This window comes from Talpa occidentalis, unplaced genomic scaffold (genome assembly GCF_014898055.3).
Source record: "Talpa occidentalis isolate TD23 unplaced genomic scaffold, MPIMG_talOcc4v2.1 talOcc4.6, whole genome shotgun sequence".
Classification (NCBI taxonomy): Eukaryota; Metazoa; Chordata; class Mammalia; order Eulipotyphla; family Talpidae; genus Talpa; species Talpa occidentalis.
The window spans coordinates 66,096,734-66,340,762 of record NW_023604972.1 but is presented as its reverse complement, the minus strand read 5'-3'; the positions used below and the strand labels follow the sequence as shown (position 1 = coordinate 66,340,762).

General features: G+C 37.8%; 1 protein-coding gene across 11 annotated transcripts; it reads left to right on the top strand.

Annotated features, from left to right (window-relative positions):
* Window positions 1-59,990: 59,990 nt before the first annotated feature.
* On the top strand, window positions 59,991-242,071 carry APC (APC regulator of WNT signaling pathway). Of its 11 annotated transcripts, XM_054688098.1 has the most exons (18): window positions 59,991-60,313; window positions 87,681-87,769; window positions 118,781-118,933; window positions 135,831-135,912; window positions 137,281-137,482; window positions 146,021-146,129; window positions 149,011-149,124; window positions 169,016-169,099; window positions 180,765-180,866; window positions 212,134-212,232; window positions 214,491-214,869; window positions 216,400-216,495; window positions 217,782-217,835; window positions 221,287-221,426; window positions 221,968-222,045; window positions 222,333-222,449; window positions 229,739-229,953; window positions 231,720-242,071. In XM_054688098.1, exons 3-18 carry the CDS (start codon window positions 118,799-118,801, stop codon window positions 238,279-238,281), a joined length of 8,568 nt encoding a protein of 2,855 aa, XP_054544073.1. In that variant the 5' UTR covers window positions 59,991-60,313; window positions 87,681-87,769; window positions 118,781-118,798; the 3' UTR covers window positions 238,282-242,071. The 11 variants fall into 11 exon arrangements, with proteins under 11 accessions (XP_054544073.1, XP_054544074.1, XP_054544075.1 ...); XM_054688099.1 differs by lacking the exon at window positions 87,681-87,769 and having other exon boundaries at window positions 59,991-60,141; XM_054688100.1 differs by lacking the exon at window positions 87,681-87,769 and having other exon boundaries at window positions 214,794-214,869.
* The last annotated feature ends 1,958 nt before the right edge of the window (window positions 242,072-244,029 follow it).

Genomic DNA, 244,029 nt, shown 5'->3' with positions numbered 1-244,029 from the left:
AATCAAATATTTTGGAATAAATCTAACAAAAGGGTAAGGACCTATACAAAGAAAACTATAAAACACTGTTAAAGAAATAGAAGAAGACACAAGAAATGGAAAGACATCCCCTGCTCATGGATTGGAAGAATAAACATTTATAAAATGGCCATCCTACCAAAAGCAATATACAGATTCAATGCTATTCCAATCAAAATCTTCAATGGCATTCTTCAAAGAAATAGAACAATTATTGATGAAATTCATATGGAATCACCAAAAACCCCGAATAGCCAAAGCTCTACTGAAAAAAAAGAAGGAATGGAGGCATCACACTCCCAGACTTCAACTATACTACAAAGCCATAATCATCAAAACTGCATGGTATTGGAACAAGAACAGACATACAGACCAATGGAATCGAATAGAAAATCCAGAAATAAACCACAGATTTATGGTCAACTAATCTTTGACAAAGGAGCAAAGACTATGCATTGGAGCAAAGAAGTTTGTTCAATAAATGGTGCTGGGAAAACTGGGTCGCTACATGCAAAAGAATGAAGCTTGACCACTACCTCACACCATACACAAAAATCAACTCAAAATGGATTAAAGAACTAGACATAAGACTGAAACCATAAATACATAGAAGGAAATATAGGCGAAACACTACGGGATTTGCACATCAAAGACATCTTTACAGACACATCACCCAAAGCAGTGATAGTGAAGAGAAAGATCAACAGCTGGGACTACATCAAATTAAAGAGCTTCTGCACAGCAAAAGAGACAATAACAAAACAAAGAGAAACCCCACCAACTGGGAGAACATTTTTGCACCCACACTAATGATAAAGGACTGATCACAAAAATCTGCAAAGAGCTGATGAGACTCAGCAACAACAAAGAATATAATCCAGTCAAAAAATGGGCAGAAGAGCTAAAAAGAAACTTCTCTGAAGAGGAAATGCAAATGGCCAACAGACATGAAAAAAATGTTCAACATCACTTGTAATCAGGGAAATGCAAATCAAAACTACCATGAGATACCATCTCACACCAGTGAGAATGGCACATATTAAAAAAACTAGCAACAACAAATGTTGGCGAGGATGTGGAGAAAAAGGAACTCTTGTGCACTGTTGGTGGGAGTGCAAACTGGTCCAACCACTATGGAGAGCTGTGTGGAGATTTCTGGACCTACTAAACATAGAGCTTCCATATGATCCAGCAATTCCACTCCTAGGTATTTACCCAAAGGACACAGAAACATCAATTCCAAAGAGCACCTGCACTCCTATGTTTATAGCAGCACTGTTTACAATAGCTAAGCTTTGGAAACAACCCAAATGCCCAAAAATAGATGACTGGATCAAGAAGATGTGGTACATATATACCATGGAATATTACTCAGCATTCAAAAAAGATAAACACATGCAATTTGCAGCAACATGGATGGCACTGGAAGGGATCATGCTCAGCGAAATAAGCCAAAAAGAAAAGAAAAATACCGGATGGTCTCACTCATAGCAGGAATCTAGAAAACTTAAATAAGGGACCAGGAAAATGAATATAAGAAAGTGAAAATCAAAATCAACAAAAAACTATGAACCAGAGACACTTTTTGGGGGTGGGGGGCGGGAGGGGAAGGATTGGGGTCAGAATGGGGCGTTTGCAATTGTATGGGGGAATATAAAAATAAAATTTAATATTTAAAAAAAAATAATAAAAAAAAAATAAAATAAAATAAGTCCTGGGAATGTAACGTAATTACACCTTAGTGATGAGTGTTAAACCTGTATTGCATATTTGAAAATTGCTGAGAGAGTAAACTTAAAAATTCTCATCAGGAAAAAAAAAAAAAAAAAAAAAAAAAAAAAGATATAAACTTGCTCTCACTTTGTAAAAGTTATTCAAGTTATTTTGAGTCAACGTGATTTTACAGAATGAAAGTAGACAAGAATTTTCATTTTATATTCATTTTAAAATGAAATAACTACTTGCATATTCTGAACAAAGAAAAAATTTTTCAAGCATAGCAAAGTAATAATGTATATTGATGTATTTTGAACTTTATATGCCTTGACTTAAATTCCTCATAATTCAGAAAGATTAGTTCAATTCCTATTACTCAGCTAATACTAAATGGGAAACAATATAAATGTATGACATGCTGAGGAATATATTATAATTTATATATTTAAGTATGTTTAAATATTATTTATCCATAAATGTATTAATGAATTTCCAAAATTTTCCCCAAACTTTTATCTCTTTGAATAAAAGATAATTAAAACTGAAAAAAAAAAAAAAAATTCTCTAGCCTGATTTCCATAGTAAGGCTATTAAAATAAGAATTTAGATTCTTACAAAAATCACTGAAAAGGAAGAGCAGATTCTTGAACAGGTCCTTATCCCCTTTCACCCATCCCCTCCCACTCACCATCCTTTCTCCCCCCAACAAACAGATAACCACCTAATGCCCAAGGGAATTTTCAACTCTTCAACACACAGGAAACTGTGGAAGGTGGATTTTGGGATAAGAAATCTGCTGGCTCCACTGTTGTTTCCAGGTTATTTTCAGTCCAGATATCAGAAGCCAGCCTCAGAGAACTGATGTGAGGCTAGGGTGGAGCTGCCTGAGTTACAGTCCAGGAATCAGATCTCACAACCATAATGGATGCCCTCCCCAACTCTTCTCATCCTACATGACTTATTTCCAAATAAAAATCTTAAAAAGTATATCTGATAGATATACCAATTCATATCTGGAGTCCTATTTTCAAGGGTGTGTTTAAATATAGCTTTGCTCCTCATCTCTACTATACAAAAGGTTGCACATGTGTTGATCAAGTCCCTCTGTTTTATTACAATGTTACTTGTGAATTTTTGAATTACAAAATTTATTGACTATTTTTAAAATATTTTAAAAGTGAAAGGTTTAGTGAATTGTTTTTAAAGATTTATTGATTTATTTATACAAGAACCAGGGAACAGGCCAGATTCGCGGGAGGGTGAGAGTATTCACCAAAGACAGAGCGGTGACCAGAACAGGCAGACTGACAAAATACACTGCTGAGGGGAGCAGCAGGGGTGACAGGAGAGGTCAGCAGTGCCATGTGGGACCCTTGCCGGCTAGGATCTAACCGGCACTGCAGAGGCTGCAGACAGCTTCACAGCGCTGAGCTCAACCACCTGTGCCACCAGTGATTTTTTTTTAATATTTGTTTGTTTGTTTATTTGTTTGTTTGTTTATACAAGCACTGGGTACAGTCAGAAGCGTGGGAGAGTGAAAGAATTCACCAGAGCCAGAGCGGAGAGTAGAACAGGCAGATTGACGAAGTACACTGCTGAGGGGAGCAGTGGGTGTGGCAGGAGAGGTCTGAGCACCATGTGGGACCCTCGCCTGGCTTCCGGGGATCAAATTGGCGCTGCAGAGGCTGCAGGCAGCTTCACAACCCAGCACTCAACTGCTGTGCCACTGGGGAAGCCCCCTAGTGAATTAATTTTTATGGAAAAAAAATATAACTGTTTTAAGGAAATATATTTTCTATTTTCCCACCACCATTCTCTGTGTCCCCTTGTCCCTTCCCCCCTCAAACTCAGAGCCCTCAGGATGTTTATTGATGTCCACTAGTGTGTTGTTTTTATTAGTGTTTTACATTGTTAAATTGTCTGCTATCTGAATGTCTAATATATGTTTTATCATTCTGAAATATTTTGCTGTATATAACTCTCTCAAATTCCCTACATTTTGTGAAAATGATTACATTCCATTCTTTCTTACTCTAATATAATACTCCATGGTGTGCATGTATGTAATCTTCTTGATCCATTAGTTTACTGAAGGAGATTTAGGTTGTTTTCATGATAACTGTAATAAATAATGCTACTGTGAATATTGTTGAACGTGTGTTTTTATGATGATAGTTTCATATTCTATAGCCCAGGGATGGGATTGCCAGTTGTATGATATTACCATTTTCAATCTTTTAAGATGAATCCAGATTGCTTTTTATCATGGTTTTACCACCAACAGTGTAATAGAGTTCTTTTTCCTACACATCCTCTCCAGCACTTTGCTTTTGGGGGTCTTTTTAATATGTGTCATTCCCAAAGGTGTGAAATGCTTTCTCATTGTAGTTTTTTTTTTTTTTTTTAAATATATTTTCTTTTGTTTTTTTTTTTTAAAGATTTATTTATTTATTTATTTATACAAGCACTGGGTACAGTCAGAAGCACGGGAGGGTGAGAGAATTCACCAGAGCCAGAGCGGGGAGCAGAGCAGGCAGAAGGACCGAAGTACACTGCTGAGGGGAGCAGCGGGCGGCAGGAGAGGTCTGCGCGCCATGTGGGACCCTCCTCCGGTGGCCTGGGAGCAGCCGGGTCTCATTGTAGTTTTAATCTGCATCTCTCTTATTGAAGTAAGATGAACATTTTTTCATATATATTTTAGCTTTTGGATATCCTTTTTGGTGAACTGTCAGTTCATATCTGCTGCCCATTTCTTTACTGGATTATGTGGAGTTTTTAGTGTTGAATTGTATGAGATATTTTTATCTTGGATATTAATCCCTTAGAAATTATATATTGTGTAAATATTTTCTCTTATTCAGTAGAATGTCTATTTGGTTGTCTTATATTTTCTTTCCCTGCATAGAATATTTTTAACTTGAGATAATTACAAATTTTTATATTTTAAGTCCTTTAAATCTTTTAAAATCCTTTGCCATAGGGATTAAGTCACCAAAAATATCTTTACTGTTGATATCATGGAACATGTTGCCAATGCTTTCTTCTATGTATTTTATTGTTATATCTAAATCTTTAATCCATTTGAAATTTATTTTTTGTGTATGGTGTTAGTGAGTAATACAACCTCGTTCTCGTACATGTGGATTTCTAATGTTCCCTAAACCATTTATTAAAGAGATGAACTTTTCTCCAATCTGAAGTCACGAATATTTTATCATAGAATAGATGCTGGTATATGCATGGCATTATATCTGGACTTTCAATTCTGTTCCTTTGGTCCATGTGTCTATTTTTGTGAAAATATGGTTTTTAATACTGCTGCTTTATAGTAAAGCTAGAAATCAAGTATACTTCTATTTATCTCCTTTTTTCTTAGGGTTGCTTCTACAATTAGAGGCCTCTCTTGTGGTTCCACATAAATTTTAGCATCTTTGTCAGTCTTTTTGAAAAACATTGTTGGGATTTTGATGGAGACTATATTGAATTTGTATTTTGTTTTAGATAGCATAGTCACTTTTATTTTATTGATTCTCACTACCATAAGCAGGAATATATGTATCCTTCTATCTCCTTATATTAAGTCCTTTAATAACATCTTATTAATTTCATTCTATAGTTCTTTTTTTAAGATTTATTTATTTATGCATACAAGAACTGGGGTACAGGCCAGAAGTGCAGGGGGTGACAGGACTCACCAGAGACAGAGTGGGGAACAGAACAGGCAGACTGACTGAAATACAGTGCTGAGGAGAGAAGCGGGCAAGTCAGGAAAGGTCTGCTGCGCCATGTGGGTAGCTCTATGGCTGGCCCGGGGGTCGAACTCATGCTGCAGAGGCTGCAAACAGCTTCTTATTCATAAGTTGCATCTTAAGCCCTCGCACTACCAGGGAGACCCTGTATAGTTCTTATAATTCCTTTGTTGGTTTCATTGAGGTACTTGATTCTTTTTGAAACAATGGAACTATTTTCTTAATTTCTTATTGTTGTTTGTATATTAAAAGACTGGATTTTTGTGTGTTGAATTTGTTACTGCCAATTTGCTGTTTTCATTCTTGTTTCTAATAACTTTTTGATGGAGTCTTTAGGAGCTTCTATGTGTAATATCATATCATCTGCAAATAGTTTCACTTCTTCTTTTCTGACTTGGATTCCCTTACTTTCTGTACTGTCTGATAACTCTCACCAAAACCTGTAGTACTAAGTTTAACAAAAGCAGTGATAATGGGTATCCTTGTCCTGTGCTGGATTTTATGGGGAAAACTTTCAGGTTCTCATCAACGAATATTATAGTGACTGTTGCTTTGAGACATATTTATTTTATTGAGAGTTTCCTTCAGTTCCCATCTTCCTTAGATTTTTAATCATAAATGGGTTCTGAATCTTGTCAAATACTTCCTCTGCATCTGTTGAATATATTATTTTTTCTCTACTTTTGTGGATATGGTGTATTACATTGATTTAATTAAATTAACCTGTCTTTACATCCCTTGGATTAATTCCACTTGATCATGGTATATAATCTTTGTGATATACTGTTGAATTTGATTTGCTAGTATTTAGCTGAAAATTTTTGCATCAATGTTCAAGGATATTGGTTTAAAATTTTCTTGTGTTGTTTTTAGTATTAAGGTAATGTTGGCAACAAAATGTATTGTGGAGCATTCCTTCTTATATTTTATAAAACAATTTAAACAACTTAGGCATTAGCTCTTTGAATATTTGATAGAATTCATTTGTAAATTCATCTGGTCCTAACATTTTTGTGTTTCAGAAGGTTTTATATTACTGTTTCAATTTTCATGTTTGTGATCAATTTGTTCAGTTCATCTGTTTCTTCCTCTGTTAGTCTTCATAAATTATATTGATTTAGAAATATATCCACTTCTTCAAGGCTATTAAATTTATTGGGTGTAGTTATTTATAGTAATTGCTTATGATCTTTTGTATTTCTGTGCTACCTATAATGATTTTTCCTTTCATCGTGATTCTGTTTATTAATGTTTTCTCTCTTCTTTTTAATTTTTTACCTTAGCTATAGTTTTATCAATTTTGTTTATCTTCTTTTTTCCCATTTTTTATTTTTTTATTATTTTTTATTATTTTTAAATTTTTTACATCATTGTTCTTTTTATTTCATATATTTTTTACATAATTTTTCATTTTTGCACAATATATGCATTTTCATCTTGGTTATCGTCCCCATGCAACTCCCACCCCCCTTATTTTGACTGTAATCCCGCCTATCTTCTTAATGAACCAGCTCTTAGTTGCATTGACTTTTTTTTTTTTTTGGTACAGTCTTTTTGATCACTATTTCCTTTATTTCTACTCTTATTTCCTTCCTTCTACTAATTTTTGGTTTTATTTGTTTCTCTTTCTCAAACTGCTTTAGATGTGATTTGTCATTGATTTGTGATTTATATGGACTGTATTGCAATTATCTTTTCACTTAATGGCTGTTTTCACCAGAGCCCATATATCCTGGTAATTTGCATAATCATTTTCATTCTTCTCCGGATATTTTTAAATTTCGGATTTGAATTGCTCTTTTATCAAATTGATATTAAGCAGCATATTGCTTATTATCCATTTTTCATAGCTTTCCTGATTTTTTCTTATAATGGTTAGAAAAAGTACTAGGTAAAATTTTGATCTTTGTGGCTTTGTTAATAATTGGTTTGTGCCCCAAAATATGGTCTAGTCTAGAAAATGTTCTAGTCCAGAAATATTTTCCATGTGCACGTGAAAAAAAAATGTAAGTGCAACAGTTTGTTTTCTTTTAGTGCAACAGTTTGGGTGAAGTATTCTGTAGACGTTGTTATACCTGTTGGCCTAGCATTTAAAGCAATTGTTTCCTTATTAATACTTTATCTAGTTTGTTCTTTGTTTTAAATGAAGTTTTATGGGGTCCTAGTATTGTTGTGTTGTTATCAATATATCTCTTTGGTTCTGCTATTGTCTTGTATATCTTGGGGCACCATGTATATGTATTTCTTCTTATTGTGTTATACCCTTAATTATAATATAGTGTCCTTCATTATCTCATTAAGTTTCTTAATTGAAAGTTTATTTCATCATATGTAAGTGTAGCTGTTCCTGATTTTTTTTTTTTTTTTTTTGGTTGCCATTAGCCTCTTACCTTCTTCTTATTTTTGTTGGTGAGTTTCTTATAAACAACAGGAGGTTGGACTTTGTTTTGAAATCTATTCAACCACTCTACATCTTTTGACTGATGAGTTCAGACTATTTATGTTTAAGGTGATTATCAAGATAGAAGTGCTTATTGCCAATTTGATATGATTTTGTCTTTTGTTCAATTTGTCTTGTCTTTTTGTAAAGGGCAGGACAGAACACAGTGCAGGTTTTCTGATCCCATGCAGACCGGGTAAAGGAGGAGTCAGAGTCCTCACTGGTTTTTTTGCAGGTCTTTTATTGGGGTTCACCAGGCATATGGCAGGCAGGGGTGCTGGCCAGCAAGTCTTCACTCTATCTGGGCTCCCTGGCGTTCATTCTGCTGCTTCTCGGCTTCTCTCTGGGCTTCTGCTTTGGCTTCTTCGACTTCTGCTGCTGCCCTTAAAAGCCCAGTCTCAGCCCAGGTGAATCCCATCTACCTCTGCCCACACCCTATTCCAGGTGGCCGCCAGCAGGCATGCATTCAGGACCTCAAGGATCCATCATCTATCCTGATGGCGGGAGGGCAGAAAAGCCTGATATTTTTCCTTACCCTACAGTCCACCCCCTCAGGGTTTTCTGCCATACAGTCTATACATATATAACAATTTTCTAAGGAAACAAACAATGCAGCCATGGCCCACAAAATCAAATGCATCACAATATAACAAAATACAACAGAACACAAATAAGTCCAGGCAGTGCCCCAACCTAGTGCAAAAGACAATTATTGGTACCAGCAGATGAGCCACCAAATCTGCCGAAGGCACTGCTCATATGAGGGAGGGCAATCACTCACGGCATCTACTATATCACACCAGGAGCCGTCTGGCTTCCTGGCCTTCTATGGCTGTAGTCTCGGCTACAAGCCACACACCACATCCACCCCCAGGATGAACTAGCTCTGGGATTGGCGATTCTATTCTGTTGGGGGTAATCGCCAACCCTCAGGGTTTCTGTCTGCAGTCTCTCCAACACTTGGCCTTCATAGCCACCAATGCGACTCGCAGACCCCTGCACTCAGGCCAACCCACTGCACAAGCACATGGGTCGGGGATCCAAACTCTACATGCGGCTTGGGCTCCACCCCAAGCCAAGTTCCCCACCCGTCCCCCAAGGACGGGTTCCTCAGCTCCTCACCCTCACTCAAGAATGAGCAGGGATCACCCATAGGTGATTTTACGAGACTCACAGTTCAGCATACTTAGGCTTGCTTAACAGCCACTCAGGGCTTCTCAACTTAGCATCAGCACCAGCTTTTGCCTTCTCAGTTGGCTTTTCTCCTTTGCCTGGCTGCTGGGCATGCACAGGCTGCTTTTGGCCACCAAGGCCTACTGGCCACCCCCAGACTCCCATCTCCTGGGGTTTACAAACAAAACTGTTCCACCCCCAGGGTCCCAAAACATATCAACCTGCAAGGTCCTCCGCCTTCTGGCAGGATTGTCAGTCCAAGTTCAATTGTCAGTCCATCAGTCCAAGTCTCTTGGTCTCTCCCTGAATCAGCACTGGCGAGCTTCAAATCATGGTCCTCTTTTTGCCAATGATTCTGCTGCCTCAGGGTCATTGGCTGGTCCTTTCGGGTGTCGTTGGTTGGTCCTCTAGGGCGTCTCCTCCTCCAGCTGAGGTCTCGTCCCGCAGCTCCCGGATGGTGTCCACCTTCTGTGCCACCATGGCGCCTCCAGCGTTGTCACAGGCAAACACTGTTACTCCTTAGTCCCTCCAGGTCTTTGGAGGGCTCCAATACCTGTCTGCATGGATCATCTTGCCAACTTATGCCAATTGTAAAGGGCAGGACAGGACACAGTGCAGGTTTTCTGATCCCATGCAGACCGGGTAAAGGAGGAGTCAGAGTCCTCAGTGGTTTTTTTTGCAGGTCTTTTATTGGGGTTCACCAGGCATATGGCAGGCAGGGGTGCTGGCTGGGGGGCTGGGAGCCCCCAGCAAGTCTTCACTCTATCTGGGCTCCCTGGCGTTCATTCTGCTGCTTCTCGGCTTCTCTTTGGGCTTCTGCTTTGGCTTCTTCGACTTCTGCTGCTGCTGCTGCTGGCGTCCCTGTGACGCTGCCCTTAAAAGCCCAGTCTCAGCCCAGGTGAATCCCATCTACCTCTGCCCACACCCTATTCCAGGTGCCCGCCATCAGGCATGCATTCAGGACCTCAGGGATCCATCATCTATCCTGATGGCGGGAGGGCAGAAAAGCCTGATATTTTTCCTTACCCTACACTTTTTTATTTTTTGAGGGCATCCCTTTATTTGTCTTGTCTTTTTTATATTTTGAGGGCATCCAGTTCCATTGCTTTAAGCATTACTTCTATATTATCTTATGTTTGAAAGTTCTAATGATGTTTGTAAGTGATAGACATTATTGTGATCCATTGAAGGTCTGATTTCTGATTGGTTCTACTAGACCACATTGTTACTTTCATCTTATTCCTTCATGTTAAGTAATTTAGGTGTCTGTTGCCTCTATATTCATTGTCCTCTTGCTTTATGATGACCCCTTTAGGATCTCTTTCATCAGCTTGGTGTTGATAAATTCCTTTAGTTTTTGCTTTTTTCAGCTGTCATTTTTTGTACCTGCTGGAGTAGTTGGGTGACTGGAACTGGCAACAGGTAAAAGATATTAAAGAGGATTAAGGCAATAGGCAACAAAGGATTACTTCCAGTAGACTCAGGAATTTGAACTTCCTGTTATGAAGTGTTTCTTTGTGGGAGGTGCCAGGTGTTCTGAATATCTCAGCAGGGCTTCAGTAGCAGCCTAAGGGAAGCTCAGGTAGTCTGACCTGATTCAGGTTACAACTGATCTGTGTCATGAGCCTCAAATTCAAATAAGTAGTCTTCCCTATGTGCTCCCACAGCTACCTTTCCAGAAATGTACCCTCTGTCCTTGGTGCCTATTCATAAACCACTTATCCAGTGCAGTTCTGGATCTTAGGAACCCCAGTGTTGGCATGTGTTCAAATCAATAGCTGTAGGGGACTTTGCATGCAGTTTCTCCTTCCTCTTGTGGATTGTACTGCCCTCTTATCCCTCTAAACAGACTTCACTTACAGTTTTTCCTACCCCTTTCCATTGTGCTGGTGTTACTATTATCTTTGGGAATCACAGGATTTTCTCCTCAGGGTTCTTTTGATTTTGTTTTACATGAATTTTGTTGTTCATGTTTGGAGGAGAACCCAGTGTCTTCACTCTGCTGCCATCTTACCAGATTTCTCTCTGGTTATTTTAATAATTAAATGTAAAATTTAAAAGCTTATAGATTCTGGCTTATAACAAGTTTATTCAGAATCACAAAGTAAAAACAGACCAAATGTCCCTGTATCTCTCTGCTTGACGTTCTATAATAAAATAGCACAGACTGTGTAGGCTCAACAATAGTTTGATTTCTCGCAGTTTTGAAGGCTCAAAGTCTAAATCAGATGTCAACCAATGCCATTTCTGATGAGGACTCTATTCTTGGCATGTAGACAGTAACCTTCTCAGTGTGTGCTCAGATGGTTTGTCCTCAGTGCATGTGCTCAGAGAGCAAGCTCTTGTGTCTGATCCTTCTTTCACAAGGGCACCAGCTCTATTCAATTTGAACCCCACCCTATGACCTCATTTATTCTTAATTACTTCCAAAAGACCCTGTCTACAAATATAGTTACACTGAGATTTAGGGGGTTTCAATATTTGAATTTTCTCCATACCAATCCCTTAACTGGGGGATAAGTAAAACCTGATCCATTCATATGGCAAGGAATAAACAGGACAAACTACTGAAACAGAAAACAACGTAGATAAAACCCAAATAAATTCTATTAAGTGATTTTTAAGGATAAATTTAAGAGGCCCATGTAAGATATTCTAAAAGAGGTAGACCCATAAGGACAGAAAACACTTCAATGATTGCTAAGAAATGGAAAAGGGTTTGACATGAAGATATATGAAGGAATTTTTTGGTGTGATGGAATTGTTCTGTATCTTAATTGTACCAATGGTTACATTATTGTGTGGATTTATCAGTATTTGTAGAACTGAAACTAAAAGGGGCAAAAAATCCTGTATCTAACTTATATTTAATATTTGAGTTTGAAAGCCCTGTTTTGTGTCCTAGACTCTATCAGTTAGTCATTATATTGTAAGGTAACAGTATCCAATAATATACCAAGAACATCTTTATTCTCCAACATTATATTGATTAGCAACTTGTTTATTTAAATATGTAATTTTGACATTACAACCTCATATCTCCACAACCTCTCACTCAAATCTCCAGTGCCAAAACCCTGTTACCTTCCCTTTCCTATCTCCTCCTCCCCATCCTCCTGGTAACCAATATGTATTATTATAGTTCTGCCACTTTGTTTTCTTTGGTTGTTTATATTCCACAAATGAAATCGTCTAGTAACTTTCTTTCACTTTCTGACTTGTTTCACTTAGCATGATCACCTCAAGACCCATTCATTTTATCCCAAAACACACAATCTCATTCTTTTTAGTTGCTGGGTAATATTCCATTGAGTATGTATTTTACAATTTTTTTTATCCAATTGACATTTATGTTATGAGTTGGATATTGTAAATAATGCTGCTTTGAACATTGGAGTGCATAAATATTTTGGTATTAGTGTTTTTATATTCTTTGGGTAAATATCTAAAAGTATTACTGGTATATTTTCAGTTTTTTGCTGTTTGTTTTGGGTCTTTTTTTTTTTTTCTTCAGAAATCTCCATACCATTTCCCATGAAGCTCCACTGAATTCCATTCCCACCAACAGTAGATAAGTGTTTCTTTTTCTCTTCATTCTTGCCAACATTTGCTGTTTTCAGCCTTTTTTATATAGGCCATTCTCACAGGACTGAGATGATACCATATTGTGGTTTTGATTGTATTCCCATTATAATAAGTGATGTTGATGCCATTTTTGATTGAATTTGTTGAAGAGACTTTCCTTTCTCCATTGTTTGATCACAATTCCTTTGTCAAAGATTAACTCTCCATATTTGTGTAGAATTATTTCTGGGCTTTCCATTCAATTCTGTTGGCCTGTGTTTCTATTTTTGTTCTAATAACCTAATTTTAATTGTTCTAATAATTTTAATTGTTCTAATAACCTAATTTTGGTTCAAAGTCATGAAATGTGATACCTAAATTTTTTTTCTTTTCTATGGAGATTGCTTTGGCTATTCAGGGTTGTCTATGCTTCTATACAAATTTTATCACTTTGTTTTATTTCCTTGAAGAATATTGTTATGAAGAATGGTATTACACTGAATCTGTAAATTGCCCTAGGTAATATGGCCATTCTGACAGTGTATATTCTTTGAATCCATGAACGTGGGATATCTTTCCACTTCTTTGTGACTTATTTTACTTCTTTTAACAAGTCTTATAGTTTTCATGTATAGATCCTTCAACTCCTTTGTTAAGTTTACTCCCAGGTATTTCATCCCTTTTGGTGCTATTATAAATGAAATTATTTTCTTAATTTCTTTTTTCTAATTCATTGCTTGCATATAGACATACAATTTTTGTGTGTTGATTTCGTATCCTGCTACTTTACTATAGTCGTTCATTATTTCAAGTTATTTTTGGTAGTCTTTTGAATTTTCTCTAAACATTATCATGTCATTCTGCAAATAGTGAGAGCTTTACTTCTTCTTTTTCAAATTAGATACCTTTTATTTATTTTGTTGTCTAATTTTTTTGGTTAGTACTTTCATAATATGTTGAACAGTAGTGATAGCAGTGAATATCCCTGTCTTGTTTGTGATCTAGGGGAAATGTTTTCAGATCTTCACCATTATGATGTTGGCTGTGAGATTGTCCTATTGGCCTTAATGTGTTGTGATATGTTCCTTTTACTCTTATTTCATTGAGTATTTTTAATCAGAAATGGGTGCTGAATCTTTTTTTTTTAGAGAATATGTATTCACATATATTCATCTATTACTCTAATTTCATGAAGTGACTTTCTTTTTTCTTTTTTCTTTTTTTTAAGATTTATTTATTTATTTATACAGAAAAGGTATGTGATATAATTTCAATTTTAATGTACTTTGGGACATGTTTATGTTCCTGGATATGATCTATACTTGAGAATTATGATGTACACTTTAGAAAAATATGTATACATTTCTTTTTAGATGGATGGCTCCATAGATGTCTATGAAGTCCATCTGACCCATACCTCTATTTAAGGTGTTTCTTTCATGCTCTCTGTTGTTCCATGTGTTTTTATCTGCTTTTTTCAGTTTAATGACTTTCCCTACTGGTTCTCTCAGTTTCTTTATTTCTTCTTCTAAGTGTCTATTCTAGATTTTTGTCTTGTGGTTACCATGAGGGTTATATCAAACTTTCTATATGTAAAATAGTACTTTATTTGCTAGTATTGACTCATAACCATTTGACTATACAAATTCTATCCTTTCCTTCTTCCCCTTTAATGTTTTGCTATTATGTTATTCTTGTTCATATATCTGATTCCTATTTATCAGCTTTTCCTAAGAGCAAAATTTGATTTTTCTGTAGTTTTATTTAGGGGAGAGTTTTTTCAGAAAATCTTTATTTTTCCACATTGTAGGTATGTTATAGAGCAAAATAAGTGGCATCCCTTTGAAGCAGGGCTCTTGTATGGGTACTATGTAGCCATGCAAGGACAGTGCCAAATAGAGGGCAGGTCTATGAGGTCTTCAACTACATACACAATTGCAAGACCACTCAGGTTCAGGAAACAATAATAAAGGTGTTTATTTAACAAAGAGGGGAAACAAGGAGTTCTCAAGGCCACAGGTGGCTGGTTATCTCACTCTAGATAGTGTCCACAGTGTTTAGAAGTCCCAGACAGAAGGCTGCTCATCCAAGATGGTGCTGTCCCAACTATGAGGGCCTTAAGTGCATGTAGCCAGAGGAACCCACAGGTGGCGCCACAGAGATGATGCCACAGCAGCCCTCAGCAACAGTACCAGATGCTGGAACAGACAACAACAGAAATGGCAGCATTGGGAAAGGATGACAGAAGATCTGATAAACAGCTCTTTGTGAGATGTTGGCCCACACCAACAACAATAGGTCCAGGGCCTCTGATACTCGCTCTCCAGCCTGCAACAAAAACTATCAATAGATCAGAAGCCGATTCAGCTGCCCAGTTACCTGCAAGATTTTCAGCTTCTCTCTCCTCAGAGGTCGACCACCAAGGATTCTTCTTTCTTCTCGAGGCCGGGTACCTATTACAAGAAATCTAGACTGGGGATTGGTGTCTGGGGGTGGAAGTGGTGGGGGGTGAGGAATCCTGGAATCCTTCCTACACTTCTTTATATTACTTTTTTCAGAGTCCCCTTCCCCCATTGACACCTCCTCACTTAAGGATTCAACCTGACTTGCAGCTAAGGGCAAGAACATCCATATGCAAAAGTCTTTGGAAGGAGGTGCTCCTGCTCCTTAAGCAATGTCTGTAAAACACCAGTCTTGCTCTGAAGTTCACACTTCAAGTCTCGGGGAACATTTCCTCACTCTGTTTTTTTCCCAGGCCTTTTTAGCTTCACACTGTTACAATTCCTACCTGTACCTACATTACAGATCTTATTTTTTTGTCTTTGAATTTAACAAAGCCTTCTGAAAAAAGATAATTATTTATCTAAAGCAGGGAATCTCAACGAAACTTTAGGGAAAGACTTTTGCCTTTGGTTCAAAATGTCCTTTGTGAGAAATCGTCACTCACAGAGACCCCAAGCCACAAACAAGTAAGACTACTAACAAGAATCTATGTGAAGAGCCCTGAACTTTTCTCCTCAGTTTCAACTTTTTGTAGCATGGAGAAAGGCATCAAAAAGATTGATTATAATAAAGAAAAAATCAAAATCAACAAGCAACTATAAACCAGAGACACTCTACGGGGTGGGAGAGGGGAGGGGAGGCATGATTAGGGGCAAAATAAGGGGTGGGAATTGTATGGGGACTATAACCAAAATGAAAATGCATACATTGTGCAAAAATGAAAAATTACATAAGAATTATATAAAATAAAATATATTAAAAAAATAAAAAATAAAAAGAAACACATAAAATAAAATTTTAAAAAAAGGTACCCAGAGAACATGAACCTACCCTACTGTAACCTGTAGCAGTACCTGCTCAGAGGACAGTTCGGTGTCTATTTTTCAGTTGATGTCCTCTTCCACAGCCCCTCCCTTCTGTATATTTTCCTATTCTTTCCAGTACTCACACAGCTACCAAATATCATTTTTACCGTCAAAAGAAAAATAAACTGGCAAGCAAGCCCCTTAGTTATAACAACCTCAGATAAAAATTTGAACTCCATCAGGAAGGAAATACCAGATGAACAACACAATCTCTAATGGAACTTCTCTTTGAAAAAACAAGTAGCTTAATGGGTTATGACACAGAGAATGTAACAATGGTACAGAATAAGTTTCTGACATATTTACATTTATTTGACATGAAGTAATATTTGTCTAAATATTTTTAGGGAATCATCAGACTAGAATTCATTAGACAGGAAAGGTCAATCCATCCAGGAGGAAAACAAAAACTACTTTTCTCCAAGATAAAATCTCCCACCCTGCTACTCACCACTTAAGAGTCCTCTCATCAGTTTCCTGACAGTCAGCTTTGCATACTGCAGAAAGATGGGTGGAAATCTGTCATCCAAGCATTTTCTAAGCAGAAATTAGTTTGAAAAGTAGATGGGCGTGGGAGTGGGGAGGTGCAAATAGGCACAGTTCCTGGAGGAGCTGTGGACTCCCATTCTATGCCTCATGATTGAACCTCAGGCTGTACTGTGTTCTGAGGGCTGTTTGTGTATAGAAGCTAGTCTGTGCTAGAAGAAAGCACAGCCACTGCGCTGTCAAGATAGCTCTGCTATCTTGGCTGGGATTCAAACTGGTGCCTGTGCTCCAATTCTGCAGCTGCAGAAAGCAGCACTGTGCTGCCTTTGTCAGGCCTGGGCTACCCAATGAAACCCACAGAAACATCTGCTGCTCCCCATCCCTCCCAGTCAGTTATTCTTCCCTATTTTTAGGATTCCATAGCAACTGAGAAGCCTGTTATTTCATACCTAATATTTTGCATTCATGATTCCCTGTTACATTTATTACTTCTCTCTCCTTTCTAATATATGTCATTCTCGAAAGTTCTCTGCACAAGCGTGTGTTGTATTGCTCCTGCGAGCTCTCCAGGGACAAGAAAGGTACATTCATCAGGATCTGCTGGACTCAAGGCATTCTTTGACATCCACCCTCAAGTTTGTTTTTTTTTTTAATTTATACAAGAACCAGGGTACAGGTCAGATGCGTGGGAGGGTGAGAGGATTCACCAGAGATAGAGTGGGGAACAGAACAGGCAGACTGACGAAATACACTGCTGAGGAGAGCAGTGGGTGCGACAGGAGAGGTCTGAGGAGCCATGTGGGACCCTGCTGGCCAGCTGGCTGGGATCAAGCTGGTGCTGCAGAGGCTACAGACAGCTTCACAGAGCTGTGCATAACTGCCTGCGCCAGCAGGGGAGGCCCTCTCAAGTTTTTGAACCCTATTCTTATCTCACTATCATAACCAGAGAGGAGGAATAGCTACTCAATATTCTCTTTATAGTACGTTTATGCTTTACTTTGTTAGAACAAGAAATGCATGACAGCTAAAAGACAAAACAGTGATCTGACAAGGAAAAAGTCTGAGGGCCTACTCACTCTGAATCCTGTATGGGAGGAGGTAGAGGGAGAATTCATTATTTAAGTCCTGCTTAAAGAATCCCACCATTTGTCTTGTAAATCATTAAAGTATTTGTGCTACTGTAACAGGGTGGTCCCCAGGAAAGGGGGAGGTTCCCTGCCCCTCCCAAGGGAGGGTGGAGCTGAGCAGGGAGAGGAGAAGCGGCAGAAGAGACTGAGGAAGGAAGGAAGCAGGATGGAGCCAGGAGACCTGGAGGAGGCCATGGAGCCTAGAGACACGTGAAGAAACTGTGCTTGTCTTTTGGTCGTGGACTGGGTGACACAGATGTGGGTGAGACCCGTGGGGAGGTGACAATGACAGCTTTTATCTTGATGTTGATTTTGCTCCTTTCCTTCCGGGCTTGTCTGGTTGTTTGTGACCCTTTTCTGTGGGCCCCCGCTGGAAGATGCTTTAGACTTGTGGCAGGCTTTGGGGCCTTGCTCTGGGCCGATCCCATATGGATGAACTGTTACCCACGAGGGGACGGGTAACTTTGGGTTCTTGATTTAGAAACTAGACTCTTTGCCTTACCTGTATTGTTTCCTAGTTTCATTAAAGTTCCTTCCCATTAAAGTCTCATATTTTTTGTGTTGATGCGGCGGATGGCAGAACCCATTTAGAACAGGCAGATTTGCGGGGTTTTGGGCTGCCCCTCTCCCTGCCCTACAACACTACTATCGTAAGATGTTACACCATAACTGAGCAGGGGTAAAGCTCTGCTTTCTTCAATGCACACTCATTTTTAATCATTTAGTCTTGGCAGGTTTACTTATCACCCATCACTCCTTTCTAACAGCTTGTTCCTATTCTTAGCTTAGTGGGAATGTTTTACTATTTGATATATTTTAGGAAAGCAGCTAGAGTCATATAAATGTACAAATGAAGAAGATCATTTTATATAATTTAATGTAAGATAATTCTAACCTTTTTAAAGAAACTAATGTATCTTTCACAATAAAATTTAATTTTAAATGTGTCATATTTATTATGAACATTTATTTCTGATGAAAAAGAGATTCTATTTTTCTTTTACCATGAGAACTTGACAATAACCATGAAAAGTTGTTAAGAGATTTTGTCACTCTACAGTGAAATTTCAACAAATATACATGTACTTTCAAGTTAAACAATGTGGGTTCCTGACTAACTGATGTGGAATCTTTGCTTCTGCTTTCCTATAGCAACTGGTTCCACTAAGGAAATTTTCCCCAGTGGAACCTGAAGCAGCACATTCTTTGGGCAGGTCCTTCATTTTCTTTGCCACCTAGGTGAAGTTTTGTCTGCCCAGTGAAAAAACTGATTATCACTTTGAAACTTAATGGAATGACAAGGCGGAAATCTGGGTAATTTGCATTAGCATGATTTCTGTTGGCCCATGAGTTGCAAACTCTTTTGACATAGATTAGAATATACCTTGTTTTGATATTAACTTTAGCCAAATAAACCAAGATAAAATAAAAGAAAGATACTATGGGACCTAGGTAGGCCAGAACGTCATTTTATACGGAGTAGTACATGCCTCATAACAAGCCAGTGGAAGAAGTTACTATATGACTATTACTCCTGAGATATGTGAAGCATTATACTTCACTCTAAAATTTTGCTTTTAGAATCTGTATTTTAGACATTACCATCTGCTTTGGGTAAATGTATTCTAACAGCTTCATCAAAAGAATTATTTTAATTCTCAGCTATCCCTACCAAGTGATGTAAATAATTTTTATTGTTATCTAAGAAAGTCAAAAAGACCACTTTTGCATCAGTTAGCTGCTACATTTGAACAAAAATACAATTTGGACAAAATTATTTATGCCTCAGTTTTCAAAACCACTTTGATCAAGTTTCTGTCCTTGCATCAAATGCTGCTCTGTGTGACCCCACACAAGAAGTTCTCTGGAGAACTTACAGACCCAGACATCTTTGGTCCTTTAAGTCCAAAGGAAAAACTTTTAGTGAAGAAGCTAAAGGCAGAATTGAGAGACTAAAGCACACCTGAGCTGTCCTAGCTATTGCCTTTACTTCGTCAAATTTTCAGTTCAGCTAATGCGCTAATTAGCTTGAAATTTTGCTTTAGAATGTTCAGAGAACAAAGATGAAAAATTGATGTAAGAATTATATAAAATATTTGGGCATTTGGGTTGCTTCCATAGCTTAGCTATTGTAAATTGTGCTGCTATAAACATAGGCATGCAGGTGCCCTTTGGAATTACTGTTTCTGTGTCATTTGGGTAAATACCTAGGAGTGGAATTGCTGGATCATATGGAAGCTCTATGTTTAGTAGGTCCAGAAATCTCCACACAGCTCTCCATAGTGGTTGGACCAGTTTGCACTCCCATCAACAGTGCAGGAGAGTTCCTTTTCCTCCACAACCTCGCCAGCATTTGTTGTTGCTAGTGTTTTTAATACATGCCATTCTCACTGGTGTGAGATGGTATCTCATTGTAGTTTTGATTTGCATTTCCCTGATGACAAGTGATGTTGAACATTTTTTCATATGCCTGTTGGCCATTTGCATTTCTTCTTCAGAGAAGTTTCTTTTTAGCTCTTCTGCCCATTTTTTGACTGGATTATTTTCTTTGTTTTTCTTGAGTCTCATCAGCTCTTTGTAAATTTTTGTGATCAGTCCTTTATCATTAGTGTTGTGTGCAAAAATGTTCTCCCAGTGGGTGGGGTTTCTCTTTGTTTTCGTTATTGTCTCTTTTGCTGTGCAGAAGTTCTTTAATTTCATGTAGTCCCAGCTGTTTATCTTTGCCTTCACTATCACTGCTTTGGGTGATGTGTCTGTAAAGATGTCTTTGAGGTGCATGTCATGTAGATAGATGACTGAATCACGACGATGAGGTACATATACACAATGGAATATTACTCAGCATTCAAAAAAGATAAACACATGCAGTTTGCAGCAACATGGATGGAGCTAGAAGGGATCATGCTCAGCGAAATAAGCAGAAAGAAAAAGAAAAATACCGGATGGTCTCACTCATAGCAGGAATTTAGAAAACCTAAATAAGAGACCAGGAAAAAGACTAATCAATACAAAGTAAAAAATCAAAATCAACAAGCAACTATAAACCAGAGACACACTATGGCGGTGGGGGAGAGGGGCAGGGAAAGGAAGGACTAGAGTCAAAATAAGGGGGTGGGGGGTGCAATTGTATGGGGAATATAACCAAAATGAAAATGCATACATTGTGCAAAGATGAAAAAAGATGTAAGAATTATATAAATAAAATATTTAAATAAAAAAAAAGTAAAAAAAATAAAAAAAGAATTATATAAAATAAAATATTAAAAAAAAAGAATATTCAGAGAAGGAGAAGCTCCATGCTCTTGAGAGCCGCTTTTCCTAAATTCTCAGCATTCAGGACACTGTAATGTAGGCATCATCCCATCATTCCTGTTCCTTTCTGCTTCCTGCCAACTCCTGCAGGCAGACATCACATGTCTCCAGCCCCAGTCTCAAAAAATTTAAATTCTGCTACCCAAAGGACCAATTTGTTCCCTTTTCAAGATAAAGCTAGCATCTTCTTTGTTTAAAGGTTGAAAAACCAGTTTGTAATAGGAACTTGTGGATAATATACCCAGAAACAGTAGATTTTTAGTACCACCTTCATTCTGTTAGGTAGGTGCTAATTTGTGATATAAGATTTCACACATTTCTTAGAAGTGAATAACAAATTTAGGAAATATACAAGTTACTTGGAAACTAATACTCTACATTCTCTTCACTATCAGTTTTAATAACTGCTTTTAATATACCTTGCTTTGAAGGGAGCTTTGTTTTTCTCAGCTCCTTCTCCCATATCCTACATTATATAAAGTAGGAGACATAATCTGGTGTTTATGATATTTGCTATGGAGTCAATTTAATGCTATACTCTTAATGGTTTACTGAGATAGTATGGACCAGGAAAGGGGTTTGAAATGTAAGTATTATTATAGTAAGAATTAGAAAAAAATAAAATGTTTAATAAATAGAATCAGTTTTAGAGTGAATATATGTATTCACTCACATATTGCTTAATTGCAGGTGCATTTTAAAGGATGAGGGTCAAAGTAAATTCTGTTTGAAAAGACCTATTACTTGGGAAATGAAAGTGAATACAAATGAAGAGATGAGGCTATTGTACTTTAAAGCGATCACCATTGCATGGCCCCACCATAAAGTATTTGTGGGGGGGGAGGGTGTGTGCGAAATGAGGGACTGGTTTGGGAAGAAAGACAGAAAGGAAGGCTTTTCTACCTTAAATAATAGCTTTCTTAAAGCCTTTATTTCCTCTAATGAAGTGAAAGGAAATAATGTCTGCCTTTCTCAACACTTCTCTCCTTTCCCATTCTCACAATTACCAGAACCCACTTCTGTCCTGGCAGACAGCAGTGACCTTCCCCGTTACCTCCAGTCACTAGCGTGCTTTGGCCCACTGCTATTTTCCATGGGTCAAATGAGAAAGGATCAGAAGAGACCTCTCACCGGCAATAACTTAAGCTTTGCCTAATGAGGAAACTAGATAGAGAAGGAAAGTCTCAGATCATGAGCTTTGTAGGGTAAATGTTTATATCACCTTTTCCCCATTATTTTCATTATCTCATTCTTGCTTTGAGACCACCAATTTACTCACTGCCTCATTCCTACCTCTGATTTTGCTTCTTTGTTGCCCTTCATCACTTTGACCTCTCAGACAGCAAAAGAGAGGAAAAAGCTGTTCAGTATTTGAGAGATTTTGGTCTGGATCATTTAGCAATACTTTTTATGGGGATGCATTTGCAAGTGTAATTTCTTATTTCATTTCCCTCAGTGAGCTTCTTGAAGTAAGAGTCTATCTTTCAACATACTATTCACAGGCTGGCACTCAGCATACCGTAAGTGCTTAATATATCTTATTTTTAGTGATATAGTTAATGGGGTATAAAATAGCCCCTAAAGAAGCTTTGTCATCACTGACTTTGTCAGTTGGAGAAGCAGAACTGTTCATGGGCCTTTGAGCGAGATGCTCAGTTAGGTGAAATGTGTTCAGGACCTTCAAGTGTGGGTGCCAGCACCCCCAGACACTGCCCATACTGTTTTCCTGAGCACACATCTGAGTCATTGATGTCCATGTAAATGATTTAAGGTTCCAAAGGAAGACATGATAGAGTAATGGATTTAAAATTTAATATCTAAACATCAAGTGGGAAGGAATGTATTTTAGTTTATTTATCTACAATGGATTCAATTTATTATAACTCTAAAATTTCCATTTTCAGTAATGACGGGGAACTCAGACTTGTCATTCTTACAGTAACTGTCATGGCAATTACAAAGATAGTCTCTTGACATAAATATTGGGTCAAAAGAAAGATTTAAACTCAGTTCATTTCATGCTCACATTCAAGATCAGAGCTAGTCTCCACCACCAAGGATTTTCCTCTTTTCTTTCCCCATGGACAGTATCTGGAGTGTAGAGGAAGAATGGCAAGATAGGGTCTGGCTGTGCCCCAATCTGTCCTTGCCGTTGACAAAGGTTTTGCAGCTGAATAATTTATAGTCTACCTTAATATGATAAAAACCTATCATCCCTACCCCCATTCAACACTGCTGGCTCCAGTGATGCTTGGAGACTCAACCACACTTTACTCCTTTGAGCTGCTCTCTCTAGAGCTGTGGTTTAGGAAAACATGGCTCCAAGGCAAAAGGGTCCCTGTCACACCCACCGCTGGGGTCCACTGTGAAGCTCCATGGTCAGGACAGTCTATGCTTATCTTGCCAATCTGCCTTTTGTCCTTTGGATTCCAGAGAATGTCAAAGGTCCCTCTGCTCCAAGGTTTCCAAGCTTATCTAAGAGTCTTTACCTCCTCCAGAGATGAGGTGTCTGAAGCTGTAGTAGGGGTGAGGAAAGAGGATGTGAATGGGGAGCAGCATGAATAACCTCAGCTAATTCTCTCTTTTCAAGTTCCATTCCCCAGCTCTTGTCTTTTTTCCTTGACTTGAAGATATGTTATCTTAGCACATTCCACTCTTTCAAAGTCAAGTAGCTTTGTAATTACTCCTTCAAATACAGACAGAACATAGATTTTAGAGTGACATCCAAACAAAAAAGAAAACACTAAGTGCAACCAGGTACTATATGTATTTTTGTATCGCTCTTATACCAAAGACATTAAGAACTTTTTTAGGAAATGTAGTTTCTTTTTCAATGAAGACATATTTTAAATAAGGTTTTAGATATTTTACATTTCTTTTTAATATCACATGCCAAAATAAGTATTTGCCAGTAACTCAAGAAATATTAACAATTATTTAGAAAATTATATTACTGAGGATTATGTATAATAAATACATTTGTAGTAGTTACATTTGCATTTTATCAATAACTGGTACATTTTCTTAGAATATTATATCAACTTCATGTTATATCCAAAGATATATTAAATATTGCCTCTGAGATAACTCTATATAGTGAATAGTCTGTGTTCATTTATTTTAGAAGAATTGGAGTGGAGGGCCTCCCTTGTGGTACAGCGGGTTGTGCGCAGCGCTGTGAAGCTGTCTGCAGCCTTGATTCCCAGCTGGCCAGGGAGATTCCCACATGACCCACATACCTCTTCTGTCTCACCTGCTGCTCCCCTCAGCAGTGTATTTCAGTAGATCTGCCTGTTCTGTTCCTGATCTGCCTCTGTCTCTGGCAAATCCTCTCACCCCCCGTGCCTCTGGCCTGTACCCCAGCTCTTGTATAAATAAATCTTAAAAAAAAAAAAAAGAACTGGAGTGGAGACCAGAGGTGAGAGGTGAAAGAACTCACCAGGGATCAAAAAACCCCTGGCTTGAGGGGGCGGAGCAACATGGTGGCGAGGAGACGCTGCGAGTAAGATCTCCCATTAAAAAAAGTTAATAGGGAGGAAAAGCGGCAGGTCCCAGTGAGAACCGGGACACGGAAGATAAACGGGTGACGCCAGCGAACTGCCCGAAGAAGAAAGTTGCCATAAAAGAGGACCAGAAGGGAGGGAAGCGCAGAACCCTGCTCCCCTCCCCCGCCCACAGAGGCGGCACTCTCCGACCCGCAGAGAGGAGGAAAACAACAAACTAAAACGACCGACAAGAACAAACGATGCAGCAAGCGGGACTGTGAGTGGAAAGGAACTATTGCAGCCACCACACCCCGTGAACGGGAGCTGTGGAGAACCCTGCAGGATCCGCCACGGACGTGAGCTCCAGGCGCCATTAATGAGAGACCCCGCCCAGGAGGAGACCAGCACCAGCACACAGCCCCGGGCTGCCCAGTAAGCCTGCACGGAAAAGCGGCGCGCTGGAAAACCAGGCGCGGAGCGCGGTCAGGATTGCGCGGAAAAGCAGCGCGCTGGAAAACCAAGTGCGGATCGGAATCGGGATCGCGCGCAGAAAAGCAGTGCAGTTGAAAAGCAAACGCGGATCCAGATCACAGCTGCCCAGGTCCCTGCGCCTGCGACCTAGACTTGCGGGGAGACGCGCGGAGGCCCTCACTGAGTGAGCAGGAACCAGGCGCCCAGGCACGGGAGCGGGATTCAAAAGGCGCCATTCCCGCACCACTGAACTGGGCTACAGCCTGAGTCCTGGAACTGAGGGCTTTGGAACTGACACCCGGGACACGAAATTAGGGGCCCCAGGACACGAAATTAGGGGCGTGGGTTCCCCACGACGGTGGGGCACAAGGCAGACACAGCACCCCAAAGCCGTTGAGGTTTACCCTACCATTCCCGCTCTGTTCCCTGTCCCACGGGGTGGAAAATCAGCTCCCCAAGGGATCCAGGAGAGATCTCTGGCGCCACCTAGCGACTTGAAGCCAGCAGAGGCGCCTAGAGGAGCCAGTGGCCAGCTGGGGAGTTAGCCCACGCCGGGCCCCTTCCGACCAGTAGTCTGAGCCCACAGGGGGAGCAAGCACCCACAGCCGGGGCAGACCAGGCGCGCAGAAGAGTGTGCCTGAGACTGGACGCTCAGGGAGTGTGTCCCACATCACCATCTTAGAACAGGGACATTTCTTCAGTAAAGACTACCTGCAGAAGGCTTCCTCGGGAGCCAGAGGTGAGCGGGGGAAGTTCGCCCACGCCAGACCCCATCTGGCCTGCAGTCCAAGCCCAGAGGGGGAGCAGGAACCCACCGCTGGGGCAGACCAGGCACACAGGGGAGTGTTTTCCCACAACGGCATTTTAGAACAGAGACCTTTCTCCAGTAAAGACTGCTTGAAACTGACAGATGACTCCTGGAGGAACCAGAGGAGAGCAGAGAAGCTCACCCAAGATGCCGACAAGTTCCAACTACACAGTGTCCCAACGCATACGGCAAATTAGAAAACAGACAGTAGGGAGGAGAAGAACCACACGCAACCTAGCAACTCCCCAGGGAAAAAGCACACCACAAAAAGAAAAGCAGCCCCCAGATTGTAACGACAGTAACTTGGAAGAACTTCTGAGCCTTCCAGAAAGAGAATTTAAAATTGCCGTGATTAAAAAACTGACAGAAGTCATAAAGGAAAACAATGATAAGGGAAAAATAATCAACGATCAGAAGAATGCAATTGAGTCCCTAAAGAGGGAAGTAAAAGAAATGCAGGAGATCAAAGAATTAATGGAAGAACTAAAGAATTCTGGGAAAAGCAATGAAAGCAGAATAGATGAAATGGAAGAACGAATAAGTAATCTTGAAGACACAGAAATAAAAAGAACCAAAACAGAAAAGGAAAGAGAAGTACAAAGGAAAAAGAACGAAAAAAGACTTCGGGAACTATCTGACTCCATGAGGAAAGGAAATATAAGAGTTATAGGAATACCAGAAGGAGAGGAGAGAGATGTAGGAACAGAAAAAATATTCAAAGAGATAATTGAAGAGAACTTCCCAAATGTGAAGAAGGAGCTGAAAATTGATATACAAGAAGCAAGAAGAACACCAAACTTCCACGACAAAAGGAAAAATACAGCAAGACACATAATAGTAAAGCTCCCAAGAATCCAGGACAAGGAAAAAATAATGAAGCTGGCAAGAGGGAAGAAACAGATAACATTCAAAGGAAAGCCAATCAGGCTGAGATCAGACTTCTCCGAAGAAACACTACGGGCAAGGAGAGAGTGGAGGGACATAGTCAACAGACTCCAAGAAAACAGATGCCAACCAAGAATTCTCTATCCTGCAAAGCTCTCCTTCCTCTTTGAAGAAAGAATATGGACCTTCCCAGACAAACAGAAACTCCGGAATTTCATTACAACTAAACCCTCACTCCAAAAAATACTACAAGGAGTCCTAAAGTCAGAACCTCAGAGGGACGAATAACAATGAAAGAAGGCCAAAAAAAAAAAAGTTATTAAAAGAATAAATAAATAAAATCAAAGGAAAGACAAACACAATGGCAAATACAGATGCTAACATATCAATATTAACTCTAAATGTAAATGGACTAAACTCTTCAATAAAAAGACACAGAGTTGCAGCCTGGATAAAGAAACAAAACCCAACCTTTTGCTGTCTCCAGGAAACACATTTAGCTACAAAAGATAAAAATAGGCTCAAAGTTAAAGGATGGAAAACAATCCTACAAGCAAATGGACGAAAAAAGAAAGCAGGAACAGCTATACTTATATCAGATAAAACAGATTTCAAACTCAAAAAGATAAAAAGAGACCCCAATGGTCACTACATTATGATCAAGGGGACAATACTTCAAGAAGAAATAACACTCATTAACATATACTCACCAAACGAAGGAGCACCAAAATATATTAGACAACTGTTGTCCTCTCTGAAAACAGACATCAGAGAAAACACATACGTAGTGGGAGACTTCAACACACCACTATCAACAATGGATAGATCAACAAGACAAAAAATAAGTAAAGAAACCAAAGCTCTAAATAAGGACCTAGAGCAATTGGGCTTAACAGACATCTATAGAACACTAAACCCAAAAAAAACGGAGTACACATTTTTCTCAAGCGCACACGGATCATTCTCCAGGATCGATCACATACTGGGGCACAAGACAAACATCAACAGATACACCAAGATTGAAATCATATCAACCATCTTTTCTGACCATGAAGGCATCAAACTAGAAATAAACCATAAAAAGAAGGCAAGGAACTTTCCTACCTCATGGAGATTAAAAACCACACTACTGGAAGACCACTGGACTAATGAGGAGATCAAAGAAGAAATTAAAAAATTCTTTGAATTGAACGACAAGGAGGACACCAATATCCTAAATGTATGGGATGCAGCAAAAGCAGTAATAAGAGGAAAATATATAGCAATAGAAGTTCACATCAAGAAACAAGAAAGAACTCAAAGAAACAACCTAATCTCGAAGCTCAAAGATCTAGAAAAAGAACTACAAAAAAACCCCAAAACCAGTAGAAGAAAAGAAATAATAAAAACAAAAAGAAATAAATGAAATTGAAACTAAAAAAACAATCCAAAAGATCAATGAAACCAAGAGCTGGTTCTTTGAAAAAATAAATAAAATAGACAAACCCCTAGCCAGGCTCACAAAGGAAAAAAGGGAGAAAGCACAAATAAACAGGATCATCAATGAAAGAGGAGAAATCACAACGGACACAGCAGAAATCAAAAGAATAATCAGTAACTACTATGAACAGTTATATGGAAACAAGTTTAACAATCTAGAGGAGATGGACAAATTCCTACAACTCTACAATCACCCAAAGCTAGATAAAGAAGAAATAGAACACCTAAACAGACCAATTACAATTAGCGAAATTGAAATGGTAATCAAAAACCTCCCCAAAAACAAAAGCCCAGGACCTGATGGATTTACAAATGAATTCTACCAAACGTTCAGAAACTAATTAGTGCCTATCCTTCACAAACTCTTCCAAAAAATTGAGAAGGAAGGGATAATACCAAACACGTTCTATGAAGCCAACATTACACTAATACCAAAACCGAACAAGGACAACACAAAAAAGGAAAACTACAGGCCAATCTCCCTAATGAACACTGATGCAAAAATCCTCAATAAAATTTTAGCTATCAGAATCCAACAATGTATCCAAAAGATAATTCACCACGACCAAGTAGGATTCATTCCAGGGGCACAAGGATGGTTTAACATCCGAAAATCAATCAACGTTATCCAACACATCAACAAAAAGAAATATAAAAACCATATGATAATATCAATAGATGCTGAGAAAGCTTTCGACAAAGTGCAACACCCATTCATGATAAAAGCCCTTGAAATTCTTGGGATACAAGGAACATACCTCAACATCATAAAGGCCATCTATGACAAGCCAACAGCCAGTATCATTCTCAATGGTGAAAAGCTGAAAGCAATTCCATTAAGATCTGGAACAAGACAAGGATGTCCACTCTCACCACTGCTTTTCAATATAATACTGGAAGTCCTAGCCAGAGCAATAAGACAAGAGAAAGACATTCAAGGAATCCAAATAGGAAAAGAAGAAGTCAAACTATCACTATTTGCAGATGATATGATAATATACATAGAGAACCCCAAAAAGTCCACAGAAAAACTAATTCAACTCATCAATCAGTTCAGTAAAGTGGCAGGATACAAAATCAACACGCAAAAGTCAGTAGCCTTCCTATACACAAACAATAAATCTGAAGAAGAAGAAATCAAAAAAACCATCCCTTTTTTTATTGAAACAAAAAAAATCAAATATTTGGGAATAAATCTAACAAAAGAGGTAAAGGACCTATACAAAGAAAACTATAAAACACTGTTAAAAGAAATAGAAGAAGACACAAAGAAATGGAAAGACATCCCCTGCTCATGGATTGGAAGAATAAACATTATTAAAATGGCCATCCTCCCAAAAGCAATATACAGATTCAATGCTATTCCAATCAAAATTTCAATGTCATTCTTCAAAGAAATAGAACAATTATTGATGAAATTCATATGGCATCACAAAAAACCCCGAATAGCCAAAGCTCTCCTGAAAAAAAAAGAAGGGAATGGAGGCATCACACTCCCAGACTTCAAACTCTACTACAAAGCCATAATCATCAAAACTGCATGGTATTGGAACAAGAACAGACATACAGACCAATGGAATCGAAAAGAAAATCCAGAAATAAACCCACAGATTTATGGTCAACTAATCTTTGACAAAGGAGCAAAGACTATGCATTGGAGCAAAGAAAGTTTGTTCAATAAATGGTGCTGGGAAAACTGGGTCGCTACATGCAAAAGAATGAAGCTTGACCACTACCTCACACCATACACAAAAATCAACTCAAAATGGATTAAAGAACTAGACATAAGACCTGAAACCATAAAATATATAGAAGGAAATATAGGCGAAACACTACGTGATTTGCACATCAAAGACATCTTTACAGACACATCACCCAAAGCAGTGATAGTGAAGGCAAAGATAAACAGCTGGGACTACATCAAATTAAAGAGCTTCTGCACAGCAAAAGAGACAATAACAAAAACAAAGAGAAACCCCACCAACTGGGAGAACATTTTTGCACACAACACTAATGATAAAGGACTGATCACAAAAATCTGCAAAGAGCTGATGAGACTCAACAACAACAAAGAAAATAATCCAGTCAAAAAATGGGCAGAAGAGGTAAAAAGAAACTTCTCTGAAGAGGAAATGCAAATGGCCAACAGGCATATGAAAAAATGTTCAACATCACTTGTCATCAGGGAAATGCAAATCAAAACTACCATGAGATACCATCTTACACCAGTGAGAATGGCACATATTAAAAAAACTAGCAACAACAAATGTTGGCGAGGGCGTGGAGAAAAAGGAAATCTTCTGCACTGTTGGTGGGAGTGCAAACTGGTCCAACCACTGTGGAGAGCTGTGTGGAGATTTCTGGACCTACTAAACATAGAGCTTCCATATGATCCAGCAATTCCACTCCTAGGTATTTACCCAAAGGACACAGAAACATCAATTCCAAAGAACACCTGCACCCCTATGTTTATAGCAGCACTGTTTACAATAGCTAAGCTTTGGAAACAACCCAAATGCCCAAAAATAGATGACTGGATCAAGAAGATGTGGTACATATACCATGGAATATTACTCAGCATTCAAAAAATATAAACACATGCAATTTGCAGCAACATGGATGGCACTGGAAGGGATCATGCTCAGCGAAATAAGCCAAAAAGAAAAAGAAAAATACCGGATGGTCTCACTCATAGCAGGAATCTAGAAAACTTAAATAAGGGACCAGGAAAACGAATAACTATAAGAAAGTGAAAATCAAAATCAACAAAAAACTATGAACCAGAGACACTTTTTGGGGGGCGGGGGTGGGAGGGAGGGATTGGGGTCAGAATGGGGGGGGCTGCAATTGTATGGGGAATATAAAAATAAAATTTATTATTAAAAAAAAAAAAAAGAACTCACCAGGGAAAGAGTGGGGTACAGGATAGGCAGAATCACTGAAATACACTGCTAAGGGAGCAGGAGGCAAGGCAGGCGAGATCTGCTATGCCATGTGGGTTAGCTCCCTAGCCAGGGATTGAACTCGGGCCACTGTAGTGGGTCTATGTGGTGGTACTACTGAGACTTAATCCCTAAGCTACCAGAGAGGCCCTATCTCAATTTTCTTATTAAGAGAAATAGATGTTGGGCCTCCCCCAGTGGCGCAGTGGTTGAACGCTGGGCTGTGAAGCTGCCTGCAGCCTCTGCAGCACTGGTTCGATCCCCAGCCGCCGGCGAGGGTCCCACATGGCGCAACAGACCTCTCCTGTTGCTCCTGCTGCTCCCCTCAGCAGTGTATTTTGTCACTCTGACTGTTCTGTTCCGTGCTCTGGTTCTGGTGAATTCACTCACCCTCCCGTGCTTCTGATTGTACCCAGTGCTTGTATAAATAAATAAATAAATCTTTAAAAAAAAAGAGAGAGAAATACTGTATTTCTGGTGAAATTATACTTTTTTATAATTGAAGGAACATTGATTTTCAAGAATGTATATGATTCAGATAGATAGGATGTATAGGATCATACCCCTTCAGATATATGTTACCACATCACAACAACCAACGCACCCATGGGCCTCTATCATAGTCCATTGGGAACCCTCCATACTTTGCTCTCTACACTCCCATTTGCCTCTAGTAGCCTCAATTCTACAACAGATTTCTAGGGCTTTTTACTGCCTTGGTTTTGTCTGATCCTTTGTTTTATTTCTCTATATTCCTCATAAAAGTGAAACCATTGGCACTTGTGTTTTTCCTTATGACTTATTTCACTTAGTATTATCCCCTCTATTTCCAGCCATGTTGTCACAAATAGCAAGAACTCATGTTTTTATGACTGAATACTATTCCATTGTGTATATTTTCAACATGGTCTTAATCTGCTCATCTCTTCTTGGGCATTTAGGTTGATTCCATTACTTGTTGCTGTAAATAGTGCTGCAATGAACATAGGAGTGAATATATGCCTTCAAATTAGTCTTTATATTTTCTTCAGATAGATTCCTAGAGACGACCTGTTTTTAGATCTATTTTTATTATTTTGAGATGCCTCCATACTGCTTTTCAAAGTCTACAATTTGACTGAATCAGGCTACATTCCTACTGACGGTTCTTTTTTTTCCATGTTCTCATCAACACTTGCTGTTTCGTCATTCCCACAAGTGGGAGATGGTATCTCATTGTGGTTTTGATTTGCATTTCCGTGATGCTAAGGCATAATGAGCATTTTCCCCAGTGCTTGTTGTCTTTGGGGAAGTATCTATTTTGTTCTTTGCCCATTTTTGCTTGGGTTACTCGTTTCCTTTTTGTTGAATTGTATGAGTTCTTTGTAGATCTGAGATATCAGTCCCTTGTCAAAAGAAGTGTGCAAATATTTTCTCCCACTCAGTAGGGTATCTTTTTTTCAGTGATAGTTTCTCTGTGCAGAAATTTTTTAGATTCATCTAGCACCATTTGTTTATCTTCTCTTTTGCTGTTGAACACAAATCCACCAAGATATCACTAACACCAATGTTGTGGATTGTTTTACCTGTTTTTTTCTATGCATTTTATGGTTTCAGGTATTACATCAATGTCTTTAATAAATTTTGAGTTAATTGTTTGTATATAGGGCCTCCCCGGTGGCGCAATGGTTGAGTGCTGGGTTGCGAAGCTGCCCGCAGCCTCAGCAGCGCTGGTTCCATCCCCGGCTGCTCCCCGGCCACTGGAGGAGGGTCCCACATGGCGCGCAGACCTCTCCTGCCGCCCGCTGCTCCCCTCAGCAGTGTACTTTGGTCCTTCTGCCTGCTCTGTTCCCCGCTCTGGCTCTGGTGAATTCTCTCACCCTCCTGCACTTCTGACTGTACCCAGTGCTTGTATAAATAATAAATAAATAAATCCTTAAAAGAAAAAAAAGTGTATAGTCTTGACAACTTTGTAGTATATTAACTATGTGGTAGATTAACTACAAGCAAGGGTTTATGGGCTCTCAATTCTACTCCATTGATCTGTCTATTTTTATTCTAGTACCATGCTCTTTTGATTACTACAGCTTTAAAGTCTGGAAGTGTTATACCAACACTCTCCCTCTTTGCTGTCAGGACTACTTTGGGTATTCAGGAGTTTTTGTCATTCTATATGAATTTCAGAAATGGTTGTTCTATTTCTTTAAAGAACACTGTTGAAACTTTGATAAAGATTTCATTGAAATATGTATATTACTTTGGGTATAAAGGTCATTTCCACAATGTTTATTATTCCAATACATGGGCAGGGAATTGCTTTCTTTTTCTTTGTGTTTTCTTCTATTTCTTTTAACAATGTCTTTTATTCCTTGTCAATTTACCCCTAGGTAACTCTTTTGATGCATTTATAAATGGGATTATTTTCTTGAGTCCTTTCTCTTCTAATTCATTGTTTGTATATAGGAAGACAACTGATTTTTATAAATTGATTTATAACTTGTCACTTGGCTGTATTGATTTATTGTTTTACATAGTTTTTTAGAGTTTTTAGTGCTTTTGTGTATATGATTATGTCATCTGTGAATTATGATAGTTTTACTTCTTTCTCAATTTGGATTCCTTTTATATTTTATTCTTGCCTAATTGATATAGCAAGGACTTCTAATACTACATTACATGGTAATGGCAAAAGCAAACATCCTTGTCTTGTACTATATCTTAGCAGAAAACTTTCATATTTTTACCATTGAGAATGATGTCAGCTGTGGGTTTGTCATTTATTATGGGTTTGGACTTTATTGTGATGAGGTATGTTTCATCTATCCCCACTTTTTGAAGTTTTTTAATCATAAATAAATGTTGGATCTTATCAGATGCTTTGCCTGCGTCTATTAATGTGATCATATGGTTTTCACATTCTTTTCTGTTGATGTGATAGATTACATTGGTCAATTTTCAGATGTTGAAACATTCTTGCATCCTTGGAACACATCCCACTTGGTCATGATGCCATGATGTATTTATTGTCAAATTAGATTTTCAAAGATTTTGTTGAGGAATTTTGCATCTATGTTTATCACAAAAGCTGGCCTATAGCTTTCTTTTCTTGGTGATATTTTTGTCTGCTTTGGTTTTTGTGATAGTTTTATCTGCTTTGGCTATCAGAATAATGTTGGCCTCATCAAATGTGTTCCCTCTTTCTCAATTTTTTGAGAAGAGATTGAAAGGATAGGTATTATTCATCTTTGAAGGTGTGGTTGAATTTGTTAGTGAAATCATCTGGTCCTGAGCTTTTTTTTGGAGGTGGGAAAGGAGTGACTACTTATTACTGTTTCAATTTCTTGTTTGTAATTGGTCAGATTTTAAGTTTCTTCCTGATTCAGTTCCAGAAAATTGTATATTTCTGAAAATTTGTCCGTTTCTCTTAGATTATTCAACTTATTGGCATACAGAATTTCATAGTAATTTTATCCCCTGTGTTTCTGAGGTATATGTTATTCCTTCTCTTTTGTTTCTGATTGTATTTATTAGTACTTTCTCCCTTTTTTATTTTTGAGCATAGAAGGAGGTTCATTGATTTTATTTTTTCAAAGAACAATTTTGGTTTTATTCATCGTTTAGATTGTCTTTTTGATTTCTATTTTGTTAATTTATGATCTAATTTTTATTATTTCCTTTCACCTACTGGCTTTTAGTTTTGTTTGTTCTTTTTGTAGTTCCTTAAGGTGAGAGGTAATATTATTTATTTGACCTCTTTCTTGATTCTTGATGTGCTCCTGCACTGCGATATACTTCCCTCTTAATGCTGCTTTTGCTGTTCCCATAGAACCTGGGAAGTTGTTTCTTTTTTTCATTTATCTCAGGTATTTAATTTCTTTTTTATTTTTTTCATTTATACAATATCCTTTCAGTATCGACATATTAGTGATTTATCCTGGTTTCTTTTATGGTTGATTTCTAGTTTCCTATCATGGTAATCAGATAAGATACTTGATATGATTTCAATCTTCATAAATTTATTTACACTTGTTTTGTAGTCTATCCTGAAGAATATTCCATGTGTCTTTGAGAAGAATGCTTACTGAGCTTTTGGGGGGTGCAATGACATGTAACTATTAAACCCACATAGTCTAGTAAACCCACATAGTCTATTTTCACCTTTAAGTATATCGTTTTCTTGTTTATTTTCTGTCTGGTTGATATGTTCATGGATTAAAATGTGATATTGATCTCCTCTACCACAATTGTGTTGCTGTTGTTGTCTGCTTTTAGATTTGATAATAGTCACCTAATATATTTTGATACTCCCTTGTTTGGTGTATATAAATCTTGATGGATTCCTAGTTAGTCATTATATAATATCCTTCTCTGTCTCTCATGACCTGTTTTAGTTGGAAGTCTACATTATCTGATATAAATATGGCTGTCCGTGCCTTTTTTGAGATCACATTTGCTTGTAGAATTGTTTTCCACCTTTTACTTTAAGTCTATCTATTTTTATCTTGGGAGCCAAGGTGAGCATCCTGGAGAGAATGGAGCAGTTTTGTTTTATGTTCCAACAAGTGACTCTGAGCCTTTTCCTCAGTCAATTCAATCCACATTTATAATTTAGGGTGATTATTGTTATAAAAGGCTCTGCTACTGTTATTTTTATCTTCTGTTTTCTAGTTCTATCTATTTCCTTGTTCAGTTTTTTATGGTTGTTCCTCTCTTCAGTTTAGATAAGAGAGCTCCTTTCAAAATTTTTGTAGGTGAGATCTAGTGTTTTCAAACCCCTTCAGCTTTTTTAAAATCTGGAAATGTCTTTATTTTCCCCTCATATCTGAAGGACAATCTTGCAAGATACAGTATTCTTAACTGGCAGTTTTTATCTTTAAGTTCTTCCTTTAATGTCAGGTTTCCTCAGAAAAGTCAGGTGCAAGCCTTATCAGGGTAACTTTATAGCTCATCTCCTTTTTTCTCCCTCACTATCTTCAATATTCTTTGTCTTGAAATCTTGGAAGTTTCATGATGCTATAGGTCTCATTATATTTTGATAACCAGGTGTTCTTTTAGCTTCACAGAGTTGTATATTTAGTTTCTCCCCAAATTTATGGATGTTTTCATTATTATTTCTTTGAATAAGTTGTATGCTCCTTCTCTTTCTCTTGTTCTTCTGGAACACCCATTATTCTTATGCTGCCTTTCCTAATGGAATCAGATAATTCTTGAAGTGTTTTTTCTTTTTTTTTTTCACATTTCTTTCTTCTTCCACTTAGATTCTTTGCACATTACCATCTCCGAAGTTACTGATTTGTCTTCCATTTGGTCCTTTCTGCTTCCACACATTTCTCCAAATTTTTTAATCTCCTCTTAATATTTTTACATCCTTCATCTCCATTATTTTATTTAAAACTTTAATTTCTATCTTCTGTTCATTAGTTTATTTATCAGACATTCATTTTGGATTTTTTTTTTTAGTTTTCTTGTTTATCTTTAATCATTTTTTGGTTTCCTTCATTTCTTCGAATTCTTTATCTTGGTAGTTTTGAACTCTGCATCTGAATAAAAGAAGAGCTCTCCCCTGTTTTTGTGGCTGAATTCTGGAAAGTTGCTCTATCCTTGTGGTCATATTTCCTTGAGGACTCAAGGTGCTATGTGTTACATTTTTATCTGCACATTTTTCTATTTCAGAGTTGGCTTTTCTAAAAGTGTCCTTGGGAATAACTTAGAGGTTTACAGAACTTTCTTTTAAAGATTTATTTTTATTTATTTATGCATACAAGAACTGGGTATAGTCTAGAGGTATGGAGGATGAGAGGATTTACCAGAGACAGAGTGGGGAGCAAAACAGGAAGATCTACTGAAATACACTGCAGAAGGGAGCAGTGGGCAATACAGGAGAGGTCTGCTGTACCATGTAGGTTAGCTCCTTGGCCAGGGATCTAACTCATACAGCAAGCTAGCTGGTGATAACTTGATAGTGCTGGGTCTTTTACCCCTGCGCCACCAGGGAGGACCCAGATTGTAGAAATTCTTTTTTTCCAGCAGATGGCACAATAGTTTTGTGGGCCTGTCTTTTTCTTTTTCTTTTTTTTTTAGTTTTTCCTGCCTTTATATGATTTTAAATGCTTGAATTTTCCTGGTCTCTATATGTCATGCATCAAGGAGACCTATTTACAACTGCCGAATAGGGGAGTGGTAGAGTTGCCTAGAGGGATCCAGTCATTGGTGTGAGTTAGGGTGGGGTTGGACTGTTTTTTGTTTGTGGCGCCACTAATAGACCTCCTCTCTTAACATTCCAGACACAAGTTTGTGCAGTATGCCCACTGTCAGCATACTTCACAAGGTCAAAACCATTCCCAAGGTGTGAGGGAAGGAGAAAACAATCCAGTATACTGTCCTTGTTCTTTTCACTGGGGACTCAGTCTGCTGGGCACACCCTAGTTCCTCTGCACTTATATCCTTCACTTGAGAGCGTACTTTCACACCACTCAGATCTCCCCTCCCCCAGGGCCTTGAGCCAAATGAGAGTGCCATATCAAAGTTAACACAAGATCACATCTCAGACCAGGCACTTCTCTCCACCCACCTTTCGTTGAAGGGGGTTGAATCTCTTCGATATATTTTATGGTATGACCCATCCTGGTCTGCAATGTGCAAGAGGTCATCTAGTTTTACTTCAAATGCCCCCCTGGATAACTTACAAAATATCCTCCCAGGATCAAAAGAAGTAATCATAACTCAGACACCATATTGGTCTGGTTCAGTTATTATATTTAAAAAGCGTATTCTTATTCTTAATAAGGATAGCTAAAATTTAAGTTCTAATTTTATTCTTACTGAAATATGATATTTTCTTGTTTGATTTTACAAACTACTTTGAAGTTTTAAATTCTATTCTCAAAAACATCTGATGGCTCAAACTTTTTCTTCTTGCTGACCTCAGTTTCTTTTCTATAAGCAAAAGGGCAGCATTTCAATACCTCTACTCCATCAATTCCCGAGCAGTATGTGTTCCTGAAGTAGAAAGTGATTATTTCAGAATGAGGCCAGGGTGTGTAGGGTGAAGACCATCAGAGGATATTGGGGAGTGGGAGATACATTTTCCTCAACAATGATTGACTTAACTAATCTGGAGGAAAATAGGCCTCAGTCTGGAAATGCCTAGAGTGCCATCAGGATTTGGTTTCCTAGGAGTGGTATCCTGGAACATCTGGAATTAACCACCTTGTAGTTTTGTGGGGGGACCTCATGAAATACCTTTGTTTTCCTTAGCTGTAGATACAGAACACCTCCTCTATTACCTACTCCTTTCCCCAGTACTGGAGGATGCTATACCTCCTCACCTCTGGTTTGTGTAGTATCCCAACATTTCACTGTCATGTTTGAGGTATTTGGTACCACTGGACAGGCCTGAGAGAAATTATTAGTGCCTGATAGGAATGGGCTGCTTCACTTGCCTTCATTGACCCTCATCTGAGTTCTTCAAGGGTGAGATCTTCAACAATCACCTGGCTGACTGAGTTAATTATATACAAAAAAGAACTAGAGGGAAGCCCCATCAGAACAATTGGTCTACATATGGTAACAGAGTTCACACTAGAATCCAATCTCTATCAAGTACCTGAACAACATTTAGTAACTCATCTTCTTATTTAAGAGTCTGGGAGACTTTCTTTGTGGTTCCCAACATCACACCACCACAATTCTCCATTGGCCTGAGCAGGGCTGTCTTCCAATGTGCAGCCCACAGTACTTGGAGTACTGAAAACATGTCGATCTCCAGAGAGATTGACTTTGGATGAGAATGACTGTGACAGTTGTCAATTTATCTGTTTTCAGTTCTGATTTTGCCTCCATTGTCTGCTCTGTATAATAGAATTAGTCTCTAAATATTTCATTTCTGCCAGCAAGCACGATGTCAGTATATGGTCAATTGATTTTCAACAAATGTGCAAAGTCAAGTCAATGAAGAAAGAATAGTCTTCAATAAATGATGTTAGACAAGTGGATATCCATTTTTTTAAATAAAACTCTGTCTTTACATTGTACCATATGCAAAAAAAATACATCATCGATAATACCTTTATTGAAAGTCTAGAAGAAATCACAGGAGAAAAATTCTGTGACCTTGAATTAGGCAAGATTTCTTAGATATAGGTCCAACAACATGATTCATTTAAAAAAAAAAACTGATAATTTGGGCTTCATCAAATTTTAAACCTTCTCTCCAAAATCACTGCTAAAATTAAAATACAAACTACAGATTGGGAGAAAATATTGGTAACTGCATATACATTAAAAGTATATCCAGACTACACAAGAAGCAATTTAAATTTAATAATACAAAAATTAGTGTCACTACACACATTGGAATGACTAAAATCCAGAGCACTGCCAACACTAAATGTTGTGGAGGACGGAACAACAGGAGTTCTCATTCATTGCTGGTGGGAATGCAAAATGATACAGCTACTTTGGAAGACTGTTTAGTTGTTTCTTTTTTTAAAAAATTATTTAAAAACTGAGGTGTAAGCCAGAGGTGTGGGGGGGGGGATGAGCGGATTCATCAGAGATGTTGGGGAAGCAGAACAGACAGATCTACTGAAATATACTGCTGAGGGGAGCAGTTGGCGAGACAGGAGAGGTTTGCTGTGCAATGTGGGTTAGCTCCCTGACCAGCTGGGGGGTAGGAGGTGGGGATCAAACTCATGATAGTGCTGTCTTTAACCCTTGTGCTACCAGGGAGGCCCCTGTTTGGTAGTTTCTGATAAAGCTACACCTGCTCTTATCAACAGAATCAAGCAATCACTCCTGGACATTTACTAAAATGAGCTGTAAACATAAGTCCACAAAACCTATATATGGATCTTTATCATAGTTTTATTCATAATTGCCAGAATTTGGAAGCAACGAAGATATCCTTCAATAAGTTAATGGATAAATAAACTGTGGTAAATCCAGATAATTAAATATTATTCAGGAGTAAAAATAAAAGAACTACCATAAAACAACATGGAGGAAACTTACATTCATATTAAGTGAAAGAAGTTAATCCAAAAAGACTACATACTCTAAGATTCCAACTATAGGACGTTATGGAAAAGGCAAGCTATGAAGACAATAAAACGGTCAGTGGTTTTCAGGGATGGGAGCAGGGGAAGGAATGAATACAGGGGCACAGACTTTTAGGTTTGAGAAAATTTTAGGTTACTATTTTGATCCTGGATATATGTCAAAATAATTTTATAATCATGGATAAATGTCATTATATATTTGTCTAAACCCACAGACTATACAACTCCAAGAATAAACCCTAAAGTAAATCATGTACTTTGTGTTGTTATAATGTGTCAGTGTTGGTTTATGCTTGGTAATAAATGTACCACTCTTGGAAATTGTTGATAACAGGGGAAGTTATGCATATGTGGGGCATAGAATACATGGGAAATCTCTGTATCTTCCTCTCAATTTTGTTGTCAACCTAAATCTGCTGTTAAAAAATTGTCTTAATAAACAAATAAAGTGGACTTATTCATAATCATTCCAATCTGAAAATGCAAGTGCTGCTTTTACTGTGTCCCATAAGTTCTGGGAGGTTGTATCTTCATTGTCATTTGTCTCAAGAAATTTTTTTTTCTCCTCTATTTTCTTGTTAACACAGTAGACTTTCAATAGTGTGTTGTTCAGTCTCCACATATTGGAGGCTTTCTGTGCTTTCTTTTTGTAAATGATTTCTAGTTTGAAACTATTATGATTAGAGAAGATGCTTGACATGATTTTTATTTTTATGAATTTTGACACTTGCTTGGTGACTTAACATGTGTTCAAAACTGGGAATGTCCCAGTGGCAGTTGAGAAGAATATGTATTCAGATTTGGTGGAGAGGGAGGAAGAGGTACAGTGCCCTGTACCTGTCATTTATGTCTATGTTGTCTAATTCTTTGTTTAAGGCTATTATGTCCCTATTTATTTTCCATCTAGTTGACCAGTCTGTTGGTGAAAGAGTGAGGTGTTGAGGCCTTCCTGGTGGTGCAAGGGGTTAAGCATAGTACTACGAAGCTATCTGCAGCCTCTGCAGCATGAGTTGATTTCCCAGCTAGCTAGGGAGCTACCAATATGGCACAGCAGAACTCTCCTGTCTCATCCTCTGCTCTCCTTCAGTCATTCTGCCTGTTCTGTTCCCTACTCTGTCTCTGGTGAATCCTTGCACCCCCCTGCACCTCTGGCCTACACCACAGTTCTTGTATGCATAAATAAATAGAATCTTTTAAAAAAAAGAGTGAGGTGTTGATGTCCTCTACCACAAATTTTTCCAATTTCTCTTTTTAAAGTTGATAGTAATTACTGAATACATTTTGGTGCTCTTTCATTGGTAAACACATTGATAGTGTTATGTCTTCCTGATGTATCATTCCCCCAATCATTATATACTGTCCATTCCTGTCTCTTAGTACCATTTTAATTGGAAATCTGCTCTGTCTATTCTGTATGACTGTCCCTTTCTTCTTTTGGTTCCCATTTGCTTATAGGATTATTTTCCAACCCTTTATCTTTGTCTATCTTTATCTTTGGAGCTCAGGTATAGCTCCTGGAGCAAGTAGAAAGTTGGATTCTGTTTCCTAATCCAACAGATATTTCGTGTCTTTTTATTGGGGTGTTCAAACCATTTAAATTTGTGAGATTATTAATATGTAAAAGTCTGTTGCTCCCATTTTGTCCTTAATATTTGTGCTTCTACCTAATTTCTTTTTCAGATTCTCTTCAGCTTAGATTTGAGAGTTCCTTCCAATAGTTCTTGAATAGTGGCCTAGTGTTGCAAACTCCTTCAGTTTCTGTTTGTCGGGCCACTCCTGGTGGCGCAGGCAGTTGAGCGCGGCACTGTGGAGCTGTCCACAACCTCTACAGCGCCAGTTCGATCCTGCCAACCGGTGAGGGTCCCACACGGCACGGCAGACCTCTCTTGTCTTGCCCGCTGCTCCCCTCAGCAGTGTATTTCATCAGTCTGCCTGTTCTGTTCCCCACTCTGTCTCTGGTGAATCCTTTCACCCTCCCGCGCATCTGGCTTGTACCCTGGTTCTTGTACAAATAAATAAATAAATCTAAAAAAAAAAAAAGGTTTCTCTTTGTCTGTGAAGGCCTTTATTATTTCTCATATCTGAAGTAGAGTCTTGCACTACAGAGTATTGTTGACGGCAGTTTTTATCTTAAAGCATTTGGATCACATCATTCCATCCTCTTGTTAATACTGTTCTCTGAGAATTCCAATGTTAGCCTGATTGGGGTTTCTTTCAGGGTTGTCCACTTCTCCTTTTGCCAGCTTTCATACTCATTTTGGTCTTGAATTCTTATAAGTTTCACCACTGTATGACTTGGTATAGTTCTCATTTTGTTTAGGTAATCTGGTGTTCTTTTAGCTTCCTGGATTTGTATATTTAGTCCCTTCTGCAGGTTTGGCAAGTTTTTCTACATTATTTCTTTAAATAAGTTATCTTTTCATTTTACTCTCTCATCCCCCTTTGCAATACCCATTATTCTTTGTTGCATTTCTTCACGGAGTCAGATAATTCTCAAAGTTCTTCTTCATTTTTTTTTTTTTACATCTTTTGCCTTTTATTTTATTTTTCCCCTTTCCTTTCTTTAATTTTATCATTCACGTCTCAGGTTCAGGGACTCATTCTTCCATTTGGTCTATTATACATCTACAGTTTTTGCCTGAATTTTTCATCTCAGCTATTGCTCTTTTTATATACTAACCAGCATTTCTTTAATTAAAACTTCAATTTAGGCAATCTGTCTTTGATTTTATATCTAATTACATTCATTTATTTTTCCTCAATTTTCTTCCATAGTTATGAATTTATTTTTCATGGCAATTTTGAATTATTTTTCTGATAGGCTGAACACATCATCAATGTTTTTGTGATTGGGTTCTGGAGAGGTAGTCTCCTTCTGTGGTGTGGTATTCCCCTGTGGACTTGTGTTGCTGTTTGTTATGATTACCTGTTTCCCTCTTCCCTTCATTACTATTATTATTATTATTATTATTATTATTATATTTTGCTTTCCATGTCACGCTGCTGTGGTGTAGCTTCTGCAGAACATGTTCTCTCCCACCACACTGAGCTGGTGGTGGTCTAATGGGGCCCACTTGCCCTCTGGTCAATCACTTTTATTTTTAAAGTTAAATCTGGAAAGATACTTGTCAAAATGCAAACAATTATCTTGGGTGATGATTTTTTTTCTTCTTGTGAATTTCTGTAATTGCCAGATTTTTTATAATAATTATGTTACTCTTTGGTAATATCAAAGAATTAAGATTAATCATTTGTAACTTGATATTTACAGCTGTTTTAGTGCTGTCCTTTAAAAGACTAGAAGAATAAGCAGTGTTTTCAGGGAAAGAATGTCCCAGGAAACAGACACTATCCTCAGTTTCATTTTAAAGCCAAATGCACAGGGATTGGGTATGGATAATTATCATTTTCTACACAGATGGAGCGTTTTCTTTTTTTCTGTCATTAAACAGAAAAATACCGTGTCTCTGGTTGCTTACTTTATTACATTCAGTTACTTTAGTTGGAAAGCTTTATGGAGCAAAAATGAAGCTTACAAGAAAAGTTTGTTCTGTTGTGAATGAAAATTTGAAGCACATATAAGAGATGGAAGGAAAATAATGAAAATGTGTAGCTGGTTATGTGATAAAAGATTTTCAATCCTGTACTGTGACCAATTCCAGACATTATATATGGAATTAGTACTTTCTTGTGTCTGCCTTCCTGTACTAATCTATTGCTGTATAACAAATAAATCCAAAACTTAACAGTTTAAAATAAGAAATATGTATAATTTCACAGTTTCCGCGTGTTAGGAGTTGGAATGTGGTTTAACTGGCTGCTTCTGATTCAAGGTCTTCCATGAAGCTGTTGACTCAGGCTATGGTATCTTCTGAATCCTTGACTTGGCAGAGGGTCCATTTCTTGGCTTATTGCAGAGTTGCTGTCGGGATTGTGTCCCTTATGAATTGTGTCCCTTATGAATTAAGGTACTAGAAACCTTAGTACCTCACTGGCTTTTCATCAGATGCTTCCTGAGTTCCACACATTGGTCTCTTCATAGAGCAGTTTACAGCATGACAGCTGGTTTCCTCAAAATTAACAAACAAGAGAAACATCTAAGACACGAATTTTCTGTGTCTTAGAATTTTCATTCTTCAGATATCCAGTGCCACAAAAATTGTTTCATATACTTTGTCCAGTGTAAGGGTTATTTAAAATATAAAGAATATTGATATTTGTTATTCCATCTTGTCCAGAAGTAGAAAAGTGTGAAAGTTCTTTATTAATAATCCTATCATACTTCTCTGCTAGAAACAAATTCAATTTACTTAATTATATTTTGTTCATTACCTTAAGGCAAGAATGTTAAAAATTATTCTTTATTAAAGAAAAATTATTAGCACAAAAAAGGTAAAATATATTATAAATCAATGTCTCCATGAGCTGGACTGGGCAGTATTTTAGTACATTGATTAGCGTTGAATTATTCTATGTTATTCAGGGAAAAGAATGAATGAATGTAAGAATGGAATGTTTTTCCTTGATAAAATGGTAGAAAACTATTATGATAAAGGAGATGAGAAAGGAGAACCAATATGACTTATGGTGCTTTTTTCAGGTAAATGAATGTTATGGATAGGTCATGTGAAATTTCAGGGTCTGAAAAGCATTTCCTTAAAACCATACCACACATATCACCATTTTCCAGGTGTTTCATCACAATAAGCTGAAGTTTACTGTGTTCCATTCTTGTCTCTGTATTTGTGACTTGCTGATCTAGATCTAGTTCTAGATTTCTCCATGAACCAGGAGCCATCTCTACTTTGGTCTTCTGCTGCAGTTTTCCTCTATGTTCTGGACTGAAGTGTTTCCTTGACCTTAGTTCTTCCATCACTTCCTGGCATCCAGAAATTTGTCAAAATCTCTCTTCAGCTGATGAAACACTTGTCTATTCTCAATATTCATGGATATATTCCCTTTTATAAATACTTACTGGCTAAAAAACAGATTCAGGTTTATCTTGAATTGGTATTGGTTTTAGATTTTGTCAAAAACTCTTTCTGCATTAATTGATATGATCATGATTTGTCTTCTTTATTTATATGTACATTACAATATAGATTGTATTGTTTGATTTTTGAATCTTGTACCAGCTATGAATACCTGAAAGAAATCTTATCTGATGATGTATATAATAATAATTGTATTTGATTTACTAATATTTTGTAGGTGATTTTTATCTGGGTTTATGAGAGAGATTCAGCTACAGTTTTATGGTATTGTATAATTTTTATCAGAGTAATACTGAGTTTATAAAGAATACTTAGAAAAGTGTATTTTCTAATACGTAGAAAATACTTTTCTAATCTCTGAAAGAGATTTCTAAAACTGGGTGCTAAATCTTCTCAAAATATTAGTTAAAACACTCCAATGAGGCTATCTGGAGATTTCTTTTTCTAGAGAATTTTAATGACAAGTTTGATTGCTTTCATGGTTAGAATAATATTCTACTTTATGTGTTTGAACTTCTGTAGTTTGTAGTTTTAGAAGAATAAGTCCATTTCTTCTCAGTTGTTTAATTTGCAAGTGTAAAGTTATGTGGTGATTCCTTGTATTCTTCTAAAGACTTCAGGAACTGTAATGATTTACTGTTTTACCACTGATGTTTGTGATTGTGTCTTCTCTATTTTGTCAGTCTTGATAAAGATCTATCAGCCAGCTTTTTGCTTCATTGATCTCTTTTATTGTTTTTCTTCCAAACTATATTGATTTCTGCTATTTACTTCTCTCTATCCTCTTATTTTGGGTTAATTTTTATATTTTTTATCTACTTTCTCAAAATAGAAACTGAGAATATTGATTTGAAAACTTTTCTAATGTAATCTATCCATTTTTTCTGATGTAACCACATAATGCATAAATTTTCCTCACTGCATTACTTTATTTGCAACCTACAATTTTTTGTTTTGCGTTTTCATTCATTTCCATATATTTAATTTTTTTCCTTTGACACTTTATTGTGTCACTTTGATGTAACTTCATTGTGTACACTTCCTCTTTGATCAGGTATTATTTAAGAGCATATTGCTTAATTTCCAAATATTTAGAAAATTTCCTGTTGCCTTTCTTTCATTGATTTCTAATTACAATAAAGGCCAGAGATGGATGATACCTGGATGATTTTAATTCTTTCAAATTTGTTTTGTATCAAACATTCCTCTGCTATGAGTGTTTTAAAAAAAACGTTTTTTCTGCTATTGTTGGGTAGAGTGTCTATAAATATTAATTAGATCCTTTTGATTGTATTGTATTGTTCTATGTATCTGCTCATTTTCTGTCTATCAGTTCTATCAGTTTCTGGGAGAAGGATGTTGAAATTCCCACTAATATCAGAGATTAATGTTTTATGAGAGATCCAATTTAGAGTTCCCATTTGAGAGACAAAGACATAAATTTGAATATAAACGTGGCTGAGAAATGAATATTTATTTGGAATTATAAAATAAATCACAACAAATTACAAATTTTAGAATTTGAACACAAAACACACAAATACCACAAAATCAAACAAATACAGAATATGTCTATTATTTTACTTTCTGATATGATTTTCTCCTACATTTTTTCCAGTTGCTTTTTAGTTGGCCTTTCATATAACAGTGATTTGGTTTTATTGTATTTGTATGGATTGACTATAAAGAGAATTAAGTCTTTCTTCAAGCATGGTTCATCAGAAAAATTTTATAGCTGATAGATTTTCCTCAACTTGACAGTAGTTACTAGTAATAACTTGTAATTTTTTAAGAATGTGGTCTCATTTGAGGAACCTTCTATTAAGTTTCATTTATACATGAGTTATAAGTTTGGGAGAGTTTTCTACAGACTCCCCTAGTTCTGTACATACCACTGGTGCAAGTGCCATAGGATATGTGCATATTACAACACAATATTTGTCCCTGAATTTTTTGTAGCAATGAGTCAAACAATGGGCTGAGATAGAAGTATCTGTGACTTATATAAATTCTCACTAAATTCAAACAAGTTTTGTCTCAATTTTGTTACTCAAATCTGAGTGAATCTGAGTATTTGTTTAAATATCTGGATAAATGGTGAGGATCCCTTATATGGATCACAAAATGACTATAACTACTCTAATACCAATTGAAACAAGGAGAATTGTGACAGAGGGGAAGTCAGAGTAGAAAAAGATAATGCCTTTAACCAATTGTGATTGAACCATATTACTTCTGTAGGTTTTGCAAAAATGTGTGAATATTATGAATGTGTGAACATTATGAACACGTGAATGTTATTGCTCAAGTACCTTCCAGGACCTTGTAAAGGAAGTACCTGTGAGGATTGACCTTCATTGGTTTCATAGAAAACTGAGCCCTGCTGTTAATATTTTAATGACATAGAGAGATGGGAATTGAATACTTATATACATTCTATCACCTTGAAGCAGAAGTCTCTTCGGTGTCTTTTTCTAAAACAAAACTGTTTATTATGAAATTTCCAAGTATAAGTCACAATAATAGTATAATGAATACTCATAAACACATCATTCAACTCCTAAAATTCTCCAAATTTGTTATTCTTGTTTATTTGGGTACCTTCAGTTCAAGACACTGTGGAGGCTAACTTGCAAAGATGAATGAGACATTGTCTCTAACAAAATGTATGTATATAAGGAAGAAGATAAGGCAAGAGCCAACAATGTTATTACTATCCAAAGGATACCTCTGAACCATCAAAGGAGAGATCACTAGGCAGGACTAACCAGTAGAAGCTTCAAAGAATAAATGGGCTACTTAGGAAACAAGCACATATTTTAAGTTATCCAAGCTGAGGTACAATTGAAATATTCAAAATACATAATTCTAGTTTTTAAGTCTACAATGTTCCTCTTGATTTTTGAGAAACAGTTTAGCCTCCATGTTATCTAATTATCCAATAAGATACTCAGATTTAAGTAACAGTTACTGAGTGCTCCCAATGTCCTACACATTTTCACATACACATATCCTCACAGTAAGCCTGCTCTCAGGTATTATCATCTTTATTCCTGAAGATAAAAAGAAAGATCCAGAGAAGCAACTTGCCTGCTACAAGGTTAGAGGAACATGATATAACTTAGGGTAAAGGAACCTGGGGTGATGTAAGCTCTTTTTCACCTTCCGAAGGCCTTTCCTAGACTTAGCAGACTCAGCAAAATCAGCAGATAGCCCGTAATCTTGATAGTATCCTGTGTGCATGGAAAATGTATCAGATGTGTAGCTGTGAGCATACAATTGGCTCTGGGTGGGCTTTGTTCTTGTACAGTATAAAAGGAGTAAAACTTCTTGTCCAGGGTGTGTGTGTGTGTGTGTGTGTGTGTGTGTGTGTGTCTTGCTGCCACCACCACCACTTGTGTAACTAGTCTCCTGTTGTAGCAATACTGACTTCTTCTTGGACCTACCCAAGACTCCCTGACTGTTCTCCCATTTGCTGACATCCAAAACCTGGCCAGACACAACACCTGTCGACACAGTTAGGGAGCCTAACTAAAATCCAGGCCTTCTAATTACAATTCCTGTGTGCTACATCTGAAATTCCTAAACATTTCAAAGTAATTCTCCAGAAATTTTCAGTGGCATTCAATTATTACACAACAAAATTTAAAATAAAATTCCATAGTCTACCAATTCCCTTTCTCTACAATACAGTCTTGGTTTACCTTCAACTTATCTTCCATTTGAAAGACTGTATCTGAACCCTCCTTCTGTGTTTAGGAAAATGCCTATCTTCACTACATGAATGAAAAGTCCTTATCTCATTTCTCTGTCTCCTTATCAGTTAGGATAGCCATTGGACACATGCAACTGTTGGGCATTTGAAATGCAGCTAGTGTCACATGGTGAAATAATATTTCTGATATATTTAGTTAAATAAAGTATATTGTTCAAATTAATTTCACTTTTTTCTTTAATTTTCTTTCTTTTTTTAAAAGATTTATTTATTTTTATTTATTTATACAAGTACTGGGTACAGTCAGAAGCGCGTGAGGGTGAGAGAATTCACCAGAGCCAGAGAGGGGAGCAGAGCAGGCAGAAGGACCGAAGTACACTCCTGAGGGGAGCAGCGGGCATGGCAGGAGAGGTCTGTCATGCCATGTGGGATTCTCACCAGTGGCCAGGGATCGAACTGGTGCTGCGGAGGCCGTGGGCAGCTTCGCAGCCCAGCGCTCAACCGCTGCGCCACCAGGGCGGGGGCTCTTCTTTAATTTTCTTAATGTGGCTATTAGAAAAATCAGGATCATATATGTGGCTTGTATTATATTTCTACTTAATAACACTGAACTAGAACATTAATGTATGACTGAGATGTGTCCCTCATTTGGCCCCAGGCTTAGAACTAAAAGCCAATGCGGTGATGTCACAGAAATCTCTGTTTTTTTTTTTTTTTTAAATAGTGATAGTGATGGTGACTGTATCTAATTTCCAGGGTAGATTGGCATTGCCCAGCATCTAGATCTAAGTGGCATTGGTAGTCACAGTTTGGGTATCTGTACCCAGCAGAGGTTGCAGTGTCTCTTCTTGGGACTAGTTCTGGGAATCACATTGAAAGTTGCTCCTACAGATTCTGCAGGTATTCAGTATTCTCTAACACATTTCTTTTCTGCTAAGGCCCTTCATGGAGTCTACCCATTATACCTCAGTCTACCACGGTTCTTTGCACTTTCAACACCAATAGTTAATCAGATCAAAACTAAAGTCTTTGCTTGCCTTACTATTTTGATTAAAGGAAAGTGTCTTTTTTTTTAAATAATAAATTTTATTTTTATATTCCCCCATACAATTGCAAACGCCCCATTCTGACCCCAATCCTTCTCCTCCCACCCCCCACACCCCAAAAAGTGTCTCTAGTTCATAGTTTTTTGTTGATTTTGATTTTCACTTTCTTATATTCATTTTCCTGGTCCCTTATTTAAGTTTTCTAGATTCCTGCTATGAGTGAGACCATCCGGTATTTTTCTTTTTCTTTCTGGCTTATTTCTCTGAGCATGATCCCTTCCAGCGCCATCCATGTTGCTGCAAATTGCATGTGTTTATCTTTTTTGAATGCTGAGTAATATTCCATGGTATATATGTACCACATCTTCTTGATCCAGTCATCAATTTTTGGGCATTTGGGTTGTTTCCAAAGCTTAGCTATTGTAAACAGTGCTGCTATAAACATAGGGGTGCAGGTGCTCTTTGGAATGGATGTTTCTGTGTCCTTTGGGTAAATACCAAGGAGTGGAATTGCTGGATCATATGGAAGCTCTATGTTTAGTAGGTCCAGAAATCTCCACACAGCTCTCCACAGTGGTTGGACCAGTTTGCACTCCCACCAACAGTGCAGGAGAGTTCCTTTTTCCCCACACCCTCGCCAACATTTGTTGTTGCTAGTTTTTTTAATATGTGCCATTCTCACTGGTGTAAGATGGTATCTCATGGTAGTTTTGATTTGCATTTCCCTGATGACAAGTGATGTTGAACATTTTTTCATATGCCTGTTGGCCATTTTCATTTCCTCTTCCGAGAAGTTTCTTTTTACCTCTTCTGCCCATTTTTTGACTGGATTATTTTCTTTGTTGTTGTTGAGTCTCATCAGCTCTTTGCAGATTTTTGTGATCAGTCCTTTATCATTAGTGTTGGGTGCAAAAATGTTCTCCCAGTTGGTGGGGTTTCTCTTTGTTTTTGTTATTGTCTCTTTTGCTGTGCAGAGGCTCTTTAATTTGATGTAGTCCCAGCTGTTGATCTTTGCCTTCTCTATCACTGCTTTGGGTGATGTGTCTGTAAAGATGTCTTTGATGTGCAAATCCCGTAGTGTTTGCCTATATTTCTTTCTATGTATTTTATGGTTTCAGGTCTTATGTCTAGTTCTTTAATCCATTTTGAGTTGATTTTTGTGTATGGTGTGAGGTAGTGGTCAAGCTTCATTCTTTTGCATGTAGCGACCCAGTTTTCCCAGCACCATTTATTGAACAAACTTTCTTTGCTCCAATGCATAGTCTTTGCTCCTTTGTCAAAGATTAGTTGACCATAAATCTGTGGGTTTATTTCTGGATTTTCTATTCGATTCCATTGGTCTGTATGTCTGTTCTTGTTCCAATACCATGCAGTTTTGATGATTATGGCTTTGTAGTATAGTTTGAAGTCTGGGAGTGTGATGCCTCCATTTCCTTCTTTTTTTTTCAGTAGAGCTTTGGCAATTCGGGGTTTTTGGTGATTCCATATGAATTTCATCAATAATTGTTCTATTTCTTTGAAGAATGACATTGAAATTTTGATTGGAATAGCATTGAATCTGTATATTGCTTTTGGTAGGATGGCCATTTTAATAATGTTTATTCTTCCAATCCATGAGCAGGGGATGTCTTTCCATTTCTTTGTGTCTTCTTCTATTTTTTTAACAGTGTTTTATAGTTTTCTTTGTATAGGTCCTTTACCTCTTTTGTTTGATTTATTCCCAAATATTTGATTTTTTTTGTTTCGATAATAAAAGGGATGGTTTTTTTGATTTCTTCTTCTTCAGATTTGTTGTTTGTGTATAGGAAGGCTACTGACTTTTGCGTGTTGATTTTGTATCCTGCCACTTTACTGAACTGACTGATGAGTTGAATTAGTTTTTCTGTGGAGATTTTGGCGTTCTCTATGTATATTATCATATCATCTGCAAATAGTGATAGTTTGACTTCTTCTTTTCCTATTTGGATTCCTTGGATGTCTTTCTCTTGTCTTATTGCTCTGGCTAGGACTTCCAGTATTATATTGAAAAGCAGTGGTGAGAGTGGACATCCTTGTCTTGTTCCAGATCTTAATGGAATTGCTTCAGCTTTTCACCATTGAGAATGATACTGGCTGTTGGCTTGTCATAGATGGCCTTTATGATGTTGAGGTATGTTCCTTGTATCCCAAGAATTTCAAGGGCTTTTATCATGAATGGGTGTTGCACTTTGTCGAAAGCTTTCTCAGCATCTATTGATATTATCATATGGTTTTTATATTTCTTTTTGTTGATGTGTTGGATAACGTTGATTGATTTTCGGATGTTAAACCATCCTTGTGTCCCTGGAATGAATCCAACTTGGTCGTGGTGAATTATCTTATGGATACATTGTTGGATTCTGATAGCTAAAATTTTATTGAGGATTTTTGCATCAGTGTTCATTAGGGAGATTGGCCTGTAGTTTTCCTTTTTTGTGTTGTCCTTGTTCGGTTTTGGTATTAGTATAATATTGGCTTCATAGAACGTGTTTGGTATTGTCCCTTCCTTCTCAATTTTTTGGAAGAGTTTGTGAAGGATATGCACTAATTCGTCTCTGAATGTTTGGTAGAATTCATTTGTAAATCCATCAGGTCCTGGGCTTTTGTTTTTGGGGAGGTTTTTGATTACCATTTCCATTTCGCTGCTTGTAATTGGTCTGTTTAGGTGTTCTATTTCTTCTTTATCTAGCTTGGGTGATTGTAGAGTTGTAGGAATTTGTCCATCTCCTCTAGATTGTTGAACTTGTTTCCATATAACTGTTCATAGCAGTTACTGATTATTCTTTTGATTTCTGCTGTGTCCGTTGTGATTTCTCCTCTTTCATTTATGATCCTGTGTATTTGTGCTTTCTCCCTTTTTTCCTTTGTGAGCCTGGCTAGGGGTTTGTCTATTTTATGGATTTTTTCAAAGAACCAGCTCTTGGTTTCATTGATCTTTTGGATTGTTTTTTTAGTTTCAATTTCATTTATTTCTGCTTTGGTTTTTATTATTTCTTTTCTTCTACTGGTTTTGGGGTTTTTTTGGTTGTTCTTTTTCTAGATCTTTGAGCTTCGAGATTAGATTGTTTCTTTGAGTTCTTTCTTGTTTTTTGATGTGAGCTCCTATTGCTATATATTTTCCTCTTATTACTGCTTTTGCTGCATCCCATACATTTAGGATATTGGTGTCCTCCTTGTCATTCAATTCAAAGAATTTTTTAATTTCTTCTTTGATCTCCTCATTAGTCCAGTGGTCTTCCAGTAGTGTGGTTTTTAATCTCCATGAGGTAGGAAAGTTCCTTGCCTTCTTTTTATGGTTTATTTCTAGTTTGATGCCTTCGTGGTCAGAAAAGATGGTTGGTATGATTTCGATCTTGGTGTATCTGTTGATGTTTGTCTTGTGCCCCAGTATGTTATCGATCCTGGAGAATGATCCATGTGCGCTTGAGAAAAATGTGTACTCCGTTTTCTTTGGGTTTAGTGTTCTATAGATGTCTGTTAAGCCCAAATGCTCTAGGTCCTTATTTAGAGCTTTAGTTTCTTTACTTATTTTTTGTCTTGTTGATCTATCCATTGTTGATAGTGGTGTGTTGAAGTCTCCCACTACGTATGTGTTTTCTCTGATGTCTGTTTTCAGAGAGGACAACAATTGTCTGATATATTTTGGTGCTCTTTCGTTTGGTGAGTATATGTTAATGAGTGTTATTTCTTCTTGAAGTATTGTCCCCTTGATCATAATGTAGTGACCATTGGGGTCTCTTTTTATCTTTTTGAGTTTGAAGTCTGTTTTATCTGATATAAGTATAGCTGTTCCTGCTTTCTTTTTTGGCCCATTTGCTTGTAGGATTGTTTTCCATCCTTTGACTTTGAGCCTATTTTTATCTTTTGTAGCTAAATGTGTTTCCTGGAGACAGCAAAAGGTTGGGTTTTGTTTCTTAATCCAGGCTGCAACTCTGTGTCTTTTTATTGAAGAGTTTAGTCCATTCACATTTAGAGTTAATATTGATATGTTAGCATCTGTATTTGCCATTATGTTTGTCTTTCCTTTGATTTTATTTATTTATTCTTTTAATAACTTTTTTTTTCTGGTCTTCTTTCGTTGTTATTCGTCCCACTGAGGTTCTGGCTTTAGGATTCCTTTTAGTATTTTTTGGAGTGGGGGTTTAGTCGCAATGAAATTCCGGAGTTTCTCTTTGTCTGGGAAGGTCCATATTCTTTCTTCATGGAGGAAAGAGAGCTTTGCGGGATAGAGTATTCTTGGTTGGCATCTGTTTTCTTGGAGTCTGTTGACTATGTCCCTCCACTCTCTCCTTGCCCGTAGTGTTTCTTCAGAGAAGTCTGATGTCAGCCTGATTGGTTTTCCTTTGAATGTTATCTGTTTCTTCCCTCTTGTCAGCTTCATTATTTTTTCCTTGTCCTGGATTCTTAGGAGCTTTACTATTATGTGTCTTGCTGTGTTTTTCCTTTCGTCGTGGAAGTTTGGTGTTCTTCTTGCTTCTTGTATATCAATTTTCAGCTCGTTCTTCGCATTTGGGAAGTTCTCTTCAATTATCTCCTGGAATATTTTCTCTGTTCCTACATCTCTCTCCTCTCCTTCTGGAATTCCTATAACTCTTATATTTCCTTTCCTCATGGAGTCAGATAATTCCCGAAGTCTTTCTTCATTCTTTTTCCTTCGTACTTCTCTTTCCTTTTCTGTTTTGGTTCTTTTTATTTCTGTGTCTTCAAGAGTACTTATTCATTCTTCCATTTCATCTGTTCTGCTTTCATTGCTTTTCCCAGAGTTCTTTAGTTCCTCCATTAATTCTTTGATCTCCTGCATTTCTTTTACTTCCCTCTTTAGGGACTCAATTTCATTCTTCTGACCATTGTTTTCCCTCTTTAGGGACTCAATTTCCTTCTTCTGATCTATCACTTTTTTAATCATGGCAATTTTAAATTCTCTTTCTGAAAGGCTCAGAAGTTCTTCCAAGCTGCTGTTGTTGCAATCTGGGGAGTGGTTTTCTTTTTGTGGTGTGCTTCTTTCCTGAGGAGTTGTTAGGTTGCGTGTGGTTCTTCTACTCCCTACTGTCTGTTTTCTAATTTGTCGTATGCATTGGGACACTATGTTGCTCGGACTGGGTGGCATCTTGGGTGAACTTCTCCGCTCCCCTCTGGCTCCTCCAGGAGCCATCTCTGGCTTCTGGGGCAGCTTTCTGCTGGTTTCAGGCAGTTTTTACTGAAGAAATGTCCCTGTTCTAAAATGGCGAAGTGGGATGCAGTCCCTGCGCCTCCGGTTTCAGGCACACTCTTCTGTGCACCCGGTCTGCCCCGGACGTGGGTGCCTGCTCCCTCTGTGGGCTCAGACTGCTGGTCGGAAGGGGCCTGGCATGGGCTAACTTCCCGGCTGGCCACTGGGTCCTCCAGAAGCCTTCTGCCCTTTTCAAGCAGTCTTAAGAAATTTCCTGTTCTATGGGGTGTTAGTGACTTTTTTTTTTCTGGTCGCTAGGTGGTGCCAGAGATCTCTCCTATTGTCCTTGGGGGGCTGTTTTTGGCCTCCCCCCACCCCGTGGGACAGGGAACAGAGTGCGAATGGTAGGGTAAACCTCAACAGCTTTGGGGTGCTGTGTCTGCCTTGTGCCCCGCCATCGTGGAGAACCCACGCCCCAAATTTCGTGCCCCGGGTCTCAGTTCCAAAGCCCTCAGGTCCAGGACGCGGGCTGTAGCCCAGTTCAGTGGCGCTGGAATGGCGCCTTTTGCACCCCGCTCCCATGCCTGGGCGCCTGGTTCCTGCTCACTCAGGGAGGGTCTTGCACCCCCGTGAGGTCCTCCGCGCGTCTCCCCGCAAGCCTAGGTCGCAGGCGCGGGGACCTGGGCAGCGGTGATCCCGGTCTGCATTTGCTTTTCAAGCGCTCGCCAAGAGCGCTGTTTTTCCGCGCAAGCTTACCGGCAGCCCGGGCTGTGTGCGCATCTCCCGGGGTCTTTGTTCTTCTCTAATGGTGCCCGGAGCCTTCGCTCACCGCTGCGGCGAATCCTGCAGGGTTCTCCACAGCTCCCGTTCACGGGGTGTGGTGGCTGCAATAGTTCCTTTCCACTCACAGTCCTGCTTGCTGCGTCGTTTGTTCTTGTTGGTGGTTTTGGTTTGTTGTTTTCCTCCTCTCTGCGGGTCAGAGAGTGCAGACTCTGTGGGCAGGGGAGGGGAGCAGGGTTCTGAGCTTCCCTCCCTTCTGGTCCTCTTTTATGGCAACTTTCTTCTTCGGGCAGTTTGCTGGAGTCACCCGTTTATCTTCCGTGTCCCAGTTCTCACTGGGACCTGCCGCTTTTCCTCCCTATTAACTTTTTTTAATGGGAGATCTTACTCGCAGCGTCTCCTCGCCCTAAAACTGCATTCTTAACCTTTCCTGATCCAGAAAGCCCTTGCATCCGCCTTGTTTTTCCCTGTGGTAACGTAAGAATTGTCAGTTGGTGTCCTTTCAGTGGATAATGGCGACTTCAGTTGGAAGCTGCAAGGCTCATCGATGGTAACAGTGGCCTAGGTGGCCCTCCGCTGACCGCGTGCATCTTCACAAGAGCTGCCAGTCTACAAACACAGGAGGCATCGCAAGGATTAAGGCCGGTGGTGGGTGTGTGAGATGTCTGCAATGGAGAGGAGAGGTCCCAGGGACGAGAAGGCGGCCCCAGCGCCAGGGGACACGGCCTTCCCGGGTTTGGGGCACCAAGATGAAAGGTTCGGCGTGGTAAAGAGAAGGAGAGCCAGGCTACATTTCTCAAAGGGAGGGAAAGTTTATTGCGCCCCGGGCGGACCTCACAGACCCAAGGGGGGGATCAGTGGAGTCGCGCCAAGTGTCTTTTTTTTTTTTTTTTGATATTTTTGCGACACAGACTGTTATATTCCCTATGGTAGGAACTCTGTCTTTTACAAAAAATATCCATAAAACCATCTTAGTTTCCTCTGGAGGAATGTTTGTTAGTTATCACCGCAGACTTCTGAGGCAGGTAGAACAGCTGTCATTATCTCTCATACAGACAAGAAACTTGCTCACAGGGGTGTCTGAGGTCTTGCTGTTGGTTTGCTAATTGGGATCATCCCTCTTCACTGCCAGCTCCTATCTCTTTCCTTTATTTCAGGCTCTGCCATATACATAGCTGGTATATTAGTTTCCAGGACTGCTGTAGCAAACTATTACAAATTGGGGAGCTTTAAATAACAGAAATTTGTTATTTCATACCTCTGGAGGCTATAAAGCCAAAATCAAGGAACTAGCAGGGCCATGATGCTTTTGAAATCTGTAGGGAAGTCTTTTCTTGCCTCTTCCTAACTTGTTGTGGTTTGTGAGCAATCTTTGGTGTTCCTATCTGTGGCTGCATAACTCTAATCTCTACCTTTTTCATCACATGACTTTCTCCCTGCATGTTTCTTTCTTTGTATGTTCATCGTCTTATAAGGACACGTTACCGAATTAGGGTAGGTCATCTTCAATGACCCTAATTCCAAATAAATTCATATTCTTTAGTTCTGGAGGTTAGCATTTCATTATATCTTTTCTTAGAGGTGTTGGGGGTGGTGGTGGCAGGTGCACACATAAGAGACAATACCAGGGAAACCAAAGACAATCATTGTCTTGTTTCCAGGATTTATACCAAGGTGAAATAGAAGGTATGTGTATGTGCTGAGGATCTTTCCAGGTATATATTCCCACCTACTACTTGGCTTACACATGGCTAATTGGGTTTGATTGAAAAGTATATGTTTTCTTGAGTTATAGTGTAATACTTACTTCGTGTAAGCATTTCTAGTGGTTCTCCCTAGCTGTACTGAGGTAGTTTGGGGCAGTAATGATGATGTGTAATTCCAATGAATAAATGGGATAAGTGGTTATTGTGGTGAGCCTGTAACTCTCTGCCAGAGAACCATATTTGATATCTAAAGTATAACTTGGGACCTAAGTGAGAGAGCTAGCCAAACAGTAATAAGCCTAAAAAAGAGCATGCAGCTAGCATTTAGGATATGAACATATTTTTTTTTTGTATCTCTTCTTTTCCTTTGATGAAATATGCTGGACTTTTTAATAAAAGAAATACAATTTTTAAAAAAAAAAAAACGTGTAGAGGAAAGTGAGCTGTGCTTCAATCCAAATGAAACGAATGACAGAGCAGCTTCCAGTCAGGCTCTTTGTTATCATGTTATACAAGAATAACAATGTGGCAGTAGTTGAAATACCTAATGAAAGCCTGCAAATGACACAGAACCAAATCACCAAATAAGCCCATCTCCCAATCAAATTTCTCTAGGTTGGAAGACAAAAGGTTTAGGGTCAGCATTGTCTCTTCATGTGGCACCTTACACAACTGACTTAACCTCTCTGGACTTTCCAATATATAAAAATGAGGATAATTACTTAGCAGTGCTGTGATGAGGATTAAATATCTAGTATAGTACACAACACAAATAATAGATACTCCATCAGATTAAAGCCTTCATTCTCCCAGTCTCTCAAACATATGCAACATAATTTCTGCTCTCTGTTCCAACATCACCTCTATCTCATTCTCTGTTCTCCACTTCTCTCCAAGGTTCCTGTTTAAAATCCCACTGAGGGCCTCCCCGGTAGTGCAAGGGGTTAAGATGCAACCTATGAAGCTATCCGCAACCACTGCAGCATGAGTTCAATCCCTGGCCAGGGAGCTACCCACATGGCACAGCAGACCTCTCCTGACTCGCCCACTGCTCCCCTCAGCAGTGCATTTCAGTCGATCCTCCTGTTCTGTTCCCCACTCTGTCTCTGGTGAATCCTCTCACCTCCCACACCTCTGGCCTGTACCCCAGTTCTTGTATGCATGAATAAATCAATCTTTAAAAAAAAAATCTCATTGTGGAAATATATAAATTGAAAATGATTTGCATTTAATTTTAAAAGCCAGCAAGTGAAAACCAATACCACTGACTACATGGGTGAATGTTTCCACATTCATTGAGTGACCATGGTGCTAGGCACAGTGCTAGCTAGGCATGGGGCCTTCATCAGTAGACAAAACATCTTCCTTTCCTCATGGAGTTTAGTTTAGTAGGGAGAGACAGTGAAGAAGTAAATACATAATTTAAAAGCTTGTTGAGTGCCATGGAAGAAATACAAATGGTGCAAAGAGTTAGTAAGCCAGACATGTAAATAACAAGGGAAAGGGTCTTTGAGTTAGTGGAATCAGCAAATCTAGAGCAGTGGGGAACAGTTCAGACCTGTAAGTATTTTTAAGAGTAGTAGTTGGGGCAGTGTCCAGAAGTTAAGGTGTCACTTGAAATAAAATCTAACCCTTACCGTGAACTCAATGCCCTACCTAGTATGGTCCTTGCCTTTCCTAACCTCATCCGCATTCCCTGTCCATTCCAGGTAACCTATTTATCCCTCTCCAATGCTAGACTCATTCCCATCTTAGGCCCCTGCTTTTGCTATTACCTGTGTCTGGAAGGCTCTGTCCCTAGGTCTTCTCGCAGCTATTGGCCAGTCAGTCCTCAAGTAAAACGTTATCTCTGGAGAGAAATCTCTAATCACTGCCTCTTACTTATTGTCAAACATTATTTTGATTTATTTTAGTCTTTTACTGTCTACTGTTTTCCATTAGAATGTAAAGTCCATGAGTTTATACTCTTTACAGCTAGAAACCTAGAACCTGAAACAGTACACAGTACATAATAGAACCACAAATATTATTGGCAGAATTAATGTTGAATGAAGCGAGAGCGGTAATATAAAGTTAAAAAAGAAAAAAAAAAGGGGGGGAAAAAAACCCTGATCAAACCAGGAGACAAACAGGGAGAATTTCTTTTTAAATAAAAAGGGGGGGATGAGAAGGTGGCTGGGTGGTGAGCAGGTAACTTTTTCATTTCCATCTTCCCTAGATTTAGGCTGAAGTAAAGTTTTAGTAATCTTTCTGTCAACAGTGCCTAACCCAGCACCTGCACCTAGCACGGCAGACAGAGGTGTGCAGATCAACTGACTCTAGAGTGCGCTGAAGGGTCTATTAAATCGGCTGCAGCACAGGGCAGGAAAGACTCCACGGATCCGTGATTTTGTTTCCCGAGAAGCAACGGTGCTGGCCACGGACCGCAGCAGTCAATGCGCCTGCGCAACACCGTACGCTCGTCGCGGGATCCGGGGACAGCGGCGGTCCCCGAGAGCGCCTGCGTACTGCGTTCTTCCTGCCTCCAACAAGATGGCGGCGGCCAAGTAGCGAGGGGGCGGAGTGTGGCCGCCGGAAGCCCGCCCGGGGCCGTGGGGATCTGCGGACGAAGGCCCGGAGCAGCGGGCCGAGGCTGGGGCGATGCTGTTCCCAGGAGGCGCTGTCGACTATTGGTGAGGAAGGTGGAGGACGGAGTTGCCAGCCTGGATCCGTGTCCGGTCACCGCTTTGCCGACCTCTATAGCACCCCTCTACTCTGGTCCCGCGGTGGCGGGGGCAGTGTCCGCCGGAGAGGAAGCGCCCGGGCTGAGCCCGTGTTTCTGGCCGCGGGGCGAGCGTCTGGCAGGTGAGTGAGGCTGCAAGCCCCGGCGTCTCCTTGGCCGGCAGAGCTTCCTCAGCTTCGCCCCGCCGCCGCCCGGGACCCTGGTGGGCTGGACCGAACCGTGAGGCTTCCTTGTCTCCGCGCCCCACCGCTCCCTACCGCTGGTTCCAGGCCTCCAGTTGGTTCCCGGCTGTGCAAGCCCGAGTGGTGGGGTTCACGACGTCTGCTACCCTCCGTACCTTTTCTGCCTTCTGATGGAGCTGCGCCCTAGGAGCGGTTTCCCTTTCGCGTGAGGTGGGTGGGTCGCCGCCGCTCTTAGTATTTTAGTCGCCTCCCCATCTTCGTTTCGTACCTTCGTGCTTTCTTTATAAGTTTTTGACTGTTTGGGGAGATTACCGGAGAGCCTGCAATGTAGAATTACAAAGAAAAGGCTTGAAAGTCAGTTTTGTTCACTTACGGAGAGAATCAGTCCCGCGGGAAATTGGGGTGGTTTGGGGGAATTTAACTCTTTGGCCCATGTAACTCCAGCAAAATAGAGGATGGTGTCTGTGATAGCCAGTGATGGCCCACCTAAATTAATCTCTTTTTTACTATCGTAAATCTGTGGTCTTTGAAATTTTGATGCGGAGGCGTGTTTTTTAGATGAAAGATTCCAGTGAAAAAATCATTAGTGCTCATTTTAAAAAACGACCTTAGAAATGTAAGATATCATGTAATGGCACAAGAAAGGATACGTGATTTATTCGTCTATTTAGTGTTAAATTGCCAGTGAAGCTTTAGAATCCCCTTTTATACACGCCTTTGTTTTATTTATTAAGGACTAAGGTGGAGTGAAGGTTTTTAAACTAAAACGTCTCAAATTTCTTGTCCTTACTATTTTCTATAAAATTTAGGCTGTGCCAGTCAGGTATCCCTCCTTTATTACTGGCATGGGGAAGTCAGAATTAATGGTATCAGAAACGGTCCTAAATAACCCCTTACTAGAGTTTTGTGAGTGCAAATTTCAGAATCGAGGTGGTAGTGGAGGAAGTTGCCTTGGCTGATTCTCTTGTCTTGTTCTATAGTTGGATAATGTGTCAAGACCTCCTAAATTGTAAAAGTGGCATTATAATGTAAATGGTAACTTGTCCTTTATGGGTGGGCCTTTTTTATTATCATTGTATGGAGTCAAATCATTTATTGAAGCTGGGTGCTGTCTACATGCCTTCCGAAGTCACCAAAGCACAAACCGTCCTAGCCCTTTTGGAATTGTAACTAAAACTTGTTAACATGTATGATATAATTGGTCTGTTAGTTTACTTTTCATCCTGCCTCGTGACACATAATGTTTTCCCTTTGCTATAGACTTTTGTTTTTTTATTTATTTTTATTTAGGAGAGAGTATTATTCAGTGTGAAAGAAGAGGAGATATTTTTGTTTGCCCTCTGTATGGTTAGTTCATTCATTCGTTACTAGTCTTCATGTTTCTGCAACCAAGGACTGCATGTTTTTAGAGCAAGTTGTCTCTCACTTCTTTAGACTGAAGGAATAGTAGGAGGTAAGGGCAATGAAGCACTGCTTCTGGCAAAATAATTTGAAGCATGGTGTCAGAAGACTTCTTTAATCACAAACTCATAAAATCTTTCTCTTCTACTCGAATGGAACTGGTTTTCTCTCTCACCCTCTTTTTATGAACACCTCTTATCTCTATTCATCCAAACCCTCAACCTACTGCAGATTATATTTGCCTCCCTATGTAACCACTACCCGTGATTATCAATTTTTAAGTTCACATTCATGCCCTAAAATGCTTCACTTTTTGTAGCTCTACCTTTCTATTCCAATCCTGAATAAACCTCATCACTGTCAGTTTGAACCCTGAAATTCTGAAGTTATGTAAGGATATTAGTTTCATACCAGATGATAATTCTGTGTTCTCTTTAGTGTTGATTGTCTCCATTTTGTGTCATTTCCTAAAGGATTTTATAGCAGAGCTTAAGAAGTTGATAGAAAAATCTCAATCAGAGATAGCCATCCTCTCTCTACTTCCCTCTTTTCCAACTCAGTATCATTTTCTTATTTACTCATACTTCAGAAGAAAACATTTTCTTCCTTTTTTTCAAGAGCAGCCCTTCCGTTTGTCCATGATTATTCCTCTCCATCTTTCTTCCACTAAAACTCTTCATCACTCCACCTTCAGTCTCCCCTCTCTAGACTTCATATATGCATCTGTCTTTTATCTGTCTTTTTATCTGTCTTTTCCAGGGGTGTGTGCTGTGCAATTCAAGTAAATAAATCTGTATCTTGAGCCTGCCATGCCACTTATTTTTTTATTCTTTTCTTTAAAGAATCATTATTTTACCCAAGAGCCTGCTATAGAAGGAAGACCATCGACTTTTGAGCCAGATAAATCTAAGTTTGAAGTTTATCTTATTTTATTTTTTTAAAGATTGATTGATTTATTTATACAAGAACCGGGGTACAGGACAGATGCGCGGAAGGGTGAGAGGATTCACCAGAGACAGAGTGGGGAACAGAATAGGCAGACTGAGTGAAATACACTGCTGAGGGGAGCAGCGGGCACAACAGGAGAAGTCTGTCGCGCCGAGTGGGACCCTCGCTGGCTCTCCGGGATCAAACCAGCGCTGCAGAGGCTGCACAGCTTCACAGCGCTGCACTCAACCACCTGCGCCACCAGGGGAGGCCCATAAGTTTAAAGTTTATTATTAAAACCACTTAGTGGCTATGAGACTGTGGGCAAGTTACAACTCAGACTCTGTTCTGTAGCAATAGAAAGTTATTTTACCTCAGAGTCTTAATATTTCACTTAATGTTAAAGTTTCTCCAAGGGTCTGGGTCATTGAGGAGTTCTCACAAAAGCTATTTTTTTCTTTGCACTCCTTGTTTACCATTTCAGCACTGTATTTTAGAATTCACCTGTGACTTTCTAATCAATAAATCTAATCATCTTTCTACAGTCACCATTGTTTTCCTTAAACCATTCGTGAAATATACTTTATACTGTAGTAATAGAATTATCTGAATTCTTGGCTCTTCTGCATCATACTTCCAGATGCTCCTGCTTCTCTGAAAACATTACATTGCCTGCACTGTCTTCATTTTGTCCTTTAATCGCCATTCCCTACTTCATTGAGGATGCAAACTAGATTTAAAACAAAAAATATATTGGTTTATGGAATTGGCAAGTGCATAGATAAAATTGACTACTAGTAATTTGTTCAGAGGCTCATGTCATCAGGACTGATGTTCTATTTTTTTGTTACTCTCCCAACCTTGTCCTCCTGTTTGGGCTTCCTTCCCAGACTGCCCTCCTAGTAAAGGGGTTGTTATCAGCACTGAGCCTTCTTTTACTCTCAAAGGGAGAGAGGAGGCTTCCCATCTCCTAGACTTTTCCCAAAAAGCCTGCCCTCTACTCAGATTGAACAAATGGAGATCATGCTTCTAAGTCTGTCACAATATCCTTGTCAAGAGAGATAGAATTATTCCTGTTGACCTAACCAGTGGATGAATCACATCTGAAATGAGGAAGAGGTATAATAGATGCTGGGGAGGTTACCACTGTCCTTAAGTTTCTCTAAACTTTTTACTTTGTTCTCTTGGTCATCATATCCTTCTTTTAATGATATAATTATCTTTTCTGTGTAAATGTTTTTTAGTTTTGTAATTCTGCTTCCTACTAGCACTGCTTACTGTATATCTCAATCTTAAATATACCTGCTATAAGCTTTAACGCACACAAACTGAATACATTTGATTTATTTTATTTTTTTAAAATTATGTGTATTGAGGAAATGTTGATTTATGAAACTGTATATGTTTTCAGGGCATAAGTTCACAACTTTCAAATGTATGTTACCACATCACATCCACCACCAAAGCATCAGTAATCTTCTACCATTCACCATGTGTGTTTACATGTGCATAAACACACTTTCTCCTAATTTCTCTTTTCTAACCACCTTTCTCTAAGCTACCTAGTTTTGAAACTTTGCAGTTATCTTGGTTCTTTTACCAATTTCAGTCACTTGTTAGTTCTTGAGTACGTCTTATACCAGACTAAAATGTCACATAAAAGGAGCCCATAGTTGGATTCCATAGTTAATTGAGCCGAACATTGATGTTACCAGGAATCCAGGTGCTTTCTGTCTTTATTGTCAGTGTGTGGACCTTTGGGCTCAGGCTTTTTATTTTGTGGTATTAGCCATCACATTTTCATATAGCCAACAAAGATGATGAAATTTGCCCAACTGTCTCTTCATTAAGCAAGCAAATTTTTCATAGAAGCACTAACTCAGATGTTTATTCTTGTGTGCACATGCCCTAGTTGCAAGAGCACTGGAAAAACCAGTACATTGTCTGATATTTCAGCCTATGCAGAAGTTAGGTGAATGGTGGAAAAGAAGGTCACTAACAGTTTCAGTGACATATCTCCACAGTGTTGTATGGAGAAGTTAGTTTAAATAGAATTTTCAGATAATATTAGTATACTGCTTACCCCAAAAGTTGATATAAGCTATGCATAGGGTTTTGGCAAAATATTTAGATAGTCATAGGTGACTGATTAAAATGGATTATCCCGTAAAATTAGAGTATTTGAGTGTCCAGTTCCTTTAACATTGATTTAAGCATACCTGGTGAAGTGACTGAGAAGAGGGTACATGTAACAACTGTTATGAAATAGATTGTTTTTCCTCTTGGGGCTGGGAGGCATTTGGAAATATATGGTTTTTGGTTGTCATAGTGATTGTGTGGCTCTACTGACAGTGCTTAGAGCTCAGGTCCACTAAGTGTCTTGTGATGTTTGCCCACAAGCAAACAAAGCACAGTTTCTTCAAAAATGCCAGTAATGCCCCTCCACACTGATGTAACCCTTGCTTTTTGAAAGGGTTTTGTGAGATTCATCTGTGTTCTTACATTGCAAAGCAACAGAAAAGTAAATTGAAGCTGACTTACACAATAAAGGGAATGATTAGATCTTAGAGTTAAACTTCAGCTAAGGTTTCATACAGCGGCTCACATGAAGTCATCAAGGACTTGGTTCAGTTTCTCTGTGATCATTTTGCTCTGTCATTTCCCTTGTTTTGGTTTCATTTCAGACTACTTTATCTCATGGTAGCAAATCAGCGTAATACTTTGACTTAATAACCTCATTGCATATATAAGTAAAATGAAGACTATCTTTTCCATTTAATTTTACAAGTATCTGTTGCATATTGTCACTGCTGTAATCTTCCCTAAACAACCATCCCCTAAAGAGTTGATTAGTTCTATCCTGGTACAATTTTATAGTCTTTGTACGTGTTACATGCCACACTCTTCGGGTGTTAACTTTTATTACATTGCAATATAATTTAATTAAAATTTTTTGTAACATTATGTAAGTTTCAGGTGTGCATCACTAAAAAATCAACATGTAGATATACTCATCAACGATTAAAAGTCCAATTTGTTCTTTGCCATACAATTGACCCCTTTTACATGATTGACCCATTCTTTCCCTTCTGGTAATCACTAATTGATCTTACTGTCAGAAAGTTTGGTTTTATTTAGTTCATTTATTGGGTTTCTCTGTAAACCACATATAAGTGAAATCAGATGGTGTTCCCTTTCTGTCTTACTTCACTTAACACAGCAGCTTTTATGTCTTCTATGTTGTGATTGGCAGGATTTCATGTTCTTTTTCATAGATGAGTAGTATTCCATAATGTGTATATATTTTTATATTCCATGTATTTTTTTTTTTTTAAATCTTTTTATTTTTTTTTAATAGAGGCATGTTTTATTTATTTATTTTGTTTGTTTGTTTGTTTTGTTTATACATGCACTGGGTACAGTCAGAAGCGCGGGAGGGTGAAAGAATTCACCAGAGCCAGAGCGGGGAGCAGAGCAGGCAGAAGGACCGAAGTACACTGCTGAGGGGAGCAGCGGGCGGCAGGAGAGGTCTGCGCGCCATGTGGGATCCTCCGCCGGTGGCCGGGAAGCAGCCGGGGATCGAACCGGCGCCACAGAGGCCGCGGGCAGCTTCGCAACCCAGCGCTCAACTGCTGCGCCACCGGGGAGGCCCTAACCCATGTATTTCTTTGTCTTAATTATCTTTGTATTTTTTTTTTAAGATTTTTAAAATTTATTTATTTATACAAGCACTGGGTACAGTCAGAAGCGCAGGAGGGTGAGAGAATTCACCAGAGGCAGAGTGGAAAGCAGAGCAGAGCAGGCAGACTGATGAAGTACACTGCTGAGGGGAGCAGCGGGCGGCAGGAGAGGTCTGGTGCCATGTGGGACCCTCACCTGGTGGCCAGGGATCGAACCGGTTTTGCAGAAGCTGCGGGCAGCTTTGCAACCCAGCACTCAACCGCTCCACCACTGGGGAGGCCCTATTTTTTGTATTCTTAATGTCCAAAATACTTTTCTGCCTTAGTGGTACACAACTGTATATGGAAAAAATTAATGAATGCCACAAGGAAGAAGGGTGTGGGGGAAAAAAGAGAAATATAAGGGTCATTTCTTCTGAATTATATACATTGTATCCCTTCTTCCACTAAAGCATGTACATGATCTTTTTGTGATTAATAGAATATGAATTTATTTGGAAGTTATGAATTTTTGTAGTGTTTTGTCATCATTTTTTCATGCAACAAATATTTTTGAGGATCTGTGTGCACATAATATGTTGAGAATGAGTTTAAATATGAGGGACAACATCAGAAAACTCACTGGAGGATACACACACGGGCACGTGCACACATACATCAGGCAGTTAATAGACTTTGGAGTAAAATAAAATGGATTCAAGAGATAAATTGTAATAAGATGCTACTTTAGATAGGTTGGTAAGGAAAAGGCTTTTGATAAGTCCTATGAATTGAGAGGCCTGAATGTAGTGATGGGAGAAGCTGTGTAACTGTCTGGGAGAGGGAATGTTAGGATCAAGGGAGCAGTAACTTCTCAGGTGTGTTTGGCATGCTGAAAGAACAGGGAGTGCCAATAGATGGGGAAGGAGGAATGGAGGGTATTGGACAAGTGGGCTGAGGCTAGAACAAATAGGGCTTATTGAATGTTAAAGACTAGATTTTCTTTGATTGAGATGGAAACTTTTGAAAGGTTCTAAACATAAAATAGCCAAATTTGGGTTTTTTTCCCCCGAGAGGATTGTTCTGTCAATGTGTAGAAAGTTGATAGTATAGGGCAAGAATGGAAGTAGGAGAAACCTGTTAGGAGAATCTTAGTTTTCTAGGTTGGAAATGTGGTGCTTGAACATGATGGTGGTGGAGAAACAAAGAAGTGGTCAGATTTGTGATATATTTAGAAAGTAGATTTTTTAGAATTTATTGGTGGATTAGATGTGGAATGTGAGGGAAGAGAAGTAAAGGATGACTCCCAAGTCTTTTGACATGAGCAACCTGGTGTTACTGTCTCGTGTCAGTATTTTCTTTAGGTTCATGTTTGTATTCACCATGGTCTTTCATTTGCTATGATCTTTTACTTAGAGTTATTTCCATTGATCTTGAAGAATCTAAAGTACACCCTATAGAAATTCCTTTAGTCTGCCTGAAAATGTCTTATTTTAATTTCCCCTTCATATTTATGCTAGGCACAGCATTCTAAGTTACCAATTAGTTTATTTTAGCACATTCTATTGCTGTTAAAATTTTGTATCTCTCTCTCCTTTAAAACTAATCTGTCATTTTCTTTTGGCAGCTTTTAAGGTTTTTACATTTATCTTTGATTTTCTCTTGTTTCATTATGTTGTAATTAGGTATTGGATTCTTTGTTATTCTTGAATATATGGGTTTTGTCTGTTTTCATCTGTATTATTTATAAATATTTTTGAAAATATTTCCTTGGGTCATATTCTTTCCCCTGCCCTTTTGATACTCCAGTTTAATGTATTAGACCTTGTTCTGTCTTACTCTCTTTTCTGTTCCTTATTTTTGGCCTCTTGTCTTAGTAGATCTTTTAGTCTGACCTGTCTTGAAAGTTCAGATTTTTTCACCAATATCTAATCTTTTGTTACCTATGAGTTCTTAATTTATGTTATTTTATTCTTCAGTATTAGAATGTTTACTTATTATTTTTTAAGTCTACCACATCACTTTTTATGGTTTTCAGTTCCAAGCAAAAAGTTATATTTTGTATAACTTTTAAAGTTAACTTCAAGGAGGATAATTGGTCTAAATGCCAAGTCTGTTTCTACATGCAGAAGTACAAAAATGGTTTGATTTTTTTCCAGGAAAACTTCTACATTCCTTATTCCTTTGATGTACAGATGAGATACCTAGTAAAGGTAAACATTAAGCCTGTGTCTGTCTTTTAATACTTGAGCATGTGTTATGTCGGTTACCCCCCCACCCCCCAAGGGCAAGGGGCAGAAGATATTTTGACCAGAGAAGTCAGAAATACTTTGGTATGGATAGTACATTGGGATTGGGATAGGGATAGGAATTGTCTTTCATGTAAGCAGAAAGACTACTATAATGTGAATGTTTTTGAGGTGGATATGTGGACAGAGAGAGAGAGGATGCACTGAACTGAGGAGGGACTGCAAACAAATTTGTCCTTTGGTATTTTTGTTGGCAGTGAGGCTCATTTCAAATAATCCATGGTGTGTGGATAATTTTTAAAATTTTATTTTGAATGTATTTTGGGTTTAATCTCAGGAACAGAATATGAATTTGAATCCTTTACCCTATTTAAAATTGTATATGAATGATTAGCACTTGATTTCTGAAATTAACAGATTAAATAGGAGGTCAGATGCATAGGCTAGAAATCCTACTGTGCAAACTATAGTAGTCTTTATACAAATAGACATTCTCTATAGTTGGAGGGGCATTGAAAGTTTACTGTAATGTACCAATATGTCCAGTTTTATGACATGTGACTTATTATTAATTACATCTCTTAGAATGAAATGCCATCCATTACTTTGATTACATTAACAAATCAACAAAATACAAAACAGTTCTTTTATAAGGAAACCTAGAATTCTTACATTTATTTACTTGATTCTTTTTTTCTCTCCTCTAAAAGAAATAAAGTTGAAAATTCTTGTTATAATTCCTTCACTTTTCTACTGTATTATATTTATTGGTTTTTATTGAGGTAATATTGGTCTACAATGCTGTATGTAATTTATAGGTTTATACCCCTTCACATGTATGTCACCACACCAGACCTACCATTTAGGCATCCATAATCCACCTCAGTACATTGGACCCTCTCCTTCATTTGTTCCCCACCTCCAACCTTCCCTTTTGGTAGTTCAGTTCTACAGTCAGATATCAAGGACATTTTTGGTTTATTTTTTCTGTTCTTTTGTTTTCTTTCTGTTTCTAATATGAATGAAATCATTGGTGTTTGTCTTCCTCTGTCTTATTTCACTTAGCATAATCCCTTTCAGTTTCATACATGTTGTGAAAATGACAAGATTTCATCTTTTTTTTAAATATATGAATTGATTTCATTGATTATATATACCACATCTTAATTATTCACTCATCTGTTTTGGGGTACTCTGGTTGTTTTCATAACGTGGCTATTGTAAATAGTGCTGCAGTGAACACAGGTATGTTCCTCAAATAAGTGTTTTTGGGTCCTTTGATTAGATACCTAGGAGTGGAATTTGTGGCTCATATGCTGGGTCTATTTTTAAAGTTTTGCTAAACCTCTATACTAGTTTCTATAGGGAGTAGAGCAGCCTACTGGTCTACTATGAGGGTTCCTTTTTTTTTAACGTCTTTTCTACACCTGTTGTTTCTTGTCTTGTTGATGTGGGCTATTCTCACAGGTGTAAGATGGTCTCTCATTGTGGTTTTGATTGACATTTACATGATGATAAGTGATGATGAGCATTTTTCCATGTGCCTCTTGGCTCTCAGTCTTTTTTGGAAAAGTGTCTATTTAACTCTTCTGCCCTTTTTTTGATTGAATTTCTTTATTTTGTTGTTTTGGTTGAGTTGTAAGAGTTCTTTGTAGATCCTTTATATCAGCCCCTTGTCAAATGTTTAATATGCATATATTTTCTCCCAATCAATAGGGTGCTCTTTCAGTTTTAGTATTAAGTTTCTTTTGATAAGCAGAAGTTTTTTAGTTTGATGTAGTTTCATTTGTCTATTTTTGCTTTTGTTCCCCCTTGCTTTTGGAGACAGATCCCAAATGGTGAAAAACTGAAAGCTTTTAATCTAAGATTAGGCAGTAGACAAAAATGCCCACTTTCACCACTATTATTCAGCATAGTTTTGAAAGTTATAGCTAGATCATTTAAGGAAGAAGATGATATAAAAGGAATCCAAATTGGAAAAAAGTAAAACTGTCACTCCTTGCAAATGACATAATATTCATAGAAAATACCAAAGTCTCCACCAAAATATAATTAGAAACAATAAAGTAGTACAGTGAAGTAGCAGATTACAAAATCAATATATATAAGTCAGTTGTGTTCCTTTACACAATGAGCTAGAAAAGAAGGAAATCAAGAAAATGTTCCCATTTACAGTGGCACCAAAAAGAATTAAATATCAGGGAATAATACTAACAAAGAAGGTGAAAGATCCATACTATGAATACCTATTAAAAGAAATAGAAGATGCAAAAAATGGAAAAATATTCCTTGCTTGTGGATTGGGAGAATTAATGTCTTAATGGCTGTCTTACCCAATGTGATAAACAGGCCAATAAGGTATTGGAGTGAAAAGATCAATAAATAAAATTGAGAGTCCAGAAATAAATCCTCACTTATGTGGACACTTAATTTATAAAAAGAGAGCCAAGAGTATACATTGGAGAAAGGAAAGTTTATTCTAAAAATGGTGCTGGGACAATCAAAGATAAACTCATGCCATTTGCAGCAACGTGGATGGAACTAGAAGGAATTATGCTCAGTGAAATAAGCCAGAAGGAAAAAGAAAAATATCGGATGGTTTCATTTATAGCAGGAATATAGGGGAACCAAATAAGACATCTGGGTAAAAAAATAATAACAGTACAAAACACAACAAAGCAAAAATGGACAATTAAAAATCAGAGACGTACTGCAGGGGAGGAGGAAAGAGAGGGATCAGAGGGAGGGAGGGAGGAGCACAGGAGACTAAGGTGATGGTGCACAGGTGTATTGGTGAAGAATACTCTCCAGGGATTACACCTGAGGGGGTGGGTGGGGAAACAAATATTGGTTTGTTTTTTTTTTTAAATAATAAATTTTATTTTTATATTCCCCATACAATTGCAGCCCCTTTATTTTGACCCCAATCCCTCCTTTCGCCGCCCCCAACCCCCCATAGAGTGTCTCTGGTTCATAGTTGTTTGTTGATTTGGAAATTTTCTTTCTCATACTTATTCTTTTTCATGGTCTCTTATTTAAGTTGTCTAGACTTCTGCTATGAGTGAGACCATCTGGTATTTTTCTTTTTCTTTCTGGCTTATTTTGCTGAGCATGATCCCTTCCAGCTCCATCAATGTTGCCACAAATTGCATGTGTTTATCTTTTTTGAATGCTGAGTAATATTCCATGGTATATATGTACCACATCTTCTTGATCCAGTCATCTATTTTTGGGCATTTGAGTTGTTTCCAAAACTTAGCTATTGTAAATAGTGCTGCTGTAAACATAGGCGTGCAGGTGCTCTTTGGAATGGATGTTTCTGTGTCCTTTGGGTAAATACTTAGGAGTGGAATTGCTGGATCATATGGAAGCTCTATGTTTAGTAGGTCAGAAATCTCCACACAGCTCTCCATAGTGGTTGGACCAGTTTGCACTCCCACCAACAGTGCGGGAGAGTTCCTTTTTCTCCGCAACCTCCCCAACATTTGTTGTTGCTGGTGTTTTTAATATGTGCCATTCTCACTGGTGTAAGATGGTATTTCATTGTAGTTTTGATTTGCATTTCCCTGATGACAAGTGATGTTGAACATTTTTTCATATGCCTGTTGGCCATTTGGATTTCCTCTTCAGAGAAGTTTCTTTTTAGCTCTTCTGCCCATTTTTTGACTGGATTATTTTTTTTGTTGTTGTTGAGTCTTATCAGCTCCTTGCAGATTTTTGTGATCAGTCCTTTATCATTAGTGTCATGTGCAAAAAAGTTCTTCCAGTCCGTGGGATTTCTCTTTGTTTTGGTTATTGTCTTTTTTGCTGCACAGAAGCTCTTTAATTTGATGTAGTCCAGCTGCTTATCTTTGCCTTCACTATCACTGCTTTGGGTGATGTGTCTGTAAAGATGTCTTTGATGTGCATATCATGTAGTGTTTCGCCTATATTTCCTTCTATGTATTTTATGGTTTCAGGTCTTATGTTTAGTTCTTTAATCCATTTTGAGTTGGTTTTTGTGCATGGTGTGAGGTTGTAGTCAAGCTTCATTCTTTTGCATGTAGCGACCCAGTTTTCCCAGCACCATTTATTGAACAAACTTTCTTTGCTCCAATGCATATTCTTTGCTCCTTTGTCAAAGATTAGTTGACAAAGATCTATGGGTTTATTTCTGGATTTTCTATTGGATTCCATTGGTCTGTGTGTCTGTTCTTGTTCCAAAACCATGCAGTTTTTGATGATTATGGCTTTGTAGTATAGTTTGAAGTCTGGGAGTGTGGTGCCTCCATTCCCTTCTTTTTTTTGTCAGGAGAGCTTTGGCTATTCAGGGTTTTTGGTGATTCCATATGAATTTCATCAATAATTGTTCTATTTCTTTAAAGAATGACATTGAAATTTTTATTGGAATAGCATTAAATCTGTTTATTGCATTTGGTAGGATGGACATTTTGATGATGTTAATTCTTCCAATCCATGAGCAGGGGATGTCTTTCCATTTCTTTGTGTCGTCTTCTATTTCTTTTAATAGTGTTTTATAATTTTTTTTGTATAGGTCCTTTACCTTTTTTGTTAGATTTATTCCCAAGTATTTGATTTTTTTTTGTTTTGATAATAAAAGGGATGGTTTTCTTGATTTCTTCTTCAGATATATTGTTTGTATATAGGAAGGCTGCTGACTTTTGTATGTTGATTTTGTATCCTGCCACTTTACTGAACTGATTGATTAGTTGAATTAGTTTTTCTGTGGAGTTTTTGGGGTTCTCTATGTATGTTATCATCTGCAAATAGTGATAGTTTGACTTCTTCTTTTCCTATTTGGATTTCTTGTATGTCTTTCTCTTGTCTTATTGCTCTGACTAGGGCTTCCGGTATTATATTGAAAAGCAGTGGTGAGAGTGGACATCCTTGTCTTGTCCCAGATCTTAAAGGGAATGCTTTCAGCTTTTCACCACTGAGAATGATACTGGCTGTTGGCTTGTCATATATGGCCTTAATGATGTTGAGGTATGTTCCTTGTATCCCAAGAATTTCAAGGGCTTTTATCATGAATGGGTGTTGCACTTTGTCGAAAGCTTTCTCGGCATCTGTTGATATTATCATAGTTTTTATATTTCTTTTTGTTGATGTTTTGGATAACGTTGATTGATTTTCGGATGTTGAACCATCCTTGTGTTCCTGGAATGAATCCTACTTGGTCGTGGTGAATTATCTTATGGATACACTGTTGGATTCTGATAGCTAAAATTTTATTGAGGATTTTTGCATCAGAGTTCATTTGCGAGATTGGCCTGTAGTTTTCCTTTTTTGTACTGTCCTTGTTCGGTTTTGGTATTAGTGTGATGTTGGCTTCATAGAACATGTTTGGTATTATCCCTTCCTTCTCAATTTTTTGGAAGAGTTTGTGAAGGATAGGCACTAATTAGTTTCTGAACGTTTGGTAGAATTCATTTGTAAATCCATCAGGTCCTGGGCTTTTGTTTTTGGGAAGGTTTTTGATTACCATTTCAATTTCGCTGTTTGTTATTGGTCTGTTTAGGTGTTCTATTTCTTCTTTATCTAGCTTTGGGTGATCGTAGAGTTGAAGGAATTTCTCCATCTTCTCTAAATTTTTGAACTTGTTTCCATATTACTGTTCATAGTAATTTCTGATTATTCTTTTGATTTCTGCCATGTCAGTTGTGATTTCTCCTCTTTCATTTGTGATCCTGATTATTTGTGCTTTCTTCCTTTTTTCCTTTGTGAGCCTAGCTAGGGGTTTGTCTATTTTATTGATTTTTTCGAAGAACCAACCCTTGGTTTCATTGATCTTTTGGATTTTTTTTTAGTTTCAATTTCATTTATTTCTGCTTTGGTTTTTATTATTTCTTTTCTTCTACTGGTTTTGGGTTTTTTGTTATTGTTCTTTTTCTAGTTCTTTGAGCTTCGCGATTAGGTTGTTTCTTTGAGTTCTTTCTTGTTTCTTGATGTGAGCTTCTTGCTATATATTTTCCTCTTATTACTGCTTTTGCTGCATCCCATACATTTAGGAAATTGGTGTCCTCCTTGTCATTCAATTCAAAGAATTTTTTAATTTCTTCTTTGATCTCCTCATTAGTCCAGTGGTCTTCCAGTAGTGTGGGTTTCAATCTCCATGAGGTAGGAGAGTTCCTTGCCTTCTTTTTATGGTTTATTTGTAGTTTGATGCTTTCATGGTCAGAAAAGATGCTTGGTATGATTTCAATCTTGGTGTATCTGTTGATATTTGTCTTGTGTCCCAGTATTTGATTGATCCTGGAGAATGATCCATGTGCACTTGAGAAAAATGTGTACTCAGATTTTTTTGGGTTTAATGTTCTATAGATATCTGTTGAGCCCAAGCGGTCTAGATCCTTATTTAGAGTTTTAGTGCCTTTACTTTTTTTTTTTGTCTCGTTGATTTATCCATTGTTGATAGTGGTGTGTTGAAGTCTCCCACTACGTATTTTTTCTCTGATGTCTGTTTTCAAAGATGACAATAATTGTCTGCTATATTTTGGTGCTCCTTCGTTTGGTGAGTATATGTTAATGAGTGTATTTCTTCTTGAATTATTGTCCCCTTGATCGTAATGTTGTGACCGTTGGGGTCTCTTTTTACCTTTTTGAGTTTGAAATCTGTTTTATCTGATATAAGTATAGCTGTTCCTGCTTTTTTTTTTTTGGTCCATTTGCTTGTAGGGTTGTTTTCCATCCTTTAACTTTGAGTTTATTTTTAATTTTTGTAGCTAAAAGTGTTTCCTGGGGACAGCAAAAGATTGGGTTTTGTTTCTTAATCCAGGCTGCAACTCTGTGTCTTTTTATTGAAGAGTTAGTCCATTTACATTTAGAGTTAATATTGATATGTTAGCATCTGTATTTGCCATTGTGTTTGTTTTTCCTTTGATTTTATTTATTTATTCTTTCAATAACTTTTTTTTTATTTTTTGGCCTTCTTTTGTTGTTATTCGTCCCTCTGAGGTTCTGGCTTTAGAACTCCTTGTAGTATTTTATGGAGTGGGGGTTTAGTCATAATGAAATTCCAGAGTTTTTGTTTGTCTGGGAAGGTCCTTATTCTTTCTTCATAGAGGAAGGAGAGCTTTGCAGGATAAAGTATTCTTGGTTGGCATCTGTTTTCTTGGATTCTGTTGACTATGTCCCTCCACTCTCTCCTTGTCCATAGTGTTTCTTTGGAGAAGTCTGATGTCAGTCTGATTGGTTTTCCTTTGTATGTTATCTGTTTCTTCTCTCTTGTCAGCTTCATTATTTTTTCCTTGTCTTGGATTCTTGGGAGCTTTACTATTATGTGTCTTGCTGTATTTTTCCTTTCATCATGAAGTTTGGTGTTCTTCTTGCTTCTTGTATATCAATTTTCAGCTCCTTCTTAATGTTTGGGAAATTCTCTTCAATTATCTCCTTGAATATTTTCTCTGTTCCTAGGTCTCTCTATTCTCCTTCTGGGATTGCTATAACTTATATTTCCTTTCCTCATGGAGTCAGATAGTTCCAGAAGTCTTTCTTCAGTCTTTTTCATTTGTACTTCTCTTTCCTTTTCTGTTTTGTTTCTTTTTATTTCTGTGTCTTCGAGAGTGTTTATTCCTTCTTCCATTTTCTCTATTTTGTTATCACTGCTTTTCCCAGCATTCTTTAGCTCTTCTGTTAACCCTTTCATTTCCTGCATTTCCTTCATTTCCATTTTTAGGGACTCAATTTCATTCTTCTTAGTGTTGTTTTCCTTAATGACTTCCATCAGTTTTTTCGTAATGGTAATTTTAAATTCTTTTTCTGGAAGGCTCAGAGGTTCTTCCAAGTCACCGTAGTTGCAAGCTGGCCAGTGGGTTTTTTTTTTTTTTTTTTTTTTTTTGTGGTGTGTCTTTTTTCTGAGGCATTGCTACTTTGCTTGTAGTTTTTCTTTTCCCTGCTGCCTGTCTTCTAATTTGCATTATGCGTTGGGACACTGTGCCACTGGTACTGGCTGGCATCTTTTTGGTGTGTTCTTTTGGGAGTTTCAGAAGCTGGCAATGCAAAAGAGTCAAAAACTGTTATGCCAGAAGCTAGTGAAACAGTGGTACTTTGAGTATGTTAATGGTCACTGTCACAGAATCTCTTCTCCTTCTGTGTTTAGTTACAAAGGTGCGTCTTGAAGTCCCACAGACTTCCCTGGAGGTGGGGCAGCTGCATTTCACTCTGGGTTCCAAATCTCTAGATCCTCCTCTGGGCTCCCACGTCCTGCCAGTTGGGACCGGGCTTGTAGCGGCCTTCAGCTCACCTCTGACTGCGCAGTGAACCTTCTCCCTCTGGCTCCATGGGGAGCCTTCTGCCGGTTTCAAGCAGTCTTTGTTGAAGAGGGGTCCCTATTCTAAAATGGCAATTTGGAGACAGACGCACTCTCCCGCGCGCCTGTTCGGCCCTGGCCGTGGGTACCTGCTCCCCCTCTGGGTTTGTACTGCTGGCCAGAAGGGGCCTGGTGTGGGCTAACTTCCCAGCTCACCTCTGGCTCCTCCGGGAGCCTTCTGCCGGTTTCAAGCAGTATTTATTGAAGAACGTTCCCTATTCTAAAATGGCAATTCGGAGACAGGCACACTCTTCCGCATGTCCGGTCTGCCCCGGCCATGGATGCCTGTTCCCTCTCAGGGCTCGGGCTGCTGGTCAGAAGGGGCCTGGCTTGGGCGAACTTCCCAGCTCACCTCTGACTCCTGTGGGAGCCTTCTGAGGGTTTCAAGCAGTCTTTACTGAAGAAAGGTCCCTATTCTATGGGGTGTTGATCATTTTTTTCCTGGTCGCTAGGTGGCGCCAGAGATCTCTCCTAGTGTCCTTGGGGAGCTGTTTTTTTACCCCGTGGGACAGGGGAACAGAGTGGGAGTGGTGGGGAAAGCCTCAACGGCTTTGGGGTGGTGTGTCTGCCTTGTGCCCCACCGTCGTGGGGAATCCACGCCCCGAATTTCGTGCCCTAGGTCTCAGTTCCAAAGCCCTTAGGTCCTGGACGCCGGCTTCAGCCCAGTTCAGTGTCCGCAGAAATGGCGCCTTTTGCACCCTACTCCTGTGTCCGGGTGCCTGGTTTCTGATTAGTCTGTGAGGGACATTCGCCTCAGTGAGGGCCCCCTTGCTTCTTCCCCCAGCCTAGGTCGCAGGTGCGGGGACCTGGGCAGCTGCGATCCATGTATCCTTTTTAGGCGCGCTGCTTTTCCCCGCTTTTCCGCACAAGCTTACTGGTTGGCCTGGGGCTGTTTGTAGGTCTCTGGGAGTCTTTGTTTTTCTCTAATGGCGCCTGGATCCGTTCACTCACCTCTGCAGGGAATCCTGCAGGGTTCTCTACAGCTCCAGTTCACGGGGTGTGGTGGCTGAAATAGTTCCTTTCCATCAGAGTCCCGTTTGATGCATAGTTTGTTCTTGTTGGTTGTTTCAGTTTTTTTGTTTTTTCCTCCTTTCTGTTGGTCGGAGAGTGCCGAGTTTGTGGGTTGAGGAGGGTAGCAGGGTTCTGCGCTTTCCTCCCTTCTAGTCCTCTTTTTTGCAACTTTCTTCTTCGGGTAGTTTGCTGGAGTCACCCATTTATCTTCCGTGTCCCAGTTCTTCCAGACCTGCTGCTTTTCCTCCCTATTAACTTTGTCCTTGCCGCCATGTTGAACCGCCCTCTTATATGTGCTTTTTAAAAATTATATTCCTAAAATATTTCAGCATTACTGAGTTGCAAATTAAAATATTTTATGTGACTTTTTATTGGTTCTTAGTAAAGTTGCAGAAGGCTATCTGTAAACCTAGTAGTGAAGCCTTCTGGCTTTATTACTTATATTATCTGTGCTCATCATTTAATTGAGGTATTTCACACAGTTTTCTTTATATCTGGCATACATGTTCTCATTGTATTTGTCTGCTTTTTAATTGAAATTAAAATCCAGCTACTTGTGTAGAAAGACATCTCTGTTGAATACATCGTTCATTTAATTATCTAAATCAGAAGTAGCTGACTTTGGTTCAGTGGAGAATGAAACCTGGGCTCAAGTTTTTGGGTCTGCCTTTATACCTAGGTCAGGACAAATCACTTAACAGACTTGTGATTTAGTTTTTACACCTACAGTGAGAACATAGCCTGTTTCAACTTTATATGTTTTCTTTCAAATATTCCTCTGAAGTGATATAGGAAGCAAACGTCCAAGGTAATGTTACAGGCAGGGAGAGGTGCACCCCAGATCCCCCCAAAACCTGCCTGCTCTAAATGGTTTCTGAAAATCTGTTTCAGGGCAGGGAGAGGGGGAGCCCAAACCCCACAAACCTGCCTATTCTATATAGGGTTTTGCCATTTGCCGCATTAACACAAAACATGAGACTTTAATGGGAAGGAACTTTAATGCAATTAGGAAATAATACAGGAAAGGCAAAGAATCTAGTTTCTAAATCAAGCACCCAAAGTTACCTGTCCCCTCGTGGGTAAAACTCCATCCAAATGGGATTGGCCCAGAGCAAGGCCCCAAAGCCTGCCACAAGTCTAAAGCATCTTCCAGTGTGGACCCACAGGAAAGGGTCAGAAACAACCAGATAAGCCTGGAAGGAAAAGAGCAAAATCAAGATAAAAGCTGCCATTGTCACCTCCCCATGGGTCTCAACCACATCTGTGTCACCCAGTTCATGACCAAAAGACAAGCGCAGTTTCTTCACGTGTCTCTATGCTCCATGCGCCTCCTCCAGGTCTCCTTCTGGCTCCATCCTGCTTCCTTCCTCAGTCTCCACTGCAGCTTCTTCTCTCTCTGCTCAGCAACACCCTCCATTTGGGTGGGGCAGGGAACCTGGAACCTCCCCCTTTCCTGGGGACCACCCTATTACAATAACTTTACTAAGGCTGATTTATATAGAATTTTTTAACTTCATATTCTGCTTTTGTGTTATCAGAAGCTAGATAATTTCATGTCTCGGATGTTTCCAGAGTTACAACTTACAATTTGTTTCTTGGCCTAAATGTTGGCACTGATACTGAAATAACGTCGTACGTACTAGACTAAGAAAATAATTGAGCATGGTTTAGAATTACTACTGAAGTTGTTTTTGATCTCTCCCACAGTAAACATTAAAAAATGCAGCTTTAGGGCCTCCCCTGGTGGCACAGGTGGTTGAGCACAGCGTTGTGAAGCTGTCCGCAGCCTCTGCAGCACTGGTTCAATCCCTGCTGGCCAGCCGGCGAGGGTCCCACATGGCGAAGCAGACCTCTCCTCTCTCGCCCGCTGCTCCCCTTAGCAGTGTATTTTGTCAGTCTGCCTGTTCTGTTCCATGCTCTGTCTCTGGTGAATTCTCTCACCCTCCTGCGCATCTGGCCTGTACCCCGGTTCTTGTATAAATAAATAAAGAAATCTTTAAAAAAATAAAAATAAAAAAAATAAAAAAATGCAGCTTTATCATGAGAGCAGAATTTGAAATATTTTATATTTGAGCAGGGATTATGTACATGTAGAACAGATTTCAAAAAGTATGCGTGTGTATATGAAATGAAAATAAATTTACCACTGTCCTTCAGCCAACTGTATCTTTTCTGCATAGGTATATATGCTATTATGGTATAGTCTAACTTGTGTTTTTCTTAAAAGTTAGTAATCTGTTGGTTTGAAGTTTAACAAAAGTAGTGTCGTGATTAAAGATAACTTGGACAAATCTAGCTATGGTAGCTCATTTACTAGCCACACAAACTGTGCTTGTGAGGTATTTTCATTGTGGATTACAGTAAGGTGAGAAAAATCGGTATTTTGCTTATTTTCTGTCTACATCAGCAACATTTGTTGACTTGACTGAGGCAATAGAAATTATTTGACAGTTTTATTCTGGTTTGGGTCTCATGTTGACCTTTCCACAGTTACTTGACTATCCTTAAACATAGTGATGACTCCAGACAGTGATCCAGGAGACAAACAAGGGAGCTACAGTGACCTACCCTCAGAAGTCTTACTTCTGTATATTTTATTGGTCACACAGGGTGGCTCTCTTGAACCTGGGAGAAGCACTGAACAAAGGCAGTGTAAGTTCCAGAACTTCGAGATCATTGGGGTGCCCTCCCTCCATGATACCCTTCCATTTAAACAAGGATTGGATGAGTATTCTAGTATTTGGTGTTTATGGTAATCTAAAGGTGAATATGGAAAGAAAAAAACAAAAACAACCAAACCCTAAGGTTTTCAGGATGCAACAGACACTGTTATTTTTACATTGCTCAGGAAAATGCTAGTTTGATTGCCAAGCTTTTTCCACTGGTTTGTTTTTCCTACATGAATTGGGAATGTATTAAGATACTAATATTAACTTCTCTTAAAAATTGTAGAATACATGCTCTACTTTTAACACCTTGGTGAAATTTTTGCCATGTTGTCTATAGGTGTCATATTTTAATCTAATCATTGGGTCCAGGTATCATCTGATCTGTCTGAGTGAATATAGGGCATTTTCATTCACAAAATTCTGACTACAATTTGCAAAAGTTTAGGATGCTAACATATTTATGCTGCTAGGAGAGTAGGGAAGAGTAAAATTGTGTCTATCAGGTAAAACTGGGAAAAATTATCCATGTGTTATGTTTGATGATAATCTTTAAATGAGTAAGAATTTGAAAGTTGTAAGTCTGACTGGGAGGGAGCAGGGAGACTTGTGAATCTAGTGTCTGTTTAGTTGAAATGTCTAATTCATCCACATGAAATATCAGAGATAGCTGGGTAGAGGAGAGGGTTAGTGTGGGAATACAAATTTGAGACTTAGAGTCATATATGTAATGTTTAAAGTCATGGCTAGGTAAGAAAACAGCAAAGGACTGCAGTCCTAGAAAAAGCCCTGAGGCATTCTTATCTTTTAGTAAATACTTAGGAGGCAGAACTTTTAAATTAGGAAGGAAAGCCAGAAGAGTGTCTTGGAAGCCAAGAGCAGACATCAGTTTTGGGTAGAAGAGAATGATCAACTTATTCTAATATAGCTAAGAGGTTGTTGTTCTAAGGTGTGGGTAGTGGAATATAGCCATGTGATGGTAATTGCTGACCTTGACATTTGAGCTTCAGGAAATTGTTTAAAATTAGGTGGGTTAAAGAGTGAGAAAACAGGAAATGAAGGCCACAAGATCAAGACATTTTGCTCTGATTTGATCAAAGAAATGGGTTCTTATCTAGTGTATGTGGGGTCGTGGTAAGATCAAGAGGAGAGGGATTTGTAAAGATGAGTGATACTAGAGTATGTTTGTGTGTTGGTGAGAATGAGTCAGTAGAAATGGAGAAAATGATTATATAGATTAGTGAGAGCAACTAATCAAAGGCGATTTCTTGAAGAAAGAAAAAAAGGAGTGGTTGGAATCCATTGCCCTGTGAGGATATTCATCTCTGATAAGAGCAGGTAAACATTTTAATAGACGGGAAATAGGTTTGGTAGGAAATATGAGGACTTTTTAATGGAATGATGTCTGTTTTTACCTTAGAGTGACATAGATAGAAAAAAATAGGTGTGTTGTAGACTTGAGGGAAAGTATGAAGACGTTAACTCAGAGGGTGGGAAAGTGAACTTTATAGGAAGGAAACACAGTAGTCTTGCTAGGTGGTGTTGAATAAACTTTCATGTTTATAGTTAATTGAAGTGAAACCATCCACCTTTATTGTCAGATTTTTCTTATTTTTCTGCATAATAAGCTTTTCTGATGCAGCCACTGAACTTCAATAGCTCAGTTCAACCAGAGTTGGTGTTTTAGCGCATATAGTTGAAGAAGAAAGGAGTGAAAGATGTAAGTGATTGAAAGAGAGAGGTTATTATTGGGTCCAAGGGAGAAACAAAAGGTAACATTAACGAATAGTGAAAAATGAGGAGAACAACACTGGATTAAAGAACATGATGAGCTAGGAGTGATGCATAAAAATAGTATTGTGAGCTAGAGAGATAGGAATTATGCTTCAGAGACTAGAACTTTGGTGATTGAAATTTTTTATTAAGATTTTGGAGTTGGGTCCTCCCTGGTGGCGCAGGGGTTAACAGTCTCAGCACTATCAAGCTATGCCAGCCACTGCAGCAGGAGTTAGATTGACCCCTGGCCAGGGAGCTAACCCACATGGTGCAACAGACCTCTGATGTCTTGCTCCTGCTCCTCCCAGCAGTGTATTTCAGTATGTCCACCTGTTCTGCTCCCTGCTGTACTTCTGGTGAATCCTGTCACCCCCTGCACCTCTGACCTACACCCCAGCTCTTGTACGTATAAGTAAATACAATAGATTTTTAATAATAATAATAATAAAGATTTTGGAGTTGGTTGAATTATTGATGACAGGGCCCTGAATGTGATCATAAAGGAGTAGAGATTTAGAGGTGAACCAGCTAGGAAATTGAGAAACCAGCCTATTAGATGAATTATCCAAATAGACTTTGAACTTACTGAAAGAGATGACTGGGGTAAGAATGAAGAAGAGTATAGCAAATCACATGTAAAAGAATGAAACTGGACCACTATCTTATGACTATATGCACAGGTTAAATCAAAATGGATTAAAGACTTGAGCATAAGACCTAAAGCCATAAATTCTTAGAAGAAAATACTGGTGGTAAGCGCCTTGACATTGATATTAGCAGTATTTTTCTGGATTTGCCCTGAAAGGCAAGGACAACAAAAGCAAAAATAAACAAATGGAATTACATCAGACTAAAAGCATCCACACAGTGAAGAACACCATTAACAAAAAGCAAAAGCAGCTTACTGAAAGGGAGAAGATATTTGCAAATCATATATCATACCTTTATTGATACTTGGTATTTAATATCCAAAGTATAAAAAATATTTTTAAAAACCCCACACAACTTAATAGCATGATGCCTTTCCTGGTACTTGGTATTTAATATTCAAATTATACAAACATATATAAAAAAAAAACCACACACAACTTTACAGCCAAAAAAAAGAGGAAAAAAGAAAAAAACAAATTTAAAAAAGAGCAGAGACTGAATAGAGATTTTTCCAAATAAAACATACCGATGGCCACAAACATGAAAAAATGATCTTGGTATCATCAGGGCATATCAAAGTGACAATGAAATATCACTTCATATCTGTCAGAATGTCTATGATCAAAAAGATAACAAATGATATGCATTGGTGAGAATGTGGAGAATAGAAAGCTGCATTAATGGGGAGAATGTATATTGGTACATACACTATGGAAACATGAATAGACATTGAGGGTATTATACTAAATGAAATAAGTTAAACATACACATGTCACTTATGTATGGAGTCTAAAATACAAAGTAAACTAAAATCATGGGAGCAAGGGGATAGTGAAATGGATGACGGGAAGCATGAAGTACAAACTCCAGTTACAAAATAAGTCAAGGAGATGTAATGTGTAGCATGAGGACTATAATTAATAATATGACATTGCATATTTGAGAGTTGCTAGGAAAAGATGGTAAATAGTCTTAGTGTTATAATCTTTTCACAATGTAAACAAAATTGAATTATTATTTGTATACCTAACGCTAAAATGGAATATATCACTTATGTTTCAATTAAAAATAAATGGAGAAGAGTGCTGGTGGCACCAGTAGTTGCCTAGTTGAAAAGTCTATTGAAAAAGCTTGAGTGTTTAAAAAAAAAAAAAATTGGAAAAATGTTTTGGAAATGGTTATTGAGTGGAAGGAGTGCATTCTTAACCTTCTCCTTCAGCATTCCAATCTCCTGGTCTAAAGTACAGGAGATGTGAGAAGCGAAAAATCTCTCCTTGGAAAGTTGCAAAGAAAGTGGTGTCATTAGATTTCAGCTAAGATAAATAGGTGAAGAGAATGTTAATTGAAGAGCTTGAAGTTAGATTAGTTGACATATTAGTCCTGTTGTATTTTTAGTACAACAATATATCGTATACTGTGATTATTTTACTTACATAAATTTCAATGCTGTTATATTAAATATGTTAAACAGTACATCACATTTCCTTTTGCAGGAAGGGGAACTCTCAGAGGAATATCCAGTACAAAAATCCAAACATTTGATATGGTCCTAGTATTGACAGTAATGATTAGTCCCCAGCCCTGCCCACTGGTCCTTTAATCCATAAGTAATGTTAAGTCCTATAACTACCATGTATAGTATTGAGTAACACTGGTCCTAGAGGGAAATGCATTCAATTTTTCCATCAGCAATATTTCATCTCTTCTATTTGCAAATCATATATCATACCTTGATAGTTGGTATTTAATATCCAAAGTATAAAAAATATTACCCTGGATTAAAACATTTCCTTCATACTACCCCTTCCCCCAATTCTTTTTTCAGGTAATAAATATTCTTGCATCTAGGCACCTGGTAGGGCTCCAGTTTCATGGGAGTAAAGGGAGTAATTGTTAGAGATGAGAATAAAATTGGATGAAAAGATGTTTAGGAAGTTGGGATAAGAGGCTGCCTGGGAAACATTTAGTATTTTAATTTTGCTCCCTATCCCTAATCCTGTAGAAAACACAAACTGTTTTTAGAGCCTTGTGGTGTATTATTATTAGTTAAGATGAAGAAATAAATAAGAAATGAGCAGTCTGTCCTGTACTGCTGCTTTTCTCATTGGTGCTTTTCAAGGAATACTCTCTTCATTCACTGAACAAAAACTTAAGCTCTACTAGCTATCTGGAACACTGTTTGTGTAGTTAGTGGGGGAATAGCTCTGAGTTGATAGTAAATTTAAGTACTTTTGGAATAGAGACATTTTCACAGAATTGGATTTTGACATGAGAAGTAATTCATTCATATTATAATTCATTTATAATTTATAACTGGTGGACTATGTAGATTATTAGTTGAGAATACAATGATGACAGGAGTCTTGTCTTCAGAAGCTTAGTAAGAAAGGTAAGTAAATAAGCAATTCCAAGTTTGTGTAAGTGAGATAGTTGGTAAGCTTTAGCTGGAAACATAGGGGGAGAGAGGATCTAACTGTCAAAAAGAGAGGAATCTTTAGGGAATTGCCATCTAAAATGAGTCAGCATTAGTTAGATGAAAAAGTGGGGACTAGAGTCTTGTAGGAGACAAACTAGTGAGTTCAATGAGTTGGTGGTGAGTACACAGGACTCCAGGTGGTTGGATTATAGGTGGTATAGTTGCGTAGTCATGGGTGAAGGTAGAGAGGTATGAAGGAAATTTCAGTTTTAAAAACCAGTAATCTGTATTGAAAGAGGGGGTTTCAATTTGTCTTGGTTTTCTCTCTCCCCTTTTAGAACATAATACTGAGTTTTCACTTCGAAATCTTTTACTTGGTGACTCCTTCTAATTCTTAAAATGAATATGTATTTAGGTGCTATTTGGATAATCCAAGTCACCTAATGTTTTCTGATTTGGTTGATGCTAGTAGGGTTGTTTTTTTTTCCTATTTAATAAATTTAAGTTATAGTCTGTTTTTGCTTTATATTTAAAATTCAGCAGTAAAAAAAGACAAAGGGGGGGGGCCCTCCCTAGTAGTGCAGGGGGTAAGAAGCAGTACTATGAGGCTATCTGCAGCCACTACAAGCATGAGTTTGATCCCCGGCCAGGGAGCTAGCTAACCCACATGGCTCAGCAGACCTCTCCTGTCTCACCTGCTGCTTCCCTCAGCAGTGTATTTCAGTCAGGCTGCCTGTTCTGTTCCCCACCTGTCTCTGGTGAATCCTCTCAATGCCCACATCTCTGGTCTGTACCCCAGTTCTTGTATGCATAAATAAATAAATCTTTAAAAAAAGACATAGGGAAGATAATCAAAATGGAAGAAAATGGGATAAAATTAGGCAATACCATGTGCATCATCCAAATTAGGAATTTGGGGATATTGGCATTTGGTTTAAAGGTGTAACAAAGTGTAAATGCCATTATTAGATTGTATATTCTTTAATGTATTCCAAATTTTGTTTTTATTTGGAGGTTTTCTTTACTAATTCTCATGTATTTCAATGCTAAATTTGTGTGTTGTGAATTGATAAGTGCTTTGTTAAATAATTTATGATGTTTTTATGATATTTTAAAGATTAAAGTGATGGTAACTTTTAATCATGTTTTCCTGGGAGAAAAACTTTAAAAAATAAACTCATCTCTGTATGCCTCTTCCCTGAATTCACCATGATACTATAAACATTTGGTACTGTTTTGGTGACCATAAGTCACAAGTGTTACCTGTATGGGGCTTCCCCGGTGGCGCAGTGGGTTGAGCGCAATGCTGTGAAGCTGTCGGCAGCCTCTGCAGTGCCAGTTTGATCCCGTCCAGCTGGCGAGGGTCCCACATGGCAAAGCAGACCTCTTCTGCCCTGCCCACTGTGCCCCTCAGCAGTGCATTTCGTCAGTCTGCCTGTTCTGTTCCCCGCTCTGTCTCTGGTGAATCCTCTCACCCTCCTGTACATCTGGCCTGTACCCCGGTTCTTGTATAAAATAAATAAATAAATCTTTTTTTAAAAAAAAAAGTGTTACCTGTATTAATAGAGTTTATAAGCTTGTAAAATTATACCTTTGGGACCAGTCTTTTAGCTGTTTTAGGTTTTCAGTAAATACCAAAGTATAAAACATTAAATAAGACATACTTTTAAAAAAACAGGCTAGCATAAAAATCTTCTTTTCAACATTTAGTTCTTAAAAGATAAAAAAAAAATCTTATTTATTTTTTTGAAAGTAGGATAACATTGGATGTCCTAAAACTGAAATTTTATAAGATTAGGGCATGTTAGGAATTTAGGAAAACTTTTTCCCTATTTATATGCAAATATTTAAGTATTGATTAGGTAAAATGTTTGCAAAAGGTAGTTTTGGATTTATGTTTTATTAATACTATAGCTGCGTTGTCAAAATTGCCAATATAACATCAAATAAAATAAAACCTTAGTGTTTTTACCTGTCATATTTTCTAGTTGAACAGCTTTTGACCATCAATTTGAACTTTAACTAGTGGTAGTAGGCATGATTTCTGATTATTTCTTTTCTTGAATAGGAAATGCAAACTAGTCCTATTGATTTTCGTGGATCTTGCTCTAACTGCATATTTCCTTATTTGAAGCACCTGTGTTTTTCATTATCTACACGATGACGCCTAAATTTTTTAACCTAACAGACAAGGTTGAATTCTTTCACCTGAAAAATTCCCTTTTTTTTTTTTTTTTTTTTAGATTTCTTTATTTATGCATACAAGAACTGGAGTACAGGCCAGAGGTCTGGGGTGAGGGAGTCACCAGAGACAGACTGAGGAACAGAACAGGTAGATCTACTGAAATACCTGCTGAGGGGAGCAGCTGGTGGGCCAGGAGAGGTCTACTGCTTCATGTGGGTATCCTGGAACTTTTCTGCAGTGGCTGCGGACAGCCCCACAGGTTGCGTCTTAACCCCTTGTGCTTTAAATGTTTCATGGCTAGTTCTGATGCTCCTTTTATTTTGAATCTTTCATCATTACCTAGCAGGAAATGATCTCATCTTCCATCTTTTGATACATATGTTGCTGTGTATTAAAAGTTATGTTGTAAATATATTAGGTCCCCAGCTACATTATAAATTCATGTCTTTATATCATCTTCATTTTTCATTAATATGTACACAATTCTTACTGCACATTAGGTTAGGTTCTAATTGTAGAGGAAACAGCATTGCACAAGAATCTAGGTTCCTTTTCTCATGGAATTTAAGTTTCATTTTGGGAAACTGATAAGGAGGACATAAAATTAAATAGACAGTTTTTGAGATCTTAAATGATTTGATGATTAAAAACATGATGTGATAGTTTCAGGATTATAACAGTGCTGATAAGGTGATCATGAAAGATCTTTTTGAAGATATGATATTCCAAGATCTGAGTGATACCAAAGAGCAATCATTTGAGTTCTGGAGACTGAAGAAAAGGCAAGTGCAAAGGCACAAGAAGCTGGAAGGCTGGAGCAGAATAGGATGTAGATAATGCAGTGACTTGTAAACCAAGGGAAGGAATTTGAAGTTCATTCTAAATTCACAGGGAAACCAATGGTGATTTAGCTTTTTCATGGCTCTTGTGATTACATGGGGCCCACCCAGGAAAATCTCCCTATTTTAAAGTCAGCTAATAACCTTTAATTGTATCTGCCACATCCTTTTTTTTTTTTTAAATTGTGTTTCATGTCTTTTTTTTTTTTTCCTTAAGATTTTATTTATACAAGAACCAGGTTACAGGCCAGACGTGCGGGAGGGTGAGAGGATTCGCCAGAGACAGACAGAGTGGGGAGCAGAACAGGCAGACTGACAAAATACACTGCTGAGGGGATTAGCGGGCGAGACAGAAGAGGTCTGCTCGCCATGTGGGTTGTTCCGAGGCTGGCGGGGATCGAACTGGCACTGTAGAGGCTGCGAACAATTTCACAGCAGTGCGCTCAACTGCCTGGACCACCGGTGAGGCCCTCTGCCACATCCTTTTTATCACATAGTGTAGCATATTCACTAGAGTAATACCAGGGCATGTTTAACCTAATATATTTAACATATTGAACTTCATATAAGGACAGTTAAGCAGAATTAATTCCACATAACCATTTTTGAGTCATTCTGTTTTTCTACTATGCCCACTATCTGGCATTACCTTGTATTTGTCACATCTCTATAAAACAACCCCAGACTGTTTCTCTTTGTTATTTAAATTAACATAAAATTGTCTTCTGTATTTAAAGAAATTGTATCCTGAATATCGCATAGAGAAATCAGAAATAACTCAGTTATAAAAAATTTGGGGGTAAAGAAAGTGGATTGTGGATTCCAAATAGACATTTTCAAAACTGAGTTTTCTTGTCTTTATTTACTCTGATTATAAAAAAATGTGTTCATTTAATAAATGCTTATTGAGCATCTATTACTGTAGGGCCAGGTTCTCTTATGGTCATCAGGATGATAATAATTGAACAAGTTAACTTTTAATGAGGCATGAGAACCTGAAGAAGTATAAGCAAGTCTGGGAGATAACACTAGTAGATCTAACCATGTGTAGGGAATGCCCATGAGTCCTGGAGGTGGAGCAGTTTGATTAAAACTGGTTTAGGAGTTAAGACTGCCACTTCATTGTGTTTGGGCTTGGATGACTTTTTTAATTCCTATAATTCTCAGTTCTCAATGCATGAACAGTGATTTATTTCTTTGTTTTCAATCTCTACAGAATTTTTATTATGATTAGATGAGGTTATTTATTTGTTCCACATAATGTCTGCCACTAGTTTAGAAGCAAATTTATGAAACTCAAGAAGTTTAACTCACCTAATTGGATGGCCCCTTTCTAGGCCCTTGCAGCAGCCCTAGAAATTGTGAGTTAATTTGTGCTTTCCTTAATAAAGCACCCACCCAACTTATCAATATGTATACGCTCCTGACCCCACAAAATGTGAATCTGCCTTTGACAATATGTTAGGTAAGAAATAAATGTTAATATCTCTCCCTCAAATGCTGTGACTTCATATGTGTCCAACTAAAAAGTATTTAACTTTTTTTTTTTAAAAGATTTATTTATTTATACAAGGACTGGGTACAGTCAGAAGTGCGGGAGGGTGAGAGAATTCAGCAGAGCCAGAGCAGGGAACAGAACAGGCAGACTGACAAAATACACTGCTGAGGGGAGCAGCGGGCGCGGCAGGAGAGGTCTGTGCACCATGTGGGACCCTCTCCAGCAGCGGCCGGGGATCAAACCGATGCTGCACAGGCTGCGGGCAGCTTCGCAGCCCAGCGCTCAACTGCTGCGCCACCAGGGGAGGCCCCAAGTATTTAACTCGGGAAAAAAAAAAAGAAACGTGTTAGGTTATGGAAATTTTATAAAATTCAGAAAAATTAAAATTTATGCAATCCGTTGTCCAAGGAGGACGGTTGGTATTTTGGTTCCCTCTTCCTGATCTTCTCTGTGCAAATATATAATACATTAAAGAAAGAAAAAGCTAATTGGTATCATATTAAGCATACAGTGTTCTACATTTTCACTTAATATTACATAATGTGTATAAAATTATATATCTTATGTGATAATTTTGTTTCTATGGATTTCACTTTTTGTTTAGAGTTCACCTATAAGTGCTACCATGCAGTATTTGGCTTTTTCTGTCTAGCATTTTTCACTGAGCACATTATCCACAAGGTCTATCATGTTTCAAATGGCAGGATTTCCGTCTTTCTCATGACTAAATAACATTATATTGTATATATACTACATAATTTTTATTCACTCAGCCACTCCCCACTTAGGTTATTTCCACATCTTGGCTATTAAGAATGATGCTACAGTAAAATGGAAGTGTAGGTATCACTTTCATATCCTGTTTACATTTCCTTTAGATAGTATCTAGTTGTGGGATTGCTGGATCATATGACAGTTGTGTATTTAATTTCTAAAGGAACTTCAGAATATTTTCCATAGTGGCTGCACCAATCTACTTTCCCACCAGCAGTGCACAAAGGTTCCTTTTTCACCACATCATTGTCATTTTGATTTTGATTTCCCTGAAGTTTAGTGATGTTGAGCCTCTTTTTTGTGTGCATATGGCCTCCCCACCAGAGTGAAGTGGGAGCTTTGACAGCAGAAGCTAGAGTAGTACTTGTTACTTCTTAGTCTTGGCAGCATTAAACAAATACCTGGGCTTCAGCCTCAGAGATTCCAATTTATGGTGTCAGTCTCCTCAAATGATTCTATTATGCAGCCACCAGACCTCAGAAACTTAGTCTCAAGACTATATTAAATTTTACTCACCTCTAAGGTCTGGGGTTTTATTTAAAACATCCATTTTCTGTGTAGAGAGTTGTATTTTGCAGTAATAGTCATTTAGCACCTGCTCTACAATTATCTAAGTGTGTCTGCATTGCTGCCCTTTGGAGATTAATTTTAAATCATTCCTTAAACTAGTATTTAATGAACACCTGGTTGTACAAAATATTGTGATTATATACTATGTGACATGCAAGATAAAATCAGATGTGGCTGTTGCCTGAAGCTTCTTCCAGTCAGGAATGGGAAAGGAGATATACACACAAAGGGTAAAAATTCTGTACTTAAAAGATAGATGCAGTGGAGGTTGATAGATTATTACATGGAAATGTATGTTTACATTGAACTTTATTTTGAACCAATAGTTTTTAATAATCTTACTTTTTAAAAGTATTTCACAATTTGTTTGTTCCCAATTACACATTTGATCCTTTCAACAGCCCTGTAAAATGAGCCAAACAGATATTCTCATTTTACATTTAAACAGTCAAGTCTTAGAATTGTTAGTCTTAGAATTGTTAAGTGATTGATCTATAAAGCTACAAAATGAGATATTCAGAACTTTAACCTGCAGTCTCCAATCTTCATATGCTGTAGCCTCCTACTGTATCATTGAAAAGGTAAAGGGCTGTCTATTTAAGAAAAGTTTTAGAAATGGTTAATTGTTTAGTTTGATTAGAGTGTTATTAGTATACAAGTGCTGAAGTAACTGGAAATAAAGCTGTAATAGGCAGAATAATGGCTTCCCAAAGGTGTCCACTTCCTAATCACCAGAACATGTGAATATGTTAGTTTAGCATATGACTGAAGGGTACCTGAGGGCCCCAAACTAAGGGCTGTACTTTCTGAAAGGGATCCAGTCATCTGCTCACACAACAGCAATAAAATTACTAATACCTTTCATGGGCAAATACCTAGTAAAACTGGCTTAGCCTAAAATGGGTCTGCTGAGGTCTGAAAGCTTCTCACAAGTCTAAGGTACGTTGGCAGGGACCCAAGAAAGGAGTTAGGACCACAACATGGGTCCCAGAGATTTGGGGCAGAATGAGCTATCACATCATTTGTCTCTGCAAAGAACTAGGAGCAGCCTCCTCATGTCTCTCACCAATATATCTCTTCTAAGTGTCTCTACATGTCTCTCCTTGTATCTCTTTCAACTTCTGGGTGGAAGTCAAAACTAGAAGGGCCAAGCCCACAGGTGTTCACTTATATGGCAAGCATAGTGCTTTATTCCACCCCTAGTTCCCTGCACCCCCCCACCCCTCACCCCCCCCTTCAGAAAGTCAGATTGATGGCATGCTGGGAGTTGTAGTCCTTGGTGCCTGAGATATTTTCAACATGGGTTCTAGTCCATGAAAACATTAGGGAGTAGAGTTCATTTAGGATGTCATTCATAGGCTTAGCATTTGCACCTTAAGCCAACAATAGATTACTTAACAAATGGAAATTAAGATTGCTAATGAGGTAACCTGAAAAATAGGAAGATTATTCTGGATTTATTGAGGTGCATCAGTGTCTTTAGAGTGAGTCCTCAAAATTGGAGGAAGGAAGCAGAACAGATAAAATCAAATAGATAATGATAAACACGGTCAGAGTGCTGCAAGTTGAGGACTCAACCTGTTGTTAGTTTTGAAGATGGAGTAAGTAGGCCTTAAAACAAGGAATTATAATTGGTCTCTAGAAGCTAGAAAGGACGAGAAAACATTCTTTCTTAGAGCTTCCAGGAAGGGGCTATAGCCTTTGATTTTAACTCATTGAGACTCATTTTGGACTTTGAAACTACAAAACCACAAGATAATTTTGTTGTTTTAAGCCATGACATTTGTAATAATTTGTTATGGAAGCCATGGGAAACAATACATTTAGGAAACTTTAGTGTAGGAAGATAAGTTAACTTGACATTCAGGGTACAACACAAACTCCAAACTATCTCAGTTCCACTGTCAGCCTTGTAAAGCCATGTAATATTCTTGAGCAAGAATCAAAAAATACCTTGATATTTGCTCATTAGAGAGGAGGAAGGGTAGAGGGGAAAAAAGCTAATATTCTGTTTTTAATACTAGGAACATGTAAGAAACTTCCTCCCTGAACAAACAGATAAAATCCAGCTTATTGGAAGATGGAAGACTCTTAGCTCTCACTTAGTTTATATATCACAAAAAATTCTGTTGTCATTGCAACATTTTAACTACTTCCTATGACCCATGAAAACAAAAGATAGAATTGGTCTTTATAAGTAGTTTGACCTTGAAAATATGACCCATTTGATTCTCGTCCTGTGTCTTTTCATCATATCATAACCCAGTATAAGTAAAGATTGGAAAGTTTTAATGAATCTTAGCTGTACTTAATGACTCAGCACCTGGAGAAGTTAGATTTACACTCAAATGATTTTTCAATACATAGTTATTACTTTTGAAGGGAAAAAACTTGTTCTCTTCAGAGGCATAAATCTTTCTTTACCTAATGTCTTCAATAAAGAGAAAAAGTGTTGACACAGCACAAGAATCAATTAAGAGAACTGAAAGAAGTGCTAATCATAACTCATTTTATATTACTTAATATTGCTGCCCATATTCTTCATCTGTTTTTAAAATAAGTTTTAAGGGCCTCCCCGGTGGCGCAGTGGTTGAGCGCTGGCTTGCGAAGCTGCCCACAGCCTCTGTAGCGCCGGTTTGATCCCCGGCTGCTCCCCGGCCTCCAGAGGAGGGTCCCACATAGCTGCGCAGACCTCTCCTGCCGCCCGCTGCTCCCCTCAGCAGTGTACTTCAGTACTTCTGCCTGCTCTGCTCCCGCTCTGGCTCTGGTGAATTCTCTCCCCCTCCCGTGCTTCTGACTGTACCCAGTGCTTGTATAAATAAATAAATAAATAAAAATAAGTCTTAAAAAAAATTAAAAAATAAATAAAATAAAATAAGTTTTAAATTATGTCAGATATATCTTTGTTAAAATAGTATGCAAATTTTCAGACATTAAAAATTCTGTTAATCCTATTTAGTCATTAATTATTTAACCTGCAAAAGGTTCAAAAGGTTATTTTTAAAACATGAATTATATGTTCATATAACATTTACTCAAAACAGTCAAACTTGTCATAATAAACATCAGTATTTGAAATCGGGCATGTTTGTCAGTGTAGTTTTACAATGGCCTTCACATACAACTCTTTAATTTTTAATCAGAAAATATTTTATTGCATGTTATGTATATTGTAAATTATATTTTAAAATAGGGATGACCAGAACTTTAGTCTTCAATATATAAAAATCTAGTAGTACAAATTAATGCTCAGTGACCTGATGTCTACAAATTTGACTCAATGCATTTTGATTATGTTTTTAATAATATTGTTTAAAATAATGAAATATATTTTTAAAAATAAAATTGAAACCAAAATTTTGTGGACATTCTGAGGAAACCAGTTTAAAAATCTTAACTGAACAATGGTGTGTTGGTGGTGGGTAAACTATGGTGATCACACCTAAGGGGAGAAAGACTGTATTATGAAAAAGTGAACAAGAATATAAAATATGATACATTTTCAATAAAAAGTAAATAAATGAATATTAAATCAAAACCCTCCAAAAAATAAAAAGCTTAGAGTTTAGTTGGCAATACTGTAAATTGTCATTTTTAGATGGCTTGCTTTTATTTTATTTATTATTTTTTAAAGATTTATTTATGTATATAAGAAGTGGGGTACAGGCCAGAGGTGTTGGGAATGAGAGGATTCACCAGAGACAGAGTGGGAAAAAACAGGCAGATCGACTGAAATGCACTGCTGAGGGGAGCAGTGAGTGAGACAGAGTGGTCTGTTGCCCCATGTGGTTAGCTCCGTGGCTGGGAATTAAACTCTTGCTGCAGTAACTGCGGATAGCTTCCTAGTACTGTGACTTAACCCCTTGCACTACCAGGGAGGCCCAGATTGGCTTGCTTTTAGATTTGAATCATAGTGATAAATGAACATGTAATTGTCATAGTATTCTTTAAATACATGTCATTTGAATCACTAACTTCTGTAATACATATAGTAAAAATTTAAGCAAATATTTTGCCTACAGAGTGGTCTACTAAATAATAGCTTGTATTGTAGTCTCGGTTAAAAGTAAATAGACTTAGTTGTTTCTTGGGGTAGTATGAAGTTATTTTTAGGAAATTCTAAATGTACTTTTTACAGTGTATTCATTTGTACATTGTATGAATGTATTAGGAGCTTCTGAAATATGTTCTTTGTTTTGAAGGACACTTATCCAGAAATTAGTCTGAAGTTTGTCACATTGACTATTTAAATAATTAAGTTCTATTTAGTGAGTCATGCACTTTCAGTAAGAGTACCTTGAAAGCCTTTTGTAAAACTAGGTCATCCTGACAAAAGGGATATTTAAGACAGAATCAAATTAATTCACGTTTCCTTTTTTCAAATGTGAAGAGAAATTGTTTCTAAATATCTTTAAACTTTGGACCTCCCCTGGTGGCGCAGACGGTTGAGCTCAGCGCTGTGAAGCTGTCCACAATCCTGGCCGGCTGGCAACAATCCCACATGGCGCGGCAGACTCCTGTCTCGCCTGCTGCTCCCCTCAGCAGTGTATTTCACTCAGTCTGCCTGTTCTATTCCCCATTCTGTCTCTGGTGAATCCTCTCACCTTCCTGTGCGTCTGACCTGTATCCTGGTTCTTGTATGTATGAATAAATAAAAAATCCTAAAATATATATAAACTTTGAACATGTAATTTTTTTAATTACTAGTAATATGTGGATTTATTTGTTCTGTAAATATTTAGGGAGTATTTGCAATTTACCAGTCACTGTAATATAGAGGCAGACAGAAAAATATCCAGAAGCACAAAGGAAAAGCAGAAATCACTCTATAATTTTACCTTTCAAGGGTAATCGCTATTACATTTATTGGTGTATATCTATGACCATTTTGCTATATGTCCATTGCTTTTCTAATATATAACTTTAATAATATGGAATTGCTCCCATTTTACTGTTTAATTGCTTGCTTTTCATGCTTGTATGTGAAAGATTAAGGAAAGGTACTCTTTATTTAAATTACTCTTTATTTAAAATACTCTTTATTTAAAATTTTTTAAGTAACCTTTTAGATTAGAAATAGATCAAGCCTCAGATTAGTAGTAAACTAACAGCACTTCCTGAATCAGGGACTTTCCTAAATTGTTGCTTCTTATATATTAGCTCCTCCAGTCTATTTCCCATTTTATAGAGACAATTGAAGCAGAGTCTTTAACTAAAATCACATAACTAGTAAGCAGCAGTAGATTCAACCCAGACCTCATGACTCCATGATTCATATCTGAACCACTCTGCATCATAGCTTTTCTGGTAACTGTTTTTTTTTTTTAATTGAAACACATTTCATGTGATTTCAAAAAAAAATTTTAATGTGAAATTATTGGTTGTAATACATATAATAGAATTCGGTTTCTCTGCTGCAAAAACGTAAATCTTAGCGATTGAGGTGTGATTTATTATTGATCCGTATTATTCGTTTGTAATACATACAATAGAATTTTGTTTATGCTGCAAACATGTAAATTTTAGCGATTGCGATGTAATTTATTACCCATCCAACTCTAGCATCTCATGTTAATCATTCTGGTTTATGCTCCCTCACCCCACCCTATTTAGCATGTCAGCTTCCCAGTGGTTGCCTGAGTATAAGGGCAGTGCAGGGTGCTGGTGCTGGTGCTGGTGCTGGTGCTGGTGCTGGTGCTGGATGGGGGTGATGGCTAGGGCTCCTGCGTTGTGGCGGGGCGGGGCCCTGCGTCTGCTGAGTGCTGAATGCAGGTCGGGAAGAAGGGCTGTGTAATCCGCTGGATGCGGACCAGGACACTCCCCATTCCCATCGGCTGCCAGCCCATTCATTGGCTGTGCGCAAGCACATGTGACCGACATGTGGCTGTATTGGCGCAGCCAGCCTGGGTGTCACTGGAGATGGAATGGAGGTGCTGCTGGACTCAGAAATGGGGTAGGTGTTGGAGCCACGATGGCTCGTCTTGCTGCGGGTGAGGGGGTAGGGGATTCATTTCCCCTTGCACTGTCTGAAATTCATGACCTTTCCTTGGGCACAGGGTCGTCTGCCACATAACAAGTGAGGAGGCAGGGGCGTCTCCCTCCCACTCCCCTGCTGCAGCACGGGAAATGGATTTCCTGTGCTGCTGATCCAGGGGTTTTGACAGGAGAGGAAGAAGGGGGGAGGGGTAGGAGTGTTGAGAGGAGTCTGGTGAAAAAGAGCTGTTTTTGAAGCTAGGAGGAGGTTTTGTTTTTATAATGCCTGTTGACAAGTAGAGTAGAATAACAGTATCTAAGGAAACGGGTAGAGGACAACAAAGAATGGAGCATATTCATGACGAGGAGCAAAAGCTCTAGCCCTTTGAAAGGCTTCTTTTCCTCACCAGCCACAAAGATACATGTAGTGGTAGCCAAGAGAGGATACAAAGCTGATGATGACTGATGTGAACCCAGTGGAAAGGACTATTGGAAGAAGAGGAAGAGGAGGCAGGTACTGCAGAGATTGAGTGATGATTTTGGTTGATGGATGAAATTTTGGTCACCAAAAGTATCTGCTTTTGACACATGTTTAAGAGAACTCCCCGTGAATAGGATGGCTAGGAGATGCTAGTGTCTTTGTTAGTTACAAGACGCAGTGGTGGTGGCTTTTGCAGATGACTGCAGTAGTGCGTTTCTCCCTCTATTAGACTGAAAAGCACTGCAGGGCATTAAACCTTGCAGTGAAGCTGGTGGTAGAAGTCCATTTACAAGAAACCATAATTTATAATTGTAACCCAAGCAGAGAAAAAATATTTTGTTTTTTAAAGTAGGAAAAATATCAAGCTTTGAATGCTTTGACAGTGGACTGTATCAGATTCTTGATTCTGCATCACAAAAAAGATGCTCAGATTCTTTGCTTCTAAATCCTGTTGGAAATCTTAATAAATTATGTATGAAGCAGCAGTTCTTTTCTTTTGTTAGTGTAGCTTTGTGGCATTAATTAGGTTATTCAAGAGTAAATTACTTTTAGTATAAATTACTTTGTGAGAATTATAGTAATAAATTTTCATAGGCTTAGTATTTAAGAGCTGTATTAATTAATTTTATGTTATTCCTTGCTTAATTTTAGATGTCACTGAATAAAGTCTATAGGTGACTATTTTAAATTAAAGCACCATGTCGCTTCTTTTAGAGATATTTTTGTTTAGTGAATTCTCTATTTTTGGTATAAAGTGTTTTCATTATATTTATCTCCTTAAATAGCTAAGAACATGTTTTTGGATTGAATACAGTTTTAAGTGTTTTATCTTTCTGTATTTTTATGATAGCCAGCCTGCAATGCCTCCCTACTCCCTGCAGGATGGCAGTGACTTTGTGAAGTCCTCCAGGATCAACGACAGTGTCTCTTAAATAGTGCTAATGTATAGAAAGTTTTATAGAATCTATAATTTTGTTTCAGTAATTTATTTCAAGGTAATGAAAAATTAAACCTGAATAAATAAGACTGTGTAAAGTTTTCATTGATGAAGTCAAGCAATTTTATTCTTTATTTAAAATTTCTGCTTTAGAAATCATTTAGACTATGGATATCAGAATTAATAGCCTTTAAGATCAGTTTTAAAATCTGATGGAAGCTACAGCTAGAATTGAAGATATCACATTAAGATTTCAAATGAAATTTAATAGTTAATACCATTCAGTTCTTTCAACCCCAATTAATATACTCCTTGAGGACTTATAATTCTTGCTTTTATATGTATTGCCTTTTCAGCCGTTCAGTGTAGCATTTTTTGTTTGATTGTATTAAATATTAGAGTTTTCCTAGTTAGGTGTCTTGTGACTTTATCCAAGGTCATGTATAAAGGTGTAATGAATTTAAGTCATCTGTTTTATTCTAGCTCCATAAAACTGTTTTACAGTGTTTCTTTATTACATAATATGCAGAATAATATGTAACAGAAATTACTTGAAAAGCTGTATAAATCATCAACGAACCGTTCATCAAATGTAATCTTACTTGGTTATGGCTTTTTAACTATGATGGAAGAACACTTTGTAAAATACTGCTGATAAGCAAATGGGGAGAGAGCAGTTTTCATGACATTCACATGTTTTTAAAGATCATTGTGTTAATCATATGAACAATCCTAAATAGAACATAGATATTTTTCATAATTAAGAAACCAACAACTAAAATAAGAAAAGTTGGTTTCTTTCCCTTTATTACAGGTATGAAATATGTAATATGAAACTATATTGACTTTAGTGGTCTGTAAATTGCTTGTTAGTAATTGATGATGCCATAATTAAACTATTAAAGAATTCAAAAGTTAAATATTTGTAAGTATGCCTGTGAACTCAATCATTTATTGATGTTTTTGTGAATTAATTGCTTTGTGGATTTTTAATATTCTCTTTTTACTTCACAAATTATCATAATTTAACCAGTCTTTTTATGTTAATTGTTCTCTTTAATTTTGGCCTCTCCCACCCTTTCTAAAAACTCAGTCTGAGTGAAACTTTACTGAATTCACAGGATGAGAGAGGGTATTAAATTGATTTAGAGAAAATGAAAGATGTTTAAGGAAACATATTCACTACTATTTGGGTACCTACTTAAAGCCAGACCTATGAAAATTGCTAGGGAGTCAAGTAAGACATGGAAACTTATCTCTAAGAAACTTACAATAGAACGGTGTTAAATGTTATTGCCAGTTAAACGCAGATTGCATTGGCTACTCTTAGGATCTTTCAAGGTTTACATCTGAAATATCTTCTATTTTACAGGAATAAAGTTGTTTGCTCTTTGAAATACTGTGCTTTATTGTAAAATCTCTTTGGAATCACAGGTAACTCTAAAAAGTAAATTACCCAGGAAGTATTAAGTGTCCTAAATGTAAAATGAGATTAGATGATTTCTAGATTTTCTGTTTCTATAGTCAGTAGTCTGGTTCTTGATTTCTCTAGGGCCAACTGTTAGATGAAAAGGTATACCAACTGTCGTTTAGATATAGGTGGCACTTCACATGTAATGTAATAGATCAGTTCTTGAAATTGTTTCCGTAAATCAAATTATTACATCATCACACGATGATCATATTACATTTTCTTGGAACCCTGCTCTCTGGTCTAGCAGACAAGAGAACAAAGTCATCTGCATTGACAAAGCCAACACCCCCTGTATTATACAGGAATCAGCTGCTTGAAGTCAGCCGGCCTTTCAACCAATACTAATGACCAAGAAGCCAAATAAAGAAGATTTAACAACCCAACCTTTGCATCTCTGCAATGCATTCTTTAGAAAGGAAGGATGCTTTTCTCAGTGTATAGATAGCATCAGCATATCTTTAGGCCCAGACAGTTTAGAATCAGAAGCACCAGATACCCCCAACTCCCCACTCTGTCAAAAATAATTAAATTTTTTTTATCAGTCACTCACTGTTCCTACCTTTGTAAACTGAATTCAAACTTGTGTTTCTTGGGAGAATTCTGACAGTTGGGAGAATTTTGACAGAGTAATAACTGTCAAACTGCTTCCAGGGTTCAAATCCTCACTTTATCTAATAAAGTCTTTGTCTAACTATCAATGAGATTTTTTTTCCAGTAAACAAGCTCATGTAAATGCACCACTTTATTCGCATGCCTATTTCTACTCCCCTTATGAGCATTTACTCAAATGTGTTGTAAAATATGCATTAATTTTTGTGAAATATTTTGTTTCCCCCCACCGTTAATGAGGCATTTTTACTGTGATAAAAATATAACAAAATGGACTATATAACCATTTGAAAGTATACAGTATTAAATACATTCATAGTGTTGTGAATGTGTAACCATCCATTTCTAGAACTTTCTCATATGCCCAACTAAAACTCTTTACCTATTAGACTCTTAATTCCCAATTTTCCCTTTCTCCCAGTCCCTGGCAACTACCATTCTCTTTTCTGTCTCAAAGAATTTTACTCACAAGGAATTTCATATAAGAGAACTATACAATATTTGTCCTTTTGTGGCTGGCTTATTTTACTTAGCATGTCTTCAAGGTTCATTCATGTTGTAGCATGTGTTAGAATTTCCTGCCTTTCATAAGGCTGAATAATATTCCATTGTTTGTATATGCCACATTTTGTTTATCTATTTAATCTATTGATGGGCACTTGAATTGGTTTTACTTTTTGGCTGTTATGAATAATATATGGCAAACATGGGTATAAAAATATATGTTTGAGTTTGTGCTGTCATTTTCTCTGGGTATATATTCAAATTTGTTTCTAATTTACATTTTTTTATATTTTTAACTGAATACTTTTTTTTCTATGAACGAAATTTTTTTTTATATTTTATTTTATATATTTTTTACATCATTGCTCATTTTTGCACCATATATGCTTTTCCATCTTGGTTATAGTCCCCATACAATTCCTACCCCCCTTATTTTGACCATAATCCCTCCTAACCCCTCCCACTCCCCCACCCCCCACCCCCGTAGTGTGTCTCTGGCTTATAGTTGCTTGTTGATTTGAGTTTTACTTTATTATAATTAGTCTTTCTCCTGGTCCCTTATTTAGGTTTTCTAAATTCCTGCTATGAGTGAGACCATCGGTATTTTTCTTTTTCTTTCTGGCTTATTTCGCTGAGCAAGATCCCTTCCAGCTCCATCCATGTTGCTGCAAATTGCATGAGTTTATCTTTTTTGATTGCTGAGTAGTATTCCATTGTGTATATGTACCATATCTTCTTGATCCAGTCATCTATTTTTGGGCATTTGGGTTTTTTCCATAGCTTACCTATTGTAAATAGTGCTGCTATAAACATAGGGGTGCAGGTGCTTTTCTGAATTAATGATTCTGTGTCCTTTGGGTAAATACCTAGCAGTGGAATTGCTGGGTCCTATAGAAGCTCCATCTTTAGCAGGTTGAGGAATCTCCACACAGCTTTCTGTAGTGGTTGCACCAGTTTGCTCTCCCACCAGCAGTGCAGGAGAGTTCCTTTTTCTCCACATCCTCGCCAACAATTGTTGTTGCTAGATTTTTTAATATGTGCCATTCTCACCAGTGTAAGATGGTGTCTCATTGCAGTTTTGATTTACATTTCCCTGATTACAAGTGATGTTGAACATATTTTCATGTGCCTGTTGGCCATTTGCATTTCCTCTTCAGAGAAGTTCCTTTTTAGCTCTTCTGCCCATTTTTTGACTGGATTTTTACTTTGTTTTTGTTGAGACTCTTCAGCGCTTTGTAGATTTTTGTGATCAGTCATTTATCATTAGTGTTGTGTGCGAAAATTCTCTCCCAGTTGGTGGGATGTCTATTTGTTTTGGGTTCTGTCTCTTTTGCTGCACAGAAGCTCTTTAATTTGATGCAGTCCCAGCTGTTTATCTTTGCCTTCACTATCACTGCTTTGGGTGATGTGTCTGTAAAGATGTCTCTGATGTGCATGTCATGTAGTGTTTCCCCTATATTTCCTTCTATGTATTTTATGGTTTCAGGTCTTAAGTCTAGTTCTTTAATCCATTTTGAGTTGGTTTTTGTGCATGGTGTAAAGTAGTAGGCAAGCTTCATTTTTTTCCATGTAGAGACCCAGTTTTCCAAGCACCATTTATTGAAGAAACTTTCCTTGTTCCATTGCATATTCTTTGCTCCTTTGTCAAAGATTAGTTGACTGTAAATCTGTGGGTTTATTTCTCGGTTTTCTATTTGGTTCCATTGGTCCATGTGTCTGTTCTTGTTCCAATACCATGCAGTTTTGATGATTATGGCTTTGTAGTATAGTTTGAAGTCTGGGCGTGTGATGCCTCCATTCCCTTCTTTTTTTTTTTTCAGAGAGCTTTGGCTATTCAGGGGTTTTGGTGGCTCCATATGATTTTCATCAATATTTGTTCTATTTCTTTGAAGAATGCCATTGAAATTTTTATTGGAATAGCGTTGACTCTGTAAATTGCTTCTGGTAGGATGGCCATTTTGATAATGTTAATTCTTCCAATCCATGAGCAGGGTATGTCTTTCCATTTCTTTGTGTCTTCCTCTATTTCTTTTAACAATGTTTTATAGTTTTCTTTGTGTAGGTCCTTTACCTCTTTTGTTAGGTTTATTCCCAAGTATTTGATTTTGTTTCTATTTCAATAATAAAAGGGATGGATATTTTTATTTCTTCTTCTTCAGATTTATTGTTTGTATATAGGAAGGCTACTGATTTTTGTGTGTTGATTTTGTATCCTGCTAGTTTACTAAACTGATTGATTAGTTTCATTAGTTTTTCTGGGGGAGTGTTTGGGGTTCTCTATGTATATCATCATATCATCTGTGAATAGTGATAGGTTTACTTTTTCCTTCCATATTTGGATTCCTTGTATGTCTTTCTCTTTTCTTATTGTTTTGGCTAGGACTTCCAGTAATATATTGAAAAGCAGTGGTGAGAGTGGACATCCTTGTGTAGTTCCGTATCTTAATGGAAATGCTTTCAACTTTTCACCATTGAGAATGATATTCACTATGGGCTTGTCATATATGGCCTTTATGATGTTGAGGTATGTTCCTTGTAGTCCGAGAATTTCAAGGGCCTTTATCATAAATGGGTGCTGCACTTTTTCAAAAGCTTTCTCAGCATCTGTTGATATTATTATGTGTTTTTTGTATTTCTCTTTGTTGATGTGTTGGATTACATTGATTTCGGATGTTGAACCATCCTGTTTCCCTGAAATATTTTCTCTGTTCCTAGGTCTCTCTCCTCTCCTTCTGGGATTCCTATCACTCTTATATTTCCTTTCCTCATGGAGTCAGATAGTTCCCGAAGTCTCTCTTCAGTCTTTTTCCTTCATACTTCTTTTTCCTTTTCTGTTTTGGTTCTTTTTGTTTCTGTCTTCGGGAGTGCTTTTTCGTTCTTCCATTTCATCTATTCTGCTTTCACTGCTTTTCCCAGAGTTCTTTAGCTTCTCCATTAATCCTTTCATCTCTTGCATTTCTTTCAGTTCCCTCTTTAGGGACTCAATTCATTCCTCTGAACGTTGATTATTTTTCCCATATCATTTTTGACTTTTTTCCGTTTTTTAATCATGGCTATTTTAAAATCTTTTTCTGCCAGGCTCAGAAGTTTTTCCAAGCACTGTCGTTGCATCATGGCGAGTGATTTTCTTTTTCTGGTGTGTCTTTTCCCTGAGGACTTGATTGGTTGCTTGTAGTTTTCCTTCTCCTTGCTGCTTGTTTTCTAATTTGTCCTGTGCATTGGTACACTGTGTCGCTGGTACTGGCCGGCATCTGTTTGGTGTGCTTTTTCTGGGATGTCAGAAACTGGTGGTCCAATCGAGTCAAATACTTTTATGCCAGAAGTCCAGTAGGGCACTGGTACTATGAGTATTTAATGCTCACTGTCACAGAATATCTCCTCCTTCTGTATTTGTTTAATTCCAGTGGTGTGTCTTGAGGTCCCACAGACTGCCCTGGAGGTGGTTGTGGCAGGATCACTCGCTGGGCTGCAAATCTTTGGATCCCCTTCCGGGCTCCAACTCCCTGCCAAGTGGGGCCTGGCGTGTGGGGGCTTTTCAGCTCACCTCGGGCTGTGGGGGCAGCCCTTTCCCAGTTCCAAGCGGTCTCGGTTGAGCAGAGATCCCTATTCTAAAACGGTGAATCAGAAGGGCACTTTCCTGAACCCAGGATCTGCCCCAGTGATGGCCGGATCCCCCTCTGGGCTCTGACAACTGGTGGCCAGATGGGGCCTGGCGTGTGGGAGCTTTTCAGCTCACCTCTGGCTGTGGGTGCAGCCCTTTCCCAGTTCCAAGCAGTCTCCATTGATGCAAAGATCCCTATTCTAAAATGTTGAGTCGAAAGGGCACTTCCCTGCGCCTGTGGTCTGCCCCAGCGTTGGCCAGATCCTGCTCTGGTTGGGGGCTTTTCAGCTCATCTCTGGGTGTAGGGGCAGCCCTTTCCCAGTTCCAAGCAGTCTCGGTTGATGCAAAGATCTCTGTTCTAAAATGGCGAGTCGGAAGGGCACTTACTATGCCCATGGTCTGCCCCAGTGGTGGCCAGATCCCCCTCAGGGCTCCGACTGATGGCCAGAGAGGGTCTGGCGTGGGGGGGCTTTTCACCTTACTTCTGGTTATGGGGGCAGCTCTTTCCCAGTTGCCAGCAGTCTTGGTTGATGGCAAAGATCCCTATTCTAAAATGGTGAGTCAGAAGAACTTAATACAGTTTTTAAAAATATCTTTTACTTTGTGTCTGTCCAGTTTCTGGTGCTAACTTAGCTGTATAGTATTCTGTAGTACTTGGTGCTATTCCTCCAGTGAAAGCCCTAAGTTCCCTCTAAATCTGTTTTACCACAAACACTGGTAGGATATACTTTCTTTTACATGATTCCTTGTGGGCTTTTTTAGTGACATATGATTTCATAATGAATTATCCCAAATTTTAGTGGTTTAACAAAAAATAAACTATTTTAGACTTTCTGTGAGGCAAAAATTCAGGACTGTCTTATGAATCATTCAAATAGTCTATTTGGCGGAAGGCCTCAGTACCTTGCATTGGGCCTCTCCATGGGGCTGCTTGAGTGTCTTTATGACTTGACAACTGACTTCCTCTACTCATCTCTGAGAGAAAGAGCTAGAGGAACCCATTTGACAATTTCACAAGTTATCTCCCATTATTTCTACCATATTCTCTTTATTAGAAATGAGTCACTAAGTCTAACCCACACAAGAGGAAATACATTAACCCTTTAAAGGAGAAGAGTAAGAAAAAATTCAATATCTATTTTCAAATTACTAAATGGACCCATTATATTTTATTGGAATTTATCCCTAAGGTAAGGATTGCTGGATCATAGGGTATTTTTTCTTATCCTGTTGTTACAAAATACCACAGACTTAGTAGTTTAAAACAACATATTTATTATCTTACAACCCCTTTGGAGGTTAGATATCTCAAATGATTTTCACTGGACCACAGTCAAGATAGCAGTGTTACATTTCTTTCAGAGGCCATGGTGAAAATCCATTTCCTTGCCTTTTTACAGCTTCCAGAGGCCATCTGCATTCTCCCTTCCTTAGCTCATGGCTCTTTAGTGCCAGCAGCGTACTAGATCTCTTTCTGAATCTGTCCCTCTACTTCTATTATTACATATCTTTCTCTGACTCTGACCTCATAGAAAGGTTAGATCTAATGATTGCATTAGATCCAAAAATCCAGGAAAATGTCGCTGTATCAAAATCCTTAACTTAGTCACATCTCCAAAGTCCCTTTAAACATGTAAAGTCACACATCACAGGTTCTGGGAATTAGACATATCTTTGTGGGGCCATTATTCAGTGTACTACAAACACAGTTTTAGGCATATGCATACTTTTTTAAAGCTTTTTAAAAGCTGTTCTTTTAAGTTATACTTTTGTGAATGAATGTTAATATATTTTGGGTAAATTCAGGCTTTCATTTAATAGAATTATTTGAAGAATAATAATACTGTACTGGTCACAGTCACTGAGGTAGTAAGAATACTAAAATATATTTTTCACTAACTTTCGTTAGATTCTTGTTTTTATTATCACATAATTTGTATTATGTGTATTAGCTACTTCTGACAGTCTGTAATGGAACTGAGAAATGTTAAATCACCATGACCTTGTACTTTTAGACTTGTTATCAGACCATTTCTATGGGACCTTTATCCAAACCTCAGCTCCCCTACTCTGTGAAGTCACCTAGACACAGTGTAATTACAGTTCACACTTAAACTCTTTCTCTTTTCCTTGTTTCCTTCACACTGTATTTCAGCTAAATTATCATGTCATCTAAGACTTCCTCCAAATAAAATAATATTTCCAACCTCTGAGCTTTGATCATGCTATTGTTCCTTCTTCTGGAATAGTGTCTTCAATTTCTTCTCTTCTGTAGGTCATGCATGTGTGACTATATTCACTCTTATAGGTTATATATACGTGTGTGGTGTGCCTTTTTATAGGCTATACATGCCTGAATGTTGTGGATTCACATTGGGTGTCAGAGATGGCCTAGGACAGAAGATACCTGATACAGCTCATGTGCTGTCAGTTTGCATATGCAGTGAGCTGATTGATGGATGCAGAAACAATTAAAGTGAGCTGAGAAAATGTGAGGTGGTACACAAACATCAGATATATTTGTATACTGATCCTTTTTACCCTTTCTATGGAAATATTACCCCTTTGCTAAACAATGAGATACTTGAGAACAAGGACATGTCCATTTCTTTACATGGTCTTATAAAGGCTACCCAACATTGACTAGAGCCCACACTTACCAAGTATGACCTCATCTTGATTACATCTGCAAAGACCTTGTTTCCAAATTGCAAGGTCACATTCACAGGTATCAGAGTTTAAGTACTTAGGATTCAACTTTTTTTTTTTTTTTTGAGAAAACAATTCATTCTGCAAATGTTCCTTAAAATGGTTGCACAATATCTTGTAAATATTAAGTTCTCAGGTGTTTGTTAATTTGAATTGTAGAGTAATGGAGAGAAATCCATCTTCCTCCTCTTTTTAACGGAGAAGTCATCTCAGGTATTCCCTGAATTTGTACACTTTTACTTTCCTTTCCCCATTATTTCTGTTTATTCTTGGCATATATTTGTTTTTGTAACTGTCAGTTAAGCATGTTGAGAATCACAAAGATACAAACTTTGTCTTAAAGGTGGGGAAACAGAATTCACCAATGTAAGATGGAATCATTAGAGAATAGTTAAACCAGGTTATATAGTTTTTACTTTTCAGTCAACAAGAAAACTCATTGTTGTCTTGGGAAGTCAGAAAAGTTTTAAGACCTTAAAGGATGGTGATATGTTATAGCAAAGCAGAGAAAAATGGATGATACAGTCATAAAGGAGGTGAATTATGAGGCAAAGTACAACAGTGTTTGTTTAAAATAATGAGAAGGGAGTTACTTAAGGAGAAGGATTATACTGGAACCTTATATATAGAATATTAGTTTGATAATAGACTATTGTCAGCTGAAGCAGGTGATGAAAACCACATTAAGGTCTTTGAGAGCATGAGCTATAGAAACAAATATGAGTTTGAACCCTGAGTTAGTCACTTTATTTATGTTCTTAATTCTTAAGTTATTTGCCATTGAAGTCTCATTTTCCTTAACTCTAAAATGGGAAGTGATACCTACCTCATAGGTTTTTGTGAAGATTAAATGAGATATATATTAGGCATTTATTATAGTACTTGCTATATTGTAAATATGCAACGAATAATAGGCTTTATACCACTACATGCATCAAATACAAAAATAAGTGCACATATAGAAAATTTAATATGCTATAGTCACTAAACAGGTATGGAACTTGGAGAACATTGTGCACTTCCTTTTTAAAAAATTTCAGTATAATTTTTTGAAAATCATGTTGTTGACCTTAGAACAAACCTTTAAACATCCTAAAAGTAGCAATTTATAGGCAAGTCTCCATTCAATCTTACCTACAGTAAATCAGTGCCAATAAAAAGATGTCTCAGAAGTCATTCCCCTAACAGTTGAGAATGCTCTCCAGATCAAAGAAATCAAGATTAAGATTGTGATTAGCAAGAAATAAGAGAAGAACACTTCATTCTAAGACCTATGGAGCATGGCTAAGGCTGTACTGAAAAAATTAATATCCTTAAATATTATTAAATTAATATTAAAGAATAGACTAGTAAATGAGTAAAAATATGAATTAACTAATATTTGATTTGAGTAACAGTGGTGAGTAAAATAAGCCAATGAAAAGTAAGAGTATATAATTAGTAAAGATAAATGCAGATAAATGAAATAGAAAACAAAGAAATAGAAAATAAAAATAATACCACAGTTGATGTGCTAATAGTGATCTATAAAATTAGATGAACCCCCACAAAGTCTGACTATGAAAAGGAAAGACAAAACAGAGCATAATGGGAAAGGAGATGAATTTTAAAATGAGAAAATTTCTACATATCTGTGGTAATAGACTAGAGGAAATGGGTAATTTTTTTTTAAAGATTTGTTTATTTATACAAGCACTGAGTACAGTCAGAAGCGCTAGAGGGTGAGAGAATTTATCAGAGCAGGGAACAGAACAGGCAGACGAATGAAATACACTGCTGAGGGGAGCAGTGGGTGCAGCAGGAGAGGTCTGTGCGCCAGTGGGACCCCTAGCCTGCGGCCGGGGATCGAACCGGCTCTGCAGAGGCTGCGGGCAGCTTCACAGCCCAGCGCTCAACCACTGAGCCACCGGGGAGGCCCAAGGAAAAGGGTAATTTATTGGTGAACTACTAATGAATTAAATCTATACAAGATGTAGAACACATGAAAAGACAAGAATTTACAAGAGAAAAGGTCAAAATTTTTTCATATATACCAACTGGAATTGGAAAAAGAAAGTTCAGCTTGAGAAGTGTGCAAACAAAATTTCTGAGTACTCACCAGTGAGGGAATCCCACAGGAAAACAACTGCCCAGAATTCCTGACACAAGCTCTCTACTAACCAGGAAATCCCTTGCTGCAGTTACATTGAAGTTGAGATAGCCTAGATTACCAAGATGGCTGTTAAGTATGGTTTCCAGTGTCTTAAGTGTGGTCCTTGTCTCACTTATGATTCAAATCCTATCTGTTTAACTTAAGTCTTCCAGGTTGCAACAGTCCCATGTTGAGTTGATTCTGTCACAAAGATTCATCCATTCCTACTCAGTGCTTCAGCTACTCTTAGCATTGGCTAAAACAGCAGTGAGAGATTTTCACTCCTCCAAGACTTAGGGACAAGGACCCTAACCAGCCGGAAGTAACTATAGAAGAAGACACCTTCAGCCTCAAATCCCTGTAAGATTAAGGACTTAAAATCTCTCAGGGGGTAATGAGATAGCTGAGGTAAAAGAAATTACAACTTGGTATAATGAATTGCCCCAAGTTCTTTTTGAGCAGAACCTGGACTGGTGAGCTGTGCCCAAACAATCTGACCTACTACACTGACAATGAGGCACTATGCTAGAAAAAAAAGTGTTAGATCCTCACTGATGATTATCTCACAATTTTCTGGAGGGAGAAGGCTTAGAGCCCAAATGTGCAGTTGGAATGTAATGCTTCAGTACATGCTTGGGTGTAGCCCAACCCAGAACAAGCTGTAACACTAGTGTCTTCCTCCCTGCCTCGTACACTTAACCCTTTAAATATCTCCTAACTTCCTTGGAAGAGCCAGGTTAAATTCTCTTTTGTAGAATTTGTTCCTTCGTGCTTGAGTCTCTAATAAAGCCTTGTCTGGTTCAACTGTTACTAGATTCTGTGGCACCCAGAGGCCATGGGGCAAGGTGGCTCTATTGGCATGTGCCCACCATCTGTGGATGTCCCTCCACCCCCAGTTCCATTGAGACCTGCTCTGGTCATTGCTTCCTGAAGTCAACAGACCCATGAGCCTGCCCTGACCCAAGTGCAGGCCAGGCTGGGCTTTTTCCCCTTTTATGTCAGGATGTAGGATTCTAAAAGGGACCAACAAGGTTCAAGTTCACTTAATTATTTGGATTGAAAAAAATGGAAAATGAGATGATTGGTGTGAAATGGTCCAATCAGACTCCGGCACAGGGGTTGAAGTTTCAATGCTATCAAGCATCAGTAACCACTGCAGCACGAGTTTGATCTCCAGCCAGGGAGCTAACCCACATGGCACAGTGGACCTCTCCTGTCTTGTCCACTGCTCCCTCAGCAGTGTATTTCAGTAGATCCGCCTATTCTGCTCCCCACTTTGTCTCTGGTGAATCCTCTCTCTCTCTCTCTCTCTCTCTCTCTCTCTCTCTCTCTCTCTCTCTCTCTCTCTCTCTCTCTCTTTCTCTCTCTCTCTCACACACACACACACACACACACCCTCTTCACCTCTGGCCTACACCCAGTTCTTGTATGCATAAATAAATAAAATTACATCTTTTTTAAAAAAATTAAAATAATCCAATCGGACTTTGTAGATGGAGCCCCCTGAAGGGGCTATAGGGCAGAATAAGAGCCAGATTGAGTCATTCTGCTCCAGGGCCTCTGAAGAAAGGAGGATTCAGCAGATGGCCTCTGAAAAGAGTGCAGCACCTTTATGGGATTTAGTGGACCTGCATGTACTTTCAGACTTCTAGACTTCCATGCCTCTGTTGACCTTCACAGAAGTATTATAACTTTTAGAGATATTTTGATTTTCATATCTATTCAGAACTTTTTAAAAGTGTATAAAAATACATGTTTAACAGTAACAATTTTATTCCAAAATATTTTACTGAGATTTAAATAACTTGCATAGCAGCAAAATGTGTTTTGTGTGAGATACAAATAGAAAAAACAGTATCTTAATAGATAACTTGCTAGAGAGTATCAAATTCACCCTTTAGCTCTTACAAAATGCCATAAATTCTTTAAGACCAAAAATTGCAATCAGTTATATGTATAATGTTTCTGATTTTGTTGTTATTAACTGCAGATATCCCAAATATTTGCCTATGTAATTCCTTATAGGAACACTGCCTTCTTTGGTTCCACCTAATATACTATCAGCATCTGTCTAAAAAAAATTATCAAAGGAACATTTTCTTTTCCCCCATATCTAATCCTTCCTGAATTTGGAATCTTAAAGTATAGTCATGTGTTGCTTAATGACATTTTGTTCAATGATGGATCCAATATACAATGGTGGTCCTCATAAGCTACACCATGTAATTACACTCCATGATGTTTACACAGTGGCAAAGTCACCTAATGAAATATTTCTCGGTGATGTATGATTGTATTCTTATTATGACGATGTTCTTAATTGCATAACTTCAATAAGAATTTGTCCTTTTTGTAATAGGATACCATTGGTTCTTTTACCAAAGATTTGACTGGAATGTCTGAACTCAGAGGGGAATACAGTTGAAATCTGATGACAAACGCTTTAAAAGAATCTACATGGTTAATCGCTATTGTTGCTGTATTTATCCAAATAACAAACCATGTTTATTGAAAGTAGACTGATTTTGTCAACAAATTATTTTTGTTTTGATTATCTATAATAGAAATGGAGATAACTGGAGAGAGAAAAATTGTTTTACCTTTGTAGATAGTAGATTCTAATGTTTATTGTATTTGAAGTTTCACTTTCTACCATAAATTGGATTGGCTACTGAATTCTTATAGCTTCTTTTAGAGCAGTTGGAATTACTAGTTATGCCTAGCTTGTTGTATGATACATCAGGAACTCAGCATTGGACCACATCCCTAAATCTATATTGCAGGAATAAAGTGTGAAGCTGACTGCAAGCATAGTCAAAGCTTTTGATTACCTGGTAGTGTCAAATCCAGCGTTGCTCTCAGATTTGAAAGAATAATTTTCCATTTTTTTGAGGAGTCATTTATTATAAATTTTCTTGGATAGGCACTGCGTGAAATTAAAAATGAATGATCAGGGCCTCCCTGGTGGCCCAGGCGGTTTGGCACAGCACTGTGAAGCTGTCCGCAGCCTCTGCAGCATGGGTTCGATTCTGGCCAGCCAGTGAGAATCCCACATGGTGTGGCAGACCTCTCCTGCCTCGCCTGCTGCTCTCCTCAGCAGTGTCTTCGATCCATCTGCCTGTTCTACTCCCTGCTCTGTCTCTGGTGAATCCTCTCACCCTCACGTGCATCAGTCCTGTACCCTGGTTCTTGTATGCATGAAAAAATAAATCTTAAAATAAAAATACAAATACATGATCAGAAATTTATCTTATTAATACCTAAAACCTTAGGCATTCTTGTTGAATCTGTTGCTAAAGTAGTAGCTACTCAGGAAAATCTTTGGAAGTTTCTGTTACATGAGTTATACTAGACAAGAATTGCTCTTGATTGTATTCTAGTTTAACATGTTGGGGGTTTGTTCTGTTGTAAATATCTCTTGTATGTGTGTAACACCTCCAGCAAAGTGGAAATAGAACTAGACAAAATTCAGGCAAAAGCCAATGGCTAAATGTTATATCCATCTAACAATTTACTATGGTTTGACCTCGAGCTGGTTGTCCTCAGGCGTTGACTGCTGAATCAAATCTATTCTCCAATTTGGTCTTAGCATTTTATTTGTTATTATAGGAGTTTTTGTTGTTGTAAAACTTCTGTTTCTTGAATAGATCAATAAGAAAACTGCTGTGATAATGATCACTCTACACTTTGAAGTGATCTCTAAGGCTTATGAGCCTTTGCATGAGAAACTTCAAGGAACCACAGAAGATACTGGCCCTTAAAAGAAACTTGATGGTGAAGCCTTTCTGTGCTCTGATTCTCTTGTTACCCAAATGTGACCTAAGGGCTCCTAAGGAGACTACTTTCCTTCTAATGTGGGACATGACATGCAACCTAACACAATCCAGTGAAGAAATTCAATCCAGTGATTGATCAGCAATCCTTTACAGTGTTGACAAGTGATGCATTCAAAGATCTCAGTAGAAAGGGGGAAATGTGAAAAGTTAACATAAGTATAGTAACTTCAAATAGGCTCAGAATGGCTGCTGCAGAAACGCTGCTTTGTTCTCTTACTTAAACTGGGTCGGAACTTTGGACTAGGCCAAGAAGCCAACAAGAATGAGAATGTTGTCTTTGAAAGGACTGATAAAAGTAAGCTTTTACCTACCTTATGATCCCACCACCTGACCATTTTACTTTGTGACTCCTTTACCAGGCTATGTTCTCATCCATCACCTCATCCTGTTTTTTTCTCTCTATAAAAAATGTACTGATGTTTGTCCTTTCTTGGCATTTCTACCCAAATATATGCTCCCCAAATTGTAATTCTTTGACCCCAGTGAACATATTTTACCTTTTTTAATTAGCTTTCTGTATTTTTAGGTAAACAGCTCATATAAGCAAAAGATCTCTGTTTTATACTATGTTAAGTTATAACAATATTGATTACTTTGGTTGTTCCAGGTATTTAATTTTGTCATTTGCCATTAGTATATTCCTTTCTACCTTCATTTTAAGTTTAATTGTGTAATTATTGTTATAAGTAATAGAGTGGTAAAAGTGGGTTTTCCCTACTTAGCTTCATGGCTCTATCTAGTATTTCTTCATTAATACTGTGCTCGCTTTGGCTAATGTAATTTGTATTTTAAAAGTGTCTTCATATTCATTTTCATGGGTTTGAATTTATAAAAATCTTTTCATCACCATGATTGTATGTATTGTATGATTGTATTTTTTCTGTGTAGATTTATTGATATTGAATAGTGGTATTTATTATAAACTTGTATTTTCCATTTTTTTGAGGAGTCATTATAAATTTTCTTGGATAAATTATCCATTCTATTTATGTTCTCAAGTTTTTTGCATAGAGTTCTTTTGGTTTCCGAGATTTCCTCTTATTGCCAATCTAATGGTGCTGCAACTTACATGTTTATTTTATTCACTAAAGCAAAACAAAAGCAGCTCTACAAATTTAAAAACAAATGTGATCCAAAGCATCTTAAATTATTAATAATGAGTTGGGTGGGAGAGAATAAAGCAACAGGACTGTTAGACTTTCATCCAAATGTTCACAGGAAAACAAATTTATAAGTATCATATGAAATGAATACAAAGAGATAGCAAAGCTTAAGGCAGGTAAGAGATAATTAAAATGTGGAGGAGATTTCCTCTTATTGCCAATCTAATGGTGCTGCAACTTACATGTTTATTTTATTCACTAAAGCAAAACAAAAGCAGCTCTACAAATTTAAAAACAAATGTGATCCAAAGCATCTTAAATTATTAATAATGACTCCTCCACATTTTAATTATCTCTTACCTGCCTTAAGCTTTACTATCTCTTTGTATTCATTTCATATGATACTTATAAATTTGTTTTCCTGTGAACATTTGGATGAAAGTCTAACAGTCCTGTTGCTTTATTCTCTCCCACCCAACTCTTTTTTTTCCCAATATTTAAAGGGCAGGTTTATTAGGGAAAGGGACAGAAGACTAAAGGACACTTGCATAGACACAAGCAGGCAGGAAGAGCTGCCCCAAAGGGACAGGTTTGCTGAGAGAGGCCTGCCTGGTTACAGTCAGGGGGCCTTGAGGAGAGTGGCCTCTGCTGAGGGATGTCAGTGACTCCCTCGACTGAGGGAGGTCACAAGTACAGGTCACTGGCAGGCAGGGAAGGTGCTGCCCTGCAGAGGGAAAGAGTTGTTGAAAAGAAGCACCTGCATAGTTACAGGTCCCACCCAACTCTTAAGGTGTGAAGATGAATCTCTTTAGTGGACATCTTTACTACCAAAACCAAATTGCAGTAAAGAAAAAGATTCAGAGGTTTTCCCCGTTTAATGAGATGAGTTTATTTATTTTTTTAAATGTTGAATAACGTGCAGTTAAGACATATTTGGTATAAACTTCTTGTGATTCTATAAAAAGTTTTCCATTTTAAGTTCATTATTCTTGAATTTTGCATAAAGCAATTGTGAAATAGAGTTGCAACATCCTGAAAGGATGTAAAGTAGAGTATTATTCCACAAACCATTTGATTTTTTTCCATAAAATTATTATGAAAGACCCTGCTCTCTAGAGCAGAAATGATTTTAAACATTGTAATTCTGGAGTAGGAAAAAAATGATTAAATGTTTTATGTTTCTGTCTGAGGAGTTGAATATTTTCCCTCTCTGATAAGATCACTTTTTTAAAAAAGATTTATTTTTATTTATACAAGAACTGGGGTAGAGGCCAGAGATGCGGGAGGGTGAGGGGATTCACCAGAAACAGCGGGAAGCGGAACAGGCAGACCAGACAGACCGAAAGCACTGCTGAGGGGGAGCAGCGGGCAAGACTGGAGAGGTCTGCTGCGCCTTGTGGGCGTCTCCCTGGCTGGCCGGAATCTAACACAGGCCTGCGGAGATGGTGCTGCGGACAGCTTCACAGCTCTGTGCTCAAACCCCTGCGCCACCGTGGAGGCCCTGATAAGATCGCTTTGAGTAGTCTGCTAATCTTGCCCACTTGGCTCCTTTTATGATTGTGTAAGTTTATTGCCTCTGTGTTTAAACCTACCGATGTGTACCTATCTCTTTTTCTGTGTTACCTTTTCTTTTACTTTGTTGTATTATTAGTGCAGAATTACCTTTAAATTTTTATTTGAAATAAAGAATTTTAGAACTTCATTATTCTTTCAGATCACCACCTCTGCCACATTTCTGAAGTACTACATATTTCCAACCAGCTATCAGTGACATGATAAAACAACAGCAAAAATGATCACACCTTCATTTTGAGATGTAGAGTGTGTCTTTTTTTTTAAGAGGGCAAACTTTTTCATATCCTGTACATTGGTCAGGTCACAGGGACTTGGAACAGTAGATACACCTTAAGTCTCACTGAGGAATATAAATTACATTGTATTTTCATAATATAGCATATTTACATAACACTGTATTCTCAGCCTGCCTTTTGTTACTTAATATTAAAAATATCCTCGTAAATTATATTACAGTAGGTGGTGTCTATTTTTATTTTTTTTAAAGATTGATTTATTTATGCATATAAGAGCTGGGGTACAGGCCAGAGATACGGGGGTGAGAGGATTCACTAGAGACAGTGGGGAATAGATCAGGCAACAGGCAGACTGACTGAAACACACTGCTGAGGGGAGCAGCGGGCGAGCCAGGAGAGGTCTGCTGCGCCATGTGGGCCGCTCCCCGGCCAGGGGGATCAAACCTGTGCTGCGGAGGCTGCGGATTGCTTCATAGTGCGGTGCTCACCTTCCCTCCTACCCCCCCCCCACCAGGGAAGCCCGGTGTCTATTTTTAAATGGTGAAATGAAGGAAAACCAAAGGGCAAAAGTTAAAAAACAATGATGAAGCCTGAAATTAGGAACCATATCTGTAATTACAAGCCTATATTGCTCATTTTTTCGAAGCATGAGTGTTACAGGGCAGCCCCGATATAAAACGGGTTGCCTGGCTGTGGGTCCTCATCCACGCCCTTGAAAGGGACTTATTAATACTCCACTGCAGGCACGCACAAAAGGTTAATAAAAGGTTTATTTACAGGGGAAGGGGAAATGAGGAAATGTGCAACTCAGGGAGAAAATAGGGAAATAAGGTCTTAAATGCATCCTACCCATTCCTCCGTCCTGGAAACCCAATGGCACTCAGAGAGCTGGCCGCGAGCCAAGAGCCGTGAAGCCAAAAAGCCCCCCAAGACCCGCATGTCTGTTTTTTATACCAAACCTGGCAGCTTAACTCACCCTCATGTTCCGGCAACCTTCCCTTTGGTGGTGATTTGTCTTTCCTAATGTCCTGATGGCTTTGGTCTGGAGTGGGGGAGGAGTCCACAAAGCCCGTATGGAATTAGCTTAGGACATCCTTTTCCTCCTAACATGAGGACTCTTGTAAGTGACCTCTCAGGACTCCCTTTCCACCTCGTGATAGTGGGTTGTACCCAGTTTATTCCTAACTCTAGCCGTTGGCAAATTGAATCTCTTGATTTCCCCTTTTAGGGGCCTTCTAGTTGCTGAATTCCAATATTGACATGACTAGCTAATGTTAAAACCTGTATGCCTTAGTTTGTGCAGTGAATTTTATTATAATCATGATCTTTATTGCTTAAATACAAACTTGGTGTAGTGTTTTTTAGTTTTTAAGGAATTAAGATAGGCAAAAGTTTATTTATTCCAAAAGTGAGTTCGGGATTAAACTAAAAAGAGAACCTGGGTCTTCTGAATTTGCTTAATCTTAGTATCATATCTAGCAATCTTTAATTCTTCATGCCATGGACCTCATATTACCTGGCTATCTTCTTTCTTCCTTTTATCCCCTCTTCTTTCACTGTCATGTATTTCCTATCAGATTCTGCTTCACTTCTTTTTGACAGTCTCTATTCCTAAAATCATCCATTTTCTTTAAAGCTCTTTTGGCCTTATTCTGAGCACTGTGTATCCCAAAACTATATATGCCATAGGTTGGCCTATTATATTCTTCTTTTTGAATACATATAATCAAAACTTTCTATTAGTAAGTTTTATTTATCATCTTCCTATCAAAAAGATTTGAAGTTTCAATGGAATGCTTTCCTTTGTGTCCATTTTGCTGAAATGATTGCCTTCTAATGAACCCTTCTTAGAACCTGGCAACACCTATCCCATGCTGATGTTTAATACTAGCCTTTACTCAAATGAAAAGTGATGGAATGTAGTACTTACTCTTCACTAATCTATTCTGGCTCTCAAATTCTGTGTCTACAAATAAACATTACCAGTATAAATAAACTTCATTTCCTATACTTAAAACCTTGAAAATCTTCTAACCCAACAGAAATCTCATCTGTGAAAAGGCAAACAGACAAACATATACTACTGACATTCTCTTCAATTTTAATCCTATTTGTCTTCAACTGGGATCCAATCCTCTTAGAAAGATGCTGCTCCTTGAACAGTACTGTTTGAGACCAAAACTAGCATATTAATGCAATTCTTCTTATTAAATATCTCAAGAGTTTTGTTTCTTTATCCATTTCTTTGTAAACAGGCAGCCACTATATTTTTTAGTAGTGAATTTCAAAATCCTTTTTAACCTTATAGGTCCCAGGGTAGCCAAGGATGGCTGCAGCTTCATATGATCAGTTGTTAAAGCAAGTTGAGGCACTGAAGATGGAGAACTCAAATCTTCGACAAGAGCTAGAAGATAATTCCAATCATCTTACAAAACTGGAAACTGAGGCATCTAATATGAAGGTATCAAGATTGTGACTTTTAATTTTAGTTTATCCATTTTGATTCAGTATTCCTTCTTGTAAACATGAGGTGAGATACTTTACTCACCTAAAAGTGCATTTTAAGTTAAGCAGTAATATAGACATTTTCTTCCAAAAGTCAGCAATTATATTTTTTAAATAAAGTGTTTTATTTTCAACCAGTGAATCATATAAAGAAAATAATTATGTAAACTCCAGTGACTATTTTGTTAGTTCTTAATTATTAAGGTTAAAAACAAGAGACTTACTTCAGCATCACTATACTGAGGCTGGGTTTCTGTATAATTCTTAGGAACAAACAACACAACTTTAAGATACAGCTGACCTTTGAAGAACACAGGTCAAGAGAAACTACCCCAGTAGTTGAAAATCTGTATAACTTTTGTCTCTGCATAAACTTGCCTACAATTCTCTTCTGGTATCTGTAACAGGATTGGTTTTATTACCTCTCTTTCCCCAATATCAAAGCTCAAAGGTGTTCAAGTTTCTTATAGTTGAATCTCCATATCTATGGATTCCACAGATTTGTGGGTGATTGCATCTGTGAATGCAAAACCTGCAAATATGTAAGACCAACTATATTTATTGGGAGAAAAAATCCATGTGTAAGTGGAACCATGCAGCTCAAACTGGTGGTGTTCAATGTTCTATATATCTCAGTTATTAAATATAGCTTTACTCTCCAACTCTTAGATTTTGTTTCCACTTAAAGTGATGTGATGGTCGAGAAAACCAGGGAGGCCTTGTGAAATTCCTGTCCTAAACTAAAAGTCAGTACCTGGTCCTATGACTGGTTTTGCCAAAAGCTGAGTTTTATCACCTTTAGGTACTCTTCTGGCCTTATTTGGAAAACATAGACATTGTGCTAGCCAAGATGATTTCCATACCACTTTCAATTCCTGAAAGTGGCTTGCTAAATAGCATTGAAAGCTGTAATAACCTCAAAGAATAAAATATTCCAGTCTGCAGTGATGAAAATATATTCTAATTTCAAAATACTTGGGATTAAAATTAGCTGTTTTAGCTTTGAAACTGAGGCAGATTCTCTTTTCACCTAATTGGAGATCATCAACAAAACTGTTGGCTACCTCCTTCTCTTTAAAAAATAATCTTCTTTTGTGTTGTTTCTGTCCTAAAGCTATTTTAACATCTGGCTTCCTGACTCTATTCTTCCTGTCTGCTCTCTACTCTTATGCCTTACTCATTTCCTATTTTCTTCTAGATCTTTTTCTATGCATTTTGAGGTTGCCCTTATCCTTTAAGCTTCTATATATCACTAAACTATATTTGCTCCTCTTTACACTTAATATTTAGTATCATAACAATTAAACCTTTTCTTTATATATACTATCCTACCTATCTATAAATCTGTCTACCTGTAAATCTTTTCTATCTAATTGCCTGTTTCTTCAGTAAAAGCTATCCTCAGCAATAATAGATCTCCAAATTCTTTTGGAGTAAGGTAGAGTATAAAAACACAATTTTTTTTTACCCACAGACTATGAGTGATCTTAAAAACATGAATCATTAATCTAATAGGCTGAAAAGAACAGCTGTGTATTCTAACTCTAATCAGCATAATATATCTAAAATTGTACATGGCATATGTCTTTAAAAATTTAAAAATACAGAATTTAAGATTCCCAACAGGAGTGCTCTTTCATCTATTCTGGAGGTACAGTTTACAGGGAATTCCTCCCACCAGTCTATCTGGATGTCCATTTTGTGGTATGAAAATGTGAGATCACTTTTTAAGTTTTTTATTTGACTAAATGAAAATTTCTTTTTGGAAGACATTTACCTTGCTCTTATATTCATCTCCATGCTGAAGTGGAATGTTTCTCAGAATAACAGTGCAAGTCAAACCCTAAATTTTACAGTGGAATATCAGGTTAGCCTTGTGGTATCATATTCATCATGAATACTAACAGTTAAGATTTGTCAGAACTTACCATGAATTGATTACTACTCAACACATGCTTCTGCAGATATCCTTGCAGATCCATTTCTTTATTTCTTTAGGATTGGGCATATGGTACTATAGCAGTTACAACCTTATAATGTAATTATTTATCTCTCATTAACATGTTTAAAACTGCTAAAGAGCAGGAATCCTTACCTATTTCTTTTTGTCCTAGAATGTTGATTTGTGCAGACACATGGAAGCATTGTCACTTCCTTCCTACATTCTGGAGGTAGTCCAAAACAATGGTTAGTCGCCCTCAAAACTTACTAGACTTCATACTACAATTTACATAATCATATAAATGATTATGTAAATAATCATTGAATCATGTTACCTCATCATTAGCCTATCAATATCTAAGCCAAAGACAGAAAGGCATGCCTCCAAATTTATGCAGTTATACCATCTAGTGGCAAAAGAGAACATTGCTTTGCTGTTGATTACATGATAGTGATGTAAACTGTAAAAAACGTGTGTGTGTGTGTGTTTGTGTGTGTGTGTGTGTAAGGGAAATATGTTCACAACAGTTAGGAAAATGTGACCACTGACTACACATTTGAAAATATTAAGGAAATAATTATTTTTCACATATAATGGTCAGATCTTAGTTAAGTTTAGAAAGAATCCCTGTTTAAATATACATATTGAAATATTTACAGAAGAAATGGTGTGATGTTTAAGACTTGCTTTAAAAATAAATCTTAGTGGAAGGGAGGATATGGAAGAAGTATCTACAGTGTGATTGAAACAAGGTTGGATTGGAAATTATCAAAGCTAGATGTGAAGATACTACAAGGAAGTTTGATTTTTGTAATAAAATCAGTTTCGTGGGATTTCAGTGACCTGGAATCAGATAAATGCAGAAATTAAACTTTTTTTAAAAAATCATGTGGTCTGTTTTTTACTCCAGGGTTAAAAGTCAATTTACTTCAAAATGCTGAGCATAGCAGCAAGATAGATATGGTCATGTAGATATATGAAATATTTAAACAGATACAGCGTATAGAAAAATTACCTCTAGACAAATTATTATTGAACCATTTATATCCTTGTTGTATTTTGACAAAATGAAATATTATCTATAAACCATAAAATCATATACATGTAAAGTATCTTTTCAGAGTTTGAGGGGAAAATGCAAAATAAAAATTCAGAATGACAAATTTCTTAATTTATTTTGAAAATTTAATTATCAAATGTACTTTCATCTGGCCAAGTAAATGTATCTATAGCTCTAATGTAAAAACAAAATAAACAAACAAAACACAGAAGAGGAAAAGTACAACTTCCCTGAAATGACACAATTGCAGAGTAATAAATACTGTCTATTCACTGATATGCTCAGAGCACATTCCAGCTCTAAAAAATAATTATATAATGTTTCTAAAATCTTAAAAATGATTTTTCAAAGTAATATGTGATTATATAATAAAATTTTAAGACTAAATTTCTAGAATTTATAAATACAAATGAATCTTCTTACCCTCGGAATTACATGTTAATTTTAACAGCTATTATTCAAAACATTTCTTGAAATATTTTATGTGGAATTGCTTTACATAAAAGCAATTGTGTTGCCTTTTCTTTTAAAAGCTCTTTGAAATTGAGTACTGTTTCTTCTAGGTTGTATGTAGTATGTATCCACAGGCAATCAGTTGTACTACAGTAACTAAAAACAGTGGATAATAAATTCTTGGATAAAAATTGTGTTTTAAAAGACATTGGAGACCTGTAGAATCATCAAGAACTGCATTAACTAAAATTCCAAAGACTTTTTTTCTAAATGAGCTTTAGGTCATTGGTAACTTTCTTTCCCAGGCATATTTGTTGGTACTGTGTACAGACTTATACTCATTGGCCCAAACAGGACTTCACTGGAAACTAGAAAAGAACTAGTTGAGATCTTAACAAACATCTGAAATGTTAACATTTAGAGAAGCTCTAACTGCATGGCTGGTTTCCACCATGGAACATTGGCTGTCTTGTTGTGACGCATGTTGGGGATGAACTAGGAAGGCAAAGTCCTGCCAGAGAGGAAAGATTACTTTCACACAACTGGTCTCCTCCTCATGACATTTACCAGATTTTGCACTTTGTGGAGCAGGAGATTAAAGACCTAAGCTTGCACACTCTTAAGGAGCAGAACTTTAAGGGCTAAATGAATCAGGTGTCATCTAAGAATATGGCTGATCTAGAAGGGTGAAAAGAAATATGCCATGATCTTGTAGTGTTTGAGAGACACAACCTAATAAATAGGAGAAGAGACCTGCCTTAAACTTGGCTGGTTTCCCTTTCAAGATAAATGTTAGATTTTGGAGCTGTGTAAGTTAGCTAGCAAAGATTTTAGAGATAGAAACCTCTAATATTTTTAGTCTAAATTTGGAGGAGAGACATACAAGTAGCTTAGCAAACCAAATGAGTGTGACTTTCACTTAAACAGAAATTGCAATTCATTTTCGGTTCCTGATGGGTTGGAGGAATTCAGACCCCTAAAAGTGGAAAGGAAAAATACAGTCATCTTAAGTCTCTTTTAGTCTTAAATACATAATGATTGGCACACTGTCAAAAGTTATAAAAAATGCAAAGAAACAAAATGATTATGAAGAGAATAAATAATAGAGTTAATTCCAAATATTATCTAGATATTAGTAGTCAGGAATTTTTACAGTTATTTATATATGTCCTGAAGAAAGAAATGATGGATAAAATGAATGAAAAGTCAGAAAATTTTGACAGAGAATTAGCACCTATAATAATTACTGTAGGACTGGAAAATATATTGATATTAACTAGATGGATTTGACAGCAAACTAAACACAATTAATGAACTTGCGAAAAGACCAAATTAGTGAACATGTAAAAGGGACAATAGGAAATATCCAAACTGAAGCACAGACATAAAGAAATGAAAACATAAAGCAATGTATAAGAAGTATGAGGACACAGACAAACAGATAAAAGCAAACATAATTAAAGTCTCAGAAGGACAGGAGAAAAGAATGAAGCAAAAATAACATTTGAAGAGGTAGTGTCTGAGAATTAATGTAAAGACACTGGTAATTAAGGTCAACTAGAGACTAACAGAAGTAGAGCTAAGTAAATACCAACATGTGATCCCCTGATTCATGACCAAGGCATCCTTGCAAATCGCTGGGATAAGGGTGGTCTTTTCAGTAAATGGCACAGGACCAATCAGTTATCTGTATAAAAAAATAATTAAGCTAGAGCCCTAACTCATATCATAAAATTAATTCATAAGAGAGAGAATAGTGGCCTCTAAAAGTAAACACAGGAAACAGTTTCATATCCTTAGAGTGTGCAGTGATTTAAGCAGAATTTTAAAGCACTATTATAACAATTGATAAATTGAATGTTATTAAAATCAAGAACTTTTCTTCAAAAGACTGTTATACATCTATAGAATAATTGACCTTTAGGGCAAGTGGAAATTCTTAGAACACATTAAGGACTAAACAAAAGAAAAATATATAAAATGAATTTCGTTAAAACATGAAACTAAATTAAAATTAAAATCTAACAAAATAAAGTCAGCTTTTAAAAACATGGGCCAAAGACTTGAAAAGACAATTCAAAATGGAGGCTAAGTGGTCCATAAGCATATGGAAAAGGATTAAACTTCCTTATTAATCATCAGAGAAATGCACTTATCACTTCACCTGTACTCAAATCACTGAAATTTAGAAGACTAGTGCCAAATGTAGAACATTGGGATACTCGTATTGCTGGTGGAAATACAAACTGATGGAACCTTTTTGGAAAACCATTTAACAATTTCTTTAAGACCTATGACTCAGCATTTGAACTTCCAGATGTGTACTCAAGAGAATTGAGTGTATATATCCACTAAAATATATGTGCAAGAATGTGCATAAAAACATTCTTCATGATAGCTTTCAAACTAGTAACAACCCAAATGCCTATGAAGAGGATAAAGAATAAAATCATCTGAGGCATAGTCATACAATGAACTGTTAGTCACATTAAAAAGTAATTTATATATGCAACAGCATGGGTGAATCCCTTATTTTGTTGAGAAACATGAGACACAAAAGACTTTGAGTATATTCATATTACATTCACAAGCATATCACACTAATTAGGAGAGAAGTCAGAATAGCGTTTTCCTTTGGGCAGCACATATTGTTTGGTATGGTGCGGAAGGGAACCTTAATGGGTTCTATGTTCTTCACCTGGGTAGTGATTACATGGATGTGGAAATTCATCAGATACCTCAGGTTAGTGTACTTTTTGGGTGTACACTTGGCCCTCTGTGCCCTCATCCTCAAATTCAACCAACCACAGGTAAAAATACATAATGCGTAACATTGCCAGACATAACATAGCCAGACAACAATTCATTGTATGACTATGCCTCAGTTGATTTTATCCTTTATCCTCTTCATAGGCATTTGGGTTGTTACTAGTTTGAAAGCTATCAAACTAGTAACATTTCTTGTCATTCCCAAACAGTGCAGTATAGCATCTATTTATATAGCATTTACATTGTATTAGATAATCTAAATCACAATGAGGTGATTTAAAGTGTATGGAGTTATATCCAAGTTATATCCAAGTTATATCCAAGTTTTGTGTTTTTTTTTTTAAAGATTGATTTATTTATTTTATGCAAGAACCGGGGCACAGGCCAGATGTGGGGGAGGGTGAGAGGATTCACCAGAGACAGAGCAGGGGAACAGAACAGGCAGACTGACGAAATACACTGCTGAGGGGAGCAGCGGGCAAGACAGGAGAGGTCTGTTGCACCATGTGGGACTGTTGCCTGCCGGCCGGGATCAAACTGGCACTGCAGAGGCTGCGGAAAGCTTCACAACGCAGCGCTCAAGAGCCTGCGCCACCAGAGGAGGCCCTATATCCAAGTATTTATGTCACGTTTATATAAGGGGTTTGAGCATCTACAGAATTTTGTATCCACAGGGGTCTTGCAAACAAATCCCCTGCAAATACTGAAAGTGTATTTTTACCTCAACTGAGAAAAAAAAAAAACTTAATTGTCATTACTAAATAGCCATAAACTAGTCACAACTAAGTAGTAAATAACGCGGTGATACTGGATGATGTCATCTTGAGGCAAAAAGGGGACATGACTGTAAAGTGCCCAACTTTTTTTAGTGAGCCTTTTAACTCAGAATTTACAAAAATAATTTTATTAGAAAAAGTAGCTTTCCAGGACTGCTTTGAAAGTCTTTCTTTAAAAACAATTTTTAAAACTTAAATTTCAATAATTTTATTAACTTTTATAGTTTCTTTCAATAGATTTCTAGCAATCGGTACAGAAGCCTTAAAAAAAAAATGTTATTACAAGTGGTGCATATTCACTATATTTAAAAATTAGGAAATATTGGAAAAACAAAAAGATATCAAAATCACATTTGAAAAAGAAACCCTCAAATCCCAATAACAAGGTAACTTTGATATAGGTGTATATGTATATTTTTCTCTCATGCATTTGATTGGATCATTCTTAGTGTTCTGATCTTTTTTCCCTTAATATAGTGTTACCTTAGTTGCATGGCACTACACATATAGCTAATGGCATAAGTTTATTTAATTTTTAATGTTAAACTTTCAAGCATAAGTTGTTTTGGATGCTGCTTTAATTTTTTATTATCATGTACTTTAAAGATCATTAATGTGCCATTAGTTTTGAAGAATTGGGTATATACTTTTGTCATGCCAAGGATTTCTTTTTATTATTGTTTTTAAATCTGTATACCTTGTTTGAAAACAATTATTTTTTGGTGATTCCTATTGTTTAAAAATTAAGAAACAGGACAAGCAAAAAAATTACTTAAATGTTCCAAGTTCCAGAGATACCGCTGTTAATATCTTGATAATTATTTTCAGTGTCAGCATCACCTATGAAGTTTTTGAATATACAAATTCTCAGCCTTTACCCCAGACTTACTGAATAAGCAGTCTTATGTTGTAACAAACTGTTTAGTTGATTCTGATACAAGCTGAAGCTTCAGAACCACTCTTGGCTTTGGAGAACAATCTTGTATAAAGAAAGAAAGACTGATGATCATAACTGTGCTTTAAAAGACTTATACTCTGGAAACTGCTGGGGGGGGCGGAGCAACATGGCGGCGAGGAGACGCTGCGAGTAAGATCTCCCATTAAAAAAAGTGAATAGGGAGGAAAAGCGGCAGGTCCCAGTGAGAACTGGGACACGGAAGATAAACGGGTGACTCCAGCAAACTGCCCAAAGAAGAAAGTGGCCATAAAAGAGGACCAGAAGGGAGGGAAGCGCAGAACCCTGCTCCCCTCCCCCGCCCACAGAGGCAGCACTCTCCGACCCGCGGAGGGGAGGAAACAACAAACCAAAACGGCCAACAAGAAAAACGGACGCAGCAAGCGGGACTGTGAGTGGAAAGGAACTATTTCAGCCACCACACCCCGTGAACGGGAGCTGTGGAGAACCCTGCAGGATTCGCCGCGGCGGTGAGCGAACAGCTCCGGGCGCCATTAGAGAAGAACAAAGACCCCGGGAGACGCGCACACAGCCCGGGCTGCCGGTAAGCTGGCACGGATAGCGGCGCGCTCGGCGCGCTTGAAAAACAAGTGCAGACCAGGATCGCGGCTGCCCAGGTCCCCGCGCCTGCGACCTAGGCTTGGGAGACGACCTAGGCTTGCGGGGAGGCGCGGAGGTCCTCACTGAGGTGAAGGTCCCTCCCTGAGTGAGCAGGAACCAGGCGTCCAGGCACGGGAGCGGTGCAAAAGGCGCCATTCCCGCGCCACTGAACTGGGCTACAGCCCGCGTCCTGGAACTGAGGGCTTTGGAACTGAGACCCGGGGCACGAAATTAGGGGCGTGGGTTCCCCACGACGGTGGGGCACAAGGCAGACACAGCACCCCAAAGCCGTTGAGGTGTACCCTACCATCCCCGCTTTGTTCCCTGTCCCACAGCATGGAAAATCAGCTCCCCAAGGGCTCTAGGAGAGATCTTTGGCGCCACCTAGCGACTTGTAGACAGCACAGGCTCCTGAAGGAACTAGTGGCCAGCTGGGGAGTTAGCCCACACCCAGCCCCTTCCGAACAAGTAGTCTGAGCCCACAGGGAGAGCGAGCACCCACAGCCAGGGCAGACCAGGCACGCAGAAGAGTGTGCCTGACACCGGACGCGCAGGGAGTGTGTCCCACATCACCATTTTAGAACAGGGACATTTCTTCAGTAAAGACTACCTGCAGAAGGCTTCCTCAGGAGCCAGAGGTGAGCGGGGGAAGTTCGCCCACGCCAGACCCCCTCTGGCCTGCAGTCCAAGCCCAGAGGGGGAGCAGGAACCCACCGCCGGGGCAGACCAGGCGCACAGGGGAGTGTGTCCCCACATCAACATTTTAGGACAGGGACCTTTCTCCAATAAAGACTGCTTGAAACTGACAGATGACTCCAGGAGGAACCAGAGGGGAGAAGAGAAGCCCACCCAAGATGCCGGCCAGTCCCAACAACACAGTGTCCCAACGCATACGGCAAATTAGAAAACAGACAGTAGGGAGGAGAAGAACCACACGCAACCTAGCAACTCTCCAGAGAAAAAGCACACCACAAAAAGAAAACCAGCCCCCAGATTGCAACGACAGTAACTTGGAAGAACTTCTGAGCCTTCCAGAAAGAGAATTTAAAATTGCCGTGATTAAAAAACTGACAGAAGTCATAAAGGAAAACAATGATAAGGGAAAAATAATCAACGATCAGAAGAATGCAATTGAGTCCCTAAAGAGGGAAGTAAAAGAAATGCAGGAGATCAAAGAATTAGTGGAAGAACTAAAGAATTCTGGGAAAAGCAATGAAAGCAGAATTGATGAAATGGAAGAACGAATAAGTGCTCTTGAAGACACAGAAATAAAAAGAACCAAAACAGAAAAGGAAAGAGAAGTACGAAGGAAAAAGAATGAAGAAAGACTTCGGGAACTATCTGACTCCATGAGGAAAGGAAATATAAGAGTTATAGGAATACCAGAAGGAGAGGAGAGAGAAGTAGGAACAGAGAAAATATTCAAAGAGATAATTGAAGAGAACTTCCCAAATGTGAAGAAGGAGCTGAAAATTGATATACAAGAAGCAAGAAGAACACCAAACTTCCACGACGAAAGAAAAAATACAGCAAGACACATAATAGTAAAGCTCCCAAGAATCCAGGACAAGGAAAAAATAATGAAGCTGGCAAGAGGGAAGAAACAGATAACATTCAAAGGAAAGCCAATCAGGCTGACATCAGACTTCTCCGAAGAAACACTACGGGCAAGGAGAGAGTGGAGGGACATAGTCAACAGACTCCAAGAAAACAGATGCCAACCAAGAATACTCTATCCCGCAAAGCTCTCCTTCCTCTTTGAAGAAAGAATATGGACCTTCCCAGACAAACAGAAACTCTGGAATTTCATTGCAACTAAACCCCCACTCCAAAAAATACTACAAGGAGTCCTAAAGCCAGAACCTCAGAGGGACGAATAACAATGAAAGAAAGCCAAAAAAAAAAAAGTTATTAAGAGAATAAATAAATAAAATCAAAGGAAAGACAAACACAATGGCAAATACAGATGTTAACATATCAATATTAACTCTAAATGTAAATGGACTAAACTCTTCAATAAAAAGACACAGAGTTGCAGCCTGGATTAAGAAACAAAACCCAACCTTTTGCTGTCTCCAGGAAACACATTTAGCTACAAAAGATAAAAATAGGCTCAAAGTCAAAGGATGGAAAACAATCCTACAAGCAAATGGGCCAAAAAAGAAAGCAGGAACGGCTATACTTATATCAGATAAAACAGATTTCAAACTCAAAAAGATAAAAAGAGACCCCAATGGTCACTACATTATGATCAAGGGGACAATACTTCAAGAAGAAATAACACTCATTAACATATACTCACCAAACGAAAGAGCACCAAAATATATCAGACAACTGTTGTCTTCTCTGAAAACAGACATCAGAGAAAACACATACGTAGTGGGAGACTTCAACACACCACTATCAACAATGGATAGATCAAAAAGACAAAAAATAAGTAAAGAAACCAAAGCTCTAAATAAGGACCTAGAGCAATTGGGCTTAACAGACATCTATAGAACACTAAACCCCAAAAAAACGGAGTACACATTTTTCTCAAGCGCACACGGATCATTCTCCAGGATCGATCACATACTGGGGCACAAGACAAACATCAACAGATACACCAAGATTGAAATCATACCAACCATCTTTTCTGACCATGAAGGCATCAAACTAGAACTAAACCATAAAAAGAAGGCAAGGAACTTTCCTACCTCATGGAGATTAAAAACCACACTACTGGAAGACCACTGGACTAATGAGGAGATCAAAGAAGAAATTAAAAAATTTTTTGAATTGAACGACAAGGAGGACACCAATATCCTAAATGTATGGGATGCAGCAAAAGCAGTAATAAGAGGAAAATATATAGCAATAGAAGCTCACATCAAGAAACAAGAAAGAACTCAAAGAAACAACCTAATCTCGAAGCTCAAAGATCTAGAAAAAGAACAACAAAAAAACCCCAAAACCAGTAGAAGAAAAGAAATAATAAAAACCAAAGCAGAAATAAATGAAATTGAAACTAAAAAAACAATCCAAAAGATCAATGAAACCAAGAGCTGGTTCTTTGAAAAAATCAATAAAATAGACAAACCCCTAGCCAGGCTCACAAAGGAAAAAAGGGAGAAAGCACAAATTAACAGGATCATCAATGAAAGAGGAGAAATCACAACGGACACAGCAGAAATCAAAAGAATAATCAGTAACTACTATGAACAGTTATATGGAAATAAGTTTAATAATCTAGAGGAGATGGACAAATTCCTACAACTCTACAATCACCCAAAGCTAGATAAAGAAGAAATAGAACACCTAAACAGACCAATTACAATTAGCGAAATTGAAATGGTAATCAAAAACAAAAGCCCAGGACCTGATGGATTTACAAATGAATTCTACCAAACATTCAGAGACGAATTAGTGCCTATCCTTCACAAACTCTTCCAAAAAATTGAGAAGGAAGGGACAATACCAAACACGTTCTATGAAGCCAATATTACACTAATACCAAACCGAACAAGGACAACACTAAAAAGGAAAACTATAGGCCAATCTCCCTAATGAACACTGATGCAAAAATCCTCAATAAAATTTTAGCCATCAGAATCCAACAATGTATCCATAAGATAATTCACCACGACCAAGTAGGATTCATTCCAGGGGCACAAGGATGGTTTAACATCCGAAAATCAATCAACGTTATCCAACACATCAACAAAAAGAAATATAAAAACCATATGATAATATCAATAGATGCTGAGAAAGCTTTCGACAAAGTGCAACACCCATTCATGATAAAAGCCCTTGAAATTCTTGGGATACAAGGAACATACCTCAACATCATAAAGGCCATCTATGACAAGCCAACAGCCAGCATCATTCTCAATGGTGAAAAGCTGAAAGCAATTCCATTAAGATCTGGAACAAGACAAGGATGTCCACTCTCACCACTGCTTTTCAATATAATACTGGAAGTCCTAGCCAGGGCAATAAGACAAGAGAAAGACATCCAAGGAATCCAAATAGGAAAAGAAGAAGTCAAACTATCACTATTTGCAGACGATATGATATTATACATAGAGAACCCCAAAACTCCACAGAAAAGCTAATTCAACTCATCAATCAGTTCAGTAAAGTGGCAGGATACAAAATCAACATGCAAAAGTCAGTAGCCTTCCTATACACAAACAATAAATCTGAAGAATAAGAAATCAAAAAAACCATCCCTTTTGTTATTGAAACAAAAAAAATCAAATATTTGGGAATAAATCTAACAAAAGAGATAAAGGACCTATACAAAGAAAACTATAAAACACTGTTAAAAGAAATAGAAGAAGACACAAAGAAATGGAGAGACATCCCCTGCTCGTGGATTGGAAGAATAAACATTATTAAAATGGCCATCCTTCCAAAAGCAATATACAGATTCAATGCTATTCCAATCAAAATTTCAATGTCATTCTTCAAAGAAATAGAACAATTATTGATGAAATTCATATGGCATCACAAAAAACCCCGAATAGCCAAAGCTCTCCTGAAAAAAAAAGAAGGGAATGGAGGCATTACACTCCCAGACTTCAAACTATACTACAAAGCCATAATCATCAAAACTGCATGGTATTGGAACAAAAACAGACATACAGACCAATGGAATCGAATAGAAAATCCAGAAATAAATCCACAGATTTATGGTCAACTAATCTTTGACAAAGGAGCAAAGACTATGCATTGGAGCAAAGAAAGTTTGTTCAATAAATGGTGCTGGGAAAACTGGGTCGCTACATGCAAAAGAATGAAGCTTGACCACTACCTCACACCATACACAAAAATCAACTCAAAATGGATTAAAGAACTAGACATAAGACCTGAAACCATAAAATATATAGAAGGAAATATAGGCGAAACACTACGTGATCTGCACATCAAAGACATCTTTACAGACACATCACCCAAAGCAGTGATAGTGAAGGCAAAGATAAACAGCTGGGACTACATCAAATTAAAGAGCTTCTGCACAGCAAAAGAGACAATAACAAAAACAAAGAGAAACCCCACCAACTGGGAGAACATTTTTGCACCCAACACTAATGATAAAGGACTGATCACAAAAATCTGCAAAGAGCTGATGAGACTCAGCAACAACAAAGAAAATAATCCAGTCAAAAAATGGGCAGAAGAGCTAAAAAGAAACTTCTCTGAAGAGGAAATGCAAATGGCCAACAGGCATATGAAAAAATGTTCAACATCACTTGCCATCAGGGAAATGCAAATCAAAACTACCATGAGATACCATCTTACACCAGTGAGAATGGCACATATTAAAAAAACTAGCAACAACAAATGCTGGCGAGGGTGTGGAGAAAAAGGAACTCTTCTGCACTGTTGGTGGGAGTGCAAACTGGTCCAACCACTGTGGAGAGCTGTGTGGAGATTTCTGGACCTACTAAACATAGAGCTTCCATATGATCCAGCAATTCCACTCCTAGGTATTTACCCAAAGGACACAGAAACATCAATTCCAAAGAACACCTGCACCCCTATGTTTATAGCAGCACTGTTTACAATAGCTAAGCTTTGGAAACAACCCAAATGCCCAAAAATAGATGACTGGATCAAGAAGATGTGGTACATATATACCATGGAATATTACTCAGCATTCAAAAAGATAAACACATGCAATTTGCAGCAACATGGATGGCGCTGGAAGGGATCATGCTCAGCGAAATAAGCCAAAAAGAAAAAGAAAATTACCGGATGGTCTCACTCATAGCAGGAATCTAGAAAACTTAAATAAGGGACCAGGAAAATGAATAACTATAAGAAAGTGAAAATCAAAATCAACAAAAAACTATGAACCAGAGACACTTTTAGGCGGGCGGGGGCGGGAGGGGAGGGATTGGGGTCAGAATGGGGGGCTGCAATTGTATGGGGAATATAACAATAAAAAAAAAAAAATAAAAAAAAAAAATAAAAGACTTATACTCTGATAGCTCTGGGCAAGATAGGACCATTTAATAGATTATTTTAATTATTTTGGTGGGATTGATCACATGGATGATGAATAGAAATTGAATAGACTAGAATAGATATTTCAGTAGAAAAGAGGTGGCTATGAGAAAGTTTATTAGAGGTTAAATCTACAGAATTTGATTACTGCTTAGGGATAGAGAGGGGACACAAAGCATTTGAGTCTGGAGGGGGAAAGGCCTTTTAAATTAAAAAAAAAAAAGCAAAGGATAGTTTTTCATCACACAAAATGATATGTTTACATATAAATGTTTACATATGAAGTGCTTGTCATCCAGAGCCAAAACATCTAGTCACATTGGGAAGACCTTCAGACTCATAAGCATTAGACACATGTAATTGGAAGTCTCTTTCAAAAAGATATGTTAAATTGTAAGACAGGTTTGTTTAACAAGCAGGGATAAATTAAAGGATCATTGAAGGGTGTAGTGCCAGGAAGGCACAGAGCTGGTTCTCTGATCTGAGCAGACGAGTAAAGGAGAATCTTGGAGCTCTCGGTAGCTATTTCAGGGTTTTATTGAGCTTTTACATGTAGTGTGGCAACCAGGTACATGGCAAGCAGGGGTTGGGGGATGGAGTTAGGAGGCTGGCAGGCCTCCCAGCCCCTGGGAATCTTCACTCTTTATTGGACTCTTTCACACTCTTGTGGCCTCTGCTTCTGACTCTCCTGCTTCTCTTTCCTTCTGGTAATTCCTGGCACTCTACACCACTCCACTCCACAAAAGTGAATAGAATACAACTGAATATAACAATGTAACAAAATCCAGGCGCCCACCATCAGGCATGCATTCAGGACCACAGGGATCCATCATCAATCCTAATGGTGGGAGGGCAGAAAAGACTGACATTTACCCTACAAAGGTGTTAAAGCATTAGCAATATATGGAAAGAGAATTGGGGTCCTCGGAAACCATAGCCTATGAGAGTACTTGTCAAACTTGTGGAAGAGATGGTGTCCTGAATTTTGTAGTAGACATATTAAGGGTCTTCTTCATTTTTTTCAAGGGAGTCTTCCACTCTAAAATTTGTTACCTAACCCACAGATGTCATGCACTCTGAATGTAATATTTTGATTGTGAATAACAGTCACCTCCATATCACTAACATCTTATCGAAGCCTTTTGGTCTTCTACATGGTCTTTTATTTGAAGGTTTGGTGTTAAGTTCACAAAGAAATTCTTTTTTTTTTTTTTTTTTTAGAGATTTATTTACGCATACAAGAACTGGGGTGGAAGCCAGAGATGCGAGGGGTGAGAGGATTCACCAGAGACAGATTGGGGAGCAAAATAGGTGGATCTACTGAAATACACTGCTGAGGGGAGGGTCTACTGCCCATATATATGGGTTATATATGGGTTAGCTCCCTGGCCAGGGATCAAAGTCGTGTTGCAGTGGCTGGTGATTGCTTGATAGTGCTGGGACTTTAACCCTGAGCCACCAGGAAGACCCAAGAGATTCTTTTTTAATGTTTATAATGTCACCTTCAAGGTAAACCTGTGAAATTGTCTTTGCTTTAATACACTTACTTTTTGACAGATTTGCTTTTCAATCTCTAATCTTTATCCATAGTTACAAGGTCATAAATGTTCAAATACATTGTCACATTTAGGGAAATAATTGACCAGAACTAGAATGGAATGCCTTATAATGTGGAAGACATAAATATAAATTAAGGAGCATGCAGAAAAAAAAAAAAAAACCAGTAGAAAATGAAAAATTCCAACAATCTTTGAGAATATTTTGTCAAGAAGATGGTGGGATAGGGAAGAAAATATGGCATCAAAAGTCAAGAGGCAGTAAGCATGTAGTCATTTGAATATCTGCTAAATGTAAATCAGTATGCTAGTAGAATATACTTAAATGTGGCATGTAAAAGCTTCACTATTTAATTGGGTAATAAATAGGATAGCATATTGAGTTAAATTGGTTTGTGTACAAGTTTTAAGAGACATGGATTCAGAAACATAACTAGTTTTTTGTGACTAGACTCAGTTGATACATCTGAAAAATGAGAGTAGTCTACCTTACTGTATGTTTTAAAAGTTAAAAGCAATGTATGTATGCTTTCTTGCACAGACATTCCCCAAACACCAAATATTTTGTAGTTGGGATAGTTTATTATTCATAATGATAGGTATTATGTGAAGAGGCTTTATGGCTTGTGATCTCACATTGATCTGGAATACCTTTCCCCCTGGCATATCTAAATATCAAGAAATTTAGAATCATGTCTTCAAAAAGTTATTAGAATTTGTCATGTTAATCCATTGTATTCTTTTTTTACAGGAAGTACTTAAACAGCTACAAGGAAGTATTGAAGATGAAGTTATGACTTCTGGACAGATTGATTTATTAGAGCGCCTCAAAGGTAAATTTTTAAAAAGTGTTTTAAAGTAATTTTAAAGCTCCGGTGTCAGATGTATATATCCAAATTTAGCTTCTCTTGATTTACATGTTGGTACCAATTTTCTTGGTGTGTGTTACAGCCTTACCCGTAAGGATGTCATTGTTAAAGTACGAATATGTAAGAAGTCTATTTGCCAGTCATGTCTTCAGTTGAACACTTAAACTGGCTTTGAATAAACTGTTTTGGATCACTTCCTTGAAAATTTTTTTTAAACCTCATTGCTATTCTGGTGATCACTAAATAGACCTCTAATAAGCCATAGAGTATCCTGTACTTCAAATGTGAAGAAATAGTACTCATCTTTGTTCCTTCCAGTATAGAAATGTTTTATCTTCTCACATATATAAACTGATTATAAAGCATATGTTGCAGAATTTCTAAAGGGTGTCTTTTTCACTTTGTTGGTTAAAGATTTGTCGTGCAGCCATCCCATGCTGGGTGGGTTCATTGTCAATTCTCGCAGATGGAAAAAAAAGAGAATTTGGAGCCTTTGATAGATTTTGCAGTCCTTTAATGCTGCTACAGGGGACCAGGCAAACAGGAAAAGAGAGAGTCCAGCTGCTTAGAGAAACAGAATAGCAGTTCAACTGGTAGTCCCCTTTACACTGTTAAGTGCCCCTAGCCATACAACTGATACATTGTTGCAAATGCATACCCAAATAGTGAAAAACAGCATTTCAAAGTATGGGCTCTCTGTTGTGTAGAAAGAGAAAAGTAACCTTTCAAGGTTCCATTGTCAAAAGAGAATGTCCTTACCTATAAATGAATCTAGGTGGTGAAATTACCTTTGGGTGCCCAAATACATTATTATCTAGCAGGAATTTATGAAAGGTCATTTTGTCTTCTTTTTCATTGACAAACTCCTTTCCCCCCTGATTCAAGTTGATTTGAGGAAAAGTTCAGCCATTCTGTTTTTAAATAATTGTTTATTCATATCTATCTGTGGCTTCCTTATTTAGAAATTGTAGAGGTATAGCCTTTATTAAAGTGTGAACTTAGCCATTTTCTGACCCCCCCCCACTTTCTTTTATTCTTTCTCCTACCTTCACATTTATCTAGAACAAAGAATCAGTGGGTTTCTCAGAGCATTAGCATTTATGACAAGGATTTCCTTGAATAATTTTGCTACTCAATAACTGCTATAATTTAGTACTCCTATAGGCTTCATGTAATATATGTAATATATTTTCAACAATTTTAAAATGGATTAAAGTTGAATGCTAAAATATAAACCTAAGATGTCACTTTTAAAGCAATATAATTGCATCAGCAATATCTCAGACCACTTAAAGCAAGTATTATATAAAAACTTGTCTCTGTTTAATTTAGAACTTAACTTAGATAGCAGTAATTTCCCAGGAGTGAAACTGCGAACAAAAATGTCCCTCCGTTCTTATGGAAGCCGTGAAGGATCCATCTCTAGTCGTTCAGGAGAGTGCAGTCCTGTTCCTATGGGTTCATTTCCAAGAAGAGGGCTTGTGAATGGAAGCAGAGAAAATACTGGTTATTTAGAAGAACTTGAGAAAGAGAGGTAACTTTTCTTCATTAAATAGTAAATTGTATGCTCCAGTTTTGCTTTTATTTTGTCATTCACTGAAGATATGAATTATAAAGCATGTCTGGTGAGTGATCACTAACATTTAACATTTTATTAATTCAAAGACAGTATGTTATTGATTGTACTTACATTATTTTTTTTTAAGATTATTTATTTATACAAGCACTGGGTACAGTCAGAAGCACGGGAGGGTGAGAGAATTCACCAGAGCCAGAGCAGGGAGCAGAACAGGCAGAAGGACCGAAGTACACTGCTGAGGGGAGCAGCGGGAGGCAGGAGGGGTCTGCGCGCCATGTGGGACCCTCCTCTGGTGACTGGGGATCGAACCAGCGCTGCAGAGGCTACGGGCAGCTTCGCAACCCAGCACTCAACCACTGTGCCACCGGGGAGGCCCTGATTGTACTTATATTAAATCTAAAAATATAACTGAGGCAATTTCTTGATATTCTAAGACTTTGTCGCTTAAATACTTCAACTGCTCTGTACACTGAATAATCACATGATCATAATTGATGTCTGTTAAATTATGGAACTGATTTTTTAATGAATATCTTGTTATCTTTTGAATTGAAGTCATTAAATTTTAGATCCTACATCCCATATAATGTGGCTATTTTTATTATGGAAATCCTATTCATACAGGGAAGCAAGGGTCACTAAAACCAGCCAAGGACACTGCCCTAATAATATAGTGATCACTGAGGTTTTCAGCCCCACACACAATTGCAAAACTACTCAGGTTCAGAGAACAATGGGATTTATTTAACAAATGAGGGAAAAACAAAGAGTTAATGAGGCCAAAAATTACCTTTACCTCACCTGAAGCGGTGTCCAGTGTTTTTAAGTCCTAAACAAAAGCAGCTAGGATGGCGTTTTCCCACCACTGATGACACAGAGCTCCTCTCCCAAACAATAGGCCACATGCCACAATAGTCCATGTGCCCAAGATGGCGTCTTTCTGCCTCTGCTGACCTGGAGCATGCAGCAGCCAGACTGTATGCCAGGATCCAACTCATGAAGACAACAGAAGATGTAACAGGAGATGCTCCCGGAGCTGCTGAGATGTCCCAGCACAGCACCAGACAAGTGATAGTCAAAACGGCAGTTGGAGCAGCGAAATGACACTGTAAACAGCTACACTCACAGCTCAGTGAGGCACCTGGCTTCACGTCTTCTTCTTCTCTGCCATGCTGTAACAGCAGCAAAACCAGGAACAGTTTCAGTTGCTCGGCTAGTTGCAAAGCCTCGGAACTTTTCTCTCTGAGATTGGCTACTGGAGGCCTCCACCTGCAGAGGCCCACAGCAGCCTTCTAGAAGACCATGAGGTGGGGGCTGAAAACACTGACTCCTTAAATGCTGAATCTGAAGTGCTGAATCTTGAAGACTGAGTAATCCACACCTCCTTCTGCTGTCACTTATATTTCTTTTCAGTCACTGCACCCCAAAATGCAATACTTTCTAACCCTCATGAACACTCCCCTCTATGGGGCACCCCCTGAAGTCTTTGACTTCAGCCACTGGTTACATTATCACAGGTGGCCACAGTGAAACATTTCTTAATTTATCATTTTCAATATCTAAAAAACATTGCTTGACATATACAATGAATCTATTTTTCACATCTAATGTATTAATTTTTCTCTTCTTCAAATTAATGTATAGAAAATGCCCATCTTATCTCACTGAAAGATAAAAGCCCTTTCATTACTTTCTCTCTGATTTGGGTGTGCCCATCTATAAAAATAGGGATAGTCATCTGAACAGAAGTAGTGCTAAGCTTTCTGTCAATCTCTATGTCAGATTTTAAACCAGGACTATTTGTGTCTGACAGCATAACAGTCTCCTGAAAAATAAGATACTAAGGCCCATCTTCCCTCTCATCATCTTGTTTGAGCTCTATTAAGATGCAAAGGACTTCTGAGCATACAGAGTTTCCTAGGAACTCATTTTGTTTCATGTACATAAAGTTCTGCTTTTTTGTTAGTAGAGAAAAGTGGTAGAGTGTGAGAGTGACTCCAACATATCTTGTGTCCTCTTGGTTCTCATTGTGTGGGAGGGAGGTAAATTGAGACTTTCTGTAGCTGACATCTTTATTTTGTTTTCACACATGATGTATAGTTTGGTTAAGGCTAGTTTCAAACTCATTTTCCTTCTTCATCACTCTTTGATAAGAAATTTGATGAGTCTGATTCTCATTTCTTTGTAGCCAACTGTTTTTGTTCCTTTGAAACTTTTAGAATGCCATGATATTTGTGTTTTATTCATCATGCTGGATATTCACTGTTTCTTTTGATCTAGAGGTTTATCTTCTTTAGCTTTTGAAATTTGTGTTATTTCCATGATGGTTTCCTTCTACTTTTCCTATTCTTCTTTCTAGACCTCTCTCATGTCATAGATTAACTCTATGTTTATTACCTCATTTTCTGTTTTGCTCACAATAAGTACTAGAAGTAGTCAACCCTGGTCCTTAATTATGTAACTTTTTTAAATCTCACTTTTCTAGTCTATAGAAATAGCATAAGAATAACTACTAGAGAACCAGCTCCTGTTTCTGGCCCACAGTCTACTGCCCATCTTAGTCTAGACCACCACTTCTTCACACTGACATGCCTCTGAAAGCCACTACCTCCGCTCTAGTAAAGATTGAAATAATAGGTGGAACACACCTGGGTAATCCAGAAATCTTAGAGGGAAGTACTGAAAAATATATGGCAAGCTCCATTTGGCAAGCCTTCTGATAACTTAATTTGGGGAAAAAAGAATATTGATCACATTCTCCTTGCAAGACACAGGAGATAGCATACCTTCATGCCTTCAGAAGAAACTACTAAGAAAACATCTGGCTTCTGAAGGAGGAGGACAGATCCATGTTGTAATGACTTTTTGATATTTATTTTTTAAAGATTTATTGATTTATGCATGCAAGAACTGGGGTACAGGCAAGTGGTGCGGAGGATGAGAGGATTCACCAGAAACAGAGTGAGGAACAGAATAGGCGGATTGACACACTGCAGAGGGAAGCAGCAGGCAAGACAGGAGAGGTCTGTTGCACCATGTGGATAGCTCCTTGGCTAGCCGGAGACTAAACTCGGGCTGCAGAAGCTGCAGGTAGCTTCACAGTGCTGTGCTTAACCCCTTGCACCATCAGAGAGGCCTGACTTTTTGGTATTTAAGACTCCTTGAAGAAAGAGATTCAGCTCATCAGCATCATTATCATAAAGCAGTTCGTAACAGGACTCCCACAAGGCTTCAGAGTTTTTATGGTGGAAGTCATTCCTGCACCAGGGAACTGTACCATATGCTAATGGTTGAGCCATTTTTGCCCCAAAACAAGAGCGGTCCTCATAGAGACTACTGAGAAGCTAGGACTCTGGTGCCATTCAAAAGGAACTTACTGTAGTTCCTGGGCAGACAGCTTCATGCTCAGGGGTGGGTGTAATCAACAAGACTGTGGCTCCAGTGGTGGCTCTTGCCAAGTAGCCTAGAATTTTTTATATGGGTATTGCCATGCAACAGATCACAGTTGCTGGAAAAAGCCCCAGGAAGTATTACTGGAAGTATGGAGTTGTGGCCACCTATCACCACCAAATGCCAATAAAGTAGACAGGAATTGAATCTTTAAGGTGTACTTTAATCAGACAGCTAGCAATCTGGAGGACAGGTGGCTAACACCCTAAAGAAACCATCTTAATATTTCATTTCCAGCTGCCTTTTTATAGTGAGTTGAACAAAGACAGTTCAGTAAGCAGGCCTTCACTGCTGCTAGGAGGCTGTGATGTCCAACCCCCAAGGCTCCTTACCGCTCTCCTGGACTCCTGAACTCAGGCTCATCCCCCTGTGCTGAGGCTGCTCTTAAGATAGCACTGACTCCCTGCACTCCTCCAGAAGGGTCCTTGGGCTGGAAAATTAAACGTTAAACAAAGAACAGACAGACCATAAACAGCATGTGTAGGCAGATTTCCTGCTATACCATACATTGTGTCTTACCTCATCTCCTCCCCATTCCTAGCCCTTATCAGAAACACAGGACTTAAAGACCCTGAAAATAACACTAAAGCCAAAAGTTTAGGTTTTTATCCACTGTAGAACATAGAGTGAGGAGAGACGATATGCTTATCAGAGAGGCCTTCTAAAAAGACTTGGACTGTTTCAAAAAACAAGGAAAGCAAATGACCAGTAAACGTGTGCAGATAAATTTGACACTTAGAAAGGGAAGGAGACCATACCATTCATCTTTCCCTAATTAAATTTGTAACAATAAAGGGGGGAGATAACATCTTGTTTCCTGTGTTGCCAAGGCAAATGAAAAGGAAATGGTATCCTTTTGCTGTTTATGGTGTGACTATAAATTAGGACAATCTTTTTGGAGGGCAGTTTGGTAAAGTGTATCAAAAGCATTAAGCTATTAAAGTTACACACACTTTGTGCTGGTCACTGCACTCCTGGGAATTTTTTTTTTTTAATTTTAAGATTCAAAGAATGATGTATCAAGTGTTATAATAGTAAAGATTCAAAACAATCTGACTATCTAAAAATTAGAGATAAATTAGGCATTAGCTCTAATTGGATTATAAAGCAACTGACATCTTTTTTTTTCACAATTTTTAATCTCCTTAAGAATTGGTTGCTCTATAAAATGAAGTGAAAGTATTTACTGTAAGCATTAAAGTACTAATTTTGTTTTAAAATTTTACTTAAATGTACAAAAAGATTTCATATATTGTGTATTTACGGGGAAATGCTGGATAATGTTAATTTTGTTTATATATTTCTGTGTTTTCAGGTTTTTTCTATAATGAATGTAATCAAATAGTAAACTTGTTTTAAAAATAAAAAATGGGTTTGGAAAAATCTAGTTCTTGAACACAGTTACTGTTAAGCAGCATTTAATACAGTAATACTGTAACTGGTGGCTGAAGCCATAGACTGTTACTGGTGGTGCCCCCTGGAGGGGATTGCTGTGAGGATGGATAGGCCCAGGGAAAATGCTAAAAAGTATGGCATTTGGGGCCTGGAGGGACTGATAAGTAATGTAAGTGACTGCAGAAGAGGGCACCAATTCATTCGGTCTTTAGGATTCAGCGGGTTTTCAGATCTTCAGCATTTGGGGTCAGCAAATTCCGGCCCCCACTACTGCCAGTCTTCTAGAAGGCTGTTATGGGCATCTGAACATGCGAGGCCTCTAGCAGCCAACCTCAGAGAGGAAAAGTTTGGAGACTTTCAAGTAGCCAAGCAAGTGAAACTGTTCCTTGTTTTGCTGCTGTTACCGCCTGGAAAGTGAAGACCCACAGCCAGGTGCCTCACTGAGCTATATGTGTGTGTGGTGGGGGGGGGTTGTCCCTGTTTATCAGGTCATTCAGCCACTGCAGTGGTTGTCTTCAGTATTGCTTGTCTGGTGATGTGCTGGGGCATCCAAGCAGCTCTGGGAGCGTCTCCTGTTGTGTCTTCTGTTGTCTTCGTGAGTTGGAACCAGGCCTAGAGTCTGACTGCCGCATGCTCCTGGTTAACAGAGGCAGAAAAGCACCATCTTGGATGCATGGCCTATTCGGGAGAGGAACTCGGCATCCTTAGTGGTGGGAAGATGCCATCTTAACTCCTTTTGTTTTAGAACTGAAAAACACTGGACACTGCTTCAGGTGAGGTAAAGACCATTTTTGGCCTGAGTAACTCTTTGTTTTTCCATGGTTTGTTAAATAAATCCCATTGTTGTTGTTTCTGAGCCTGAGTAGTCTTGCAGTTGTACGCATGGGTAAAGAACTCCGTGACCAGTAAATGATTTGGCAGTGTCATTGGCCAGTTTTAGTGCTGCTTATAGCAATAGTAAGAGGAGTTGTTTGAGTTCCATCTCTATTTTTTTTTTTTTGAAAAAAAAGGGGGGCGCAGAGATTGAGCACTGGGCTGCAAGGCTGCCCACAGCCTCTGCAGCGCCCATTAGTTCCCCAGCCGCCGCCGAGGGTCCCACCAAAAAAAAAAAAAAAAAAAGGATCATTAATCACTTGTATAGTCAGAATGATCCTTGGGTTTTACAACAACTTGAGAAAAACTGGGTACTTAAAACTTAACTAGTTTTAAACTAAGAGACTATCTACACATTATAGTGTCAGATATTTTTTAAATTCATATTTGACTTTGTTCTATGTCTTTTTAAGTTCATGAATAATTTACATGAGTTAGTGGTTTTGTTATTTAAATAAAAAAAAAAAAATGGAAGCTCTCTCTCCCCTCTTCCAAATCGCCCTCAAAAGTTTTGAAGATTAAACTAGCTTTTTTAAAAAGTACTTCATACTATATCTGGTACATGGAGCATTTAATAAATATTAGCTATTGTCTGTTAACCATTCATACATTTAACAGATACTCATTAAATCCCTGTTAAAAATGTACTATGTTCAGGCCTCCCCAGTGGCGCAGCGGTTGAACGCTGGGTTGCGAAGCTGCCCGCAGCCTCTGCAGCACTGGTTTGATCCCCCGCCCCTGGGCGAGGGTGCCACATGGCACGCAGACCTCTCCTGCTGCCCACTGCTCCCCTCAGCAGTGTACTTCGTCAGTCTGCCTGCTCTGCTCTCCCCTCTCGCTCTGGTGAATTCTCTCACCCTCCCGCTCTTCTGACAGTACCCAGTGCTTGTATAAATAAATAAATCTTTAAAAAAAAAAAAAGTTTAAAAAAAAGTACTATGTTCTTTTAGGTAAAGTGAGTTAGCTTGAGGACTGCATGAGATTGCATGAGGACATGAGATTACATGAGGAAGCATTTTTTTTGCATTAAAAAATTTTGTTGAAGTATAATTGACATATACTAGTTTCAGGCATATAACGTAATGATTCACTATTTTGTGTATTTTGAAATGATTGCCATAAAAGTCTAGTTAACATCTATCACTACAAATAGTTAAAAAAAAATTTCTTGTAATGAGAACTTTTAAGATTTACTCATCTTAGCAACTTTCAAATATATAATACAGTATTAGTAACTATAATCACCAAACTGTATATTATATCCCGTGATTCATTTTATGACAGGACATTTGTACCTTTTGAGACCGTTCACCATTTTGTCCATCCCCTGCTTCCGACTACCACCAGTATATTCTGTCTGTAAGTTCAGTTAGAGGACAGAGCTAATTCTTTTTAAAAGTCCACATGTAAGTGAGATCATGCAGTACTTGTGTTTCTCTGACTTATTTTACTTAGCATAAAATGGCCATAAAAGGTCCATCAGCATTGTTGTACATGGCAACATTTCCTTCTTTTTATGGCTAAATAATATTCTATTGTGTATATGCCACGTTCTCTGTGTCTATTCATAGATGCTTAGGTTATTTCTTTGTCTTGGCTATTGGAAGTAAAACTTTTCAATGAGCAGCATTCTTGAGTTAGAGTTTTCATTTCCTTTAGCTGAATACCTAGAAGTAGAATCGCTGTTTAATTTTTTGAGTAACACCCATTTTGTTTAATGTAGCTGCATCAGCTTACATTCCTACCAGCATTGCACCATGCTTCCCTTTTCTGCACATTCTTGACATCACTTGTGATTTCTTGTCTTTTTGGTAATAGCCATTCTAGTAAGGGTGAGTTGATATCTCATTGTAATTTCATTTTCATTTCCCTGATGATCAGTGTTGTTGAGCACCTTTTCACATACATGTTGTCCATTGGTATGTTTACTTTGGTAAAATGTCTATTCAGTTCCTCTGGCCATTTTTTAATCAAATTTTTTTTTGCTATTGAATTATATTCTTTTTATATTTTGGATATTAATCCCTTTGTCAGATAGGATTTGCAAATATTGTAGTTTGCCTTTTTATTTTCTTGATGGTTTTCTTTGCTATGTAGAAGCTTTCTAATTTGATGTAGTCTCACTTGTTTACTTTTCAATTAGCTGCCTTTGCTTTTGGAGTCAAATCCAAAAAATCATCATCAAGTTCAATATCAAGAAGCTCACTACCTCAGTTTTCCTCCAGGAGTTTTATATCTTACATTCAAGTCTTGAATCCATTTTGAGTTAATTTTTGAGTATGGTGTAAGATGAAGGTTCAATTACATTCTTTTGCCAGTTGCTGGCCGAGTGTTACCAACACCATTTATTGAGGCAGATTTCCTTTCCCCGTTGCATATTCTTGATCCATTGTCATAAGTTATCTAACTCTATTATGTTGCATTCATCTGTGTCTGTGTTTATGCCAGTATCACACTGTTTTTTATTACTATGGCTTTGTAACATAGTTTGGAAACTAGGATGCATAATGCCTATCCTTATGTTCTCAATATTGCTTTTTAAGGATTGTTTACACTATTCAGCATCTTTTGTGATACCATACAAATTTTAGAATTGTTCTATTTAATGATTGTATTAATCTAAGTCTCATCTTCAAAAATCCAGAATCATATGTTTTCCATTTATTTATTAGTAGTATTTTTGTTTAAAAAGGAAGCTTTACAAACACTTTAGAAAAATTACCATTATCCATTATGTACTGGCATTGTGTAAACTTAACTTTTTTTCAAAAACAGATCATTACTTCTTGCTGATCTTGACAAAGAAGAAAAGGAAAAAGACTGGTATTATGCTCAACTTCAGAATCTCACAAAAAGAATAGATAGTCTTCCTTTAACTGAAAATGTAAGTAACTTGGCAATATGACTTACTTTAGACTTTAATAACTTCACCTTTAATAGTACATAGGTTAGCTATTAAAAGTTCAAGATTACTGCATTTATAGTTACTTTTAAACTATCATATATTTATCCAACTTTAAACCTGAATTTATAATAGTGAATGAATATTTTTTATAAAGATGATAAAACTTCATTATGCTTAAGTATTTATTTTAAGCCTCTAATTAAATCTATTACATATTCCAAGATTTAACTAAGTGACTGGTTTTTTATCCTGTACGTTGAATTGCCAAAGCATACTCTAGAAATGTTTATTACCATCTATCTACTTTTTGAACCACATTACAGGAATCATGCTATATAGTTTTTGCAATTAAGCTATCTGAATATAATTTGAGTCCTATTCTAGTTATTACAAATAACAATTGCTACTGGAATGGATCTTAGAACTTTTTGCCAATGCAAAAATATTCTTGTTTTGCAACTATAGCTATGTAAAAAGAATTTAATCTTGTCAGCTTCTTCCACCCAACCTTTTCTTGTCACCTATTTCATTCATGGAATGGCACATATAAAAGCATTTCTAAAATACATTACTAGATGTTGTCCATAGGTTTTTTTTAATTGTTAAAAAGAAAAATAGGGTAATTAAAATGTATTTTCCTCCTTCGCAACCCAGCGCTCAACCACTGTGCCACTGGGGAGGCCCCAGATTTTTCATTTTCTAATAGCATTTTTGAGAAAATATAATAAACAAAAAAGCAAAAATAGGAAGAAGGAAAATCTTTTCCAAAACATATACTTAGCCTGATTTTCTGAGTGGGCATTGTCTGGCAGGAGCTAGAACTAGAAGTTTAAGTGCTTACTCTCCTAGAGCAATCATCCAGGATTTTGAGAGGGAGAGACAGGACCACTCTCTCTGACAATGTCCTTAATATCTTCCCAGGAGTTATGGAGACACAAATAGTGAACAAATGCTTATCGGGAAGTGAAGATTTGCTCACCATTCAGTTTTGTAATTAGAATATACATAATTTCAGTGGACTGTGGTCAAGGATTATAAATGCCTTGGTGGTGGGTATGGAATGGTATCACATCTGAAGAGGTGTGATCCTATATCCGTGAATCATTTTTATTGTAAACCAGTGTTACCGCAATAAAAAAAATATGAAAATAAAAAAAGGAAAGAATTACATAATTTAGAGTTCAACTATGTACATGCAGTCAAATTCAGATAAGGGCTAAGATGTGTATGACAACTCAAAACCAATTGGTTAATATGTGAAACAAAGATAAATTGTCAAATATTCCTTTATCAATTTATTAAATAAGCATATATTTAATATCACATGTAAGAAATTATTATGGTCTGTTTGACAACTTTAGCAAACTTTATTTCATAGATATTTTCTAATTTCACAAATTTTGCTTTTATTTGGGAAGCCAGGTTAACATTTTCATATGGAAATACTTACCAGGATCTTAGACATTGTTTAAAACACCAGATTTAAACCACATTATTGCAACACACTTGTTGCAAAGAGGGATTGGGAAATGGGGACAAATGAGTGGAGTGATACTGGCTCATTGGGAATTAGAAATAACATGCAGACTAATTTGGGTAAGCCTATAAGAATATATTTTGTACTTGAATGTTATTTGTATATTGCAAGAAAAAAGGGTGAGAATTTCTCTAGCTTAAAATCATCATGCAATTTGTGATCCTTGGACCTACAGAATTCTATTCTGAATCAGACATGTGTCACACACAAATTTAATGGGCATCAGCATAGTACTTTATTTTCATGGCCCATTGTAACATCATTTCATCTAATCACATATTTAACTTCTTTTACATATTGGGGCATGTGTTTCATTACCTTGTCCTTTTTATACTTTTGTATGCCTGGTAGTTATTAGTGCTTAGAATTTCAATTAGAGAGTTAGTAAAATTTTTAATTAACTCTGTTAATTAATTTTTAATTAACTTTTTAATTAATTAATTTTTAATTAACCTCTGAGCAGAGGTACTTCTTTTCATTTGTTTCAACTTTGCTTTACTCTTGGATTTTTACCAAAAAGTTTGTTGCCTTTATCCTAACAATCTGTGGTTATTTATACTACAGAAAAGCTTTTTTTTTCTTAGCTGATTTCTTCATTTTACAAATGGAGAAGTTTCTTTCTTTTTTTTTTTTTTTAAGATTTATTTATGTGTACAATAGCTGGAGTACAGGCCAGAGGTGCGGGGGTGAGAGGATTCACCAGAGACAGAGTGGGCAACAAGAACAGGCAGATTGACCAAAGTACACTGCTGAGGGGAGCAGCTGGCGAGCCAGGAGAGGTCTGCTGTGCCATGTGGGTTGCTCCCAGCGGGGGGATTGAACTCTTGCTGCAGAGGCTGCGTACAGCTTCATAGGTTGCATCTTAACCCCTTGCGCCACCAGGGAGGCCCGAAGTTTCTCTTTTAAATTAACATTTTATAGCAATTGTTACTGTATATTGAGCATTAACTCAAGGATAATGGATTTTTTTAAATTTTCTTAATGTTGTCCACATTTACTTGCTGGGTTTGATAATAAAAAGTAATACCTCATCAACAGAGAAGAATGGTGAGGAACTGAAGATAAGCTCACCCTAACTGGACCAACTATGTATTTTAAGTGAAATGGTACAATTTAATTAAAGCCAGACTGAGCCTGCCATCTACAATCGAGTTCTAGTAGTCTGTGGAGTAAAAACAGTTTTCTCACACACAGTAATTTGTTTTCTTTATTGGTGTTTATTTTTTGTTTTGGGTTTTGTTTTTGGTTTTGGTTTTTTTTTTTGCTTTTAATGATTAATACACATTCACCTGATACTAACATCCCCTTCATTTGTGCTTTCAGTTTTCCTTACAAACAGATATGACCAGAAGGCAATTGGAATATGAAGCAAGGCAAATCAGAGTTGCAATGGAAGAGCAACTAGGTACTTGTCAGGATATGGAAAAACGAGCACAGGTAACTTCTTTATTAAACTAAAACAGCACTAGCTGGAGAAGAGCCCCTATAACTATGTGTAATGACTTTTACCTATGTTAATTAAATTTTCTTGTTAAAGATATTTATATGTCTGTCTTTGACACTGTTTGAAAATACAAATAATTTACCTTGGCCACTAATATAATCAGTATTCATATAATTATGCTTCTACCACATTTCCTTTCCTTGGTACTGTCTACTGTGCCTTGAGATTGTAGGAGGGGGAAAGAATTAGATGCAGGTCATTTGGTAGCTGATAGTTAGCTTAAGTTCTCCTCTGAGATTATTACTTTTTGTAATCTAAGTATGTATAATGACATTCAGAATATTTCACTGCTCTTTAGTTGTACACTGGAAAAAAAAAATCATTGGGAGTGATTAAATGAGATGGCTGGAAAAGAGTCCTGTATTTCTATTTTCAGCTAATGTCAAGATGAAATATAAACTAGCTTTACTATTTTAAGTATTTTATATACTATTATTGAATCTAGCCCTTTTGTAATTACTACAAGTGTTTGACTAATGTTTTAAAACCTGAAGAGGTTTTGCTGATTGCCGTATCTGTTTCAAACAAGAATGAGGATTTAAGAAAAAACTTTGGGGATAAATGGGAAGGAAAATACTATTAGAAAGATTTCCTCTAAAAAGCATTTAAAAGCAAGGCCCCATAATCCTATGTGTGGATTACATAGGATTACATACATTTTTGTATTCTGAAAAGATTTTTTTGTAGTTTTAAAATCACTGATATGGGACATTTTACATTTCCCATAGTGTAGTCTTTATCTTTTATGTGGTAGCATTTAAACATAATGTGTATTCTATTAATGCAAGAGTATGGCACTAGTCTAAGATGACACTTAGTCACCAGTACCATGATATATTTCATGCCTTTTAGTTTCACAATTAAGCCACATGCTTGACTAATAAATCCATTTATTAATTAGTAACATTGCAATTTTTTTTTTTTAAGATTTTTATTTATTTATTTATACAAGCACTGGGTACAGTCAGAAGCACGGGAGGGTGAGAGAATTCACTAGAGTGGAGAGCAGAACAGGCAGACTGATGAAATACACTGCTGAGGGGAGCAGTGGGCGGAGCAGGAGAGGTCTGTGCACCATGTGGAACCCTCACGGGCAGCCGGGGATCGAACTGGAGCTGCAGAGGCTGCGGGCAGCTTTGCAGCCCAGCGCTCAACCGTTGCACCACCAGGGGAGGCCCGACATTGCAATATTTTTATATAAAATATTCCTTTTCCATAACCTCATCTTTATCCCTCATCTTTATCTCATTCAAGTTAACTATCTTAAATGCCAAAAGTAAAACTTAGAAAATTGACCCTTCTAGAAACACACATGGATCTCTCTCCAGTATTGGGGTAAGAAGGCACTGAAGACAAAACTTACTGATTTTTAGAGATAAGATTGATAATTTTACTGTATCAAAATTAAGAAGACCTTCATCAGACACCTTAAAGAAATGAAAAGATGAGTTATAAATTGGGAAAAGATATTTATCGCCATATAACTGGCAAAAAATTAAAATCAATATAAAGAATTTCAAAAAAATAGTCTATTTAAAATGTATAATTATCATTTGAGATTTTATGGTATTAATTTAAAAAGAAAGGCAGGTTTGTTTATTTGCAGAACTGTAAGAAATTAATTTGTATGAGTGCATTTTTAGAGTAAGAATATATGAAATACATTATATAAAAGTTAATTTTTCTATTTCTATATTTGTTTTTAGAGATTCTTGGGCAAAATGAGAGGGTGGGTGTGAAAATTTAAATGTAAATAGATATATTCCAGATACCTAAATCTGTATTCTAAAAAGACAGATTAACATGAGTTCTTGGCCATATTTTTTTTTTTTTCAGACATGTGCCAGTTTAGTCATTTTTTCCTAAAATAGAGTTTTTGTTCATTTTGGCAGTTAGTATTCTAAGGAAATTTTATTCCCTGTTTTTAGAAATGAAACATGATCCATTTATTTTGGAAATAACCATAAGAAGGTTAGGAGTGAAGTAATACTATAGACAAAGTGAAAAATCAAGTAATAGAAATGTGGGGCTTCTCCGTTGGCTCAAGGGGTTAAGTGTCAGTACTCTGAAGCCATCTGCAGCCACTGAGTTCGATCCCTGCCCAAGGAGCTAACCCACATAGTGCAGCAGACATCTCCTGTCTTGCCTGCTGCTCCCTTCAGCAGTGTATTTCAGTACATCTGCCTATTCTGCTCCCCCTGCACATCTCTGGACTGTACCATAGCTCTTGTGTGCATAAAGAAATAAATCTTTTTTTTTTTTAATATCTTCTTTTTTTTTAAGATTTATTTATTTGTTTATACAAGCACTGGGTACAGTGAGAAGTGTGGGAGGGTGAGAGAATTCACCAGAGCCAGAGCGGGGAGCAGAGCAGGCAGAAGGACCGAAGTACACTGCTGAGGGCAGCAGTGGGCGGCAGGAGAGGTCTGCGTGCCATGTGGGACCCTCCTCCGGTGGCCAGGGAGCAGCTGGGAATCAAACCAGTGCTGCAGAGGCTGCGGGCAGCTTTGCAACCCAGCGCTCAACTGCTGTGCCACCGGGGAGGCCCCAAAGAAATCTTAAAAAAAAAAAAAAAAAATGTTTGTAGCATATATAAGAAGTTAATATACCTAGTGCTTGGGGATAACAAATCATTTGCAAGCAAGACAACCAAATATACCAGAAGATGTGAATAATCCCAGTACAAAGTAAGTGCCAGTGATTATAAACAATTGTGAAAAGATGCTTAAATGTCACATATCAGGCAGTGTAACATAAAATAAAACTGTTTTTGATGCTGGTTGTTTTGGTTAGTCAGTTGGTTGGGTGGTAGTAGAGTGTTGGGGGGGTAGATTTTATGCCTGTCAGACTGACAGCTTTAAAATTTGATGACGTGCAATATTGTTGAGTGTGAGAGTAAGAAGCATTGTCTACCCTGTTTTTTTTTACCCGGGTTCTTGTATAAATAAATAAATCTTTAAGAAAAGAAAAAATAAATTGATACATTTGTAAAAGATATTGTCAAAGTTTAAATGCCTATGTGCTCTGACTCTAATTCTATGTGTCCTACAGAAATATTTACCTAAGGCATTAAGAATTATAGGTATAATTTTTATGGTAGTATTGTAACACAATAAGTCATTACAAGAAACAATTTCACTATCATTTGGGTATTTAGTAAATCATTTAAATCAATAGTTATGCAAGTTTTAATAATAATAAGGTGGTGGGATAAGGAAAACACAGGGACTATAGAGCACTCCTTTCTCTCCTAATTCTGATTGTGACTCAACATGTAAAATGAGATGTCCACCTATTGGACCTGGAAGTGAATTTTGGGGGGACTTGAGACCATGAGAAAAAATGTAGGAGTTCATTTGCAAGGAAAAGGAATAGATAAGAATTGAAAGAAAAAGTTTTTTTTTTATTATTAAGTCTCAGAAATCAGAAGGAAAATTTATATTGAAGAAAATGGAGATTAAGAGGTTATAGCCATTGTCATTAACATAGTTATTATTTTATGTTATTATTTTATGTCTCAAAGGTCCACTAATACAGTTTTTTCCCCATAGGAAACTAATGCAGGAATTAAAGGTGGCAAATCAGTAATGTTTTCCCCACTTCCCATACTTGTAGAGATTTATTATGCACTGTAGTCAAGTAGTGGTTAGATTATAAATAATGTTGCCATGGGTGAGAGTAAACCCTAGTTTCTGGTGGTTAATTATATTTTTATCATCTACCCTTTCTTCATTTCTTTTGCTTTCAAGCAAGACTTGAAAAAATATGTGTGTATGATGATGTTCATGAATAATAATGAATATAATCTAAGTCCTAGTATTATTATCTGATCCCCATTAAAAATTAGCTCCTGTTTTAGTTGTGCCTTGACTTTAAGCAAGTCATTATATATTTCATCAACTCTAAGGTACTTTTGAGGTTGATTTTTTTTTTTTTTTTTCATAGAAAGTATATAAAGGATGGGCCTCCCTGGTGGCACAGCTGCCCGCCGCCTCTGCAGCGCCGGTTCGATCCCCGGCTGCCTGCAAGGGTCCCACATGGCGTAACAGACCTCTCCCCTCAGGTCTGACAGACCTCCCCGCTGCTCCCCTCAGCAGTGTATTTCGTCATTCTGCCTGTTCTGTTCCCCGCTCTGGCTCTGGTGAATTCTCTCACCCTCCCACACTGCTGACTGTACCCATTGCTTGTATAAATAAATAAATAAATCTTTTAAAAAAAAGTATATAAAGGATTACAAATCAATTAAAAAAAAGACAGTTTAAAATAGGGGAGGGCCTCCCTGGTTGCGCAGCGGGTTGAGCGCTGCGCTGTGAAGCTGTCAGCAGCCTCTGCTGTGAGGGTTTGATTCCTGGCCAGCCAGGGGAAAACCCACATGGCGTGGCAAACCTCTCCTACCTCGCCCACTGTTCCCCTCAGCAGTGTCTTCGGTCCATCTGCCTGTTCTGCACCCTGCTCCATCTCTGGTGAATTCTCTCACCCTCCCACGCCTCTGACCTGTACCCCGGTTCTTGTATAAATAAATAAAATCTTTAAAATAAAATAGGGGGAAAGATTTCACTTAAATACTTTCAAATGAGGTACCAAAATGGCCAATAAGGATATCAAAAGCTATTCAACATTGCTAGTCTTGGATTTTTTTTTTCCTTCCACCAAACCACATGTGCCTATACCCCACCTGCCTCCCTTCCTCAATCCCTCTTTCCCCTATTCCCTCTGGTAACCATTATCTTTTATTGAGTTCAAATTTTTATTCCTTCTATTGTTTGCTTGTAATTTTTTTGGGGGGGGGTATTTATATCCTGCTGATAAATGAAAACATCTAAATCTGTCTTTCACTTTTTGCCTGATTTCATGCAACGTAATCAACTGAATGTCCATTTTGTCCCAAATGGCATTTTATCTTCATAGCTGTGTGATACTCCATTGAATATATGCTCCACAGTTTATCCATTCATCTGGATACTTGGGTTAATTTCATGATTTGGCAATTATAAAAAGTGCCGCTGTGTACATGGGTATAAATAGATTTTTTTGATGAGATTTTTCATATTATTTGGATTTATACCTCTTTGTGGTAATGCTGGGTCATATGGAATATCCATTTTTATTTTCTTGAGAAATCTCCATACCATTTTCTGCAGGAGTTGTACCAATATTAACTTGAGAAAATAGAGAATAAGAGATTATAACAAAAATGTTAATACAATTTGTAATTAATGATTATACAATTATTAATATAATTGGGGTGCTTGCTATTATCATTATTATTTTTGTACCAAGCCTCCACTAATGCAATTAGACAAACAAAATTAGTGGCATAAATACTGCACTATTTCCAACTGCAGAGGAAGAGACTGCTGGGGACCAGCCTCGGCAAACTGTCCTGTCAAGGGTTCCAGTAAGGATGAAACAGCTTGGACGAATCTGAGGGGTTAGGGAGGGGGAGTGAGGAGACACAAACACTTGATCAGGGTGCAGACATCATCCTGCTGAGGGTCTCAGCAGCCCTTTATTTATACATTACAAGGTAAATAAGCATATGTATTAGAGTAGTAAGATAACAATATCATATCTTCCTCTAGAACAGCCAGGGGTTCATTTGCCCTTCAACAGAGGTCGTAACATTTTTTATTTTGAAGAAGGCACAGTTGCTTAAACAAAAGTGTTCTTAGAATAGTCATTTTAAACAATTATTTTATTACTAGCAAAAATTTATGTGACTGAAACTAACGTTTCTATGTTTACTATGGTGAAGGATTATGCCACTCTTAATGTGGAGGAGGGCAAGGGATAGTACCTGGTCCCAACGAAGTTGTGTTTCTTGGCACAGTTTTGCCAAGGTTTTCTTCAAGGTGTGGTTCATCTTTTCTGTTTGCCCAGAAGACCACAGTCTCCATGCAGCATGCAATTTCCAGTTTATCTGTAACGCACTGCTTACTGCATGAGTAACGTCAGAGATGAATGCCGGCCCATTATCACTCTGGATGGAGTCGGGCAACCCAAAGCGAGGGACTATCTCTTTCAGCAGCTGTTTTGCAACCTTGGAAGTTTTTTTCCGTCTTTGTGGGAAATGATTCCGCCCATCCCAAGAACGTGTCCACAAAAACCAAGAGATATTGGAAATTGCCTATTGTCCTAGGCATTTGTGTAAAGTCTACCTGCCAGCCCTCAAAAGGACACTTGCCCCGATATTGAACCCCAGTGGCTTTAGGGTAGAAGTCAGTCTTGTGGTTATTCCTGGCACATAATTCACAACCTCGGATGATCCATTGTGCTATTTTGTGTAAATACGGGCCCTTCAAATATGGGCGCACTGTTTCTAATAAGGCATCTCTCCCATAGTGAGATCATTTGTGAAGATATTTCAGCACTGGATATACCAGGGCCGTCGGGAGGAGTATCATCCCATGGGAGTTTACTCTCCAAGTGGAGCTGGGGACAAACTCAGTAAATCCCCAGGCACGAGCTCTCTCCTCATCCTGCTCGGTGTATTCAGGAGCATACTGAGTCAGTTCCACAAGAGGGATGAGTGCACCCTGGAGAGCAGAACGGGCAGCGGCCTTAGCCACCCGATAAGCTGCCCTGTTGCCCTTTGCCATGTCAGACCCATCCTTTTGGTGGCCAGGACAATGCATCACGGCAACAGCTGATGGTAAAGCTACTGCCTTTAACAGGGCCAGGATTTCTGTTTTTGTTTTTGTTTTGTTTTGTTTTTAATTTTTTTCTATTATTTTAACATTTATCATTTTTTTACATTTTTTAGACAATATTTTCTTCCCCTCACCCCCTTGGCTTGAGTCCCCCAGAATTTCCTTCCCCAGGGCACCCATGCATCATCACCACAGTCCCCTGTGCTCCTCACTCCCTCCCACCTTTCCCCACCCCCACCCCCCAAACCCCATAGAGTGTCTCTTGTTGGTAGTTATTTGTTGATTTTGATATTTTCTTATAGTTATTCCTTTTCCTGGTCCCTTATTTAATTTTTCTAGATTCCTGCTATGAGTGAGACCATCCGGTATTTTTCTTTTTCTTTCTGGCTTATTTCGCTGAGCATGATCCCTTCCAGTGCCATCCATGTTGCTGCAAATTGCATGTGTTTATCTTTCTTGAATGCTCAGTAATATTCCATTGTGTATATGTACTACATCTTCTTGATGCAGTCATCTATTTTTGGGCATTTGGGTTGTTTCCAAATCTTAGCTATTGTAAACAGTGCTGCTATAAACATAGGGGTGCAGGTGCTCTTTGGAATGGATGTTTCTGTGTCCTTTGGGTAAATATCTAGGAGTGGAATTGCTGGATCATATGGAAGCTCTATGTTTAGTAGGTCCAGAAATCTCCACACAGCTCTCCATAGTGGTAGGACCAGTTTGCACTCCCACCAACAGTGCAGGAGAGTTCCTTTTTCTACGCAACCTCGCCAACATTTGTTGTTGCTAGTTTTTTTAATATGTGCCATTCTCACTGGTGTAAGATGGTATCTCATGGTAGTTTTGATTTGCATTTCCCTGATGACAAGTGATGTTGAACATTTTTTCATATACCTGTTGGCCATTTGCATTTCCTCCTCAGAGAAGTTTCTTTTTAGCTCTTGTGCCCATTTTTTGACTGGATTATTTACTTTGTTTTTGTTGAGTCTCAGCAGCTCTTTGTAGATTTTTGTGATTAGTCCTTTATCATTAGTGTTTTGTGCAAAGATTTTCTCCCAGTCAGTGGGGTTTCTCTTTGTTTTTGTTATTGCCTCTTTTGCTGTGCAGAAGCTCTTTAATTTGATGTAGTCCCAGCTGTTTATCTTTGCCTTCACTATCACTGCTTGGGTGATGTGTCTGTAAAGATGTCTTTGATGTGCATATCACGTAGTGTTTCGCCTATATTTCCTTCTATGTATTTTATGATTACAGGTCTTATGTCTAGTTCTTTAATCCATTTTGAGTTGATTTTTGTGTATGGTGTGAGGTAGTAGTCAAGCTACATTCTTTTGCATGTAGTGACCCAGTTTTCCCAGCACCATTTATTGAACAAACTTTCTTTGCTCCAATGCATAGTCTTTGCTCCTTTGTCAAAGATTAGTTGACCATAAATCTGTGGGTTTATTTCTAGATTTTCTGTTGGATTCCATTGGTCTGTGTGTCTGTTCTTGTTCCAATATCATGCGGTTTTGATAATTGTGGCTTTATAGTATAGTTTGAAGCCTGGGAGTGTGATGCCTCCATTCCCTTCTTTTTTTTTCAGGAGAGCTTTGGCTATTGGGGGTTTTTTGTGGTTCCATATGAATTTCATCAATAATTGTTCTATTTCTTTGAAGAATGACATTGAAATTTTTATTGCAATAGCATTGAATCTGTATATCGCTTTTGGTAGGATGGCCATTTTAATAATGTTTATTCTTCCAATCCATGAGTGGGGGATGTCTCTCCATTTCTTTGTGTCTTCTATTTCTTTTAACAGTGTTTTATACTTTTCTTTGTATAGGTCCTTTACCTCTTTTGTTAGATTTATTCCGAAGTATTTGATTTTTTTTTGTTTCAATAGTAAAAGGGATTTTTTTTTTTTTATTTCTTCTTCTTCAGATTTATTTTTGGTGTATAGGAAGGCTACTGATTTTTGCGTGTTGATTTTGTATCCTGCCACTTTACTGAAATGATTGATGAGTTGAATTAGTTTTTCTGTGGAGTTTTTGGGGTTCTCTATGTATATTATCATATCCTCTGCAAATAGTGATAGTTTGACTTTTTCTTTTTCTATTTGGAGTCCTTGTATGTCTTTCTCTTGTCTTATTGCTCTGGCTAGGACTTCCAGTATTATATTGAAAAGCAGTGGTGAGAGTGGACATCCTTGTCTTGTCCCAGATCTTAAAGGGAATGCTTTCAGCTTTTTGCCATTGAGAATGATGCTGGCTGTTGGCTTGTCATAGATGGCCTTTATGATGTTGAGGTATGTTCCTTGTATCCCAAGAATTTCAAGGGCTTTTATCATGAATGGGTGTTGCACTTTGTCAAAAGCTTTCTCAGCATCTATTGATATTATCATATGGTTTTTATATTTCTTTTTGTTGATGTGTTGGATAACGTTGATTGATTTTCGGATGTTGAACCATCCTTGTGTCCCTGGAATAAATCCTGCTTGATTGTGGTGGATTATCTTATGGATACATTGTTAGATTCTGATAGCTAAAATTTTATTGAGGATTTTTGCATCAGTGTTCATTAGGGAGATTGGCCTGTAGTTTTCTTTTTTTGTGTTGTCCTTGTTCGGTTTTGGTATAAGTGTAATGTTGGCTTCATAGAATGTGTTTGGTATTATCCCTTCCTTCTCAATTTTTTGGGAGAGTTTGTGAAGGATAGTCACTAATTCGTTTCTGAACGTTTGGTAGAATTCATTTGTAAATCCATCAGGTCCTGGGCTTTTGTTTTTGGGAGGTTTTTCATTACCATTTCAATTTCACTGCTTGTAATTGGTCTATTTAGGTGTTCCATTTCTTCTTTATCTAGCTTTGGGTGATTGTAGAGTTGTAGGAATTTGTCCATCTCCTCTAGATTGTTGAACTTGTTTCCATATAACTGTTCGTAATAGTTACTGATTATTCTTTTGATTTCTGCTGTGTCCATTGTGATTTCTCCTCTTTCATTTATGATCCTGTTTATTTGTGCTTTCTCCCTTTTTTCCTTTGTGAGCCTGGCTAGGGGTTTGTCTATTTTATTGATTTTTTCAAAGAAGCATCTCTTGGTTTCATTGATCTTTTAGATTGTTTTTTAGTTTCAATTTCATTTATTTCTACTTTGGTTTTTATTATTTCTTTTCTCCTACTGGTTTTGGGGTTTTTTTTGTTGTTCTTTTTCTAGTTCTTTGAGCTTCGAGATTAGGTTGTTTCTTTGAATTCTTTCTTGTTTCTTGATGTGAGCCTCTATTGCTATATATTTTCCTCTTATTACTGCTTTTGCGGCATCCCATACATTTAGGAAATTGGTGTCCTCCTTGCAATTCAAGTCAAAGAATTTTTTAATTTCTTCTTTGATCTCCTCATCAGTCCAGTGGTCTTCAAGTAGTGTGGTTTTCAATCTCCATGAGGTAGGAGAGTTCCTTGCCTTCTTTTTATGGTTTATTTTTGTTTGATGCCTTCGTTGTCAGAAAAGATGGTTGGTATGATTTCAGTCTTGGTGAATCTGTTGATATTTGTCTTGGGTCCCAGTATGTGATCTATACTGGAGAATGATCCGTGTGCCCTTGAGAAAAATGTGTACTCAGATTTTTTGGGGTTTAGTGTTCTATAGATGTCTGTTAAACCCAAGTGCTCTAGATCCTTATTTAGAGCTTTAGTGTCTTTACTTATTTTTTGTCTCGTTGATCTATCCATTGTTGATAGTGGTGTGTTGAAGTCTCCCACTACGTATGTGTTTTCTCTGATGTCTGTTTTCAGAGATGAAAATAGTTGTCTGATATATTTTGGTGCTCCTTCGTTTGGTGAATATATGTTAATAAGTGTTATTTCTTCTTGAAGTATTGTCCCCTTGATCATAATGTAGTGACCGTTGGGGTCTCTTTTTACCCTTTTGAGTTTGAAATCTGTTTTATCTGATATAAGTATAGCTGTTCCTACTTTCTTTTTTGGTCCATTTGCTTGTAGGATTGTTTTCCATCCTTTAACTTTGAGTCTGTTTTTATCTTTTATAGCTAAATGTGTTTCCTGGAGACAGCAAAAGGTTGAGTTTTGTTTCTTGATCCAGCCTGCAACTCTTGTGTTTTTTTATTGAAGAGTTTAGTCCATTTACATTTAGAGTTAATATTGATATGTTAGCATCTGTATTTGCCATTGTGTTTGTCTTTCCTTTGATTTTATTTATTTATTCTTTTAATAACTTTTTTTTTGGAGTGGGGGTTTAGTCGTAATGAAATTCCAGAGGTTCTGTTTGTCTGGGAAGGTCCTTATTCTTTCTTCATAGAGGAAGGAGAGCTTTGCGGGATAGAGTATTCTTGGTTGGCATCTGTTTTCTTGGAGTCTGTTGACTATGTCCCTCCACTCTCTCCTTGAACAGGGCCCGGATTTCTAATGGGTGTTTGACGTCCTTGTTACTGACAGTAAGGAGTCCCCGTGCCTTCCAAATGGTCCCATGCATGTGGAGAATCATAAAAGAGTACTTGGAGTCAGTCAATATATTGACTCTTTTACCTTTCGAGAGTTCCAATGCACGGGTCAGGGCTATTAATTCAGCTTTTTGCGCTGATGTACCTGCCGGAAGAGTCTGGGCCTCCAAGGTGTTTTGGAGCATCACCACTGTGTATCTCGTACATCGATGGCCGTGGTCCATGAAGCTGCTGCCATCTGTAAATAGCTCCCACTCTGGATCTGGCAGAGGCTGGTCAGTCAGATCTGGTTGGCTGGCATACACTGTGTCTGGTTTCTAAACAGTTGTGGATTAAAGTGTCATCCTCAGATCCATCTGCATTGCTTGGAAGCAGTGTGGCGGGATTTAGGGAATTAGAAACCTGCAGCTTCACATTAGGATTGTCCAACAGAGCTGCTTGATATTTTCCCATTCGCCCAGCAGTCAACCAAAGTCCACCCTTCTGCTCCAGCAATGTCAAGACCTTATGTGACACACACACAGTGATGGGCTTACCCAATGTAAACTTCTCCGCCTCATGTAGGAGGTCACAAGTGGCAGCCACAGCACGCAAACATGGAGGTCATCCCTTAGAGGTGTGGTCCAATTGTTTGGACAGATATGCAACAGACTGCATTTCTGGCCCCAACAATTGGATTAGCACCCCTAGGCCAACCCCCTGTCTCTCATGTACATAAAGTCTGAATGGCTTTCTAAGATCTGGAAGCCCTAATGCTGGTGCTGAGATCAACTTTACTTTTATTTCATCAAATGCCTTTTGACATTCTGGGGTCTAAGACAAAGGTTCAGAGTCCAGGCCTTTGAGAGCATCATGTAAGGGTTTTGCTATTAATCCAAAGTTAGGAATCCAAATCCTGCAAAACCCAGCCATACCCAAAAATACGCGCAACCGTTACCGGTTGCTGGGGACTTTAAGGGCTGAAATTACCTGTTTCCTTTCCGTCATCAAGCTCCATCTGCCTTTCTTAATTTCAAACCCCAAATACATCACCATTTGTTTACAGATCTGTGCCTTTTGAGGTGACACCTTATAGCCACATTCTGCCAAGGTGGTTCAGTACCACTATGGTATTTTCCAGACAAAATTTGTAGTCTGGACTTGCAATCAATAAATCATCTACGTATTGCAACAAGACATCCTGGTTTAATTGAACCTTCCTGAGATCCCTAGCCAGTATTTCCCCAAAAATAGTTGCGTTCTTAAACCCCTATGGAAGTACAGTCCAGCAATACTGCAGAGTGCTCTTGAACTTAGGGTCTTGCCACTCAAAGGCAAAAAGCAGTTGATCCTGGACATCTATTGGGATACAGAAAAAGGCATCCTTAAGTTCTATTACTGAAAACCACCTGAAGTCACCAGGTATGGCAGTTAATAAGGTGTAGGGATTAGGCACGGTGGGATGTAAATCCTGAACAATGTCATTAATGGCCCTTAAAACTTGGACAAAATGGTACTCACCTGTATGGTATTTCTTCACTGGCAGAATCGGAATGTTGTATGGTGAGTGGCAGGGCCAAATGAGTCCAGATTGAAGGAACCTTTTCAATACTCCCCTCAAGGCCTCCTCCTTTAAGGAGTATTGCTTCCTCCTCGGGGTTCTGCTCCCCTCTATCACTTCTATCTTTACAGGCTCTGCATTTTTTGCACATCCTGGGGTACCATCAGCCCATACCCATTTACTTACTCTTTCAACAATTTCTGGAGGTAAAATTTCACCTTTCGGTGAAACATCTTGAGTAAGTAACATCTGGAACTGCAGAGCATGCTCTGGAGGTACCTGTAGGTGAAGCCTCTGATGTTTTGGTGAGAAAATAATTTGTGCGTTGAGCTTACTTAAAGGGTCATGACCAAGTAGAGGGATTGGACACTCTTCCATGTATAGGAAACTATGCTAGATAGAGGCAAACAAGTTTGCCATCCTCTTAGGAGCCTGCCGGTATGAGGGAACAGAGCTCCTCCAATTTAGGAGGTCTGCAGTACTAAAAGGATGGTGCAACCAAAAATACCTAGCAGATTGCCCATGTTCATTCAAGCCACCCATTGGCATCTGGCGAAGAGGAAACTGTCCTGCCTCAGGGTGATCCTTCCTGCCAAAATGGGTGCCGTGTCTAGTGTGGGGAGGAAACGCCATTTTAGTTTCCTCCCCAGAGAGAAGTGGAGGCTGTGAAGCCTCAGGAGTCTACAAGGGAAGGGCCTTGTCACATGGAGAAGGATTTTGTCCTGTTGTATTTAAAGTATTTAAAATATGATGCCCCTCCTCTTCCAACTCTGCTCTCTGGCAGTCCTGATGGGAAGGGGAAGGTTCATCCTTTCTCTGTGACATCAGCCGAGCCCCCGCCATATCCAATTTATGGAGGGCGACCTCTATCCGGTCCTGCATATTTTTAAAAGCTTGATCTTGTATGCTTTTAAAAGCTGACTCAAAAGTGTTATGGTTCTCATCCCTCATACACTTAATAGTTAAATCAAGGGCCTGATTTTGTTGTTGTATGGCCAGATTAAGAGCCTGAATTTGTTGTTGCATGGCTAAGTTAAGAGCCTGAATGTGTTGTTGCACATTCTCAGTATGTGAAGTAGAACATCTACCTCTCATAGAAACAAGAATGTAGCAAATGGTACTTACACATATTACCAAAAAACACCCAGAAGCACAGACTATAAAGGGATGGCTTGTAAACCACCCATGTATGTATACAATAGTAAAATCATGTGCCATACACCAGGCTTCATCAAATTATTTACATTAATGAAACTGGTGGTAATATTTAATGGAAGAAGCCTACTGAAATTCAAGGCTGGAAGGAAACTGAAAGAACTCAAGCTAGAGATGAAACTGTATAAGCTCATGGTTGAGGCCATATTTGAGTCAAAAACATACCCACAAAAGCTGTACGCACAGGAAAAAAACAGACTTTTCAGGACTTGAGACAAAGATTACACTGCGAGTCCTGCAGACCTAGTGCGCTTATGGTGACCAACACAAGGAATGTTACTTTGGGCTGGTCAACCACGGGTGTAACTTGGAAACCACCTTGGGCGCCAAACTGTTAATAGGGCAGCCCCTATACAAAACGAGTTGCCTGACTGTGGGTCCTCACCCGCACGCTTAAAAGGACTTATCAATACTCTACTGCAGGCACACACGAAAGGTTAATAAAAGGTTTATTTACAAGGGAAGGGCAAATGAGGAAATGTACAACTCAGGGAGAAAAGTGGGAGACAAAGTTTTAAATGCGTCCTACCCGATCCGCCAATCTGGAATCCCAAATGGCACTCTGCGAGCTGGCCGCAAGCCAGGAGCCATGAAGCCAGGAGGACAGTGAGAGAGCGAGCCCCCCCAAGGCCCACGTGTTTGGTTTTTATACCAAACCTGGCTGCTTAACTCCACCCTCAGGTCCCAGCCACCTTCCCTTTGGTGGTGATGGGGTTTGTCTTTCCCAATGTCTTGATGGCTTTGGTCTGGAGTGGGGGTGGAGTCCACAAAGCCTGCATGGAATTAGCTCAGGACATCCTTTCCCCCTAACAGTGTGATAGCGCATGAATACATATAGGCAAATGGAACAAAATAGAGACTAGAAAAACTTTCAAAAATATGTGTAATAATTACATGGTAAAAATTACATTATAAATTTTAGAGAAAATAGTAAATAATAAATATGTAAGTACAACCTACCTATTTTGGAAAAATTAAATTAGATCACTGTTTTATATTTTTGTACAAAAATATAAATGTTTTTATACAAATGTAAAAATATAAATGTATATAAATGTAAGACATAAATGTAAAATTAATAGAAGAAAATACCAGACAACAGAGACCTTAAGTAATTACAGAAACTCAAAAACAAAGGGGAAAAAAGTATTGCTCTTGCAGGAGATATACTAAAGGGAAACTTTGTAATATATAAAGAAAAAGAAGTTACTATCCCTAAAGTATAAGAATTCCTACAAATTAATAAGAGAAAGACAATTTTTTTTAAATGGCAAAGGATATAATCAACTTACTGAAAAGGAGCTACAGAAGACCAGTAAAATACACAAATTACTGATAACAACTCAAAACAAATTCTTCTCTCCTTGGTCTCCATTTACCTCTGTTAACACCTTGTTATTTATTTATTTATTTATTTATTTATTTATTTATTTACTCTTGTTTGTTCAACACATTGAACACTGGCATGCTGTCCCCTACTCTTATATACATGTAAGCAAAAGCAGGGAAAATATACATCAAGTTGTTAATAGAGCTTACTTCTAAGAAGTAGGGATTGGTGTGGCAGAGGTTACTTAACATATTAATATTGCCATAAAATTTTTTAATTATATGGATGATACAGTTTACCTCCTTCCCGGCTGATGGACATTTGGATTGTTTGTAATTTTTCAAAAGAACTCTGATGAACATACTTGCTCATGTCTTATGAACATGTGCAAGGGTGTCATTTGAGAGCCTGCAATCTTTCTCTTTAAGGGCCAGATAGAAAGTATTTTAGACTCTGTTACAAATACTCGTCTGTACCTTTTCAGTAAGAAAGCAGCCATAGGTGATAGTGTGCAAGTAAATGGGCATGACTATGTCTCAACAAAACTCAATTCCCAAAAACAGATGGCTAGTAAGCCCTAGTTTGCCAAGCTCTACTTTTGGGTATGTATCTAAAAGCATAATTGCTGACCGTAGGTATGAGTGTTTTCAAATAGAGTTTACCAAATAGCTTTCAAAGTACTGATTTACATTTCTACTAGTAGTACATGAGAATTCCTGTTTCTTCTGCATATCTTCAAACTCTGTGAGTCAGACTTTCTATTTAACAGTCAGTGGACAGGGCCTCCCCGGTGGCGCAGCGGTTGAGCGCTGGGTTGCGAATCTGCCCGCGCCCTCTGCGGCGCCGGTTCGATCCCCGGCTGCTCCCTGGCCACCGGAGGAGGGTCCCACATGGCGCGCAGACCTCTCCTGCCGCCCGCTGCTCCCCTCAGCAGTGTACTTCGGTCCTTCTGCCTGCTCTGCTCCCCGCTCTGGCTCTGGTGAATTCTCTCACCCTCCCGCGCTTCTGACTGTACCCAGTGCATGTATAAACAAAAAACAAACAAACAAACAAATAAATAAATAAAACATGCCTCTATTAAAAAAAAAAAAAAACAGTCAGTGGACAATAAAACATCTTGTCATTTAGTTTATACATTTCCTTGAGTACTACTGAAATTGAATATCTTTTTCCATACTTATCAGACTTTTAGATTTTCTTTCTTTTGACCATTTTTATTATGTTAAAATGTCTTATTTGTGTATGTTTGAGAGTTGTTTTTTTTTTTTAAGATTATTTATGCATACAAGAGCAGGGGTACAGGCGAGAGGTGTGAGGGGTAAGAGGATTCACCCGAGACAGAGCAGGGAACAAAACCGGTAGATCAGCAGAAGTACACTGCTGAGGGGAGACAGGCAAGTCAGGAGAGGTCTTCTGCGCCATGTGGATTGCTCCCTGGCCAGCTGGGGATCGAACTTGTGCAGCAGAGACTGTGGACATCTTCACAGGCTGCGTCTTAACCCCTCGCGCCACCAGGGAGGCCCTGTCTGAGAGATCTTTTAATAGCCTCCTGATACCAATCTGTTGAGATAATGTAAATATCACAAAGCCTCCTATTATTTATAATATTTATAATGTTTTATTTTTACAACTAGGTCTTTGATTCATCTGGAATTTGCTATCATGTATGTTTTGAAAGAAGGGATCTAATCATATAGATATACACACATAATATGATTTTTATATCTGTATCTAATTTTAAATATATATGCATGTTGTTAACTAAATTTATATAAGTTGTTAACTAAATTTCCCATTGTCATTTATTAAATACACCATTGTTTCCCTATTGATTAGCAGTGCCATCTCTGCCATAAGCTATTATATTTGCTGGATATGTCTGGACTCTGTTCCATTAGTTTATTTTAGTTTTTCTGTGCCTGCACTGATACACATTTGTTATGTTTGTCATAGTTTTTTAAAATTTTGATACCTGTTAGTTGTGCTCTAGTTTGGTTGTTTCTTTGAAGCCAGAAAATATTTACCATCTGGTTATAGAAGTCATCACTCCTCACTGCAGAATCTTAAAAAACTCCCAAAAATAACAGGCATTTCTCCTTCAGCAATATTTTCATGATGTAAATTGGACATGGTAAGATTTGTTAGAGGTAATATTATTTACCTAAATTTCACTATTTTCAGACTCATGATAGAGAATCAACATAGATGTACAATTATAAAGAAAAGAAAGATTTTTTTGTTGGTGAGCACAGCTTCTTTGAGCTTCTCTGTTTATCATAATGTTGAATAATAGCAATAAATACTTTTGCTATGGCAATAAGAAAATCATGAGAATATTATATTTAAGAAAAGTAGATATGATCAAAGGATAAGTTTTGTATCTAAGTTTCATAACTGCTTAAAATTTTGTTTAAGTGCTTTTATTATCTATAGGGATAAAAAATGCTTTTATTTGTGAGGTGCATAATTGAAAAAAGATTGGAAACAACTCCATTTAGCTTCTGACACTTTTTCCTCATTGAAACAATTATTCTTATAACTGTTAATGTTTGACTATTAGGATGTCAGCTATAGAATTATTGCAAAAAATTACTGGCAGTGCTAGTGTTTTTTTTGGTTGTTGTTTTGTTTTTGTTTTTTTTTTTTTAGATTTTATTTATTTATTTATTTATTTATTTATTTATTTAATTATACAAGCACTGGGTACAGTCAGAGGTGCGGGAGGGTAAGAGAAATCACCAGAGCCAGAGCGGAGAGTAGAACAGGCAGAGTGAAGAAGTACACTGCTGAGAGGAGCAGTGGGCAGCAGGAGAGGTCTGCGCGCCATGTGGGCGGGGATCGAACCGGTGCTGCGGAGGCTGCAGGCAGCTTTGCAGCCCAGCGCTCAACTGCTGCGCCACAGGGGAGGCCCGGCAGTACTAATTTTTAAAACCTGTTTATTTCATCTATCATAAAGTCAACTTAAAATAATTCAGTTTGTAATATTGTTAAATATAAGTGATTTGTTTTTTCCCCTTTGCCCCTAGTGTTCATAAAAATTGAAACAACATTTAGCTTTTTTGAAAACTTTTCCCACATTGTTTTAATTTCACATTGTTTGATATGTAATTACTGCTTGTGTTTCACTTGATGGTCTCAGGTTAGTGAGTAAGCAAAAGTTCCACCATCATTTTGATCCTGTGTTAGGAATAAAAATGCTGGGTTTTTTCATCATAAAACAAAAAGCTAACTCTGAAAAGTACTGCTCACTGACAATAAGAGTAATTTGGGGAAAGGTTAATCCTACTCTTTAAACTGATGTTTATTAAAACATCTTTCCCTTTACAGGCATACCAGGCGGTATGTAGATCTATTATGTTAGAATCTGTATTAGCATGGAAGATTAAATTCAGGTGTAGTTTTCTCTTTGTTAAGAAATTTTTCAGAATAACTTTATTATAAACAAATTTGGGCTAGTTTCATTAAAGAGAAATTTTGTGTGATTTACTTTTCATCGGTATGTTCTAGCATGCTTCTAATGCTACATCACTGATAGCCAGCGTGCATACTCTATTTTTTCCCACACATTGTACCCTCTTCAACATTACTGCCACTATAGTGATAGACACCAGTTCTAGCCAACAGTGGTGTAATAGTGTATTTCAGATTTCCTCAAGGCTGGACAGTTGTTGGCAAGGATGACCAGTTTTGTTTTGTCTAACCACATTGGGAGTCCGCTTGTGTCCCACTATGTAATTTCCACTTTTCATAACAAGTTGGAACCTCGAGTTGATCGACTCTAGCTACTATTTCATCTTCTTTGTGGTCACCATTTTTCTTCCTTGTATACCATACAGCTCTCAAACAAGAGCAGCCACCAAGATGGCTGGGGAGAGAGAAAAAACAAGGAGAATAAATTTTAAATTTTTTTAAAGATTTATTTATACAAGAACTGGGTACAGGCCAGATGTGTGGGAGGGTAAGCGGATTCACCAAAGACAGAGTGGGGAACAGAACAGGCAGACTGATGAACTATACTGCTGAGGGGAGCAGCGGGCGAGACAGGAGAGGTCTGCCTTGCAATGTGGTCATCTCCGCAGCCAGCAGGGATCAAACTGGCACTGCAGAGGCTGCAGACAGCTTCACAACGCTGCGCTCAACCACCTGCGCCACCAGGGAGGCCAAGGAGAATAAATTTTTATTATTTTTTTAAAGATTGATTTATTTATTTATTTATTTATTTATTTATTTATTTATTTGTACAAGAACCGGGGTACAGGCCAAATTCACAGGAGGATGAGAGGATTCACCAGAGAGAGCAGGGAACAGAACAGGCAGACTGACGAAATACACTGCTGAGAATGCATTTTAAAATGCCAATTTTCACACTGCATGCATTATACAACTCGATATATGACTTGTATTTGTAAATTTTTCCTGAACAGGTACAGAGATCTGTTATATAAAAGTAGATGTCTTAAAATACTGAACTTGAATGTATTGAATGAACTCTAGGGTGTCATTCGTTTGTGAACAGATGACATAACTTCTTATGTAAGGATGGTTTGGTATAACCCTAAGTTGTTAAATGGTAGCCGTCACTGATTGTTAACACTGTCATATAATTGTTAATACTGTTAATAAAAATATGTCTAATTTAGTCATTTCTTTTATTTAGCGAAGAGTAACCAGAATTCAACAAATAGAGAAGGATATACTTCGTATACGACAGCTTTTACAGTCCCAAGCGACAGAAACAGAGGTTAGTAAATTGTCTTTTGTTTGCAAGAATAAATGTAGTTAATCTAAGAAAAGAAAATATGCATAGGTAACGAGACATTATTGAAATAAAGATTTCTGCTAGAGAATTTGGACACAATTATAAAAAACCTTGATTACTTTGGTTTCTTCACATCTTTTAGGCAGTTAAAATTTTAGAGCCATAAGTAAATGTACTCACTTCAGGTATTAATTTACCTATAATCTGGTAACTTGACTATTGTTAACCATGTATTTACTGTTACCATATATAATCCATAGTAAAAGTGATCATATATGTTTATTTATGCTTATTCCACAAACCTCATTAAAATGACAGTAAAGGGATAAGATGAAAAACAAGACACAAAGACTAGGAAGGGTGACAATGAAATTTGGAAAACTGGAAAGCAGGAAAACAAATGCCTGTTCTAGCATAATGTAGAGAATTGCTTGCTAAGTGAGCAGTAGGAGGTCATGAAGCAACCCATTTCACAGTCATGTTTTCAAAGTTTTCAGAATTGGTTATACCAGATATCCCCAGTGTGAAGATAAAAAAAAGAGCTAAAAGCAAGAGATGATTGTAAATTTCTTTTAAAAAAACATATGAAGTCTCTTCTTCAACTCTGCACAGCTGAGAGACTGGAAAGGCTAAAACAAAGGATCTTGGATAGGGATAACCTACTTGTTTGGGGGGCAGGGGACCATAACTAAGTGAAAATTTACTTAAGAGTGCTGAAACCCCCAGTAACATCCAGACTTTATAGTATTCACAAATTTCTGGCAACAGCTTCTCTAAAAATGTTATTGAACAATCCCCGAAAGGGTGGAAATTTCAAGTTACTGACATTGGAGGGTTCCCCAATAAAACAGCCTCAGTGGACCACCCTGCCAGATAGCTGTAATTAAAAAGCTCCATCCCTCGGTTATAGAGCTTCATTTAATTTTTTCATAAATTTTTAAATATGTAATCAAAGTGTCAGTATTGCCCCACTGCCTCTTAACATTGTATGGGAGAATTCAATTTTATCTCTTCCAGCTTCTAAGTGCATTGTAATTGAGAGGATAATTCTTACAACATTAAATGAAAAGAGCAGATCTTAAAACTTTATGCTTATGTGATAAGAATTCTTATAAATATAACCAATCACATACTAATAAAAACTCTTATTTATTGGTGGCAAAAAAAATGTGTGGATACATACATACATGTATGTATCTGGTAAAGACCACCAGACATTTTAAGAAAAATTCTAATATTTAATGGAAATAGATGCTGTGCAGGAAGAAGAAAACTTTTTTTTTAATTTTTTTAAAATATTGACCTTTTTTTAAAATTTATTTATTTTTATACAAGAGCTGGGGTACAGAGGCGCGAGAGGATGAGAGGATTCACCAGAGACAGAGTGGGGAGCAGAACAGGCAGACGATGGAAATACACTGCCGAGGGGTGCAGCGGGCAAGACAGGAGAGGTCTGCTGCGCCATGTGGGAATCTCCCTGGCTGGCCGGGAATTGAACCCATGCTGCAGAGGCTACGGACAACCCCACAGTGCTGCGCTCAACCCGCTACGCCCCGGGGAGGCCCCAGGAAGAGGAAAACTTTAAAAAATGAAACTAACAATATTTTCAGATATGAAAAGATAGTGAATCCATAAGGCAAGAAAAGAATGGTATACAGAAGAATATTCAAGAATTTTTAAAAAGTTCTTAGGAATTTAAATTGTAATAACAGAAATGAAAACCTGGAAACATCAGGAGATAAATTTCTTAGTAGAACACAAAAGACAATGAGATAGAAAATAGAAAAGAAAAAAAATCAGGGAATCATTCTAGGAGGGTTCAGTATCCAAATAAAAAGAAATCCAGAAAGAAAATGGATAAACTAGAGGAAGAAAGTCATAGAAATTAAATTCTGCAGAACTGAGGCATGCCAGTTTTCCAAATAAAATGGTCTCTTAATTATCCAACACCACAGATGAAAATGATCCCACACTAAGCTCATTTAATGAAATATAATGAAATTTCAGATTACTGGGGATAAAAATAAATTCCTTCTAGAGAAGGCAAAGAAAACAAGTTTCACCTAAAGAAATAAGAATATAAATGCTCTAAATTTATAAACAGCAACACTGGAAGTTCAGAAGTAGGGTAACAATTTCTGAAAATTACTTCCAGCTGTATCCAATCATCAATTCTCTGCCACCACTGGGTGTCCTACAGTTGAGTTAAATTTGACACTAACTACCCAGAGTTAACATAGACCCCACATTTAAGTGCAAAGTCATTCACAAGACTACCTACCCTGACTTTAGGTATTTCAGTTGTCCCCAGGCCACCTGTACTCTGCCCAGCTTGCTCTAAATTCCAGGTTGGTATAGTGCAGTACAATTCAGTTCAAATAACTAGTGTTAGCATATATTAAGAGCTAGTCCTTTATGAGACTGCCCCCTATTAAGATGCCAGCCACAGAATTGAGGTGTTCCCAAGTCACCTATATTTCTGCCCAGTTTGCAACAAATTTGTGGCTTCCCATAATCTCTTCAAATTTAATAATTCATTAGAATAGTTCAGAAGAGAAGTTACTATACTTAAAATTATGGTGTTACTCTAATGATTAGAGATCAGGAACAGCCAAATGAAGAAGCATGTAGAGCAAAATCTGGGGAAGGTGAGGGATGTAGGATGGCAGAACTTCTGTGCTTCTCCTGCTTGAATCTGGATATGTCACTCACCCAGCATGTCGTTTGTTCACCACCTTAGCTTTGGAGTTTGTTTTCATTGGGGTTTCAGTATGTAGGCAAGATTGTTTAAATAAATGACTATGTGATTTAACTCAATTTCCAGCCTCTGACATCTCTCCAAGGATGTCAGTCTGGCCCAGAGTTTCCAATTTTCTATTCACATGGTTGGTTTTTCTGGTGATCAGCACCCAACTAGAAGCTGTCTAGAAAATCCTCCCTGAGTCACGTCATTTGTATGACAAAACTCGGAAAATTTCAAGTGTTTTTGAAACACTGTGCCAGTAACAAAGCAACAAAGACCAGATATGATTTTTATTGTACCACACCAGCCTATAAATTTACCTTTAGTCAAAGCTCAAAAAATATTTTACCTCTAGTGAGATTGCTCATAAATTTTTTTAGAGTAGAATTTTCTACTATAAAAACCCATTTTCAGGTAGGCAAAGTTTCAGAATTTTTCTCATGTTATTACATACGTAAATAAAATGAATTGTTAAGCAAGAAAAATGAAGATTTGGCATCCAAAACTTTGGGGATACAGTATAAAGAGATCAAAGATTCCCTAGAATGAAGTTAGAGAAACTAAAACAAATGATAGAAAAAAGTAACCAGTCCATATTGGTTGAGAATATTCCAAAAGAAATGAGTCTAAGAAAATGAAATCAGTAGACTGCTTAATGTTTTTGAGTTTATTGAAACAAAAAGAAATTTATACAATAGAAAAAATGAGGATGTCATCAATGCACAGAAAATCAAAACAAAAAGATACCCTTTAACTCCGTAATGAAGTTGTAAAAGGAAACAATCATAGTATAACACTTATCAGCTATAATTAGAATTTAATAATCAAGATAATGTAAGTAGTAAAAATTTTATCGATAAAGCAGTGTTAGAACAATAGAAGAACAGGATGCATGTGGTGTTAAGGCTGGGATAGTGGTAAAGAGAACCCAGTCTTCAAAATGAGAAACCAATAAATGGTGGATAAAACTAAAAAATGCAGACTACCATTAAAAAGCAGTTTATTTAGAGATAGGAAAGTAATATCCTCAAAGAAAAAAATATACTGGGATAGGGCAAAAATATGCTGGGATAGGGCAAATATGAGACACTACTATTTATTGTACAAACTAAATTTATAACTAGTGTAAATTTTCTCCTATGCATTGAGATATAGACTCACATCCCAGATTATATAAGGACATAGAGAATGAAACATCAGCACAGTAGTGTTTTGTAGCCATAATTGCTGAAAACATGATGAACAATATTTAAAGTGCTTATGATACCTAAAAATGTTTATTCAACTTCATTCCCATTTTTAAAAACCAGCATGTGCATGAAAAATAATTTGAAAAGGCAAAAAAATAAGTATTAATATCCCCCTTTTTTTATTCTAGTTGGATTTTTTGTAGTTTTTATAGTATGTATGTATGGCTTTTATATTGAGGCGAAAAAACTTTTATGTAAATAACAAATAAGGCATGTTCTGTCATTGCCAGCACATATTTTCTATCCATGTATCCATTCTAAGGATATTTGAATAATGAACAATTAATTCTGTTTTAAACTAAAAACAGTGTAGATGCATCTATATACAGGGAAGACAATAGTTTTTAATGTGAAATTAATTTTTTTTTAAAGCTTGCAGCCTGGAAATCTGTTAGCTCATTTACTCTTTCTAAGAATGTTTTTATCCCACCTCACTTTTTTAGTATCTTGGCTTCAGTACATCTGATTTTGAAATACAGAAACACGTAATTTGCTAAGTAGACAATGTAAGTACAATGTAATCCTCAGATTCCTAAAAGCAGTTTAACCTGGCTATCTTATGCCAAAATAAACCAAATATTTATAATGTAAGGAATAAATGGCCATTTTGTAATTTCTTGAGGACCAAATAAAGGCACTATTTCTTTGCTTCATTTTCTTTTTTTTTTTTTAAGATTTATTTATTTTATGATTACAGAACTGGGGTACAGCCAGAGGTGTGGGAGGTGAGAGGATCTACCAGAAACAAGAGCAGGGAACAGAACAGGCAAATAGACCGAAGTACACTGCTGAGGGGAACAGTGGGCGAGTCAGGAGAGGTCTGCTGCGCCGTATTGGTTGCATCCTGGCCAGCTGGGGATCAAACTCAAGCTGCAGAGGCTGTGGACAGCCTCACAACACTGGGCTTAACCCGCTACACCACCAGGGAAGCCCTCATTTTCATTTTCATTGACATTGTTAAATGCAACATCCTTGTTTATATGACCCTGATGACTTCATTGTAAGTTTATCTGTCTATTTTCCTCCTTGATCAAATTCACTATTTTTTATTTTTTAAGTTATTTTTAATTTTAATTAATTTTGATTTTTTTAAAGATTTATTTATTTATGCCTATAAGAACTGGGGTACAAGCCAGAGGTGTGGTGGGTAAGAGGATTCACCAGAGACAGTGTGGGCAGCAGAACAGGTGGATTGACTGAAATACACTGCTGAGGGGAGCAGCGGGAGAGTCAGGAGAGAGGTCTGCTGTGCCATGTGGGTAGCTCCCTAACCGGGGATCAAACTCATTCTGCAGTGGCTGCTGATAGCTTCATAGGTTGCATCTTAACCCCTTCCGCCAGCAGGGAGGCCCCTGAATTATTTTTTAAAAGAAAACTTTTTTTAGTGAGAAGCACTGCATTTGCACTTTCTCTTTTGATACTTTCTTTGAGGTTTTTTTTTTCTGTTTTCCAAACTGCTTTGTAGTTTCTTTCTTTATCTCCCATCTTGCTTCTGTTCTGATTATTGCTATTTGGCAGCATCTAACATATTTTAAATCAGTATTCACATTTTATTTATTTATTTTTTGAAAGATTTATTTATTTATTATTTATACAAGCACTGGGTACAGTCAGAAGCACGGGAGGGTGAGAGAATTCACCAGAGCCAGAGCGGGGAGCAGAGCAGGCAGAAGGACCAAAGTACACTGCTGAGGGGAGCAGCAGGCGGCAGGAGAGGTCTGCGCACCATGCGGGACCCTCCTCCGGTGGCCGGGGAGCAGCTGGGGATGGAACCGGCGCTGCAAATACTGCGGGCAGCTTCGCAACCCATTGCTCAACCGCTGCGCCACTGGGGAGGCCCAGTATTCACATTTTAATTTTTCTAGTTGATGAATCTCTTACTTGTATAAAATAGTCTTCCTCATTCTACTTAATACTTTTCACCTTGATTTTTTTGGTGTTTTCTACTAATATTATTATACTGACTTTATATTTTCCCTGCCTTTATTTATAAATTTTGCTAACTTCCTGGCCTCTAAAGAGTCTAAAAAAAATTGTCACTAGTTAATAGCCATCTTCATATTCCAGTACTACTATAAGTTTCTTGCAGGTTGGCGGCTAGTTTGTATTTTCAGTATTTGTTCAAAATTTTTATTGATATCATTGGATTTGGCACCAGCTGTATGCCATTTGTGACCCAGTATCCTCTTGCTTCCTTTTGATGTGAAAATGTTTATTATCAGTTGTATCCTAAAATGATTATATTTAGATAAATAGTGAACATAAACTAAAAGAAAGTATCATGCCACATTTAAGAAAGAGCCAAGCTCTTTTTATTTTGAAGTTTCTTATTTGGTTAGTTTCTTTATTCCATATTATTCTAACATAAGCTAGGGGGAGAAACCTGGGATTAGACATGCATAGATTAATTCATCGGCACCCTTGACAAAAAAAGAAATACTTTTTCCAAGCAATATTTTTTTCTCCACCATGAAGCATATTGCTTATAGCACAGCCTTTGTCCCACCTGCTAAGAATTTTGGTTCAAGGTCTAGGTACTGAACTTAATTCAAATGATGTAATTATTATAAAAGTTACAGTTCATGAGGCAATCAGTGCTACCACATTCTTGTATATTCTTTCAAAGATACATTATTTATTGACAAGTAAATACCTTTGAGGGGATCACAGGGAAGGGAACTATCAGGGGAATTTTAGCATTGTTTTGCAATCCCCAGAAATAACCAGTGAGAATGTTTACTTTTATTCTTACTTACTACTATTACAACTTATTAATAAGGAAATAGTCCAGTTGTAAACATTTTACCAGAAAAGATTAAAAGAGGATGGCTTTTTAGCCAACAGGCACATGAAAGTATGCTCTATCACTAGTCATTAGGGAAATACAAATCAAACCACAATAAAATACTGCTTCATTCCTATTAGGATGTCACTGTGATCCAATATCTTGCTTGCTTTTATGTGAAAATGGATAAACGTGATAAGCATCGGTGAGGATATAAGTTAACAAAAGCCCATGTACATTGCTATGGCAATGTAAAGTGGAAAACCATTTCTGGGTATCCAAGAGAAATGAAAATAGATGACTATACATAGACTTCAACATGAATGTTTATGTTGGTATTATTCATTTATAGCCTAAAGTAGAAATGATGCAAATGTATAGTAAGTAACAAATAAACAAAATGTAATGATGAAGAAGAAGAAATTGCTGATACATAAATATTACATGGATGAACCTCAAAAACATGCTAAGTAAAGGGAGCTAGACATAATGTCACATTACTCCATTTATAAGAAATGTTTGGAGGGCTTCCCTGGTGGCGCAGAGGTTGAGCGCTGGGTTGTGAAGCTGCCTGCAGCCTCTGCGGCGCCGGTTCCATCCCTGGCTGCTCCCCGGCCACCGGAGGAGGGTCCCCCATGGCGCACAGGCCTCTCCTGCCGCCCGCTGCTCCCCTCAGCAGTGTGCTTCGGTCCTTCTGCCTGCTCTGCTCCCCGCTCTGGCTCTGGTGAATTCTCTCACCCTCCCACACTTCTGACTGTACCCAGTGCTTGTATAAATAAAATAAATAAATCTTAAAAAAAAAAAAAATGTTTGGAAAAAGCAAATTTATAAAAACAAAAGGTTAGTAGTTGCCTGTCACTGTGAGTAATAATGATGATTAACTGCAGATGGACACAAGGGGATCCTATTAGAATAATGAAAATATTCTAAATCGTATTAAGGTGATCCTCAGTAAATTTACCTAAAAATATAGAATTATACACTACAATGAGTTAATTAACTCTATGGTATGTGAATACATCAGGAAAATTGTTTTTAAAGAAAGATTTTCAGTCCGAAGGGTAGGAAACTTTGGGGAAGCTGTCCAACAACTATAGAAATGAGGATGCTCGTTAGGATTATTCTTTCATAAGAATCAGCAACAGGGCCTCCCCAGTGGCACAGCAGGTTGGAGCGCAGCGCTGTGAAGCTGTCCACAACCTCTGCAGTGCAGGTTCGATCCCGGCCTGCCAGCAAGAATCCCATATGGCGCAGCAGACCTCTCCTGTCGCACCTGCCGCTCCCCTCAGCAGTGTATTTCGGTCCTTCTGCCTGTTCTGCTCCCCTCTGTCTCTGGTGAATCCTTTCACCATCCTGTGCCTCTGGCCTGTACCCCAGCTCTTGTATAAAAATAAATAAATCTTTAAAAGAAAAAAAAAAATCAGCAACAGCCTCTTTGCTTTCAGTGTTATAGGTAGTTGTAGTGCTCAAAGAAACATCTTTGAAAGCTGACCGTAGATCTGAGGCATCCAGAGGGGAAAGGTGAGAATGGGACGGGAGGAGAAAACACATTGGACTATGGTGGAATACTATGGTGCTTTGGTGGTTGGAGAGCTACGTTAACAACTTGAGGGGTGAAATCCTATACTGTCAAAATACTAACAAGTTTATAAAACAATTGTACCTCATTAAAAACTAAAATTTAATTTTTTTTTAAATTCAGGCAGTTCTGTAGCCTAGGATCAATAAAAAAATAAAGGGAAGTAAATAAGGAAAGAGGAAGGACAGAAGAAAAAGGATGTGTAAAATAATTGATTCTAGTGTCAGACCATTGAGTGGTAATTTCAGTTCTGCCTTTACCACCTACTGGGTGTGTGTCTGAAGCCAGATAATTGTCCTCTCTGTGCCTCGGTTTCTTCATCTGTAAAATGGGTATAATAATATTACCTACCTCAGAGTTAGTATAAATAAATTAGTTATTTAGTAATTAGTTATTAGTTAGTATAAAATAAATTAGCAGAAGCCAAGTGACTAGAGCAAAATAAACATTAGATTTTTTTAATGCTGTAATCATCACCATCATCATCAAATATGCCTGGCAGTCCTGCTATTTACTATTATCCCTCCGTCTAATAATTCCACCTCCTCCACAGAGAATAGAATTGCTGTCTTTCCTTTCAACCCCTGTCTTATTAATTAGAGCTAGTGTCTACTCTGATAGTTTCACTGAAATGGAACATTGAGTGACTTCCATATTAATTAAATTGAAATTTTGATCATCATCTTGACATTTTCCACATTTTTTGTTGAACATTTTCTGTTGCTTAAATACTTTTTCTTGTAGTCTATAAAACACTATTTTGGCTTTTTCCCAACCCTTTGACCTTTGTAGGCGCTAAGGCATATTTCTCTTTTCTTTATATTATATTATCTAGGAGACTGATAATATAATATAAAAACATATCTATGGTATGCTTTTCATTTATGCTTAGGACTTTGCTTATCTATATATTATTGGTTCTCAAATTTATATTTCTACTCCTGAGTTCCAGACTCTTAAAATCTATGTGCCTACTCTGTATCTTCACTTGATTGTCTCAAGAGCATTTTATAGTAAATCCAACATATCTAAAACATAATTAATGATCTCCACCTCAACCTCCTAATGACCCTCCTCCAAATAACACCCATTCTCCTTTGTATTACCTCTTTTTATACCATCATTATTTATTATTTTGCTTCCACTAAAGAACAAGGGAATAATTTTTGACACCAGGTCGTGGTCTCTTCCTCTGCTCATGATATCCAGTCTACCGGGGATTGAACTGGCACTGCAGAGGCTGCGGGCAGCCTCGCAACCCAGCGCTCAACCACTGCACTGCCAGGGGAGGCCCTGTTTCTTTTTTTTAATCTGTCTGCTTCCTTAGGATAAGGTACTATCATCTCACATTCACATTAATACATTAATCTACACACTCTTCTCCTCTATGTTTCCTACCTACTTAGATCATTAAAATTTTACTTTAAAAGAATCAATTTGCCTTCAACTTTTCCCTTTAATATAACTAGTACTACTTAGGTGGGAACTAGTGTCATCCGAGAATAACAATAAAATTCTGCAGTCAGTGAATTTTTTATCTTTTTGTCCCATGCTATGACACCATGATCCTTTAACATACTTCCTCCCACCCTAGGACCTTTGAATGTGATCTTCTGTTTACCTAAAACCTAGGACTCCTGTGAGAACGTGTCCCTAAACTCCTAGACCATATGACATACCTCTGTTACATATTCTTTGCACTTTCTACCTCTCCTTCATAGTGCTTTGTTAAAATTTTAACTTGTTATTCTCTCCTTATTTGACAATATCCCTGACTAGACTGTCACTTCCAAGGGTACATAGAACAAAGTCTATTTTTGATATCACTGCATCCTCCAGCACCTAGTACAAGCAACTGTCATAGCAGATGCTCAGCAATTGTTTTTATATTAACATATTTGATTACCTTCGTATTGAGTCTTTATGATTTTAAGGATCTTTGATTCATTGTCTTTTTGATTTTTATGTCAATTTTTGATTGATTTTTTTTAATTTTTTTTTTTTATAGAGGCATGTTTTATTTATTTATTTGTTTGTTTGTTTGTTTTGCACTGGGTAGAGTCAGAAGCGTGGGAGGGTGAGAGAATTCACCAGAGCCAGAGCCGGGAGCAGAGCAAGCAGAAGGACCAAAGTACACTGCTGAGGGGAGCAGCAGGCGGCAGGAGAGGTCTGCGCGCCATGCAGGACCCTCCTCCGGTGGCCAGGGAGCAGCCGGGGATCGAACCGTTGCCGCAGAGGCCGCGGGCAGCTTCGCAACCCAGCGCTCAACCACTGCGCCACCGGGGAGGCCCATTTTTTGATTGATTTTTATGTCAATTTTTTTAATTTATTGAATGTTATGGTATACTTTTCAGATAGTACCGTTTTCTCTTTCTGAATTATTACAGCTCTCTTTTGCTTACATATAGTTTGATGGAAATGTTGCATGTTAGTTCATCTTTCAAGTCGGTTTTAAATGACCTAGGAAAGATTGATGTGTGAAGAAATTCCCATGAAAACCATTTTGTAATATAATCATCCACTATTATTTCAAATTTTTTAAAGTGTAATAATTAATTTAGGGTATAATTTTCCAGCACAAGCACATTTGTAATTGTTTCTATAATTTTATTTTATTTTTTTTTTTTTTACTCTGCAGGGGTTTTTTACAAAGTGACTTCTTTGTACTGGATATGATCTTGATATGAAGCTTTTACTGGATCTAATCTGTCATTTTCATTTTCATCTCATGTAGCAGATGGTTGTTACAGTAGAAAAGAGCTTTGGTTTAAGTCTAAGAGCTTAGCTGTTGATTTCATTTGACTTATTTACAGAAAAAAAAATATACATATATACACACACACACACACGTAGATGTTATATCTCAATATACTTCCACAAAAGTATTTCTAAGTGTAGTTTTTTAAAAAAAATTCTTAATTTTTCAGCTCCATTAAATGCCAAAACCATGTGACATTATAGAAAAGACAGTTATTTGTGCTAGTTGGATTATATTCCTGATAGTGATATGAGCACAGCTGGTGAAGGATGGTGTTTCTGTGAGTCTCAGAAAATCCTTTGTCTTATGCAGCTCTAATGCTCAGGGGACACACTTCACTTTCTTCTGACCAAAATAGTTGACTGCCAATGATGTTGGAGGTTGTGAAGTATGGAGTGCAGTTCCATCCCTTTGTAAGCCTCTATAGTTGATGCATTCAAAACTTTAAAAGGAGAAAGAAAAAAAACCAAGCTGTGAGCTAAGGAAGCATTCAACATTTTTGTTTGTAACAATGTTAATTCCATATTAACAGAGGTCATCTCAGAGCAAGCATGAAGCCGGCTCACCTTCTGAGCGGCAGAATGAAGGTCAGGGAGTGGCAGAAATGAACATAGCAACGTCTGGTAGTGGTCAGGTAAGTAAACCATTTTATTGCTTTGTTTTGTTTTTTAACTTAACGATTTAAATTCTTTTAAAGGACTGTGAAGTGGAATGGTTCTCAGAATAATCTATAAGTTTCCTTATTCCTGAAAGAATAGCTCTAGGAGAATTTAGTATCAAAATACTATCATTTTATTACATCTAGCAATTATGCCTTCAAAATTCCTAAGTATGTTTTATAGTTGTAAATTGTGTGTTTCTATTTTAGTCAAAAATGATTTGTGTGAATAAGTTTTTTTTTTTTTTTGAAAAATAAATACTAATCTGTATGTTTTTTGGTTATATATGTGATGTGACCTAGTTATTATTTCGTGCAGTGAATATATGTGCTCTTTCTGTAATGAATTCTTTGCAATATATATTTTTTGTTCTTAATTAATCATAAGGACTTTGTTAGAGTTCTTATTTTCTGTTGTACTTAAGATTATATCCATTAATCTTATTGAAAAAAGTTACTCTAATATTCAAAAAATTAAAGAGATATATCTTAATCAATGTGTAACTGTTAATCACATTGTTTATATTATAAAAGTTAAATTGATTTTGTTTATAACTTGTTATGCTTTCATAAATTATTTTGTTGGAATGCATCCTAAAATGATAGAATTGGGATGAGAGGTATCTGTCTTTTCCACATTTCTTTTCAGTGAATATTCTTATCTTGTATATGAATGATTTTTAACAGTTTCACTAAATTGATTTTAAGTTAATTTTCCTGCTGTTGATATAAAATACTCCTTTAGTATCTGTAGATTAGTTTTGATGATAATTATTATAAGAGCACATGCCTTTATTCATTAAAATTTAAATCAAAATGTCTCATATTTAAGTATTTAATTTTACAGAGTGAAAACAAAGAGAGACTTCATTTTAGAATTATTAGTAACACTAAAACTCTTAGAGATGGCAAATTAGGAAAAAAGAAATTATATTAAAATAATACATTGAAATTTGTCTATTATTTGGGAATTTTATGCATTCCTACATAGTTGTAGGAACAAGAAAACTTCTTTGCTTAGAATCAGACCTATTAGTGCTTTGGGTCATACTCTAATTATTAAGTACTGTCCAATCAATTGGCTATCCGCTTAAAAAAGAGCAATTTAATCAATTATTTCTTAAATAAGAATTAGTCAGAATAAATTTTAAGTAAACTAGATTTAGTGTCAAAATAAAAACCTAAAAATATAGATAGATTAGAAGAAATATTGGTATTTAGGCTGAATTTTTTTTATGATATGGATAGAAAACTATAAAAGAAGAAATAAATGGATTTCACTTAAACATTTATAACTTCATTATGCCATAAAATCCTAACAGTTTGGAAAACAAAACAAAAATCATATTGTTTGCAAATGTGTATGATTAGGAAAAAGAAAATTCAAAATTCATAATGATATTTGCAAATCAGCTATTTAAAGATCTTTAAGATGTCAGCAAAGGATAAACAAGGACTAAAAGAAAGAAAAAATCATTTGTAAGCATATGAAAAGATGATCAATTCTATTAGTAAGGATGTATAAATATAAACTACAACCAAAATGAAGTTTATTTGGAGGCCAATAGTTGGCAAGGATCAATAGCTCTCAGTATTGTAAGTTACCAGGAATTCTCATATACTGCTCTTAATTGTGTGAAACAACAACCTTTCTGAAGACAAGTTTTGTAAAATATATCAAAATCTATCATTTGCTTTCTCTTTGGCTTATCATTACAAATCTAAGAGTTTATGTTAACTGAGGTAATCAGTTAATAATTGTCAGACTTTTTTTTTTAAAGATTTATTTATACAAGAACCGGGGTACAGGCCAGATGTGTGGAAGGGTGAGAGGACCCACCAGAGGTAGAGCGGGGAACAGAACAGGCAGAATGACTGAAATACACTGGTTAGGGGAGCAGCGGTCGAGACGGAGAGGTCTGCGGCACCATATGGGTACCTCCACTGCTTGCCGGGATCGAACCTACACTGCAGAGGCTGCAGACGGCTTCACGGCGCTGCACTCAGCCGCCTGCACCACTAGGGAGGCCTATGTCAGACATTTTTGAAGAGATTTATAATAATATTATTTTAATAGCAAAAATAGAAATAACATTAATATTAATCAGTAGGTTAAGTTTTAAATTACCAGCCCATCAAGTGGCTAAGTGGCTAAGTAACTAGAGGCAATAAACCTGATATTAAATCCCATTCTCCCTAACTAGCTGAAAGGCTTGACCCTAAGTAACAAACTCTGAGTCTATCTACTGTTTCCTCTATAATAAAATAAGGTCATACTGTGAGAATTAAATGCTGTATGAATTTTAATGCAGTCCCTGGCATCTAGTAGTTAGTCATTAAAGGTAGTAGCTTTTGTTGTTAATAACTATTAATAATTATTCTTAATTAATAAATACTGCATGTGAGATACTATATTAGACTCTGGAAATAAAAAATTGAAGAGCAAAAACAGTTCTGGCATTATGGAATCTACATGGTACATACATGGAAATGTTTAAAATGATAAATTACATCTGTTTTTATATAGAAACCTAACTTTTGTTTCAGCCTCAGTCTTGCCTTTGTAATCACTTTTCGGCCTTTTGGCTAAGATCAAGTGCAGTCTTGCCTTCATAGGGTTTTCTTCATATCTTGATCAGTGATCCTTCCAAAACACAGATCTGATCAGATCACTTGTTTAAACCTTTCAGAGACTACCCACTTTTGTACAGTAGAATCTAGATTCTGTTGCCTATTCCAGTAATATCTCTGACTACCTGTCCCCACTATATACCACTCCCTCCTTCAGATTAAGTTCTTGTAGATCCTTAAGTATGTCCAGACCTTCCCCATGATGTTCCCTTTGCCTGTTCTGCTTTCGTCAGTTAATTTTATGTGTTTTACTCATTCTTTCCCTCAGTTTAAATGACACTTTTTCCAGGGTGTTTTCCTTGTTCCTACCTCCCTAGATTAGAAGTGCTCTCAGTTATTCTCTACTTCTGTTCTCAAAACATGTAACACAATTTATTGTTGGTTTAATTGTCTACTTTCCTTTTTAAAGTCCTTTGAGCTATTGTGTTTGTTTACAGTTATCCCCCAAACAACTAGCATAGTACCTGGCATACAATAATTGCTAATAAATGCTTATTAAATATAAACAAATGTTATTAAGTTAACTTACTATAACCTTGCTTTAAAAAAAAGCAAATATTGTATGGCCTATCTTACTATACATATGTATACGCGTATGTGTGCATAGAAAAGTGTCAGGAAAATATTCCTCATTATCTTAATATGTTCAGATATTCTTCAGATGCTACTCTTACATTGGGATTTATATGGTTTTTATCATATAAATTGGTTTTTATATTTACTATATACTATATATATGCTATATACTATATATACTATACTATTTATATTGTTAATATAAATATAAATACATATATTGTTTCAGTTTTTTGTAATGAGCATGAGATCTATTAAAAATAGTAAATCAGGGGCCAGTATTCAGCCATTCTTCAAATGATGCCTTCTGATAATACTGTGGATTTAGTAGTAAACATGACAAGCTGTTTGGTTTTTTGACAGTATCAGTCATGGACTTTCCCACCAAATGGGTGTTCAGGTAGCACTAATATTGCTAATGCCATTTGATTGCTTTCAGTCATAGTTAAACATGGCACACTGTAGCCACTCCCTTGATATGAAAAGAGATCTGTATTTACAGCTTTGGTTCAGCTATGCCAAGATTCCTTTAATCTATCTTTATAGGATCTATTCATATGACAACTTCCTGTTATTTGTTCATTTGTTTTGTTTTATTATTTGTTCCAGAGACAAAATCCATTGACAGTAATTGAAAATAAAAATCATTCTCTTTGGGGCCTCCCCGGTGGCACAGCAGTTGGGCACTGGGTTGCGAGGCTGCCCGCAGCCTCTGCAGCGCCGGTTTGATCCCCGGCTGCTTCCTGGCCACCGGAGGAGGGTCCCACATGGCGCGCAGACCTCTCCTGCCGCCCGCTGCTCCCCTCAGCAGTGTACTTTGGTCCTTCTGCCTGCTCTGCTCCCCGCTCTGGTTCTGGTGAGTTCTCTCACCCTCCCGCGCTTCTGACTGTACCCAGTACTTGTATAAATAAATAAATAAAAATAAATCTTTAAAAAAAAAAACACTCTCTTTGACTTTCACAGCAGCATGACTGCCAAAGCTCCTATCCTAATTCACTTATCTCTACCACCATGTGGAAGCTGATGGTACCCCCCACTTACCCACATCCACCCTGCCAGCATGAATTTTACAAAGAGTAAATAACTCTCACTGGAGATTTTATTAGCTTTCCTTGGGTCTTAAAATAATCCTTTATTATGATCTATATAAGTCGTCTGTACCTAACACACTATTTTTATCACTTCAGCCACACTGACTTCTCTGTATGTTATGTTGATTGGGCTTTTTCCTGTGCAGTTCAGCTTGTGCAGAGTCTGGGCCTGTCCCACTTCACTTTTCATGTATGTCTGAGCTTAAACATCACTTTCTTAAAGATACTTGATTGGTTCAGATCCCACTGTTATAGGTTATCATAGCAGATTCCTATCCTTTGAAGACAACCATGTTCGCAGTTTCATATGTACTTGTGTGATTTTTTTTTTAAGAGATTTATTTATTTATTTGTACAAGCACTGGGTACAGTCAGAAGCGTGGGAGGGTGAGAGAATTCACCAGAGCCAGTGCGGGGAGCAGAACAGGCAGAAGGACCGAAGCACACTGCTGAGGGGAGCAGCGGGCGGCAGGAGAGGTCTGCGCGCCATGTGGGACCCTCCTCCGGTGGCCGGGAAGCAGCCGGGGATCAAACCGGTGCTGCAGAGGCTGCGGGCAGCTTCACAACCCAGCGCTCAACCACTGCACCACCGGGGAGGCCCCTTGTGTGATTATTTGATTAGTATCTCTCTCCTACTATTCTCAAGCTCCAGGAATGCAGGAACTTTGTCTCATTTTATCCATTTTCATGCCCACACAGTTCTGGTAACTGCATAACAATAGATTTGTGTTTGTTGGAAGGAGAACTTATATCCCCACAGGAAATAATGTTTTTTGATGTGATTAATAGCCCCTGGAAGTAAAATGGAAAGAAAAAGCTAAAAATACATTGCAGGCTACATCACTGCTTGCTTAGTCTCATTTATGAATTAGTTCTTAACTTTACTATTTAAAGTTTATATCTCTATTGCTAGTGAGTAAGTAGTGATGAAATTCAACCAAGAGTAGTTAAAAGAGATTAAATGTTATAAGAACCCTTTCTGCTGCCAGTAAGTTTTTAAAGTTTTTATTATGAAAAATTTCAGGTATATACAGAGACAGACACAATAATATAGTAATCCACATGTACCCCATGAGCTTTGCCCTTACATTTTATTTATTTGTTTGTTTGTTTTTTAAAGATTTTTTTATTTATTTATACAACACTGGGTACAGTCAGAAGCACGGGAGGGTGAGAGAATTCACCAGAGCCAGAGCGGGGAACAGAACAGGCAGACTGACGAAACACACTGCTGAGGGGAACAGCGGGCACAGCAGGAGCGGTCGGCCACACCATGTGGGACCCTCGCCCATGGCCAGGGATCTAACCTGCACTGCAGAGGCTACGGGCAGCTTCGTAGCCCAGCGCTCAACCACTGCCTTCCATTTTATTTATTTATTTTTTTTTTATAGTGAATAAGGGCTTATTTCCTACAGAAGGTGCACTGTTGATTTAAGTGCAGTATGGGTTCAAGAAAGAATAATAATAGCTAAATTTATTTTTTTTTAAATAATAAATTTGATTGTTATATTCCCCATACAATTGCAGCCCCCCCATTCTGACCCCAATCCCTCCCCTCCCGCCCCCGCCCCCCTAAAAGTGTCTCTGGTTCATAGTTTTTTGTTGATTTTGACTTTCACTTTCTTAAAGTTATTCATTTTCCTGGTCCCTTATTTAAGTTTTCTACATTCCTGCTATGAGTGAGACCATCCGGTATTTTTCTTTTTCTTTTTGGCTTATTTCACTGAGCATGATCCCTTCCAGCACCATCCATGTTGCTGCAAATTGCATGTGTTTATCTTTTTTGAATGCTGAGTAATATTCCATGGTATATATGTACCACATCTTCTTGATCCAGTCATCTATTTTTGGGCATTTGGGTTGTTTCCAAATCTTAGCTATTGTAAACAGTGCTGCTGTAAACATAGGGGTGCAGGTGCTCTTTGGAATTGATGTTTCTGTGTCTTTTGGGTAAATACCTAGGAGTGGAATTGCAGGATCATATGGAAGTTCTATGTTTAGTAGGTCCAGAAATCTCCACACAGCTTTCCATAGTGGTTGGACCAGTTTGCACTCCCACCAACAGTGCAGAAGAGTTCCTTTTTCTCCACACCCTCGCCAACATTTGTTGTTGCTAGTTTTTTTAATATGTGCCATTCTCACTGGTGTAAGATGGTATCTCATGGTAGTTTTGATTTGCATTTCCCTGATGACAAGTGATGTTGAACATTTTTTCATATGCCTGTTGGCCATTTGCATTTCCTCTTCAGAGAAGTTTCTTTTTAGCTCTTCTGCCCATTTTTTGACTGGATTATTTTCTTTGTTGTTGTTGAGTCTCGTCAGCTCTTTGCAGATTTTTGTGATCAGTCCTTTATCATTAGTGTTGGGTGCAAAATTGTTCTCCCAGTTGGTGGGGTTTCTCTTTGTTTTTGTTATTGTCTCTTTTGCTGTGCAGAAGCTCTTTAATTTGATGTAGTCCCAGCTGTTGATCTTTGCCTTCACTATCACTGCTTGGGTGATGTGTCTGTAAAGATGTCTTTGATGTGCAAATCACGTAGTGTTTCGCCTATATTTCCTTCTATGTATTTTATGGTTTCAGGTCTTATGTCTAGTTCTTTAATCCATTTTGAGTTGATTTTTGTGTATGGTGTGAGGTAGTGGTCAAGCTTCATTCTTTTGCATGTAGCGACCCAGTTTTCCCAGCACCATTTATTGAACAAACTTTCATTGCTCCAATGCATAGTCTTTGCTCCTTTGTCAAAGATTAGTTGACCATAAATCTGTGGGTTTATTTCTGGATTTTCTATTCGATTCCATTGGTCTGTATGTCTGTTCTTGTTCCAATACCATGCAGTTTTGATGATTATGGCTTTGTAGTATAGTTTGAAGTCTGGGAGTGTGATGCCTCCATTCCCTTCTTTTTTTTTTTCAGGAGAGCTTTGGCTATTCAGGGTTTTTTGTGATTCCATATGAATTTCATCAATAATTGTTCTATTTCTTTGAAGAATGACATTGAAATTTTGATTGGAATAGCATTGAATCTGTATATTGCTTTTGGAAGGATGGCCATTTTAATAATGTTTATTCTTCCAATCCATGAGCAGGGGATGTCTTTCCATTTCTTTGTGTCTTCTTCTATTTCTTTTAACAGTGTTTTATAGTTTTCTTTGTATAGGTCCTTTACCTCTTTTGTTAGATTTATTCCCAAATATTTGATTTTTTTTGTTTCAATAACAAAAGGGATGGTTTTTTGATTTCTTCTTCAGATTTATTGTTTGTGTATAGGAAGGCTACTGACTTTTGCGTGTTGATTTTGTATCCTGCCACTTTACTGAACTGACTGATGAGTTGAATTACTTTTTCTGTGGAGTTTTTGGGGTTCTCTATGTATAATATCATATCATCTGCAAATAGTGATAGTTTGACTTCTTCTTTTCCTATTTGGATTCCTTGGATGTCTTTCTCTTGTCTTATTGCTCTGGCTAGGACTTCCAGTATTATATTGAAAAGCAGTGGTGAGAGTGGGCATCCTTGTCTTGTTCCAGATCTTAATGGAATTGCTTTCAGCTTTTCACCATTGAGAATTATACTGGCTGTTGGCTTGTCATAGATGGCCTTTATGATGTTGAGGTATGTTCCTTGTATCCCAAGAATTTCAAGGGCTTTTATCATGAATGGGTGTTGCACTTTGTCGAAAGCTTTCTCAGCATCTATTGATATTATCATATGGTATTTATATTTCTTTTTGTTGATGTGTTGGATAACGTTGATTGATTTCCGGATGTTAAACCATCCTTGTGTCCCTGGAATGAATCCTACTTGGTCGTGGTGAATTATCTTATGGATACATTGTTGGATTCTGATAGCTAAAATTTTATTGAGGATTTTTGCATCAGTGTTCATTAGGGAGATTGGCCTGTAGTTTTCCTTTTTTGTGTTGTCCTTGTTCGGTTTTGGTATTAGTGTAATGTTGGCTTCATAGAACGTGTTTGGTATTGTCCCTTCCTTCTCAATTTTTTGGAAGAGTTTGTGAAGGATAGGCACTAATTCGTCTCTGAATGTTTGGTAGAATTCATTTGTAAATCCATCAGGTCCTGGGCTTTTGTTTTTGGGGAGGTTTTTGATTACCATTTCAATTTCGCTGCTTGTAATTGGTCTGTTTAGGTGTTCTATTTCTTCTTTATCTAGCTTTGGGTGATTGTAGAGTTGTAGGAATTTGTCCATCTCCTCTAGATTGTTAAACTTGTTTCCATATAACTGTTCATAGTAGTTACTGATTATTCTTTTGATTTCTGCTGTGTCCGTTGTGATTTCTCCTCTTTCATTGATGATCCTGTTTATTTGTGCTTTCTCCCTTTTTTCCTTTGTGAGCCTGGCTAGGGGTTTGTCTATTTTATTGATTTTTTTCAAAGAACCAGCTCTTGGTTTCATTGATCTTTTGGATTGTTTTTTTAGTTTCAATTTCATTTATTTCTGCTTTGGTTTTTATTATTTCTTTTCTTCTACTGGTTTTGGGGTTTTTTTTGTTGTTCTTTTTCTAGATCTTTGAGCTTCGCGATTAGGTTGTTTCTTTGAGTTCTTTCTTGTTTCTTGATGTGAGCTTCTATTGCTATATATTTTCCTCTTATTACTGCTTTTGCTGCATCCCATACATTTAGGATATTGGTGTCCTCCTTGTCATTCAATTCAAAAATTTTTTTAATTTCTTCTTTGATCTCCTCATTAGTCCAGTGGTCTTCCAGTAGTGTGGTTTTTAATCTCCATGAGGTAGAAAAGTTCCTTGCCTTCTTTTTATGGTTTATTTCTAGTTTGATGCCTTCGTGGTCAGAAAAGATGGTTGATATGACTTCAATCTTGGTGTATCTGTTGATGTTTGTCTTGTGCCCCAATATGTGATCGATCCTGGAGAATGATCCGTGTGCGCTTGAGAAAAATGTGTACTCCGTTTTTTTTGGGTTTAGTGTTCTATAGATGTCCGTTAAGCCCAATTGCTCTAGGTCCTTATTTAGAGCTTTGGTTTCTTTACTTATTTTTTGTCTTGTTGATCTATCCATTGTTGATAGTGGTGTGTTGAAGTCTCCCACTACATATGTGTTTTCTCTGATGTCTGTTTTCAGAGAGGACAACAGTTGTCTGATATATTTTGGTGCTCCTTCGTTTGGTGAGTATATGTTAATAAGTGTTATTTCTTCTTGAAGTATTGTCCCCTTGATCATAATGTAGTGACCACTGGGGTCTCTTTTTATCTTTTTGAGTTTGAAATCTGTTTTATCTGATATAAGTATAGCTGTTCCTGCTTTCTTTTTTGGTCCATTTGCTTGTAGGATTGTTTTCCATCCTTTAACTTTGAGCCTGTTTTTATCTTTTGTAGCTAAATGTGTTTCCTGGAGACAGCAAATGGTTGGATTTTGTTTCTTAATCCAGGCTGCAACTCTGTGTCTTTTTATTGAAGAGTTTAGTCCATTTACATTTAGAGTTAATATTGATATGTTAACATCTGTATTTGCCATTGTTTGTCTTTCCTTTGATTTTATTTATTTATTTTTTTAATAACTTTTTTTTTTTTTTTTTGGCCTTCTTTCATTGTTATTCATCCCTCTGAGGTTCTGGCTTTAGGACTCCTTGTAGTATTTTTTGGAGTGGGGGTTTAGGTGTAATGAAATTCCGGAGTTTCTGTTTGTCTGAGAAGGTCCATATTCTTTCTTCAGAGAGGAAGGAGAGCTTTGCGGGATAGAGTATTCTTGGTTGGCATCTGTTTTCTTGGAGTCTGTTGACTATGTCCCTCCACTCTCTCCTTGCCCGTAGTGTTTCTTCGGAGAAGTCTGATGTCAGCCTGATTGGCTTTCCTTTGAATGTTATCTGTTTCTTCCCTCTTGCCAGCTTCATTATTTTTTCCTTGTCCTGGATTCTTGGGAGCTTTACTATTATGTGTCTTGCTGTATTTTTCCTTTCGTCGTGGAAGTTTGGTGTTCTTCTTGCTTCTTGTATATCAATTTTCAGCTCCTTCTTCACATTTGGGAAGTTCTCTTCAATTAACTCTTTGAAAATTTTCTCTGTTCCTACTTCTCTCTCCTCTCCTTCTGGTATTCCTATAACTCTTATATTTCCTTTCCTCATGGAGTCAGATAGTTCCCGTAGTCTTTTTTCGTTCTTTTTCCTTCGTACTTCTCTTTCCTTTTCTGTTTTGGTTCTTTTTATTTCTGTGTCTTCAAGAGAACTTATTCATTCTTCCATTTCATCTATTCTGCTTTCATTGCTTTTCCCAGAATTCTTTAGTTCTTCCATTAATTCTTTGATCTCCTGCATTTCTTTTACTTCCCTCTTTAGGGACTCAATTTCATTCTTCTGATCGTTGATTATTTTTCCCTTATCATTGTTTTCCTTTATGACTTCTGTCAGTTTTTTAATCACGGCAATTTTAAATTCTCCTTCTGGAAGGCTCAGAAGTTCTTCCAAGTTACTGTCGTTGCAATCTGGGGGCTGGTTTTCTTTTTGTGGTGTGCTTTTTCCCTGTGGAGTAGCTAGGTTGCGTGTGGTTCTTCTCCTCCCTACTGTCTGTTTTCTAATTTGCTGTATGCGTTGGGACACTATGTAATTGGGACTGGCCGGAATCTTGGGTGAGCTTCTCTGCTCCCCTCTGGTTCCTCCAGGAGTCATCTGTCAGTTTCAAGCAGTTTTTACTGGAGAAAGGTCCCTGTTCTAAAATGCCGATGTGGGGACACACTCCCCTGTGCGCCTGGTCTGCCCCGGCGGTGGGTTCCTGCTCCCCCTCTGGGCTTGGACTGCAGGCCAGAGGGGGTCTGGCGTGGGCGAACTTCCCCTGCTCACCTCTGGCTCCTGAGGAAGCCTTCTGTAGGTAGTCTTTACTGAAGAAATGTCCCTGTTCTAAAATGGTGATGTGGGACACAGTCCCTGCGCGTCCAGTCTCAGGCACACTCTTCTGCGCGCCTGGTCTGCCCTGGCTGTGGGTGCTCGCTCCCCCTGTGGGCTCAGACTACTGGTCAGAAGGGGCGCGGCGTGGGCTAACTCCCCAGCTGGCCACTAGCTCCTTCAGGAGCCTCTGCTGGTTTCAAGTCGCTAGGTGGTGCCAGAGATCTCTCCTAGAGCCCTTGGGGAGCTGATTATCCACCCCGTGGGACAGGGAACAGAGCGGGGATGGTAGGGTACACCTCAACGGCTTTGGGGTGCTGTGTCTGCCTTGTGCCCCACCGTCGTGGGGAACGCACGCCCCTAATTTCGTGCCCCGAGTCTCAGTTCCAAAGCCCTCAGTTCCAGGACGCGGGCTGTAGCCCAGTTCAGTGGCGCGGGAATGGCGCCTTTTGAATCCCGCTCCCGTGCCTGGGCGCCTGGTTCCTGCTCACACGGTGAGGGCCTCCGCGCGTCTCCCCGCAAGCCTAGGTCGCAGGCGCGGGGACCTGGGCAGTTGTGATCCGATCCGGATCCGTGTTTGCTTTTCAACCGCACTGCTTTTTCAACCGCTCTGCTTTTCCGCGCGATCCTGATCCCGATCCTTCCATTTTATTTTTGAGGAACTATCCAGGCATCATCATTTTTTCCATAAATATTTCACTATGCATTTCCAAAACACAACACTTTAACACATAACTATAGTGCATTATTATACTCTCAGAGAAACTAACAGTATTCCTTAATAGCACCAGATATCCAGTCAGTACTCAAATTTACAGTTGTTCATAAATTGTTCACCATTTATTTGACTCAGGGTTAAATTTAAGATTGGCTAAAATATCCTGAAGCCTCTTTTACTCTTTTGTTTTCTTGATATTTATTTGTTGAAGAACCAAAGTTTCTTGGCTTAAAAAGTTTTCCATAGTCTGGATTTTGCTGTTTCTACTTCTCAGTCCATTTTTCTCTCTACTGTTAACCTTTTCCCCTGCTTTTTTCACTGAAAGATAATGTAAAATTCATTTGTCAGTGTTTAGTATCTGTTTACTAAGCATCTACATCATGTCAACTCTAGATTATGATGGTTAGCTAGGTAGATGCTACCTTACCTCAAGAAATTTATACTCTAGAAGACAGATGAACAATTTCCACAATGTGTATAAAATACTATGAGAGAAAAAGTACAGAGTGCCACAGGAAAATATTTTAGAAGCACTTAAAACTAGTTTTATAGTGAGGTGAGGTTTGTCTTAGAGAAAGTTACAAATTAATTTATACTGATATCTCAAAGGTGATTTGACAAATTAGAATCAGGAATCTAGGCAAGTAATGATGGTGACCTGGGGGTTAGGGAAGAATTGATAATGTGTGAGTCATTTAGTCAGCTTCAGCTCAGGATCTAAGACTGTTTAGGAAATTATATCCACAAGTTTTAGTGCTGGATGTGCAGATTTGAGGTATAAGGAGTCAAGAATGATTCCCAAGTTCTGTCATAGAAGGATGGCAATGAGATTGAGTGATAATATTAAATGAGCAGCAGGATTGTATGGGAAAATATATTAATTTTGAAAATGTTAAGTTTAAGGTTAAATTTAAAGTGTTTAGTCTGAAATATTGAAGCCAAAATGTCAAGTAGTCTATTGGATATTTAGGTTTAGAATTGGAAGGGAAGGTAAAGGATGTGATAATGAAAAAAAGATGTTTGCATCCACTGTACTTATAGAGTGAAAAGATGAAAACCTAATCTGACATCTCAAATCAAAGCAATGGAATAATATTATCCAAAAAAAGAGGAAATGGTTAACATTATACACTGTTGATGATAAAAAAATCCCCATTGGGTTTCACAAAAATTAGTTCAGTATTGATCTTGGCAAGAGGAATTTCATTAACTTCCTTCTCTACCATATCATACTGAAGTGAGTTCAAATGAAAGATTAAAAAGTAGGGGGCCTCCCTGGTGGCACAGAGGTTAAAGACAGCACTGTTAAGCTATTGCCAGCCACTGTAGCACAAGTTCGATCCCTGGCCAGGGAGGTGACCCACATGGCGCAGTAGACCTCTCTTGTCTCACCTGCTGCTTCCCTCAGCAATGTATTTCAGTAGATCTGCCTGTTCTGTTTCCCACTCTGTCTCTGGTGAATCCTCTCATACCCCACTCCTCTGGCCTATACCCCAGTTCTTGTATGCATAAATAAATAAATCTTTAAAAAAAAAAAAAAGGTTAAAAAGTTGAAGAGTTAAGCTAATTCAAAAGGCCTACGTATGAATTGTCCAAGAGAAAAAACAGCCATCAACTGATTCAGAATGCAGATTTGAGTGAAAATTTGGAAGTCATTTCTGTTTTTTAAGATAGAAGAGATGAGCATGTTTGAATAATCATGAGGCACTAGTAGAGAAAAAGGTTGTAAAGAACCCAAGGAAAAAAGAGTTGGAGAGGGGAAGGACTCAGAGCACTCATGCAAGGATGGGCCTAAGAAGAGTGGGTGCCTTGATACAAGAACAGAAGAGGTAGATGGGCCCTCCCTGGTGGCGCAAGGGATAAAGATGCAGCACTATGAAGCTATCTGCAGCCAGTGCAGCACAAGTTCGATCCCCAGCCAGGGAGCTAACACATGTGGCACAGCAGACATCTCCTGTCTCGCCTGCTGCTCCCTTCAGCAGTGTATTTCAGTCAGTCCACTTGTTCTGTTCCCTACTCTGTCTCTGGTGTATCTTCTTACCCACCACACCTCTGGCCTGTACCCCTGTTCTTAAGAAAAAAAAATTTTAAGAAAAGAAGAGGGAGATGAAAATGGACCCAGATTTAGTAGCAAGAAGTTGAGGGAGTTTCTTCTATTTCTCTGCAAATTAGTATATAAAATTGTAGTAAAAGGAAGAAGAACCATAGTTTTGTACAAAACAAGGCTTATCAACTTAATTCCTACTCTGAGTAAAGAAAGGAAAGCTGATTAAGGAATTGCAAGGATTACAGGTGTGTTCTTAAGGGTCCAGGTATACTGGGGAACATAAATGGCCGAAGTTCATAAATGTTTGGCAGTCTGAAGAGTTTTGTGATTTTTTTTTCACATGCTCAAATTTCTCATATACTGCTTTAGCAGTTTATAACAGGATGCAGGGAAGACAAACACTGGATTCATCTAGAGTTGTCGTATTTCCAGGAGTTTGGCATGGAATAACTGTGGGCAAAGCTATTGAAAGCTAAAAAAAGAATTATGGAAGTGATAAATCACAGAAATCCAAGCTGGAGTATGTAGAGAGATCCGTCCATTGGATATTCCAGTCATTTCAAAAAGTTTTCTTGGGAAAGACTAAAGAAGATTGATAGAAGAACAGGATATAGGAGTTACAACAGAAGTGGTACATTTTGAGGTAATTGATATAGTCTGTTATATGACTATGGATATCAACGGCTTAAATACAGATCATATCAGAGAACTGAGGGGCCAAGACTTTGAATGGATCATGTGCATGAATGTTGAAGTTACCCAAAATGCTGGCAGTAATTAAAATGGAAGGAGATTACTGACCCTTGCAACATAATACTTAATGATTGAGGACAGAGATTAAGAAATTAGTAGATGATAACACTGGAGAAGGGAAGGGTAGTTATAACACAAAGAGATTTGGATCTATTGAAGGTGGAGAAATAATGGTTTCAAGGTGGTATTGAAGAAGTGAGGAAAACATAGACTTATACTATGTCCTGACTGAAGTATAAGGGCTGTAGGAGAGAGGGCTTCAGGGCAAAGTGGTATCTTATGAGAACTAAGTTTCAGTTAAATCCAGGATTAAAAGGATCATTAATTTAAAAGTTGAGGGTGTATTAGGAAGCAAACAACAGGGAGAAGAAAAAATATAAATAACCAAGCAAGCCCACAGAAGGAGGACACACCACAAAAAGAAATACAGTCACCAGAGCTCAACAATGACATGGAAGAACGTTCCAGCCTATCAGATAGAGAATTAATGATCATTATGATTAAAAAGCAGAAAGAAAACGAAAAGGAAAAAAATTATTTGAGACAAATAATCACTGAACTGAAGAATGAAATTGAGACCTTAGGAAAGGAAAGGAAAGAAACGCAGGAAATTAAAAGATTATTAGAGGAGATAAAGAACTCTGGGAAAAGCAATGAAAACAGAATTGATGAAATGGAAGAAAAGATCAGTACTATCGAAGATACAGAAATAAAAAGAGCCAAAAGAGAAAAGGAGAGAGAAGTGCAAATGAAGCAGTACGAGGATACTCTTAGACAATTATCAGACTCCATGAAGAGAAGAAATATAAGAGCTATAGGCATTCCAGAAGATAAGGGGAGAGACAAAGGAACTGAGAAATTATTCAAGGAGATAATTGAAGAAAACTTCCCAAGCATGAAAAAGGAGACGAATATAGACATACAAGAAGCGAGAAGAACTCCCAGTTACCACAATGAAAAGAAAACTACAGCAAGACACCGAATAGTAAAGCTTGCAAGAGTCCAAGACAGGGAAAATATAATGAAACTGGCAAGGAGGAAGAAACAGATAACTTATAAGGGAAAACCAGTCAGGTTAACTTCAGACTTCTCCGAAGAAACATTACAGGCAAGAAGAGAATGGAGTAACATATTCAGCAAACTTCAATACAGCAAATGCCAACCAAGAATACTTTACCTTACAAAGCTCTCCTTCCTCTATGAAGAAAAAATATGGACCTTCTCAAACAAACACAAACTCCAGAAATTCATTGCAACCAAACCCCCACTCCAAAAATTTCTGCAAGAAGTTCCTAAAGCCAAAACCAACAGAGGAATGAACAAGAACAGAATAAAGCAAAGAATAAAATCACAGAAAAGACAAACAAAATGGCAAACACAGATGCCAACATATCAATATTAACTCTAAATGTAAATGGATTAAACTCATCAATACAAAGACACAGAGCAGCAGGCTGAATTAAAAAACAAAATCCAACCTTTTGCTGTCTCCAGGAAACACATTTAACCACAAAAGATAAACATGGAGGGCCTCTCCTGGTGGCACAGGCAGTTGAGCGCAGCCCTATGAAGCTGTCCACAGCCTCTGCAGTGCCGGTTCGATCCCGGCCGGCCGGCGAGGGTCATACATGACCTAGCAGACCTCTCCTGTCTCGCCCGCTGCTCCCCTCAGCAGTGTATTTCATCGGTCTGCCTGTTCTGTTCCTCACTCTGTCTCTGATGAATCCTCTCACCCTCCCACGCACCTGGCCTGTACCTGGTTCTTGTATAAATAAATAAATAAATCTTTTTTAAAAAATGATAAACATAGACTGAAAGTAAAAGCTTTGAAAACAATCTGACAAGCAAATGAACCAAAAAAGAAGGCAGGAACAGCCATACTTATATCAGATGAAATAGACTTCAAATTTAAAAAGGTAAAAAGAGACATAGACGATGCTACATTATGATCAAGGGAACAATAAATCAGGAAGATGTAACACTCATCAACATATACTCACAAATGAAGGGGCACCAAAATATATTAGACAATTATTATCAGCTATGAAAAGCAAACATTAAAGAAAATGCATATATAGTAGAAGACTTCAACACCCCACTCTCACCAGTGAACAAATCAACAAGACAAAAAATAAACAAAGACACTAGAGCCCTAAATAAACACGTAGAACTCATGGGCACATAAATAAACACGTAGAACTCATGGGCACAGCACGCAAAAAAATCCTAGTATTCATTTTTTTCAGGTACGCCTGGATCATTCTCCAGAATCGATCACATACTGGGCCAAAGACAAACATCAACAGATACATGAAGATCAAAATCATTCCAACTATCTTCTCTGATCATAGAGGCATCAAGCTAGAAATAAATTGTGAAAAGAAAACAAGGAACCCTCCCACTTCATGGAAGTTGAAATCCACACTACTGGAAGACCACCAGACTAATGAGGAGATCAAAGAAGATTAAAAAGTACTTTGAGTTGAAAGACAAGGAGGACACCACTTTCCAGAATGTATGGGATGCAGCAATAGCAGTAATAAGAGCAAAATACATAGCAATACAAGCTCACATCAACAAACAAGAAAGAACTCAAAGAAATAACTTAATCTCATACCTCAAAGAGCTAGAAAAAGAACAACAAAAAAAAACCCTAAAGCTAGTAGAAGAAAGGAAATAATAAAAATCAAAGCAGAAATAAACGAATTGGAAATTTAAAAAAACAATCCAAAAGATCAAACCAAAAGTTGGTTCTTTGAAAAAATAAACAAAAGTCAGGCTCACAAAGAAAAACCAGGAGAAAACACATATAAGTAGGATTATAAATGAAAGAGGAGAAATCACAACAGACTCAGTAGAAATCAAAAGAATAATCAGAGGTTACTATGAACACTTATATGCAAACAAATTCAACAACCTAGACGAGATGGACAAATTCCTAGAACGATATAATCATCCAAACCTGGACAAAGAAGAAATAGAACAACTAAGCAGACCAATTATAAGCAGCAAAATTGAGGCAGTAATGAAAGCACTCCCCAAAAACAAAAGGCCAGGCTCAGAAGGCTTCACAAATGAATTCTACCAAAGTTCAGCGGTGAATTAGTGCCCATCCTACACAAACTCTCTCAAAAAATTGAAAAGGAAGGAATGCTACCATATACGTTCTACGAAGCCAACATTACACTAATATCAAAACCAAACAAAACAAAGACAGCACAAAAAAAAGAAAATTATAGGCCAATCTCCCTAATGAACACTGATGCAAAAATTCTCAACAAAATCCTCGCCAACAGAATCCAACAGTGCGTCAGGGGATAGTACACCATGATCAAGTGGGATTCATCCCAGGGGCACAAGGATGGTTCAACATATGAAAATCGATCTGTGTAATCCAACACATCAACAAAAAGAAAAAAAATAAAACCATATGATCGTGTCGATCATATCAATAGATGCTGAGAAAGCATTCGACAAAGTTCAACACTCACTTCTGATGAAGGCCCTTGAAATTCTCGGGATAGAAGGAACATACCTTAACATGATAAAAGCCATATATGACAAACCCACTGCCAGCATTATTCTCAATGGCGAAAAGCTGAAGGCCTTTCCTTTAAGATCAGGAACAGGACAAGGATGTCCTCTCTCGCCACTGCTCTTCAATATAATAATGGAGGTCCTAGCCAGGGCAATAAGACAAGAGAAAGACATACAAGGAATCCAAAGAAGATGTAAAACTATCACTATTTGCAGACGATATGATCATATACATAGAGAACCCTAAAAACGCCACAGAAAAACTACCCAAAATAATCAACCAGTTCAGTAAAATAGCAGGATATAAAATCAACACGCAAAAATCAGTAGCCTTCCTATACACAATCAATCTGAAGAAGAAGAAATCAAGAAAACCATTCCATTTATAATTGAAACCAATTATAAATTCCATTTATAATTGAAACCAATTATAAATTCCATTTATAATTGAAACCAAAAAAATCAAATACTTGGGAATAAACCTAACAAAAGAGGTGAAAGACCTATTCAAAGAAAATTATAAAACACTGTTCAAAGAAATTGAAGAAGACACAAAGAAATGGAAAGACATCCTCTGCTCATGGATTGGAAGAATAACATTATTAAAATGGCCATCCTCCCAAAAACAATATACAGATTCAATGCTATTCCAATAAAAATTTGAATGACATTCTTCAAAGAAATAGAACAAATACTGATGAAATTTATATGGAACCACAAAAAAAACACAAATCGCCAAAGCCCACTGATGAAAACAAAGGAGAAAGAAGGTATCACACTTCCAAACTTCAAGCTGTACTACAAAGCCATAATAATTAAAACAGTTTGGTATTGGAACAAAAACAGACACACAGACCAATGGAACCGAATAGAGAGCCCAGAAATAAAGCCACACCTATTAGAACAACTAATCTTTGACAAAGGAGCAAAGAATATGCAATAGAACACGGACAGTTTGTTAAATAAATGGTGCTGGGAAAACTGGACCTCCACATGCAAGAAAATGAAACTAAACCACCACCTCTCACCGTGCACAAAAATCAATTCAAAATGGATAAAAGAACTGGACATAAGACCTGAAACCATAAAATACGTAGAAGAAAATATAGGTAAAACACTACAAGACATATATCACAATACATCTTTAAAGACTCATCACCCAGAGTAGTGATAGTGAAGGCAAAGATAACCACCTGGGATTACATCAAACTGAAAAGCTTCTGTACAGCCAAAGAGACATTAACCAAAACAGAGAGACACCCCACTGATTGGGAAAAAAATCTTTGCACTCCATTCAACTGATAAGGGACTGATCACAAAGATATACAAAGAACTCACACGACTCAACAAAAACAAAATAAATGACCCAGTCAAGAAATAGGCAGAAGAACTCAAAAGACATTTCTCCAAAGAGGAAATGCAAATGGCCAGCATATGAAAAAATGTTCAGTGTCTCTTATAATCAGGGAAATGCAAATCAAAACCGCACTGAGATACCACCTACACCATTAAGAATGGCACATATCAAAAAAACAAGCAACAGCAAATGTTGGCGAGGATGTGGTGAAAAAGAAACTCTCCTGCATTGCTGGTGGGAGTGCAAACTGCTGCAACCACTATGGAAAGCTGTCTGGAGGGTCCTCAATCTACTAGAAATGGAGATACCATATGATCCTGCAATTCTACTACTAGGGATCTACCCAAAGGACAAAAAAACAGTGATACAAAAGAGCACCTGTACACCTATGTTTATTGCAGCACTATTTATAGGTAAAACCTATTTATAGGTAAAACTTGGAAACAACCCAAATGCCCAAAAATAGATGACTGGATCAAGAAGATGTGGCATATATGCACAATGGAATATTATTCCGCAATCAAAAAATATAAACTCATGCCATTTGCAGCAACGTGGTTGGAGCTAGAAGGAATTATGCTCAGTGAAATAAGCCAGAAGGAGAAAGAAAAATATGGGGTGGTTTCACTTGTAACAGGAATATAGAGGAATCAAATAAAAATCAGTTTAAAAAATAATAATAATAATAACAATAACAGTACAAAACAGAACAAAGCAAAAACAAACAATTATAAATCAGAGACATACTTCGGGGAGGAGGAGGAGGGAGAGGGGTGAGAGGGAGGAGAGAGGAGCACAGGGGACTGTGGTGATAGTGCACGGTTGCCTTGGGGAAGGAAATTCTATGGGGATTTGATCTGAGGGGGTGGGGGAAAGCAACTATTGGTTAATAAAAAAGAAAAAGAAAAAAATAAAAATAAAAGTTGAGGGTTTGTGTTATTTATGAAGAATGGAACCTGGATTCTGTAAGGAAGGTTAGATAGGAAGGAGAACAGTGGAACACAGGATCTCACACATCTTAGGACCAATAGTCAGGAATGATATACAAAGTACTTAAGTCTTTGGACAATGAGCATGGCCAGTTCAAGATTATGTGCTTGAGAGTTAATCACACTCAAGTTTCTTCACAGTTTATTAATGAGGAAAATGCTGCTCAGAAAGTTATTTCTTGTGAGTAGAGAGATTATATTGCTCTGAAAGATGTAGATTTAGGGCTAGCCATAAAGATTCTCAAGACCCAAGTTCTGTGCATACTGGGAATATGGATATGTGAATGGTTCTCTTTTGATCTACAGTAAATGCATCTAGATTCTAGCTAGATAGATTGGGAGAGGGAAGTGATGTCCCAAAATCAAGGAGTCCTAGGAAGATACTAAGTCTGAAACTTAAAGATCTGGTGTCTACATTGAAATGAGTGTTGTGTGGAATTAAGTTTTCCCTTATTTCATAACTTAACCCCTTTTTTCTTTTCTTTTTCCCCGAACAGTGTTAGTTATCTATTTCTGCTTAGTAAATTCAGCAGCTTTAAACAAAACATTTATTGTTTCTGTAGGTCAGGAATTCAGATGCTTAGCTGAGCGCCTCTGGTTCAGGGTCATTCATAATCAAGGTGTTGGCTGGATGTAGTCATCTGAAGCTTAGCTAGGGGTAGACTGTTTATAAACTCACTCATACAGTTATTGGCAGGCCTCTTGTCCTCACTAAATCTTCCCAGAGATATCAGTCCATTTGGGTCTCTAAAAGTTGTTAGCATAGTAGCTGGCTTCCCTCAGAGAACAAGTGAGGTACCCTAGATAGAAGCCACAGTCTTTGCAACCTTATCTTAGAAATGACTTTTCATTGCCTCTCTTGCATTCTCATCACTAAGAATCAGTCACTAGATGTAATCTTTAAAGAGATTACATAAAGGCGTGATTACTAGGTAGCAAGGATCATTAGGAGTTGTCTTAGAATCACACAGTATAAGATAGTATGTTTTCTTCACAATAAGGAGCAGCCCCCTTCCACTGTAGAACAAGAAAATCTCCTTGACTGAATTTACAAAAAAAGTGCCCTGAGTCTTTACCCAGAGTCTTGGTCTCTCAAATCCATTCTCTGTTGCAACTAGAAGAACCCCTTTTTTTTCCAAATTTATTTGTCATTGTCTCTCCCTATCCCCTTTCCTTATATGTATTCTGTCAATTATCACTATACGTTTACATGTTGAGCTTCCCATAGATAAGGCAGCAAGGGTGAGATGTCTTATACAGTTATATTCCTGGTGATTACCTGGAAAGTAGCAGAAGTTGAGTAAATATGTGTTGTTTGGTTGCATGTAAACTGCAAGACTATTCAAGAAGTGCCCAGTAGCAGTGAAAGGACTTATGCATTATAAGTTTCTCTGCAACCCCGTTTCCATGCCTTGAAGAGTGCTAACTTAGATGCTCTAACTAAGAAGCATCCCCAGAGGACTAATCAACATAAAGTATCCAAACCCATAAAAGCATTAGAGCCTGGAAAGATTGCTACTCTGGATCTCTATACTAGTGTTCTCAAATCAACCCTAGATTTTCCTATGTCACTGTAAGTGGGTATTTATGTTTTATATGGGAAAACATGAAAAAGACCTCAAGTTGAGACTTCTTAAAATCAATTTTATTGAAGAAATATTAACACAAAATAGACTGTACCCATTTTAAGTATGCAGGTGAAAGAGTTTTGACAATTGTAATTTTCTCTTAAAAACATTGCTATGAAGATGGCCTAAATCTGCTTTTGGGACTACTCAGTAAAATCTACCCTTAGCCTATATAGCATGACCTCTATGTAAGTTCTAGGCTGCCTGTTTTCAAAATGAGCTTTGAAGTACTACCTATTTGGGCCCCCCTTTTTTTTAAAAGATTTATTTATTTTATGCATACGAGAACTGGAGCACAGGCCAGAGGTATTGAGGGTGAGAGGATTTACCAGAGACAGACCGGGAAACAGATCAGGCAGATTGACTGAAATACACTGCTGAGGAGAGCAGTGGGTGAATCAAGAGAGGTTTGCTGCACCATGTGGGTAGCTCCCTGGCTGGCAGGGGGATTGAACTCATGCTGCAGTGGCTGCGGACAGCTTCATAGGTTGTGTCTTAACCCTCTGCGCCACCAGGGAGGCCCCCTATTTGGGCACTTTTTGTAGCAAATTCAGAAGTCTCCAATGAGCATTTAGTTATTACCTATTAGAAGCCTGACTAATGACTTGGGAATGCTTGTTAACCGTTTTGTGTGTTGTGTACCAGTGGCAGTTAGCAGATGAACAAACAGTTAAGGTTGCTGACTAATGGGAGAGTTTCTAACTTGACCAAGAGTGATGTTAATGCATGAAAGCAATTAGGAGGTCTTTTGATTCCAAATGTTAGGGTAATGGGGTGTATTGAAAACATGTACTCATTCAAACCTTTTGTGTCTCCTGAAGTAGAAGATACTAATGCACAATCCTCAAAAGTTAGTACTTCCATCAGTTTTCTCTTTGCCACTTCTCTGATTAAAGCATTTATATCAGAAAGAGAGCCATCAGTGGTTTCCACTGTCCAGATATTCTTATAGATTTTACTATTATCTCCTCACTCATTCATAATTCAACAAGTATTTGTTGACAGCTACTCTAAGCCTAAGACTACCCTTAGTACAGAGAATACAGCAGTAACAGTGAACAGAATAGTTTCTCAAAGAGCTTATATTCTATCATTTCCTCTTGAAAGGTTGAGAACTGCAACAGGGTACCTGCCAATAGTGTTTTCTGATTGAATGCTATGAATATTACAATCATTTTTTAAAAATCATTAATGAATGGCTTTAGCTGTGACCTGTATTTTGATAGAGCCCTGTTGTTTATCTATAGGTATGACATCCTATGTTTCTGATTGAGCATTCTTACTGGATGTCAGGGTATTCAAAGGTGAACTCAGTTCCTGCACTGAGACATCATCTCTTCGTGGGTCTCTGTATCCATTCATGAAACCTTCATCTATCCTTTCATCCAGTCCTAGCACCTCCAAGTTGTCTTTAACTACAAATCTCCCTTCATTTGCATACAATCAGCTAATAAGCCAGTTAATTTTTAGCCCTAAGTATACATCCCCATTTCCCTATTCTCACTTCTTTATTTGTACCTGCTCAGCTATTAAAAATACCCTCTTTTGGGGCCTCCCCTGGTGGCGCAATGGTTGAGCGCTGGGCTGTGGGGCTGCCCGCAGCCTCTGCAACACCAGCTCAATCCCCGGCCACCGGCGAGGATCCCACATGGCTCGCAGAACTCTCCTGCCGCGCCCGCTGCTCCTCTCAGCAGAATTGTGTTTCATTGGTCTGCCTATTCTGTTCCCCGCTCTGGCTCTGGTGAATTTTCTCACCCTCCCACGCTTCAGACTGTACCCAGTGCTCGTATAAATAAATAAATAAATCCTTACCCCCAAAAAAAAAAAAACTCACCACCATCCATTGGTCCTTTAAAAAAAAAAAAAATACCCTCTTCTGATTTCCCACCTATCATTTCTCCATGCTGTCCTCTTTATTCTTTTAGGAAATAATTCTGGTTGTACCATTCTCCTGCCTAAAGTTTAGTGGCTCCACAACATCTTTAAAATGACTCAAGATCCTTAATAATTTTACCCAACCTTTATCTGCAAGCAAACACCTTGTGTTCTCTGCACTCAAACTGAAAACCTTGTTCTCTATATTTATACCTTCACAGAGACTCTTCTATCAGTCTTCTACCTGAAAATTTAAGACCAACCTTAAAATGCTTCTTAATTTATGCAGTCCTTAGTGACTCCTCTGCCATACATAAACAGGTTGTTTCTTCCTATTTTCAGTCAATGTTTGATACATTCTACTACAGTGCTCATATCACATTGTAGGTATTTATTTTTTCACATCTTTCTCAGGTATAAGTTTCAAGCAGTCGTCTCTATACTGTGAACTCCTAGAGAACATGGACTGTGTCAGTTAGTTTTGTGGTAATTTTGAAGCTTTTAATCACTGAAACTTTTTATCAGTCAATTTATATTTAACTGAATGTGGTTTCACATCTTTTTTTTTTTTTTTTTTTTTTTTAAATATTAAATTTTATTTTTATATTCCCCCATACAATTGCAAACGCCCCATTCTGACCCCAATCCTTCCCCTCCCGCCACCCACCCCCCAAAAAGTGTCTCTGGTTCATAGTTTTTTGTTGATTTTGATTTTCACTTTCTTATATTCATTTTCCTGGTCCCTTATTTAAGTTTTCTAGATTCCTGCTATGAGTGAGACCATCCGGTATTTTTCTTTTTCTTTTTGGCTTATTTCGCTGAGCATGATCCCTTCCAGTGCCATCCATGTTGCTGCAAATTGCATGTGTTTATCTTTTTTGAATGCTGAGTAATATTCCATGGTATATATGTACCACATCTTCTTGATCCAGTCATCTATTTTTGGGCATTTGGGTTGTTTCCAAAGCTTAGCTATTGTAAACAGTGCTGCTATAAACATAGGAGTGCAGGTGCTCTTTGGAATTGATGTTTCTGTGTCCTTTGGGTAAATACCTAGGAGTGGAATTGCTGGATCATATGGAAGCTCTATGTTTAGTAGGTCCAGAAATCTCCACACAGCTCTCCATAGTGGTTGGACCAGTTTGCACTCCCACCAACAGTGCACAAGAGTTCCTTTTTCTCCACATCCTCGCCAACATTTGTTGTTGCTAGTTTTTTTAATATGTGCCATTCTCACTGGTGTGAGATGGTATCTCATGGTAGTTTTGATTTGCATTTCCCTGATTACAAGTGATGTTGAACATTTTTTCATATGTCTGTTGGCCATTTGCATTTCCTCTTCAGAGAAGTTTCTTTTTAGCTCTTGTGCCCATTTTTTGACTGGATTATTTTCTTTGTTGTTGCTGAGTCTCATCAGCTCTTTGCAGATTTTTGTGATCAGTCCTTTATCATTAGTGTTGGGTGCAAAAATGTTCTCCCAGTTGGTGGGGTTTCTCTTTGTTTTTGTTATTGTCTCTTTTGCTGTGCAGAAGCTCTTTAATTTGATGTAGTCCCAGCTGTTTATCTTTCTCTTCACTATCACTGCTTTGGGTGATGTGTCTGTAAAGATGTCTTTGATGTGCAAATCCCGTAGTGTTTCGCCTATATTTCCTTCTATGTATTTTATGGTTTCAGGTCTTATGTCTAGTTCTTTAATCCATTTTGAGTTGATTTTTGTGTGTGGTGTGAGGTAGTGGTCAAGCTTCATTCTTTTGCATGTAGCGACCCAGTTTTCCCAGCACCATTTATTGAACAAACTTTCTTTGCTCCAATGCATAGTCTTTGCTCCTTTGTCAAAGATTAGTTGACCATAAATCTGTGGGTTTATTTCTGGATTTTCTATTCGATTCCATTGGTCTGTATGTCTGTTCTTGTTCCAATACCATGCAGTTTTGATGATTATGGCTTTGTAGTATAGTTTGAAGTCTGGGAGTGTGATGCCTCCATTTCCTTCTTTTTTTTTCAGTAGAGCTTTGGCTATTCGGGGTTTTTGGTGATTCCATATGAATTTCATCAATAATTGTTCTATTTCTTTGAAGAATGCCATTGAGATTTTGATTGGAATAGCATTGAATCTGTATATTGCTTTTGGTAGGATGGCCATTTTAATAATGTTTATTCTTCCAATCCATGAGCAGGGGATGTCTTTCCATTTCTTTGTGTCTTCTTCTATTTCTTTTAACAGTGTTTTATAGTTTTCTTTGTATAGGTCCTTTACCTCTTTTGTTAGATTTATTCCCAAATATTTGATTTTTTTTGTTTCAATAATAAAAGGGGTGGTTTTTTTGATTTCTTCTTCTTCAGATATATTGTTTGTGTATAGGAAGGCTACTGACTTTTGCGTGTTGATTTTGTATCCTGCCACTTTACTGAATTGATTGATGAGTTGAATTAGTTTTTCTGTGGAGATTTTGGGGTTCTCTATGTATATTATCATATCATCTGCAAATAGTGATAGTTTGACTTCTTCTTTTCCTATTTGGATTCCTTGGATGTCTTTCTCTTGTCTTATTGCTCTGGCTAGGACTTCCAGTATTATATTGAAAAGCAGTGGTGAGAGTGGACATCCTTGTCTTGTTCCAGATCTTAATGGAATTGCTTTCAGCTTTTCACCATTGAGAATGATACTGGCTGTTGGCTTGTCATAGATGGCCTTTATGATGTTGAGGTATGTTCCTTGTATCCCAAGAATTTCAAGGGCTTTTATCATGAATGGGTGTTGCACTTTGTCGAAAGCTTTCTCAGCATCTATTGATATTATCATATGGTTTTTATATTTCTTTTTGTTGATGTGTTGAATAACGTTGATTGATTTTCGGATGTTAAACCATCCTTGTGCCCCTGGAATGAATCCAACTTGGTCGTGGTGAATTATCTTATGGATACATTGTTGGATTCTGATAGCTAAAATTTTATTGAGGATTTTTGCATCAGTGTTCATTAGGGAGATTGGCCTATAGTTTTCCTTTTTTGTGTTGTCCTTATTCGGTTTTGGTATTAGTGTAATATTGGCTTCATAGAACGTGTTTGGTATTGTCCCTTCCTTCTCAATTTTTTGGAAGAGTTTGTGAAGGATAGGCACTAATTCGTCTCTGAATGTTTGGTAGAATTCATTTGTAAATCCATCAGGTCCTGGGCTTTTGTTTTTGGGGAGGTTTTTAATTACCATTTCAATTTCGCTGCTTGTAATTGGTCTGTTTAGGTGTTCTATTTCTTCTTTATCTAGCTTTGGGTGATTGTAGAGTTGTAGGAATTTGTCCATCTCCTCTAGATTGTTGAACTTGTTTCCATATAACTGTTCATAGTAGTTACTGATTATTCTTTTGATTTCTGCTGTGTCCGTTGTGATTTCTCCTCTTTCATTTATGATTCTGTGTATTTGTGCTTTCTCCCTTTTTTCCTTTGTGAGCCTGGCTAGGGGTTTGTCTATTTTATTTATTTTTTCAAAGAACCAGCTCTTGGTTTCATTGATCTTTTGGATTGTTTTTTTAGTTTCAATTTCATTTATTTCTGCTTTGGTTTTTATTATTTCTTTTCTTCTACTGGTTCTGGGGTTTTTTTGTTGTTCTTTTTCTAGATCTTTGAGCTTCGAGATTAGGTTGTTTCTTTGAGTTCTTTCTTGTTTCTTGATGTGAGCTTCTATTGCTATATATTTTCCTCTTATTACTGCTTTTGCTGCATCCCATACATTTAGGATATTGGTGTCCTCCTTGTCATTCAATTCAAAGAATTTTTTAATTTCTTCTTTGATCTCCTCGTTAGTCCAGTGGTCTTCCAGTAGTGTGGCTTTTAATCTCCATGAGGTAGGATAGTTCCTTGCCTTCTTTTTATGATTTATTTCTAGTTTGATGCCTTCGTGGTCAGAAAAGATGGTTGGTATGATTTCAATCTTGGTGTATCTGTTGATGTTTGTCTTGTGCCCCAGTATGTGATCGATCCTGGAGAATGATCCGTGTGCGCTTGAGAAAAATGTGTACTCCGTTTTTTTTGGTTTAGTGTTCTATAGATGTCTGTTAAGCCCAAATGCTCTAGGTCCTTATTTAGAGCTTTAGTTTCTTTACTTATTTTTTGTCTTGTTGATCTATCCATTGTTGATAGTGGTGTGTTGAAGTCTCCCACTACATATGTGTTTTCTCTGATGTCTGTTTTCAGAGAGGACAACAGTTGTCTGATATATTTTGGTGCTCTTTCGTTTGGTGAGTATATGTTAATGAGTGTTATTTCTTCTTGAAGTATTGTCCCCTTAATCATAATGTAGTGACCATTGGGGTCTCTTTTTATTTTTTTGAGTTTGAAGTCTGTTTTATCTGATATAAGTATAGCTGTTCCTGCTTTCTTTTTTGGCCCATTTGCTTGTAGGATTGTTTTCCATCCTTTGACTTTGAGCCTATTTTTATCTTTTGTAGCTAAATGTGTTTCCTGGAGACAGCAAAAGGTTGGGTTTTGTTTCGTAATCCAGGCTGCAACTCTGTGTCTTTTTATTGAAGAGTTTAGTCCATTTACATTTAGAGTTAATATTGATATGTTAGCATCTGTATTTGCCATTATGTTTGTCTTTCCTTTGATTTTATTTATTTATTCTTTTAATAACTTTTTTTTTTTTTGGTCTTCTTTCGTTGTTATTCGTCCCTCTGAGGTTCTGGCTTTAGGATTCCTTGTAGTATTTTTTGGAGTGGGGGTTTAGTCGCAATGAAATTCCGGAGTTTCTCTTTGTCTGGGAAGGTCCATATTCTTTCTTCATGGAGGAAAGAGAGCTTTGCGGGATAGAGTATTCTTGGTTGGCATCTGTTTTCTTGGAGTCTGTTGACTATGTCCCTCCACTCTCTCCTTGCCCGTAGTGTTTCTTCAGAGAAGTCTGATGTCAGCCTGATTGGTTTTCCTTTGAATGTTATCTGTTTCTTCCCTCTTGTCAGCTTCATTATTTTTTCCTTGTCCTGGATTCTTGGGAGCTTTACTATTATGTGTCTTGCTGTGTTTTTCCTTTCGTCGTGGAAGTTTGGTGTTCTTCTTGCTTCTTGTATATCAATTTTCAGCTCCTTCTTCTCATTTGGGAAGTTCTCTTCAATTATATCCATGAATATTTTCTCTGTTCCTACATCTCTCTCCTCTCCTTCTGGAATTCCTATAACTCTTATATTTCCTTTCCTCATGGAGTCAGATAGTTCCCGAAGTCTTTCTTCATTCTTTTTCCTTCGTACTTCTCTTTCCTTTTCTGTTTTGGTTCTTTTTATTTCTGTGTCTTCAAGATTACTTATTCGTTCTTCCATTTCATCTATTCTGCTTTCATTGCTTTTCCCAGAGTTCTTTAGTTCCTCCATTAATTCTTTGATCTCCTGCATTTCTCTTACTTCCCTCCTTAGGGACTCAATTTCCTTCTTCTGATCTATCACTTTTTTAATCATGGCAATTTTAAATTCTCTTTCTGGAAGGCTCAGAAGTTCTTCCAAGTTGCTGTCGTTGCAATCTGGGGAGTGGTTTTCTTTTTGTGGTGTGCTTCTTTCCTGAGGAGTTTTTAGGTTGCGTGTGGTTCTTCTACTCCCTACTGTCTGTTTTCTAATTTGTCGTATGCGTTGGGACACTGTGTTGCTCGGACTGACTGACATCTTGGGTGAACTTCTCCGCTCCCCTCTGGCTCTTCCAGGAGCCATCTCTGTCTTCTGGGGGAGCTTTCTGCTGGTTTTAGGCAGTTTTTACTGAAGAAATGTCCCTGTTCTCAAATGGTGAAGCGGGATGCAGTCCCTGCGCCTCCGGTTTCAGGCACACTCTTCTGCGCACCCGGTCTGCCCCGGACGTGGGTGCCTGCTCCCTCTGTGGGCTCAGACTGCTGGTCGGAAGGGGCCTGGCGTGGAATAACTTCCCGGCTGGCCACTGGGTCCTCCAGGAACCTTCTGCCCTTTTCAAGCAGTCTTAAGAAATGTCCTGTTTTATAGGGTGTTAGTGACTTTTTTTTTCCTGGTCGCTAGGTAGCGCCAGAGATCTCTCCTATTGTCCTTGGGGGGCTGTTTTTCGCCTCCCCTCACCCCGTGGGACAGAGAACAGAGCGGGAATGGTAGGGTACACCTCAACAGCTTTGGGGTGCTGTGTCTGCCTTGTGCCCCACCGTCGTGGGGAACCCACGCCCCGAATTTTCGTGCCCCGGGTCTCAGTTCAAAGCACTCAGTTCCAGGACGCGGGCTGTAGCCCAGTTCAGTGGCGCGGGAATGGCGCCTTTTGCACAGCTCCCGTGCCTGGGCGCCTGGTTCCTGCTCACTCAGGGAGGGACCTTCACCTCAGTGAGGACCTCCGTGCGTCTCCCCGCAAGCCTAGGTCGCAGGCGCTGGGACCTGGGCAGCCGCGATCCAGGTCTGCACTTGCTTTTCAAGCTCCCCGAGCACGCCGCGTTTCCGCGCCAGCTTACCGGCAGCCCGGGCTGTGTGCACGTCTCCCGGGGTCTTTGTTCTTCTCTAATGGCGCCCGGAGCCGTTTGCTCACAGCCGCGGCGGATCCTGCAGGGTTCGCCTCAGCTCCAGTTCAAGGGGTGTGATGGCTGCAATAGTTCCTTTCCACTCCCAGTCCCGCTTGCTGCGTCGTTTGTTCTTGTGGGCCGTTTTGGTTTGTTGTTTCCTCCTCTCTGCCGGTAGGAGAGTGCCGCCTCTGTGGGCGGGGGAGGGGAGCAGGGTTCTGCGCTTCCCTCCCTTCTAGTCCTCTTTTATGGCCACTTTCTTCTTCGGGCAGTTCGCTGGCGTCACCCGTTTATCTTCCGTGTCCCACTTCTCACTGGGACCTGCTGCTTTTCCTCCCTATTAACTTTTTTTAATGGGAGATCTTACTCGCAGCGTCTCCTGCACGCCATGTTGCTCCGCCCCCCACATCTTTTGATTTCTGAGAAAATACTACTCTTAGAAAATTCCTTCAGTGTTTGTATACTTCCACTCTGTAGTTTAAGTTGTCTTTTCTAATCTAGCTTTTCTTCAATTTTCCTCTAAAACCTTAAGTTCATAGGTAAAAATACTCACTTTGAGCAGTAAAATGTTCACACTTTAGTGTGAATATGTAGCATATTTAGCAATTTACCCTAAAGACAATTTGTTTGGAGCATCTTACCATGAATATAGCTACACAGCTATTTATTTGTAATCTAAATTATGCTATCTATAATTTGCTTAACTTCTAGGGGTCAACTGCACGAATGGATCATGAAACTGCCAGTGTTTTGAGTTCTAGTAGCACACACTCTGCTCCTCGAAGGCTGACAAGTCACCTGGGAACCAAGGTAACAGAGAATTATAAACACTAGTCACTAGTGGTATTAATACTTTGCTAAAATATCCTTCATTCATCTTTTAAATTCAGCTACAGAATTCTAATCCCATCATCACACTCTCGTAAATAAATAACATGTTTTTTATATAAAGAAGCATAGACAAAGGGAAAATAAGGATTTTGAAAAGTACCCAATTAGCTAGTCTTTGATTCTTTTTCAACCTTGTAATCTTAAGTGCTGACCACACTTGCTGCTTCCCAAGCAAGTCTTGTGACTTTCTGCCTCCATGCCTTGCCTGTCATAGCACGCTTGACTTTCTGCGCCAGTGCAAATTGTCAGAAGCCCAGCCAAACTTCACAACTCTTTGCTGTCTTTATTTCTTCAGAAAGTATTTTCTAATGTCCAAGACTCTCACCTCCCAATGCAACTTCTGTATTTCCTTTAAGTCACTCCTGTCTACTTGAAGCTCTTGGAGTTTTTAGAATTGGGCTATTTTTTTATGTATTTTTTGCAGTGGATAAAATATTATTGAATGTTATCAGATGTTATCAGATATTTTAGGGCCTGAGATAATACGTTTTCAAAAACAGGATGATTATTTTACTGTTGTTTTAAAGACAAAGGCTTTATTATTGGCAGAGATGAAATTTTAATATTACTAAACAATATTTTCCGTGTAAATATTTCCATAACTGTTTTCATAACATATTCTGTATACTCTAATGATTCTTAGAAAAAGCACCACTAAAATACTGTTGATTCAAGAAATTAATTTTAGAGTAATCTGTGATATTGTTAATATGAGACTTAATCCTTTTCATGACTCACAATAATAGCTACTACTGAGGACCTCTGGTGTGCCAGTAACTGTGCTAGTTGTTTGTACATTATTTGGTCTCCTCAAAAAATCCTATGGCATGTTCTTATTGCTTTTTCTTAAAATAAGAAATTGAAGCAAAAAAAGGTTTACGCAGTGTAAGTAAATTGGAATTTGCCTCCAAGTTTTTCCAACATCAGTACATATTTTTATTCTAAAGTAAGTCTCTAATAGTTAACAGTAGTGCTCTGTAAAAACTGGCAGCTAAACTACTGTTTCCTTTTGAAGTACATGATAATATTAAAATCTCACTACATTCTGAATGCCAGATACGGTTCTTTACATGTATAATTTCATTGAATTTTCACAGAGAAAACCCTACTAGATAAATTCCTCCATTTTGTAACTGAGGAAGCTGGGGCTCAACTTGGCAGTGTCACACAGTTGGCTTTTAAGTAGGAAACCAGAATTTGAAAGCCCATGTATCCATAATTCTGAACTGCTAGCTGAAACTTTTTATCTAAGAGTATGTGTTTATTTACACATTTAGAGTATGGTTTCTTAACCTCAACATTATTAACTGAAGAGCAGTTCTTTTTTTATATTGTAGGATGTTTAGCAGTATCCCAAGTGTTTACATAATAGATTCTAGTAACACTTCCTCCCAACTGTATGTTGGGAGAGGGGTGGTGTAAAGATTGCCAGATTAAGAAGCACTGATTTATAGAGATGATAGCTTTGAAATGAAATATCACAGTTCTGCATAACTAGATACTGTTTCCTGGTCTAATCTGTTTCTAAGTAAATCCTTAGAATTTATTGTCAGAGAGTAACTGATGCTACCAGTTGCCTTAAAAAAAAAACAAAACTGAGTAAGAATGCTGATTTTTTTACTCCCTATTTTTATGACAAAATATGAGAGAAAGAGAAATCACATAATTTTAATAATATACTTATAATCTGATGAGGGTCGGTGATTGCTGAAAACTTAGTACTCATATAATAATAATTGCTGAAAAGGTTTTCTATTTCTTGACTATAGTTAATACATTATAAAAGTAAAATAAAATTTTAATTTTGTAAATAATTAAAATAAATATCATTTCCTAAGTGTGTGTGTGTGTGTGTGCACGCGCGCACAGTTGATTGTCATTCATTACAATCAGTGGGTTATTACCAGCTTTTCCAAAGAACAATTTAAGTATTGCAAAAATCTTTCTCTTTCAGCACTGCTCATTAACACTGCTATTCTTTATTCATGTATATAAATTGGTGATGATCATATGGGTTTTTAAATAATGCTCATTTTTTCATCCCAGAAAGGGGTTTTTGTTCTTTTTTTTCTTTTTCTTTTAATAAGTTACAATAAATATCCCATTCATCACTTCATTGGTGTTGGCTTTTGGATATTAAAGTCATAATTTTGTTTCTAAACTCATTTGGCCCACAGGTGGAAATGGTGTATTCATTGTTGTCAATGCTTGGTACTCATGATAAGGATGATATGTCGCGAACTTTGCTAGCTATGTCTAGCTCCCAAGACAGCTGTATATCCATGCGACAGTCTGGATGTCTTCCTCTCCTCATCCAGCTTTTACATGGCAATGACAAAGACTCTGTGTTGTTGGGAAATTCCCGGGGCAGTAAAGAGGCTCGGGCCAGGGCCAGTGCAGCACTCCACAACATCATTCACTCACAGCCTGATGACAAGAGAGGCAGGCGTGAAATCCGAGTCCTTCATCTTTTGGAACAGATACGAGCATACTGTGAAACCTGTTGGGAGTGGCAGGAAGCCCATGAACAAGGCATGGACCAGGACAAAAATCCAAGTATGTTCCCTATAGTGTACATCCTAGTGCATGGTACAAAGCAAACGTAAGTTTTTTTTTTAAAAAAAGCTTTTTTTAGTTGGTATGTAATCTTTATGAATAGGGAGAGGACATTTACATTCACCATCTATACTACAAACATAGTTTAAAGCTAAGGTTTATATTTCCCTAGAAAAAATAGCAAAGGAAAATGTTCTGTGCACTGCTATGCCAAAAAAAAGAACAGGAATCAAGAGATACTTAGTCATAGCATAGTAGCTCTAGAAAGATCTTAAGCAACTATGTTGCCTATCTCTGGTTTTATAGATTAAGCTCAAGAAAGGGACTTGATGTAAAATCTTCAGCTATTAGTGACTAAGCTATAATTTTTTATATTTGCATATTGCTCTACTCAGCTGTTAATATGGAGCTATTAAATCTGTTTAATCCTCACAACAACCTTGTGAAGTAGGAAGGGAAGGTATTATCATCTCCATTTTACAGATGAAGAAATTGAGGCTCAGAAAAACTAAAAGACTTGCCTGGAGCCTCAGTTAGTAAGTGGTGGAGCCAGGAAGAGGCCAGATCTTCTGACTCTCAACCAAGTGCTCTTCCTACTACACCATCCTGCTCGAGACTTTGGGCCCCACTGGCTGGGGTTGATCAACCACCCAGCTCTTTGCTCAGGGAGAGACCCCTGAGCACCAACTCCTCTCCCTCATGAGAAGGGAACATGGGAATTGGGCCTCTTGGGGGCATGACTTACTTCATTCGTGTAGCAAGAACCAAAAGCAGTAAGTATATAAGGTAAGGCCTTCCTTTCACCTATAATAACACACACAGACACATATACATACATGTACCCACACACAGGACAAAGGTCTGTTTTATTCAACCTGTTGATTTAAGAGCAGGAGGGATGATGGTGAGAACATTATCTATGAGAAGTCTTAGCAGATTTTTTTTTAAACTTAGGTATAAAGGTGTTTATTTATCTAAAATCAGAAAGCTTTCAAGATAAGAAAAAAGCTATCTGTCCTAGGGATGGGGAAAACTAATAAATGGCGGAACATAATTTTTCTAGATTGTTTTCTTTGACTCTCCACATTATGTGATGACTTAACTATTTTGCCCTTGATACCTGTTCTCAAAAAGTTAAATAGAATAAGTTAATGTAATTACTGCTGAAAAATAGGCTTTTTAAATTTTATTTCAAGTAATGAGCTTTGAAACTTTGTCCATAGTATTAAATATAGAGGTACATTTTCTTGGACTAAGTAATTAGTCATCTGAGTTATAGCATAAACCTTTTAGAAACTTACTCTAACAGACTTGGTCAAGGGCAATAAAAAGTAAACATTTTTCCGCACCAAAAAATGCCCTTTACTCATTTTCTCTTCCATGTTTGTATATTTATTCATCTATTCAGCAAATATTTGTTAATTTGCTAAACTACTATGCATCAGTAAGCACTGTATTTTTAAAGTGTGAGGCACATCATTGCTTTTGAGAAAATAAAGCATTATGGTTTATGTTCATTTTATTTTTCAGTGCCAGCACCTGTTGAACATCAGATCTGCCCTGCTGTGTGTGTTCTCATGAAGCTTTCCTTTGATGAAGAACATAGACATGCAATGAATGAACTTGGTAAGACAAATATTTCTCATTGCCATGGAGGAACACTGAAAATTTTTCACCTTTGGTGAACTGGGATATAAAGCCATGATTTCTATTCCCAGCTGCTTCCTATTCCATGTGGGAAATGTTTATGCTCTGGTTTGCAGAGGAAATAAGGGCCTAAATAACCATAACTGCTACCGTGTGATAAACTAACTTGAATTTTCAAAATCTTAACCAAATACTGGAAAAACTACTTCAAGGGCTGCCACTTCTTGTCCCAATTGCCAAGGTAGACCCTCCATGACACTTGACAAGGAGGATAATTTAAAATATTTTGAAATGTAGAGCTACTTACTGTACTTGAAATCAGTAATTTCTTCTCAAAGCTACTGATTCCTCCAGAAGGAATTATTAATATTTTCATTTATCTTTGTGGTTATCAATGCTTTACTGCATTTTCACGATAAGCAGCGTGTTATCTTTGAAACTGCTTAATATAGAAAAAATTATAGTCTAATTGAAGTTAGAAATAGGCCATTAATTTTGGAAGGATTACTATTTTCAGTATGTGTTATCACATACTCTGAAGCTTATGTAACTTGTATTTGTGGACCCCATTTTTCATGTAATGGTTTTTCTTTGATTTCTAGGTTCATTTTGCTCATATGGTATTTATAAATTGCAGCATCCTGAGCCATCTCATGTGAACTGGATCTCTCTAGTCATGCCACAAGCAAGAACCATACACTGAGTTCCCATCTCAGTGTAGCTGTGCCCTTGCTTTTTGTGCTATTTATGTTACATTACATTCTAGCCCGTGTGTTGCATTCCTAGTGCCCTCATCATTGTCATTCATCATTTATCTTAAAAGTGGCAAACTCATGAAACTCTTACAGAATCTGAACACCAAAAATGAGTGTTGTCTCCTGTAGCACCATCACTTTTGGACACTATGTTACTTTCTGATACCAGCTGCCTTTCTTCCCTAGGGCCCTAGCAATTGTACCACTTACTCTTTCCTCCCATACCCCCCCCCAGCCTCCTATAGAATTGAGTATAATCTTTGGAGTTCTCCCTTCAATGCAATTTTAGCATATGTGGAAATTTTAAGTTTTCTATAAATGCCAGTAAAAACATGGGAACAGGATAAAAATAATGAATAAGCAAGAAAATTATTCCAATTTTAAGCTATTGAAAGGTTTTTCTGTGAATGTCCCTTTGTTCCAATGTACTACAGATTAGGAATGACACATTAATCATCTGAATTTCAAAATAAAACCTAGACTCAGTATTTGTTCCTCTTCCTTCTTCAGGTAGGAAGGCTACCCTGGGCATTTCATCACAGGAGCTAGGGCAGGGGCTTTCAGGTGAGGAGCAGGATGGGGCCTCTGGGGGTGTGACTGCTGGGGACATAGACACAAGGGATTACTTTCTTCTCACCCCTAGCCTCTGAATTTCCACTGGAGCAAAAGAATGATCAAAGTTGATGGATTGTGAGGAGATAGACTAAGATAGCATAAGGAATCTGAGAGTGAGGGATAAAGAGAAAAGTCCCAAGTAGATGACAGGAAGTTCCTAAACCCAGTCAGCTGGACTGCCATTTTTACATACAAGAAGATTCTATGGATATCAGGATCATTTAAGTTTGCACCTGTTAGCATTGTTTTAGACTGTAATATCAATGATAGGTATATTCAGTACTTCCCAGTTCTGTCCCAGAAACTATGCTAAACCCTAGATTCAAAAATGATTGTGACATGGTCCTCATGAACTCCTGGTTTGTTTGCATTAGTGTTTCCCAAACCAGATCTTAATGATCACCGAAGACACTTCTCACACCATGTAGATTCTCTGGCCTTCTAAAAGGCTTTGTAAAACAGACTTTCCAACAGAGAAACCTAGGATTAATTAGTGGCTCCAGTAATTTTTAATGATCAGGAAGATTTATGAAATAGCAACCTGAGGAATATTGATGTTGGGTCCCTATTATTTATCTTAGAATGAAGTATTTTAGGCTAATGGTGACTATACCAAGTAAAAGAAAAATATGCCTTTTAAAATTGTCATCTATTATCTTTTTTGATAAGTGTGAATTAGGATTCTGTTGAATGTCACCTGAAACAGTTAAAGAACTCTACTCTCTGTCAGGATGTAAGCTACCAATATTGGATAGTACTTGATCCATATAGACCACTATTTCCTAATACAGGCACCAACAAAAATGCAAAAGGGCCTGCTTATCATCTTGCATTCATTACCTTAAATATCCTAATTTTTTCATAGGGCAACCTGTTTTTTGTTCTAGCAAACCTGAATTTGTGTCATATTTTTGTGGGTCCGTTTACAGTTTAATATACAAATTCTGTTATTTGCCTTAAAATTCACTGAAATCTTTTCCATTTGTTGAAATCATAAAGACCCCCCTCTTAACCTGATATTCCAAATTTTATTTAATGTTTTTTTCATTAGCCATGTCTTTCATGATTTTGTTGATATTGACTATGTCCTTTAATCTTTATTTTCACAATCAAGTCCTAAAATTTTCAGTTTTTCCATATAACAGTACTCAACTCTTTGATCACTTAGTGCCTTCTTGAGTTGTTCTTGAAATCATTATATCTTTCTCAAGAAAGTATCACAGATACTGCTCTACCAGGCAGGATTTTGCATAGTATATTTTGTTTTGGTATTGATGTGCTTAACATTTCGATGATCTAATCAGTATATAGGGGTACTGTTCAAATCAAGAATGGCTCGCCATGTCAATTTCTTGGCTCAAAACTCAGCTCTTTTACTGAATTTTTCTCCTTTGCTGAAGTGTTAATTGGTGGAATTCCTTGAAGTTTGTCCTAGGTCCTCTTCCTCTCTCTAACCAGTATCCTCCACCTATGACTTCACTTACAGTGTTTTTCAGATTTACATCTCTATCTAACTTCTCACTCCTGAATTTTAGACACATTATCAGACTGCTCATCTGACATCTTCACTTAGATGGTTTTGCAGACATCTCTAACTCAGATAGCACAAACTGAATTTATCTCCTCCAGTCCCATATTTTACTCTTCAGGATTCCTTTTCTCAGAAAATGTCATTCCTGCCAATCTGTTTGCTCAAGCCAGAATATTGTAAACAATCCTTGATTCTGTCCTTACTCCCACATCTAGTAACTGAGTGCTTTAATTCTCCTTCTTAAATATATCGCAAATCACTGCTGTTCTTTTGACATTTCACTTAAAAGTTTCTAAGATGTCATCATCATCTCTCCTATTTTTCAGTACTTTGTCTTCCCACTTCCAATATTTTGCAGCCTTAGCAATTCATTTGGAACACACATCTAATTATTCCATCCCTAAATCCTTAGTGTGGCACATCAATTCTTGTATGATCTGGCCTATTTGTGTAAGTTCGTCGCATGCATCACGTGACCTTGTACTATCTATTTCAAGTCTAGGGACCCTTGCACATGCTATATCATATGCCTAAAATGCTTCTTTATTCTTCCTGTTCCTCCGTTTAGATACTCATTCATCCTTTAACTTAAACATATTTCCTCAGCCTTTTCCTTGATTCCCCAGCTCTTAGTTAAGTCTACTTGCTGTCTTGCCCTGTGCTTCTACAAAGTCTGCCATGATTAAGTTAGTTATTTAATGTTGATCCTTGCTTTAATCTAGAAACTCCATTAAGACAGTGATCATATTTTGTTCACTGGCTATATATTTTTCCACCATCATGGATGCATAGAGGAAAATTTTCTAAATATGGTTTGGGTTTTCCTTAAATTAATTTTCACTTATCTACATTCAAATATATCAGTCATTTTTGCTAGTCATAAAACTTTGTTTCAACTGAAGTTAAATCCCTGGCCTAGAATTCTTGATACAAGATAGAATTTTGTCTGTTTCGCAAACATAGATTTCTCTACACACTGATACTTCTTAATCATTTACAAAAATACTAAATGTAGAGATTCCTTTTCAAATTTATAACCTATTTAATTTACAGTATCCAACAGTTGTTTTTTTATATTCATCCTCCTTTTCTCTGTGTTACCTACTTTGCTGTGATAAAACAGTATGTCCAGTCCCATGATGACTAATGTTGATAAATGAATATTTTTAATAGCCTCTATATGCATTTTTTTGTCCACACCCTTACCATTTCACTTCACCTTTTGGTTTATTTGTTTATTTATGTTGTCGTTATCCTTCCTTTTATGTCTTTCCTTATTTCTCTTCATTTTCTTCCTTGTTTCCTAGTGTTCACCACTGTAGGCTTTGTTAACACTGGATAACCTTTGTTAAGCATATCCAATGGAATCATGAGGAAAGAAAACATTAAATAGTTTGTATTTGACACTAGTGAATATCAACAAAAAGTAATAAATTTTTAGAAACATAAGTAGTTTTACAGAACTTAGTAACAATTTGAACACAACTCTTTTTCATAAAAATGAAAGATTTTCTTCATGACATTTCACTTAGAAGTTTCAGTATTCCTAAGAATAATTAGTTAGGACACAGTGTGTGACAGTGAGGAGTGTAAAGTCCCCATGATAAAAATAAGTTCTCCTTTCCTAAGGAAGGAACTGGAGGGTGGAGATATTAGCAGAAAATTAAATAGTTGTCAGTTCTACTATACAAATATATTACACAAAAGTCCTGTGTAACAGTCTTTGTAGTTTGTAATTCTAAAGACAATTTTAAACACTATGTTGTCATTCTTTGAGATATTTTTCATTAATTTTTAAGTTATAAACTTGGTACCAATTTGTTGTGCTTTAGATTATTATCTTTTTCCTCTTGCCCTTTTCAAATTTAGGGGGACTACAGGCCATTGCAGAATTATTGCAAGTAGACTGTGAAATGTATGGGCTTACTAATGACCACTACAGTATTACATTAAGACGATATGCTGGAATGGCTTTGACAAACTTGACTTTTGGAGATGTAGCCAACAAGGTATGTTTGACAAGGTTCATTTTTTATGAATTATTTTACTTTAATACAAACTACTTTTTACTGATTTTCTTATTATTACTCTTCTTTAAATACTGACTGATAAAAACCTGTACTTTACATCCCACTCCATGTCATTATTCATTTGTTTGTCTCGTGCCTAGTAAACAAAGGCAAAAGATGCAACACGCTGGTGGACTTATGCAGTCACATTTAAAACATTGGTCTTAGGAATGAGAGCAAAAGTATGAAAATTGCACACATATTGGTCCCATCCAAATAAGAGACTAAAAAATCCTTTGTTTCTCATTTCTTATAGTTTATTCACTTCCCCTGCCCCCCAGTTAGCCAAAAGATAACAAAGGATTAGGAAGGTATTTGTCTTTCATTTATTTAATAATCTAGTTCTAGATTTTTTATGGCTAAATACAACCAGTATGATTAAAATGAGTCTATTAAAACTACATTTGAAGTTCGAGTCAAAAATAAAACACAGTTTCATATTGCCTTGTTTTTTGACCTCTGTACATATTTAATTTTACAGGCTACATTATGCTCAATGAAAGGCTGTATGAGAGCACTTGTGGCCCAACTGAAATCTGAAAGTGAGGACCTACAGCAGGTACTGCCTAGAATTTCAGCTGTTTTTCTTAAATATTAGCAGTTAATATTCTGAATAAGATTAATTTAAGCTGTGGTTCAGTACTTAGTTTCTCCTGTTTAAACTACGGTTACATTAACACCAGAATAATAGAAAATATTTAAACTGTAGCAATTCCTTTTGACTCTATATTAGCATTTAGGAAGAATTTCTCTATTAACAGCTTTCTATTCTTATCTCTTTGATTAAAGAGCAACTAGTATAAAACAGTTCATATACAAATTATTCTAAAATTGACTCATTTGCAGGTTATTGCAAGTGTTTTGAGGAATTTGTCTTGGCGAGCAGATGTAAATAGTAAAAAGACACTGCGTGAAGTTGGAAGTGTGAAAGCATTGATGGAATGTGCTTTGGAAGTTAAAAAGGTACCTTTTGAAACATTTAGTACTACCATAGGAGTTTCATCTTTGACTACTTTATTACTAATTTCTGACCTGTTTACCTGTCAGTCCAAGTGTTGTGAGGAAAAGATCAGGGTGAGGCTGGAGGCACAGGGGTGAAAGAATTCATCAGAAATGAAGTCGAGAACAGAACAGGAAGATTTATTGAAATACACTGCTAAGAGAAGTAGTGGGCGAGCTGGGAGAAGTCTGCGCCCCAAGGAGGATTTGAGGCTCTCTTTTATATTCTGTTTTCATTGGCTTTTGCCGGTTTTCTCCTGTTATCTTCTGGGATGTGTGGTCTCCAGCACTGGCCTTTGACATAGAAGCATGTTCTGGCCTCTGCTTCTGCCTTCCTGGAGCTGGGCTAGTTTTTCTGGTCGTGGTGGTCATGTTACAGGGCAGCCCTGATATAAAACGGGTTGCCTGACTGTGGGTCTTCATCCGCGCGCTTAAAAGGGACTTATTAATACTCCACTGCAGGCACACACAAAAGGTTAATAAAAGGTCTATTTACAAGGGAAGGGGAAATGTGGAAATGTACAACTCAGGGAGGAAAAAAGGGAGATAAAGTCTTAAATGCGTCCTACCCGTTATGCCGACCTGGAATCCCAATGGCACTCTGAGAGCTGGCCACGAGCCAAGAGCCATGAAGCCAAGAGAGAGATGGCCAAGACCCACGTGTCTAGTATTATTGTTTAACTCCACCCTCAGGTCCCAGCAACCCTCCCTTTGGTGATGATGGGATTTGTCATTCCCAATGTCTTCATGACTTTGATCTGGAGTGGGGGTGGAGTCCACAAAGCCTGTATGGATTTAGCTCAGGACATCCTTTACCCCTAACAATCAGTTTTATGGCCTTATCCCCAAGGCAGCCTTATCCATTACCTTATGTATTTCAGCCTCCCAAACCTGCCTGCTAGGTCAGGAGTAGGGGCTCAGTTTTTAACCTTATTCAGTTGTACCCCAACATAAAGGAGTAGGGGCAGATTCATGCCTAGTTGAGAATAAATGTTAACCTCTGTGCTCTTCAAATATTGATCCTCCAAAATCTACAAATTTTGATAGTCATCTTATCAAGAGGTGAGGATTGGGTGAAAAATCACCAAAAAATGATAATTTGTTTACAAGAGGTAATTTAATGTCCAGTGGGATATCTACTTAAGAAACTAAGTTTTGTTGTTTTGGTTTTTTGGTTTTTTTTTTTTTCTTTTTTTTCATTAAACTTGAAATTAGAGAGGGCTAAGCAAATCAGCTTACTAAAGTGCCATGTTTGGTTTGTGAGTTTCTACTTACTGCTTTGGAATGAAGAGACATCACCCCAAAATAGAGAAATAAAAAGGATTTATTAACAGAGGGAATAGAGGTAAGCAATGAATTAGTGAGGGAAGAATTCTACAGAGGCAAGACCACCACAGGCAACACCTCAACCCTTTGAGCTAGGTGGGGGTTGAGGGTGGGGAGGGGTGATAGATAAATTGCCTGCAAGGCCTCCCATTTTTTTGGTGTGTTTGTTTGCAAACCTCTCTACTTCCTTATAATCCTCCCACCCCACCCCACCCCGCCCCCCCACACATAGAAAATCCTGCCATTCTTGCTGGGAGTTGTCCTTCAAGCCAGCAGGTTGTAAGTGGGTGGGTTGGAGAGGGAGGGTAGGGTGGTGGGAAATGGTACCAGCTCACAGGGGCGCCTTACCCCCTGCCAGGGATGCATTCCTGTACAGTTTTAACTAACCCAGGCCTCTTTTCACCCAACCAGTCTCTATAAATTTGCTTACACTTTTTAAATTTTTCCTTCAAAATGTCCTTTTGAAAGACAGCAAAAAGTTTTGGCTTTTAATTATTTATGTATTTTTGATGAATTTTGCCATTGCATCTCTGGAAACCCTGATACCGGAATTGTAGGTTTTCAGGCTTAGTCTCCCAGCCAGGAATGATCCCAGACTGCAGGGGCCAGCGCTGAGCCCCAGCCACTAGACCACCATGGGTTGGTGTTTCATGAAGCCACAGCAGGAACTTCGCAGACACTCAGGCAAGCAAGCAGGAAGAGGCAGGTTTGTTTAGAGAAAGAAAAAGTTTATTGAAGAGAAAAGGAACAGAAATAAAGTGGGACTCCCAGGCCATGAAACCAGGCCAGGGAGGGGCAAGGAAGCCGAAGTGGAGTCGTGTCTCTGTCTCAGAGAATATATACCTTCTTTCTCTAATTATTCTAAAGCTCCACCAGTCTCTTTGTGATTGCTTGGTTCCCAGGTGGCCTCACTGCTCCTTACCTAATAGGTTTGTTTTTCCCCATTTGTTGCATCTTCCCCCTTGTTTGATAGATTTATCTTTATTACCCAGTCTCCCAAATGAGCATCCCTGCATGTCAAGGAAGAGAAAGTCAAACATCAGCTATTGAAGAAAAATAGGCTGGCTCCCACTGATCTCAGTGCTGACCCCTTTCCATCTCCCCCTTGCATAAATATCCCTGCACTCTGTCAAAGGGCAGGACGGTGGTCTTCTATGAGTCTGCTGCCCTCCTCATTTGTCAACAAATTAAACCACTCAGACTCCACCTCCCTTTATTGGCTGAGGGAAACTGAGGCTGGCGTTTGGTAACAATGTTGTTCTTAGTCCTGGGATATTTATTATTCCCAGCGAAATTAGTTACATTCCTCTTGTTGTCCTTATCTCTGGACTAGTCCTTAACTCTCTGAAGGTCCCCACCTGCACTCTCCTTGAGGCTGCCTAATTCTCCCTAACTTGCCCTAGGATTCAACCCCAAGAAAATCAGCTTAAAAATTATTAGAAATCAGAAAAATATTCAACCAAACAATTGATTATAAAGGTAATATTCTAGGTACTTAGGGGCCACATAAAGATACCTTTAAAACCCTACTGTGTTGACAAACAGCAATTACTGTTCCTTGAAAAGAAGATATGTAGATAACCAAAAAATACTTGAAAGTTTATTCAACAACATTAGTCGTCTAGAAAATACAAATTAAAATTATAATGAGATAACATACATATTATTTTAGTTAAAATTTAAAAGACTGATTAAGTGTTATCAAGGATGTGGATCACCTGAAATTCTCGTAGGAATATGAAGTGTTAAATCCATTTTGGATAATGTTTGGCAGTATTTTAAACTTAAACATACACCTACCTCCAGTCCCTTCCTAAATCTTTACTCAAGAGGAACAAAAACTTATGGTTTTGTTCACAGCAATATTATTTGTGATAATCAGAAACACTAATGTCCTTCAGCAGGTAAATGGGCAAACAAATCATGGAATATCTACAATGTAATACTATTCAGCTATTAAAAATTTAACAAATGCAATAATCTACAATGATATAAAACAGATCGGTAGTTACCTGAGTTTGGGATGAATTACAAAGGGAATACTAGGGAATTGGGTGGGGTGTTGGTGACATAAATGTTACCTTGATTAGAATGATAGTTTCATAGGTATGCACATACATGAGAAATGATCAGATTGCACACTTGAACCATTTGCAATTCTCAAGTTAAACCTCAGTAAAGTTACACAAACCAATACCATGCACACTTTAAAACTCCTACTCTCATCTATCTTGTATATTTTTAGAAATACCTGATGTGTCTTTATGTATTATGGGAACTTCTACTGCTGCAGAATAAATAGTTCATGATTTTATAACATCTTAAAGACCTCAGAATTCTACATGTAGACTAGTTGCTACAATTGAGAAAGCTAGATTAAAAGACATATCCTACTGAGAAACATAAAAGAAGACTATAATAAATGGAAAGATATACCCCTGTTCTTATAAAGATAGTGTTTTAAAGATCATTCTCCCTAAATTCATCTATAAATTTTTAATGCAAGCCCAATCTTGGAAAAGGTAGCCCACCAGAAATTTACCCAATTCGGATTTGGACCCACTTGTAGTTAGCAGTATTAGAATTTATTTCCTCTTTTCATGCAATGTAGCAGTCATTATGACCATTCTCTTTTCTCTTTAATTCATCATCTCTTTCTTCTTAGCTTCATTTACTAATAGGGGAATTGGAGTTACCTTCCATAATCATATGTATTACATTTTTAACTTCATTTAGCTGACTTTTTCCACCACACAGTGACCCTTTCCTTCATCTGCGCTCTGTGCCCCAAATACTGTTATTTACTCAAAACTATCAGTTCCTTACTCTTGCTTCTATTCTACTAGCTGTAGAGAAGACTATATGTTTTAACTTATGTATAATCCCAGTATTTTGAAGATGAAAAAATATTTGTTAGTTCTTCTGACCCTACATTGTATCTTTTCTTCCTGTGACAACCAAGACCCTGAGCAAATTACTTTCTCCATTTCTTTGTTTTTTTAAGATTTATTTATTTATGCATACAAGTACTGGGGCCAGAGGTATGGGGGGCTAAGACGATTCACCAGAGACAGATTTGGGGAGCAGAACAGGCGGGTCTACTGAAAAACACTGCTGAGGGGAGCAGCATGTGAGATAGGAGAGGTCTGCTGCGCCATGTGGGTCACCTCCCTGCTCTGAGAGCTGCAGATTGCTTCATAGTGCTGACGCTTAGCCCCTTGCGCCACCAGGGAGGCCCCACTTTCTCCATTTCTTAACTAACATTACCTTCTTCAGTCCTTCCTAATTTTGCTTTCAGCACAACTGTTCTCGTAAATCACAAATTACTAGGTTTTTTTCTTTTCTACTTATACCTTTATTTGACAATTTTTTAACTACGTGCCTTATTGAAACTCTCCTCTTTGTTTTTACCACCTGTATTTCTAACCTCAGATCATTTCTTCTTATTGCCTCTGATTCTAATTATAAAACATTTGCAGCAAAATTCTTGGTCCTCTACATGTAAGATTATAGAAAGCCACTTTTTTTTTTCTTTCTCCCTCACCTATGGACCACTTGCAGTTTTGCTCATTCTTCTAGACTTGCTGTTTTTTCTGTTCTCCTGTTGTTTTCTGTCCCACTGTCACTTCAGTCACACTTTATTTTTTTTTTTTTTTTATAGAGGCATGTTTTTATTTATTTATTTGTTTGTTTGTTCGTTCGTTTTGTTTATACATGCACTGGGTACAGTCAGAAGCGCGGGAGGGTGAGAGAATTCACAGAGCCAGAGCAGGGAGCAGAGCAGGCAGAAGGACCGAAGTACACTGCTGAGGGGAGCAGCGGGCGGCAGGAGAGGTCTGCGCGCCATGTGGGACCCTCCTCCGGTGGCCGGGGAGCAGCCGGGGATCGAACAGGCGCCCCAGAGGTCGCCGGCAGCTTTGCAACCCAGCGCTCAACCGCTGCGCCACCGGGGAGGCCCTCAGTCACACTTTAAATTGAACTCTTAACTTTCTTACATATTTACTGATGAAAGCATTTCCTCCAGACTCCTGTTTATCTGATAAATAGTATATAAAGCTGCTCCTAGATTACTTCATTTATTTATTTGTTAATTTTTGGACAGTATTTGTTTTTTTTTGTTTGTTTGTTTTTAGATTTATTTATGCATACAAGAACTGGGGTACAGGCCAGAGGTGTGTAGGGTGAGAGGATTCACCAGAGACAGAGTGGGGAGCAGAACAGGTGGACTGACTGAAATACACTGCTGAGGAAGCAGCAGGCAAGTCAGGAGAGGTCTGCTGCACCATGTGGGTTGTTCCCTGGCCGGGAATTGAACTCCTGCTGCACTGGCTGCAGATAGCTTCATAGATTGCGTCTTAACCCCTTGAGTCACCAGGGAGGCCCAATTTTTGGACAGTATTTTGGACAGATTTTGATTTTGACAGTATTTGATTTTGGACAGTATTTGATCACAGCATCCATGATCCATCTCTCCCATCCCTTATGCTCTTCCTTCCCCTCTTTTGACCCTTTCTGCTCCCCTACTGTATGCCACAGATCTGTGGTCAGCTTGCAAGTTTTATCTTTTTCCTAACCCTTTATTTGGTTTCTCACTAAATTTTCTTTTTTTTTGAAGATTTATTTATTTAATCATACAAGCACTGGGTACAGTCAGAAGCGCGGGAGGGTGAGAGAATTCACCAGAGCCAGAGCGGAGAGCAGAACAGGCAGAGTGACGAAGTACACTGCTGAGGGGAGCAACGGGCGGCAGGAGAGGTCTGCGCGCCATGTGGGACCCTTGCCCGGTGGCCGGGGATTGAACTGGTGCTGCTGAGGCTGCACGCAGCTTCGCAGCCCAGCGCTCAATCACTGTGCCACCAGGGAGGCCCTCTCACTAAATTTTCTAATGAAGAGAATAAGAATACATTGAATTGTTACCTATTTATTGGATTAGGCCCAAAATGTTTGCCCAAACCTGCAAGTCCTTTTACCTCTTGGCCATGCTTCCCACTATTCCCCACCGTGTACTCTGATCTTGTGTCTTCTTTCTGCTCATTGGTCCTCCCTTGTTGGTCCCCACTTCCATGCCTTTACTCATTCCACTTCTGCCAGGAGCACCTGTCTTCTCAATTCTGTATAGCTCTTCTACAGAAGAGCTGAAATTCCATGAAATATTTTATTTACTTTATTAAGTTCAGGTAGTGATAATCTTTCCTTTTGAGTACTTTATTTCATTATGACTTTACATCTTTTTTTCCCCAAAGTAAATTGTTAGCACCTTTAAAGCAGTTATCAGTATGCTTTGTTTGTAGCCTCTGAAGTGCCTCTAATTGTGATAGCTTCAGAGTAGAGTTTTAAAATGAATGTTTGTTCCCTAATCTATTTGTAGTGAGAAGAAAGACTGACATCAGCATCATGGCAAGGTGTTTTTCCAGTATGCTTTCCTTTTAATAAGTTACAATGTTATTGTTCAATCAACCACATATATCCATGTGTTTTTTATACAAACAGAATATATACACAATGCTTTCTAACTTGTTCTTCTCATTTAACAATACTTCTTAGATATCTTTCCATATCAACATATGGGTTTTTTTAATTTACTTTCTGTTTTCCTGAAAATGTTATTTTATAATAGTTTCTATTTTATTGTTTTTATTCTAACATAAGCTCTTGTAAGATATGTGTCTACCATTTAAAAACTTAGAATAAAGCTTGTAAAGTCATTAGTTTAATATTGTGTTCTGCTTATTGTATAGTTTATGGGACTTAAGTTCCATTTTATATTTTATAAAGTTGTTCTAAATGAAGAGTCCTAATCCTTTTTCATTGAGGGCTAGACAGCATGTCAGATAAAAATAATAACTTATTCCATACAAGTAAACACAGGAGTTACAAGAGATAAATTCTGCCTCTAATTAGATGATTTGTATCCTGTTTCTTAATAGGAATCGACTCTCAAAAGTGTATTGAGTGCCTTATGGAATTTGTCAGCACATTGCACTGAGAATAAAGCTGATATATGTGCTGTAGATGGCGCACTTGCATTTTTGGTTGGCACTCTCACTTATCGGAGCCAGACAAATACTTTGGCCATTATTGAAAGTGGAGGTGGAATATTACGGAATGTGTCCAGTTTGATTGCTACAAATGAGGACCACAGGTAAAAACAGAGTTTTTTATTACTTCTAAATGAATTAGTAGAAAATTCATCAAAATCAACAAGCAACTATAAACCAGAGACACACTATGGGGGGAGGAAGGATTAGGGCCAAAATAAGGGGAGTGGGAATTGTATGGGGAATATAACCAAAATGAAAATTCATACATTGTGCAAAAATGAAAAATGATGTAAGAATTATATAAAATAAAATTTTTAAAAATTCATATTCTCTAAAGGGCCCAGTTATACATACTGTTTCATGTAATTATGCAAATTCTGGGCTAAGCCGTATTACAGGGAAAATACAGGTATTAATCCACAATTTACTCACTTTATGTGTACGCTAATAAAAGTTCATAATATTGTAAAGATGTCTAGAAATAAACAAGTAAGAGATGAGAGATATGACCTGTGTATAGAGGGAAAAAATTCAAGTCACAGATAATAGAACAAAATCCCTTCCTTTTGGTCAGTATGGAATAAAGGAATGTAAGGTTTATGAAAAACTGATAAAGACAGTATACTGGTGTTGCAAATGGTGTTGTAACTTCAATAATGATAACCACTATTTAGCCAACAGACATTTGTCTAATCTGCTAGAGCTGTGAGACTTAGGAAAGCACCTTGGATGCAGGATAGACATTTTCAGAACTTGGGCTCTGTATTGTTTTAACAAAAATAAGGGTATCTTCCACAGCATGTTGTTTCTTTTTAATTTATCCAGTATTGTTCCTCTCTTACTTTCAGAAAGATCATGAGGTACTTTTAGTAAAGTGTAACCTATAAAAATACATTTATAGGTTGTAAATAAACAAAGATGTTCTTTATATTTTTAATACATAAACTTGCTTTATAGCCCTTTCTGCCATGCAAAGATTTCTTAAACTCAGTAAGCACTCAGGTATCTACTGGATTGCTGAGAGACCACCATGTTGAAGCTGTTGCAAACACTTGACACTCAGTTTAAAACCCACTAAAGCTGAATATACTGTGTTGAAACTTCATTTCATATATATTAAAAGATGTGAAGCTCTCTCAGGTCCCAGAATTCGTTAAGCCAATTTTCAACCCTTGTTTTTGTTACCTTAAGATGTCTTGAAAACCTTTCATTCACTTTATTTTTTAAAATAACAACTACATATACACAGTTTGCCAGAGCATACGTAAAGGGGATGGCAGTATAACAGAGTCAAGCTGGAGACATAAAGATTATACTCCAAACGTCAGTTTGCTTCTCTAGGAGAGTCATTGTTCTTGCTGACTGCATAAAGATCTGTTGATCACTTCTCTCTGCCTCTTCCAAGCTACCTAAGTGGTCAGCACTGTGGCACCAATCCATAGATTAAATTATTACAAAGCCCCTGTTCAGCATAAGATTTCATGATATATTTATAGTCCATTTGATATAACTGGACTAAAAGAAAAAATTTTAAGAGCTATTGGAACCAGAATGCAAAATGCAGAATATACATCTATAAAAGGATTTTCCACCAGAAAAATAAATGTAGAATAGACTAAAACTAACACTTTTACTTCTTTTGGTTTGAAAGAGGAGCCATTAAAACAATAAATATTAGCTAAACTAGCAAAAGCAGATAGGGAATGCTTGAAATTTATAGTATAACTTTTATAGTATAACTTGGTTATATTTTGCATGTTCAAGTTTTAGTAGTAATCTTTAGATTTATATGTGTTCTACCTTTTTATTTGTTGTTACTACAAACAGATTTTGACCATAGTTTTGTGATCTCTTATTTATACTTCAGGCAAATCCTAAGGGAGAACAACTGTCTGCAAACCTTATTACAACACTTGAAATCTCACAGTTTGACAATTGTCAGTAATGCCTGTGGAACCTTGTGGAATCTCTCAGCAAGAAATCCCAAAGACCAGGAAGCATTATGGGACATGGGGGCAGTCAGCATGCTCAAGAACCTCATTCATTCAAAGCATAAAATGATTGCTATGGGAAGTGCCGCAGCTTTAAGGAATCTCATGGCAAATAGACCTGCTAAATATAAGGATGCCAATATTATGTCTCCTGGCTCAAGCTTGCCATCTCTTCATGTCAGGAAGCAAAAGGCCCTGGAAGCAGAATTAGATGCTCAGCATTTATCAGAAACTTTTGACAATATCGATAATTTAAGTCCCAAGGCATCTCATCGTAGTAAGCAAAGACATAAGCAAAGTCTCTATGGTGACTATGTTTTTGATAGCAATCGACATGATGACAATAGGTCAGACAGTTTTAATACTGGAAACGTCACTGTCCTTTCACCATATTTAAATACCACAGTGTTACCCAGCTCCTCTTCACCAAGGGGAAGTTTAGATAGTTCTCGTTCTGAAAAAGATAGAAGTTTAGAGAGAGAACAAGGAATTAGCCTGGGCAACTACCACCCAGCAACAGAAAATTCAGGAACCTCTTCAAAGAGAGGTTTGCAGATCTCTACCACGGCAGCCCAGATTGCTAAAGTTATGGAAGAAGTATCAGCCATTCATACCTTCCAGGAAGACAGAAGTTCTGGGTCTACCACTGAATTGCACTGTGGGACAGATGAGAGGACTGCAGTAAGAAGAAGTTCTACCATCCACACACATTCAAATGCTTACAACTTCACTAAGTCAGAAAATTCAAATAGGACATGTGCTATGCCTTATGCCAAGTTGGAATATAAGAGATCTTCAAATGATAGTTTAAATAGTGTCAGCAGCAGTGATGGTTATGGTAAAAGAGGTCAAATGAAACCATCAATTGAATCTTATTCTGAAGATGATGAAAGTAAATTTTGTAGCTATGGACAATATCCAGCTGACCTGGCCCATAAAATACATAGTGCAAATCATATGGATGATAATGATGGAGAACTGGATACACCAATAAATTATAGTCTTAAATATTCAGATGAGCAACTAAATTCTGGGAGGCAGAGTCCTTCACAGAATGAAAGATGGGCAAGACCTAAACATGTAATAGAAGATGAAATAAAACAAAGTGAGCCAAGACAATCAAGAAGTCAAAGCACAACTTATCCTGTATATACTGAGAGCACTGATGATAAACACCTCAAGTTCCAACCACATTTCGGACAGCAAGAATGTGTTTCCTCATTTAGGTCAAGAGGAGCCAGTGGTTCAGAAACAAATCGAGTGGGTTCTAATCATGGAATTAATCAAAATGTAGGCCAGTCTTTGTGTCAGGACGATGACTATGAAGACGATAAACCAACCAACTATAGTGAACGTTACTCTGAGGAAGAACAGCATGAGGAAGAAGAGAGACCAACAAATTATAGCATAAAATATAATGAAGAAAAACATCATGTGGATCAGCCTATTGATTATAGTTTAAAATATGCCACAGACATATCTTCCTCACAGAAACCATCATTTTCATTCTCAAAGAGTTCTTCTGGGCAGAACACTAAAACTGAACACATCTCTTCAAACAGTGAAAATACATCTGCACCTTCGTCTAATGCCAAGAGGCAGAATCAGCTCCACCCAAGTTCAGCACAGACCAGAAGTGGTCAGACACAGAAAGCCACCTCTTGCAAAGTTCCCTCTATCAACCAAGAAACAATACAGACTTACTGTGTAGAAGATACACCAATATGTTTTTCAAGGTGTAGTTCATTATCATCTTTGTCATCAGCTGAAGATGAAATAGGATGTGACCAGGCAACACAGAAAACAGAGTCCGCTAATACTCTACAAATAGCAGAAATTAAAGACAACGGTGGAACTAGATCAACTGAAGATTCTGTGAGTGAAGTTCCAACAGTGGCCCAGCACATTAGAACCAAGTCTAGCAGACTCCAGGCTTCTGGTTTATCTTCAGATTCAAGCAGGCACAAAGCTGTTGAATTTTCTTCAGGGGCCAAGTCTCCATCAAAAAGTGGTGCTCAGACACCTAAAAGTCCACCAGAGCACTATGTTCAGGAGACTCCACTCATGTTTAGCAGATGTACCTCTGTCAGTTCACTTGATAGTTTTGAGAGTCGTTCAATTGCCAGCTCTGTTCAGAGTGAACCCTGCAGTGGGATGGTAAGTGGCATTATAAGCCCCAGTGACCTTCCAGATAGCCCTGGACAAACCATGCCACCAAGCAGAAGTAAAACCCCTCCTCCTCAAACAGTTCCAACTAAACAGGAAGTGCCTAAAAACAAACTACCTACTGCTGAAAAGAGGGAGAGTGGACCTAAGCAAGCTGCTGTAAGTGCTGCAGTACAGAGGGTCCAAGTTCTTCCAGATGCTGATACTTTATTACATTTTGCCACAGAAAGTACTCCAGATGGATTTTCTTGTTCATCTAGCCTGAGTGCTCTGAGCCTCGATGAGCCATTTATACAGAAAGATGTGGAGTTAAGAATAATGCCTCCAGTTCAGGAAAATGACAATGGGAATGAAACAGAATCTGAGCAGCCTGAAGAATCAAATGAAAACCCAGAAAAAGAGACAGAAAAACCTACTGATTCTGAAAAAGATCTATTAGATGATTCAGATGAAGATGATATTGAAATACTAGAAGAATGTATTATCTCTGCCATGCCAACAAAATCTTCTCGCAGAGCCAAAAAACCAGCTCAGACCGCTTCAAAATTACCTCCTCCTGTGGCAAGGAAACCAAGTCAACTGCCTGTATATAAACTTCTGCCATCACAAAACAGATTGCAAGCACAGAAGCATGTTAGCTTTACACCAGGAGATGATATGCCACGGGTATATTGTGTAGAAGGGACACCTATCAACTTTTCCACAGCTACATCTCTAAGTGATCTAACAATAGAATCCCCTCCAAATGAGTTAGCTGCTGGAGAAGGGGGTAGAACAGTGGCACAGTCTTGTGAAATTGAAAAACGAGATACCATTCCTACGGAAGGCAGAAGTACCGATGAGGCTCAGAGAGGGAAAACCTCATCTATAACTATACCTGAACTGGATGACAGTAAAACAGAAGAAGGTGATATTCTTGCAGAATGCATCAATTCTGCTATGCCCAAAGGAAAAAGTCACAAGCCTTTCCGTGTGAAAAAGATAATGGACCAGGTCCAGCAAGCTTCTATGTCTTCATCTGGAACTAACAAAAATCAATTAGATGGCAACAAGAAAAAACCCACTTCGCCAGTTAAACCTATTCCACAAAACACTGAATATAGGACACGTGTAAGAAAAAATACAGACTCAAAAAATAGTATGAATGCTGAAAGAACTTTCTCAGACAACAAAGATTCTAAGAAACAGAACTTGAAAAATAACTCCAAGGACTTCCATGATAAACTTCCAAATAATGAAGATCGAATCCGAGGGAGTTTTACTTTTGATTCACCCCATCATTACACACCTATTGAAGGAACGCCTTACTGTTTTTCACGAAATGATTCTTTGAGTTCTCTAGATTTTGATGATGATGATGTTGACCTTTCCAGGGAAAAGGCTGAATTAAGAAAGGGGAAAGAAAATAAGGAATCAGAAGCTAAAGTCAGCAGCCACACAGAGCTAACTTCCAATCAGCAGTCAGCTCATAAGCCACAAACTGTTACAAAACACACAATAAATCGAGGTCAGTCTAAACCCATGCTGCAGAAGCAATCCACTTTTCCCCAGTCATCCAAAGACATACCAGATAGAGGGGCAGCAACTGATGAAAAATTACAGAATTTTGCTATTGAAAATACTCCAGTTTGCTTTTCCCAAAATTCCTCTCTAAGTTCTCTTAGTGACATTGATCAAGAAAACAACAACAAAGAAAATGAGCCTATCAAAGCAACAGAGCCCCCTGACTCACAGGGAGAACCAAGTAAAGCTCAAGCATCAGGTTATGCTCCAAAGTCATTTCATGTTGAAGATACCCCGGTTTGTTTCTCAAGAAACAGTTCTCTCAGTTCTCTTAGTATTGATTCTGAAGATGACCTGTTGCAGGAATGTATAAGTTCTGCAATGCCAAAAAAGAAAAAGCCTTCAAGACTCAAGGGTGATAATGAAAAGCATAGTCCTAGACATGTGGGTGGCATATTAGCAGAAGATTTGACACTTGACTTGAAAGATGTGCAGAGACCAGATTCAGAACATGGTTTATCCCCTGACTCAGAAAATTTTGATTGGAAAGCTATTCAGGAAGGTGCAAATTCCATAGTAAGTAGTTTACATCAAGCTGCTGCTGCTGCATGTTTATCTAGACAAGCCTCATCTGATTCAGATTCCATCCTTTCACTGAAATCAGGAATCTCTCTCGGATCACCATTTCATCTTACACCTGATCAAGAGGAAAAACCCTTTACAAGTAATAAAGGCCCACGAATTTTAAAACCAGGGGAGAAAAGTACACTGGAAACTAAAAAAATTGAATCTGAAAATAAAGGAATCAAAGGAGGAAAAAAAGTTTATAAAAGTTTGATTACTGGAAAAGTTCGATCTAATTCAGAAGTTTCAAGCCAAATGAAGCAGTCCCTTCAAACAAACATGCCTTCAATCTCTCGAGGTAGGACAATGATTCATATTCCTGGAGTTAGAAATAGCTCTTCTAGTACAAGTCCTGTTTCTAAAAAAGGCCCACCTCTTAAAACACCTGCCTCCAAAAGCCCTAGCGAAGGCCAGACAGCTACCACTTCTCCAAGAGGACCCAAGCCATCTGTGAAGTCAGAATTAAGTCCTGTCACTAGACCTGCTTCCCAGCCAGGTGGGTCAAATAAAGGTCCTTCTAGATCAGGGTCTAGAGATTCCACTCCTTCAAGACCTGCCCAGCAGCCATTAAGTAGACCTATGCAGTCCCCAGGGCGAAATTCAATTTCTCCTGGTAGAAATGGAATAAGTCCTCCTAACAAATTATCTCAACTGCCAAGGACATCATCCCCTAGTACTGCTTCAACTAAGTCCTCAGGTTCTGGAAAAATGCCGTACACATCACCAGGCAGACAGCTGAGCCAGCAGAACCTTACCAAACAAACCGGTTTATCAAAGAACGGCAGTAGTATCCCAAGAAGTGAGTCTGCCTCCAAAGGATTGAATCAGATCAGTAATAGCAATGGATCCAATAAAAAAGTAGAGCTTTCTAGAATGTCTTCAACTAAATCAAGTGGAAGTGAATCTGATAGATCAGAGAGACCAGTATTAGTACGCCAGTCAACTTTCATCAAAGAAACCCCAAGCCCAACCCTTAGAAGAAAATTGGAGGAATCTGCTTCATTTGAATCTCTTTCTCCATCTTCTAGACCAGATTCTCCCACTAGATCCCAGGTACAGACTCCAGTTTTAAGTCCTTCCCTTCCTGATATGTCCCTGTCCACACATTCATCTGTTCAGGCTGGTGGATGGCGAAAACTCCCTCCCAATCTGAGTCCCACTCTAGAGTATGATGATGGAAGACCAGCAAAGCGCCATGATGTTGCCCGGTCCCATTCTGAAAGCCCTTCCAGACTTCCAATCAATAGGGCAGGAACCTGGAAACGGGAGCACAGCAAACATTCATCATCCCTTCCCCGAGTAAGCACTTGGAGAAGGACTGGAAGTTCATCCTCAATTCTTTCTGCTTCATCAGAATCTAGTGAAAAAGCAAAAAGTGAGGATGAAAAACAGGTGAACTCGAGTTCAGGAACAAAACAAGCTAAAGAAAATCAAATATTCACAAAAGGAACATGGAGAAAAATAAAAGAAAGTGAAATTTCTCCCACAAGTACTTCTCAGACCACTTCCTCAGGTGCTGCAAATGGTGCTGAAACAAAGACTCTGATTTATCAAATGGCACCTGCTGTTTCTAAAACAGAGGATGTGTGGGTGAGAATTGAGGACTGTCCCATTAACAACCCTAGATCTGGAAGATCTCCCACAGGAAATGCTCCACCAGTGATTGACAGTGTTTCAGAAAAGGGAAATCCAGCTGCTAAGGATGCAAAAGATAATCAGGGAAAACAAAATGTGGGTAACAGCAGCACTACTATACGCACTGTGGGTTTAGAAAACCGCCTGAACTCTTTTATTCAGGTAGATGCCCCAGACCAAAAAGGAACTGATGCAAAAACGGGTCAAAACTCTGCCGCTGTGTCAGAGACTAATGAAGGTTCTATAGTTGAACGTACCCCATTCAGTTCTAGCAGCTCAAGCAAACACAGTTCACCTAGTGGGACTGTTGCTGCCAGAGTGACTCCTTTTAATTACAACCCGAGCCCTAGAAAAAGCAGCGCAGACAGCACTTCGGCCCGACCATCTCAGATCCCAACTCCAGTGAATAACACTACCAAGAAACGAGATTCCAAAACTGACAATACAGAATCCAGTGGAACTCAAAGTCCTAAGCGCCACTCTGGCTCCTACCTTGTGACATCTGTTTAAAAGAGCTGGAATAATGATGCTAAGAAGGTTATGTGTTAATTACAACTGCTATGTATAAATTTTGTTTCAAAGGAAACTTTAAAAGACTGATGAAAGTTTTTGTAAATAGATTTGATTCTTGTTAGAGGGTTTTTGTTCTGAAAGCCATATTTGATAGTATACTTTGTCTTCACTGGTCATATTTTGGGACACAATCCTGATAGTTAGGAAGAAAATAGTAAAGCCAAGTATATTTGTACAGTATGTATTACATGTAATTAAGTAGCATCCCATCCTTTAATTATTGCTTGTATTAAAATAATGAACACTACAAATAGAAGATATGATACATAATTATCAGTCATTTCTAGGTTATAAACTGACTAAACTTACATCAGGGAGAAATTGGTATTTATGCAAAAAATAATCTGTTTTAGTTCTTGTGAGTCCATAATTAATCATGTGGCTGTGAAATTCACAGTAATATGGTTCTGAATGAACAAGTTTATCAAGCCTGCTTTGCTTTACTGCATGAATGAAACTGATGGTTCAATTTCAGAAGTTCTGTGGTCACATGATGTGCATATAGATAGCTAGGGTGTAACAATTTACACTATTTTGTGCTCCAAACAAAACAAAACAAAAAAATCTGTGTAATTGAAACTATTTTACCTGAACTAGATTTTATCTGTAGGTAGATTTTTTTGCTATGCTGTAACTTGTTGTATATTCTGGTATTTGAGGTGAGATGGCTGCTCTTTTATTAATGAGACATGAATCATGTCTCAAAAGAAACTAAATGAACATTTCAGAATAAATTATTGCTGTATGTAAAACTATTACTGAAGTTGGTATTTGAGGGTGTTATTTCGTATTTGTATTGTTAAAAGGGCCTCTTTTAAAAGCTTATATAAACTTTCTCTTCAAATTCTATGCATTAAGAGTAAAAGTTCTCTTACTGTAATAAAAATAATTGGAGCTATTGGCATTTAACCATTCCATGCATTGGCACTTAACCATTCCTGAATTTTTTTTAATGTGATTAGAACTTTTTGATGTTAGGTACTTTTACCCTTGTGTTTTTTTCTTACTCCCCTGGAATTCACTTAAAACAAATTAATATAATAACAATGTAAACTGCCACAGGACTAGGCATTGAACATAATAGGCCCATATAGAATATTTCCTTTTCCTTAATAGAAATCTAAACTCTATACTTGAAAAAAATGATTATTCTGATTGTAAGTAGTCCCTCCCAAGCCTCTAACTGTCTTGTCCCTTCATCTTCACCCTGTTAACTGGGTTTGGAATGAGCAAGTTTTATCACTCTACATATTGTGGAAAATTACAGCAGCCAGGCATAAGCAGCATTTTGCCATGCTCATAAAATGCTAATCCTGTGGAATGTTAGTTAGATTTAATACCATTAAGATATTTAAAACACTATTTCAAAACCCCTGCCTGTTAAGGAAGATTGTTTTTGGTGAGTAGAGTTCTGGGTTGTGTAAGAACAGCAAGGAAAGTCCTCCTTCACAAAGAGAGAGAATTTGATAACACTTAGCTAATTTAACTTGTCTTCTCAGAATGTGTTCTAAAAGAATAGAGAACACAAATAATAAATTTTCTCTGGTGAATAAATGAACTTTTTTTTTTTTAATGATCAAATTCATGCAGTTTGCATTTGGGAAATGGAAAGGCTATTTAGGTGTGATGGTGCCCTGGGAAAGGTTGTGGAAAGGAGTACATACACCTCCCTGCTGCTCTTGAGTTGTTATCACATGTAGTGAGGCTGATTTTTTTAAGACAGAATTGCTATTTAAAGTTTAAAAAAGGCATTTGACTTTAAAGTATACACTCTTTCCAATGTGCCTCATTGCAAACACCGCGATTTACTAATCTTTGGAATATATCTACTTTTAAATTTTTGTCAAGTTTTATCTGAATGAAAGTTTGTGAATACTACTACTAATTTATTATATTTATACTGCTCTAAAAGGCTGCCTTATCCAACAAGGATAGATATATGCATATAAGTTATATTTCTTTTCTCTTTTAATTCTGATTTTCTATTTTTCTGAATTACATGCTGATTTTTATAAACCACTTTAAATGCTTTTATGGAAAGAGATGGAATATAAGCCAATTAGAATAAAATTGTCTTTTCAAGGAAAAAAAAATCAATGCTGACAATGAAAAAAGGGTTCCCTCATGTGCCAGAAAACTTACAAATCCCTGTAGGCAACACCTATTAGGTAAAGACCAGTCCAAATAGCCATTGAAGAAAAGTTGGTTTACGAAATCTTTTAGTTAGAGATAATGACAGAATTGGTAAAGGGACAAATCTCAGTTCTACTTTGAGAAATTCACAGGGTGCTGCTGTGACAGTAACAAGCCAAATATTTCCAGTTTATGCTTATTACAAGCAGTATACTGACCAAGTATTGGAGGATAAGTTAAGAATTATGATGCCTATTAAGAGAAGTAGGGCAAATGGTCCTTTCTAGCTTTGACTGCAACAAAGAACTCCAAAGGCAGTAGAGTGCATTTGAATCATGAGTCATGCTTATTAAGATACAACAGGGCTACCCTCCTATAGTTTCAGACTTGAATGGGGCCCAAAAATTTGCAGGTTCAACAAGTTCACGGATGATGATTGGTGCTGGTGGTCAGGGAACCACTTTTGAGAACTGTTGCTCGAAGGTATAACATGAAGCTCCTTCAGTGATTACCTTGTTACATCCATTTATCTCAACAAGTGGACCTTCAAACTGACAAAATTATACCAACAGATTCACTTCCCTCTCCTATAGGCATGAAAGATTTGAATATTGAATGATACACTGGTATAGCCAATTTCATCTTCCAATAGTGGACAGATGTACCTGATGTGAATGATTTTAAGAGGTCAGCTGACATATCCTTTGAAACTGTTATTTTAAAGGCAATAGTTTCAGCAAATGTCTAATGTGTTTGCTTTAGTAAAGTCAAGAGAATATAAGAAATGATCTTTCACATGAGGGAAGATTGATTAAAGGAAAATGTGCCCAATTTGTTAATAAAGAGTGTGAGTGATTAGCAACAATTACTATGACAAATCAGATTGGTATATGAGGATAAACTGTTACCTGAACACAGGAAGGAAAAATGACAGAAGAATAATGAAATAAAAGATAAGCCCAGAGAGAGCAAATAACATAGAATAGTCAAAAATTGTTTTGATGATGTAAAATACAGATTATGCTAATACAAAGTTAAGTGAAGGGATAGGTCTTAGGGTGAAAATCAGTTGTATGCTATATCTGAATTCATGTTTTAACAGGGTTTCCTTGTATTTAAGATAGGAAAAGAACAGTGTGCCATAAATGCAGAAAATATGTTGTCAAAGTGCTAAAGAAAGATTTAAGTAGTCAAATGATTAAAATTTACCAAACAAAAATAATTTTTCAAAAGTCAAGCTTACCGAAATAGGGTTTATAAATTACCTTTTTTATTCTAATGGGCATCTCCCTGATACTTATGCTGACTTTAAGATATTACTTTATAGTCTTGACACCTATGGACTTTGACTCCTGTAAACACTACGTCCTTTTCCTGCTGTGCTCATAACTGTTCTGTGGTCTATAAAACTATATTCTGGTTTTTGTTAGGCCATTGATACTTCTTTCAACCTGTATGTTCTATGTGTAAAATATTGTTCTTGGTGCTAAATATACTTTGTTTCTTCTAATATTCAGGATAATTCTCTACATTTGTGACTATTATTTTCTTAAAGCTTTGTGATTGTTACTTTTTTCAAATTAAAATTACTCAACATAATTTTTACTAGTTAAGGTGAGCATTGATTATAATGTTCATTTGTGAAAAGCAATTATTGAGAATGATACCAAATATCACCTGCCCCAAATGTTTGGAAATCTAAACATTTAGATTCAGTATTGGTCACTAAACCATGTATACAGTCTGTTCCCCTAACTGTGACTGCCCCACAAGATACTAACCTAGGGCCAGTGATTAAAGACTTGTATAACATGGTTTAAAAAAAAAAAAAGAAAAAGGCTGGGCTGCTCAGTTGCAAGTAAAAATCATGAATCACGAAGGAGAATTCAGGTTTTTGATTGAGTGCTAGAACTAAAAGGCTATATAGTAAAGGCTGAGGTTATTGGCATCATGACACAAAAACAAAAAACAAATCCAGCCTGTAGCGAAAGAAGGGAATATTTGAGAGGAAATCAGAGTGAAGAAGTAAGACACATAACACAAGTCACTTGTTCCTGGTTATCGTCTCAATACCAGCTTTCTGGGACCTCACTATACTATTCCTTGAGATTGGGTCATTTGTGAACTTCAAACCAACATTTTGTTTCTGAATTACCTTGAAAATAACAGAAAAAATCATTAAGACATATCAGTAAGTTTTTAATTTTCAAAGATAGAGAAATCTTTATTTTAAAAAAATCTATGGAGAAACAAATATACTTCCTACAAAAAAAAATTAGGTTGGCATCAGATTTCTTCTTAGCAATACTAGTGCCAAAAAGGAAAAAAATGGAACAAATAGAACAGTATATCACCATTTGAAGGAAATAAACATTAAGAACTCTGAAATCACCTCAATTAGCATTTATCTAAAATACTTGTAACATTCAGTATGCTTGGCAACAAGACCCCAAAAGACAAGATGTTTGTTTAAAGAATTTTAGGTAGCAGGCCTCCCTGGTGGCAGAGGGATTAAAGAATGTACTGTGAAGCTATCACCAGCCACTGCAGCACAAGTTCGATCTCCCGCCAGGGAGCTACCCACATAGTGCAGCAGACCTCTCCTGTCTTGCCCACTGCTCCCTTCAGCAGTGTATTTCAGTGCCTGTTCTGTTCCCCACTCTGTCTGGTAAATCCTCTCATCGCCCCCCAACACCTCTGGTTTACACCCCAGTTCTTGTATGAATAAATTAAAAAAAAAAAAAGAATATTAGGTAGATCACAGGCTCTGTTAGGAGGTCCAGAAAATCAGTCTTGAAAAATACACAATGGAAAAAATACCCAAACCATACGTCAGACTGCTTTAGTGAAGACCCAATTGCTGCCCCTAAATAACAACTTTCTCACACACATCCTCATCATAAAAAAAAAAAAACTTATGGAACTTGCTCCCACATATTGCTCTCTTCTGAATTGAAGTCTTGCTTGGATCAACATGACTGGAGTATGGGAAAGCTCAAATTTTTGGTTTCTCCATATAAGAAGCTAAATTCAAAAAACATGAATTTTCCAAATCTACAAGGGGTATCTCAAGCACTGAGCAGCCAAAAACCAGAAAAAAGTTCTATCACATTATTCCTGCTGAATAGGAGTTGAAATAAACTATTTCAATTAAAAAAAAAAACTATTAGGGACCTCACTGGTGGCGCAAGGGGTTAAGACGCAACCTATGAAGCTATCTGCAGCCACTGCAGCACGAGTTTGATCCCCAGCCAGCCAGCCAGCCAGGGTTCTACCACATGATGCAGCAGACCTCTCCTGACTCACCCACTGCTCCCCTCAGCAGTGTACTTCGGTCAATCTGCCTGTTCTGTTCCCCACTCTGTCTCTGGTGAATCCTCTCACCCCCCCACCTCTGGCCTGTACCCCAGCTCTTGTATGCATAAATAAATAATTTTTTTAAATGATGAAACATCATTAAAAAAAAACTTAGCAATAAAAATTTTGTGCTTCCATGTATAAATAAATATTGTTAATCTGATCATGAATTTCAATGTGAATGTCCACATAACT

What these genes read in the sequence shown, in the direction of transcription:
- APC (XM_054688099.1), top strand. Translation starts at nt 118,799, where the DNA reads ATGGCTGCAGCTTCATATGATCAGTTGTTAAAGCAAGTTGAGGCACTG. An exon ending in GCTAGGGCAGGGGCTTTCAG is followed by an intron (nt 217,836 to 221,286) that starts GTGAGGAGCAGG and finishes TTTCAAATTTAG; the next exon opens with GGGGACTACAGGCCATTGCA. An exon ending in GTGCTTTGGAAGTTAAAAAG is followed by an intron (nt 222,450 to 229,738) that starts GTACCTTTTGAA and finishes GTTTCTTAATAG; the next exon opens with GAATCGACTCTCAAAAGTGT.